This window comes from Perna viridis, chromosome 3 (genome assembly GCF_037379345.1).
Source record: "Perna viridis isolate PV_CMFRI_1.1 ecotype Kerala chromosome 3, ASM3737934v1, whole genome shotgun sequence".
In the NCBI taxonomy this organism is placed as follows: domain Eukaryota; kingdom Metazoa; phylum Mollusca; class Bivalvia; order Mytilida; family Mytilidae; genus Perna; species Perna viridis.
In genome coordinates this window covers 45,665,997-45,926,452 of record NC_142447.1, presented here as the reverse complement: position 1 = coordinate 45,926,452, position 260,456 = coordinate 45,665,997, and the positions used below count along the sequence as shown (strand labels likewise).

Genomic DNA, 260,456 nt, shown 5'->3' with positions numbered 1-260,456 from the left:
CGTAAAACACACCATACGCAATCGCCGTTTCACCAAGCACTTAGTGTCCCACCGAACACAAAGAAAACTGTACTGGATGCATGGAACGGATATCATAGTGTTCCAATTCACGAAGACGATGGGCACTTTACCACGTGCACGTTCATAACGCCCTGGGGTCGTTATTGCTACAAAACCGCCCCTCATGGCTACATAGCACCCGGTGATGGATACACACGCCGTTATGATGAAATTTTTGCGGATATTCCAAATAAAACAAAGTGTATTGATGACGTCTTGCTATGGTCAGATTCTTTGGAGGAAAGGTTCTTTCAAACTGCTCAGTGGCTATACACGTGGAGAATTGTACTAAAACCCAGATAAATTCGTCTTTGGGGAAGATATCGAATTTGCTGGATTTGAAATTCCACAAAGTAACGTCCGACCATCCAACACATACCTTCAAGCTATTAAACACTTCCCAACGCCTTCGAACATTACTGACATTCGATCATGGTTCGGATTGGTTAATCAGGTGTCCTACGCAGCCTTCAGCATGACGGAAAATTACTGAAACCTGGCGTGAAATTTAAATGGGACGAATACTTAGATAAACTCTTTAACGATTCTAAGTCTGTGATTATTAGCGAGATCGAGGAAAGCGTCAAAATATTTGACCGAAATAAGGTGACATGCTTGGCAACAGACTGGTCAAAGGACGAAATAGAATTCTGGCTATTCCAGAAATATTGCGAGTGTCACGTAGACAAACCATTTTGTTGACCTGGAGGTTGGAAATGGTCTTAGTAGGTAGTTATTTCACACACTCAGCAGAAGCTAGATATGCACCTATAGGAGGAGAAGCTCTAGCTGTAGCAGATGCGATAAGGCACGATACTTTGTCTTAGGATGTGACAAGTTAATACTGGCCGTGGATCACAAGCCTCTTCTCAAAATTCTAGGAAATACATGTAGATCTCTCGAAGACATCCCGAATTCTCTTCTGAGAAATTTGAAATTGAAAACGTTGTGTTACAGATTTACAGTGGTTCACATACCAGGTGTCAAGGCTGGTGATTGTGTATCTGGTCATCCAACAGGTCTACCAGAAAAAAAACTTATTCTTACGGACGGTATAGCAACAATGAATGATGACACTATAGATAACTTTCTGATGACAATACGTCTACCAAAACCAGTGCACTGTCACCTCGAAGACTTATATAGTAGCTGCATCCATATCCACACTTGATACGTTTAAGTCAGTTACATGGGAACGTGTTAGAATCGCCACCTCAAGTGATGAAACCATGAACGAGCTTTTGAGTATGATCGAAAGTGGTCTTCCTGAAAATCGGAGAGAGTTTACTCAGCCGCTTCGAGAGTACTTTCAATTTAGTCAACACCTCAGTTCACTAGATGGTGTCATCCTCTACAAGGATAGGATCGTAATTCCTCCGTCACTTAGGAATGAGGTTCTACACTCCCTTCACGCTGCTCATCAAGGTGTTACTGCTATGATAGCTAGAGCTGAATCCTCTGTATTTTGGTCAGGGATAACACCAGCTATAAACGATCTCAGAAACAAATGTAACCACTGTAACAGAATAGCACTTCCAACCCAAGCGCACCACCGACACCGTTGGTTGAACCTGACTGTCCATTTCAGTGTGTTTGCGCGATTTCTTTCATTACAAAGGATTGAACTATTTAGTTATAGTGGACAGCTGATATTAAAACTGGCCAATTGTTGAGAGATCTCAAAATGGTAGTAGTGGTCTGATCAATAGTCTACGTTGTACATTTGTAACATATGGCATACCCGAAGAAATATCTTCTGATGGAGGCCCCGAGTTCACAGCATCTGATACACGCCAGTTCCTCAAGGACTGGGGTGTACACCATCGACTGTCATCAGTAGCGTTCCCTTATATAGTAACTGTAGGTCTGAAATAGGTGGCAAATCTATAAAACGACTACTTGCAGATAACACTGGATCCGATGGCAACCTTGAAACAAATGCATTCCAACGTGCGATACTCCAGTACAGAAATGCACCGGATAGAGACACCAAACTTTCACTAGCTACGTGCATCTTCGGCCATCCGATCAGGGATTTTATTCCTATTCCTCCAGGAAGGTACAAACCGCACAACACCTGGCGGGAAACACTGGAAGCGCGAGAAGAGGCATTACGAATACGGCATATGAAAGAAAGTGAAAATGGTCTGAACACTCCAAACCACCGTTAATAATTGGAGATCACGTCCGAGTCCAAATTCAAACAGGACAACACCCATTGAAATGAGACGAAACAGGAACAATTATAGAAGTGCGTCAATTTGATCAATGTGTCGTAAGGATGGATGGATCCGGTCGTGTTACCCTTCGTAATTAAAGTTTCTGCGGAAATACATCCCAGTAAAAACAATTACACTGACCAAAACTATTGAGGATGACATCCTAGATAAAAAGTCTTGGGTCCCAATCCCTTCATTTCTACCAAAGGACAAAAGATTCGAAACCGACCCGCGCAAACAAATACTGGTAAAGGAACCGCATCAGACTGATTCTTATCATTCATGGAACTTCTACCGGAATAAAAAAAAATGGAGACACCGATAGTATGTACGTATACCGAGCTTCGCACACCAGGTACGCCATATAAACACGTAAATACCAAAAGGTGAATGAAAAGGCGCAAACTCTTACAGCGAAACGATTATCGTTCGGCAGTGACACACCTAATCGTAACTCTCCGAGACCACCAGATACATTACGTTGCGTTAGTCCCACTCCAGTGCCACACCAGTGAACAACGGCGCTCGACGCGTACAGTAAGATCTCCAAAATGGCATATGGACTATGATACAAAATGACTCGATGTGAACAAAGAACTTTAATCATGTTAATCACCGTACAGAACGTACAGGAACCAGTTATATGAATTCAAAAACTCAGTCTTTGATAATTCGAGGAACAATTCCTCAAAGACTTAGGGGGAGATAGAGGGTTATGTGACATTATTTAGTAATAGTATCTTTTTGTTATCTTTTCAGATGACCATGGTCATTGTTTGATGTAATAGATATCAGTAAACAAGTAGACAGCGTTTTTTTAATGGGGGAAAGTAAAGTATCATTATTTTTTTATTTTTCATAAAAAGATGAGTATATTTTTTTTTCTAAAAAAATACTCATTTAAAAAAAAAATTCAAAATTCGCTAATATTTTTAACAAATTCTCACACTCACGAGTTCAGTACTGTACATTCGTATATGATTTGCATAATTATATATTACTATACCACCTTGCTGTTGCTTGGTGCCGTAGAACCGTCAATTCTAGCTGAATACGAGATCAAAATGTGCCTCTTAAATACTATACGTGTACATGTGTTCTACATGTGTTTTTTATTTGTATGAGAGTGGGAAGTTTACATTAAGATATGAGATGATAGATTAGCATTGAACTTTCTGTTTAATACCCGAGAAACACCTAGTCTCCGAGTTGTTTTGATTGAGAAACATTTGTGTCATCACGGTTATGAAGTTACCTGATTTTAAATAGAGCATATCGCAATTTGTCGATCTTAGCTGATTGACAAACTGTTGTGTTATATCATACAACAAAACTCAAAGTTCAAAAGTAAAGTGTGTACACAAAAACCATCATAGCACAACTCTAATGAGCCTTTAATTAGCTGTATATGTAAGAATTAGGCAAAATCTGAAAAATGCGATGCATCTCCTAAAAGGCTACATATTTTTGCTTTTGTAATTAAGTTGTTTTATGGGTCTATATTATGAAATGTGTAATTATTCATTCAAATCTGCCTGCTCTTAGGAGATAATCAACACTGAAAATCAAACAGATTCTTTTTTACTTGAGTGTCATTAACAAGTTATCTCCCTTAATTTTCAAGTCTACAGTGCATTCTATAGTTTTTATCTGCTAAAAACACCGGTTATATGCAAAATCAATGTTTATTTCTGTTTACTAAGCCAATGCAAACAAAATATCAAAAATAAAAATATGTAGGCTTTTTCCCCATGAATTGCATTTTGCATGATCTTTGCTGGAGTGCTACTTAAAACTGATCTATAAGCTTTGAAACGTTCTAAAATGTCAAGAATAAATTATTTTTGAAAAAGGAATAAACCTATTTTGCTAGTAATGTACAAATGTACAATATGTCAAAAGATGTGAAATGGAAAAAAAACATGAATATATATATATCAATCGTCCTAAAATCTTCCAAGTTTCAGCTAACTAAAATTTGTGATTTTTTGAATTCTGAACCAAGTCCATGCATTGAGAGAATCACTGATTGATTAGGAGTTAAGTTCAGTAGAGCATTGAAATCACCTGGATGTTAAAGGAAGTCAGTGGCATATAGAATATTTGATGATTAGCGACTTAGAAGATTCCGAGACCTATTATTTAATTACAGGTCTATGGAAGACTTCAGTCTTTGATTTTATTTAATTTCCATTTTGATTTAGATGAAGAAACCTTCTGAAAGAGATTTGGGAGGGGTGCAAAACACTAGAACAAACTGTGTGACTGCAAGCCCAAGGGACACACCCCACTAGTGTCATTACAGAAAACAAAAGAGAATAAGTTATGCATTGAAAATTTGTATGCATAAAACAATTACCCATAAGTTATCAAATAAAAGAAATAATACAGCTTTTTCTCTTTTATTTCAAATAAATATAGAGGATTTGCAATTAATAACAAAGATTATAAAACAATATAATTATAACAAATTACACTAAAGAACAATATAAAGTAGACAATTTAATAAAATTATATAAAGCAATCCATCTATAAAAAAAATTAATCTTTAAAGAATTCCAACAGGGGAGATCACAATATAATGCTTTGCAGGGTGCAACTTGATACAATGGCAGAGGTCCAACCTTGAACATCTAGGGCAAGTTTGGACACACAATTCAAGCTTGATACAACTTTGAATTTTGATTTCAATTAGACGTTTGACCCAGGATAAGAATTTGACCAAAATTGAAGTGGCCCCTTTTTGGCTCTTAATTCCTAAATCATTCCAGTCACCACCCCTAAAATCAACACTAGCATATTTTTGGGGGTACGGCATCTTGCAGTATGATTTCCAAGCAAACCATTATTTTTTAACAAGTTTTCATCCAAACATAAGGAAAATGATTGTTTCTTGTCTCCTTTTATCCCCTAATTCAAAACTGTTTCAAATAACAATTCCTAAAATAATCCCCATTTTCCTTTATTTCCAATATCCAGATCTGATTTTACTGAGAAATATTCTGTTTCTGACAAAAGATTACAGAGAATAGATTTTTATAATATCATCCATATATCCTCTGTATTTTTTTGCCTACTGATTTTGACAAATTTGCCAGGAGGCAATTTTATGCTGCCTGTTTGTACTGCAATAAACTAGAAACAATCAACTGTAATAACAGCAGAGTTTAAAGTGCTATAAAACCATTTCTGACTGTGGTTGTTTCCAACTTTTCAGTTTCTGCCATGATATTGACATTTGTGATATGGATTTTCTTTTTGACTATAGCCTCAAGTTTGTCAGTTTGATAACTCAGTAATTCTCCTTCATTGATGGTATGGTACCTTGTAATACAATGCCAAAGAGATCAATAAATTTATATATTTTCCTGGACTTAGCAAAATGCTTCTGTTTGACCTCCTTTTGGGCCCCTCATTTCAAAACAAATGAATCCCAGTCTGACCTTTGTGAAACAATATCATAAACATCCATATGCTTTTACTGAAGTTATGAAAAGATACAGCCCCTCTTGAACCCTGAATTCTACAACAGATAACACCAAAGACCAATGCCAACTTTTCCTTTTGTGGTTAGAATCTTGCTGTAAAATGTTATAAATATCAACCTACTAATAACTACAGGCTAATCAACAGCATAGCGACAGTGCCATATCATCATATAACAACAACTTATTGCTGTCAGATAAAAACAAAATGATATTATGCCATAATCTCCAAACTTCATACAGTTACCATTCAAACTTATGTGTCTGGTTAAAATGAAGAGAAAAAATTCAAACAGATTTTCTGGTTAAAATGAAGATACACACACAGAAGTACATTTCAAAATTAGAGACAGAAACATGTTCCCAAGTACAAAACAGAAGTACTGTCCCAAGTAATAAAATAGAAATACACTCTTAACTGCAAAAACATGTAATGTATGTACTATTCTGTTATTGACTACAGGTGGGATACCGGTAACTATGACTTACCCGTAATCTATCATACATTTCTAGTGATTGGAATTAGAGGAGCCATGCACCATTTATCACATTCCAGCTGAAATATCCCCGTAAAATCAAATCTTTTTACAAAGAATGTTAAAGAACAGGCCATTAAAACTCTGAAGATCATTAAAATTGACCATTTTTAAATTGTTATCCCTCCATTTCAACGATAATTTTTAGACAAATGGAGGAAGAAATGTATGGTCACAAGCAGTCAAGTTGCTACTAGATTTGCTTTCACTATTCATGATACAGGTAAAATTGTGACTTTCCTTTGATAAATATATATTAACTTCAATAAAAGTAGTAAACCCTAATTTATGATGGCAAAAAAGCTGAATTTGCCAAAGTTGAAGGTTAATATATTTATGTAGTTAAGAGAAAATATTCAAAAAATTAGTATTCCACTATAAAATAGACAAAAATGAGTTTGCCAAACACATTCTTTTTCTTGTAGTAATTAAATGTTGATATTTTTAAAAAAATTTCTGTTGCCTCCAAATACCTAATGTATATTTGATACAAAGTGTGACATTACTTGAGGTATACATTTGAGGTATACACTTGAGGTACAAATGTACATAAGCAAGTACATTGAAATGAATGATTCTCTGAGACTTGAACTCGACACTTTCAAAAGTTTTTCTTATGGCAAGGAGATCAGTATACTGAAATTATTGGACTGTTTAACAGTAAACTCCAGCTAAATTATGTATTAGTCTCTCTATTAGAAGCAAAATCCTTTTCACTGCTTCCTCCGTCAACTTCCACGTACACTGTGTTAGAAAAAGTATTTCCATGACTATTTGTTTGTAGACATGATGATGAACATATAGTATAAACAAAAAACACCATGGCCTGAAAGAATAAAAAGAAAAGTAATGAGATTTTGCTGTTACTATTTTTTTTATAATTTCATAAATTGTAATACCCTCATCAGATTTCACACCCCCATCAAATACTTTATAGAAACATTGCAGGAAGTTAAATCTATGTGACACTGAGCCACTTTCCATATTTGTAAACTACATAATGTAATTGCTTCTACTCTTTGCCATTCACACATATTCTAATAGCATCATTTTATTCGGTATATATATCATATGCATATCAAAATTCTAAATGCTTAAACAATTTCCTTACATGTACATGAAGTTTGAGGTCCACACAAGTGGAAGGAATACTTACAGCCAAGAAATATATTCCTGCTGTTCCTGTTGCACCCCAACTGAACCCCCATTTATCAACTACAGCAGCTCCCACTGTTGGTCCTAAAAATGCCCTGAAAGAGATGAGAAGAAGATGGCTTATTTTGTTATTCCTACTTACTACTCGACATCATTCAGATTTGCTCTTTGCTTTGTGATTTTAACTCAATTAGACATTGCCCCTAACAGGACTAGTACTACCCTCACCCTGTTTAACCTTGTACATTTATGGACCAATGTGGACACACAATTCATGTTGGACCCAATTTTTATGGGGGATTAACTAAGCACTTTTTTGACAAACAATTTTGCTGCCATTTCTAAAACAATGTGTTTTGACAAATTATAACTGCATATTTACTTTAAAACATAAATTCCTGACAATATACAAATCACAATATGGTAATTTAACACCCCATTAAGTTTCATAACAATCCTGCAAGTTGTTGAGGAAGAGTTGCAGACAATGCATGAAACCAAAGTATGCTGAAAAATGCCTAAGTTCAACAGCCATTTCTACAATTTTCTTTCAAACATAAGTTCCTGACAGTATGTATATCTCCTTGTGGTTATATTACATCCTACAAAGTTTCATAACAATGCTGCAAGCTGTTTAGAAAATAGTTATGACAGACAGACAGACAGACAGATAGGGTGAAACCTGCATTCCCTCCCCCAAACTTCATTTGCTGCGGGTATAAAAAAAAGGCTTGTTTTTGACACTTTTCTGCCCCAATACCTGCATGGTTCAAGACTTCACCCCAAAAATTAAACCCTGTTTTTATTTTATTCCAAATGTAACTATAACTCAAGCAAAAGCACATTTCTTCAATGTTCTATAACAAAGAGTGATTAGAGATCCATGTGCTCATGCCCGAGTTATATTGTTCGATTCTGAAATGCATGTTTTTTTCCCTTTCATCCCCTAATTGCAAAACAGTTGAAGTCATAATCCAAAAAAATCAATTCCTACCTGCTTTTCATGATTGATTTAAAACCTTATTGTAAAATTTCTAATATTCAAATTATCACACTAGACCCAAGAACACAGACCATTAATAAATAACAACAGACGACTACAATGGCGCCATACCATTATACAACTGCAAAAAATTGTGGAGGAATAAATTGTACATTGCCCTAAACGGGACTAGTACCCCCACGGCCTGAATTGGGGACCAACTATGCACTATTTTGCAGCCAATTCTAAAACACTCAACTCCAAACAGCAATCAGTGATATTTCTTAACATAACAACAAGATTATGACTAATTTCTGACAATATGCACATCTCCATATGGTAATCTTACACTCCATTGAGTTTCATTACAATCCTGCAAGTCATTAAGCAGGAGTTGTGGACAACACATTGGACCAAGTTTTCTTGAAAAATGCTTAAGTTCCAACAACCATCATTTCTACAATTTTTGTTGAAACATAAATTCCTGACAATATGCTCATCCAAATAAGTTAATTTAACACAATAAGTTTCATAACAACCCTGCAAGTCATTGAGGAGGTGCTGACAATGCATCAAACCAAGTTTTGCTGAAAAACGCTTAAGTTCCAATGGTCACAATTTCTTTTATTGGTGTCCAAACAAAAATTCGTAATAATATGCACATTTCCATATGGTAATCGAACACCCAATTAAGTTTAATAACAATCCTGCAAGTCGTTGAGACGGAGTTGAGAACAGCACATGTGAACAAGTTAATTTATGCTGAAAAACACTTAAGTCCAACGCCCCTCATTTTTACAATTTTTGTCCAAACATAAATTCCTGTATGCACATATGCATGTGGTTATATTACATCCCACAAAGTTTACATTTGAGAAGACTTCATCAGCTTCATAAGAAAACAAGTAATATCTTTAAAAAAGATAGCCGACACATATTCTCAGTTTGTTAATACCCACGTCTGAATAAGATTTTATTTGGTGAACTGTGTGGTCACTGTGCTATGTTTCATACTTCAATTATTTTATTAGTTGAACAAGTAAACTATTTCCAATTATTCAATACATAAAAGATAACTCAATGTATAAAGTGATTGAAAATATTCTGGACAACAATGCCCCCAATGGAGCCTTAAATTTCACGGTTGCTAGCCCATTTGTCCAATGAAATGCAAGGTTGTAAGCTACATCGGTTTGGTTGTCATGGTTAAGCATCATGAATGTCACGTGATGTAAAAGCAAACTCAAAATCAATTGTGTCTGAAAAAATTTCACCCATAAAATCAAAAACTTACCCTAAAGAGAAACAAGAATTGAAGAACCCAGACACTATTCCATGTGTATCCATATTCTCTGGCATACCCATTTGTCTGTAATAAACAGCCAATTAATTCTAGAATTATTATTAAATTGGAATTCAGATACTTTCTATATTAAGTGTTTTTAACCAGCAGTACTGATATATGCTGTCATCATTGTTTTTCATTAAAAAAAATATATTGCATACTGTTATTATGAGTGACAAATCATTTTATGAAAGTTATCCTCAATTCTCATTTCATCTTTTAAATATGAATTCCATACAGGTTTGTTTACTGTAGATAAAGTACATGCCATGCACAGGGTCAGTTTACTGAACCTGCTGTACATGGGGTTATTTGACTGGACATGCTGTGCACTGAGTCACTTGACTGGACATGCTGTGCACAGGGTTAATTGACTGGTGATGCTGTGCATGGGGTTATTTAACTGAACATGCTGTGCACTGGGTTAATTGACTGTACCTGCTGTGCTTGGGGTTAATTGACTGTACATGCTGTGCACCAGGTTAGTTAACTGGACATGCTGTACATGGGGTTAATTGACTGTACCTGCTGTGCACAGGATTAGTTGACAGGATGTATTGTGCATATGGTTAGTTGACTGTACCTGGTGTGTACAGGGTTAGTTGAGTGGACATGCGGTGTACAGGATTATCTGACTGTACCTGCTGTGTACAGGGTTAGTTAACTGGACGTGGTGTGCACAGGGTTAGTTGACTGTACCTGGTGTGCACATGGTTAGTTGACTGGATGTGGTACAGACAGGGTTAGTTGACTGTACCTTCTGTGATAGGGGTTAGTTGAGTGCATGTGCTATACAAGAGGTTAGTTGACTGTACCTGCTGTGCATGGGGCTAGTGGACTGTACCTGCTGTGTACAGGGTTAGTTGAATGGACGTGCTGTGCACAGGGTTAGTTGACTGGACGTGCTGTGTAAAGGGTTAGTTGACTGTACCTTCTGTGATAGGGGTTAGTTGAGTGCATGTGCTGTACAGGAGGTTATTTGACTGTACCTGCTGTGCATGGGGCTAGTGGACTGTACCTGCTGTGCACAGGGTTAGTTGACTGTACCTGCTGTGCACAGGTCTAGTTGACTGTATGTGGTACGCACAAGATTAGTTGACTGGATGTGGTACAGTCAGGGTTAGTTGACTGGATGTGCTGTGCAAGGGTTAGTGGACTGTACCTGCCATGACAGGGGTTAGTTTATTGGATGTGCTGTGCACAGGGTTAGTTGACTGCAAATTTTTAGCTGTTTACAATTAGGAAATGTTTCAATGAGTCTACTTATTTTTATTATGATATAAAAATCCCTCTTTATACATTGGATTTCAATGACTTTTGCTTTTGACATAAGCCTACTGGTACATTCTCTTGTGAATAGAATCTCAGATTTTACCTTAAGTTTATATTTACCCCCGGAGATATTTGGATTTAGTTTTCAAATACTCTGTACCTGTTCTTTTTTCTATTATTACAACTTATAAATGAAGTTTTCATTTAATTTAAATACTGGTTCAAAGAAATTTCAGCTGGTATGTGACTATTTATTGCCATGCAATACTCTAAGATATCATTAACAGCATTGTAAATTATACATGTATGTTGTACATTCAAATTGATACACTGAACTTCTCAAGTATATCTAACTACAGTTGAACCTCAAGGTGTCAAACTTCGAAGAACCTAAATCTCAGATAACTCGAGGTTTTCAATTAGTCCCCCTCAAATATCGAGGTAAATTAACCCTGGTGTCTTGAAGTCAACTAATTAGTCATGAAACTGATTGCTTTATTACAAACCATGATCGAATTGTGTTTTTACAACAATTAGCATGGCTTGTGAAATTATTTGTTGACACTCTTTATGGTTTGATTTGTGTATTTTATTAATTCAAAATAGAGCTTTTAAAATTAATGTGTCTGAATTAACAGTGTTATACCCAGTACTCAACATCAAATGATTCGAACCTCAGATAACATTTTTCTGCCTGGTCCCCTTGAATCAACTTAATGAGGTTCAACTGTACTAATTACAGAAGTTTAAACAGTCATTTGGTATTCATATTTGTGTTTGGACTACCGGTAATATTGATAAACTTAAGAATTTATTTGTTCTATGAAGGCCATGTCTTAAGCAGAAGTAATTTAAAGCCAATGTCTAAAGCAGAAGTCACTGAAGGCTAATGTCTATGCAGAGGTCACTTAAGGCCACTGCCTTCAGAAGAAGTTATGTCATTGAAGGCCAGGTGTTTGAAGGCTCCAGTCTGCAGATGTTATTTAAAAGATCCATTACTTTTAACACAAGTTACTGACCAGACATCAGGAAAATGTTTGCTTTTGGTTCCTTTTTAGGCCCAATTCCACAGGCACTTGTTTCTATCAAGGACAGTGGTTTACTATCCACAGGTACCACAACAAAAAATAGTGCAAGTACCTGTGCCTTATTCCAAAGCCATTAAAGTAACAATCCCAAAAATCCAGCCTTCTTATTGTAGTATGGCATTCTGCAGTACAATTTCATAGAGATTAGAATAAGTAAATTTTTATTTTGTAGTCATCAAAATGCTACATAATTCAAGAGCTTTATTTTTGACTTCAATAGTGGCAGTGATAATACAGCAAAGGGTTCATTTTCTACTTGTGAAGCTAGTAGCCAATTACCAGTCTATCCTCAGGTGTTTTCAAATTTCTAAATAACTAATATAGTCACATTCACAGATGCACATTATATTTTTTTTAATTTTCTGTCAGACTGAGATCAGACCTTCCGTAATTTAAAAGGTTAAATGATAACTGTCATGGAAACTTTTTCCTCCATAATCTGTTCATTCAACTTGTACATTTTTAACTAGATTATAAACTGTCATAAAGATTTTTAAGACAATTAGTATTAAACTATATCAATGGCAATACAGTGTTGCAAGACACAGAAGCACTTTTATTGAGACGCCTAATGATTGCAAGTTATTGTGTACAAACATGGACAAGTCTACAACAAATGACATAGACAAATAAGTTTATACATCATGCGAATATCAAACATCAAATACCTGATTTAATATCCCTAACCCGTACAGAATAAAGTTGCTATTACATTTGCTAACACTATTGGTAATAAGACACAAATCACAGAGAGAAGATTGTTTAGCTTTCTGTTTGAGCAGTTCTACAATTGTTTTAAGGATTCAGAAAGAGGACTGTTTAGCTTCTGTTTGAGCAATTTTTCGCAAATTGTTTTGGGTGATTTTTCACGTATGGTCAAAAAAGGAATGTAGATTACCAGTATATATGTAAGCAGATTATATACAACTGTCTATGGTTTATGGAAGAATAAGATATATACTCACACTGCAGCATTTAATAGGGCCTTAAATGATGGTATGAGAGCAAATCCTACCATTAATCCTATAACTATCAAACTCACTATCATTAACCACAATGTGCTGAAAAACAACAAAATTATACTGTACTTACAGTTCAAGTGTCTTGAAAATAATCCATATTGGTCAAGATCATCATTTTATTTTATTGGTATCCTTTCTTATGACTTGACTACAGATTTCAACTAAAAAAATTATCTAATTAAAATTCCACTGTAACAACAGATGAATTCATATAAAATACTTAGAACTTCTGGTTTGAGATCATGTGTTATAGTATTCTCCCATGTTGATTGGTATAAAAATTTGGTTTTCCCTGAGATCATGTGTTACAGTATTCTCCCATGTTGATTGGTATTAAAGTTTGGTTTTCTCTGAGATCATGTGTTATAGTATTCTCCCATGTTGATTGGTATAAAAGTTTGGTTTTCTCTGAGATCATGTGTTACAGTATTCTCCCATGTTGATTGGTATTAAAGTTTGGTTTTCTCTGAGATCATGTGTTACAGTATTCTCCCATGTTGATTGGTATTAAAGTTTGGTTTTCTCTGAGATCATGTGTTACAGTATTCTCCCATGTTGATTGGTATAAAAGTTTGGTTTTCTCTGAGATCATGTGTTACAGTATTCTCCCATGTTGATTGGTATTAAAGTTTGGTTTTCTCTGAGATCATGTGTTATAGTATTCTCCCATGTTGATTGGTATAAAAGTTTGGTTTTCTCTGAGATCATGTGTTATAGTACTCTCCCATGTTGATTAGTATAAAAGCATTACCAAAACAAACTTCTCTGTGCACAGCTTAAGGAGGTAGACCTAGGGTAAGGGACATAACTCATGAAATCAGTGATATATTTGTATTATATTCAATTTCACCAAAGCCTCTCAAGCTTTTGTTTGAAGCAGAATAAAATGAATCCAAGTTAATTAGATGCTTACATAAGATTGATGTAAAATGCTGAATACAAACGTTTGAATGATTTTTAAGAGTTATGTCCCTTACCCTAGGTCTACCTCCTTAACATAACAACAGAGGTCAAAACCTGAATTAGTTTGAATGGACTGGTACAATTTCATACAGTTTCATTCATTTAGTTATATTTTATTCAGAAATAGTTTGATTACAATAAATTACAAAACATAATAGTAATAAGACAAGGACAAAATCCGTCTCCTTTAAATGAGCATTTTCAGAAAGTTAACTTACAATGGTAGGAATGATATTAAATCTGTTGGTCCTAACATCAGCATTCCTACACCAGAGAGTAAATTGCCTACTATCATCATACTTTTAACATACCCCTGAGAATAAATCAATCTGTTTATAAATATCACTGAATTTTAAAATGCATATACTTAATATCATAATTACAAAAAGTACAGTACTTCTTTTTACAAAATCAATTCTTTTTTCTGAACTTCTGATTAAACCACTTTGCTAAAACCTTCAATATTATCATTTGTAGCTGACATCAGAAAAACATTTGATGTTAAAATAAATCAGTCTTCAGAAAAATGAAAAAATATTGTTCAATCAGTAAGAAAAGCATACCTTGCTATCTGTTAGCCATCCCCACAGTGGAGCAGTGAAAGCATAAATACCAGGGGCTATCAGAAACATCAGTCCTATCTGCCATGTATTCAGATTTAACTGAAATACAAATTAGTTTTTAAATATCAAAAGGAATATAAGTGCTTTTAAATAATGAAAATCAACAATGTGATTCAACGAGTGTTAAAAAAAAAACATATCTTAAATGTTAACATGGTGGAAATGAATATTTTGATCTGAAGAAATCTTCAAAGCCCACCCACTCCCCACTAAATATCGAATGGTTGTCCCACTATATGTTCAAGTCACAGTAATGATACAAAGAATGTTAAGTATAAGAGCACAAGTCTCATCATAGAATCTTGTTAGTGTAGACAAACGAATGAAGTTATCACATATTTTATTGAACACCAATTTTGCATATGTGTTAAAAGCATTGTTTTCTGTATGTTAATTGCCCCTAGGCAATAACATTTTAGGAGGGCAGATAGTAAGTTATCAACCATCTTGTGAGTTTCACTGACTTCACTTCAGCCCAACTGTTAAAAACTTAGTGAGATGTTATTCTGTTTTAACATTGTCATGCAAAATTGGGGATTTTATTTTTAGTATAACGGCAGTTGCATAAGAAATAATATATCAGGAAGTAGGAACGATAGAAAAGCAATTAATTGGCGATGAACAATCAGTCATAATGGAGAGTGGTGCTGCTATAAGCACCGAGAAAAGTCATTTACAACAAAAAAATAAAAGAATTAACATAATTAATAGCATAGACCACACACTTTATCCACAGGTCTTTCATGATCTTTGTTCAAAAAAGAAATATTGGTAAAAAAATTCATTACTGGTATAAAAATATGTGATAAACAGAATAATACACGATCTTTTCAATATTCCCCTCAAGCCGATATCAACATCCCAGGTTAATAACATGGGCAATATTAAAAAGGCTATGTACGAATCTATCATTATAATATTTAAACAATACATTTATATTGGTTAAAGTTTCTCAATTAATTATTCTAATAACTAAGATATAAGTCACTGTCATGATTTATTAACATGAGAAACTATAATACATGTTTTCATCAATCTGCAGAGGAGGTATGTATAACATTTATCACCTTGTAGTACATTTATATATATATAGATCTTTTAACTTATACTTAAATATAAAATGCTTGCTTTTGCATCCAGAATCCAAAGCAGTTCAAGTCATAACACCCCAAATCAATCAAAACCTCTCTTGAGTAGTATAGAACCTAACCTAAATCTGATAACTTCTATTCAAGTTATTGTATTAAGTATACAGTATCAACAGACAATAACAATAATACTGACAAAATGAACAACGAAATCATACCATCATTTGACCCCAAAGAAGTTTAAAAGCTGCTCAATTAGATGGAACAAATCAGCTTATTCTAGTCTTTGACAACAGATGACTTGTCAGATAAATTATATTGTGCCCTTTAACTATCCTGCAAATGAATCAGTATTTTGTATACACTAATAACGTCTATGAAATCTTCCCGTAATCAATAAATGACAATTAAAAGTTGAAGTTAACAAAATTTGTTTCGTTATATTTTTACTCAGATGTGTGATGTAAATGGGACAGAAATGTTTTTGGACCAAAGTCACCTCAGATGACTCTGACTTAAATATTTTCAACAGTCCCTATTGACCTTGACTTATTTAATTTCCAATTTACTATCATTTTAATTACCTTAGAAAGATGTTCTGCTAGAGTAGGGTCCATGAATCCCAGAGAGAAAGATCCTGCCACAATTGATATACCAGTAACAACTGCTAAAGGGCTGACAAGCAGGTACAATATAGACTTAGACTGTTTACTGCTATGATCTGAAATTCAAAGTGACTTAATTGTGTCAAACTCAGATGAGTCAATATCTCAGTTTACATATTCACAGAAGCAAGGCTACATGACCACCTTAAATTTTCTTCTTCTGTATAATGTACTGTAGTTGTTTCAATAAAAAAAAACTACCCTACCAATGCATCTGTTTGATACTAAACACTACCCTACCACTGATTCTGATGAATTCTTAATAATCTGATTAATACTGAACACTGTCTTACTATTTAATCAGATCAATACAAAACACTACCCTACCAGTGAATTGATCAATACTGAACACTACCCTACCAGTGAATTGATCAATACTGAACACTACCCTACCAGTGAATCAAAACAATACTTAACACTACATTACCAGTGAAACGTATCAATACTGAACACTACATTTCCAGTGAATCGTATCAATATTAAACAATACTTTACCAGTGAATCAGATCAATACAAAACACTACCCTACCAGTGAATTGATCAATACTGAACGCTACCCTACCAGTGAATCAAAACAATACTTAACACTACACTACCAGTGAAACGTATCAATACTGAACACTACACTTCCAGTGAATCGTATCAATACTAAACAATATCTTACCAGTGAATTGGATCAATGATGAACACTACCCTATCAGTGAATTGGATCAATACTGAACACTACCCCATCAGTGAATCAAAACAATACTTAACACTACACTACCAGTGAATCGTATCAATACTGAACACTACCCTACCAGTGAATCTGATCAATACTGAACACTACCCTACCTGTGAAACGGATCAATACTAACACTACCCTAACAGTAAATTGGATCAAAACTGAACACTACACTTCCAGTAAAATGGATCAAAACTGAATACTACACTACCAGTGAATCAGATCAATACTAAATACTACCCTACCAGTGAATCTGATCAATACTGAACATTACCCAACTAGTAAATTGGATCAATACTTAACACTACCCTATCAGTGAAAAGGATCAATACTGAACACTACCATACTACGCATCTGATTGACACTAAATAAAATGTTTTGTAGGGTGCAGCTTGATTTGACATCAAAGGTTGAACCTTGAAAAGTAGGAGCAAATTTGGACACACCATTCAAACTTGATACAACTTTGAACTATAATTTTGATTAGAAATAGGACACTGGATAAGAATATGACCGGAATCTAAGTGACCACTTTTTGGCCTTTAATCTTTATTAATAATTCTTTATCAAAACCTCAAATCAATCCCAACCTTTCTTTGGGGATATGACACCTTGTAGTTTCTGGCCCCTTTGTTGTCCCGTATTCTTACTTGACTATACTCACAACCCCAAATATTATTCCCAGTCTTCTTTTTGTGTTACGGCATCTTGTAGTTATATTTATATGAGATCCATTCACTTTTACTCAAGTAAATGTCTGGACATAAGAAAATGCTTGTTTCAGGCCCCATTTTGGCCCTTAATTAATTCCAAAAAAGCTCAAGTCTTAACTCCCAAAATCAATCTCAGTCTTCTTTTGGTGGTATAGCACCTAGTACAATTTCAAAGAGATCACTTCATTAATAGTCAAGTTATTGTCTGGACATCAGGAAAATTAATGTTTTTAGCCCCTTATTTCTAAAATTTTCAAATCTTAACCCCGGAAATCAATCCCAGTCTGTATATTGTGGCATAAAACATTGTGGAACACTACCATAGACATTCGTATTTTTTTACTTGAGTTATACAGTTAAGTTTTATAAAATGCTTGTTTTTGGCCCCTTTTTGGTCCCTAATTCTTGTCACAAATTTTATAAAGATTAATCAACTAATGTTCTAGTTATTGCACAAAAAACTAGTGTCTACCAAGATGACACGGACCATGATGACAACATCATACCATAATACAACTGCAATATTTTTGTGGTCATATAAAAATATTTCCAGTTTTTGCTCATTTATTTTAAGTTATTTGTATGCGTGTGATTTTTTTTTTTATTATTATTATTACTTGTTTATGTAACTAAGTATTTTGATATTCCAATATTGTTTTAAACACGATATTCCTTAGGTATATTAAAGTTTGAGTAAACCTTCATGTGAATTCAAAATGATTCTCACCTATACTTACCAATTCTGCTTAGTAAAATTATTTTAAAGAATTCATGTAGAATTCAAGTATAACAATGTCAAAATTTTCCCAAAATGATGTTCAACACCTTACATTTAATTCATAAGGTACTAGTGATTATAATAATTGGAAAGTAAATTAAAGTATTTGAAAAGGAATCTCAAGAATACCTTTAAATGCAGGGAGTTAATGATCTTGAACATGTTCACGTATCATCATACTTGATAAATCATGTTCACATATCATCATACTTGATAAATCATGTTCACATATCATCATACTTGATAAATCATGTTTATGCCACTTAGAATTTTGTTGTATTCCAAAGACAGTTTAAAAAATTGGCTGGTAAGCATGGACACAATATCAGTTTTTGAAATACTTTTAAACATAGGGACTTACAATTCTTTATGGACAGAACAACTGGTTTGAACACTTTATTACACAAAATTTGAAATTCAAATAGAAAAATTCTAAAATCAGACCTAAAATAAAAAAGTTCATTTTTTTAGGTGTGGTCCCTTCGACTCCTTATAACTAAAAATAACCATGAGACATAACTGAAATCTGACTGAAAAATGTGGGCAAGGATTTTCATGACGAATCCAATAAAACAAAAGAATTTGAAATTGAACCAAAAAGTAGCTCCTTTGACCCCTTTCAACTCCAAAACCATAATATATCTGAAATCTGACTGAGAAATACAGGCAGGGATATTCATGAGGAATCCAATAAATTATAATTTTGAAATCAGATCAAAAGTAAATAAGTCAATTTTTTGAGTTGTCGCCCCTTTAACCCCTTATAACTCAAAAACGGTCCACAACACATCAAATCTGCAGATACAATGGTTTACCAGAATTAAATAAGGAACACAATAGAACAGGAAAAATCCAAATCAGAAAATAAAAACATTTGGTTTTAATAAAACACATATATTTACACTTTTTGGCCCCTTATTCTATTACTGTAGGTGCTACAAACTCCAAATTAAATGGGAACCTTCCTTTAGTGGTTACCGATTAACATCATACCAAAATTTCATAACAATTAGTCAACTACAACTCAAGTTACTGTCAAAAACCAAGTGTCTATGGACAACAGTGATGACACAGACGACTACACAGACAAGAGTGACTACAACAATGCCATACAAATAAATGACCGCAAAGGTGTAGGGGCATCAAGCTATGAATACTGACTAAAAATATCAAATTTGTTGTAATAACATTAAAGTTGTTCATAAGATAGTAAAATATATAAATATAAGGAAAAATAATCATTTGTGGCATTAGTTCATTATGAGTCCAAATTGATCAGATACTGAGCTGGTCAAAACAAGTAAACATTGTATGCTCAAAAATTTCAAGCAGACTTTATCTTCTGTCTAGGATTAAAAAGTATCCAAACTTAACTGTTTTATTCAGGATATATTCTACCACTATTTGACTATTGTAATTTTATTTGGGGCAATTGTACAAAAGAAAATTTACAACATGTACTTAGACTACAAAAGAGGGCAGCTAGCCTTATACTTGATGCAGAATTCTGTGCCCATCTAACCACTCTTCAATTCTTAGGTTGGATAACTGTTGAGAAAAGAATTATATTTCACAAGTGCCTATTGATCTTCAAATATTTAAATGGTTTAACTCCATCTTATTCAGCAGATAACATAAAATTTGTTTCTGAAGTAAATCCATACCATTCAAGAAATGCCATAAGCAGTGCTCTTTTTATCCCTAAACCTAAAAAAGAACTATTCAGTCATACTTTTGTTTACTCTGGCCCATCTTATTGGAATACCCTACCATATGAAATAAGAAGTGTAAAACGAATAAATCTTTCTAAGCAGAAATTAAAAATCTTCCTAATAAAACTACAGGCAAAAGAATAATCCAACTGTATTTACATGTACTATAATATAAAATGATAACTTTGTTGGCATGCATTTATGTATTATTTAATAGTACTCATTTAGTAGCATTGAAATAAACCTTATATTTTTGTTTTTGAAGATCAGCTGTAAACTAACTGTGTAACCCTCTTGAAATAAAATATTGTTATATTCATTGTAATGATGTCTTAATGGTGCCATGACTTTATGTCATTAAGCAAAAACTGTTGAGATTTGTAAATATTGTGTTTTTCTAAAATATTTACATCCAGGAAACTATGTCCACTATGTCCTAGAAACAACTTTATATTTTCACATATGATTCACATAAACTATGTAATAATGAGTGTATTCATTAAATATGCAGTTGTTTCTTGGGTGTGGAGACCATTTCCTTGCCAAAAATATGACCAGAAAGTGATCAAAAAGGACAAAATTTGACAGAATAAATAACTGAAAATTGTAAACTTTTCTGTCCTTTTAATGCAAGAATTATCAGAATTCTTTATGTATTCTCATTTGTGATGGATTCAAGTCTTCAAATTCACAATTAAATCATTCAACACTTTATGATTAAATAAAGTTTTCAGTTGAACTTTAGGCCAATAAGACCCTTTTTTGTGGTTGTTTAAAAATCAAAAGAAATAGAAATAAACAATTCATTAAAGTCTCATAAAAACTGCTGGTAACATTTTTATTCTAAAAAAATGGAAAAAAATTTAAATAACTTAAACAGAGTGATAATATGTTGGTTTAATGTATTTGTTATTAGAAATATTGCATAGAAGCAGCGATTTTTCTAGTCTTAGTCATTTTAGTCATTGACTAATCATTTTCTCAAGTGACTAAGCTTTTTCTGGCTTATGACCCATTTTGGTCATAATTCATGTGTTGTACAAATTCTCCCCAAAAATAGACTAAAGGTTACAGACAACCAATTGCATCATCAATTTAGAACATGCACAAAATGTCGAATGCCAAGGTACAAAGTAGTCCCTTTAGCACGCCATTATAAAAAAAGTTGACAATTTTTTTAAATGAATGAACTTTTTTCATAAAGGGAATTTTATTCTGAAAATTTTGAGCCCGAAGTATGCTGCCTCAAACTTAAATAAACTAATTTGGTGGAACTATAAATAAAGATGGTCTAAATAAAGAATTTTTTGGATTCCCCAGGCTATTTTTAGGGTAGATGAGTTCCGAGTGTCAGTGCTGCACTGCAAGGTGGTAAACCCCTTGTGAACTTTTGAGTGACATAGCAGTACATGAATTTATATTAAAAATAAGTCCATCTCACCATTTATATGCGGCATTTGGAAGGCACAAAGAAGACCACATGTAATCACAATAGAACCCAGAACAAAGAATGGTGTACCAAACCCACCAGCTGTATACAGAGCTCCTCCAACAGCTGGTCCAGCCATCATACCCAATCCACTGAATGTCTCTAAAATTCCCTGATAAGAACAAATATAAAACTATTGCTGTAAACTATATGCAAATTTTAGTCACTTTCTGAGTTTAATTTTCACTGTTATACCCTATAAATTCTATATAAAAACTATTGCAGTGTGGAACACATGTACCGGTACTGACTGATGTACTTGATTGGCTCTTACACAGACATGAGAGTAGTGATTACCATTTGATCTATATTGAGGCATCAAATACAAAATTATAAAAGAAAATGAGAAATGGATTTCCTATTATCAATTCATTTTAGCTGCCACTTCAGTCAACTGGAAGTATATATATGACTACTATCTAATAGAAAAATATAACTTACAACAACAGTGGTTACATTTCTAGGGAAGACGTTTCCAGCTATAGCAAACAGAGCAGTAATAAAGGCTGAACATCCTAAAGCTTCAACCACACGGCAAGCAAAACACATCACTATGTAAACAGTGCCATCTGGTGATTTGTCTAGAATTCTAAAATTGTTATGGTCTATGAATACCGAATGTATAATCTTACTAAAATTTACAACAAACTCAATGTAAAAAGTCACTATGTACATAAACATTAATTAAAATTCAACATAAGTGAGTAGAGTTAAAATATAGTACATGTACTTCCATAATTCTTATTTGTACATGTATAAACATGAAATTGTTAGTAAAATAATTGTGTAACATTTACAGGGTAGCTGTACAGTTAAACATATCATAATAAACAAACAGCTGTAAAACACTGCAACAAGCCCAGCATGATACAACCGCAGCCAGTTGAACTCCGTTCACTTGAGGGTGAACACAATATAATTATATTAGTTTTTGACATACTAAACATAGGAACTTACAGTTCATTATGGAGAACAATATTGCATAATATTTTGAAATTCAATTCAAGTATAAAGATCTGCTTCAGGTGCATTCATGGATCACTTTCTACCTCATTATCTCAAAAACAGTAAATGATAGGGTTAATTTGGTAAGCATACTTCTTAAAGCTCTTATATTTGGAATGGGATTTTCATATGGAATACCAATATTTTTTTTTCCAAAATCGCACCAAAAATAAACAAGAGGCTCCCAGGAGCCTGAATCATTCACCTGGTTCAATTTTTGCCATTCAAGGACAATAACTCTAACAAGGAGTTGTATGACAATTTTGACTCAAAAGAAGACTTAGGTAGGGCATATAATAAGGATCATTTCATCAATTAAAAGTTTCTATCTATCACAGTTTTCAAGATATTTGTTAAAATCTGTAAAAAAAAAAAACAAAAACAAAAAAAACAAAAAAAAAACCTTAATTTGTTCCTTTCAAGCCTTCCATGAACCTTATCTTAAGGATCATTTTGGCAATTGAAAGAATATGGCTAAAGCTAATGGTTTTGGTGATATATTAGAAATAGTTCTGTCTACCCCCTATGTTCTATTTTTAGTAAGGGCAATCATGTTTTCAACCAACACATCCCGTCTATGCATAATACCATAAGCAACATTCATACCAAGTTAGGTTCCAATTTCTTTTTCTCTTTTTTTTTTTTAATTTTAAAGTCCAACATACATATTTATAATTACAATCAAAATAAAAATGGTAGCAATACTATTGTATTATTGTTTATAAATATAAATACACTGTAGTTGGGATTTTATCATAATTATATAGAATATACATAGAATTTGAAGAAAATTGAAAAGAAAGATGAGATATCAAACCAGAGCGTTTTATATAATTTACACTTTTAAATCCTGTTAATACTAAATACATGTATATTCAAGTGAATAAATGTTATGCTGCATACACATTTCCTTATTATCTTTCCTTAAGTGACCTTTTCATACATATACGTGTACTGCAATATCTCAGTTACACCTTGTGTAGAGAGATCTTTAGAAAAAACATCTGCTGTTGTAAATATATTGATTTATATATAGAAAAAATCAAATTAACTGGATATCTCTTTTGAAATTTAGAGACATTTCCAAAAATTAAACTACATTTACTTAGAGGCAAACGTATATCACCAGACAATAAACAGTTGTCAATGTCTTGTAACATGTTTTGATTTTTTTGAGTTTTCATCTTCTTCTGTACAAAAAAAACACAACATGAGCATTCAATAATCTTGATTTAATATAAAAATATGTTTGTAGCTAGAATATGATGGTTTATTCTATATTGTAACCATTGCAGTTTAGTATTTCTAGTGACTAAAAAAGGTAGTCTATATCCTATGAAATATCCTCTAAATTCATAAGTTTGGTTCTAATTGGTTAAATAATGTCAGATGAGAAGATTTTTAAAAGAAATAACAGTAAAAGTCGTCAAAAAAGTAAAAAAAAGGGCATTAACTTGAACATGCAAATTTTACCACTGATAAATCTTATCATGCTGAACACTTTTACTCGGTAAAAATTTCGCCAAAACGAAGATTTTGGAGATATATGCAAAAAACTTCTGTCTGACCCCTATGTTCTATTTTAAGTAACCACAGCCATATTTTTCAACAGATCAAAAATCACTGCACCAGTTCTATGCAGGATACCACAAGGAACATTTACATTAAGTTTTTTAAAACCCCCTTAAAGTGTGAGTGAACAATTATGTTTTCTTAAACATTTACCCCAAAAAATCTAGATATACATAGTTGAGTTTTGATTGGATTGGAGTGTATCCTATCTAATATAACATATTGATAAGAATTTGATGTCACAGTTTGACCAAACCAGGAAAAAGAAGGTTCCAAGCTAATATTTGATCTGCTACAGTTTTATTATAATTCACAAATACACAAAATCTTTTCACATTTTTCCATTTCAAATGTTTGCATGATTTCTGCAAAAATACATGCTTAATGTTTGTATAATGAAATGGAATGAATATTTTTTTTTTTTTTTATCTAGCACATTCCTTGGCAGTTTTATAGGTTTGACCACAAAAATCTTATTTTTGTTGCACAGATAAATCACATTTCCTCCAGCATTGTTTTTTAACTTGTGAACAACATTCAAGTATCATGTGAGCTAAACTAAGCAAATGTATTTCAGTCAAGAATTTAGGAACAGAGCCATTGGCACTTCAATTAAATTGAAACATACCCAAACAGTATTGCACATGTTCCAGTAATAAATACACCACTAATGTACATGAACTTTGATCCTATTTTTGTAATCTGTAAAATAAACAAAAAACATTGTATTAAAAATTATTTCTAGAAATGGAAATGCTTAAATTATCAAAATTGGTCACTGTGCCTGATAGAACCTACATAGTATTTGTTTATTTATTAGTATTTAAGGCATATATGGATCACTAGCCGTGTAATTTGAAAAATTACTAGCATGGAGTAGTTAAATATTTTATTAACGTTTAAACAAAGTTTATTAGATAATAATAACAATTATTTCTAGAAATGGAAATGCTTAAAGTAAAATGAAGAAAGAATATTTGACAGTAATATTACATGTGTGAACAAGAGGCTCCCATGAGCCTGAATCACTCACCTTGTTAATTTTTTGTCTTTCAAGGGCAATAACTCTAACAAGGAGCTGTCGGACAATTTTGACTGAATGAACACTTTGGTAGGTCTTATCATAAGAATCATTTCATCAATTTAAAGTTTCATTCTATCTATTATAGTTTTCAAGAAATTGGCTGAAAACTGCTAAAAATAATTTTTTGTCTTTTAAGCCAATAACTCTAAGAAGGAGTCATCTGACAAGTTTGATCCCTGCAGACTTTCATAAGCCTATCGTAAAGATCATTTAAGCAGTTGAAATTTTCATTCTATCTACCTGAGTTTTCAAGATATTGGTTGAAAACTGAAAAAAAACATCATTTTCACCTTTCAATAACTCTTACAAGGAGTCATACTTTTTTAGGCCTTACAATAAGGATCATTTCAGCAATAAAAAGAATCAGGCTAAACCTAACGGTTTTGGAGATATATGACAAAAACTTCTGCCTGACCCCTATGTTTTATTTTTAATAACAGTGGCCATGTTATTTGAAGAATCAAAAATCTGTCTTAAAAAGTTTGATTCCAGTTGGTCAAGTAGTGTCAGAGAAGATTTTTGAAAGAAATAACTTTAAAAATAGCAAAAAAAACGTCAAAAAAGGGCATTAACTCCAACATGGTTAACAGATTAAAATGAAAATTTGACCACAGGTAGATCTCATCATGCTAAATACATTTACCCATGTCAGAATTTAGCTAAACCTAATGGTTTTGGAGATATATGTGAAAAACTATTAGTTTTTCACATATATCTCCAAAACCATCAGGTTTAGCCAATTTACTACTGTCTGACGCCTATGTTCTATTTTTAGTAACAGCGGCCATGTTTTTCACTGGATCAAAAATCCCCACATCAGTACTAAGCAGAATACCCAAAGGAACATTCAAACCATGTTTAGTCCCAATTGGTCAAGTAGTGTCAAAAGAGAAGAATTTTGAAAAATTGTTATCAACAACGATGGACGACGATGATGGACGCCAAGTGATGGCAATAGCTTACTTGGTCTTTGGCCAGGTGGGCTAACAATAAAATGCTTCGCAGACTGCTGTTAGACACCCCCACAGTGGTCAACTCTGAACAGATTGGGCAAATATGGACACAAAATTTAAGCATGATACAGTTCTGAATTTTTATTCAGATTGTGATTAAACATATGACACAGGATAATATTTTACCCAGAATGGAAATGTCAAATAACTAGAACACTTGCAATAAGACTTTTTAAAGATTGCATGAACAGACAAACAAGCTGATGGACAAAGAGCTTTCTATACAAATAGATCCCAGAATTTTATTTCTGTATCTGAAGGGTTTGATAAAAAAAAAATCAAAAGCATAGATCAAAAGAAATAAACATTCATAATTTCCTGGTAATTGATTGAACTATGTTTGAGTTTAAGTCCAAAAACTGAAATTCACCCCAAATTAGTATGAATTACATCCCATAACTCAAAAATGCAAAATCAAAAGTATACAATATGCTCAAAGGAACCTGAATTCCTCACCTGGTTAAATATTGCAAATTTTCCTGTATTTTTTTTCCAAAGTTCCATGAAAATGGGTGCAAACACTACTGACTTACAGTTAAAATACCTTCTTTTTTATGAACAAAGTCCCATAACTCTAAATCATAACATTGGAAATTTACAAAAATTGGGAGCTTATTTTAATTTATATAAACCATTTACCAAAGTCTAATTGACATTAATGCAAGGTTTTTTTTAGTTTAAGTAAGAAAATAAAAAATCATCCAATTTTTGTATGAGTGTCCAATATCTCTAAAATTAAAAGGCTGAAATTTATTAAAATTGAAAGAGATCTCTCATCAAAGGAAAGAACCAATTTTCACAAAAATGGGTGGCAGCATTTTTGTGTTAATGTGCAAAGCGTGCACAACAGACAGAAGGATGGACGGACCAAAACCTAAGTGCAAAAACTGCCATAGCCAGCACCACACAGTTTAGTTTAGTTTGGCACTTTTGGCTAGGGATGAAAAATGACATTAATGGAAACCAGTGGTTGCTATAATGATGAAAAATGAAGAATCTATTGTTGATAAAACATTTTCTGAAAAAAGGGGACTTTTCAAAGTATTTTGCAATGTTTTATATATTTTCAATGTTGAAGGGGCTTTTTTTCAATGACAATTTTATTTCATTGTGAAAGTGAAAGTAAGTCAATTTTTTACCATGCTAAATTTAATAAGTGGATTACAAAGTGAAATAGCTCAAAATCTAACCGGTGATGCCCATATGAGGATGGGGTTTTCGAAAGAAAAAGTTTGGACAGTTTCAGGGGATGAAATAAAAATTTAAGATATTTTGTGGGAAATTTGATATTTTTAAACCTGATTTTATGAACTTTTTTGCAAATTTTCACATATTTTTGCATGGTTTCTATGGTAACCCTATTTGCTGTGGGTAATTTTTTTTCCAGAAAATTTTTCCTGCATCCTGAAGGCCTTGGCTTGAGCTATTTCTAGATATATAGATTTACAGATGCTTGACAATTTTTTAAAGTGATAAATGTTACAAAGCATCAGATTACAAGACCAAAATTAGGCAGTTCTACAATACTATGGAGTGCTGGCATACCACTAAAGTATGAAATTCAGAACATGGAATGAAACAAAAATATTTTTTTTAAAGGGAAATAACTTGATTGGAAATACTTACAAAGTTTCCAAATATTGGAGAAGATAAAAAAACAACAAATTCAAATACTCCAAATATAAAACCAGTAACAGTTGTTGATACTCCTTTCTTGGCTGACTGAAAAAAAAATTAATATAAGTACAAGTAAAAATAACAATGTTAAAGATATTCCTGACTTTTACAACTTAATACCTCAGACAGAATCAATGGTCACAATATGTTTAAAGCGTAATTCTATCATACTAAAGAAACTACTAACAACAAAGCAGTTAGACCGAATTTAATTATCACATGTTAGGTGTGAAAAAACAAAATGTGCCAGGTAATTGCACCTTGCTAGATTTAAATATAAACCCATATAAGAACAGACAGTTCAGACATGTCAAAAAATATTATGCAACTGTATTTACGCATATACAAATATCTTACATGATTTGCATATAAGCAATACCTTCATATGATAGGTCAAGAAGGTTTCTAATTGTATGGGTTAACAACTTACAACCCACACCAGTTCTATGCAAGATACCCCAAGGAACATTCATATCAAGTTTGGTTTTAATTGGTCAAGTAGCGTCAGAGGAGAAGAGGTTTGAAAAATTGTAAACGACAATGACAAACTTAAAATTAATTTATTTACTAAAGGTCCATATTATATGCCAATAAATTCCTTTAAAAAGGGTTTCATCACATTGCATATCCAGTTTGAGATTAGTCACAAACTGCAAAAAGCAGTGTTTAATAGCATTCCAAGTTTATTCAAGTCTTAAACAGGATTAATTCATCACATAAACCTCTACTCTGGCAATGCTGAAGTTTGTCTGGCAAGCTTTTTTTTACTTGGTACACAGAGGAAAAGTATTTTATTCTCTTGTATTGTAGGAGCACATAAACAACCTGTTAGTCACCTTAAAACTGATATTTGGGCTTGATTACATGCATAGTTTATGTAAAAACAATTCCATTTAGTGGTGTAGAAGGAAAAATTGATAAGAGATGGGTCCCCCCTCCCTGTGTAATGAAAGGAAAGGAAGTATGGACAGAAAGAAGGAAGGAATGAAGGAAGGACAGACAGACAGACATATCACTATATATCCCCCACTTCGTAAGTGGCGGTTTAAAAAAAGAACAGCATTCTATGTCCCCGGCCCACTCAAATTTTATGTAAGTAATAGAACATACATGTACATACCATTAAAATATGTTTTTTATTTAAATCCTTATAGAAATGTAGGGTGATAGCCCTTGTGAGGTGTGATGCATAATTTACCACATCATGATGTGGGACAGGATGTAAAAAAATCAACACACCTTATAATACCACTGCATTGGGACCCCTTAGCTTTTGGTTTTTCTTAAACCCTCATTTATACCCAAAACAATTCATGTTTTCAATGCAAAAGTTACAAGGTTTACTTTGTCCTTACCTCAGCAGGAAAAAATGGTGCAAGAAGAGAAAAACAGCATGATGCAAAAAAATTCATCAATGCCATCAAAATAAGAAGAATTCTCTCCTGTTTGGTTGTTCTAGAAAAAGAGAAGTTTTGATCCACTTCCTCTGTGGTACCCTTTTCTTTACAAGATCTTTCAGAATTTATCAATGGTGTCGACTCAGACTGATCAATCAAACCAGATTCCCCAGTCATCCTGAAATAAAGAATAAAATGCTTTGCAGTGATCAGCTTAATACTACATCAAAGATCAAACATTGAGCAGTTAAGGGACATTGTATGGACACAACATTTAAACTTGATACATCTCGATTAAAACTTGGATTCTGGTTAAATGTTTCAAGATTCTGACCAATACAGAAGTGGTCAAAGAACTTTCAAATTTGAAGCTAGATATAAGAAATATGCAATTCATGCAAAATTGAAGAAAATGCATAATTCCTACTCTTTTCCTTAAAAGTCATAACCCTTTAAATTCATCAACATCTTCTTTTTGTGATATGGAATCCAGTAATACAATATCATAGAAATCCTTATTGCCCAGATACTATTCAATGGTTTGTTTACCCCTTTTGGCTCCTTATTCCTTTATTTTTATGGTTATCACCCCAAATTAATTCTAAGCCTTACTGTGATGGAAATTAAGGATACTTGTGATATAATTTCATAGAGATCAATACACATACAATTAAGTTTTATAAAATCCTTTTAAGACCCTTATTCATAAACTGTATGGGTAACAGATTTTTAAAAAAAATTGTTAAAAGACTTCCTTTTGTGGTATGGAAACTTATGGACCATACCTTTATGCTTGAGTTATACCAGTAAATGCATATTTAAATTTTATGAAAAGTTTGTTTTGTTACCCTTTTTTTGGCCTCTTATTCCAAATGGATGTAGCCTTAACCACAAAATCGATGAAAATGTAATAAAAATGCATTGAAGGCACAGATTGGTACATCCAAAGAGGTTGAACCTATACAGTTAGGCAAGTATGGACACACCATCAGGCTTGATACAGATCTAAATTTTGATCACAATTAAATATTAGACACATAATAGGAATTTGTTCAGAATAAAAATTCTTATTTTTTTGCCTCTTATTCATAAATGGTTTCAGTTACTATATTTAGACCCTAACTCCTTAACAGTTCAAGTTAAACCCTAAGGTCAATCCCACCCTTCCTTTTGAGGTATGGCACCTTGTGGTGCAATTTCATAGAGATTTACAGACATAGGCACAAGTTACTTGAGATATGTCCACAGATAAAAAGGTGACAGCAAAATAACCACGAAATTACTATATCAAGGTTTTTGATATCACAAGCTCATAAAAAATTCACAAAAATTTTCAACCGAGACAAGGAACTCATTCTCAAATACAGCTGTACTTATAAAGGATTAATATGTGGGGGTATCTCTCAACCTTTGTTTTACAGAAATATTCTACACAAAGCTCAGAAAGCTACATACTCACCCAATATTGAATAGGCTCATTCATAATGATATAGTTATGATATTGTTGTCATATCGTTAAGGATAGCATTTTTTTTGTATTAACATTGATTCATTAATAGGGACTTTACACAGAAATTAAAACACTATATTTTAAAGCAATTTTTGGCATGACATGGGTTGTGTCCTTATTGTATGACTTATGAGATACTGTGATTCTCAATCCTGCATGGGAAGAACTGGGACTGATTTTACATACAATGAGTGTGTTTAATTATGTAATGTTTTTTCCACAGTGGCCAGATTTTAAAGAGGGAGGGTTGTGATCACACAAAACACTTTAACCCTGCCACAGGTTTTGTGCCTGTCCCAAGTCCAGAATTTCTAGCCTCTGTATGTCTTGTTTCGTTTTCACCTTTAGTTTATTAGTTTATGTTAATTGAGTATATAGGGGCAACTCTTTCTCCGTACCTGTGTATAATGATGTTTTGGGGTCAGCTGCGCTGTGGTATGAGGATTTCCTTGTCATTCATTGAAGACCAATAGGTGGCCTTGGGTTGACATTTTCATCCCAATGGGGCTGTTGTCTCATTGACATATACACTATATACTGCCCATTGATAGTATAATCCGGCTACCTAACACCATATATTGTGTTAGATAGTATGGTCATTTGATAGTATAACCATCTATCTAACACTATACACTGTGTTGGATAGTACCGTCCATTGATAGTATAACCCATCTAACACCATACACTGTGTTGGATAGTACCGTCCATTGATAGTATAACCCATCTATCTAACGCCATACACTGTGTTGGATAGTACCGTCTATTGATAGTAGAACCCATCTGATACCATACACTGTGTGGGATGGTACCATCCATTGACAGTATAACCCATCTATCTAACACCATAAACTGTGTGGGATGGTACCGTCCATTGATAGTATAACCAGTCTTTCTAACACTATACACTGTGTTGGATAGTACTGTCCATTGATAGTATAACCCATCTACATGTGTATTTAACAATATACACTGTGTTGGATAGTATCCTGGTGTCAATGGTTCTTGATATCATAACAATGTTGTTTACCTGTTTGTTGAACTACTTATTAAATAGTTACAATTTTAAGGTCATTATAAGAACTGACCTTTGTTTCTATTTTCCCAGAAGATTGGTGAGATTGCATGTTTACATTGTGAGAAAAACACATTTTAGTTAGGTGACCTATTAATGATTTTATGGGTACTATGTCATCAGTTCTAGATGGGATATGACTTTCTGTATGGAAGGCATGAGAGACATAATTGGAAAGTGAAAATAAAGAAAATAAATAATTCAATATCTTTTCATTGATATTTTATATTTTCAGGGTCCACATATTACTTCCAGTAAATGTTATAATTGATTAATTTTGATACGGCTGAACAAATTTAATCACATCTCATATTTTTAATTTGATGTGATAGGGTATTCCAAGCACAGAAGCAAAGATATACAAGTATATTTGTATTATAAATTACCCAAAAGTAATAGGCTTTTCATATTATTGCTCTTCTATATCTCATAAAACATTGATAACATCATGACGTTTTTAACGTTTTCTGGTAAGAAATATTAAGATACGACCAGTACTGCGCACCATACAATTTTTTTTTTACTGACATAGCTATGCCTATATCTCAACTATGCATGACCGCTGAATATATGACCTACTCCTTTCAATAAAATTTGTTTACATTAAAAATGTGTGTTGGGAGGTGGGGTGCTTAAAATATAAACTTTTTGGGATTTAAAAGAAAGGTAAAATAAAGCGGTACAAAAGTTTATTGGCATTATACATACCTATATATGCAACATAGCGAAATCAAAGCCCGATAGAAGCGAGGAAGCGTTCAGTAGGAGATGATTGACAATTATCCAAAGTTTTAGTGGCACACAATTGATTAAATGATTTATAACCAACGATTGGGACTGGTGTAAATAAATATTGATGCGGGACATATGATCTTTTGATGGTTATGGAAACGTTGACCATGCATTCACTGAAACTGAAATTGACTTAACGTATGGCTTGTTTTTTCATCCAAGTCAATGGAGGAACTAAGTGATTTTTTTCTATTTGGAGCACTCTCACGATCATCAACCGTCAAAATGCCGAAACATAATATTTCATCTTCAGCACCTCCTGCCAAGAAAGCAAAGTACTGTTTCAAATTCAATACTGCGTGGGAGTCAAAGTTAAAGTGGTGCCAAGCCAGTAATGGCTATTTGAAATGAAATCATTTTGATGCATATTTATGCAATAGTAGCAATTGCAAGTAGTGACTAATTTTAAATGAAAATTATTTAATAATAAATATATATAAATGTAGTAATAATGACACTTTTAAATATAAAGATATTTATAATTTATGCTGTTCTTGTTATGTAAATATTGTCAATAATAAATAAAATCATTAATATGTCCAAGTGTTACACCATCAAAAAGGTCTTTCCAACTATTCAAATAGAGTATTCAGCATTTTTTCTCATGGAAACAGACTTAATACAAAGTTTTCTGTAAGTTTCACACATATTTGATTTGTTATGCCGTGAAAAAAAAACGCTGATAAAATACCTCCAGAAAAATGACAAATCTCCAGTTTTGAAGGAATGACGTGACATGTATGATGTCAGATCACAATAAAAGAGCATCCGTAAACATACAAGTATAAAATGTCAAACAACTACAACGTTTAATTTTTTTAAACGTCCAAATTCACACAGGTCCACGCTTCAGACAGAGCCTCGACCCTAAGTACTACCCCACAAATAAAATGGGAAAGAAATAAAACCTATAGTTTTGAGACGGTCGTTATTTCCCTGGTATGATGCAAGTTCGTGTTGTTAACTTGTATGGAATCGTGGTGTTGAACATGCTGGGCTGCCTAACACAGAAACTATAGAAGACCAACAATTTACAGAAGCATGTGCCTCTGCTGCAGTTTGCGGCTTTGCGATAGTCTGATTTCAGAGTTACGCCCCTTCCACGACAGTATAATTAATGAGCCAACATGGGAACCACGTTGCTATCCGGGTCACTAATGCTTGTACATAATTTACTTACTTTGTAAAGTCTACTATAAAATACTTGCATGAAATTACTTTTTAAATTATCCACAGAACTATAGGCAAGTGACTGTCGTATTATCGATTCCTGTATTAGGCAGCTTATTTTAAAGCTACAGATTTTCTGTGTGTTGTGCAATATAATTTCAAGAAGGAGCGACCAGGGAATTCTGGTGCAACATTTGCGTATACGAAAAATAAATGACATTACTACTGGTCCGGTTACTACTTTTATGTATAGATTTTACCTACATTAAACGAAGAGCTTCATTAATATATCAATATCAGTGTAATAAAGTCCCCGTCTCAACTCAGAACCGCGGGGGTGGGGGGGGGGCACCTCAATATATGGAACGCCATAACTGTCTTATCTGGTCAATTACATTGATACACGGTGCTGTTTTCTTTATATTCGGTACTTTCTTATTTATATGCGGTTGTGCTATCTTTGCACACTATATGTAGTGGTTTTACCTTTATATGCGGTAGTTGATTTACCTTTATATTAATGCAGTGGATTTACCTTTATATGCGGTGGTTTTATCTTCATATGTAGTGGATTAACCTTTATATTCGGTGGTTTCATCTTTATATGCGGTGGTTTCATCCTTATATGCTGTGGTTATTTTATAAATGCGGTGTATTTTTCTACATCAGCACTCTTCTTTATATGCTGTTCAAACTTCATTATATGCTGTAAAAAGCTTTATCTCATTGCAAGGCTTAAATGTTCGGAACTTTGAAACGTGATCAAATTTGCACATCACATTGTGAAAGAGTAATCAAGGGAACCAAGGTTATAGCGGTAATCATAAGAATGCAATCCTGGGACAAAGACCAGACATGGAAAACAGACATACACAACAAAGAACATAAAGTAACTAAAATCATACATACAAGGTAACAAAAGCAAATGAGCAACTCGGACTCAACTAAAAACTGGGAGCATGGACCAGGTGCACCGGTAGGGTAAGCGTCCTCTGCTTTTCTAGAAACACCCGCCGAGTTGCTCATAAAAAGTCAAGTCCGGGGTAGACAAACGAGGAAGGGAAAACTATGACCCGTTTAATAATCAGTTTTCATGAAAAAAATGGAGGAAATTTTGCAAGAATTAGGCTTCGAGAATTTTGAAGAATCCTTTTTAAAGGAAACAAGTACTAAAGATAGCCGACGCAGTAAAATTTTAATTCTAAGTTTCCACATTCTTTCAAGAAAATAACACATGGCACGCGATATCATATTATCGATACAGTTTTTTTTTAACACCATTAATTTATCAGTATTTGATTTGGCCAATCGGGAAACAGAATTGCGACCAGGTGACTTGCGTTTCCAGGAAGAGCGTCCTTAAGGTCAAAGGGTAAAAATCGAAACTATACCGACTGGGTCGGAAAAAAATAGCACCCGGCATTATTGGATTTCTATCCATTTCTCAAATGAATCAGTTAAGCGTGAAGGATATGGATCGGAAATGACCGGAAATGATGAAATTACATCTGAAATGTTTGCCTTATGAGAGTCGAAAACCAAGTAAAAATGAAGGAAATTTCGAGATTCTAAAAGAATTACTTGAAAACTTATTAGAAAGCAACTTCACAATTATAGACATCAGTAAGATTCTTTCGGTTCCTGAAAGTGATGTGTATAGAAAAATGAGGATCTACGATTTAAAAAAGCACGACTTTGATGACGTTGAAGATGATGCGCGATCATGTTGTAGTTTATTAAAAGCATATATCTATAAAAAAAAAAAATCAGGTTCCAATATTCCCAACTTAGGGACAGCTTACATGTATAGGCTAGATGAAGACGGAATACAAGCACGAAGAAGTTAACGTCTTCGACGACGAGTTTATAACGTGGGTGGTGTTGATCATCTGTGGCATATAGGCACAAATCACAAGATGATAAGATGGCGGTATGTCATTGTAGGAGGCATCGATGGATTTAGTCAATTCATTACCTTCCTTCGTTGCACACAATACATCAGATACTGTATTTAAATGCTTCGAGAAAGGTGTACAAAAACCTTCCTTTGAGAGTTAGATCGGACAAAGGGATGGAAAATCTTAAAGCAGCAGAGTATATGGTAAAAATGCGAGGGCAGATAGACAAAAATTGCATGATAACAGGAACGAGCACACACAACCAGCACATAGAAAAATTATGGAGAGATGTTTATTAGGGACTGATTTGCTTTTATTATGACCTTTTTTCTTAATCTCTTAATAGATGACTCCTTCAATGACAAACTGCCATCGTATTAGCTTGTGATTTTTGCCTATACGCCACAAATGATTGACATCACCCACGTTATAAACTCGTCGTCGAAGACGTCGACTTCTTCGTGTTTGTATTCCGTCTTCAACTAGCCTATGTAGTCTGTCCCTAAGTTGGAATCTTGGAACCTGATTTTTTTAGATATATGCTTTAAACTACATGATCGTGCTGGTATTTGGTATAGTATATGGTTATATCACCTCAAAATAGGCTACAATTAAATTCTGCCAAATGATAAAATTTAAAAGAATTTTCGCGCCACTCGCAAAAAAAAAATTCTGTCTAAAAAAGCCCCCCTCCCCCTTTCCAAGTTAAATAGTCTGTCCTTAGCGTAGTGAATAGGAGATTGGAGATAAATGTCTGATAAAAGAAAGTTAATTAATATCTGCGCAGAAAATTGTAAAACGTAGAGCATCAATATTATTGCGTAACGGTTTGCGCGAAATTAACGGAAAAAACGCCTTTGTGTTTTCTGCCTCGAAAGCTGACTTGTCATCACTTCTCCACTATAAAGGAATTCCTCTATGCGTGATTTGTTTGACTACCTGGTCTAATGCGTCATCTTCAACGTCATCAAAGTCATGCTTGTGTTACTCGTACATTCTCATTTTTCTACACACTACTTTCAGAAACCGAAAGAGTCTTACTGATCTCCATATAATTGTGAAGTTGCTTTTCAATAAGTTTTCAAGTAATTCTTTCGGAATCTCGAACTTTTCACCATTTCTACTTGGTTTTCGACTACCATAAGGCAAACATTTCAGACGTCATTTCATCATTTCCGATCTATATCTTTTACACCTAACTGTTCCATTTGAAATGGATAGAAATCCAATAAGTCGGTGTTATTTTTTCCTTTAAAAATGATTCTTCAACATACTCGAAGCCTAATTCTTGTAATATTTCCTCCATTTTTTTTTCACAATGTGATATGCAATATTTATTATTTTTCAAAGTTCTGAACATTTAAGCCTTGCAGTGAGATAATAAAAGCCTTTTACAGCATATAAAGACGTATAAACAACATATAAAAAAGGGTGCTGATGTAAAAAAAATACACCGCATATATAAATAATACCACCACATATAAAGATGAAACAACCGCGTATTAAGGGTAATCCACTGCATGTAAAGGTAAATCCACCGAATATTAAGGTAAAACCACTACATGTAAAAGTAAAACCACTACATATAAAGGTAAAACCACTACATATAAAGGTAAAACCACCGCATATAAAGGTAAAACCACCACATAAAGGTAAAACCACCACATATAAAGGTAAAACCACTACATATAAAGGTAAAACCACCACATAAAGGTAAAACCACATATAAAGGTAAAACCACTACATATAAAGGTAAAACCACCACATAAAGGTAAAACCACTACATATAAAGGTAAAACCACCACATATAAAGGTAAAACCACCACATAAAGATAAAACCACTACATATAAAGGTAAAACCACATAAAGGTAAAACCACCACATATAAAGGTAAAACCACCACATAAAGGTAAAACCACTTCATATAAAGGTAAAACCACCACATATAAAGGTAAAACCACTACATGTAAAGAAAATACAACCGCATATAAATATGAAAATACCGAATATAAAGAAAACAGCACCGCGTATAAATATAATTGGCCAGATAAGACAGTTATACCCGATTGTCCAACATTTTAAAATTATGGAGTTCTGATTGTCCTACTTTCATAGTTGTTAATTAAACAAAGTATGATCATCGTTATAATTTGAGGGTAGCAAGGGGTTTCTATTGTAAATAAATAAATAATAAATATATATTCATATAGATTAAATGTAAAACAATTTCTTAAAATAGATGAAAGATAATTTTAATTTGAAATACATATTTATTTTTTATAATATTGTTTTGGATATTTTAATCTGAAGCAAACAATAATATCAAAACAAATCATATTTTTGAAAGAAAAATATTTGATATATATTTTTTTAAATATCCAGTATTTTGAATGATTTAGGAATCAAATACTATATGAATTAATAATGATTTTGATTTGAGTATAAATTCCAGCAATACAAATTATTTAATAAAATCATAATTAAAATTTAATATATAAAGTGTACTTTTCTAATGAGTTGTAGCACTTCAAGCCAATTGCTTGATAATATGCTTCATTCAACAAAAATGACAAATGATTTACATGTATAATATCATATTTATTTAATGAAATTAAAGCATTTGAATATAACATGTATAAAAAAAAAAGTCGCCTTTCACAAGCTTAGAGCTGTTGCAGGCCTACTCTTTGATACCTGGAGCCGTAAGGGGCAATGCAGGAACAACAAACCAAAAGGATAATTAAGATAATCAGCCATAAGTTATAAAGCATCAGCTAACAAATACTGATGCAACAAACCAGAACAATAAAAACTAAGACAAATATGGAACAAACTAACTTCACGAACCTAGAGTAACACTAGAATATTTATTCTTTCAATGAACACCCCTTACAGAACCTCAAAACTATCTTTATCAAAACATTTTCTAATTAATCTAATGTTCTTTGTTGTGTATGTCTGTTTTCCATGTCTGGTCTTTGTCCCTGGATTACATTCTTTTGATTACCGCTATAACCTTGGTTCCCTTGATTACTCTATCAAAACATTTTCTAATTAACCAACGCGTATATTCCTTATCAAAACAGATGTGCATTGTCCTTTGTCACTTCAAATGACTTTTGATATTAATACATTTGTTGCTAGTACTGGGGCAAATAAGGCTAAAAATTCAGGAAATAAAAGGATAAAGAGATGGGATAATAACGAGGAGAAAACTTTTATTGAAGGGATAGATTTGAATATTTTGGCAACCTTAGAAAATTACCTAGATAGAGTAGACCTTAATACTATCTCTAAAGATGACATTAATAATATTGTCGAAAAAGTTAATAAAATTATTTTGGAATCGGCAGAAAATGCGATGGGCAGTTATACACCAAATACAAGCAACAAAGGTAAAGTGACAAAAGAAAATAAACCATGGTTCGATAAATACTGTTGGGAAAAGCGTAAGTGCTTCAGGATCGTTACAAGAAGATATAATACTTATAAGACTGATGCTAAACTCCATAACATGCTCACAGCAGAAAAAGATAATAAGCATCAGATGAATATTTCAATTAAAGCTTACAGAAAAGAATTTAGAAAAAAGATGAAGAATATGAAGAGAGGCGATCCTAAAACATTTTAGAATATCTTAAATAATAAAAACGGAAAACGTGAACAACTTTCTAGTATATCTACAGAATCCCTTTTCGATTTTTTCAAAGATTTAAATTCTGCACCAGCAGACGAAGATAATATCCCTATGCAACCAGAGGCAGAAGAATTAAATAAGCAGTTAAATTCTGGAATAAGCGAGAGCGAAATTTTAAAATATATTAATGGTTTAAAGTATGGGAAATCATGTGGACACAGGTGACGATTTTATCATAAATGAATACATAAAAAGTACAAGTAGTTTATTTTTACCATTGTACAAAAAGTTTTTCAACATTATTTTTGACTCAGGAATAATACCAAGCTCGTTTCTGGTAGGCAACATTCTACCTTTTTATAAGAATAAAGGAGAAAAATCAGACCCAAAAAATTATAGACCAATCACCATTCTTAGCTGCATGGGAAAATTGTTCACATCAGTATTAAATTTGAGATTGGGTTCTTTCCTTGAAAATTTTAAATTATTGCACGAGAACCAATTTGGATTTAGAAAGGGTCATTCCACTGTAGATAGTGTATTTGTTCTTTACTTGTTGTTGGAACTATTGAAAAAGAGGAAGAAAAAATTGTACTGTGCCTTCATAGATTTTGCCAAGGCCTTCGATACTGTCTGACATTCAGACCTCTGGTCAAAACTTCTTAAATATGCAATTAACGGCAAAATGTACAAAACTATCAAAAATATGTATAGTGATATAAGATCTCGTATTCTTAATGGTTCTGAACAGTCAGATTATTTTCCATGTAATATTGGTGTACGACAGGGAGAAAATTTATCACCTGCGTTGTTCTCCTTGTATATTAATGATCTTCATAGCTTTTTTTGACAGTAGGAATATTAATGGTTTAGAATCTGTAACAGAGGACATATATTCAGAATTACATCAATATCTAAAACTTTTTGTGATACACTATGCAGACGATACAGTTTTACTATCTGAATCGCAATCTGACCTACAGAAACAATTAGATATGTTACTTGATGATGATGATGATAATGATTGTAATATGTGGAAGCTTAAAGTTAATGTAGAGAAAAGTAAGATTGTTACATTTTCGAGAGGCGGAATGCTAAATAATTTGTCATTTACATATAATAACGTATCATTAGAAAGTGTGTCTGAATTTAATATAATTATTTAGGGGTCTTGTTTACAAGATCAGGAAGTTTTTCAGCCGCTAAAAATGTTCAAGCAAGCAAAGCCACGCGTGCTATGTACGATGTAATTCGTAAGGGCAGACCCCAGAACTTTTTAATTGCATGTCAACTTAACCTATTTGATAAAATAGTAAAGCCGATTTTGTTATATGGCAGTGAAGCCTGGGGATTTGGAAAAAAATAAGGTATTAGAGGAAGTACATCTTAAATTTTGTAAAATTTGATTGCACTTGAAAAAATCAACCCCCAATTTTATAGTCTTCGGGGAACTTGGTAGATATTCTTTAGATATCAATGTAAAACTTCGAATGATCAATTATTGGGGAAAGCTTGTACAGCAGCCAGAAAAACTTTCATCAATATCATATAGACTTGCATTACAAAAGTACGATATTAATATAGAATGGATAAAACATGTTAGATCTATTTTAAATGGTTGCGGAGTGTCATTTGTATGGAATAGCCAATCGTTTACAAATCTAACTTGGTTGTATAACAATGTAAAACAAATTTTAATTGATCAGTTTAAACAAAGTTGGTATTCAGATATATACACATCACCAAAAGCCTTAAATTACCATCTCTTTATGGATAGATTGGAATTTGAGAATTACATTAATATTCTTGAGGACAAAAACATTGTTACGTTGTGCAGATTTCGAACACTTAACCATCATTTGCCCATAGAAAAGGGAAGATGGCATAACATTCAATGAGAGCAAAGGAAATGTACTCTCTGTAATTCAGGTGATATCGGCGACGAGTTTCACTTTTTATTTGTTTGTAACATTTTGTAACATCTCTATACCACTGTTTATATGTGGTTTATGAGAATAAAGATATATATATATATATATATATATATATATATATATATATATATATATATATATATATATATATATATATATATATATATAAACATTCTTAATTGTCCAACATTTGTATACCCTTTTTTACCTGTAATTTTCAAATGTCAGACAATCGGGAAGATACCGGCGTTCCATACCAATACTTCTCTAACAGCCGGTGGCGCTGGCATTCTGTAATCCCACCCTATTCCTATATTTGCTTGTATGAAACTTTTTGTACGTATATATTGGTATCAGGGTAAAAAATAAACATATAAGCTTTTTTTCTAAATTCGATTTATGCATATGCTTAAATGGAATTTAGAACATGATTATTTGTTGATGCATATGGATAATTCGAATTCTGCATGAATAATTTAGCATAGAAAAATTATAATTTTGCAAATGCATCATTGCTAGGTGCTTTAATATTTTATCTCATGCAAAACTCGATTTATGCCTATATGCATTGATATTTAAGCACAGACATAATTGGTATTTTGCATATGCTAAAATATTAAAGCAGGGAGCAGGGGGTGTATATTAGAATACAAAGTCCCTGATTAAGGTATATATCCTTATCTAATTTTAACATATACATAAATCGAATTTAGCATGTGCATCTATACGTATTTTTACCCCTGCTACGGGGCGCCGCTTGGGACTTGATCTTTTTTGTAATCAAAATCAATTTTGTGTACACAAAATTGAATTCCGTCATAATAAAATCATATTTGTTGTACAAAATGTTAATAGAGACTTGTTTTATAATCATTTCATTTTGTAATGACGAAATTCATTTTTTAGACAAAATTCAATTTTGTGTCACAAAAATTAATTTTAAGAGACAAAAGTCTATTTTATGTCACAAAATTCAATTTTGTATACAAATTAGTTTACAGAATTCTTTGGACATGCAAATGAATTCTCTCTCATTACAATTTTTGTAAGAAGGCCTCTCATTGGATATAGTAACCGTGGGTCTCGTAGTTTTGTCTAGTCAAAATGTCACAAATCACAATTTTCAAAACTTCTAACTTCTATACTCACAGCTTTCAAAAAGGGTCTCCAGTCTTACCACAACACTTGTCAAAATGTCACAAATCACAATTTTCAAAACTTCTAACTTCTATACTCACAGCTTTCAAAGAGGTTCTCCAGTCTTACCACAACGCTTGTTACTCCCGTAGTGGTATTAATTCAATGTGGATCGTGAAAAATTCGAAAGATCTTTTGGAGACCCTCAATTGAAGATTATTATCAGATTATAATAGCATTAAAACCTATGATTTTCAACACTGTATACTTCTATGCTTCATACTTAGTTAAAATACCGACTTAAAAACATTATACATCGTTGTTTCTCTGAAAAAGATGGTACACATATAGTTCTTGGTAGAGATTCCTCATACTTTGTAAAAAAAAAAAGAATTTCAAATCATCTTCCAAATATACAGAAGAAAATGTTTTCGAAATGCTGGAATTTTTGTTCGACGACATATTTGTCCAGTGTGGTGGATGTGTTTTTCATCAAACGGTCGTCATTCCAATGGGAACAAATTGTGCTCCTCTACTTGCTGACCCATTCCTACACTCTTATGAGACTAACTTTATACCTGATCTGATCCGAAAGAAAGGACATCGTTTAGCTAGATCCTTTATTCTCGGTTTCCGCTATATAGATGACGTACAATCGTTATACAATCCTAGTTTTAGGGACTTGGCACATCGCATCAACCCCAAAGAACTTGAGATAAAAGATACTACAGACACTGTGAAGTCAGCCTCATATCTGGACACGTAGGGATCGATGGTAAAGGAAAACTATTGACCAAACTTTATGACAAACGTGATGACTTTTCATTTAGAATTGTTAACTTTCCTTTCATCTGTGGCAACATCCCTTCAGCACCTGCGTATGGAGTTTTCATAATATACGTCATGCCAGAGCTTGCCGTAACTATGCAGACTTTTTGTATCGCGCCAGACGTCTTACAGATAGGCTTCTGGAACAGGGCTATGTTGCTACAAGATTGAAGTCGTCACTACAGAAGTTTTATGGTTGCCATCATGAACTCGTGGATCTTAACGATGTATCCATCTGCACCATGAAAACTGATTTGACTTTTTATGAGCAACTTGGCGGGTGTTTCTAGAAAAACAGAGGACGCATACCCTACCGGTGCACCTTGTCTATGCTCCCAGTTTTCAGTGGAGTCCGAGTTGCTCATTTGCTTTTTTACTATGTATGTATTATTTTAGTACCTTAATGTTCTTTGTTGTGTATGTCTGTTTTCCTTGTTTGGTCTTTGTCTCTGGATTGCTTTCTTTTGATTTCCGTTAGAACCTTCAGTTGGTTCCCTTGATTACTCTTTTGACCTTTTTGTAAGCAAAGTTAGCAAAGCCATGTACACAATTAGTACAAACATATTTCATTTATAAATATCAAACATATACATGTACAAAATAGATCAAACAAAGTTTGACAAACAGGATTCGGAAACAAGCGCTAAGCTTTTAATTATTAACCCGTCTTCTTATCAATACTGACATTTCATACATTTAAACATAAAACAATCATTAAAAGTTAAAGTACGAAATTCAAAGTTCAATAGTTTATTTAATTCTCACCGCATACATTCATATAAAACATGATAACAATAAGAGATAAAACATACAAATTAAAATGCATGAGCCGTTCTAAAAAGAATTATATGAGACTATTGAGAACATAGTAATATATACATCTAAAATACAGTTAAAAAATAGGTACGATTGATAAAAAAGTATCATAGATTAATGATATAAAATACTATTTCTTCTCAGTAAAATACTATGGCAAGTTTTGGCAACTAAGCTACATACAATTTCATTGTTAAATAAATATATAAATTTATCATTATCAGACAATGACAAAAAAATTTCATTATGACTAATAATATGTAAAAATAGTGACTGTCTTAAATCATCATACAATGGGCATGTTAATAAAACATGGTTTCCATCCTCTATATCATTACAAATGAGACATAATCTTTCGTCTAATGCTAACCTTTCATAACGACCAGTTTCAGTCTTTAAAGGTGCTACACCACATCTACATTTTGCAAATGCATTACGAAAACGTCAAGGTATATTTTGCAACATATATTGTTCAGTAAAATATGAAAATTTAAACAATTTATATGTTCTTAATTTATCACCTTGGCCATATTTTCTTCTTGAAAAGGCAAGATATATACATGGTTTCTATTATGGAATCTGTCTTAATCACTTTAAGTTCTTGGTTCAGTAAAGGATCTGTCCAAAATTTTTAAAAACAAAGAAGTTCTCCGGCTCTTTAAATCTTAAAAATTGCAGAAATGTTAAAGGTTGCTACATGACTAAATGAAATAAGACTGTTCGATAGATTTTTTTTTTTTATCTCAGATAGATTTCATGCTGAACACTTCTACCATGTCAGAATTTTGCTAAACTTTACGGTTTTGGAGATATATGCAAAAAAGCTTCTGTCTGTCCCCTACGTTCAATTTTTAGTAATATAAAAGCGGCCACGTTTTTTGACGATAAAAAATTTCCACATTAGTTCTACGCAGAATACCATAAGAATCATTCATACCAAATTTGGTTATGATTGGTCTACTAGTTTCAAAAGAGAATATTTTTGATAGAAATAATATTAAAAATGGGGAAAAACGTCGAATAAGGGCAATAACTCCAACATGGCTTAACAGATTAAAACAAAAATTTATCAGAGATAAATCTCGTCGTCCTCAACATTTTCACTTCAGTTAAAATTTGACTGAACCTAACGGTTTTGGAGATATATGCGAAAAACTTTTGACCCCATATCAGTTCTATGCATAACACCATTAGGAACGAACCAAGTTTGGTTCTAATTGGTCTAGTAGTTTCAGGGGAGAATATTTTTGAATGAAATAACATTAAAAATAGGGGGAAATGTCAAAAAAAGGGCAATAGCTCCAACATGGCTTTACAGATTTAAACGAAACATTGATTTCAGATGGTTCTCATCATGCTTTGTACCTGTCAAATTTTGCTAAACCTAACGGTTTTGGAGATATATGCGAAAACTTCTGTTTGACCCCTATGTCCTTTTTTAGTAACAGCGGCCATGTTTTTCGACAGATAAAAAATTCCCAACATCAGTTCTATGTAGAATACCCTAACAAACATTCATATCAAGCTTGGTTCTGATTGGTCTTGTAATTTCAGAGGAGAAGTGTTTTGAATAATTGTTATGACTTAATGTCCGGAGAGTAACTTGAGTATAAATGTATAGTAAAATTATACCACAAGGTGCCATACCACAAAAGGAAGTCTGAGATTGATTTTTCCCAGGCTAATCTGTAGGATATCACGGAGTACCAAGGACTCCAGGGATGAAGTGTGTAGGCCCATCGGCGTATGGATATTCCCTAGCTCAGCTATAGTAAGTAAGTAAGTATCGGGTTAAAAAGGTACATATAAGAAATAACATAAGCTCTGAGGAGCTTTTATTCCGACTACATGTAAGCATACAAACATCATAAATGTTTAAAAGACATACAGGCATGCATACAAACATATAAATACACAAGACATAGGATAAAACATATAAAGCACTATCACAATGAAGCAGGAGAAACTGAGGCAGCATGAAAAAAAAGAAATATTCAGCAAAAAAAAAGCAAGCAAAAGCTGTAGGACCTGTCCATGTATTAATGAGGGTCTTGGACTGACTTAAATTTGTCTGCTTTCTTAGTTCATGCGGGAGACTATTCCAAATCTTAGGAGCTGTATATCTGAATGATTCTAGACCATACCTGGCGGTTTTTACTCTGGGTATTTCTGTTGTGTTAGTATACCCGAAGTTATACGAATTATTCTTAATTGATACAGATCTTGATAAAAATATTGGAATTTCAATATTATTGATCTTAAATGTTTCGATTCTTATAGTTCTAAAGCGTCTGATTTTTAAGGGATGGGAAAATCGATTTTTCTAGCAACTTTTTGTAGGGAGAATTTTTGTTCTGATAAATAAATCTTTCTTGAATATTCTCAATCCATTTAGTGTTAGCCTCTGAGCAAAAGTGCCAGGTAAGGGAACAAAAACTAAAATTTGACACTGAATCTTATCTAGACGGTTTAAGTGATAACCGAAACGCGTGAGAGTATTAAGTTGTCTTGCTGCTTCCCTGCACATATTTGTAACCTGACTAATAAAGTCTAACATAAAATCAATTGTTACACCAAATAATTTGACTTCTTTTTCAAATTTGCTATGGGAAAATAGCTGTGCTGCCTTGTCGATGACTTGGGAAAGTATAAAGGCTATGGGAGTAAACCCAGACAGAAAATCCAGGCAGATTGAACTCATGAGCATAGGTAGTGCAATCATCTATGGGAAGGACAACCCAGAAAGAAAACCCGGTCCAATAGAGTGAAGGTAAAGAAAAACATTGTGTTGGAGCATGGAATGTTCGCACTATGTACATCAAAGACAGCACGAGTTGCTGATGAAATGCAGAAATACAAGTTGGGCATACTTGGAATGGATAAATTCGGAAATAAATAGTGGTCAAACCATCTTGTACTCTGGGCATAATAACAAACACCCGAAAGTGAAAAGGCAATCATCATAAGCAACACTGCTAGGATGGTAACCAATCAGTGGCCGATTAATTAGAGCAATATTCAATTCTAAGTACTGTAAACTTACAATTATACAGTGCTCTACGCCAACACATGATACCGAGGAAGAAGTGAAAGATGGTTCAGATGGTCGTCTCTAAAGTTCCTCGATCAGCACGAAATTCTTTTGATAATGGGTGATCTGAATGCAAATGTGAAAAATCTATGGGAAAACATGGTTGTGGACATAAAAATGACAATACCTAATTGACTTCTACCTCAACGGCCAAATAATAGGTGGCAAATGCAAAAATTGACTTGGAAACCCCCAGACCCCCCCCCCCAGATTGTAGGACAACAAACCAGAATATATATATTACTGTAAACAAAACTCTTTACAAGATATTAAAGTATATAGAGGAGCAGAAGTGAACACTGACCTGTTGAAAGATATAAAACTATAAAACTTAAGCTTCGCAGAAATCCCCAACAACACGAAACAAAACGAAGGCATGGTGTACAAAAATCAAAGATCCCAGTCATCCAACCTGGAATTGAAAAACAGATTTAAGGCACTTTAGGAGATCTCTGATGAAACTGAGGATATTCAAAGGAAGTGGGATACCATCAAGAAAACATATGTTGAAACAGTGTAGAAACTGTTGGTAACAGAACAAAAAAAAAGAACAAATAATGGCTAACTTCTGGTACATGGGAGAATAGGAGAATGTATGTTAACATACTAGCCAAAAGAAGCTGAACAAGCAGCTTCACATGGAGAAATAAGCACTGTATACAAGATAACAAAACAATTATGCGGGAGAACTACGACCCAACCAGCTCTTGTTAAGGACAATGAAGATAATTCACTGTCAACCGAACACGAACAAGCCAAAAGATGGGTTCAGTACTTCCAGGAGGTATCGGATCGTCCAGAACCTGATGAACCAGCTAGTCCTAAATCTGCTGAAGAAGACCTAGAGATAAAAACAGATCCGCCAACTGTAGAGGAAGTACAAAACTCCATCAAATCACTAAAGAATAGTAAATCTCTAGGGAAAGACTCTATCCATGCAGAGATGCTCAAGGTTACAGACCACCAATTCAACCAATGAGCATTTGGAACGTACGCAAAAATAGTCCTACGCAGAAATTACCCCTGTTCCTCATAGTGCTGTGAAAAAAGTTCTCATCTTATTTAAAAAATTCAAACAGTTTCTGAAAGGAAAAACATTTCTGTACATTTTATAGGTGCATTTTGCTTCTTGTGATGTGAAGCCTAATCTCCATAATGATTTTTAAATATACCCCTATCTTGTGAAAACACTGGGATTTCCCATGCTATTTATAGACCCTTCACTTCCGGTGACCAGTACTGCACTGCAAGTCTGCTAACCCCACATGCCATTCTGAGGATTGTGAGCTGACATATGTAGAATCATGCTGATATATAGTCATCTGCAGGTTAAAGTTAAGGTAAAGTCCAGAGAAGCCATTGAATATTGTGAAATTAGCATAGAAGCCTATGGGAAGTGGAATTAGTGGTTTTTAGCCTCAAGTCAGATATTGTAACATCATCAAATATACTTTGTACTACTAAACTTATTCGTGTACATCTGGGAAATGAAACCATATCACATGACTTGAGTAAAGGACTTATTGTAAAACTCCCCCAAAAAGGAGATCTCCAAATCTATGACAACTGGAGAGGTCTAACACTGCTTTCAGTCCCAAGTAAGGTTTTCTGTAGAATGTTTCTGAACAGAATAGATGAGAGAGGAACATGCTGGATTCAATAGAGGAAAGGGCATATAGACCAGATTTTTGTCATTCGAAAGTATTGAGTGGCAAATGCCACTATACATCAACGTCATAGACTTAATTTGACAGTGTGCACTTGGAATTATTGTGGACAGTAAGATCATACCAGAAGATATGTAATCTTATGAGAGCATTCTACTCAAACTTTGAGTGCAGTGTCGTTTTTGAAAAGACATATCAGACCCATTCTGTGTAAAATCACCTCTCTTTTTAATGGTCATTAATTGGATCCAAAGGCAAACAACATATGACAAAGAGATGTAGTCAATGGAGCATGTTCAACCACCTAAAAGACCTGGACTGGGCTTAACATCAGTGCCAAGAATGACAGGTGAAAAAAGGCCAAAAAGTTCCGTCTGATCCCTATGTTTTATTTTCAGAACGGCGGCCATGTTTCTCAACGGATCAAAAATCGCCACTTCATTTCTATGCAGGATACCACAAGGAACATTCATACCAAGTGCGGTTCTAATTGGTCATGTAGTGTCGAAGTGTTTTGACAGACGAGCACGGACGCCAAGTGATGACAATAGCTCACCTGGCCGAAATAAATTGCATCTTCTGGCAAAATAAGATCAGCAACAAAGACAAGCACCTGACTTGTATGAAAGAGCATTGCACTGGCAATCAAGCAAAGAAGAATGGGACAGCTTGGACATGTAATGAGAACGCCCCAGAACAGAATTCCCAACATATCCCTTAAGTCAACATCACCTGGTAGACCAAGCACCACCTGGCGAAGAATTATAACATCTAAGTTAAAAGGAAATGGGCACATGGGAACAAGCACAGTTTGTAGCAAAATACAGAGGTAGATAGTGGCTACTTGTTGTAGTCTTATGTCCCATCCGACAAGTACATACTTGTCTATAAACAGATTGACTGTCTCGACAATAATGATCACTCAAGAGTAAGGATGAAGAACTATTGCCATAATTTATCTTTTTTTTTCAATTTAGAGTTCCATTCACTTATACTGAAGTCATTGCAAGGAAAATAATCATTTACAGATAGGTTTATGATGTTGACTCGAGGTTATGACAATACAGGTCACAATTGTTGATCTAATATGAATATACCATTTTCTCCTTCAGAACAGAGGTCTAAATACATTTCTAAGCACAGATGGCAAAACAGAGATAATAATAAAATAAGATCATACTGAAGTTTCTTTATTTTTTTGACAATATCTTTTACTTGTCTTTTATCTTTTTACATAATTACAATTCATCATAACAAAGGATGTAAAAACAATGATCCTACATACATACACCCACACAGCTCACTTGCTTATCTCATTTTGTAGATCTTAAAGTAAACCAGATGGTCACCCATATACATAAATAACTTTTAAGCAAACGAACAAAAAGAGATTTACATTTTGATTCCAGTAAAATAAAATATTATTTACTAATGGTAGGAATACTAACTTCTGGACATGTCTGCCTATAGCAACTGTTACACTAAATTGATTAAGATTTCTGACTTTCTACTGGAATAGCCCAAGGTAATTACCAATTTTATCAACTGAATTAGTAACAATGGAGCTTAACCTCTGTGGTTATTGAAATATACACCTTCATTCAGCAGTTAAACAGCTGTATGAGAATTTGTCTTTCACATGGAAAAGTGTACCTGTTAGCAATTTCAGTAGGTGACCACTGGAGTGTGGTAGAATTAAAAAAAAAAAACCTCCTGTACTAGAGATAACAATATTCTGTTTTCCCATTTGTTGTAGTTCTCATGAAGTTTATGTTATTTGTAATCATATTTTAGAGGAAAATAAGTCATGACAAACTCTGGATAATGTGGCCATCCTGTAGCATTTTTATTTTTATGTAATGAAAGACAAGAAAGAAGTTTTCAAGATAGCTAATGCAAATTTCCAAAATTGTTTTGTATTATAATTTAAGTAAATTTGATGAGAAGTTAGTCCAAGTCTTTGCATAGTTTTAGTATGAACATGTCCACTAGTAACAAAATTATACAACAGGCTCCCAGGACCCTGGTTATATTTTTGCCATTCAAGGGCAATAACTCTAACAAGAAGTTGTCTGACAATTTTGACTCCATTAGACTTTGGTAGGACTTACCATAAGTATCATTTCATCAAAATTAAAAGTTTCTTTCTATCTGCAAAAGTTTTAAAGATATTGGCTGAAAACTGCTAAATTTCAAAGGCAATACCTCTACAAGGAGTTAAAAAATAGGAAGAAAATGTCAAAAAAGGCAGGAACTCCAACATGGCTGAACAGATAAAAACGAAAATTTTACTACAGATATATCTCATCATGTTGAACACTTTTACACCCATGAAAGAATTTGGCTATACCTAACAGTTTTGAAGATATATGTGAAGAACTGTCAGACCACTATGTTCTATTTTTAGTAATGGCCACCATGTTTTTTTGAAGGGTAAAAAATTCCAACAATAGTTCTATCAAGGATATCCCAAAGAACATTCAACCAAATTTGATTCTAATTGGTCAAGTAGTGGCAGAGGAGAAGAGTTTTGAAAAATCGTTAACAACAATGACAACAGACGCCAAGTGATAGCAGTAGCTCATATGGCCTTTGGCCAAGTGAGTTTAAAATGAAACAGCTTTAATCGTTCTCCATTTAAACAGTGTTATTCCACTGTCATCCCAAAGTTAAAAAGATCTCAAGCTTTTTCCTTTAAAATAACCACCAAATCTTTTTCCATCCAGTAAGTACAAATTTCTTACCCAGTAGCAAAAAATCTCCTACTTTCAGCTGTTCAAATGCTTGAATGAAGGTGCCTATTTAAATGACCACACTAAAGCTCTACTGTTGCCAATTCAATAGATGAATTCATTTAGTAAAACTAGAATTTAACATAGGCCATGCCAGCATTCCAGTTCAACATGGTTCAAGGTCACATTCAACTCAATGTAAAATGAAAAAAAAAATATGCAGGCCTTTAACAACTTCATTTTGTATTATTTGTATGAATCAATTATTTGTTATTTATAAAAGAATTCCAAAACATGAATTTTAAAAAAAAAAGTCTGTTTTTTCATCAACCCCCCCCCCCCACCCCAAAAAAAAAATTCCTTAAATCTTTTGATAATTTTGTATAATTCCAAACTTAAAATACGACTACCTATATGCAAGAATTTTGTAACAATTGAAACATTTCACTTAACAAAACATGGGTGTAAAATAATTAGCACTAATGTACATAATTGAGCTCATTAACTTTCATAGCAAAGAAAAAAAATACTGGTCAGCACTTAATAATCATTTTATTTTGTAATTTTGGTATTTATGTCTTTGTCTTGACAAATAATTCCCCTGTCTTTGCAACTTTTATATTATTAAACTTTGTTAATAAGCTACTTCATTTTTGAACAAGTAAAACAATGTTTCTCCAGCCATACCACCCCTTTTATATATACTTACAACTTTGCTGTAACAAGAAGTTTCATAATTTATACCACTGCTTTTCTAGTAGGCATAAATAATAAATTTTCAAATTATAGAAGCAACTATCAAAACCTTTCGGGTATCAGACATGATTTTACCCCCAGATTTCTGCAATCTGACGTTGAATTCACTATAAAAAATTAGAGTCCAAACAGTAGAATACTAATAAAGAATGCAGAATTTCATTTGAAACAGGATACATTCATGTCTGAGATATATGCTTTCTAATTGTTAAAAAAGAAGCATGACTAGAATACCCTACACTTTTCGACAAAAACAATTGAAGACAAATTTCAACAGCAACCAATATTGCACTACCATGACTACTGATAATTAGTTTATCATACTTAGCATATGATTATTATCTAAACATCTATAGCATTCCCCAGCAGCAACATTGAAGTCATTCTATACTAGGATCGTGACCAGTTGGCAGCAACATTTCCACATTTTAAAATTATCCAACTTTGAACAGGAACTAGTGCCCAGATCATTTATGTTGGAGATACAATACCACTAGATCACAACCATGCATCATTTCAGGAACCCTGCCTGAAGCCAGTAATAAAAAAAAGGTTTCTCATCAAAATGTAAAGCTTAACAGTACAAAAAATCAGTGCTTTTACTTATAAAATTAATGACTAAAAAATTACTCATATACAATTGGTTTTGTGAAGTTTACTTGTAAATGTATAAAGTAAAAAATCATTTAACTGAGGAGAAAATAAAGTACTCTTCTATTTTTTATCATACAATTTAGTAAATACCAGTAAAGCATAATTAGAAGATATAATTATATACAGGTCCTATGTAAAAGTTAATCTGAATTCAATCATCTCAAAGTATTTAAAAATAGAATTCTTTTAAAGAATTACTAATTTACAAATAAATAAAAAAATAAATTCTTTATTCCAGACAATTCATGTGATAAAATACTAAGTAATATTATTCCCTTCAGATTACAACAGAACTAAAATTTCTTGTTCTTTTGAAAATCAAACTATAGATTAACAGGCACTGGAACATGGACCTAATTATAATTCATATTGACTTAACAAATAAAAATATAACTAATTAACAAATTATAAAGAGCAGTCATTAAAAAACACTTAAAGTACATACACATCCTTTTTAACACAAATACTTAATCAGAAACTAATACATCTGTGCAATCAAATCAAAACACAGTCTTTAATCACTATAAAATGCTTCTTTTTATATGGCAAAATATACAACATTCTTAAACCCCTCACATACTTTGACCTTGAAAGACATTTTTTGTTTTATATATCACATAGCAATTAAATGGACAACAATTTTGTCATAATGATGAAATGAAACTTTTAAAAAAGGCATGTCATATATGAGGGAACTATGACTGAACCAAATAAATTCTCAGCACACTCAATTCATATAATTCATCAATTGTAATGCCACATGACCACTCATAAATTCACAGGGTGTAGTCAGATCATAGAAAGCATAAGCAAGTCCAAGTTTTATGACTGATTTAGCACTTCAATACCAAAGATCATATGATATGGTTTATATTGTCTCATGACAGGTTAATGTTATTCATTTACTCTTCCTAGTACTCAGGTCACATGATATGCTGAAATTTACACATGACAATCATATGATACATGCCATCTTTATATTCCACTGCACACCTATTACATGATCAATGTTTTATATACATGTCAATGTTTCATGGGACCATCATTACTGGACTCTGAAAATCCATGACTCGATTCTGAATAAATATTATGTGCTTCTAATCGAGGGTCTTTATGAGATCTAGAACTCTGAACATCACTTTTTCTTTTCCTGTCTTGGTGGAATTGAGAATAACTGAAACATTTAAAGAATACAATTCAGCACATAGAAGTAAGAGAATTGATTTTTAAAGAGAATGTCATGTATGTTGCCTAGTAGTCTAGTGTAGATAAAATTATATGCTCTCAACATGAGCTTTAATGGCAGAAATGCAAGTAAGTATTCTGCATACTGAACTCATGAAAAACCCTGTGATGTCATTCAGCCATTGAGGAAGTATTTTCTGTAATTCGTTAAGAAAGATAGTGTTTTTTTTCTTTTTTTCTTTTTTTAAATTATAATGAGTCCAGAAATGATATAATTAGTTACCCAAGGATTTCAAAATATTGTATGGCAAAACAATCCTTGTGCAAAAATGACCTCATAAATGAATTCAAATCAGTGAATCAAAAGGACTGATTGAACTAAGACAAGTCCCATCCATCCTCTCAAGTTGGTATTATATTATCTTTGTTTCTAAGGAAGTATTTGTGGTTAAACTTATAACATAGTAATGTAATTAAAGTTCTGAAATGCTTTGATTTTCTGAATACAGCATCAACTAAATAAACATTAACCAGTTTAGAAGCTGTATTCCTTATTCATGTGTTTCAATAGCATTTTTATTTTTAGATTTTATGAAGTCTACTAACAAAGCGGAAATTGGCAAATCAGAAGTTAATATACAGTAAAATATAATCATAATGGGAAAATCAGGATTTGCAATAGCGGAATCCCTGCACTAGTATGGCAAGGTTTTAGATTTAGTTTTTAAAAAGGGCAAATGTATCTCACCTGTCCTGAGACTGTCGATTGTAGCCACTATTGCCATAGTCTCGATGTCCAAACTGTCCATACTCAGATCTATGGTGGAAGTCTTGACGGTAATCCCCACGCTCATTTCTATAATTAGAATCATGGTGGTAACTGGTTCCAGGTCCATGTTCTCTAGAGTAATGGTTACTACCACCATAATCTCGCCGATCATGATTAAATCTAGAAAACATATTTATGCTAGTGATATATAAGACCATGCAAGTAAACAACAATTATCGAATAACTACATGCATGTAAATACTTAAAGTAAACATTAAAGGAGACATGACACAAAAATATCATTTTTCAAAACTTTATAATTATAAAAACTGTTGTTTGTTTAGATACAAGTGTAACAATCAGTTTCTCACCAGGTTAGCGCTAAATGAAGTTAGAATGATTTATTTGTGTTTTCAAGACGACCTAATTAATATGCATAAATAAAAACTGGAAGAAACACCCACTAACCAAATATGAAAGTGCTTTGTCAGTGGTTCTCAATCTCCATTTGGGTGCATTGAAAATGTATGCGTGTGCAAGAAAAAATTAATAATTCTTCAAAAACAGCTTGTATGACTGATGCAGAGTGGTCCACTGACTCAGCACACTATTTTTAGGACTTGAACAGGATGGTACAACTAAAACAGTGACACTCTAAGTGTTATTCTTTCTTTGCCGCTGGGTTATATCAATAAACAAGCCCGGTAGACTTAATTACTGCCAAGAGAAAACGTGTGGGGGGAAGCTTCTTTCATTTTTACATGGTTCAGCAACTTGTGACACGGGTGTCGACGCAGGTATATGACATTGATAATAACTGAAATATAATTGAATTTCTTCTGTCTTTTGACAAAATACACAGTTTATAATAAGTGACCCTAGGTGAGTTTTAGGGAGCTTTTCTGGTACAGACAATATTTTTTTATAGGTCAGTTAAAATATTCAATTTTAGTAAAAAAAGAAATAGAACACAGGAAAGCTTCAGCAAAAACCTTATGGGTTCACAAATAAAATTACCAAATTCCAATATAAAATAAACATGTTCGTATCATCCTATAGCTGTACTTGTGGGGACTTTATACTGAACTCCCTGGTACTGGTACACTTGTCAGGAGTAACGTTCCATAACATGAGGTTGAAATCAACATTTTCATTGAAGATCAAGATCTAAACAGTTTAAATCTTGGGATATGATTTTACTTTATGTAAAAAGTTCAATCCTACATGACAGACCATTATGAAACATTTCTATGTAATCTTCCAATAGAAGTGGTGTCATCTCACCGTGGATAGTCTAGTCTTCATACATGTAATAGTTAAACATTTCTGTCATTGTTTATCACTATCTTCTCGAAGTGGTTTAAACTGATACAACTGTAAGTATATATTTGCTGGCAAACCCCAAACTTTCAATATTTTCACTCTCAGTTGCAGAAATCATGTATAAAATACAGAAGCCCCACACATTTCAACCACTCGATCTATGAATTGAGAACCAATGACGTAGCACGGTCATGTGACCACCATAGCTAATTAAATTTCGTATGGCTTGGGTCATCATCGATTTTGAATCAATTTATCTTCAATTAAACGACGTAAGTGACTTCAAGGGGTGTTTTTATTATATATATTATGTGTAATAAATCAAATAAACCAAAAATTGAAAAAATAACTTTTTGTGTCACGTCTCTTTTTACAAGGTCTTAAAATCTGGAGCACTGTTCTGCTTATAAGAAATAAACAAGAGGCTCCCAGGAGCCTGATCCTTCACTTGGTTAATTTCTTGTCTTTCAAGGGCAATAACTCTAACAAGGAGATGTCAAACATCTCGACACAAGGAACACTTTGGTAGGACTTTTCATACGGATCATTTCATTATATCTATAATAGTTTTCAAGATAATGGCTGAAAACTGCTTAAAACATTATTTTTACCTTTCAAGGGCAATAACTCTAATAAGAAATCGTCAAACAAGTTTGATCCCCCAAAACATTTGTAGGTCGTATCATAAGGATCATTCTGAGACATACATATATATATATAGAAAGGTTTGAAAAATTCCCAACGATGTTAGAACTGTCAAATTTGCAATGCAAATTTTTGGTCGTTCCCTTTGCAGGACTTGAACTTGTACCACTGTGACATCTATGGCATCACCGCCTGCACAAAATCCAGCGGCCTTGTATATAGACACACAAACACACTCGCCTTAAGTCAGTTTTTTGGAACTAAACTAACTACTGTGAAGGGTTCTGACTTATGGACGAGATCTAGCTTATGAACTAAAGTCTTCAGCTTGAAAATATCAAAAGCTTGATAATTGACATGAGCCTGACACCGACACCGAACAGCCAGACTGGTGCCATTTTCCCACATGTTTGAATTGTTAACGTCAGTTTTAGGAAGACTGGCTTCATCTTCTACCATTAACAACTGTAAGATGATGCAGTAAAAAAATATTTACAGTTAAGTCTTTATTTTGCCAAAACTGGCCATTTATGATTTTATTTATACATTTCTACTACTATACAAACAACTCTGGCTTGTAATTATTTTTTTCAACATTTAAATATTGAAGTTATCGAAAACAGGTATACTCACTGTAATCAAGGAACGATAGCGATGCAGCCATCTGAAATCGGTCTGACTTATAAGCAGGTAAAGGCTAGATTCCAGAAATTTTGGACTGAAAAGGGGGGTCCGACTTATAGGCGGATCGACTTATACTCAAGTTTATACTGTAAATTAAACTCATGACACATTATAAGGTACCTGTGATGAGAATCTGAGAACTTATGATCACCACTACCACCATATCGTTGATAGTTGTCTTGACGACGATAACTACTACTTTTATCTCCATATCTGTAATATAAAATATAATGACTTCTATTATAACAGTTATTTTATCTTTCATCATTCATCCTACTGAAGGTGAAACATCCGCAAAATGGATATATATGTAGGGAGATGGAAATGACATATGTAATTTGGAAGTGATTGTTTGAAATTTTATAACAGGTGAAAAGCAATATTCTAGGAAATTTTAAATATAACAACAATCAACATATTACCCATGCATAAGTAATTAATATGTCATTTAAATACAAATTTCTCTGTCCCTAAAATGATATCATTTAGTATGATGGCAATCAAATCCAAATCTTGGTAAAACCTGGTTCTTATCAATAACCACATACTTTTAACTACAATACTCTTAAAGAATTAATCCTCTTGGTAATGCTCACCTGTTAGGAGGAGGGTCATCAGCTCTCTGTAGAGGACTGGCATGTTGCCAGGGACTAGATGAATGTTCAGGACGATGATCTCTACCTCGGTTGGAGCTGCTATTTCCAGGATGATGACGATTATTTACAGAGGAACTGAAAAAAAAAGACAGATTGCTTACCAAGTGATATATTAGATGTGCAAGAGGAAATAAAAAAAAAACAAAAAAACATCACTCTACACCTATTACCTTGAGCAATAACTTTCCATTTACAATAATATGACAAGAAAAAGCTTTTTTTTGAAGGGCTACATAGCCTTATTCCAAATTCAGTGTTATAAAATATTAACTCAGTTTAGTTGATAACAGACTAATCAAAACAACTTTCTATAATTCAAATACTTACTGTTTGTTGAAATCTCTACCCTGATCATGGTTATGTGAATGTTTGTGATGATCTGATTCATTAGAATGCTTCTGTGATTTATGTTTATCATGTTGATGATGAGATTGTGTGGCCTTTGCCTACAAAATACATAATTCACCATTTTACATACAACAGATATTATCAAAACTAACGCTTAATATTTTTTCCCAAATTATTCATCAGTTGACAGCAAAAACTACATGTATGTTAGTGTAATTCTATCACAACTCAATTTTATTCTACATACATTTGTACTGTCTGTTCTGATACATTAAATGTAGAAAATCTATTATTTTTCATAAAGTTTTAAAATGTCTAAAGACTTAGAATCTATAAAGACATTACAAATGTGTAATAACAAGACTAAATCAAAAGTACCTCTTAACAATGGGTATATAAGCATAAAACTTGTTATTTCATTTCGATTTTTAATTACAATTATGTTTTATGTTATTCAATGATCGAAATACAAGTGCCTCAATTGTCAAAATTGCCATTTATCCTGCACAAGTAATTTGTAAGCTGTAGTTGAGTGTTTATGAAAGTGAATGACATTTCGGAAGGTTTGATTACATAGTTAGCTTTCCTATAATGTCCTTCTCCTTATGCGTGTATTCGATTTATAATATAACTTCATTTATTGAAATGATAGATAAAACTTATCTTCAAGCGGTGTGTTTGATATTAAAAAGTGCGGCCGTTAACACTTCCAGTGATGTAGGTTATACCAATTGTCTTAAAGACATAGCAAAGGTGTAATAACGAGACTTAATCAAAAGTACCTCTTGAACACATAGCAAATGTGTAATAACGTGACTTAATCAAAAGTACCTCTTAAAGACATAGCAAATGTGTAATAACAAGACAGTCAAAAGTATCTCTTAAAGACATAGCAAAAAAGACTAAATCAAAAGTACCTCTTCTCTTTCCTTTTCCTCCTCTCTTTTTCTGTATGCATGCTTGTACAATTTGTGTAACTTTCTCGCATCAAATTCAGTAAACTTAGAAACGAAGTTCCATAAATGCCTGCAAAATCAACAAACATGAATGGTATTGAATCAGAAATGATTTGTAAGGAAACAGAAATTTAAATTTGTGTCAAATATATCTGAAACAAGCTGAAGACATAATTTTTCGAAATCCCCCACAAAAAAAAGAGGGAAACAATATAAAAAATAAAAAAGAATTGTAGTCATAAAACACAGAAACAAATCTGCTGAGATGGACAAGACTTGGAGTTGCACATTAAGAGTATATTAAAAAAGAGTAAAAAAGGTGAGTAAAAAATCTGTGAGCAAAGTTTTCTAAAGGTTACCCCCTGCTCCCCTTCTCAAAAACCATATGGTCACAATAAAGACAAAGTTCAACAAAGTTGAATACGACATACCTTTATAAGCTTCTATAAAGTGGCTGTATAAAGTAGTTGGAGAGAAAACATAAATTGGAAATTTTGCATTCAAACCATATGGTCAAAATATTAACATAAAAATCAAGCAGGAATTTGATGTTACTGGAGTTCAAAATCCCACAATAAGGCATACATATACAAAACTACTATAAAAATATCAAGAAGCTGTGATTTGTAAGTAACAAAGAAAACCATCATGAAAAAGGCTGCAGACAGATGAATGCTAGGATCACTATGATACCCCCTGCTGTCGAAGCAGTGCATAGAAAATCAAATTTCAAAAAGGAGAAACTGGTGTGCAGGTTTCAACATACCCTCTCCAGGTTTTAATTTTCTCAGGATCATTAAGTGTTGAGAGACACTCTGTGATTCTATCCCCTATTCGTAGTAAGCACTGTTTGGTGTGTGTCACTTGTTCCTTCTCAGACATTCCTTCATCTGGGTTGTCTAACTTCCTTAATGCTCTTTTTACAGGTCTCATCATTTCTTTACACTGAAAGACAATACTACAGGATTCAGTACTATGAACACTGTTCCAATGATTTTTGTTGAGTTTCCTTCAGCATGATGTGAACAAAACAATCCTACCACTTTTTCATCATGAATATTTAAAGTACATGCAATCATAATACACTAGAGTAATTAATATATATAATTATTTTCCCGAATTTTCAAATATGGTAACCAAGATTTGTTCATGTACTTTTTCCTCAATAAAATTAATTACCAAATAAATCCTACCAGTATTGTATTGATTCATATATCACAATTCACTGAAGTAACACTTTCTTACCTTTTTGAAGACTTCACTATCTAATTCAGCATTAAAATCTTCTGATGAGACAGCAACAGGATTTGTATTAGCAGTAAAATGCATGGGACCTTCTTCCTTCTTTGGTTTTTTCTACAAACATAAAATGAACATTACAATTCTACTTGATATACAATTCTTGTTTCATCTGATTACAGCTGTTCATTTAATGGCCTTAACAAGAATAGTGCTATGTAAGCTTACCAAAATGGATATAACTTTTCCCGTTTTTTTCCAACCTAAAATTACAGATCTTTGCTAATTAGGCTGGGAAGTGTAATTCTAAATCTAAACAATAGACAAGTGTTTGAAAAAAGAAATCTTATTCAGATTGATATACTTCAGTTTTAATCTTTTATTAAAGTAATTTAGTAAATGATATGCAAGAAATTTATTAGCTTGCAATAAGTTCCTATATCCAATTTATTGAATGTACTCTTATATGGTATGATTCATTTCTAAATAAGAATTTATAAATGTTGATGGTCACACATCGACTGGCTGCATGACAGGATGGAACTGGTTCCCTGAAATTTTCTGGTTAATTCAATAGAAAACAATAAGAACAAGAATGCATAAAGAATTGAATGTGAGAGATTAAGTACAATGAATGCAATGACGGACTTAGATGTGTGATTTATCCATGGTTATAATACAATAACTTTACAGACAAGTTAAAACATACCTTTTTCTTTTTCTCTTTGTCCTTCTCCTTTTTGTGTTTCTCAGTGGATTTCCCAGAACTTTTATGAGCACTATCAACTTCCATTTTTTCTTTCTGTTCTTTCACTTTCTTTTTTTTGTAAGTCTCTGGAAAGCTGTCCATTGTGCTTTCATCTTTAGCACTTAATTTATTTTTAGCACTATCATCTGAATCTGAGGATTCTTTCTCAATAATTTCCGCTTTTGATTTAGGTTTTCGTTTCTTTCTTGGTTTAGTGTCTGTATTCTTTGGCTAAATGGATAATAAAAGCAAAATAAAACTTGTACTGAAAATTACGACAGAGCATAAATATCTGATCAATAATATAACAAGAATAGGTATGGAGAATATGTCAAAGAGACAACAACCCCCACCAGGATGAAAATGTCAGTCCAAGGTCACCCATTGGTCTTAATAACTGAAATAATATAAGCACTGGGAAAGTTTACAACTTACCATATATCAAAATTTGATTCTTTTGTAAGGGAAATCTAGGGCACTGCCACTCAATAGTAATCAAAAGAATATAATACAAGAATAACAACTAGACAGGGTAAACAGACACACACAACAAGGAACATGACGTAACCAAAATAGCAAGTACAAAGTAAATGCAGTCCATATTATACTAAAAGATGGGAGCATAAACCAGGTGCACTGGTAAGGTAAACATCCCAGATTATTGTTTTTATCTAATAAATAAATAGAATGCACACGTCTCAATTTACTTACTGCTGATGAAGGCTTTTCAGATTCAGTATGTTTTCCAAGCACCTTCAACAAATATTCTACTCTAGTCTGTACATGTTTAGCTTGTGGTTTTAAATTTTTCCCATCAGGCAAAATCTAAAAATACAGGTAAATCAGTAAGTAAGCAAATAAATTCAAAAGTTGATCAACACTTCATTCATAGAAATCCAAAATTTCTCTCTGATTTAGTATTTAAGAATCAGGATGATTGTTAGAAGTATCTATTTTCAATACTATATATGCAAGTGTTCGAATAGATGCCAATAACACAGACACAAACAAACAGACCTTTTCCTGCAGATTAAGATCAGGATCCATCTTAATAGCTTCCCAGCTACCCATGCCATATTCATGCACTCCTTTAAGAAGGTTACTATCATCTTCTTCAGTCCATTCACAGTCCCAATGACATACTTTCACATGAGTGTTGATTCTGAACCTTTTAAATGAAACCACAATAATCACACAATCAGATATCCCATAGAAATTTTTGACCATATAAGCATCCACCAAATTTTTTTCACTTGAAATAGGGTATGTAAGTCTCGTCATGTGACCCCATGATTTCACGAGAATGGGTCCTAGTCTTCCATTCAAAAACATATAGATAAGTCATGTAGAGAGCATTGAGTTCAGTGTTAAGGACAAACATCTTTTTGTGTAAAAAATATCGATAAAAATGCCAAATATCTATTTCTACATGATAAAGGTATTAAGAAAAAACATATAATAGAAGATTTTGCACTGTTATACAGCGTTTCGGGTACCTGGAAGTAAACAAGTAAAAGCAGACCGGTCTTTGGTTTTCAATACGTTCTACGTTGGAAATTCCAGTAGAGAAAAGGAAACCAGAACGAGACTTACAAACCCTATTATACTCTTTTAACCAGAAAAGTATAACTATTTGTTATACCAGCTAAATTTCAAAAAGAGTGAATTTTTTTTTGGCATAATTGAAAAAAATTGTAAAAAGAAGCATTCACAGAAATACTTGAAAGTAAAATAAAGTTAATCGTAGACACTTACTTTTTCTTCTCTTCTCTATTTTTAGGAATTAAATTATCCAAGGTTTCCAGCTCGTGCATTGCTTTCAATACAGGTTGTACAGCAATAGTCACACCAGCAATATGAAATGAAGGTCCTTTCTTTCTTTCCTTCTTAGCTGTGAATAATAAGAAGTATAATGCAAGGAAAACTAAACAAAATAGTTTAAGTTTATAATTTTTTGTTTCACTTTTAACAAAATGAGACTTGTCTCAGTAATTATATGGAATCCAATACAAGGTCAAGTTCAAGATATTTTGATTTTTTTGTCAAATTTACATTGTTGCAGTAGCTTTTTAAATTCTTGCCTATATAAAGAGACTGTATACCTTGAGCTGTGGTGTCATTGCTGGATTCATCTTCCTGTTTGACCTTGGCATTAAATTCATCCATACTTTGTTCACATCCAGCCATTAAAATCTGGGCAAGCTTTTTCAAATCTCCCTCAGACTTTTCTTGTAGCTCAGCATCACAGGCAATAGCATCTAACCTTTAAATGAAAATGGTAAACTAAGAAAGATTTACAGTATTTGTTCACAAAATATCAACCCCCTATAAAACAACAAAACATTCATATCTATACATATTCTAAATGTAATTGTGATTTCATCGATCTCATTAAGTAAAACCATCTACAGTAATTGGAAACTTTTTTTGTAATTCATTATCCATTAAATTAAATGGTGTATATTTTCAGACTATCATTAACTGATTTCTATAGTACCTGGACAATGGTTTTCCAAACTTCTTGAAACTTTTAACAAACTTTCTGATATCAGCATCTGTAAATCCTCGTACACGACCTTTGCTGCCACTTGGAGGTCGCCCTCTCTTTTTTGGTTCATCATCCTCATCTTCCTCCTCACTGTCTTCATCATCCTCATCTTCATCTTTTTTCTTCTTCTTCTTTTTCTTCTCATCGGAGTCATATTCCAGTTGAAGCTGTAAATGAGGATAAAAAGTTATTACCTTATATGAATAAATAAACAGCTGCACTTAAGCAAATGATACATCCCCTTCATTTTGTTTTGTAGTTTAAAAGTCGTGTAACTTCAAAGTAAAAAAAAAATACAAAGAAAAACAAAGATTAATTTCTCCTATGACAATCAATGTACCACAAAGTAACAAAAACCGTTAAAATGTACAGATCTTGAATTCTTGATTTTTTCCTTTCACAATCTATGCAGACAGTGCTTGATAATTACTATAATTTCAATACAACCTCTTCATTGTTGACCAACACATGACCAACTAAGGACTAAACCCGACTTTATCTTGAGTGAACCAGCCTAATGATGTAAAAGTACCTGTTTAACAGTTTTTCTTTGCCTAGGTCCAAGATTTAACTCCAATAACTGCTGTTGTCTCTCCTCCTCCTCTATTTTTCTCCTGTCAGCTTCAGGAATAATGGCATCCCAGTCTTTACCTACAATTTTTGTAATAAATTTTTGAAATAAAGTTTTATTTCTAAAATCTCAAAACATGTGACAGCAAAAAAATGACTATTTAATATTATACATTATTATAATAGACCTATTTATGTTACTTTAAGAGCCTCCAAATATTTGGCTACATTTTATAAAAAATAGTAATGTTAATATCAATAAACTTCGCAGGAATATGAAGAGATTCACAATCTGTAGAATATATTAGCATTAAAAGTTGGTTAAAACCATGTGGAACCTGTAAAGGTAAACATCTAGTAAATAATGGAACACTATAGACATCAGAACATTTAATGCGTAGCATGCTTTATTTACTTGGAACTTTTTGAAATTCATTTTGCAGTACATGATGTTAACAACATTCAACTTTACTTCTTTCAGCAACTGAAAAGAACAACAAAAGATATGTTTCCTCCTCAACTCACAAGGCCTAATAACCTGAAATGGACATTCAATTGAAAAAGAAAATTTGATTTTGTAACTAAATGCTATGAAACGGTTTCAATGTAATAATCTTCATTATTCCATATTCATACCTGGATCTTCAGGTTGCACACTGGGAGGTGGAGTGTCCTCTTCAAGGTTGTCAAAACTAACAACTTTAAATTGAGACAGAAGCTCATCTCCCATGGTCGTAGGTTCAGTCTCTCTAGTCTCAGCTCGGTTCAGAATATCATCAATATCCACCTGTGGTTCTTCATCATTCTCCTCTTCCTCTTTAAACAGTTCTTCAGCACCAAATTTAAGTATAGCTGCTAGTTCTTCTTTTTTGAAAGGTGTTGAAGTACTGCAATGTATAACAATAGCTAGGAAACTGGTTTCAGTAAATATGGTAAACAAATTTCCTTATTAATCCTTGCTAAAAAATGCAAAAAAATCAATAAAAATTCCAAGAGGTTGGCATTATTTTTCAACCATTACATCCTGATGAAAAGCAAAGAACTACTTAACATCCTGACACCTATGAGAAAATTTCTTTTTTTTAATTCTCTGACAGCAGGTGATAGGTTTGCATTCCACTGTTATATTATCAATACCGGTTGTTTAGCTTAATATCATTACACACAACTTATTAAGACGCTACCAAGATAGGATACATACAAAAAATAAAAAGTCATTAGACACACATCATGTCTAACTATACCTTAGACTTTACTCTCAATAATGAAATTTTAAAACTCTCAGTAGTCATTAAAATTTATCACTGAAAATTTTTGCAAGTGTAGATATGCTGTTCAATACTGAGTAAGATTGTAGATTTTGTATATATGATCAGTACACAAGGAACGGGTCTAACCTAGAAGGAACCTGATTCCTATTTAACACAGTCCTGCCAGTGGTATCCATTCTCTGTATGATCAGATGATCTAGCACCATTTTTCTTTTGGCTCTCTCTACAATGTCTTCTTCCACACTGTTCTTAGTTACCAGTCTATAAACACTCACCTATAACAAGGCACAATAGATTCATATATTTTTTAGGACAGATAGCTTAATATAGTATCCTCTTCACCAAATTATTTTTTTGGCTTGATTTTAATTTTTATTGTAACTTTTGAAGACAGATCAAATAATCAAACCCATGAGTTAATATTAGCAAAATTATATGTGAAATATTGTGTAATCAATGTAATTTTTAGGACTTTTTTGCTTTCTACTGAGTGCCAATGAGAATGTGTAATAGGTCTATTTTCCCTGAAATTTATATAATAAAAAAAAAAACTGCTCTTAAAAGTGCTCAGGATTGAGATATCAAAATGAGTCATCTGTATAAGCAGACCTGATTCTTTTGGCCTATACGATGAGCTCTAGCCTGTGCTTGTAAGTCATTCTGAGGATTCCAATCACTGTCAAATATAACAACTGTATCAGCTGTGGCAAGATTAACACCTAAACCTCCAGCTCTTGTAGACAATAAGAAACAGAAGTCCTGTGATCCTTCAGCATTAAAGTGATCCAAGGCTTGCTTACGAATATCACTTCTTATTCCACCATCTAACCTCTGAACAAAAAAGAAGTAATAACAGTTAACATAGGAATACTTGTCTTAAATGCAGCAACAGGGCAAATTTATAAATTGTGAATAATGACATTCATATCTTCCAAGGACAGGCTAGATTTAAATCCCTTCTCCTTAACCTAGTTTACTGTGAACAGATCTGAAATCTATTTATATAAATGGAATGCAATTTAAGAGATCTTTTAAATGTAACTTGATTAATGAATTAAGAGTGAATCAGATTTCTTTAAAATTACTGAAACCGGTAGAATAATGTGGGTGATCTGGAAAAGTCTCCATTTTGGTCAAGAAGATGATGAGGTTTGGTGTCAGTATGCAGAAAACACACTGACTATTTACCATTAGTTATTGTGAGTGTATTACTTGGTTTGATACATCTGTCAAAAAAAGTAATAAAGACAACCATATTTTATCAAGTTTTTCTACTATTAAATCCTTTTCTTGATAAAACATAAAAAACATACCTGGTAGCTGTATCGTTTCAATTGTAAATATTCACTTAAAACATCTAACATCCTAACCATCTGAGAGAATATCAACACTCTATGTCCTGTCATTTTTAATCTAGTCAATAATTTGTCCAATAGAATTAATTTACCACTTCCTTTTAGTAACATACTAAGTTTGTCCATGCTCTCATCCTCAGGAGGACGTGTCAATGATGTGTGGTTACAGCACTTTTTAAGTTCCATGATAATGTTAACAAAACTAGAGGCATTGCCTTTTAGTCCTTTGCTGAGCGCTTTGTAATTTTTCGTTAAAATCCATCTACAAAATCCAATGGACCATCATTACTAAAAAAATCATGAGTTCAGTAGTTTTGGTCCTTAAACACAAGATACTTTATGATGAAAAAAGGAAAACAAATTGCTATAAAATATATAAACCTTTTTCAGTTAACATGCTCTTTATGTAGAAATTGTGAATTGTGTACATAAATGATAAAGAATGAAAAATATTTCTGGAGTCTATCCAATTCCTTGCATATCAACTTACTTGTAATACTGTTTCTGTAAGGTAGACATCTCAACTCTTAAAATTTGTTCAGTCTAAAAAGAAATAAAAAAGTGTATACAATAAATAATCATAGTGCATAAAGATAAAACAAGAGGCTCCCAGGAGCCTGAATCGCTCACCTGGTTAAATTTTTGCCTTTCAAGGGCAATAACTCTAACAAGAAGTTGTCAGACAATTTTAACTCCATGAATACCTTGGTAGGACTTATCATGAGGATCATTTCATCAATCGAAAGTTTCATTCTATCTATTATAGTTTTGAAGATATTGACTGAAAACTGCAAAAAAAAAAAAACGTAATTTTTAGCCTCTCAAGGGCAATAACTCTTATACGGAGTTGTCTGACAACCTTGATCCCTGGATACTTTTGTAGGCCTTATAATAAGGATCATTTCAGCAACTGAAAGTTTCCTTCTATCTATCATATTTTAAAGATATAGGCTGAAAACTATACGTAAAAAAAGTCATTTTTCACCTCTCAAGGGCAATAACCCTTATATGAAGTTGTCTGACAACTTTGATCCCTTGAAGACTTTAATAAGCCTTATAATAAGGATATTTCAGCAATTGAAAAATATTGGCCAAACCTAATGGTTTTTGAGATATATGCAAAAAACTACTTTAAAACCCCTGTTCTATTTTTAGTAACGACGGCCATGTTTTTTAACTGATCAAAAATCCAAAGTCATTTTGTTAAGAATACCCTAAAAAAAAATACCAACTTTCATTGAATTCTGTATAGTAGTTGTGGTGAAGAAGATTTTTGAAAGTAGTAACATCAAAAACAGCAAAAAACATCCAAAAAGGGCAATAACTTCAACATGGTTAACAGATTAAAATGAAAATTTGATAACAGGTAGATCTCATCATGCTGAATACTTTTACCCGTGCCAGAATTAGGCTAAACCTAACGGTTTTGGAGATATATGCAAAAATCTGCTGTACGACCCCTATGTTCCCTATGTTCTATTTTTAGTAACAGCGGCCATGTTTTTTAACCGATCAAAAATCCAAACGGTCATTTTTCGCAGGATACTCTAAGGAACAGTCATTATAAGTTTCATGCAAATCTATTCAGTAGTTTTAGTGAAGAAGATGTTTGAAGAAATTGACGATGATGATGACAGTCACCAAGTGATGGCAATAGCTCACGTGACCTACGGCAAGGTGAGCTAAAAATGGCAAACGACAATGGCTAAATCTGCTGTATCTCAGCAACACAAATCTTCAGTTGTAGTTCTATTTTTTTAATATTCTGTAAATATTTTATTGATCACAGTCACAGAAAATCTCTTAATGAATGCACATTAATACAGCAAGGACGGAATTTGTACAACTTCTGGAAGGATGAAATGTTTTATTTTACGAGATTGTAACACACAAAAAAAAAAAATAACAACATACATTTTAACAGTACTTACTTCTGAGAATTCTGTCTTGGAGATTTCATTTTTGCTTTTAGTGCCTGAGAAGTATTATTATATTAAATTATCCCCCCCAAAAAAATCCTACAAAGCGGAATTCTTTTAAAAGTTTCACATAGTTGTTATCACTTGCACAAGTTAGTTGAACTGACATATCAAGTACAGAATATAAATAAATACAAAATTTAAATAGTATTTGACACTTACTTTGGCAGGAAGAGATTTCTCAACATCTTTCTTTACTCTACGTAACAAATAAGGTTCTAGCTGCTTGTGAAGACCAGAAAAACCTGTCTTGTCTTGCTGAGAATATTTCTCCTCAAAATCTGGCCAGTCATCAAATCTATCAACAAAATGTGTATCATATATATGAAGAAATTTAGGGAAGTGAGAGCACAAGCAATATTTTCAAAGATGAAATTGTTCATCAGACAATAATTTAATTTCAGAAGTAACAAGCTTTCCAACTGGATAAAAAATTTTGTTTGTCCATCATCTTATAGACCAAATTTTGTATATGACTCTGATGTCATCAACCTTTTTTAATAATTTACTCATTGAATTTTGATACATTTTGTACTAACTGCTTCAATGATCTGTCTTAAGGAATAACAACAACTTCTTCCCAAACTATTTCTACCTATTTTATTTGTAATAAATACTTAAACAGACTTACTTTTGTGGCATGATAAAATGCAGCAGTGCCCAGAGTTCTTTCAAAGAATTCTGTAGTGGTGTACCAGTGATAAGAAGTCTGTGATTAGAGTTGAAATCAAACAAGGATTTGTACAGTAAAGAATCATCATTTTTCAGTCTGTGAGCTTCATCTACTGCTAGTACTGCCCATGATACCCCACCTAAAAATGACTGAAATAAAAAAAAACAAAAAAAACATGATATTTTGAGTGAAAATGTGTAAAGCAATGCTGGTTCTCTCAATGCAAGTATGCCTTATCCATGCTTGACAACACATTTTCTTACGGACTAAGTATGTTGAAAGTTTGGTCAAAGTGTAAGTTGTTGGTTATATAGTTAAAAAGTTCTGTAGAAGAATGGTAGGATTATTCTATTCGTTTGCAGCCTCATAGGCTACTGGAAAAAAACTTTTAAGTCAGCTATTACATTTGATAATTTGCTTTCATTACAACGAACAAGAAATAACATACAAATACAACAGCATTCCACCCTTCCTCGTATAAATAATATTAGGATATATACAGCCTGTATGTGTATTCAATGCTGAATGCAACAAAACATTACATTTTGTCCTGTCCTTTCATACACATACAGACTGTATTTTTTGACAATACTCTAATATTGTTTTTATCCTGCAATAAAAAAAAGTGATAAATTTAATTTACATTATCTTATTGATAGAATTTTTCCTAGTCATAATATATCCCTATTGAGCCCCATCAAATCAATATCATTTTGGTTTATAATACTTTATGTCAATTTACTGAATTTTGATTGGTTCAATATGAGGGGAATGTTCTGCTCTATCGCATGTCTTTAGAGGGTGATAATTTATTGTATATCAACCTCTCATGAACAGCTAAACTGGTTTCAGTAAAAATAGGAACCAGTTCGATCCTAGTCAGTTTTGCGTTTGAAGGAATCAATAGGCACAATGCACACATCAATAACTGATATAACATCGATTAATACCCCTTGAAAATACATTGTCACCCTCGCCTACACCTGGGGGTGACAACAATTTCCTCGGAGTAACACTGTTCTATCACCCTCTTAGCTAAATGTTATTTATATAACATCGAATGCATGGAAAATATCCAGCTTATAGTAATCCTGGATAGATATGGCATAGCCTAAAAAATACAGGCAAAATGTGCACGCACACAAATACACTCCCAGCTGTATTTGTACATAATGATGATTACAGGAAAAAAGATTCTGAACAAGAGATTGACTTTTCTCAATGAAATATAATAATCACATATGACACAGTCTGACATTGACTTTAATATTCATACCTTGTCCTTTAATAAAATTTCATATGTTGTCAGGATAACATTGAACTTTAACCTTTTGTTGCCCCCATGCTGCCACTCATACTCCCTAATCTTAAAAGTAAACATACATAATGAACATTTTAAAATTCCCTAATAAAAGAAAAAGACTGTTGTAAAATCTTTCTACAGAGAGATTTTATATTGGAATGAATTAAAGAAGTCCATACTATTATATGAATCAATGTTGAGGTACACAACTATATACTTTAGACCTTAACCTTAACATAACATTAAACTAGCTTGACATAAAATGTAGAATTTAAGTTCAATTGTGTTTATCAAAGACAAAGTGATTAAAGACCTTATATGACCTGAGCAAATATGTGAAAAACATCATTTAGCAAATTAATTACACTGCAAAATATAGAGTAAAAAAAAAATCAACCTACCACATTTCGACTTCCAACATCACCGAGATACGTGACAACATTCATTTCTGGTCCCCAGTTTTTAAACTCCCGCTGCCATGCTACTATTGTCGACAAGGGAACCACAATTAAGAATGGTCCATACAACTGATAATTACTGTACATAACTTGAAGAAAGGATATTGTTTGTATAGTCTTTCCTAAACCCATCTCATCTGCTAGTATAGAAGAATTGTACCTAAGGTGGGAAGATAGTGATGCATTTGTTAATAGCAATATTTACATTTCCAAACTTTCTAGGTTTTAGGAAACTTGAAACATATCAAGGTATTAATGCTATTACAGGCAGTATGTTTTTTATTTACTTAATGATTCAGGAATTTCAAGAATTGTAAAAATTTCTCTTGTAACTTCCAGTTTCTTCAATGCAAACCCAAAATGAATATTTCAATCCTTCTTAATCTTCAATACACACCCATAATGAATATTATTATCCTAGTTAATTTTGTTAAATCTTCAATGCACACTCAAAAATAATATATTCGCCATTGATCAACTTCTTAAATTTTTAACACACACAAAATGAAAACTTAACAATCTATAGTACACTGAATATGTCCTACTTAAACAAAAGACAGATTTCAGAGTATTCTATGGTAAAAAAAAACAAAAATCCAAAAAAAAAAACAGGTAGTTTGAAGAAATAAATCCTATTAAAATAATTCACACTTCTACTGACAAATCAATCATCTATTTCTAGCATATGGACAACCTCTTTCTAGGCAAAAATTTTTTTTAATCCAAAAAGTTAAATTTAGGACAGACCAACATACTTCTACAACACATTAACTGTAAGAAACATACTTAGACCAAGCATGCATTAACCAGTTGACTCCATCCAATTGATAGTCTCTCAGCTCTAAAGATTCTGTACCACCTATACAGGAGGGCTGGTCTTTAAATGGTTGGAATTTTGGTCTATATTTCAGCACCTGGATAATAAAAAAAACATCATAGTTGATGTCCAAGACATCTGAGAACTATTTCTAAAATACCATAGGATTCCTTCTAGTAGGTCCATCACAACTATAAAAGCAACACTTTAAGTGTAAAATACTATACACTTTCATAGTATTGTCTCCTCTAAAAACTCCAGTTCAATTTCATTATCAAGTGTTTGATCTGCTATTTCCTCTACCATTCTATTTTTGAGTCCAGAGGCGTCTTTCTCGTTATTTGTTAAGAGTTAACCATTTAAAAAAAACCTAACCCCAGTACCCGAGTTTCATATTGCTAAGGTAAACAGACATTTACAGTGTAGTCCTTTACAAAAAATGGTGACTGTTAATCTCTGATGAATAAAAGGTTTGAGAGTTCCAACAAATTTAAAAATTAACAAACTTTTGATAGAAAAAAAAAAAAAAACACACACACACACACACAAGTGGATGGCAATATATTTATTTTCATTTTTTATTTACATGGTGCAGTATTTACATGAATAGTATTTCTATTTTAGACAATAATAAAATATAGTAAAAAGAAGCAAACAGATTTTTTCCATCATTTTTCATACAGAAACTTCATCTGATTCAGAATGCTGGAATATTAAACCATTAACTTTTTATTTGCCTGCTTAACGATGTACCAAATATACCAAATGCATAAATGAGGACTAAACTTGGTAGTTCGGATTAATGTTCTAAAAATAGAGACCATCATTACATATCTTCATACCTTTGTAAGCTTTGATGGAGTTTTCTGTGATTTGTTCCTAGCATGATACTCATCAATGATAGACTGAAATCTACGAGACAGTAATTCACCATCCTCCCACGTACATTCTACATAGGGTAGACCCTGCCATTTGACAAAATAATCAGGGTACCCATTGTTCTCATTGGCAATCTTCTGATTAGAATGGGCTGAAATAAAAAAAAAACATAGCAATGTATAGAAATATGAAGTAAATACAACATATTTATCCTTTTAACCAAATTTTAATAAGCACATTTTCATAAGGTATGTACAGTCGAACCTTGATGTGTCAAATTCAGATTAGTCGAAATCTCGGATAACGCGAACTAATTACTAAGTCCAAGCAAAACTCCCCTTACTCCAATACAATTTTATCTAAGATGACTCCAACTGGGATGAATCAAAACTTCGAATAACTTGAGGTAATTAATCAGTCCCCTCGATAGGACTTTGAGGTTAATTAACCCTGATGTCTCGAAGTTAACTAATTAGTCAGAAAACTGATTGCTATCTTACAAACCATGATCGAAGGGTGTTTTAACAACAATTAGCGTGGATCTTAAAATTAATTTGTTGACACTCTTTATGGTTTGAATTTGTTTATTTAATTAATTTAAAATTGCGTGTGTTGTTAAAAGAAACAAATTTTATTAATAACCAAGCAAAATTTACACTAACAGTGATACTGGATATTTTGATATTTTGAGAAAAAAAATATACTAGATAAAGTGATGCCCCCGCATTTAACCTTCATACAGCTATATCATAACTCATTATTGTAAAAAAAGCACTTTGTCAGATGTGTTATTGTGTCTGTGAGACACAAATGATGCCCCGCATGTGTTTTTGAGTAAAACTCAGCATAGCTGAACGAAACTTAAACTCAATCTGTAACTAATCATGACAGACTCACATACCTAAAAGCAGTCAAATATCTTCAAGCATTTACAAAAAAAAAAGTGAAAAACTATTATTTCAATACATTTTTTAAAGTGCAGGGCCCATTAATTTTGGTAAAACTCAGCGTAGAAGAATGAAACTTATACTCTATTTGTAACTAATCATGACAGACTCACATACCAAAAAGTAGTTCAATATCTACAAGGGTTTACAAAAAAAGTGCGGAAAACTGTTATTTCCATAAAATTTTTAAAGTCCAGGGCCCATATTTTTGGTAAAACTCAGCGTAGTGGAACAAAACTTTATCTCATTCTGTAACTAATCATGACAGACTCACATACAAAAAATCAGTTCAAATCTTCAAGGTTTCACAAAAAAAGTGTGGACAACTGTTATTTCCATGGAATTTTTTAAGTCCAGGACCCATTATTTTGGTAAAACTCAGAGTCGCGAAACGAAACTTTAACTCAATCTGTAACTATTCATGAAAGACTCACATACAAAAAATCAGTTCAATATTTTCAAAAAAAAAAGCGGAAAACTTATGGGACGGACAGAATTACTGACAGAATTGCTGACAAGACTGATGGGGGTAAAGCAATATGCCCCCCAACTTATCGTTGCGGGGGCATAAAAATACAGATGAATTGAAATGGTATCTGACTATTTAATGAAACATCAAACAGCTGTTAGCAAGGGAAATTTAAATGACTACTTTTGTTTCGCTAATGAATTTGAAATTTTATCGTAAGATTGTAGAGCACATGGTTTGATGATACTCCTGATTGTGAATCAAACAAAGCAGCATGTTATGAACTATGACGTTTTTGATAAAGAAAAAAAAATGAAATGGAAACTCAGTGCCGTTCAGTATTTCAAACATGATATACATATACAGCATACAAAAAAAATCTTCTGATATGAAACAAATGACATTATGAAGTAGTGTGTAAAGTGAAGTACATGTACATGTACAAGCACAACAAATGATGTAAAAACTGAAATAATCATGGCCCAAAACAATTGTATTTCTGGTTCATCCTCGACCTCGGATAACTTTAACATTTGTAAATGGTTCCTTAGACTTCTACTTAACGAGGTTCCACTGTATTGATTTTCCAAAAAATTTCAATTCTGAATTTTTTGGACTGTAAAAGATTTACACCAACCAAACTTTTTGACAGACAGAGATGAAGTAAAAACTATGGGACACCTGCACCTGTGACATAGGCCCTCATAACCAAACCTTGTTTCCAACTTTTTAGGACATATAAAAATATTACCTCTAGATGACTGAACAATAAAACTACAATGAAAGGTCTTTCAACCTATGTATGCATTTGAAATGGCTCCTTCTTGAGTCTAAAAAGGCAGAAGCTCTGCTAATTTCACTTTAAAATGCATTACAAGGTACAAATTGTATATCACAACTGATTCAATCTAGTATATAAGCACCTACATATGATTCTTTCAGCATTGATATATTGTTCATACAATTCTTCCATCATTTCCTTCTGTAGTTCAAAGTATTCTATGTCCTCTGGTGAGGCAGTTCTCTTCCTGTGAAAATCAGAAAAAATTCAACTTTCCTGTTATTCTATTTCTAACCTACAAGCTCCTGCGTATGGAGTGTTCATATCACAACTCATACGTAATGCCAGAGCTTGCCTAAACTACGCAGACTTTTTGTATCGCGCTAGAACTCTAACAAATAGGCTTCTGGAACAGGGTTATGTTGCTACAAGATTGAAGTCATCACTACAGAAGTTTTATGGTCGTCATCATGAACTCGTGGATCGTTATGGTGTATCCATCAGCACCATGAAAACTGATGTATTCAACAGGTCAGTTTTCCTTTCCTCGTTTGTTGTCTACCCCGGACTTTACTTTTTATGAGCAACTCGGCGGGTGTTTCTAGAAAAGCAGAGTTTGTTTGTTTGTTGGGGTTTAACGTCCGAGCAGAAAAGCAGAGGACGCTTACCCTACCGGTGCACCTGGTCCATGCTCCCAGTTTTTAGTGGAGTCCAAGTTGCTCATTTACTTTTGTTACTTTGTATGTATGATTTTAGTTACTTTATGTTCTTTGTTGTGAATGTCTGTTTTCCATGTCTGGTCTTTGTCCCTGGATTACATTCTTTTGATTACCACTATAACCTTGGTTCCCTTGATTACTCTTTCCAATGGAATGCATTAACACACACTCAAATAAATTAAATAAAATACAATCTATGCTGTCAATGAATGTTAATTTTTGTGGAACTTATAATTATGCTTGTAATATGAAAAAATAGTTCAATATTTTTTTCTTAATTATGACCAGTTCAAAATCACCAAGAGTTATCTTTCTTTGACCATACATTTATTTTGTCTTACCAGTCATTGACTTCTTGTTGATTCTTTTTGTAATTTTCTATTTTCTTCAGACCATTGACTTTTTGTTCCTTTAAGTTTTCATATGTTTCCCAGGTATTGTGTATATTTGCCCAGTTCTTCCATTTAATTAAGAACTGGTGTTCAACCTCATTAATGCTAGCATCACAGCCATCATTTGGATCCCCATTGTCCATTACATTATATACAGTGGTTCTGCTGCCTGTAGCTGCAATGATTGGAAGCAAAGGTTATTGCAGTATGAATAACAATAACATATATTCTTTTGTGTACACTTTTTGTTCTTGTTAATAATTTCTTTGAGCTTTGTGCTAAAGAGTGAAAAAAAAAGAACAGAAATAAGCACTGTATTTTGGAGTGTATTATACACATTAATGTAGTGTTGAAGATTAAAATGTGTGAAAAGAAGTCTTTTTTAGACATAGATTGCAGCAGAATTTTGTAAGACAAAAGATCAATACTGTGCACTCAATAAGTCCATTTATTTCCTACATAAATGTGAAGGAAAGAAACTTGTATTCACACTTATAGACCATGTAAAGATCAGTTACTATATAAATTTGATAATTCTAATTTTGAAGGATGATAAAATTGACAAAAGATGAATGAAATGGCTTACAAAACAAAATCAAGTCAGGAAAATCTGACATTTCTGGTTTTGGTTGAAACTCAAATTTCGTGATTTTTCATTTTAAAACAAAATAATCATTTTCAGATGCAATAACATCCAATAAACAGGGTTTAACAAAAAAGGACTTTTTTACTTTTTGGTTTTTATTCATTTTAACTTCTGTGTTTTGTAAGAAAGAAATATTGTACAATCTATGTCTGAAACATTACATATCAATAAGACATTCAAACATAACTTGAAGAAAATATTATCTTCCTTTCAGTACCATATCACTTCCAGTTTGTTTGTTCACATTATGCTATCTCTTTTCTGGTACAAAAATCTTTTATTTCTTGGCATGCTCTGGAAACGATTTCTATGTAAAAATATGTGCATTATACACACCAAAATACGGTAATTTTCTTTAATCAAAGTGCTGTCAGCACTGGGGTTTTTTGATTCTTGAGAAAGTTGTAACATGACCAAAATTTAAAAAGATTACATGATTTAAAATAAAACTATAATCATACATCTGCATTTCCTTTATTATTAAGAACTGTTTTTCTACATATGAATAAACTGAAAGTCAATCAATTACTGATTTAAGAAGTAAAAACTGTAATTGATAATTAAGCAGTATCAAACTTCACATGCACATTTCCATATTTTGTTCTGCTTCACCTTTTTCCCGATTTTTTTTAAACCTGTTGAAAAGATAATTTTCAGTGGCAATTCTAGGGAGAGGGAGCAAGGAGTTGGCACTTCCTTTTTATTGAAAAATTTCATGTGTAAAATTAACAAAAAATGTCAAATAATGTTCTAGCACCACCATTTTTTCTGAGGAACCCCAGCTGGCACTCTTTCTTTTCAAAGGGTCAGGACCTGTCTTTGATTTGCAATCACATTTTAAAGTATTTCAACAGAGTATTATTATTTTACTCAAATTGAACTAATTTCAGCTTAAGAAAATAAAAGGAGTCCCTCAAATCTTCAGTTCAATTGAAGACTAGATCTTAATTTCATTTGCAAAAATAATAGAATATTATTAAGATGAATAGCTGCCAGAAACATATTTACAGGTTATACAAGATGTATTGAATAATATAAGAGGAATTAAGATTTGGAATATATTTTTGTGTAGTGTTCAGAAACAAGAGGAAAGTTCCAGACATACACCGGCAACAAAAGGTATTTTGTTACATCAAATATCAAATACTGTAAAAGTACTTTTATTCATGGGTACAAATTTTCATGGTTTAAGGAAAAATGATCAGTTCATAGATGCTTGAATTTGTGGATTTGACAACTTTACAAACGAATGGGAAATTTCCTTTTCTTTGGAAACCAAATTTCACAGTTTACTGACCCCCCCCCCAAAAAAAAACAAAAAAATTGGTACCCCATGAACAATAATACTCTCACAGTAACTGGCTACACAGCAAAGATGAAGTTTTGGAAAGATCATCATTCTTTATTATTTGCCAGGTCTTGACTAACAATGAGGATTATCCTTTTTTAACCAAAGACTTACCCCCTTTTTTGCCCATTCTATTTTTATAGACTCTTTCAACAGTTTCTCTGTTTTCAGCCTCTGCTTCTTCATCATCCTGAGCTACTTCAATGATGTCATCAGAGTCTGTTCCTTCATCAGTGTCTTCTTTGTAACTGCAAGAGGTATAGTATAGATCAATTAAATTTTTGCCCTTGTTTGCTAGAAAAATTGACAGTAATACAGCATACCTTTCATACGATGATAAAGAATTTTCCTTTATCAATCAAATTATAGAAGAGATTTTATGTTAAAATTTCTCGACACTACAGTATTAATTTGTATTAGAGAAACACGTATTTCCTGTTGTTTTGGTTGTTTTAAAGGCAGAAAACCAGCACTTTGATTTGTTGAGTGATTTCATGTAAGTGTGCTTTCATTTAAATTGATTCCCTATATCTATATTCATAATTTTTCTTCCCAGTAGTACAACAGTCTTCTTTTGTGATGAAAATTTTTTAACCATGATGAGTGAATTTTATTATGCTTACAGTGAAAATAAAATGAATGCATTCAAATGTAAAAACGAAGTACTAAACTATTGAAGGAAATGAAAATAAAATGAAGAAAAAGATTTAAAAACAATCATTTTTAAGAAACTAAAAACACCAGTATAAGTTGGTCCTTTTCACTATAAAAAAATGTTCAGGCAAAGTCAACTTTAATCAATGTTACTGAATATAAGCATTAATTAATATTCCATGAGCAAACATTATTCAACATAACCTAACAATATGGTAAAAATAACAAACAGCCATGAAGCAAATAATTTATAATAGGTTGGAAGTTCCCTGAAAAATTTACCTAGTCCTGATCTAAAGCTCTATATATTTTTGTTCCAAAGATAGGCTATTATAATAGAAACTCTGATACATAATCAAGTCCTATCCAAGTCATTTAATTATTATCAAAGATAAAAAGATGGATGAAATGTATCTATCATTTAATCAAAATTGCAACTCTTGTAAAGTGGGATCATAATGCTTGAATTCATTCATAAGTTTATATCATATTCAATTTCACTAAAGCCTATCAAGCCTTCATTTGAAACAGAATGAAATCAGTCCAAGTTACTCGCTTACATGAAATTGATGTAAAATGCTGAATACAAACATTCCAATGATTTGTAAGAGTTGCGTCCCTTACCCTAAGTCTGCCTCCTTAAGGAAAAGTGTGTACCAGTAACATTTGGGGAAAAACAAAAACAAAAACAAAAAAACATGCAACCTTTCCTGAAATATAAGTACCACTGTAACTCCAAAATAAAGTTAAAATAGAAAAATTCTTATAAAGGAGAGGGGCAATTAAGGCTCTCAAAATTAATAGTGTTAATTGTGAATTTATAGACTTGAATCCATAAGAAATGAGATAACATAAAAACTTCTGACAATTCTTGCATTAAGAGGACGAAAGAATTGCTTGAAGTTTGCCAAATTTTAGATAATGGCAATTTAGTACTTTTTGGTAACTTTTCGGTAATATTTTTGGCAAGGAAATGGTGTTCACACTCAAGACACAATTTCATTTTAAGTGAAGAAATTCATTATTACATAATTTTTCATACATGAAAAATATGAAGTTGTTTCTTAGGTGTGGCCATACAAATACAATGTACATACAAAAAACGAAATTTAGAATTATCACCAGTTTTTGTTTGATGACATATAATTGTAGCACCATAATGACCTCATTACAATAAATTAATGCCTCATAAAATTACTGATAGAGCGTGTTTTTCATGTCTTCGACTACCTTTTTGGGTCTAGCATGGACGAAAAAACATTTTTCCTGATATTTATTTATTTAACAATGTTTTGACAAATTTTTTTCCTTTTCCTAAAACTAAAGCAGTGTCCTAAACATATCCTAAACAAATCAAATTTCAGATCAGGTAAAGTTAGTTTTGCAAATGACAGAATCTTTTTTTCCTAGGGAGAGCCTTGAACCCAAATGACAGCACCTTTTCTTTCCCTAGGGAGAGCATTGGACCCAAATGACAGCACCTTTTCTTTCCCTAGGGAGAGCATTGGACCCAAATGACAGCACCTTTTTTTCCTAGGGAGCACCTTAGACCCTAAAGGATATCAATGACCTTTTATAATGATTCTTCAAAAGTTTGTGATGTGAATCTCAGACAAAAAATGCAATGCCAATGGACAAATTTCTATTAATTCAGTCTTTAAACAGTAGAAGTAGTAAATAGAGTGAATGATGCCTCTTGCTGAACCTTTTGCCATCCAATGATCCTATTAATAGGCCACTATGCTATGGATGCAACAAAAAAGCAAGCATTTTCAGTAAATGTCATATGCATGTAAATTAAGTTCACTGTAATTTCACTTCACTGAAGTTTTCTAAGATTAGATCTCAATTTCTCCCCAAATTTCTTTCAAAAATAATTTAGAAATTGCTTGCATTTACTGAACAAGCTTTATTCATAAACCAAGTTAAGCTAACTGCTTAAATAAAGCAAATAATACAAGATACAAGACAAGGATGAAGAACATAAGCTGTGGAAAATTAAACAAACTAGTATGAATGTACTAAAGTGTTTTATTTATTGCCTCTCTGGCAGGGTACTTAAGACATGATGAGTAATATTGAAAGCCAAATAAATAGAAACCCTTACCAGACCCCTTTCCTGGAACTTTTCCTTCCAGAGGATCTATGTTTAGTTTTTGGTCTAAAATTATGAACAAAACGAAGTTTCATCATAATTATTTATTAAAATGTATTTCTATCATTGTGTAAAATATTTATTTTGTTTTCTTTAAAGAGTGCCGAACAATTACAAGCTTATAATTCCAATCTAATTAGTATACACCTTTTTGGTGCATTATAACTGGTTGTTCACCTATTATGACCTCAGTGATGACAGTTTTTACAATAGTGTAAATTCTATGTACATAACAACATGCCTACCATCGCTTTGACAAAAGACAGAGCCATTTAGAGGCTTAAAACTTTATTATCTACTTTATTCTATTTATTTCCGGCATTATACATTCAAACCAACAAAAGAATACAGTTATCAGTAGCATGTAAATACTTTGAATATTGACATTGACAACCATGTCACCTGATCGGTTGAATTCCGCCATTTGCAATGTCAATTTTGGGTGTAAATTTCACTGAATGAAAAATAAATATTAATATATTTCGGATATCTAGGGATTGGAATTAAAAGGAATAAATACTGTTTTCCTGAATTTATGGATGTGTAAAATCAAACTTTTATTTGTTTTGTGAGTGAATGGTCTGATTTTACACATCAATAAATTCTGAAATTTAAATTAAGAACATTGCAATCCTGATGAAGATCACAGATTGTAATTTCATGTTGATTAACTGTTGAAAAGAAAAAAGAATGCTATGATTCTCTAAAAATATTTCTCTGCAACATACAACTTGCTCAATTCTACACAAATGCAAAATTGTTTACCAACAAAATAGGTAAAACTCGAAGCCTATTACTTAAAGTAATTCTGAACAACACTAAAGTCTCTCATTTAATATTATTACCTTTTATTCTAACATTAGAAATCCAATAATAAAGAAACAACACATCAATAAAATTGTTTTTGAATCATAAAACATAAATAAATACAAAAAAAAATGTTTTATGATTGTGTACAATTTATATTAATTAACTATTCCTTCAGAGGGAAATACATTTTTCCATGCTATTTCCCCACGATAAGCAACAAAAATACATACAATTTTAAAAGACTTGTGTCATCAGGATTATGAAGACATTATTTTACTGGTCTTAAAATTTTGTAAATATGAAAGTGAGTACGAACACACAAAGGAATGGTGGGATGGAATTGAATTGATATGCTCCAATCAGTTGATGGTGATGTGAGGTACAAAACAAGGCATTTTTTATTTCATTTCATAAGAATTGAATTGAGGTTCTTCACGCCATTCTGAATCCTAAAATGAAGAGCCTTTACAGCTGGCTTGACAAGACTTTTAATTTCATTATGTTGTGTTGAAAGATGGCATGACACAACTTCTAATTTTTTGTTGTGTATACTGCTGGCTTGACAAGACTTTCAATTTCACTATGTTGATGTACCTGACTTTTTTAGCTGCTTTTCTTGTTTCGAATCTTCTAGCATCATCTTCACTCCATGAATCGGATTCTGACAGATTTCTAGTTCGTGGACGTCCAGCACCCTTCTGCCTTTTACCACGCCCTTTAGCTGCCTGCCTTACTGGTCTATATCACAAAAAAGATAATGCAAACATTCATGACATATATCATGGAACACATTCGTTTCTTCATAAAACTTTTCAAAAGCAAGTGGAATAATTCTAGTAAATAATTGACAGGTGGGCTTCTGTATGACACAGACAAGTGCTGAAACCATGCCAGATTAATCCATTTAAGAGAAGATGATTGTGACTACCTGGATGGATTTAAGGGAGGGCCAAAGTTTACACCTACCTAGATCTGATGATCCTAGAGGGTCTGTAACCATCACTTCCACTACTACTTTCATCACTTTCACTATTATCTCTCCAATCATCAGATCTGTTGTATAAATAATACTGAACATGTATATATTATATTTTATAATGATCTTCAAAGTTAAATTTAGAAATACACATGCTTGGGGCATAAGAAAAAATAAATAAAAACACCATTTAAAACAGAGACAGGGATAACTAGAAAAACTGTGAGCAAGCTCACAAAAAGAATACCCACCACATCAAATGGACTCACATAATACCTGTAATTTGGATTTCATGCAAATCTATTTAAGATACCAACCTTCTAATAAAATAACGTTAAAATTCCTTGACAAGTTATGGAAGAATTGTGCTTACGATGTTTTAACAAGGAAAGCCATTAATATGAATTATTTCCCATTGGAGTCATCCAACAGTAATTTAAAGTATATTTCCTCATGCATATCTACATATCATACCCAACCTTCTTATAAGATCAAAATCCCTCAAGGGATTTAGGAGGAGTTGCATTTTCGAGGCATTAACATGCACAACCCAGGGATAATCTCCCCTTGGAGTCCTCCGACAGTAACTATGTTCCTTTATGCAAAAAATCGACATATGATGCTTGACCTTCTCATACAATTTCTTAAATCCCTTTAGTGGTTAAGGAGGAGTTATACTTATGAGGTTGTAACATGTAAAACCCTTAATTTGGATTATCTCCCTTTTGAGTCCACTGCGAGTATTTATATTCCTCCATGCACATCTACATATAATACCCAACTTTCCTATAACATTTTATCAAAATCCCTTAAAGGTTTAGGAGAAATTGCGCTTATGAGGTTGTAACATGTAAAACTCATAATTTGGATTTCTGTAAACGTATCAATTTTCGCTAATTTGTACGGATTCTGTCAGGTGAACACATTCACGGGGATTCATTTTCGCAGTTGCTAAAATGGTTAACGTTAAAAAGTGTTTAAAATCAATTTTACAGGTACTATTTTCGCGATTTTCTGCCCAACATGAATCTCCCTTTGGAGTCTTCATTCATGCAGATCTACATATCAAACCCAACTTTCCTTTAAAATTTCTTAAAAATCCCTTGAGTAGTTAAAGAGGAGTTTGCTTTAATGGGAGGTTTTAACATGTACAACATTTAATTTGGATTATCTCCCTTTGAAGTGTGCCGAAAGTATTTACATTTCTTCGTGCTTATCTACATATGATACTCAACCTTGCTATAAAATTTCAAGGAATGTGGACAGATGGACTAACAGACAGACAGATGGGGTGATTCCTATATATCCCCTAAACTTTGTTTGCTGGGGATATGTTGAACAACTCACTGAAATGTCAAATTAAAAAGGGAAAGCAAAAAACAAAAAACAAAAAAAAAAACAAATGTATAACAAAATGGGGTATCCCTGTAATGTGAACAAATTGTACTCTATGATGTCAGCACTTGAATGATTTCTTCAGGTTTGTTAGAACATACGTTTTTCTCCTCCGTCCTCTTCTTCCCCTGGGTTCATCATCCTCTTCAGATTCACCCTACAAAAAAATTATTGGCACAGTACAAAACATCTTACTACCATAAAAACAAACTCTGGTTTGTAATTATTTATTTCAACATTTATTGAAGTTATCAAAGCAAACAGGTATACTCGTTGTAATTCAGGAATAATAGCGATACAGCTATCAGTCCAACTTAAAAGCAGGTCAAGGCTAGGTTCCAGAAATTTTTGACTGAAAAGGGGATCCGACTTAGATCAACTTATACTCAAGTATTTTCAGTAGTATCAGCCTCGAAAGCATTTCATAACTGACCATTAAAAAATGATCAAAATGAATGTAAAACATCTTTTGAAAACAACTTAATGAGATTACGAAATTTAGCAGGCAAAGAAAAAATAATCAATTCTATTTGTGCCAGTTACACATTTTACCTGTGCATTGTATCTGATTGGTTCTTTCTTCTGTCTCCCTGATCTTCTGAGCCCAAACAAATCAGGGTTTTCTCTCAGAATCTGAAAATTAAGATTTCAGCCTACACAGTTAGACAAGAGTATACAAATGCCAAAAAAAAAAAAAAAACATAACATGCTTGCTCACATATTAAGATGGTGCTTTCATAAAAGGAACAATTTCTGAATATAGACAATCATAGAGAACTACATATATTCATAGAAAGAATAGAACATATTAATGCTTTTAACTAGATGTTTTACTTGTAAAAAAAAATGAAAAGAAAATGTGTTAAGACGACAAACCTCTTTTAACTCTACATTGCGAGATGGTCTGCCCCTTTTGCCTGGTGTACTCTGTTGGGAGTCTGTATCATCTTGCATAGGTACACGCCTTGTATTGTCATTATCATCGAAGTCTGATCCACTTCCAGAATCACTGTCTGAGCTACTTCCAGATTCAGAAGAACTGCCAGATTTACTATTTCCAGAATCAGATTCAGAACCAGAATCACTAAGAAAAGTACAAAACTTATTACAAATAAAAGTGGCAAAATAATTCTGATAGAATTATGGTTAATATATTTCTTGAGAAAGAATATGAAACAAAATGCTACATCTTATGTGTTGTTCAGTCAAATCTGTCTTGGTGACCTCCTATTTTCAGAAATAAATTGTCTTGAAAAACTTGGATCGAAATATCCCCATGTAGTGCTTATACATTGTATGTAAAAAAAAAAACTGTAAAAAAGACCACCAGTCTTATGTGACCATGATCATGATTGGAAGGTCATTTCATACAAGTTTGACTGTATAATCATTTTGTATAACTAAACAAACTAATAAAGCTTTAAAAATACCATGTAGGTGGTTTCTTTTTGTACTGTTAATCATATTAATCTTTAACTCTGTAGTTATACATGTAGTGTTCTGATGTAAAGCATAGGGGTACTTTGTATTTTTAACTTTAATAAGGCTAGAAAGGTTTCGTACTTAGTTAGAAGTTCCGGAACCTTAGACTTTACCTTGAATTGTTTCCTGAACCTGATCCACTTTTATCTTCACCTGATTCTGAGCTGTCTTTGACCTTCGAACTTTTCTCTGGTCGGCCAAACAATGGTTTGCTAAAATCATCTTCTGAATCACTCTGTGTAAAAGAAAAATTACTAATTGGAAATTTATCTTGCAACACAAATATAGTGTAGGTGTCATTAGGTTCCTGTCCATACCATATTTTACCCAAACATAGAAAAAAAATTAAATGTTAAATATCACAAACACTTTAAAAACATTTGAACTTTTAGCATGACAAACTGTCACATGACATCGACAATATTATTTTACCAAGGTTTGCATTACCTGTATTATCAAAATAATCCCAGTAATACCTATTGCAAACCCATGGAAAAATGTATATGCATGACTTTTTTATTCAAATAGTATTTTCTGATGTAAATGTGAACTCTATTCATTAAAAGTACATATTTTGTGTCATGTTTCAACTTTCTCCATTCAAAAATATGAACATAATTGTATTAGTTTTTAACTGGGAATTGTTGACAAATGTACTGCGTCTCAGTGTTTATTTCAGGACAGGGGATGGCAGCAACCCCCCCTTAAGAAGGTGTAGTTGCTGGATTAATGCCGGACTTTTCTGATTTTCAAATCCCAGAAAAACAACTGGGATTGTTTTTAATTAGAATATTCAAGCTCAGTAACATTTGTGCTTGACAAGCAAGCATTTCAATATGGTAAAATCTTATAACCAATCCTGAAAAATGTCTTTGAACATATTTTTATCGCAATGCAAGTTAGAAAGCAATGCACTTTATTAACAAATAAATATAATAAAACAAGAAGAATGTAGTTCAAATTTTCGAATTGCTTAAAGGGTTGCTACACATTCACACCATAAAACAAAAGTGTTCTTAATCTGTACAATTCATAAGGCAACATTGAAATAACAAACAACAGAAAATGAATCATTACATTAATTTTGAAGTCTAGGCATAGGTTTTGTGATACAAATTATCAATTAAATGAACCAAGTGACTCTCTCTCTTGTCTTTGCAACATAGTCTGAAACAGTGTAAAACATTCTGCTGAAATGCAACATAAATCTATAGCTGTAACTTAACTATGAAATATTTCTTTAATGGAATGTATAACACCAGTTCACGCATCAAATAAATGGACCTAGCAGTATATCATCATTTGACTTCAGAGAGGCAATATTGAACAAATGCACTTATAAGAACTTTGAACTAAAGAACCTTAGTGAGCACGCTCACATACCCCACACATCCCCATGTTGGATACTCAAGTGAATTTGTTCATAAGAAAAATAAATTAAGAAGGACCCCAATAAAAAAAGAAAAAAAAACATTTTCAAAAATTCTTTTTTAAATTTTAATTTGTTGTAATCTTTTCTAATGCCTGAAAAAACACTAATTTTTATCTTCTAACTAAATTCTGTTATTCAGTATGGTAGTTTTGAACTCCAGACTGTGATTTCATGAAGTTTCAATTGATCCAAAGTAAATATCATCGTAGCAGAACAAAACATACACTTGACCTGTAACTTACCAAAAATCATGTCATAATCTGCAAGCACAAGAAAAAAAGTCAAAAAAAAAAAAGACGTTATTTCTGTGCATTTAGCTAAGTTCAAGGCCTGTAATTTTGGCAAAATTCATCGAAGCAGAACCAAACAAATACTTGTCCTGTTACTTATCATGGTGAATTTATATACTAAAAATCGTGTCAATATATAAACAAGTCCAGAAAACTTATTTCAGTGAATTTAAGTTCAAAGCTCATAAATTCAGTCAAAATCACTGGAGCAGAACGAAACATAAACTTGACCTGTAACTTATGGTGAACTTATATACCAAAAATCGTGTCAATATCTGCAAGCATTTAGAAAAAAAGTCTGGAAAACTGTTATTTCTGTTAATTTTGCTAATTTCAAGGTCCGTAATTTCCATAAAAATCATCGGAGCGGAATGAAACATAACCTTGACCTGTAACTTATCATGGTGAATTTATAAAAATCATGTCAATATCTGCAAGCATTTCCTAAAATGGTCCAGAAAACTGAAAATGGACTGATGGGTCAAAAACATTATACCTTTGCAGGGGATATAATTAGGTAATTATAAAATCCCCCTTGCATTACCATTCAAATCCGTGGCTAAAATTTGGAAATACAAGTTGGTCGTCCAGACTATATTTTTGTTTAAAATTTTCTACATATTCAACTAAATTTTACCCAAATATTTGGTAGCTCAGCTAAAAATCTAGTGGCCATGGGCTATTGCTAATTTTTATCCCTGAAGTGCCCCTCATATTAAAAGCTAATGGTAAAAATCCCAAATACTCTCAAACTTCTGGGGAAGACAATGAGTTCATTATGATATCATATAATGAATCTATCTCTCCATAACAGGAATTTTGTGGGAGTTATGCCCCTTTGTACTTAATTTCCTGAATGCACAACTGATATGCCTCCCCTCATACAAAGTGGCTAAATTGTTCTTATTCATGAAAATTTCAATCCTTGAGAATAGCTCTTCTTTTAATGTGGTGCATGAGATGTGTTTTTTTTATCAATATGCCTAATTATATGTACATATTGTGTCCTCACTACCTACAAAGTTACATAAAAAATAGTTTGCTAGTTTCTGATGAGTAGTGCTTATGATCAGTTTTAGAGCTAAATTTCAATTTCACTTCCACAAAAAAACAGATCATAAATTCCTAGCAATATGCACAACTACATATCATGTCCTAACTACATGTACCTACAAAGTTTCACGAAATTGGGTTCAGTAGTTAGTGAGCAGTTGTGCTTACAAAAGTGTGACAGATGGACAGGAAAAAACAATGTCACCCTAACAAATTTGGGCTTTGTAAGAGGGGAAGACAAGACAGCGCTCCAGCTAGTAATTGAAAAGGATGGGGCATCAGTGAAGGGTAGGACACTTTTTTACTTGTATTTTTTCCTGTCAGTGTTATCGCAATATTAATTTGGAGTATTTTTTCCTTGTATGCTCACCACATTCATTGCATTCATTGGATTAATTTTGTTCTTGACGCATTGCTGTGATTGTTAGAAAAGAATTAACTGCTAAATCAAAACTACCTATCTACCCAGGCAGTGATGTTTTTCACTTTAAAGAAGTATTAAAATTGGGCAAATTTAACTGCATACCATGTGGTTAAATATTTATGGAAATTTAAGCTGGACTCTTGACCCTAATGCAGAGTTGTCAAAATCCTTTCCACCAATTGGACTGAAGGACAAATTGGGCATCAGATCTGGTAGAAATTTCGACTCTGTCAGACTGGACGTCTGGTAGTTGTTATCACAGGAGTTCAGTCCGATATTAACCAATCAGCTACAAGTACTTAAGTTACAAACATATACTAGTATTTATTTACCTATTACCTAATTTTTACTGTTACCCCTGATCTGAACGTAGACTAGAAACCAGAAGTTTGTATTCCACATGTCCGCAGGTATGCTACTTCATCCTAAAAGCATTCTGACCCATACAATATCAATCCCGAATTTTTGTTTATAAAATAACAAATGTGGTGGTCAATTGCAAGGGACTAAACTTTAATAAAAAAAAGAAATAAAGTGTCTTCTGTGACAAGTACAATCAGCAGAGTAACTATTATTCTATCATCAACCTTGTGTCTAGTTATAAAAGTAGCATGTCCAGGTTCTATTTCATTTGCCGTTATCAATCCATCAAACACATGTAATTGTGCAATCTCCATCCCAGTTCACATGGTACAGGGCTATACTGTAACCGTTTTTCAGAGACTGTTTCAATCATGATATGAATAGTATGTTTTATCTTAACACATCAGAGATTAGTATTTCTTATTTAGTAAAAATCATAGAAAAAAGTCAGGTCTGAATTTGATGGGTCCTATCAATTGTCAATGTCTGCAGGACCCATTGTCCATCCAACATTGAAAAAGATTCCAACAACTCTGTTACTGTACTACTATTGTCACAAGAATCCCTTAATCACATGAGAGCATCTAATTAAAACACAGCACCATGATGACCGTCACCAAATGTTGATGCAATATGATTTCTTCTCAGTGCTCTGAATGTCAAAGTGAAGACGGGTGGTAAACAGTGGAAGTACATGGACAGAATTTTATTTATAAGTGCAGCCTGATAAATGTACGTGTACTACATACATGACATAATGATCAGTAGCATTTATTACATAATCACTCCTTAAATTTCTAACCTTATACACTTAATGACCAGCCTTTAGAGGCTTATGAAGCACTATCAATTATTAATATCTCAAATATAACAATAAAATAAATAGATTAATATTCATATATAATATTACAGAAGTATGAGGTTTATAACAGGCTGAAAGTTTCACAAAGCTAAAGTTTCGAATTCATACCATAATGACAATAGAAAATTTTGGTAATAATATGAAAATATTCTGATATAATTCATCAAATGTTCAAATAGCTTTTGCAAGAGTCAGTATTAGGTACTGTAACTATGACTTGCTTAAGGTAGCCAAATGCCTTGACATCTAATTAGTGCCGCGCATAAATGGAGTTTCCATGACCAGTAACTCGAATACTCTTTAACAGATCTTTCTGAAAATTCCAGCTTATGTCCATCCCATCAAGTTGAACAATTTTACTCCAACCAGATTATAGCTAAACCCAACTGTTTTCCATTTATTTGCAAAATTCTGCAATTTGACTCATATGGTCTATTTTTAGTAATGACTGCCATGATTTTCGTCAGATCAAAAAATCCAACACATGGATTGTTAAAAATACCCACAGGAAAATACATGCAAAGTTCAGTTACAATATGTCCAATAGTTTCATAGAAGAAGATGTTTGAAAAAGTTAAAGGACAACAATGAAAACGACAGACCCAAAATGATGACAATAGCTCACATGGCTTTTAGCAACTTTACCGTTAACAATTTCTATTAAATGAGTGGCTGTACTGTCAAAGAAATATGTAACCCAATACAACAAAATATTAATGGAATACCTCAAATTACTTAGATTAGATGTATTTCACAATATTTGGATGCAAAATAACATTTAGTAGACGGCATGCTTCAAGAAAATGATTATCTAACGTGCGATTTGAAAGAAAGCAAACATGTTCATCTAGTTTTTTTGTAACTTTATGTGCATGTTTTTCTTATTTTTTAATGATCGCAATCACAAGCTCATTGGACACACTTCAGGCTAATAGGGACAAATTAACCGCAGCACAAAGGGAGGAAATTAATGCAAAAGACAACACAAATCACATTACGCATATATTATTTAACATGAATAATGAGTTAACTTACCGTACCAATATTGACACATAATCCAAATAAACAATGCATACTGTCTTTTTTTATTATCATTAATGGTTAGTTTGAAAGATTTTTTCAAGTTGTCTGACCAAGTCGGACCATTTTTCCTGTTTACTCAGTTGTATAGTAAACCAGATTGCATTTAACACATGCATACTGGTTTGTAATGTATTCTGCATTGAAATGTTAACTAGGTGATATTGGAAGTGCTTAGATTTGTATAATGAAATGTTTGAAAATGAAACAGGTCAATAGTAATGATGTATGATGTGAACAATTTGCATTGATCACCAAGTATGTAATGTACAGCTATAGCTAGAACTGGTTTCATTGACAATATTGTAATGAAGTCCTGTTTAGATTGGACTCTCAGTTGAAATTATGTTAATCGTCCATATGTGGCTTCCTTTGGAAGTTTTTATGTGAACTTAGACACATCAACGTGATACATCATGAAATAAGACCTTATTTTATACAAAGATTGATAAGTATGACCAAGTGATAACTATAAAGGACATGTTTGTCAAAATGCTATCAAAATGACAGACAATATATTGTACAGGAAACAAAATGCTTGTCTGCTTAAACTTGCATTGGATCAAGATATTGGCCTGTGACAGTCCGACTGGAGCGAAACAAAATCCAAAGAAAGAATCAAAATTAGAGCCTGGACCAGTTTGGTAATATTTGCGTCAGCCGATAGTTCCGTTTTTACCATCAAACCGAATATCTGGCAATTATTTCATATGACACCAGTATGGTTTTCCTATTTGTATGATGTGATTTGATTGGTCGCTCAGTAATAACATCCAATGAAATCTTGCGATACTTAGTCAATATACATGGGGGTGTCGTGTAAAATATATAGGGAACCACCACATGAAAATACAAACATGCCATGTCTCTTTTTGATAATTTGGAAAAAAAAGAAAAAATGTCTCTAATACAGCCGAAAGAAAAAAAGAATACAAAAAAAGAAGAAAAATAAGAGGATATGACAGTGATTGGGAGTCAGAAAGGCCATGGCTCTAAAATAAAGTCATGGGTAATGTCATGATTTTCACATGTTTTGATCCTTAAGTACATCATTGTAACAAATTAAAATAAAAACGTACGTGTACCAAACAAGTGATGACAAAGAACAAATAAAACATGAACAAATATAATAGAAATTCTACTCAAAAGGTATCACCTATTGCCTCCTGTGGTGTTAGTTTCTTTTCCCGCAAAAAGTTTGGTCCAGCATAAATGTGTTCGGTTGGACAGAAGTTTTATTAATGTCAAACCGAATGTCCCAATTACTGCATGCCAAATACAGAAAATATAAGCGTGACATACATGTACTATACAGTTTTTTTAAGACAATGGTTCTGTTAATAGTGTACACATTAGTCTGGTTTTAGAAATAAAAGTAAGGTTTTTGTCCTTATAAGTGGACCTTCCCTATATCATAGGATATTTATCACTTTTTTGTTACATATGCTATGTAAACAATTTATTAGTTTCAACTCAAGAATGGGGGTATTTACCTCAACTCCATGAGGGTATCCCTACCAAATTTTCAAGATGTTTTTTTTGGGGGGTAGGGGGAATGTTGAACTGAATTGTTCAGTCTCCAATGAGATATAAATCAAGTCTAAGGGAAAATTTATTTAATGCAATGACTGACGTAAATACCAACTACTTGCTAGTCTATGTGAAAACAAACATTTCTGCAAGTAGTTGCCATTTAAATGAAAAATGATCAAAACGAGAAATTATTATTTATCTTAATATTGACCAGGAAGTTAGTGCTCAGAATCCTGAATTCTACATCTTGTGGATTGAGTTCTTTTTGTGTGGAGGCTTTTATAAACCATTGGAGCTTTTGCAAGTTACATACTTTTGAAGAATGCTCACAGCTGTTTGCATATCACAATGACAATTGTCAAATAAAATGACATGACAAGAGACAGATTCACCAAAAATTATCATGTTTATGTTCATGAAGTTCTCATCTAATAAAAGGACTTAGAACACTTCAATTAGCCATGGTTACAAGACTTCAGTTATACACAACAACAAATTGCATTAGCAAAGCTTGCTACATAAAGACAAATAAAATGGTATGAGTAGGCATATGTTGCTGAAATACACATGTTCAAATTAATGTTTTATTTTGTCAAATTTTCTGTTTAAATCTACACAAAATATATTTCTTTTAAAAGGAATCTGGTCTTCATTTAAGAACAACACTCAAATTCAGTCAAAATACAACAAGGACAAAAGGTATCCAGGTCTACCGTGCTTAATCATTATAAATCAAATGGGTTGAAAGGAATAAGAAGTGAAAAAGAATATAAATTTATGAAAATGGGTCCATCGAGAAATTTGAAAATTTCAAGGACAAAGTAAGGTTAGAGGCATACAGAAGCTTAAAAGAGGAGTAATTGACTGGTTCATACTTTATTATGATGTTTTTAGTCAACCTTAACTACCAGAGGGTACTGCATTACGAGAGAGACTTGCTGAAATTCTTCGTAATTTCGTGTATTAATACGTATTTTTTTTAAATTGTTCACAGCAAAAAACATATTCATTCACTTCACAGGGCTATATTTGAAGTTGATTCATTATAAACGAGGTAATAAATGTATGTACAGCCCTATACTAGCTAGATATTTCTAACAACTTCTAAGTCCAGAACAAAGAAAAAATAATCAAGATGGCGGCTAAATTTTGCAGCGACGGCATTTTGTATCTTGCACGATTATTTCAAACGACAACGCTTTATACTCTGTTAATACAAATATATATTATCATAAAATACAAAATCAAAACAATTGTTGACCAACCTTATCCATTTCACGTGGTCATAGTGCATGTAAACACGACAAGTTCTCAACTGCCGTCCCCGGCTAAGAACAAATTCCTGGTAGGTCACGTGATTAAGACCACGTCATTCCGATTTTCCTATTCAAAAACACTCCTTTACTGTTGTCACAAAAATTTAAACAGAAAATTCTGTGTAAAACAGTCTTACTAGACCTATGAATTAGTTAAGTCCAGTTAATGTCAAGTTCAATATCTAATGAACAACGCACCATATGCCTGTTTACAACCGACATTTAATACTCGCACAAATGTTTTCAAAAGAAAAATGATTTTATATTGTTTTGAATAAGCTATTTAAAATAATAATAAATCATCAAAATCCTAGGCGAAACTCAAAAATATTGGCAGACAAGTGTCACAAATTCGGACCAAATATAGGTCTCCAGACGCACTCAATATGGCCACTACAATGTGCCTGTTTTTGCAAAGCATCATGGGTAAGACCAAGCCAATACAATATTTGTTTTCAGTAAGACGATTGCCTTATTTCTTCTCCCTATTTCATCGATGCTCGTAATCTATTGTCAACTAGTTACCATGTAAAATAAGCTGTAGAATAGAAGGCGCATCTGATATTCACATTTTAAAGTTTCGAAGGAATATGGGCTTAATTCTCCTAGCAACTAATTATATCTTCAGCAAAAACAAAAAACAAAAACAAACAAAAAACAAAAAAAAAATAGTAATAAAGCAAGTTACTTTCATTTAGTCAAAATAATTCAAAAGAAAAACATTAATAGAACAAGTGCTTAACACATTTTTTTATTCTTGACACATTAATGCAAGAACTAAATTTCCGAAAATGCAAATTTATTACTAAATATCTATTTAAGGCCTAACAGGAGTCCCCTCACTTGTTTTGTAGAAAAATTACACCATGCAAGTGTTACTTTTTATACTGACATATAGGTTAACTAACCTTCTAGTGGATAGTGAAATCACCAGTGCACGCTATGGTATGGCGTCAAACTGTTATTGCATGTACTGCAGAAAATGAGGCGGGCTTTGCAACGATCATGAAGTCCACAGAATGTTTTGTAACAGTGGACATTCATGTTCGTAAGCATTCCCTTTAAATCTCCAGGATCTGGATTCGTCTTTTGGCAACAATGTTTTGTGTCAAAATTCTCCATTATTGTTTCTGTAGCCAACGATTATTTACTAGACAAGCAGTTAAAATTTGACGAAACCGGACGAAAAATAATCAGACTGCAAATCGATCAGCATTCTACCCTGTAAAATTGACAGACATGATGTCAACTATACGGAATTTCGCCGAAAAGACAGACATCGAAAAACTCAAAATTAGGTTCCTGTCGAAAAAAAAAAACACTTGAAAGACAAGAGCATCACCGCGTAACAGCGGTTACCTAATAATAAAACTCTCGTCAATATCGTGAAAAAACTTCTTGTCCGATAATACCGAACGCAAACGCGAATTATCGATCATTAACCGATCATTATTATTACACCGTATATTGAATCTTCTTCAAAATATATGTTAACGTCCATAAAGCGCGCAAATATTTCCCGATTTGACGCGATTCGTTGATTGATCCGTGATATCTGAAGTGTAAATTTCGTCGACTAAGAAATGACGCGCCTGAATTAAAATTCTGACGACTATATAATAGATACACAGAAAAAAAGAATGAAGAATTATGTTAATAGGTCCTAAATTTACGAACGTCGAGGGAAAGTTGGTGTCGCGCAATAAGATCAAAATGCCGATCGATCTCATTATGAACCAAATCGATTGCTTCCGATACAAGATTCACTTTTACCTCGGGCTGCTGCCGCGACTTTGAAATATCGATTACAGAAGTCAATTATTGGTCAAAGAAGACAATTTTTTTTTTGAATTCGATTACCGGAACCGGAAGACATAATCATTAATGTTCAAGTTATAAGCAAAACAAAACCGGAAGCAAATCTTGATGTCCACGAGATAGAGCTGGGATAATCAGACGACATGTCTGTCTGTTCTTTCCTTTAATATCGGCCGACATTACATCAATGTTACGCGACTATACGAAATTTCGCCGAAAAGACTGACATCGAAAAATTGAACAAAGCAAATGTATAATTCAAAATTAGGTTCGTATCGAAAAAAAAAAAATACTCGGAAAACAACGGGATTGAGCAATACATCAGCTAACTTATTTCAGGTTTCGGCCAGACTTGTCGAGTAGCAGCTCCCAATAAACACAGTTCTCAGTAACAGGCACCTCCGGAACCACATGCACTGTTTGCAAGACACAATGATTGATCGTCGACTACATATAAACAACGATCAAACACAGGTCAATACAAAACATAGATGCACGATTAACTGGTAAAAGTCTTTGTTATTGTGGTCTGGAATAAAAGTTCAATCCTTCCGGCTACTTGTACAATATTAGATAATAAAATATTCAAAACAAATAGAAACAAACATTTGTACAGAGCTATAACTCTCATGTAATTACGTTAAATAAGCATTCGTTTCAAAATGGCTCTTCACAGGTTATTTATTATGACGTTATCCGTAATTATGACAATGTAAAAACATATTGGTATGGGCTGGGATTTCCATCGGATATACGAATCTTCATCAAATGACACCGGGAGTAAGCGGCTAGGCACGTTTCTCTTTTCATGTAGAAACTGATTTGTTTCAGATATATTGTTGCTTATATTAAGAAAACATCAATTGGACTAATAGCTCAATATTGATTGAAAAGGTATTAGCTTTGATTCATGTCGTAACCGATTTAAGTTGCCTAAGATACCGACCCCCAGTTTAACGTTTTGGCAGGTCTTGTGCAGAGCCATAAAAAATTTGGCCTGATTAATAACATCAGTGATATTGTTGGCTTTTAATACAAATTTATTCCACCGACCGTCCAGTTTGAATTGGGCAATATGGAACAACATAAAAAAAACTTTGAATTTGTAATCTCTCAAATAAGTTATCTTAGAGAAGAAAACAAGAAAAAGAAAAGACATGAATAATTATTCAGTGTAATATTGAACAAAAACACAATATCATGCACTCTGACTATTAATACTGTTGGAAAATAATTTCTCATTTGGGACACTTTAGCCATCTCTTGCAAAAGTTGGGAAACTTTCACTGGGAGAAACAGCCTTATTTCTGAGGTAATTTAAGGAAAATAAATGTAATATCATTGAACACACTTTATTTGAATAAGAATGGTAAAATCTCATGATATATCTTGCATACCAGGTAACCCAATAAAACAAGAAGGTAACTGATAACCACAAATATATTCATCAAATAAAGCTTTTAATCACTTTTTTCATGTCATTAAACAATACTGCATAAGATTAATTGAACAAGTAGTGTAATCTTTAAAGCATTAGTGTCATGGTATGCCAACAGGAGGGCTTATCAACCTCCTCTTTTTTATTGTCACTGAAGAGTTAAGGTTGCAGGAATTCATTTCAATCTATATGGTCTCTTTCATCTCAAGATTTTCATTCTCACCAAGTTAATGTGCATCAAAATGCTGAAGTCCAATTAAATGTACAACAGCATTTTATCCACTTTACCCAAAATTTAACTTTGATGCACTTATGTGCCTTCTTTTCTAAATTTCTTGCTGGGTTTGATCAACTAAATCACAAAAATCAAATCCAATGAAGAACCCCAAAATTAACAACAAAATGTTATTCAACTGTATATTGTACATATTATATTTATAAAATAATAAAGGTATGTAAAAAATGTCTTACCTTGTGTCCGAAGTAACCTCTAGAAACAACCACTTCTTTCCATTTGAGAAGCAGCTAGAATCATCTGATTATCAAAGTCATTTATATATAAAAAAAATCTGATGACTTTTGATTTTTTACCTACACTGTAATTAAAGGACACTATATGAAAATTAGTAAATTGTTGTTTACCCACTACATGTAATTTGGGTATGGTTACTACCACACGTATGTACTTGTAATTAACTGTGTTCTATAATTGAAAGATTCAAAACAGCTTCTAGCCCCCAAAATGTCACTGTTGACAATGAAAAATAAAATGTCATATAAATGATTTTTAATTTTTTTTTTTGAAAAAAGTTTTTATTCATGAGCAAGTGGCAACTTGTGGTGGTCAATTAACAGCAAACCAACAATTTTCTTAGGATGGCCTAAGCCTTTTAATGTCCTAGAATATTTCACTACTTATTCTGGTCTTGCTAAACTCAAGTTTGATTCGAACCTCCTCCACGTGAACAAATAAATGGTAAGAATGTGTTCTCTTTTTTTTTATGAAAATTTTGTAGATTCCCAAGTCCAGTACGTCACCTTTGCTTGCATGTACAATGAAAACGGATATGGTGAATAAGTCAGTGAAAACAATCCCACCAGAGTGAAAAATGTCCCATTGTCTAATTAAGACAATGTGATTTTTCAAAGTATCTGCTCAATTTACTGTTCGGGGTGGGGGAATCAAGTTTGAACATGCTGATATTATATTTTTGCATACTTTCTTTCAGAATTTAGTAAGAAAAAAAATAATCAGAATATTGTAGCAGTGATAACCATGTGTATCCTATACATGTATGTTCATGTTCAGAATACAGGTATGTCATTTATTTAGAACTCTGCAATACCTGCATTTGAAAGGAGATAACGCTAGGCAGTACATGTGCATACTTCAATTATAAAAAATATTAATGAACGAACGAATATCTTACATTGAAGTACACTTTCGCAACAGTTGTGATGTTAATTTTTAGAAGATAGCATTTTCATGACTTTTGAAAATATTCATAATTTGAAAGGACCATTTGTTAAGAAACTATAATTTTCATTTAGAAGAGCCATTTTCGTCCAGAACGGAAATGGCTCCTGGCCCCTTGCCTTCACAACCCTTGTTTTCATACCTCCTTTTCAGCTATTGTCCAACCCAGTACACAGGAGGTAAGGAACATTCAACCACACCTGCCTTCTAAGAATACTTCTATGTCCTTATTAGAATGTCGTCAAAAGAGATTTAGTTTATACAGAGCTAAGAAAATTTTTCAGGATTAGTCTGTGCTGGAAGATCCAGGATTTTGGATTATGAGGCATGATAAGTATTAGTGCAGATATGAGAAAGACAAGCGCTTAAGTAGAACTTATAAAAAAAACACTTTTTCATACAAAAAAAAATATTTTCCCAAATTTTAGGGAGAGCATTACAACTACACACCTGGTCTGCACCCTATGCATCTGCTACTGACCTGAGACTTAGAGCAAGATTTTTTAAAAGAACTTGGAATAGGACTGTTCACTATACATGATAATGACATGTAGCTCACTCTGCTTATAAACATCATCTCTACTGAAGTAGAAATACAGTTCTATGGGGCCGAAGAAAAGTTACAAGTGGTAGATCATGGCTGAAGAATTTCCACAGCCAGCTGAAATCAAAATTTAACCAAGGGAAAGTAACTATCTTGGTTTTGATTGTTTTACTAAAATTCTACAGCACTGTAGTGTAATAAAGGACGAATTTTGTAGTTGGTCAATATACATGTACATTTGTACTTCTTATAACATTAATGGATTAATTCCGTTCCTCAATACAGGGCACCCACCCAAAATACAGTGCAATACAACCTCTGGCATTGCTGGAGTACAAGTCAATTGTATTCAAATGCAATAATAGGTACATTGCATGTATATACAAGTACCGGTTTCTTACCATACTAACATGAATGAAATAAACACAAAACAACACTAAAATAGACTGTACATTGGATTACCTACATTTCAATAGATTCCCATATTCAAATTTTAAGTTTTCAACCATCTTGAACATATCATACATGTGTATGATTTAACAGTGTCAATTAAAGTGGTAAGTTTGATCCTCTTGTGATTCTCTCTCCTTGATAAACTACTCAATAAAACAGCTTTGCTACAGATTTATTTTGAAACCTATGAAATTTTAACTGCCAGGGCACACCCTACTCCCAACTTCATTATTAGTTCAATATTTAGACAAAACAAACCCTTCTATCTCCACATATTTTATCTTTTAAACTTAACCAGTATATTCTGTTTTCAGAACTACAAGTATTTAGGATTCCTCTAACTCTATAACCCATGACTGTGTCCATAGAAAGTGAAATTAAGCCCAAAGAAACACCAATTTTGTAAGTTTTGCATGGTGATCAGATTAGTGTTTTAGAAAAGATACAATTGTGCAGTTTTGCTAAAGCATGAAAAGTATAGGCTATTTTTTAAGGTTTTAGAGTACTTGTAAGTGGGATTGGTCAACCTCACTTCACACGAGGTCAACTTGAAACATCCAATTCTTGAAATACCTTGTACTTTGTTACAAGCAGTGTTCCTTTCTTACTTGCAGAAAATGGATATTCTTGAAAAAAAAACAGCATATTCCAACATACCATGGATCTTTGATGACGTTGGTACATTGTGATGGCCTATAAAATGTTATGCGTAAGTTTTCTGACTAATACCAACACCATTTACGTCTGAGTGCAATCTGAGGTATATTAAACTCCAGGCTACATTGATAACGTACAGTACAATGCTTTTATTAGAAATTTTTAAGTTTAACCTGCTTTAGACTATCCAAACACCATATTCCTTCTTACTTTAAAGTTTTTCATGAATTTTCCCTTACCCAAGTACATTTTTTGACTACTTTTCAACCATTTTTAAAGGATTTTCTCAATTCTTAAGAGCTAGAAAGTTTTGTGGCCCAAAAAAGTGTGTAACGTCAGTCGTAGCTCTCAAAAAACAAATTTTATACCTGACAACAATATTCAAGACTAATTATGACCTTGGTCAAAGTCGAAGTCGCCATTTTGACATTTATATTGAGGGAGTGGAAATTTTCCCTGCGTAATTTCAACAATATACAATAAAATTCTTCAATAATACGACACAAATCAGTTAGTATGACATAGAAAAAAATCTATGTGAAATAAAAAAAAAAAACAAACTAAAAGCACTTTTAAAGAAATAAATCAATTTGTCTGACTCACCTTTCTTTGTTCTAGGAGATTTCGTCGAATTTCTAACACTGAATTCTTTATTTTCCACCAAAACTCGTCTTTTTCGGTGAAAAACAGAAGAAAATTAGGAAAATTACGAAGATCACGACAAGAAAAATCACACGGGGGTTGTCCGGGCGTTGTCTGGACAAAATTTCACTATTTCATCGCCTGCTATATAATTCACAACCGCTTACGTGGAAAATTCTGGCCGCACTGCCGTAAAATGCCTTGCCGACAGTGAATGTTTATCATTCAGTATGCATCGTCACGTGATTCATTGTAAATGCTTGAACGAATGGCATGCTGTAAAAATTCATTTTTACATCATGCCAATTAGGCCAAGCCAGAAATATTTTAAATACTGATAATTTTAAGGACTTTCAACCCCTTTGATGATTTTTTTTTTAAAATAAAAAAGCACTTTATTAAATATTAAGAGAAAAAATGGTAAAAATGTTTTGGTACCTGTACTGTCGTACTGATTCATGTGTAAACATGATCCTGTAAACATGCCAAAGATAAAATTGACAAATTTACCGTGGAGAAAACTTCCAATTGAATCCAATGGATATATTGACCGCCAATGATTTAATTGTTGCTAAACCCATTCGCACATCTATGACAATGTATCTGGCTGATCATTATCTCATGGTTGGTCATGTAATAGGAAATCCACTCCCTTGGGGGAAAGAATTTAATGATAAATACTTCACGGAAAAAATAATTCGCACGGGAAGCATATTAACAAAGACGCCACCAATGCCATGGTGCAACGAAGGACCCATTAAAATAACTTTTCAGAATAGCCCCTTTCAAGAGCAAACTATGTGTTGTTTACAGGGCTTCAGGCGACATTGGATATTCTCTATTTCGTTGAATGATGCCATAGTTTTATTGTGTGTTGGATTTGTATGTTTATTTTCCTTCAGCTGCTACTCTCTACCAGCTCCATTCTTTTCAGTAGAAGTAAGGATTTATGATAGTACATTCTTGAAAGTTAAGTTTAAATATGCTAATGTTCAATACATGCATTGTCACATTTCGGCCTGACAGAATGTCTTAGTTATTTGTAGTATTTACTGAAAATAGTGCTTATATCTTATATAAGAAGACTTAAATTTGAACAAATGAGAGAATTGTTCGGATCGGCGTCAGAAAAATCATGATTTTCAACTTGCAACTTGACTGATTCAGCATGTACGCACTTTCAAATTATGACCAATTAATTTGTTTTTCTTTTAAACGCTTTCAAAGTTGTGTTTCTCAAATATTTGTCAGGAAAAGATAAAAACTTTCCCAAACTTTTTTTTAATGTTTTTGGTTCCACGGGTACTACATGTTGTAGTCTTCCTGTCTTGTCGCGTAACTGTATTTATACTATACAGTAGAATATTAGATTCAATAGAGAAAAAACATACTGTACAATATACTAAGAGAAATAACTCGAAAATCACGCCACGAATTTTTTTCAACGTACGTTAGCACCAAATTTTTGTCAAAGAATGATTTATATATTTCAAAAAAAAAGTTTAATGAGATTTACCATTAACAGGAATCGACTAGGTTTCTTCAAGACCCGGCTTCAACACGTGTTTGTTGCTAAAATATTTGTCTCAATAATCCTGTTCTAATCGATTTTATTTATTAATTTCAGGCAATTAAAAAGGGTGTGTCTACAACCACAGTGGGCATTCTATATGGACTCTTTGAATTTGTAGTATTCATATTGTCATTGGTTTTTGGAAAATACGTAAGTTTTAAGGCATTGATAGTCGAAGAGATGTATCGTCGAACACCTAGTATTGTTTCACCCCGGTAGAATTGTTGTTCCTTTGACATATTTTCCATATCCATTCTCGTTATATTGAAGTTATCATTATTTGTGCTACGGATTTTTTGTCCATTCCGAACTACAACAGACAGCAAGACCATACGCGAAAATCGAAATAAAAGATTCATCTCAATTCATATTTTCGTCTCGATAATAACGAACTTGTTTCACTTAGACGGACTAGTAGTCCGAATTTCCTCTGACCCTGCAACCCTCCTCTTTTTCATTTGGACATTGATATGTCGGGTTAGCAATATCCAAATAAAAAAGAGGAGGGTTGCAGGGTCAGAGGAAATTCGGACTAACGGACTAGCAGTTCAGTTGCTCCATATTTTTTGTTTGTTTGCAGGCTACACATTTTGGTTGTAAGAAAGTTTTCTTTGTGGGTATACTACTGAGTGGTATTAGCACCGTGGCTGTTGGGTTAGTATAGGGTATACATAACACCCGAGTTTCTGTTAAAATACGGTAATAACAACCAGGATTAATCTCCGATCGACTTTAAATCTTGTTTCTCTTATACAAGAACAAGTCGAAACATAATTAACTCGCATATTTAACAGCTTAACTATCAATACTCATGCACAAGGGCTTGCTCCCTATCAGATATGCAGCCCGACTAGTATATAACTCGAATATGTTACTAGTATGCTATAAATTGGTCTTTTCTTGGGCGGTAACCGGGTTCCCCGTGTCTATTTCTTTTCCGTGTTGTTTCATTTTTGCGGGGAAACTCGCTTAATTTTAATCTGCGAATTCTACGGGACTCGGCGGACACACATCTTAGCGGGACCTTGAAATAGACGAGGATCAACCTATATACATTATATTTCCACATAGTCAAGTCACATTCTAGTAATTTCCAAATATATAAATACACAATGAAATATCAATTAAACTTTTCCTGTTTACATTAAACAAACAAATAAAAGACAAACAAGTGGACAGAACTTTGAGGCAACGCTTTCGTATTGTTTATTTAATATATTGGTAGACCATAATTCATAATAATAATTTCTAACTCTAAATGTAAAATAAGGAAGGTTTATCACAAAACTTGAAAGAAAAATATTTTAAACAAAAATCTATTATAATCGGAATCATTCACAATTAACTATAAAATAGACGAAGCTCTACCTATACACATTTTTTCCACAGAGTTAAGTGAAGAAAGTAAAATGTGTGCGGCTTGTAAAACAACATCATAGGGCTTGATACTAAAGTACTTTTAATTCAATCAGCTCAAACATATAATATTTCCTTATGAAACTTTTCCGACAAAGAAGCGATTACTAAAATTTCGATTTTTCGCTACATATTTTCGGCTTTATTTCAACTGGTATCTTTTATTATCGGTGGTTTAGAGAACATACTGAACAGTAATGAAGTTCATTACTCTTGGGTACCTTCATTGACTGTAGTAACACATAATTACCTGATCTGAATTTAGGAGCTTCAGCCTTTTAATCATACCTATTTTTCATTTTATCTTGCGCTGTTTCAACTTTATTTTTATCTCTATCTTTTACAATTTTAAGCCTATATATTAAAGTTTCCATGTGCGCTTTTGCTGTCTTGCCCATGCCATCTACCGGTTTAACTGAAATGTCGAAGACCACGTTCATTTCTTTTGCATAAAGCATTTGGAAAGGGCTGCACATAGACCTCGATTCCTTATTAGTGAATTTTCGCAAAGCCGTCATTACGCTAGAATTGACTGATCTTGTTCTACTTTCGTGCTTAACGTTTGAACTATAGTAGGATTCATTCTCTCACACGTCGAATTAGATTGCGGGTGATTTTAACTTGTGTATCGCTTTACTTCAAAAAGTTCACAAAGTGCTTGAAGTAACTTATTGGAAAAGTTTTGACCCCTATCTGCGACTATTGACTTTGGAGCGCCATATCGCGTGAAAACTTCGCTATATAAAATTTCTGCTATTTCCGTTTCTTCTTGTGTTTTTAAACAAAATGTTTCCGACCAACGAGAGAAACCATCTACTACCAAAAGAATGTGCTGGTAGCCTTCTTTTGTTTTTGGGGGAACATGACAAAATATCCATATACTATCTATCAAAAACATTCGAAAGCGGTTGTAATAGGTCTGGACGAGGTTGTGTATGCTGCCCTTTAACATTTATCACACAAGGCCACATAGTCATAGACATTCACATACATTCGTGACCAGTAGTATTTTAGGTGCACTGAAGCAAAGATGCGTTTTACCCCAGCGTTACCAGCATAGTCATGATATGCAATTAGAACATATATTGTTGTAAGCATTTTGGCAAAACTTTTCTAGCATACCTTCTTCTTTGGGGATCCCTTTAGTTTTAGACCTAAATAAATGTATTAATTCACCTAGCCTATAGTGATCTCTTTCAGAGCAAATATTTCGAACCTTTTTAGGATCTTGTGGTAAATCACCACTTCAAGATATTTTATCAAATCAATGAGTTCATCCCATTTTCTTTGCAGTTTGCATATTTTTGGCATATTATTTAAAACAGCAGATTGCTTTTCAATAATAGCAACGCAAGGATTGACATGCTCATATTCAAATTTAATTTTTGTTTTAGTCATAGTTTCACAACTGACTGTTTACGCAGGCGCGGATCCAAGGGCTGCCGTACCGGGCGTACGCCCCCCCACTAAATCGGTAATAATTTTTTTTTTCACAAGTTTCACCCCATAATATTTTTTTTGCCTTGCTTAGCACAACATTTAAATTCAATTAACGCCCTCCCCCCCACCCCAAACTCAAATCCAGGATCCGCCCCTGTTACGGGTAGTTCAGGAATTATTTCTTAAGAGTTTTCTGTATTGTAAGGAATCTTACAAAGCGCATCTCTTTGTAAATAATTTCGAAATCAAAATTTTGCAACTCCAGAGCCCATCTACATAGTTTAGAATTGGTGTCTTTAGACAAATTGATGATCAGTTATCACTTTGAATTTTGAATGAGAAATGTCAACTTTATTTTTGATGATTTCTTCAACTACAGCTAAGCACTTTTGTTATTTTCCAGTTGCTCGGACGTTAAACCCCAACAATTAAACAATCAATATTTCCAGTTTAACTAATGTTTGCGTAATGCACGTCCATTGTAAGATATTGCCTTTCATGGTTGTTTTCATTTACCAAGTATATAGCCAACGGCTGATCCAGATGCATCGCAAGGTACATATAAGATGTAAGATGAAAGGTTTTGACATATTAGGGAGAGCCAAAATGGGGGCTGATAGTATATCACTTTTTAAAGTTTCAAATGACTTTTGACATTCTTTTGTCAAGATACATTGCTTGTCTTTTCGAAGTAAATTGATGAAAGGGACTGCATTTTTTGCGTAATCTTTAACGTACCTACAACAGAAATTACACAAACCAAGATACATTCTGACTTCTTTCTGATTTCTGGGAACTGGATAGATTTTAATGACTTCAATCTTGGAGTAATCCATTTTAACACCGTCCTTAGAAATTGTATGACCTAAATACTTAACTTCCTTTACAGCGAACTGACATTTTTCTGGTTTTAAAGTAATTAAAATTAACTTTTCATAGCCTACCCGTGATCGAACACCTCTTCCAAATGAGACATATGTTCTTCAAAGTTTTTGCTAAAAATCAAAACATCGTCAATGTACGCCAAACGATGCTTCCAGTTTATGCCTCTTAATACATGAGACATGACTTTCGAAAGAGTAATCAAGGGAACCAAGGTTATAGCGGTAATCAAAAGAATGTATTCCAGGGACAAAGACCAGACATGGAAAGCAGACATACACAACAAAGAACACAAAGTAACCAAAACCATACACACAAGGTAACAAAAGTAAATGAGCAACTCGGACTCCACGAAAAACTGGGAGCATGGACCAGGTACACCAGTAGGGTAGGCGTCCTCTGCTTTTCTAGAAACACCCGCCGAGTTGCTCATAAAAAGTCAAGTCCGGGGTAGACAAACGTGGAAAGGTAAACTATGACCCGTTGAATAAATCAGTTTTCATGGTGCTGATGGATACACCATAACGATCCAAAGCTATGTTACTATTGCGGAGGCTATAATGTAAACGATTCCTCTCGTATACACCTGAATGAGTGATGAAATCAGTTTTATGTTTTGAATTAGAACTTAGATCTAGCGGAACTTACCAAAACGACTGAGATAAAACAATGAAAGTGAAAATCTGAGTATTCATTTCTCCAGTTGTGTTAAATACATCGTTTAAATTAGGGATAGGAGAACTCAGAGATTTAGTTTGAACATTAAGTTTTCTGTAATCAAAACAGAAACGCCAAGAACCATCAGCTGTCTTTGTCAGACAGACCGAGCTATGCCAAATAGAGTTTAATTTGAGTATAGTTGTATTTCAACATCTCCTCAACCTGTCTATAAATTTCTTGTCTAATATGTGGGGCAAAAAGTTCGAGCACAAATTTACGATGAGAGGCGATTTGATAAAGCAGCAGCAACCGTCTGGAACAACCTACCTTCTGAACTACGCAATGTAAAATCGCGGGATGGTTTTAAAAGGGCCCTTAAAAGTCACCTGTTACAACTCGCTTTTTAGACATTTTTTTTTAATTTTTTACTTGTCGCCCTTGAATTGACTTTCCTAATCTAAAGATTTTTATCTATCATATCTAAGTGATTATTTCAAAATTTTAATTGTATAAATTTTGTACACAAACCCCTGATTTATATTTAGCGGGTATCGGGTATATGAATGAGTGATGTCAGGGTTGGGAGGATGGCAAACGTAATGTTCATTGAAATGTTGGTAATTTTCTGTTAATTTTAAAATATTTTACTTAATTTATTTTTTTGACCCAAGTGATGATTTTATTCGAGCATCGTCCTTTTGTTCCAATTGGATATGAAATCGTAGTTAAATTGCGCCAAAAAATATTTTTCCGTGTAGTCCTTTTGCGCCAAATAAGGAAATTAAATATAAAAGAAGTAAAAATCTAAAGTAAAACGATCATAAAATAAAGCACACGAATTAGAAATGTATTAAAGAAAAGAAACATACAAAATACATAAACATGTATCAAGAATAAGACACATATCTTAGCGGGACCTTAAAATAGACGAGGTTCATATATACATTTTATTTCTACATAGTCTAGTGAAGAAAGTAAAATGTGTACGGCTTATAAAGGAACCTCATCAAGCTTGACACTTTTAATTCAATCTGCTTAAAACTACAAGGTTTCCTTATGCATGGGCGTAAGAACAGGTACGATATGCTACTGTTCAGACCGTACCAATAATTTTGACATATTTTGTTTTTGTTTTGTTTTGTTTTGTTTTGTTTTGTTTTGTTTTTTTTTGGAAATATTTTATCTGTTTTCTTATTTTCTATCTTGTTCAGTTGCGCAAGGTGGGAGGGACATGTCGTGTCCATATTCCATATGTCAGAAACAGTACCAGTAAGTTTCTGCTTCCTACGCATATGTTATGAAGAATTTCCAAGAAGCAAGCTCGGGCGCGGGATAAGTAATCTTTCAATTGACTTGGGTGACTAATTAAACGATGAACTTTCAACTGCCAAAGACTACTCGACTCGAATATGTTATGTATACAAATTAACACAATTAACTTATTTACACTTTTAAATCCATTTATCTAATAACACTATTTTGAGTAAAACTTTAAGAAAGTAATCAAGGTAACAAAGGTTATAGCGGTAATCAAAAGAATGCAATCCAGGGACAAAGACCAGACATGGAAAACAGACATACACAACAAAGAACACAAAGTAACTAAAAATCATACATACAAAGCAAACTCGGACTCCACTAAAAACTGGCAGCATGGACCAGATGCACCGCCAGGGTAAGCGTCCACTACTTTTCTAGAAACACCCACCGAGTTGATCATAAAAAGTCAAGTCCGGGGTAAACGAAAGAAAATCTATGACACGTTGAACAAATCAGTTTTCATGGCGCAGATGGATACACCATAACGATCCACGAGTTCATGATGACGACCATAAAACTTCTGTAGTGATGCCTTCAATCTTGTAGCAACATAACGCTTTTCCAGAAACCTATTTGTTAGAATTCTTGCGCGATACAAAAGGTCTGCGTAGTTTCGGCAAGCTCTGGCATAACGTATGAGTTGTGATACGAACACTCCATACGCAGGTGCTGAAGGGATGTTTTGCCACAGATGAAAGGAAAGTTGACAATTCTGAAAGAAAACTCATCACGTTTGTCGTAAAGTTTGGTCAAAAGTTTTCCTTTACCATCGGTTTCTAAGTGTAGGTCAAGATATGAGGCTGGCTTCACAGTGCCTGTGGTATCCTTAATCTCAAGTTCTTTAGGGTAGATGCGATGTATCAAACCCCCAAAATTAGGATTGTTTAAAGATAATACGTCATCTGTGTGTAGCGGAAACTGAGATTAAAAGGATCTAGCTAAACGATATTCTTTCTTTCGGATCAGATTAGTTATAAAGTCAGTCCCATAAGAATGAAGGAATAAGTCAGCAAGTAGAGGAGCACAATTTTTTCCCATAGAAATGCCGACCGTTTGTTGAATAACGCGTCCATAACACTGGACAAATATGTTGTCGATTAAAAATTCCAGCATTTTGTAAATAACTTCTTCTGTATACTTGGAAGATGATTTGGAATTATTTCTTACAAAGTATGAGGAATCTCTACCAAGAACCATATATTTGTATCTAGGTGTACCATCTTTTTTGGAAAAAAACAACGATAATAATGTTTTTAAGTCGGGATTTTAACTGAGTATGGGGAATAGAAGTATACAGTGTTGAAAAATCATAGGTTTTAATTCTATCATATTCTGATAATAGTCTTGAACTGATTGTCTGCAAAAGATCTATCGATTTTTTCGGGATCCACATTGAATCAATACCACTACGGGAGTAACAAGTGTTGTGGTAGGACTGCAGACCCTCTTTGACAGCTGTGAGTATAGAAGTTAAAAGTTTTGATAGAGGTTTGGTGGTACATTTTGCAGTTCCAGTATGTAACGTTGTTTGTATGGATTCTTGTGGAGTTTAGGAATCCAGTACATAGACGGCAAATCACAATCATCGTCCTTGGTAGAGAGACCAAAAGAGGATAGCACAGATTTATGATTTTCCACAATTTAATTTCTTCTTTGTGTGGTAGCAGTATAGGTCTTATCGTTGTTATTAATTTCTACGACTACCACTGATAATAAACACTGGATGTAAAACGTTTTGCAGACAAAACAATGTTGTTTTGGGCTTTGTCTGCTGGTACGACACCATATTTGTCATGTATGGTAGACAATGTTTTTGCTACATCGGGGTCTTTCAAAACTGATGTAGCATTGGCACTAATTGACCTACTTAAAACTTTCATTCGTTTCAAAATTAAAGACCTCACGGCCTTTTCCACTCTGATAGAGAATTGATGTTCTCTTGCTTGTTCTCGTTTTATCCATTCCATTACGTTGTCCTCAACGGAATCCATAAGAGCGTGGTTCACGGTACTTGGTACTTCTAGAAAGGATATTACGCGGAAGAAGTTATATATCAATAAATTATATAAAATGCGAAAATCAAAAATAAAGACAAGACTTCCACTGAAAATGCAAGTATTTGGTGGTGATACCTGTGTTTATTTATTAGATTCATCTTTTGTTAAATAGTTGCAAAGCATTGAATAGTAATATGTTTTTTTTTTGTTTTTTTTTGGGGGGGGGGATGAGTTGTAGCGAGGTACCCCCAAAATCTGGGTGTACCATTTTTGTGCTATATACTAGTCGGCTGCATATTCGATAGTGGGAACAATACCCTGTGACTCTCTATGGTTATCAAGCAATCGAGTAAAAAAACCAAGTTTTTTTGTGGACAAATACGATAAGTATATGAAAGGAAATTGCGATAGAGTTTTATTGTGAAAAGGGACTCAGGGGTCTTTAGGACAGGGCCCCGTGGAGTCTCTTTGTTGACCCTTTGTTTTTTAGGAGTTATACAGTCAAATGGGTGAATACAGTCAACGAAGTAGCCAAATTCATTTGAATTGGATATCTGTTTGTTAGACTAATATATGTAACGGAACATTCTGATCATTTATGGATTCGTTGACTGTTTTCAACCCTTGGACTGATCGGCAAATAGGCGAATACTTCAACATACGCTGGTAGGGTGACAAGAAAACACAAAAGTTCGTGATTTTTTTATGCTTACATGCAATGCACAACACTGTTGCTCAGTGTGTCATTTCCTTAAACCTGACAAATACATGTATACAAGACATATTAATTTCACACGTGTCGGTAATTTTATTTTGGATTGTAATTTGACTTTCACCGACATATTGAACAAAGAACAAAGAACCATTAACCCCGTGTGTGGTATTGTAGAGAGTGGTGTTCATTACATGTTTTATATTATAATTCGATTGTGAAGATATTTCACAAATGTATTTGGGGTTATCCTGATTCGTAGATGATATGAAGGTAGCAATCAATACCATTGCAACTCACAAATATTTTCTCTTTATTATAAATATCTTTCACTTGGTTAAAAATGATTTAAAATCGCAGTAAAAATGTTTATTTCGTCAAGGTTAAAGTATCTGAAGTGAAAAATGCTGATATTTACCTTCATTCTGCTAGAAAAGATTGAAGACATTTCAGTGTAAATGTTTTTATCTGTGTCTGCCAATGTGTTTTCTTTACAATTATTTTGCTATCTATTGCAGTTGTACTGGCTACCTTGATGACAAATACACATTTATTGTCTGTTGTTTTATTGTTCGTATCTTGGAAGGTGTCGGTGCCGCTGCTTCCCTCACTACGTCCTATACCTTTGCTGCGAAGTTATTTCCGAAACATGTTCCTTTTATTATGGTAAAGTCCAACAAGTACTAATTATGCATGTTCTAATGATTTTTTTCCGGATAAAACATATCTTGATTATTTAGTATATTGCACATTTCTTAAACAGCTGTTAAACTTTTTCGTTCAGAATTACTTCTTCTTTAGTCGATAACTAATTAACCACGTATATATGGCCATGTCTAGTGAAATGTAAAAATTGTTAAAACAACATTTTAGCACATTTTTGTACCATGTAATGGATCTAACTCATGACCTCAAGTCCCTGTGCTTTATCTACCAGGGTCTACTAGAAATGTGCAATGGCTTGGGACTAATGGTCGGACCATCCATGGGCAGTGGCTTGTATGAGGTATATGTATATTAATAAATCAACATTCTTTTACATAAAAAAAATACTATAATACATTTAACTTTTACAATCAATCACTAAACCTGATTGTGTGGTTTCATGTTCCCTTTTAAACATTTCCAGTGCTTTTGTATTGCATCAGTTTAAGCGCATACTAGCAAATAATGCATCATCAACTCTGTATTATAAATATTCTTTCAAATTCTTCTAGAGTCATACCGCATGTGATAAACGCTCGTTGCCTTTGCAATCTTGTCGCTCTTAATCATTTAAACCTGGTATAAAATGTGCATAAAACATGCTTTTCATACCATTTCAGGCGGGTGGATTTGGTTTACCGTTCTTCACCACTGGAGCACTATTGCTCATCATCGGTGTTTTATGTCTCTACAATTCGACGAAATTTCCAGGTATACATATGTTTGTATAAGTGGCTAAAAGTCTATGCCAACAATATATATATATATATATATATATATATATATATATATATATATATATATTGAACAATTTTAAAAATACAAAGTTTCATTAAAAACCATGGAAGACGTTGCATTGAACACTTAGACAAACAGGGCATTAAAAAAACATGTACCTTTCTATTATATTGATATAAAAACTCGGTGCAAATCGTTTTCTTCAACATAATTGATAGTTTTGTATACTAAACTGATTTTGGACTGGGTTGTCTGTGGTGTTAACTTCAGATAAGTAACACCACACACAAATTTGCTATTTAGTTCTCATAGTTTCACTCGTTCTTTTCTTTTGTTGTCTTGAGGAAGAGTAATCAAGGGAACCAAGGTTATAGCGGTAATCAAAAGAATGTAATCCAGGGACAAAGACCAGACATGGAAAACAGACATACACAACAAAGAACATAAAGTAACTAAAATCATACATACAAAGTAACAAAAGTAAATGAGCAACTCGGACTCCACTAAAAACTGGGAGCATGGACCAGGTGCACCGGTAGGGTAAGCGTCCTCTGCTTTTCTAGAAACACCCACCGAGTTGCTCATAAAAAGTCAAGTCCGGAGTAGACAAACGAGGAAAGGTAAACTATGACCCGTTGAATAAATCAGTTTTCATGGTGTTGATGGATACACCATAACGATCCACGAGTTCATGATGACGACCATAAAACTTCTGTAGTGATGACTTCAATCTTGTAGCAACATAACCCTGTTCCAGAAGTCTATTTGTTAAAGTTCTAGCGCGATACAAAAAATCGGCGTAGTTTCGGCAAGCTCTGGCATAACGTATGAGTTGTGATATGAACACTCCATACGCAGGAGCCGAAGGGATGTTGCCAAAGTTGAAAGGAAAGTTGACAATTCTGAATGAAAAGTCATCACGTTTGTCGTAAAGTTTGGTCAATAGTTTTCCTTTACCATCGATTTCTAAGTGTAGGTCAAGATATGAGGCTGGCTTCACAGTGTCTGTAGTATCCTTTATCTCAAGTTCTTTTGGGTAGATGCGATGTATCAAATCCCCGAAATTAGGATTGTTTAAAGATAACACGTCATCTATATAGCGGAAACTGAGATTGAAGGATCTAGCTAAACAATATTCTTTCTTTCTGATCAGAAAATTATTTCACAATTGGGAATGATATTAAAGCTTACAGTACTTCAAAAACCATAAATCATGCAGGCATTATCTGATGAAAAATAATAACACCCAGGACATTTAAATGTTACACCAAAGACAAAATCACAGTTTTTGTTAAATAACACGATCATTAATTAAATGAAATCTCCAAAATTGCTTATTTCCAGGGACGTTAAAATCTACTGTTCGAATAATATAAAAATGGGATAGTGTACAACTGTTTTCTCCTGCCTTTTTTTTTTTTTATTAATAATAATACTAAAGACAAGCATGTAACATCACGTACAGGCAATTTAAGAGACTTGACAAATATATTTAGAATTTGGACTCTGATACTGTGTATATCTGGTTATCAAATTATGAAAAGTCATATTGTATTGAAATAACATCACACATCTTTCCAAACAATCATTTATTTTTTGTTAACACGATAGACATTTATTTTTGTAACAGCATGGACACATCTGAATTTTCATGCAGTTGTTATGTGTGTATTTGCAGTTATTTATTTGAATAATTGTTTGGATCATTTAGCATATCAGCAATTTATGAAAGTTGCGAGGTATCTATTTGATAAGTCACAAAGTGTGTGGTTTTATGATAGTAACATCTATGCCTGGAACTTCTTTTAAAGTGGTCAACTGTCATATAGGACTATTTCTTGATTGTATATTCATATTTAACAATGTTAGTACTGGAAGTACTCTGGCAAAAAAAAATGAAATTCATATATCATTTGACAGAAAATCTGAAATTAAAAAGTATATGTATTTTGGGAACGACCCAATTTTTTTGAAGATTGATATACTAGTACCATTGGCTACTCCAACGGCATATTTTATGTACCACATTAGAATTCAGTTATACATACTACAAGTAAACAAAAACTGGCATGCTATCCTCTAGGATTGCTGTAGTACAGTAGAAATCATTTATAGAAGGAGAAATAAGAAGAAGGAAAAGAATTACATGTAAGTGAAAATAAGTGCGGACCCTATAATTATACACAAACATCTTATATTACTAATATTGTAAACGTTAATTGTAGAAGGAGATACTCAACACAAGGGAACTCTAACACATATATTGAAGCGCCCAGATATTGTTATCGCCGGAATGGGTGTAATGGTGGCAGCATCTGGGATAGGATTTCTAGAACCAACACTTGCAGAACATCTAAATCAGGTAATGAATTAAAAAATTTAAAGTTCTATGAACTATAAGTAACATAAAATAATGAGTTCAAACTTGTTAGATGAAAAAGTACTCCTGGTTTGTTGTACCAACCAATCTAAGTGTAAAATTAAGAGTGCAATGACTGAACGGAACAAAGAGTAATCAAGGAAACCAAGATTCCAGCGGAAATCAAAAGAATGTCATCAAGAGACAAAGACCAGACACACACAACAAACAACATAAAATAACCACAACAATTTATACAAAGTAACAAAAGTAAATGAGGAACTCGGACTCCACTAAAAACTGAGAGAATGGACCAGGTGCACCGGTAGGGTAAGCGTCCTCTGCTTTTCTAAAAACACCCGCGGAGTTGCTCATAAAAAGTCAAGTCCTAGGTAGACGAAAGAGGAAAAGAAAACTATGACACGTTGAATAAATCAGTTTTCATGGTGCAGATGGATATACCGTAACGATCCACGAGTTCATAATGACGACCATAAAACTTCTGTAGTGATGACTTCAAACTTGTAGCAACAAAACCATGTTCCAGAAGCCTAAATGTAAGAGGTCTAGCGATACAAAAATCTGCGTAGTTACGACAAACTCGGGCATAACGTATGAGTTGTGAATATCTGCTGGTGTTTTTACCTTGTAATACTTAGTCCAGAGTGATTCATGTGGGTACAGCAAGGAATCAGTAAAAAGCCAACATTTGTTTGTTTTAGTTGAATTTACCTATGATATCCGCTGGTGGATTTTTTGTCCTGTTACCCCTAGTTTATGCTGTGTCGTCACCTCTGTGGGGATTTGTGAATGATAAATGGGTGAGTCTGCAATATTTTTATCATCGCATAACCCCCCCCCCCAAAAAAAAAAAAAAAAACAACAAACAAACAAAACAAAACAACACAACACAAAACAGACATACATCAACACAAAAAAGGAAGGTCTTTTACGAGACAGAATCAACATGCAAAATCGCTGATCTGATTTTCAAATTAGAAACCTAACTTTTTCATCATGCTACATTTTTTTAACAAAAGTTTGCCTTAGTTTAATTACAAAAGAAATTTAAAATGTCAATAATTAAACATTAAAACCAGGTTTTATCAAAATCCTAAATATTAATTAGGGTTCATAGTATCCTACAACTTACATAAAAGTTAAAGCAGTGACAACGATGTACAGTATTAGCGGTCTTTATTTGAAAAGTTAATGATCTACACGCAAGGACTTGCTTCCACCATAAAATATGCAGCTTCGATAGTGGGAGCAAATTCCCGTGGTCCACGTTTGTAACTGTGCCAAAAAAAAAAACAAAAAAAAACGGCTCCAGAGAATCTGCTCCTTTCGAGTAGATCATACGCTGCTGTTTATCGAAGCGAATGGTGATGGATGCGATGTAAATCTCAAACCTGCCGTGGATCAAATGTCCATGCGGTTAATTTTTCAAGCACAAGGGTTTAGGAACATTTTTGTGTCCAGCACAGAATGAAATGATATTAGATGCTAAATAAAACCATTCTTTATGCAGGGATGTGGAAGATCTCTGATGATCATCAGCCTTTTCCTGGCGTTTGTTTCTTTTGTATTGATTGGACCAACCCCAGTTATCACTGCTTTCGAAAGGTATTTATGTATAAATGTGGAAAATCTCGCACATAACCTACTCTATGAAGAAATCTGAAAGATCGAACATTAACCTTATAAAACAGAGAAGTACAGATGCGTATTAGGATAAAAATGTCTGACTCAAGCTATGTCGAGATTGTATTATGCATGATATATAGGTCTTTTAATTCATTGAAAATTTATTCTATGAAGAAAACAATAAATTGAAAAAGTGGTATCGTAACTCCAATTCTCTTTACATTTGCAATCTAATTAAAAGACAATCTGGTAAGTCAAGAGAAAGCGTAGTATAGATTAAATCTATGTAATTGTTTTATATCCTATCCCCACTTTGATTGGGGTATATATACAGTGATACAGTCCGTCCTTCCTTCCGTTACGCAGAGGGGTACCAATTTATTTTTCGTTACCCCCTACAAACCTGAATTGAATTAAATTACTTTAAAAAATACATATTCCCCATTGAGTACCTCCTAGTTCAGATTTTTATCCAAATCCATCTGGATGTTAAAAAATGGGGGATTAGGGTATTTTAGTGGACTTTGCTCACAGTTCTTCTACTAACATTGTAGTTCAGTTATACAGCTTGTGTTGTCATCAATATTGTTTGGAGTGACCATGAGTGGCATCATTGTACCATCCATTCCATATATTCTCCAGAAACTAGCTAGGTATTTTGTATATGTTACTTTCTAAGCAGTAATGAATGTTTTCTTCGGTCAGCAATACATTAACTACGTAAATATGTCTAACCACGGGCCCTTTGGACCAGGACTTTTGATCCCAAAAATATCATTATTAAATCAATTTGTTTCCATGTTTGAGTTATTTAATGCTGTTTATACTATGCCATATACGAAAACTGGGCATAGCTTGAACAGCATTAAATAGCAAGCGGACATGTCCGTGAACATACGTAATAACTCAAATTTGGAAACAAAATGATTTAATGATATTTTTGGTATAAAAAGATCCTGGTACCAAGGGCCTGTAATTGAAATCCCTGCCGATGTGGACTTCCAGCACACAAGTTGCACATCGCGAAGATGGCGCGTCATAACCGTAAGCAATTGGTGTACAGAGCGAAATGCGATATTTCAAGGTAAAATCCGCAGAAAATTAAGATTTCAAGCAATATTCTTTCCAATTTAAGGGGGTGGGTCTTTTCAGCATCCCACATCGACATCCTTGTTTTGGTTGACGAACAAATTGTAGGCAACGCATGCTTCAACTTCTGAAGGCAAGGGCCTAAATACCTTAGTACATGCGCAGAACGGTCCAGTGGCGGATCCAGCCCCCCTTAGAAAATAGCTATTTTTTAAAAATTGTTCAAGATACCCTCAGAATGCAGGAGTTGGGGTTTAATATTTCAAAATTTTGAACTCTGGATCCCCCACTGGAACCATGCATAATAATTTCTTTGCAGGGACATTAAAGCAAATGAAGAGGAAACATACTCCTTGGTATCCGGTTTCATCTCCGCTTCCTTTTCACTAGGGTAAAGTATAATGACTATATTTTTTATTCCAATAAAGAGTTACAATTTATTGACAAAATATTTTAACCAACAAAACTTATGAAAGTTTGTTCAATGAAAATACAAGAGGATCGTCACTCTTCCAGCATGATTTTACCATTTTGATAGGTAGGTTATTCAGTAAATGGTATATCTGCTCTTTGTGTGACATTTCATTAAATTCAGGACTGATTATCAACTGCTAGATGTCACAAAACCTCATCATTTTGCCTTAATTTCAGGGCTTTTATTGGTCCTATGCTAGGCGGAGTGATGGTTGATAAGCTTTTGTTTCCTCTAGCCACATCTGTTTATGCTTTCCTGTTCTTGTTGGTGGTATGTATGATGTTTGCTTCCATTTAGAGTTAAACCTAAACACTAGTATCTTGAAAAACACTCATTATATAAAAAAAATCAATGGTTAAATAGGTTGCTCAAAATCGCCCTGTCTGTTTTAATAGTAAAAAAGTTCAGGTTTGTTGCGGTTTTATATGACCACAGAGGATGAAAATTGAATTCAAGACAATTAAATTTGAGACAACTCAGAATTTGTAAGTTGTTGTCTACATCATAACATTTAAGACAAGAGGTTGACCCGCTTTTCACTCAAGTCAGTCTGTATAACTTGATCTTTGTACCAATTCATCTTTACATTTTTTTTTCTCACAGGCATTAATCACCACCATAACAGCTATAGTTGACAAATGCCTTGAAAAACCTATCAGCACCTTGAAACAGAACGGCTCTATGGAATTAGCAGTGATAAATATTACCGACAGATCTGCTATAATCAAGAATTAACAGTTGAACTATACCAGCATTTTTTGTCTGTAGATGCCATAGTTGGGAAGTCTTCAAATCTTAATTTAAAATATTTGGTCCACAAATAACTACAGAAACAGAAATCATCAATACTATAATTCATGCTATTTCTGTGCAATATACAGTACTATTAAACTTTTACTTGCAGTAGATAATTTTAAATATGAAATGTGTAAAACATACAAATAATTGTAGGGGCGGCATTGACCTACTGACACTCTGAGACCCTGCAACAATCAAAGACAAGAAGGTAAATGGTTTGCAAAATTTAAGTAGACATTGCCCCAAACATTCTAATACCCCACACAGCCTGTTGAACCATGTACAATAGGGGACCAATGTGGACATACGATTTTTATTGGACAGTCTTTATGGTGGATAACACAAAATTTGCTGTCATTTCTAAAACACCCAACTCCAACTGAATCAGTACTAGTTCTTGTTGACAATAACAGATTATGACTAATTCCTGATAATATGCAAATCACCATATGGTAACCTAAGATTCCATTGAGTTTCATAAGAATCGAGCAAGTCGTTAAAGAGGAGTTGTGGACAACATATCAGACCAAGTTTTGCAGAATGATAAAATGCGTAAGTTCAACAGCCATCATTTCTACAAATACATAAATTCATGACAATATGCACATCTCCGTGAGCTTACAATACATCCCACAAAGTTTCATAACAAAACTGCAAGCTGCTTAGAAAATAGTTCTTACAGACAGACTGAAACCAACATGCCCCCTAACTTCATTGCAGAAGGTCTAATAAGCAGAATATATATTCTTTTACCATCCAATTCTATAAACTGTTGTCACAGATATGCATCCCACTTTTCATACATGGTCGCCATTGTTCAAAATTTGAGGCCCCGAGCGGGCCCGGGTGTCAAAGGAATACGCCCGCAGCAGCGCTTTAAGCTTGTCGTAAAAGGCGACTAAATAGTGCTCAGAACCCTGTCCGGGGGCTACGGCGCTCTGCCCACAGAGCAACTGGGTTGTGTGCCTCAGGTGGTGCAATGGGATAACCCTGACATGTTTCATGCTTGGGTCGTCAGGCCATAATACGGAAAACCTGACCGCAAACCATAGTGGTGCAACGTGTTGGGAAAGATGCCATATTCCTAGCACGTTAAAGAACCTTTCTGTGGTATTCTCCCGGAGTAGGAACCATAGGGTTCCGCCAAAGGAGGCTAAATTGCCCGATCTTACCCACCTCTCCCAATTTCTAGTGGCAATAAAAATTTGACCACCCCATTATCCACGTGTCCCATCCCATTTTCATTTAATCATAATTTCATGTTCAGTTTATCATCCATTTCATGTTCATCGCCTGAATATAGCTGAAACAGTGCTGCTCGGGCGTTAGACCCCAACAATCAATCTATCAATCAATCAAAATTTGAGCGACATTGCGTTTACTCATTTTATACAATCTGGACAATTAAAATCTTTCCAAAAAAGTTCTTAGTCAATAGACCATGACTGGATAATATTCATGAAACAAGTATGGAATTGTGATGCTGTTAAATGCAATTGCATACCAAATATTATTGACCTAGCAAAAGTGCTTCATGTTTAACTGACAAAATAAGAAAACAGTATTAAATTTTTTGAGGTAAATAGAACCTGTGGTGGGGGCATATACATGATAACATTGTGATATAGTTATATCAAATATTATTAATAAAGCACAACAGGTTCACATTAAACTGATGTAATCGGATAACCTAAAGTCTGATCATGGACGCCAGTGCGAGAAAAGTAACTTTTAACTAGCTGTAACAGGCTAGATAAAAACCTTTGCCATTCTCTTGCTACCATTGATACAAAGATGTTTCACTTGTGTGACCTTGGCTTAAAGCCTTTTTCAGTTTGAGCGTGGAAATGAAAAACCACCCTTCTAGTGTCAAAAACACCCCAAACCATGAAATCAAAACTTTATAAATAATGCAAGGGCACCTATGACAACGGATGCTAATAATATCTCAAAATTTGGTGGCGATTGCTGGAAGCGTATTTCAGTTAAAGTGCAAAAAAATGGGAAAAAAACATCCTTTTTTTTAAGAAGTGGTGTCGACTACCAACAACTTGTAATTGAAATTTTATATATTAAAACAAAAAAAAAAAAAAAAATGAAAAGTAGCCAATGATCATGTATACAAAGAAATATCCTAAAGTTTCATGGTTTTAGCTGGAAGCGTTTTTCAGTTGAAACCTAAAACAGAACAAGAGGCTCTCAAGAGCCTGAATCACTCGAGTAGTTGAATAGCTTTAAAAACTTGCATACAAAACCTAAAAATGGTCAAACACCTTTACCCAAATTTGCACAGGTGTATATATATATATATATATATAAGTGTCAGGATACTGAACAATTAAACCTTAATCATCATTCTACATTTGTTAACTGAATAACATGCTAAAAGTGCAAAAAAATATTAATTAAAAAATGCAATCAACAGATGTTTCGCGAATTTGTACCCATCACAGATCTTTACATACCTTTTACATATATACATTAATTATCAATCTGCTATTGTTCTGTTAACATGCAAAAAACAGGGAAATGGTCAAAAGGACACAGTCAAAACCACAACTCCAAGAAGGGTCAACAGATTTTTCCTGAACTTTGCACCAAAAATAAATATTGAAATATTGAACAGTTTACATTAATCATCGATCTTTTTATTTTCTAGAAAATAAGCAAAAACTTATAAAAATACCAACAAGAGGCTCCCAGGAGCCTGAATCGCTCAGCTAGTTAATGTTTTGTTTTTCGAGGGCAGTAACTCTAGCAAGATATTGTCCGACAATTTCTACTCCATGAAGACTTTGATAGGACATCATGAGGATCATTTCATCAATGAAAGTTTCATTCTATCATAATTTTCAAGATATTGACTGAAAACAACAAAAAAAAACCAATTTTTTGCCTTTTAAGGGCATTAACTCTTATATGGAGTTGTATGACAACTTTGATCCCTGGAGACTTTTGTAGGCCTTATAATAAGGATATTTCAGCGATTGAAATATATTGGCCAAATCTAACGGTTTTGGAGATAAATGCTAACCAAGAGGCTCCCAGGAGCCTGAATCACTCACCAGGTTGAATTTTGTCTTTCAATTGCAATAAATTTAACAAGTTTACTAATAATTTTGACCCTAGAAGACTTTGGTAGATTAATAGAAGGCTGAACAGATAAAAATGAAATTTGACCACAGATAGATCTTATCATACTGAAAACTTTTATCCATGTCAGAATTAGGCTTAACCTAGCAGTTCTGGAGATATATGCGAAAAACTAGTCTGACCTGTTTTATTTTTAGTAACTGCAGCCATGTTTTTTTGATGGATCAAAAGTCTAAACCTAACTTTTGTGCAAGATACCCCAAGAAACATTCATACTAAGTTTGATTCCAATTGGTCAAGTAGGGTCAGAGGAGATTTTTGTAAGAAAAAACATTAAAAATAGCAATTAAAGGTAAAAAAAGGGCAATTACTCCTAAATGGCTAGACAGATTAAAATGAAAATTTGACCAGATGGATCTCGTCATGCTGAACAATTTTACAGAGCTTAACCTGACGGTTTTGGAGATATATGCGAAAAACTAGTCTGACCCCTATGTTCTATTTTTGGTGAAGGCGGCCATGTTTTTTGACGGATCAAAAATCTAAACATAAATTTTTGGCAAGATACCTCAAAAAAACATTCATACAAAGTTTGATTTCAATTGGTCAAGTGGGGTCAGAGGAGAAGATTTTTGAAAGAAATAACAATAAAAATAGCAAAAAAATGTTGGAGGGCAATAACTCCAAATTGGCCAAGCATACTATAATGAAAATTTGATCACAGATAGACCTCATCACGCTGAACACTTTTACCTATTTTAGAATAGGCTTAACCTAACGCTTTTGTAGATATATGCCAAAAACTAGTCTGACCCCTTATGTTCTATTTTTAGTAATTGCAGCTATGTTTTTTGATGAGTCAAAAATCTAAACACAATTTCTCTGCAAGATACCTTTAGGAACATCTGTGCAAAGTTTCATATAATTCCTCGCAGTAGTTTCAGAGATTTCTGAAAAATTGTCAACGGATGACGACGGACTCCAAGTGATGGCAATAGCTCACATAGCCTTTCGCCAGGTGAGCTAAAAACTACTGTACAACCCCTACGTTCTATTTTTAGTAAAGGTGGCCATGTTTTTTAACTGATCATAAATCCAAAAGGTCATTTTGTTAAAAATTCCCTAAAAAACAATACAACTTTCACTGAATTCTGTACAGTAGTTTCTGAGAAGATTTTTGAAAGCAAGAACATCAAAAACAGCAAAAAATGTCCGAAAAAGGCAATAACTCCAACATAGGTCAACAGATTTTCACAAAAACTTGACCAGATAGATCTTATCATGTTCAATACTTTTACCCATGTCAGAATTTGGCTAAACCTAATGGGTTTGGAGATATATGCAAAAATCTGCTTTCTGTTCTATTCTTAGTAACAGCAGCCATGTTTTTTAATCGATTAAAAATCCAAAATGTCATTTTGTGCAGGATACTCTAAGGAACAGTCGTTATAAATTTCATGCAAATCTATTCTGTAGTTTCAGAGGAAAAGAAGTTTGCTGAAATTGTTAATGACAAAGACAGATGCCAAGTGATGGCAATAGCTCACCTGGCCTAGTGCCAGGTGAGCTAAAAATGACACATTCAGGAAATTGAACTCTAAGAAGGGTGAATAGATTTTTCTAAAATTTGCACCAAAAATAGATACTGAAATACAGAACATTTTAAAAATAAACATTCATCAATCTGTTTATTTTTAAACAATAGATAAAAACATAAAAAATGACACTTTCAAGAACCATAACTCCAAGAAGGGCTTGAAGTGCTTTGGAGTAATTGTACAAAGTGTTGATGATGGATGAACAACGGTATACTATAATACACCCTATCAAAATTGACGGGTGTATAAAAACTATTAAAGGGTACCATAACACATGTTGGGAAACAGTGAGCAACATATTAAAATCTTGACAATGTAGGACATGACCTTTCAAAACAAAAACACTGACACGTAACGACTGTTCATATTTATTTATGTAGATCTTCCTGCCCCACCAAATCTCTGAACAGATGATACTGGCTGGGTCACTTGAAGTCCCTGCAGGTTACCAAAGTCCTAAAATAATAAACATCAACTTTAATATGCCATTATAGTTTATGATTTAGATATCAATGGACAAAATAAAGTAGTCTCAATGCTTTTCTCCAGAAGATTCTGTCAAGAATTTTTTTAGTAGTTCAAAAACAATGTAGCTTTCAATTGCCTTCTTGACATTGATGAAATGGTTTTAACTGTTCATATGAAGCACGCAAGTAACTTGAAAACAAACTTTAAATCAAGTTATGGTATCTCTAATTGATATTGTGTTCTTTTCTTAAAATTAAAATATTTATATATAGTAATGTATAGTGTCACTGCTCCTTCTTCCACTAAACATTTTCGCTGTGTACGGAGTTGTAAATTTTTTATTTGCAGATGAATCATGTTAACATACAACAGGTTAGGCACCTTTCACCAATTCCTGGCCCGACTTACCAGAGCTTTCAACATTTCCTTGGTGTCTGGGTCCACCTCAATAATGTCATTCTGGTCAATGTAGGAGATCTATAAAACAAAATTTCGATTCAGCAACACAATAGGAATATGTTCTCAAATACAGCTGTTCTGTGGAGGTAAACTTTGCACTATCCCCATTCATTGTCAACACCCCCATATATAGTTGCTGTAACATAATTGATTTAATTATTTAAAACAGAACAATGTTACTTTTATAACTGAAGTAACAATTTGTTTATCAAGGATGAGTGCCTTATTCATACCAATTCCCTATCCCCTATTCGGGTATTACAAGTAACTCATAGACGACAGAGATCTGGTACAATGTCATACTGCATTTTGTAAAATTGTCACAACAACTTGAGAACTTAATCAATGGATGTTTTTCTCCTCTTTTTGAACAAAATGGGAACAAACTGTGCTCCTTTACTTGCTGACCTATTCCTTTACTCTTATGAGGCTGACTTTATAGCTGATCTGATCAGAAAGAAAGAATATCGTTTGGCTAGATCCTTCAATCTCAGTTTCCACTATATAGATGACGTATTATCTTTTAAACAATCCTAATTTCTGGGATTTGATACATCGCACCTACTCAAAAGAACTTGAGATAAAGGATACTACAGACACTGTGAAGCCAGCCTCATATCTTGACCTACACTTAGAAATCGATGGTAAAGGAAAACTATTGACCAAACTTTACGACAAACGTGATGACTTTTCATTCAGAATTGTCAACTTTCCTTTTATCTGTGGCAACATCCCTTTGGCTCCTGCGTATGGAGTGTTCATATCACAACTCATACATTATGCCAGAGCTTGCCGAAACTACGCAGACTTTTTGTATCGCGCGCGAACTCTTAACAAATAGGCTTCTGGAACAGGGTTATGTTGCTACAAGATTGAAGTCATCGCTACAGAAGTTTTATGGTCGTCATCATGAACTTGTGGATCGTTATGGTGTATCCATCAACACCATGAAAACTGATCTATTCAACGGGTCACAGTTTTCCTTTCCTCGTTTGTAAACCCCAGACTTGACTTTTTATGAGCAACTCGGCGGGTGTTTCTAGAAAAGCAGAGGACGCTTACCTACCAGTGCACCTGGTCCATACTCCCAGTTTTTAGTGGAGTCCGAGTTGCTCATTTACTTTTGTTACTTTGTATGTATGATTTTAGTTACTTTATGTTCTTTGTTGTGTATGTCTGTTTTCCATGTCTGGTCTTTGTCCCTGGATTACATTCTTTTGATTACCGCTATAACCTTGGTTCCCTTGATTACTCTTTTTCATTGTCTAGATAGAACTGGTTTTATAGGGATCACTCTGGAGTCATGATCCTGAATGCCAATGACCCTCAAATTTAGTCATAAATGGATCACTCAACACTACAGTGCTCATCACGACTCCTATTCTTTTCTGTTCTGAGGAGGGGGAAGGATATGTTGACTCATTTTGATTCAATATTGTAGTGGGTTTGACAAATAGTCTTTCCCAAATTTATTTTTTAGTGTTAAATAATGGTAAGATAAGAATTAAAACAAACACAAAACAAAATGCTTCTCATAGTGCAGCTTGATATGACAATGGAGTACAGTTGAACAGGCACAGACACTACATGTACATTCAAACTAATTGAAATAAAAAAAAAACTATTTCAAGGAGATACAAGAGATAAACAATTTAAACAGTTTATTAAAATGATTATTAATGGCTCCTTTATCAGTATGATTAGAACATAAAACAAAAAAATTAATCTCTACAATCCATTAGTGGGATGGAATTTTATGCTACAATTACACTGGCTACAAGATATACACACTAGAAACCAGAAACACCGGTCTTTAGGCTCTTTTTGACCGTTAACAGACCCATCGAAATTTTTTTAAGCACATCTGACATTCGGTCAGACACAAGGTGATGACTTGTCTGACCGAACGACAATTTGTCTGACCGAAAAAAATCTGAACAATTTATCGGAAATCAGTCTTCCTGTCTAATTGAAATTCGACCCATAAATAAGTTCGACCCAACAAAATTTCAAATGAAAATTTGTTTTATCAGATGTTCAATTATTAATCTTTATCAATTTCGATGTAAAAGAAATATACTTTATTATTTTTTTCATTATTATTTTGACAATATAATGACCGCATGTTTCACATGTAAACGAGTAGCGAGACAACGGAAGGGACGATATATCAAAGGACGAAATGACGTGTAGCGAATGAACCGGAAGTTACATATTATTGTTTACAATCAAATTGATTGACTATCTCGCTAGACTGTAGACTAATTCACGTAATTATTAAAACATTCTAGTTTTATTATTCACAAAAACCACTTCAGTTTTGAGAAAATCTTCTTTAACGTAAGAAAAAAACATCGGACACCCAGGCCGGCAAGCAACGTGTATTTACCGGACCCGGGACAATTTTACCGGACAGGTCCGACGGTCCGGCAGGTTTCGATGGGTCTGGTTAATTCTTGAATGGTTCAGGTTTTAACACCTAAAATCATTTCAAACCTTACTTCTGTGGTAATGAACAATGTTGTAGATTTTCAAAACAATCCATTATGCACTTTAATAGTAAATTATAGTATAGACGATAGAAGAATGTTTGGCCCCAATTTAAGTCTCTTTCCTAAAGAGTTAGGCCTAAGGGCCATAACTTGACAAAACCAATCTAAAAATCTATATATGGTACGAAACAGTGTGAAAATGCCATACCCAGGGTTCAAGGCTAACACTAGTCTGAAGCTAGCAAAACATGAGGGCCAGTGAAATGCTTATAGTAGCCACACCAGGCTAGTAGAAATTTAAGTCCCTTCTCCTCCTAGGTTTAATTCATTTATGAAAAGAATGATTTATTTTATGTCTCAGTATCATGCTGGTACCAGGTAAGGTGCAAGTCAGATGCAAGGGAAAGCCTAAACCAGACGTAAAGTACTTGATAATATAAACGCTATATAGATGACAAATATACACTGGGAACTTATATCTTTATAAATCAACAAGGTCAAAGTGATGTACAGTAAGTAAACATAGGTTCTTCCACAAAATGTATTGGTTCCTAGGAAAAGAACCTCCACAAAAAAAAAAAAAAAAAAAAAAAAAAATGATGAAAACAATAACAGTAACTTTGTACTCCATGTGAGAAGTATGAAACCACAGGTATCTTCATTAGGGGTTGCTCAAATTTTAGGCTTGATAGTTTAATGGCTCTTGATAAATCAGAAAGTCAAGAATTTCTATGGGAAAAGATATAACCGAAGTCCAACCCTAACGAGGCCTCAGAAGGAGAATAAGCAGTTGTGAAATTTTTGCCTTGGTTTCCTTAAAAACATGCTAAATTTCACAGACTAATCACTCTCAGAAACACACAGAATACAGAATTGTGCTTCCTTATTCTCAAGAGTTTCAGGGGGCATGCCGCCAGCACGATCATGCCAAGTGCACTATGAGGGCTAGTCAATCTCATTTAGAGGTAGTGATATTTTCTTCTACTCTCTCTGAGCTACCTGCCAAAAATGGTGAATGTCAAACCCTGATACCATTGCAATATTATTGCAGTTGTTTAAAATGTTCCTTTGCTGAAATGGTTCTTGTTTCAATTTACCACATACCTCAGGAACGTAGTTGTCCCTTCTCTCTCTCTCCTCTTCCTGCAGCTTGATTGAGATACCTCTTACAGGTCCTCTCTGGATTCTCTTCATTAAATGTGTAACGAATCTATTAAAAAAAATTAAAAATATGATAAAAAAAAACTGAAAAAAAAACCCAAAACATCAAAGAATAGTCAGCAGGCAACTATTTTATTTTTTTTCTCAGGACCCACTTGGACCCTAGTTCTTTTCCTTACAATATAAGCCCCAACTTGTGTTAATGAAAACAAGATAATACTACATTTAAGACAAATGCCTTGAAGTGGCAGCTTTTGAATCACTGTTGGAGTTCAACTGAATACCTCTACTTACCCAGCTACTTTATTTCTCAATTTTTTGCTAGGCAGAATAGCAATTTCCTCGCATACTCTTTTGTTTGTATGGAAATCAAGGGTCAGCTTGGTGTAATACTTCTCAATGATAACCCTAGCTGCCTTCTTGACAGTTTTGGTCCTGACACGGGCCTACAAAAAAATTGAAGTGACAGACAGAACCTCAATACGAAAATACTGCTGCTTTAAATGTGAACAGCATGTCTACCTACTTAGTACTGGTTATAGTGCTTACAAGTACAATTCAACACTCCTCCACACTAACAGTTACAAGTAACATAGTTTCGACGAAAATTGAGGTAAGTAAACGATAATTTTCATTTGAAATTGAAAGTTAGTTTTATAGGTGAGAATGCGGATGGATTTAAAAGTCTAACACTCTCGCTTTAAAGAGAAATAAGATTTTGTTGGTACCTTCAATCATTACTTAAGTGTTAAGCTCTAGCCTGAGTCTCGGACTCTATAACAGTGGTTCGTCAGGACGTCTTTCATTCAAAAGTAATAACATAAAAAAATATTTTTCAGATTGTAATAAAGTTTTTTCATAACCATTAATGAGTCTTTTTGATTAATACGAAATAAAAGAACCCATGGAGTAAAGAAAGAAATGGGATGACAGTAGATGTTAAGTTATTGAGAACGAGCACTGACCATTTTGGATGTTTTAGCGGAAAAGGAAGTGTAAAAGTTGTTGTAAGTGAAAATCAAACTCGGTTAGACTGTCCTTTCCGGATTTTAATTACAGCGAACCAGCAGTTCACAGAGCCAATGGTAAGTTTATAAAGTATAGATCAGTCTGTTATCAAATTAATAAGAAGTATTTTAGGAGAATCTTACTTATAACTTATTTTTTAAATATTGTTTATTAAAACATAATTCGAAAAAGCCAATATGGCAATAAAAATGAAAACACTGGGCTCAACTGATAAAAACATCTTGGTGAAGACTGTAACTCCTTGGGTTTCAGTATCCAAAGTGATTTTCTGATTAGATCTGTTTAGCGCAACTTGGCAACCTAATTCCTTTTGTGATTCAGTGTCCGGAGCTGTTTTATGATTTTTGCCAAATCAGAAAACCGCTCCGGAGAGCCAAGGGCAAGGGGTTAAAGTCTTTAAGTAATAGGACTAATGATGCTTCTTTTGAAGAGAGATTTGTTTGTTTGTTTGTTGGGGTTTAACGTCCGAGCAGCAATATTTCAGCTATATTCAGACGATGAACATGAAATTGATGATAAAATGAACATGAAATGATGATGAAATGAAAAAGGGATGGGACACAAGGACAATGGGGTCGACAAATTTTGATTGCCACTGGAAATAGGGAGAGGATGGATAGGGTCGGGCAATTTAGCCTCCTGTGGCGGAGCCCTATGGTTCCTACTCCAGGAGAATACCACAGTAGGGTTCTTTAACATGCGAGGAACGAGGCATCTTTCCCAACACGGTGCACCACTATGGTTTGTGATCAGGTTTTCCGTATTATAGCCTGACAACCCCAGCATGTAACACGCCAGGGGTACCCCATTCTACCACCTGGGGCACACATCCCAGTTGCTCTGTGGGCAGAGTGCCCTAGCCCCTGGCTAGGGTTCTGAGCACTATTTAGTCACCTTTTACGACAAGCTTAGCGCTGCTGCAGGCCTATTCTTTTAACACCCGGACCTGCACTGGGCTTTTGAAGAGAGAAGCACATGGGGTGCTGCATAAGCTGAATTGGTCAATTATAAATTAGAGTTATTGTGGTAGGGCGGCCTAGGTGCATTGTAGTAGGTAGTGAGAATTCCTCAGTGTTTGTTAGCTAATGAGCTAGTGTTAGAGTTGTTTGTGGTACAAAGACTCTTAAGGTGGGGGAAATGTGGCAGGGTGGCCTAGGTGCGTTGCTGTAGGTAGTGATATTTAAATAGCCAGTTAATTGACTTGGCTAAAGGATTAATTCTTTATCTGAATTGGTTTGTCACTGGATTGTCACGGAGCAGTCTAGGGTTCAGTCCTTGGTGGCGGAGTATTATATTGTGAGTCAAATCATGCTCTCCTGTTAAATTATCAAAAACATGATACAGAAAACATTTCATTTTCATTCTTTTTTCTCCAGTTTCATGTTCAAAATAATGTTCTTTAATGCTCTTTATTTTGATCAGTTTATGACCTTTATTGTTCTGTTGACATGGACACTGGAGTAGTCTATCAAGAAATTGTCTCATAATTCCTTTAGAGGTAGATGTAGAAACAAGACTTTGTTTTAGCTGTTTAGTGTAATGCTTTAAATTCATACATCTGGGTATCCAACTAAAAAACATTGGAATCCAACATGTATGTTCTGTAACTAAATTATCAGATACAAATTAGTTGTATACATATACATGGTGTAAATTATCAGCTCTAATATGACGTACTGCAAAAGTCAAATGACATATCACCTGGTGGTATATGTACAACCCTGGGGTCTTTAGATGCAGAAATAGTCTTTGTGTCATTTAAGAAAAGATATAATTCATGCATGGGGTTATTATACAGCTTAAGTGTTTAACATGATAGAAGTCCACTTTAATTTGGGTACATGTATTCTCTTTGTGAGCTTGCCAGCAGTATTTCTAGTTTTAATCTATGTGTAACTGAAACCTATAGTGCTCTTCTGTAAATCAAGGGCTATTCAGGGTAAATTCACTTTAGTCTACTAAGTTAAGTGTCTTTTAAAGATGTTTCCATATTGCAAAAATATAATATTGGAACTAATCTCTGGTCACTGGTATATATAACATAATTGATTATAGTATACATGTAATTTCTAGCAGAAAGTAAGGGAAATATTTCATTTAATCATTTTTTGAAGGAACTCTAGAGGATATTCTATTTACATGATTAACTTGGTAATAATTTCAAATTCTAAGATGTTCACAGCAATGGCCTGTGTGCTGTATATTATTAAGTTATATATTCCATATTCAGTTTTTATAACAGCATGACAAGAACACATTTATTTTTAGTTCTTGGAGAAAATTCAATTGTTATCTTGACCACTACCAATAGTATTAGTGTAGTAGTTAGTTCATATCTCTGCTGAAGCAATTTCATCAATCTGAAAGATTAATAAAGAATTGTATAAAGCCTAAATACTTCATAAAAAGTGAAAAAACACAGTTAAAAATTATTTTGTTAATAGCATGTTATTTTTTACAGGTAAACATTTGAAAAGATGAGTCATATTTGTTAAGATTGAAGTATGAAATTTTGCCCCAATCATGAGGTTGGTATTATAATTAAAAATTTTAAGAGACCAAAAGTTTCCTTATTAAATTAAATTGTTATTATTTTGTAATTCCCACTCCTTTAACATCTTTTCACTCTTATATCTAGCAAGACTGGAGTTTGTGTCAATGATTGTGTCAATGATAAACATACATGCATTTTAGATTCTTCTGAACCTATTCCCCAACACATAGATTGTCTTTTATTGCTATGAATGATTTTGATATATGACCTGATTTGTTAGTATTCAATGATTCAATTAGTAGACAATACAGAATGGCAACATTGAAAACTGGTATTAGTTATATTTGGGGTGTTTCATAGAGACTTTTTATTCAAGCTTGTGGTGCCCATTTTTTACATGTACATTTTTTGTGAACATGCTGTATATTCTATTAGAATTTATTTATGGAAACCAGTTTGGAAATATCATGTACATCATGTACCTACATCACATGGAAGATTAAAAGCTCAATTGAAAAAGGAACAGATTATGGTGAAACACAGCAAATGCAACATCATATAACCTTTATAAAAATAGTAAATACAGAGATCACCAAAAGGTCTTCTATAAATGTAAACAAACCTGCAAGTTAGCTCTGAAAAGCTCCAACAACAAAAGTAATAAAATCCACAGTAATAGAACAATGACACATTTTCAAAATAATTTAAAACATCAAATAAAGACACAAAGACACATTAATGACATTATCAAATACTATTGATATTAGGGCTGAATCAAGTATCATGTCCAGCAGACAACTTGGAAATGTCAATTTATAAAAAATGAAAATTCACATAAAACACTGCCTTGTTTGTATTTTATGATATTTCCAGTAAGCATGACCTATCCACAAAAACTGAAATCCAAAGAAATGACACAGTACAATGTATACATGTTTGTGAATTGTTTTGTTTCAGGAATTATTACCAACTAGTTGTACACAACCTAAGTCGGCCTTCTTAGATACAGTGCAATGGGCTTGTATGCTAATTGCTGGGTGAGTTTCTGTTAATTCAGATATCATTGCTACGTTTTTATTATTTTGAAAAATGTCATTTGTGATTGCAGTGGTTGCTCACATTTTGGATTGCTTAGTACATCCACAAATAAATTTGCCATCATATATTGTTATGTTACATCATTGTTGTGTCACCATAGGTAGACATTTAGTTTTCAGGCAATAACTTGAGTATAAGTCAATTCATGGATCTATATTAAATTGTAGCATAAGGTCTAATACCACAAATGTTGACTCTGGTGGTTTTGGTACCAACTGTTTAAGAATAAGAGTCCAAAACAAACATTCTATAAAACTTTGTATAAATTGCATATTTCTTGGACAATATAAAGTGGTTTTACCTGTTAATTTAATGCCTTAAATACCTTGTTATGTAGTTACTATTTCATTTTGGTCATTTATGTAGATTTTCAATTATAAACCCTATTTTTAAAGTGGTCAACTTCAAGGTCCAAAGGGACAATATTATAACTTTGGTTGATTTCAACATAATTTGAATTATTTGGGTCTCTGATATACTAATATCTATGTTCAATCATTTAAATGTACTAATTTTTTTTTTTAAATACCGGTAATAGATTGTTTTCCAGTTTCATTTTTTTTTTTAATTCCACCTTATTCATTTAGTGCTGGAAACTTATGCTGTATTGAAATACACAAATTTTATCACAATCTAAATACAGAGATGTATCAAGCTAGTTTGCAGCTTAACCCATCTGTTCATGGTTTTGATCTTTTGGGGGTATCAAGCTGTTAAAAGCTCAAAAATTAAAGATACATTGAAATCTACAAGAATCTTCAAGAAGTTCTTGGTTGTTCTCTTTTTCTCTTTTCCTGAGGAATCCATTGTAATGTTTCCTGGGTTCTTCCTACGTTGGTGTCGGATACAGGTTCACCTTCTCTTCTCTGTCTATATTGGAGGTGGCAGCTGATGTACAATTTTTCAGTGATTCTGGTTGCTGATGCAGTTTGGTAAAAAATCTTGAGTATTCTTCTAAGGCATCTATTAATGAAGGTTTTTTTTCAGACGCTACTGTTCCATTAACATTACTTACAAGTAAAGACATTTCTTTGAATCATCATATCAAAATAGCAATTTTATCAATCAAGAAGATAGCAATATGATATTTTCTTATAGGACTTTGGTATATGGAAGTTATACTATTCTGGTACATTTAACAGAGGTTGATGGAAAGATACCATTCAATTCAACATCATCTACTCTGATGATAGAAACTTCTAAGGTGACTTTTATTATAACACAGCTGATTTGCTAGTCCTTAACACTACCTACAACAAAAACAGAAATAAAAACTACATAATACACAGCTTGGCAACAACAACAGAAAAAAATAACTACATAATACACAGTTAGGCAACAACAACAAAAATAACAACTACATAATACACAGCTAGGCAACAACAGCAGAAATAACAACTACATAATAAACAGTTAGGCAACAACAACAAAAATAACAACTACATAATACACCGGTAGGCAACAACAACAGAAATAACAACTACATGATACACAGTTAGGCAACAACAACAACGACAACAAAGTTCTATGTACTGCATTGTTAGGCAACAAAAAAAGTACTTTATGCATAGTTACTGGTTGGGCAATAACCATAAATAATAAAATCATAATGCATAGTCAGGCAACAATAAAAAAAGGAAAAGTACAACTCTCATGTACAAATATAAATGCATACTGGTGATATTTTGCCAACAGAAATATTTATATTTCCTCGGAGAGAGTACTTTACTTTCCATTATGCTGCTGTTGATTACAATGTAACTTTTCCTTTATATTTACTGATACATTTTTGGTACCAGTCCTTTTAATAGTGATGCAAACTGTATTTATTGAAATTTTAGGGCTGACTCATTTAATTTTGTTACTTTGTATGTATGATTTTAGTTACTTTATGTTCTTTGTTGTGTGTGTCTGTTTTCCATGTCTGGTCTTTGTCCCTGGATTACATTCTTTTGATTGCCGCTATAACCTTGGTTCCCTTGATTACTCTTTAATAAGTAACGATTGTGATACTTTTTCATCCACTTTGATATGTACAAATTCTTTAAATGAAACAAATGTTTAAAAGCAATTCATCCTTTCATTTTCAGTAACACATTGATAGCAGTGTACTATTCTTGTACTTTTCAGTTTACAATATCACTGGTGCTATATTTAAAACAAACATCATGTCAGCCTGCCAGCATTCCAAGATTAAGACTATGGCTTCCATTTTCAGTACCTGCAGTATTATATGCTATAAACAACAATATGGCTATACATATGCAGCTTCATATGGACCCAACTTCTTATCAGGTACATTGTACTAGTATATGTAAGATATTAAGTGAAGTGATTTGAAACTCCTAAAAGTTGGTACAATTCAGTTTGTAAAAAGTGAGCTAATTCTACATTGATTGGCAATTTAATGTTTCAGAAAAATGTGATAAAGCTTAAGGTAAGTTTTTTTTTTTAAACTATGGACTGATATACTTGTTTTTTATACTGTAGACTAGACTGTTCCAAATGTTCTTAGTGTTTTTTTGTATAGGCTCATAATTTACCCCCAGTACAAAGACAAATAGAAAATTAACTAATAGAGACAATGTAAACATGGTGTCAGATCAGATACTGAAAAATTTATTTTGTACAAAGATGAATCAATGTCTTTGTGAAATACTTTATGAATGAAATACATTTTTTGTTAGATAGATGCTGACATAGTGTGTTTATTTGATACTAGGCTGAATGTAATATAATTTTACAAATACTGTAAGAAATTTTCCTTGCCAGTTTATTATTGAATTTTGAATACTTTTTATTTGCAAGAATGAAAAATTTAGGCCAAGAAATTATTATGGGTCTGTGACATATCAATGTTGTTTTTTTTTCTCATACAAACTCCTTCATCAGAGAATTTTGTACTTTTCCCATATAATTAACTTAGAAAATAAAACAAGAAACAAAATTCTTAATAGATGTTACCCCCTCTCAATGAGTGGGCGGTATATTGGAATCACTTTGTCCATTCATCATTTGGTTCGTCTGTCTATCTGAATTTTGTCGCAATTATGACCAATTGATGTGTGGCTTTATATAGATAAGGCATACACATGTATATACAGGATTTTATAAATGCTCAAATGATGTATAAATCAAGTCAGGACCTAATCTATACACCAAAGGCAAGGAGAAATTTGAGTATATTCTGTTTGAAAATGACCCTATTGGCATTTTTGTCTATGTAGTATATTATAAAAACTTCTCCCTGTCAAAGACAAATGGGAGGGGTGAGCACAAACAAGGAGAAATTTTTGCTCATATCTCCTTCTAGATTAGGCCCTGAAAGTGTCTTTCAGTATTATTATAGCTTTTATTTGTATAGACAGTGTCACATAAATCCATTCAGACTGGTTATTGATCTATATTAACAATATTTTGCAATGTTATTGAAGATCAGTATGTGACACTTTAATAAACTACTATTTGTCTTTTCTTGTCATATTATCAAGATATTAATCAGAACTTAAATATATTTTGATAGGTTTTGAGTAACATGAAGATAGGTTCAACAGCTGTATTGTACAGAATTATAATTGGCAGGTGAGGTATTATTATGGGTTATTGATTTCAATATTGTGTTAATGAGAGACAAGTGATATAAGAAGTCTCTATGTATTTAAAAAAAAAAAAGAAACAAACTGAAACAAATGAAGATATTTCTTAATTATTGATGTATTTTTTTGTATGTAAATTTTACCATTGTGTAAGAAATGATTCAAAATGAGATAAATAGCAAGAGGAATACTTTGTGTATTATACATTTGTATTTTATAACATTAATTTTTTAGACGATTATCCAAACTTCAGTGGTTTTCCATAGTACTGTTGACACTAGCAGGATTATTCGATAGGTATAACAAATTTTATGTTCTTGGAATAAGCTGTTATGATATTCAGTTACTTCATGCACAAAAATATGCCTCCCTTCCCCTATGAGATCTTTTGGCCAAGTATGCCCCCTGTTCAAATACCTAAATTTGCTAAACTGAAAGTGTTTAACCCTATTTTTTTTCTTTAAGATTTTAATTCTGAAAGTAAGCAGGGATGAATTCAAGGATTTCATATGTAATAGAACGATGATATTTCACAAATAATACCTAGAAAATTTGCAGATCTCTCTCATTATTATTTAAATATATGACTATGATATTAAGTGCCCTTAAACCTTAAATTCTTGATTTGCTTTTGTCAAAAGTTGATTTACTTTCATTTTCAGCTATGGAGGTTACACTAGTAAATCCAAGTCAGTAACAGAAATCCATATAACACTGACAGGGTTAGTGATGATGATCTCCTACTGTTTTATCTCAGGGTTTGCTGGAGTCTACTCTGAATATATACTTAAAAGACATGTCAAAGTGAGTAGAATTTAAAAAATATATTTATGTAGGTTTCTGTAATATTGCTTAATTGATTTTTGATACTTTTGGAATTTTTATACCTTGCCACATGAAGTAGCGACATATCATGTGATTCCCTCTGAAAAGTTGTATGTCAGTCCATCTGTTAGTTTATCCATCTGTCTTTCCCCCAACAGTTTCCAGATGATAACTTGAGAGCAAATCAAGGAATTTTTAAACTTTGCACCACTGTTGAGTATTATAAAATACGTGCCAAGTTAAATTTTCAGCAAAATCTAAAATGAAGTTTTAGAACATGTCATCATCCCCCTTTTTTCACATTTACGTGGCAGGGTATCCTTTAATGTTCCATTAATGCACTATTTTTGTCTATTGTTATGGTTGTGCAGTTTGGTTTAGGGTTTAATTTTAGGTGTAAAATGCTGTTTATTGTAATAAACTTAGACAAAATTAAATCATTCATTTCTGTATAGTGTGTTCTTATTTTATTTATATAAATCTGACATTAATGGCTTATTACACAAATTTGTATGTTACAAGCTTTCCAATACATTTGCAGTAAAACCAATATCTGTAAAGGGTGAAGAGTTATTTGTCCATGTAATGACTTTATTAAAACACTTTCTTTTATTGTTAACTTTGAATAAATACTGTCTTTGGCAATGCTTCTCTAAACACTTCATAAGTCTTTTTTTTGTAAAGGGGCATGGTTGGTTTGTAACAAGTTTGACCCTGAATATAAACTTGATTAAATCAGTACAGATATTGGATAATATTTAGTAAAAGACTAAAAGGTGTGCTTACTTTGACATCAAAACCTTTTTTGCTGTTTTTCTATGCAACACCTTAAAGATCATTTTCTTTAAAGAAGTTATTAGTCACCTGGATTCAAAGATTAAATATCCCAGCTATGAAAGTCTATTATATCAAGACAATATTTGACAAAATATTTAGTTTGGTGTAGGACGTGTCCAACAAGTACAAATAAAAAAACACACTCTTGACTTTCAAATTTTGTAAAAATTATTGAAAGTTGCATAGAAATGATATCCTGTGATGTCAGTTTGATATTGTAATGTTGTAACAACTCAGATTTTTTTGTCTGGATAAGGTCATATACTCCTCTATTTCTTTGCTATTCCAGATGTCATTACATTTACAAAATATGTTATTGTATACATTTGGAATGTGTGTTAATGGAGTGTTATGGACTATTAACGAATCAAGCAGTACAGACATAGGTATGTAGTATAGTAAAACCTTGCTTACCTAAAACAAGCACCTTCTAAAGCATAAAAATTAACCAGAAACCTTCTAAACTATACCCAGAATAAACCAGAAAAGTTCTAGACTATACCCTGAATAAACATTAAACCTCTTAAACTATTTGCTGAATAAACCTGAAACATGTGTAAACCATACCATAAATAAATTAAAAACCTTCTTAACCACCATACCCCAAGTAAACCAAAAACCTTCTTAACCATACCCCAAATAAACCAAAAACCTTCTTAACCATACCCTGAACAAACTAGAAACCTTCTTAACTATACCCCAAATAAACCAAAAACCTTCTTAACCATACCCCAAATAAATCAAAAACTCTCAAATCCAAACCCTGAACAAACCAGAAACCTTCTAAACCATACCCCAAATAAACCAAAAACCTTCTAAACCACCATACCCCAAATAAACCAAAAACCTTCAAATCCAAACCCTGAACAAACTAACAACCTTCTAAACCACCATACCCCAAATAAACCAAAAACCTTCAAATCCAAACCCTGAACAAACTAACAACCTTCTAAACCACCATACCCCAAATAAACCAAAAACCTATAAATCCATACCCTGAACTAACCAGAAACCTTCTTAACCGTACCCCAAATAAATAAAAAACCTTCAAATCCATACCCTGAACAAACCAGAAACCTTCTAAACCACCATACCCCAAATAAACCAAAAACCTTCAAATCCATACCCTGAACAAACCAGAAACCTTCTAAACCACCATACCCCAAATAAACAAAAAACCTTCAAATCCAAACCCTGAACAAACCAAAAACCTTCTTAACTATGCCCCAAATAAACCAAAAACCTTCAAATCCATACCCTGAACAAATTAAAAACCTTAACCATACCCCAAATAAACAAAAAACCTTCAAATCCATACCCTGAACAAACTAAAAATCTTCTTAACCACCATACCCCAAATAACAAAAAACCTTCTTAACCATACCCCAAATAAACAAAAAACCTTCAAATCCATACCCTGAACAAACTAAAAACCTTCTTAACCACCATACCCCAAATAAACCAGAAACCTTCAAAACCATACCCTGAACAATGAATGTACAAGAAACTTTCTAATTCATACCCTGAATAAATGAGAAATCTTTTAAATGGTATCATGAAAAAGCCAGGAACTTCTAAATCTTGAATAAACCTGAAAACTTCTAAACCATACCCTGAATAAACCAGAAACCTACAGCCATGCTCTGAAAGAACAAGAAACCTTCTAAACCGTACCCTGAATAAACCAGAAACCTACAGCCATGCCCTGAAAGAACAAGAAACCTTCTAAACCATACCCTGAATTAACCAGAAACCTACAGCCATACCCTGAAAGAACAAGAAACCTTCTAAACCATACACTGAATAAACCAGAAATCTTCTTGACCACAACCAGAATAAATCAGAAATCTGTATAAATCATACCCTGAATAAACCAGAAACGTACTAGCATACCCTTAGTAGACCAGGAACCTGTCTAAACCATACCCTGAAGAAACCTGAACCCTTCATAACCATACCCTGAATAAACCAGAGACCTTCAAAACCACCATACACTGAATAAACAAGAAACCTTTTTGGATTTTTAATTTATCAAAATACCTTATGTCGCAAGTTCGTGGCTGGAACTTTCCCACTTCTTTAGAGCACTACACAAAAATATAGTTCAAATGTCATTCCTTTTACATCATTCTATACATCTTTTATAAGCTGTAAATATGTTTCTGGCAATTATTCATATCAATAATATGCTATTATTTCTGTAAATAAAATTAAGATATAGTCTTCAGGTGAACTGAAGATTTGAGGTACCCCTTTTTGGATGTTTAGTAATAAATTAGTATTTAGGGAATGAAGTCCTTGCAGTAATGTGTCAAGAAGCATTGCAGCTAGTTGAAATAGTCCAGTTCCAATTTCAATACTAATTTATATAGGCTAGTGAGTCATTTAAATAGCTCTCTAGATAGAAATCTGCCCTACATTATATCCGTATATACTTAACTACCACATTTCACCTGTGTGATCTATTGGACACTGCCTTTTGTTTGAGTTTGAATAGCTGTCATTTATGATGACCTTAGTAAATATACTAAGCATGTTCCATTTAATACAATTATCAGCCAAAATCTTCATCCTATCTTCAATATTTTATGATTAATAAACAGGAAATGAAGAGTAGTGATTTTAACCAAGTAAAATTGGCTGGAAAATTCAAAATGATAAAAAGTGTCTAGTTTTGAAAAGTCTTAATATGTTGATCAAGGAAATTATTTTTTTAAAGCTGAAATCAGTTCCATTTCAGTATAATTACAGTGTATGATAATACTCTGTTGAAATACTTTTGAATGTGATTGCAAATTTACTTTTGGACAGGTTTAAAAAATTCGAAAAAAAGGTGAAATAAGTTTGATAATGTTTAACTGTAGATTACAGTTTTACTTCAGGATTTGGTAATTAATTGATATTTAGTATATACATATTAGGAAAAACAGTTCTAAATAATATGAGAAATGCAAATGTATGATTATAGTTTTTTTATATCTTGTAACCTTTTAAATTTTGTCCATGCTATAGTTTTCACAAGATTTAAAACCCCCAGTGCTATCAGTACTTTGATTAACCATACCCTGAGTAAACAAGGAACCTTTTTAACCATACTGTGCGGACCTTCAATACCATACCCTGAACAAACCAGAGACCTTCTTAACCAGACCCTGAAAAAAAAAACAGAGACCTTCTAAACCACCATACCCCAAACAAACCAGAAACTTTTTAAACCATACCCTGAATAAACAAGAAACCTTTTAAAGCATACCCAGAAAACCTTCAAAACCTTCCCACAAATAAACCAGAGACCTTCTTAACCATACCCTAAAAAACCAGAAACCTTCTAAACAGAACCCCATATACACCAGTAACATGTCTAAACCAGATATCATTTGAAGTACTTACATACAGATTTAATGCATTTTGGTTACCAGTGGGAAATGAACACCTGTCTAAATGAATCAAATGTATAGTCAGACAGAAGTTAGATTTATACAGGTTTCACTGTATATTTAATGTTACCATAATATGTCAGTTATTGGTTGTTTAGTACTTAGAAAACTTTTTGTTTTTAAATTGAATCTGAAACATTACTTCTTATTTATCAATCTTTTTTATATTGGGTTAGGCATTGTTGTTATTATTGGAATTAATCACATAGAAGACATCCTTAATGTGCTCATTTATGTTTCAGAGGATAGATTCTCACTATTTAGAGGGTATTCCAGTCTCACAGTATTAATTATTTTATCACAAGTAAGTTCTGAACGTATAAGAGACCAATTAAAAAATAGGTAGTTTCATTTTCATACAGAAATATAGCAAATGCAGAACTTTTTTACCACTGTCAAAAACAGTAAATACCGGTAAGTTTGCTTTTTAGATTTTTTTGTTTTTTTTCTCACTTTTAGATTTGTTTTAATGCTTGATAAAATATATTTATTCCACATGAAAGTGTGCACATGGAATTTTATTTACAGAAATTTAATGTACCTTATATATAGCTGAATACTAAAGACAAGGTTACTGCTGAAAACTCTGAACAATCTTTATTTAATTATAGAATGAGATACTTTTTAAAGAAGTAGATTATCATGAGATTATTGATCTCTTGCTTTTGCTGTTACAGCTCAAGTGACCAAAAAAAAAAACAAAGTCCAGAAGATCCATGATAATCTGTTTATTGCTAGTTTTTCATTGATATTTTGCAATAATTTTCATTCGTACACTACTGCACTGAGAAAAGAAACTATCATTTTTTTTGGATTTTTTTTCAAAATATAAATAAATCATTTTTATTTCTATTTTGATTTTTTCAGGCTTTGAATGGTTTAATAATGTCATCTGTGATGAAGTATGCCAGCAATATAACAAGACTATTTATAATCTCTTGTTCAACTTTAATTACTGCTGTGTTGACTGTAGCTGTGTTCAATACATCATTGAATATTTATTTTGTACTGTCAGCTCTCTTAGTATGTGTTTCTATCTATGTTTATTACATGAAATAAGACATATTTTAGTAATATGATTCTGGTAGTCAAAAATAATTTTGTTATATTATAAGCTTTATTTTATTAGGGAAAGGTTGTAATTTTTATGTACAATAGATAATTTAATATACCTCATGCTTTGAAAGCAGGCAGTATATAGTGATCATAGTGTCCATTATCCATCCCTACTTTTTTTTGTTATCTCTGCATCTACTTGTCACAGCCTCTTCATCCATCCCTACCTTTTTTGTCACAGCTTCTTGATATTTTGAAAGAAGCTTTATAAAGGTATGCCATATTGTGGAATGTCATTTGAGACTCAAGCAACATCAACTTTTTGTTTGGCAACCTTGTATATATTTGACCTTTAAATTTAAATAAAAATAAATTTCTGAAAGGTTTTTTTGCTGCAACTTCTATAATATCTACTTGATAGAAGCTTTATATAAGCATTGACTATTCCATATCATAGGATTTATTTCAGACTCCAGGGACATTACTTCCCGTTTAAATAGTAATTTATGGTGTCTAGGATGGGGGCATGGGCATCTTTTAGTGAGCTCTGCGCCCATTTTTTTTCTAGTTTAATTTTCAAGTTAGATATATTTTGGATGAAAATTCTCCTCTCATACTTACCTAAAACAACAATAAGATGGGTTTGTCAAATTGACAAAAAATGCTAGTTTTGTACTTATTTTAACACTAAACCAGTCACTTTGACATATTCACCATATCCATTCTCGTTATATTGAAAACCAATATTTTGATACTTGTTTAAGTTGTTTCATTATATAACAATATTTTTTTGAGTGAGATATGGTGTGGCTGTGCATTATTGATGAATCATTTTTGCTCAAGATGCTTTCAATCAAAATATATAAGTGGCAATATGTGTACCACTTTTGTTCAACAGGGAAGTCAAAGAATATCAAAAATTCACAATCTTCTTATTTACTAGTATTAAATGTGTGCCCAATGAAAATGTCTTAATGATCTGACACATGACATTTAAATGCATTACCAATTTTGATTTCAACAAATAAACATTAATTCTTTTCAATAGAGGCAATCATTTCTTTTTCAGTATGTCCTGTTTTATAAGGCATTTTTGTTGGTTGTAATTTTTTATTATTATATAGAAAGCAGTGATTTATTGAATGTTAGCTGTGTAAGAGTAATCAAGGGAACCAAGGTTATAGCGGTAATCGAAAGAATGTAATCCAGGGGACAAAGACCAGACATGGAAAACAGACACACAGCAAAGAATATAAAGTAACTAAAATCATACATACAAAGTAACAAAAGCAAATGAGCAACTCAGACTCCACTAAAAACTAGGACCATGGACCAGGTGAACCGGTAGGGGTAAGTGTCCTCTGTTTTTTTAGAAACACCCGCCGAGTTGCTTATAAAAAGTCAATTCCGGGGTAGGCAAAGCAAGGAAAGGAAAACTATGATCCATTGAATAAATCAGTTTTCATATAAACAATTTCGATAATTCACATTGTGAAATAAATTTGGTAATTTCACTCTCAGACAGCATCACAGTGAACACAAGTGTTCAAAAAGATGAACCTGTAATTGTTTTTTATACTGCTCATGATTTAATGTAAAACTTTGGATGCCTTGAATTAGTTCATTTCTCAGATTCTGTAAATTAATAGTTTAAAGTAAAGAGAATTACCGGTAAGTAATGATTAATTCCTGAAGATATTAAGTAAAATGATTAATTTCATTGGATAGAGTTGATCTTTTCTGCATAGAATGGCCATTACATGCTGAATTTCTCTAGGTAGTAAACTGGGACAATTACCTGGTGCATTTCTCTAGGTAGTTAACTGGATAATTGACTATGGGACAATAACCTGGTGTATTTCTCTATGTACTTAACTGGGACAATTACCTGGTGTATTTTTCTAGGTAGTAAACTGGGACAATTACCTGGTGCATTTCTGTAGGTAGTTAACTGGACAATTGACAACTTTCTGTCTGACATAGAAATATCTATAGAATAATAGAGAGTTTAAAGCTCCTTCTCAATTATCTAGTTTAATGCTAATGAAAAACTTCATCCAGTAATGGCCATTCAGCCAAGCTGTTTTACTTGCCTTAACTTTTCCTTACAATACAGTGAATGTATTAGAAATACCCAAGAATATCCCAGAATACCCCAAAACATTACAAAGTAATCATGATAATTATAGAAAATATATTTTCTATTGAGACGTGATATTTTTTAATGGAAATTAAAAATATTTATATATTGAAAACAGGTGAGTTACGGCAGACAGATTTTCAATGCGACAGACGAATTAAAAGCACCCAATTGTTCGTTCAAATTAACAGATCCACGGCTGTATTCTCACTATTTTTATGCATTTGCATAATATTAGTTATTTTAAACATTGTACTTATATAATGTATTCTCTTTTTAATGTGTAAGAACAAAGTGTGTCCAGCCTTGTGATCAGTCAACTGTGAAGACTTATCTCACATTAGTTTATTCAAATGAGATTAACAAGGCAAGTGATTGTTTATGCAAATGATATGAAAACTGAATAAAAACATTATCTTTCATTAAATAAAACATATTTCAATGAATTTGGAGGTTCAAGTGTATATTATGAGGTATTCTTGGGTATTTCTGTGGTCTGCTATGGAAGTGTTTCAACTGAAAAAATTGTCGTTTTAGGAAGAAATTATGTTTCTGACTTCTTATACCCTGGATATGTAGTATGGTAGGGTTATCTTAAATATTTCTGATATTTTACATGATCATTGTAACTTTTGTTAAAGTCATGTTTTGGGTTATTATATCTTCTTTTACTTATTTGCACATGGAATGTGTTTGTTAGATATGTGATTAAGGTATATTGAAATGGAGATATTTTGTGCCAAATATTCATGTTGTAAAAAGTGACATCCATGCATCAGCTTAATTATACTGCAAAGGTGGTTCTTTTTTCATGGGTATCAGTTTTCGTGGTTTGCTGAATTTTCGTAAGTTTGTTTTTGAAATTGTGGTTGCAATATAGCATCTATGTTTTCAACTTATATTTTGCCCAAACCACAAAAATCACTAAAACTGGAACTCAATGAACCATAGTTCTTATTCTTCCACTGTACATGTGTTTGGGCATAGTTTAATTTTGCTTATTATATTATTTCTTAAAAAGGCCAATATCAAACACGTGAAGTAAAAAGTATATTTTCTATACAGTTCACGAAGAAAATAAATCATTGTAATACCTACTCAAAACTTCTTTACTCAGACCAAATACAAAAAAATATATCTTGGGTATAATCTGAGAGATATACTTTCAGTGATGATCACCATCTAATTTTATTTTCTTAATTAAAAAACAATATCTGAATGTTGTTTTTTTAATCAAATTTTTTACATCTGGAATATATTTTTCAAGGTGAAGCCAATCATCCTGTGATGTATTATTTATTTTGAAGTATATAAATTGTTGAACACTTCAGTCTCCCTTGATCAATATTTTTAAAGTAGACTACTATCAAAATCCTTGTCCTGATTGAACAGATTGCACTTCAAAGAAAAAGATAAATATTTGAATAAATCAGTTTCTTTTTGCATTTTAAATTTTTCCTTATTTTAAACCAAAGCATTTTAAAATTCAGTCTTTAGTTACATTGAACCAATAGTTTCTGTACAATTAGGTTACTGTTGTATCTTTTTTTATCTTTTGTTAAGTGCATTTTGTAGAATGTAATTTCTTATGTTGACTAATAAAGACAAAATTTATTTTGTGTGTAATCATTATGCCACAAAAAGAAAGGGTATATTTAAGGTTCACCAATTTCAATAGTTTCTTCTAGTCTGTTATGGTTTTATACGACTGCAAAAAATTGTGTTGTCTTGCTTTCCGTGCAATAACTTTAGTTGTGGTTGACCAATTGTTATGAAATTTGTATATGATTTTACTAACCACTAAAGAAAGGTTCCTATTTAATTTGAAGTCTGTAGCCCCTACTGTTTTAGAAAAAAGGGGCCAAAAAATGTAAAAATAGGTGTTTTAGTGAAACCCATGTAGAATGTTTTTATTTTGACTATTTCTATTTTATTGTGTTCCTTATTCAATTCTGTTAAACTAATGTATCAGCAGATTTGATGTATTTTGAACTATTTTTTTGGATTATAAGTAGTCCAAGTGGCCACACCCCAAAAAATCAAAGCTTGGTTACAGTTGGTCAAGTAGTTTCAGAGATGTCTGAAAAAGTTAATGGATGATGAACACATTGTGCTGGCAATGGCTCACTTGCTGTCAGATTTAACTGGAAATGTTGCTCATTTAATCAGTTTTTGTATATACATATAATTTAAGTTATTTTCTGTTTTTTTTGTTGTTGTTGTGTTTGTATCAGTTTTACAACTCTGTAATCACCTCAGTTTATTTAACAAACTCCCAACACTACAGAATAAAAGAATAGGGCATCTAATAGGTCATAAAATGATACCATGCCACATTGCAAAAGATTGGGGGGGGGGGAGTAAAAACAACTTAAAATGGCCGAAACTTTAATGTAAATAATCCAATCAAAGTGAAATTTCAACTTCATCTGTATTTTATAAAACTCAGTAACTATACTAAGTTTGAGAAAAATCCTTCAGTATCTTCTAAAGTTATCATATGTAAACTGTTGGGGGCACACAGGTGGATGGGCATGCAACTTTTCAGTAGGTATCACTTAACACCTCGCCACTTCATGCCGAGGGGTTTAAAAACATAAAAGACATATCTTAGTCCCCCTCTTTAATGGATTGATTGATGTGCGGAATCAAAAGCTGAAAGTGTCAAAAAAAAAAGGGAAACTGATGGGCCAAAACCATGTTAAAAAAACTTGCATTTCATTTTATTCTATACTTCAATTTTTGCTTGTTTGTTTAAAATTAAAAAAAACAAAACCATCAGAAACACAATTAACAGTCTGGCTACTTCAATACTTCATGCCTAAATTGTCAAGATGCAAGTGCCCAGGGCTTTGTCCCAGAACCACTGGAGATCTTAAGCTGTCCATTGCTACTCCACAACTCCCTACCAGGGCTTTGTCCTGGACCCACTGAAGATCTTTAGCTGTCCATAGCTCTTCCCCTTCGTAAAATCTTGATCCACCACTGCAGGGTTCAAAATCTCACAACTCTGCAATGTATAACTATAAAAACTGTTAGCACTGGAGGTTTTTGATCTCTGTGAAAATACCATATACAATCAATTCTAAAGATTATGTAATGTAAAATAAAAATGTAACATAGATTTGCATTTCCTATATAATTTAGATCTTTAATCTTCAATGTTTTAATGTTAATTTTTAATACTGATTACAGCAATATGATCTGCAGATCAATAGTATCTGAATTCCCACATATTTACAAATTTTGTTTCAGATCACCATTTTCACAAATCTTTGAACCTGCCTAAAAGTTAATTTGCAATTACATTCAAAAACTATTTTTAACAAAGAATTTTTTCCTACACTGTAATTATAATCAAATAAAACCAATGTCTTGACCAAAAAAAAGCGAAATTTCCTAAATGCAAATTTTTTCCTCAACATTTTTCCAGGCCAAAAAAAAAAGAAAAAAAAAAGAAGACCCTCAAATCTTCAATTCATTTTCAGATAATAGAATATTATCAAGCTCAATGATTGCCTTAAACATATTTACTGATTTGAAAAGAGATATTAATTGATATTAAAGGAAATGCGTATGGACTATATTTTGAAAAGTGTTCAGAAACAGTAGGGAAGTTCCTCTGATGAACCGGTGGCATAAGGTACTTTGATCACGAAGGATCACAAACCCAATAATAAGTTACACTCTTACCTGCCAGTCTTTTGGGATAAATATAATGTATGATGTGAAGTGGCTTAGTTTCCCATGCATATGAATAATAAATAAGTAACAGTAGCTACATTTAAAAGGTAAAGTAAGGGTGACAGGGCATACAGACAGAGGGAGTCCATGAGCTGCTTTCACTGGTGACACAGGTAAAAATAGAAATAATACAAATACAAATAAAAAGAAGAGCTGAAACTTGGTATGTATGTATGTACATCAGATAAAGAACTGAAACTTGGTATGTTTGTAATGTTCATCAGAAAAAAAATTAGGATGCTCTTTAGAGATGGTTTCCATCATATAAACATCAAATTCAACCGCTTGATATTTCAAAATTTATTTCTTGTTAGCAAAATGCATTAAACAAAGAATCAATAGCCTAACAATTACTGAAATACCAATAATAAGGAAACTTTTTATGTCTGAAAAACATTTAAAGTAAATAATGTAAAGTAGTTCATCAATAGTAATAAATATGTATAATGTACAATTCCCAAATTTTGGTCTTTTCAAGTTCTTGACTATCATTTGTTTGGTATTGTTACAATAGATGTACTCACAGTTCTGGACAATATTGATGGAAATAATATATTTTCCTGTAGTTTTGATATTCTCCTTCAATTGAAAAGTTACAGAGTCAAATTGCATTGTTTCTCTGAAGTTAACAAGATAATTGAAGACAAATCTTGGGTCATTGAAGCAAAATGACAAGTTTGGATTTGTGTATAAAGTAATGAAAGATCACTTTATAGTTCTAATCAACAAAAGTTGTACTGCCTTACAAACAATGCCACTGTAACCTTTTCTTTGAATTAATAAACTTCAATAGTTGTTTGACAAATATCCACACAAAATAAAATTTCCGTGTTATGAATATTTAACAACATCAAAAATAACATTTTATACACAGTTATACACAGTTTTTATGCATATACAAAGTACAATATCAATAAAAAATTTGAATGGAATGATGAGAATGATGCAGAAGTGTATTGAGTATATCAAAATACACTATTTTTTCCAACTTAAATATCTAGTGAGACACGTATAGTTTTTGAAAAAATGCTCTGCAGATTGCTGCTTGATACAACCACAGAAGATAACTCTAAAACAGTTAGGGCATAGACCTGTAATTAAAGAGATTTGTAACTAACGGAAATGTCATTTTAACATGTGGTTGGGAATGAGATCTCACACTTACTTAATCAACAATAACAACTTCAAGTCAAATGACCATAACAAAAAAAGTACTGTGAATATTGTAATAAAACCTTCACTTTCTCATTCTAAGATATCTTAGCTTCATATTTATACCACATTTCTTTCTACCAAATCAAACAAAAAAGTATTGAAAAAAAGTTATCTACACTCAGATTTTTACAAAAATGAAAATAATTCAAATTAAATTCATTATTTTCCCAGTCCTCTATTATAACTATTTTGTTTTTAAAGATAATTAAATAAAATCTTCAGTTTCCCATTTTAACATCTTCTAGCTGGCTGCTACAATTTATTTCAGGCTATTTCATCAAAAGGTTAAAATGAAGTTTAATAAATAAGTGGAAAGGTAAGAAAATCTCGTCGTCCACCGTGCGACAATACTATCGATAAACTGGATATTAACGAGTCTCTTATCTCTTTAATTGTATGTCTCTGTATAGGGCAATGATGGACAATATATTTATATTGGATACAAATCTAAAATTTGATTGGGATTAGTTGTTTACACAGCTAAGGTTTCATGTGGTCATTGGACTTAAAAAGATGAAATTAGGCATTTACCTATTAAGGTAAAAAATCCAAAATCTAAGCAAAAACCTCAATAAAGTCATTTTTTGTTGAAAAGTTAATTGTAGACTCCTTTTTATTATGAAATTGTAATGGTCATTATCTCCAAAACCCTCACTTTGTGGTATCATACCTTGTGTTAAAATTTTATTCAGATCCACACACTTATATTTAAGTTATTGTATGAAATCTATTGTCAATGGACAAAAACACAAACATTGATGCCATACCATTATACAAAAGATTTTAAACAAAAATAGGTTGTATAAAAATGCTCTGATTTCCCTTTTCCCTATATAAAACAAAGCATAAAAATATGTGCTCGAAAATGCTTTTTCACCAAGCCAGACCAAATATGTATCATAGTACACATCATGGAAAATAAATAAAAAATGTACTGCTCTGAATAACATAAATGGTCATAAAATATAAATTACATTTATGATGATCAAATAAATCATGTATCAATTTAATTTTTTTTTTATATAAATGCTGTATCTTTAAACTATAATTCTGATTTGACAGTGCTGTCTGTAGTTTGTGCATCCTGTGACATTTGTGATTCTTCTTTGACATCTTGTGACATTTGTGATTCTTCAATAACATCCTGTGACATTGGAGTATCTTTACTTGTACCTTGTGAGTCTGAAATGTCCTGAGACATTGGTTGTTTTTCTACATCTTTGGACATTGGTTTGTCACATTCACCATCTTCATGTGTCATTTTGTCCTCATTTTTGAACTTAGAATTTTGTTGTTTAGTTTCATCTTTATTATCTTCTTTAATCTCTTCTTTAGCTTCTACAGCTTCCTCTACATCATATCCCTCTGGCAATGGTGTTCCAGTGAATTCTGAATACTTCCGTGTTAAATATTTAAAAATGGAAAACATGCTGGAGAAGGATGTATACTCATGTTTATCTGTGCCTAAAATATATAATAAAAAATGAGCTTGCTTATAAATAGATACTCTTTAAGTGTTTACACTTACTGAAGACTTTTTGGTGATCTCTGTAAGTATTCACTATTTTTATAAAAGAAATATGATGGTGCATTTGTTGTGTTTCACCACATCTGCCCTTTTTTTCTACATATATTTATTATCTACTTACCTATTTAAGTAACTACAGTTTTCATTTCATGTTTTCTTGCCTCTATAGACTAGTGCTTTATTTATTTAAAGAAACAACATAACTGTACACTGGAAAAATATTTGCAGTGGCTGGTTTAAAAAGACTAGTAACATGAAAATACAGCAGTTGTGAATCATCAAAGATTATAGGGACAGAGCATCAGTGACATCCTATATATGTATGGAGTCTGTAACATGAATGGCCCAAAATCTTTCTGTTCAAAATAACATATGTAATTCTTATTGATTTTACTTTTAAGGGAGGAGTACAGTTGACGTTCTGGGAAGTCTTCAACCCCTTAGCTGAGAAATCATACATACAACACATGGTGATGTATGATCAACTAAGTTGTTATTCAAATACTCATAGCTCAAAACCTCATAGGCAACAATTAAAATTATATCAAAATGATATGACTTCAGATTGCAATATTTAAAAGTCAACTGATAGGAAAAACTGTTAAAACTAGAAGTACTATGATTAAAATACCCCCGCTTCAAATGAACTTAAATATGGAACGCTTTTTGGATTATCTACTTTTGGTGTCATGCAACAGTAATTATATTCCTTCAAGCACATCTACATATGATACGGAACATTACTATAAAATCTCATCAAAATCCCTTGAGTAGTTAAGAAGGAGTAGCATTTACAAGGTTTTAGGTCTCACTGACCACTTCTAATGTTCCCATTACTTTACATGTTAAAAAAGTAACTTTAAAAGTTTTACTGTGAATTCCCAGGACAAATAATATATGAAACTTGGAAAATAAGGCTTTAAAAATCGTTATGCTAATGGTACGATGACTGTTGAAATTTTTCACAAAATTGACTTGAATAAATCCACATTTTCACTTTTTCTGCCAACTGTAATAATGGAGGCAAATTACTCACACAAGTAAACAATGATGTTAAAGTACACATTCTCAGCTTTGACTACTTTTGATCATCATAAACACAGATTATGCTTTTACAAGGCATAGACCTAGATTCAGTGTGTTTTTTGTACTATATAAGGGTTGACCAGGAATTGGTGAGACTTTAACATGCGAAACCTTAATTTGGATTATCTCCCTTTGGAATCATCCTACAATAATTATATTCCTTCATGCACATCTACATATAATATCCACCCTTTCTACAAAATTACATCAAAATCCCTTGAGCAGTTTCGCTTACAAGGTTTTAACATGGAAAACCCTTAATTTGGATTATCTCCCTTAGGAGTCCCCAGACAGTAATCATATTCCATAACACACATTTACTTTTGATACCCAACCTTCCTTTAAAACATTATCAAAATTCCTTGAGTAGTTAAGGAGGCGTTACAATAAATATGGACAGAAGGACAGACAGATGGACAGACAAGCAGAGGAGATGGGGTGATTCCTAAATACCCCAAGACTTTGTTTGCGGGCAGAATAATTAAACTGGCATCACATAACAATTCTCTCAGTTTTGGAAAAAAAAAAAAAAAAAAAAATTATTAAAAAGACAGACAGACACAAATGTCATTACCAAAAATAGTAACAAAGTCTTTGAACGTCAGTTTAACCTGTTTAAAATTAATCTTCTTTGGGGCTTCAGATTTTGATTACTTTAAGGCAGATGTGTGTCTCACCTTACATAAAACTAATATAACATGAGGACTTCAGTCAAGACAGGTACTGAAGACATACAGGGTTCAGGTAAGGCAGGTACAAGGAAATAATCTTACCAGCAGATACTGTGGGAGTTGGATCCATCCTTACAGTAAGTTTTGTATCTAGTTTGTCATAGGCAGATGCCCAATTTACAGCTCTCTGAAAGTAGAAATACATTTCTACATGGAACATAACACAGTTACAACAACCATCTAGAAATGACACGAGAAAGCTTACAAATTATATACCCCTACTTCAAGTGGGTTAAAGTCATGTTGAATCCTTCAGTTAGGTAATCTCCCCTTGCAATGACCCGATATTAATTATCTTCATTCATGCACTTCCACATGTCTAAATGCCCTATACTATTTTATTCAATCTATTGAGGGGTTAGGATGATTTCTATACATCTTAGTTAAGGGGTATAACTTAAATTTGATTATGATTTAATTTTAAACATTCAATTAGTAACATGATTAGAATTTCAGAATGCTCATTCATTATCCAGTAAAAAGTTGTTACAAACATTTTTTTGTGTTTTGTAACAATTCCCTAACGTCCCATAAGTGGATGCAATGGAGGAAGAGGGCCAGGCCCCCTTGTGCTCAAAATGGTTGATTATATAGAAAACATCCGATATCACTGGAGTAGCCCCTACTTTTTCAGATTTCTGGACCCACCTTTGCTTTCTTTATATTTGCTAAATGTCTTTAACATTGTAGATTTCTGCAGTTTTAACATTTAACAAGGATAGTAGATTTGTCTATAAAGAAGGATTACCTCTTCAAAGAACTTTATTACAGCTTCCCCAGCTTCTTGATGACGAAAACTATGGACTGAATCTGTAAAGGCTATGGCAAATACTCTCTTCTCAAACTCATCAATATAACTGTCAACCTTTTATGTAAAAAAAAAAAGAGATATTGTCTTTTTAATATTTAATGATTATTCTCTACCATTTATAAGATAAACTAGACATTGCTCCTAGCAGGACTATTTCCCCCTGCAGCCTGTTGAACTCTGTACATTTGGAGACCAATGGGGACATAAAAAATGATTTGGGCTTGTGAAATGATGTGTACTTTTCTTGTTTTGGGGTAGTTAAATCCTATATAGTCCTCTATTTTCAGGCTAGTCGTTGATAATTTTGAAGGAAAGGACAGGAATCTGACTAATTCCATGTCAATATGCACATCTCTATATCACAATTTAAGACCCCATTTAGTTTCATAACAAACCTGGTTGAGGAGTTGTGGACCAAGTTTTGCTGAATAAAGCTTTAGTTCCAACAGCCATCATTACTACAATTTTTGTCCAAACATAAATACCTGACAATATGAACATCTCCATATGGTAATGTAATACCCCATAAAGTTTCATAACAATCCTGCAAGTCGTTAAGGAGTTGTGGACAATGCATCAAACCAAGTTTGCTGAATAAAGCTTTAGTCTGACAGCCATCATTCCTACATTGTTTGTCCAAACACAAACTCCTGACAATATGCACATCTCCATATGGTAATCTAATATCCCATAAAGTTTCATAACTATCCTGCAAGTCGTTAAGGAGGAATTGTGGACAATGCATCAGACCAAGTTCTGCTGAAAAGGCCTAAGTTCAACTGCCACCATTTTTACAATATTTGTCCAAACATAAATTCCTTACAGTATAAACATATCCATCTTATATCACATCTCACAAAGTTTCATAACAATGCTGCAAGCTGCTTAGAAAATAGTTCAGACAGACGGACAGACGTACAGGGTGAAACCTATATACTCCCCAACCTTCGTTAGTGTTGGGGGGGGGGGGTTATAAATAGGCTACTTGAGAGTGTCTATTAATTTGCATCTTAATAATTGAAGTTAACCCATGTTTTCAACTTACTACTGTAATATCAAGCCCTTTTCTCTTCCTAGCACGTAGTCAAAAACCCTTTTTTCCACATTAGTTATGATTTCAATACATTACAATATTTCAAAACATTTTATATCCAAATGGTTTTCACACCGCAAACATAATAAAATGCTCTACCTAACAAATCATATAAAGGATTCTTTTCCCTAAAAAAAATATAAGATGAAGTTCATATTAAGTCAAACATTTATTACCAGATTCAGTGTGCAAACACCTCCATAACTATGTGCAACTATGGCAATATTTTTTGCCTGAGCCGGTTGTACAAACTTCTCCCACAGATAAACAGTGTGCTTCTCTGGACTTCTGCTCCCCTGTGATAGAAAGAAATATGTAAGGAAATGTATCTAATTTAAATAAGTGTCATTGAAAACATACAATCAGAAAGCAACATTGACCTAAATGTTTCTTGAACACTGATAGATGCATGTTCAAATTTCAAAATTAATGTGAAGTATCTTATTCGAAAAAAAAGAACTAGAAATATTGAAGCTTGAAAATAGAATACAAATGAAAGTAGTTTTACATACTCTAATTGGGGTTCTTGAACCATTTTCTTTGATATAGTTAATGTTAGTATTGGCCACAATAACTCCATATCCATTCTTTATTGCCCATTTAATATATGGAAGCTGGGTACCACTGTCCAAACAATCGTTCATGATCAGCCTGAAGTAAAGAATAAAGGTTTACCTTTTATTACAGTAGCAGTTTCAAATTGTGTACGAAGATGTTACTGAAACAGAAAGCCTTCCAAAATAATGATTTGAACTTTAATACATTTTGTTAAGGAGATTCCGTTTCCTCAAAGATAGATAGTATACACTAACATAGATTACCTCCTGGCCCACTGACCTGCTTTTACAGGTCCCGACCCATGAATAAGGATCAGTAACTTGTCTGTATTTGTCTGTGCATCTTTTGATTGGAAGAAAAATGATGTGGGCTCACCTTCTTCAGCATCAACCTACAAAAGTAAATCATAGTACACAAGTATAACATATGGCATCAAAAGTGTAAGGAAGAAGAGCGAGTAATGATATAATTGAAGGAATAAATGTTATCCCTTTAATCAACTAAGTTCAATCCTTATTAGGAGGTTTAGTGTGTCTTACAGCTGAGTCTAAGTGCATTGATGTCAATTTTAATTTTTTTTTTTTTTGCATTTTTTTGTTTCCATTAGTGGGATTTCAAGAAATTTTATGAGTGACAAATCTGAAGAACAAATACCATATAGCGTAAACAAACAATTTTTATGGTGTACTATTTTTTCCTATTTTCATGTTAGATAAACAAACACTAAAATACCAGTAATACTTTGACAAAATTGTCATCATACAACTAAATCCAATTTCTTTTTTTTTTTTTAAAATAGCTAACATTATTCCAGTGAATATAAAATCTTACAGGAATGACGACTCTGTCAAGACCTTCTTCTTCAAGTAGTTGATATACATGTTCTGTAATAATCTGAAAAAGTATAAAACATATGTCAAGCTTCCAAACAAGAAAAGAACAGTTTGTTAGTTACGTACAAATGTAGGGAAATATTCATGACACAACCACACAAGTACTAATAAGGTGTATACTACATCAAAATAAAAAATGAGGTCATCCTTCAGCTGTCAACTTAAGATACGAAACATTTTTTTTTTATGCTGAAGTGTATAAGAAAGTTACTTACTGCACAAAAGTTAATTGACACTCTACACCAATTTTAGCTGAATATCAGTAAGAAGATATTTTTTCAAATATATTTGTTTTAATTATTTGGAACATCATTAGAACACATACATCACCAATAGCTTCATATCTTTTCTGATTGTATCTGTGATTGTCTTCTTTCTCAACAAAATTAAAACCTTTGTCTGTTTGGAGATCTCTAAGCTGACCATCTAAAATAATAAAATATAAAACTTTGTAAGTCCAAAGAGAGTGGAATGTTTAAAGTCGTAACTTACTGTGAAAGTATTATTGTTCGTGGGGTACCAATTTTCTTGGTTTTCATTAATAGGCCAAACCACGAAAATTTGATGCCCAACAAAAAGGAGATGTCCACTGAAGTAAATACTGAAAACCTCAAAACCACAAATTCAACAATCCACAAACTTGTGTTTTTTTCTAATCCACAGAAATTGTTATCCATGAATTAAAGTACTTTCACAGTATGTTTTTTTCATATCTTTATGTTTTCTGGAATTTGATATAGACTCTATCATAAGAAATTCCAACCTTGCTACTATATTTGGACATAGAGAATTCATTACTTTTCATGTTTTTATGCATTTTAAATTTTAACTTTAGTTAGAAAACTTGGTCATTTGATTGTGGAAAAAACAAACTAAACAGGATCTTTACAATCACATTTCTGATCACATTCATCAGAAAATGATTCACATATCAATCATTCATCTAAATTTACTGATAGAATGTATATTTAATGAATTTCCCCTCAAATTTTTTTTCAGTGGATATTCAAACTAATCTAATAGAAAGTGCACATAACGTTTTATGAGGAACTGTTTGATCAAATATATTTTATAAGTCAGTACCAGACTAGTCTTGAACATGTATTTTACAGATACAAGTTGGTTTTTTTTTTCACAAAATGTCTTAATTGTAAAATTAGTTGTAAGATTTGACATCATAATAGAAAATAGCATTGTGACATTGCAGTATTGTAAAAGTACTAACATACCTTTATTGAAGTGGTACCCAAAGTCCCTCAAGGTTTTGGGGAAATCATAATCTTCTGAAATGGGATGAAATTTATATTAGTACCAAGTAAATGGGTTATAGAATATAAAGTACTATGACACTAGAAAGTATTCTTACTTCATATATTAATCTGATAACATTTGTTGATTAATTCTATTTCATATCACTAATTAAATAATTTTTCGATTATGTTGTCAAGTATACTACAATAATGGAATGTCTAAATTGCAAGAAAATAAAACTATTCAATCATTTTAATTGCATCAAACTGATACCCACTGCAAAATATGTACTTCTGCAAGACTTTTTTTTCCTAAAATATTCAAAATATTTAAAAATTTAATATTCCTTGTTTATATTTTCACAATCCTACCAGTATAAAATGACTAAGCTCATGCATTTAGTACTTATGAAATTTCTCACCTTCTTCTTCACCACTCATTTTAGACTGAAAAAGATTAAACTATATCATCAATATGTATATGCATCTACAAGTGTTCATTAACTTTCAAAGAAATACTGCTTTTTAGTTTCATGTCAGTTTGTGCAAGTGGGGGTATTCTAAAATGAACACCACAGCCCCAATGAAGGATGAGTTGGTGTTGGGTTGGAGATTTTCATGTACTGAAGATACAAATAAAACAAATTAGCCACCTTTGTGATGGGAGGGATTTAACTGCAAAGATGTTACAGAAGAGAAACTAATTTTTAAAGGACCATAACTCTCATTAAATTTGAGGGATCAAAATTATCTGTTCATATGCACAAATTTATTTTTATTCTATTCTAAACAGCATTTTAAGTTGTATTTTGCTCTGAATATGATCACACTGAGACATATTTAACATGCAAAAAAAATTATCTACTACAGACATGTCAAATTGTGGTAACAATGGTCCAAGATGGCCAGTTGTCTGATATAATTTAAAAGAAATCAATATAGTGGAACAGTTTTAGTTCTAGAATTATATGGAAAGATTTCAACACTGCTTCACCTAGTTTTTCCAATAGCATCATTTATTACATTTGTACTTAACAAAAACTTAGTCAAGTACATGTACGTACCAAAAAAAAAAAAACAATGGAATTCTTAATAATGTTATTGGGCATACAGAAGCAGTTACAGCATGTAACTTCCAATGGCACTTCCAATGTCTCTAAAATAAAAAAAAAAAAAAAAATGGAAATGCGATGGTAGCATTTGTCCCTACCTAACGTAAATCATTTAATCCTTGTTGCACCCGAGGCACATAGGACAAAAACTAACTAGGTAGCATTTGTGTGTGTGAAATAATGATTTCCATTTTAAGTCTGAAACTTAACTTTCTTACTTTCAACTTATAATGTAACTACAAAACCTGAATTGAACCCTATTTTTCTTTCATACACTGCTCCTTGATAAAAATCTGGATTGAAATAGGGTCTAATAACGACAATATGATTATGGGTCTAGTCCTACCTGGATGTAATCAAAACATATGGTCTATAAGTGTAAGTCTATTATCCTATCAGTGTACAAACTGATAAAGCAGCTGTTATGTAAAAAGTATTGTACATATTTTTATACATGTTTTTTGCATAAATACCTCATTGCTGAGTATGGATCCGAAATGTAAAGCTGCTGGATTAGTGTAAAAAGCTATGATTTAAGTACCTTTGTATAGGATAGAACATTGCCCATACTTGTTGTTATAGTCCTAAAACAGATATACATTTAATTTGATAAACTGAATCAATTCATTAGTACAGTAAAAATTAAACCAAGGATGTCTTATTTACATCTGTATCTTACTTTACTTACATTTTGTAATTTCAAATAAACCTTTGCATTATCATTACTTAATATCCATTCAGTTGTAAATAAAAAATCTCTGAACCTTTCCAAGTGTATTTCATAGGATTTTTTTTTGTAAATTTAGGATTTCAATCATTGTATTTTCAAGTTGACTTTCCCCTTGTGATATATCCATACAATGTATGCATTTTGTAAACTGACATAATTATACATGCATGTCAGGTTAAGATCGGAAGTATGTGTCATACAAAAAGGATTTTTTGGTAAAACTCAGAATACTACACTTAAATGCTTTATATCTTCTGCCAGACCTATCCTGATTCATTTCCCTATCTGCTGATACAATCATGGTTTGAGCTATTTGAGAAAAACAGGAAGAACTGATTTCTCTTTCAAGAAGAATTGAAAGAGAAGTGAACAGAAGTTCAATAAGAGTATTCAGCTCGTGAACATATTTTATTACACGGCAATTCAAAGAGGCAAATGATGTAATATGCATGTACATATGCAGCAAGCATTTCTTTAGATGCTTATTTTTCTTTCAGTGGGAAAAATGTCATTTTTTTTCGTCTTTTTTCAGCTACATGTATATGCAGCAAAATAAAATTAGCATAATTAGGGACCATGTTATGCTGACTGAATTATTGACTATTATTACATGAGATACTATACATATACACCTCTAGAATTGGGAGATCATTTTCGCCACTAAAAACAGTATTTTTGAACATTGACGGAATTTTCCTCCATGGGAAATGATACTAACTGCTGGTTTTTGAAGTTAACTAATTAATCAACATAACTCAATAATTAAATTGTTCAGAGATAATAAATAATTAGAAGTGCATGTGTGCTAAGATGTAAGTATATTAGGTTTTCTATTTCACTAGAGTAATCAAGGGAACCAATGTTATAGTGGCAATTAAAAGAAATGTAATCCAGGGACAAAGACCAGACATGGAAAACAGACATACACAACAAAGAACATAAAGTAACTAAAATCATACATACAAAGTAACAAAAGCAAATGAGCAACTCGTACTCCACTAAAAACTGGGAGCATGGACCAGGTGCACCAGTAGGGTAAGTGTCCTCTGCTTTTCTAGAAACACCCGCTGAGTTGCTCATAAAAAGTCAAGTCCGGGGTAGACAAACGAGGAAAGGAAAACTATAACCTGTTGAATAGATCAGTTTTCATGGTGCTGATGGATACACCATAACGATCCACGAGTTCATGATGACGACCATAAAACTTCTGTAGTGATCACTTCAATCTTGTAGCAACATAACCCTGTTCCAGAAGCCTATTTGTTAGAGTTCTAGCGCGATACAAAAAATCTGCATAGTTTCGGCAAGCTCTGGCATAATGTATGAGTTGTGATATGAACACTCCATACGCAGGTGCTGAAGGGATGTTGCCACAGATGAAAGGAAAGTTGACAATTCTGACTGAAAAGTCATCACTCTTGTCGTAAAGTTTGGTTAATAGTTTTCCTTTACCATCGATTTCTAAGTGTAGGTCAAGATATGAGGCCGACTTCACAGTGTCTGTAGTATCCTTTATCTCAAGTTCTTTGGGGTAGATGCAATGTATCAAATCCCCAAAATTAGGATTGTTTAAAGATAATATGTCATCTATATGGCGGAAACCGAGATTAAAGGATTTAGCTATACGATATTCTTTCTTTCGCAGATCAGCTATAAAGTCAGCCTCATAAAAGTGAAGGAATAGGTCAGCAAGTAAAGGAGCACAATTTGTTCCCATTGGAATGCTGATCGTTTGTTGAAAAAGACGTCCACCACACTGGACAAATATGTTGTCAATTAAAAATTCCAGCATTTTGTAAACATCTTCCCTGTATATTTGGAAGATGATTTGGAATTATTTCTTACAAAGTATGTGGAATCTCTAAACAAGTGATTAAAATATGTCAGGTCTTTCATCTACAAATGGGAAGTTTAACCTACATTGTACATGTACTGGTAAGCAAGTGATAAAAATCCTAGATTTTGTAAAATCAAAAGAAACAATTATGACATCTTTCAAATCGACAGCCACTTTAAGAAAGATTACTTACTTTAAAGAGCACAAAATAGTTTTGATAAAATCAAATTTTAATTCAATTCAATTAGTTAATGCAAATTTAATGGTTAATTTCATAAGTTTCATGTTGCATCTTAAGATGTGGAATTTTATCATATGGATGTACCAATTCAAAATGCTAAAAACTGAACATAAAGTTAATTTTATTGCTTTCATCGAGATTTTCTGATCAGGTGGGGCAAATGTCTTTCATTAATTTTATCACTTTTTTTGTGTGTGAAGGTTAAGAAACAGTACAATGTTAAAGCTTTAAGTATAATTGTTTTTAGTAAGTCCGGAATGTGCAGTTTGCAATATGGCACTCGGAAGAAAGATGTTGGATTATGGAGGAACAGAATTAAAACCTCACGTTGTAGGAGAAACTTGGGGTATGAACTCCAATTCTACATTTGTACATCTATATCATAACAAGCTCCATCACAATATTGAAGTCTATTCACAGTCTTCACACTTAACTTTTTGGAGCACAGGCCCATTGGGTCTGTACTTAACAAATTTTTACAGGCCCGAATGTAAATCTACAGGCCCAAAATTTTTAAGTAACTTTTAAAGCAATATAAAATAAAACAAACATTTCTGTTTTTTTTTTCAAATCAAGCATGTAGCTAGACTTGTGTTGTTTAATAGCTTCAAGCTTGAAATTATTGGTTCCCTTTATAAATACAGTCGCAGTTGTCTGCTTTGCAGCATTCACAATACATTTTATTTTCATCTTTATTGTAGACAAGCCATTCTTGTGTTGCACTCCACTTAACTTGGAATGTCCTTTGACAATTTTCTCCATACTCTTTTTCATAATTTTTCTTTTCTTCTTCTGTTTTATTTACTTTAAGTTTTTTACCCAGTTTAGCACCTTCTACAAATTGTAGAAAGCTCATTTTCACATGTGGTCATGTCTGTTTTTTTTTCTATAAATATACATACAAATTTATCATTATTTCAAATGTTTATGTGATCACACTTAATTACGAAAGGTTCCCGGTTCGTAACATTCATTTCAATGATGCATATATCCAGACATGTAGCGTAAACAAATTCACAAACTTGGCACAAAGATGAAAATAAAATAAATTGTACTTGGATAAAATAGTTTCTGGACTTTCACTGAGATGCTAAAGGAAAAAGTAAAATCAACACCTAATTTGTCACACACGCACGGCGAGCGTGCACTCACGGACAATTGACAGGGCTGAATTGTATTTTACATGCCTTGGGCATCAGGCTATCGCCTAAATTCGAAGACTGTATTCATTGGTAAACATAGTTTCTATGAAAACATTTCATATTTCATCTGATTCATAACATGTCAAATTTGCTACATAAGGTGATTTATAAATTGCAAAGCTGATATACAGATGAGGCCTAGAACAATGGATGTGCATTTTCATTGGTTTGAGCTGAATAGTAAATCAAAGTTTTTGTCAAGTCAATGCACTGTTTTTTGTCTTAATACTGCAACAAAAATGTAAAACAAATAGACATTTAAAGCAAGAAAAACAATGTCTTTGACATGCAGCAGGAGACATTATGGCAACTTCAAAACAATGTAATATTGGGGACGTCACAATAATAAGTCATAAGCGAGCAAGCTTGCTCTTACATGTATAGAAATTAGATTAAAAATTTTTCATACATATACACCACCAGATAAACTTTTGTCAAGGCAAAACACTACATCTCTATCTATCAAGGTTATAAAATACAGACAAAATACCCACTAAACAAATGTTTCAAAGATGTACATAATATGTACATGTAATTTGAACTCCTTGGATTTTTTCACAAGATCTTCTTCCAGTCGTGATAAAACCAGGCATTCTTCCAGCACCTGAATTTTTTTACCGATAAAATTACAAATATTTGGAATATCTTTTGCCAGCTCTCACAGATGAAAATATCATAAATCAAATCTATAAGAAGTGGTTAATGACATGAAATCCTTATGGGATTCAGCACTGGAGATATTTTTTGTTTTGACCACAACCAATGGTGGTCAAAATAAAAAATATCTCCAGCGCTGAATCCCAAAAGGGATTATACTGCTGCACCCTCTTTCCGATATATATACCTAGTTACGATGTATTATTAATATTCCTTTTTGTACGGAACTGATTGCACGTGCTTGGGTCAGAGGTCAGAGGTTGCCGACACTGAACCCGGCCTGTTTCATGAAAACAACAACTAAGATCAGATTGCCGGTATTCCAGGTAATTTTCAAGTTTTAAGCTGAACATAGAGTATTTGCAACTTTTCCAAAACCTCTGTATGCCATATTATTGAATCCCATTCAGAAGTGTAGAAAATACGCATGAAACCAATCATTCAATATTGATTTATCATCTGCCATTTACAAAGCTTTCCAAACAACAATCATGTGACCAAAATACATCATGTGTCATATGAAGTAACTATGGAAAGCCAAAAATGGTATATGAAATACTTATATAAGAATATTTAAATATTTATCAATTAATAAGTTTCAACAATCTAATGATTGATATCACCTAGTATATCAATTTTAAGTAATCTAAAATATTCTAAATGATTCCAATTCTTAATCAATTTCAATTTCGAATGATTGACATTCGATTTTCAGTCACTGGTGTAATAATTAAATAAAGACATGCACATAACATAATTTACAGAAGTGAAAAGTAGAATGTGCAAATTTTACTTTTATAAATAATATTAGCAACGTCTGGTCAAATCGGTAACTCGATCAGAAGTATATTATTTTGACCAACGGAATGGGGGTACCCCAGTATAACATGAAATCCACTTAATTTAACAGGAACCTACGAAATGCTTTGCTCACACTTAAGGCTAATGCCTTCCACATATTTTCTGTCAATGACGGTGTATTACTAGTAAATAAATATTTAATACATTTTGTTTGGTCATGAATGATGTAAATCCACTTAATTTAACAGGAACCTACGAAATGCTTTGCTCACACTTAAGGCTAATGCCTTCCACATATTTTCTGTCAATGACGGTGTATTACTAGTAAATAAATATTTAATACATTTTGTTTGGTCATGAATGATGTACATGTATAACGGTTGCAACTTGCAGTACAAAATCGTTCAACTCCGACAGATACAACGCAACTCGAAAGTAGACCGATTACAACACCCCTTCAAAACTGAATTGTCAGTTCATTTCAGCGTATCAAATAGAGTTTTCAAATTAGACCACTACTTACACATATTATCGACTGACAGCAAATAAAAGCAAATGAAATGAGAACTAAGAAAAAGTATTTCATAAAAATTGGAAATTCCCTTCAAACTGTACTTCCTTTCTCGTCTTCTGCGAGAACTTCCGATACGTCGGTCTCTTGTTCCGGTTGTCGCTCACTGATCGCAAGGATCAGCATGAAGGTAGTGAATAAATTTAAGTTTGTGACTTAATAGTCTGAGATATCGAAGAAATCATAGCAAATTCGAATAAACCAATCATTTATTTTTGTTTTTAAGTATAAACTTAATCCCTTCTACCCAAAAGTCCTTCAGATGGTTATAGATTCCAGAGGCAGTGTAGAACATCGGATACATGTTAGGAAGTTGTTTTAGACTACTGATTGACTCCGTAGATTTCAGTAGAGAGTGGGTGTTTATGGTAATGGCATCTAAATATCCTTCCAATATCATTCAATAGATTTTTGGTAACTGTATATGGTTAGGTATCCGAGTAGTAATCTTGGACTTAGGTAGTCCCCCTGCCAGTCCTGGCCCTTGCACAGCTCTGAAAAAAAACGTTTTTAGAGTTTAAGAGCAAAGTATAATCCTGTGGCAAGAGTAATGTACTTGAGTGTGACAAGGCAGCAAAATGGATGAAAAAAATAGTAAATGGGGAAATCAATTTAGTTCATATGGTTAAAAAATGTGTTGCACTCCAGAACTTACTGACTTTTATTCTTATTCAAGTTTTTCTTTATGGAATGTATCAATATAATTTAGCTTAGCAAGTTGTCATTATATAAGTTCGACTGTTTTATTTTTTTTTTCAGCTCAACATATCCTTTCCAGCCACTGGCTGTCAAAAATTAATTGAAGTTGATGATGAAAAGAAACTCCGACCCTTTTTTGATAAACGTATGGCTCAAGAAGTTTCAGCAGACAGTCTTGGAGATGAATGGAAGGTAAGTTGTGATACAATTGTCACTGTAAAACAAGTTAAGTGGTAAATTTGAATTTTGAATTTAAATACTTGAGCAAAATACTAATGAAAACTCCGTACCCATTCATAGACCTTGAAAGTTTGGTAGATTACGTGTACACTACAGCTAACGACTATTTTGACTATTCCCTTTTCCACGGTGGGCGTGGGCCGACCGTGGACACATGGTTGATCCCTGTCCACGTTGCCCACATGATCTGGTGGTCACTTTTAAAGGTTACAGACCACCAATTCAACCAATGAGCATTTGGAACGTACGCCAAAATAGTCCTACGCAGAAATACCCCTGTTCCTCATAGTGCTGTGAAAAAAGTTCTCATCTTATTTCAAAAATTTAAACAAGTTTCTGAAAGGAAAAACATTTCTGTACATTTTATAGGTGCATTTTACTTCTTGTGATGTGAAGCCTAATCTCTATAATGATTTCTAAATATACCCCTATCTTGTGAAAACACTGGGATTTCCCATGCTATTTATAGACCCTTCACTTCCGGTGACCAGTACTGCACTGCAAGTCTGCTAACCCCACATGCCATTCTGAGGATTGTGAGCTGACATATGTAGAATCATGCTGATATACAGTCCTCTGCAGGTTTAAGTTAAGGTAAAGTCCAGAGAAGCCATTGAATATTGTGAAGTTAGCATAGAAGCCTATGGGAAGTGGAATTAGTGGTTTTCTAGCCTAAATCTTGTTTAGTTTTAACAGGAATCAGAATTAAAACTTATTCTTACATAATAAATATGACAGTCCTATTGTATTATAAGAAGCGTATCTAATTGTATGAACTTACGGGAACAAATATTTCACAGGTGTCAATAGAGCTTTTTTATAATTGACAGTCATCAATTACCTGTAGGGCGGAGATTAAAGTAGAGAAGGGTGATTATTTGCCAACAAATGAATTATAACAAAGTATCTGCGGTAACTTGTATGAATTCGGAAACAACAATTAATCCTGTAAGATGATTTCTGAGATAAATACTTTCACGGCCCTGTCATGGAAAAGATGCTCCCTCCTTCTGCTTATTATATTTAAAATTCCTAGAGAAAATCGGCTAAGATTGGATGTGCAATACCGTATGAAAGATACAACTATTTACAACTGCATCCCCTTTTTCTATGGTACAGCATCATGTTGCTATGATTTTCACACGGTGGCTAAAGATGCAGGTGTTCCTCCTGGACCTTTGATTGACAGGTAATCAAATAAAATGTCTAGGGTGTGGTTAAAGTAAAGTCGCACTATCGTTGATTGACAGGTAATAAACTGTAGGAATATTTAGGGTGTGATTTAAAGTATTGAGAACTGAAACTTGACGTCAACCTGCGCATATAAGAAAATGGCACTTGCATGCACTAGAGAACACATATACATATAGGTGATTTAGTCTTGTGTGTACTAAGATTGAGTAGTGATAATTTTTTTTTTTTTGTAGTCAACAACTGTAAGAAAATAAATTATAAGTTATACAATGAGAGCAACCTTCATGGAATTCGAGAAAGGACATGTTCGTGTATAATCAAAACGAACGAGGGCTGGTGTTATGAAGTTGGCTTAAATTTGAAAGTTACCCTCAACTATGATAATTTATTATGTATCCATTTCAGCAACTACAAGTGAAAGGCAAAATAACTCAAAACAAACGAAATCTAATTTTTGTCTCGTTTTAGTATTGAAATATATTGGAAATTTTCAGAAAATGGTCTTCTCCATTTGAAGTCAGCACACTAGTGTTATAAGATACCATTGAGTTTAATTTATTCTATATATAGTAAGCCGTAAAATTCATACTTAATAAAGAATTTGAATTTTTTTTTATTAGGTTATATCTGGGGGATTCAAACACTATTTTTATTTTAAAAAAGGTTCTACATGTCGAAATTTTGATTTAAAAAACTTTGGATGTGCCTAATACGTCTAGTAATCATGAATATTAAATTAGGTTTATTTTAATTCTTTAATCTAAATATTACCAAACAATTCCTTCTCGTTAATTAGCAATTGATTGACCACTTCCTGTATATTGGGTAAGTGTGACACGCTCGGGTATTAAGTAGTGACATTACACAGATAATGCACACTATTTCAGGAACAATTAGTGAGATCTGACTAAATAAGTTAACGTTTCAAACACGTTGATTAGTTTTATTTCTAGTTGTCAATATATGATACGAAATATCACATATGCATTACAAGATTATTATATTTTGTAAATAGAAAAAATGCTTGTTGTGAGCATGATGTTACAAGAACAGTGAATATTTTATTAATTAAAAGAAAAATACGATTGCCCTTATGTCATTTACCTGGTTGTATATTCATAAACTAATAATGAATATTTCGGAAATGAAAATAATGTTCCTGAAATAAAAAAAAAAAATAATGTGCTTTCAAAATAAAACACTCTAATGGAAATCTATTTTCGAAAGTGCATTTTGATATGCGAAGATTTTCGGTAATTAAATAAAATTCAAGTCTTAATCAAAAGGTCTGAAATTTTGATTTAACGTCAGCGGTTATCAAAAATAAAAAAAAAAAAACAATATTTATACTTCTATATATCTCTAAAGTTACATGTTTTTTTTGAATGATGCTGTAGAATTTTAAATACTTTCGTGTATTATACCTCCTTCTTATTTATGCAAATAAGGCACGTTGTTTGTCGATCAATAACTGTTGCCATGTCAACAAAATGTCAATTAACCTCATACAGTGCTCAAAATACAGGGACACACCTATTGATGAAACATAAAAAGCAATGATTGGACCACGATACTACAAAGGCCTTTATCAAATTTGCGTAAGAAATTGACGCACTTAACACATTTTTGTCGTTGTTTTAAAAAGTGGACACGTAAGAATTATTACACAAGATTTGTCCACCGATGGCGTGTGGGATCATCAAAATAGTCGTTAGCTGTAGTGTACATGTACATTTGTATATAGGTAAATTCAAGTAATATTAGCATGCCCCCTCTTTGAAATTTCTGGAGCTACCACTGGTTATCAGTAACATCAACAGCACAAGAACAAACTTCGCATTTTGATTGATTATAGAAATGATCATCTCAGCTACATACATGTATGATAAAAGATAATCATCAAATGTAAGTGAAATAAAATCCAATGATGACACTACTCAAGGAGTCTTAAACATACCATATAAGATTAGGTGGCGTTTTAGATCTAGAATTTGTGGCCAGCTCAAATTTTTATGTTGCCAAGACATACATGTACAGTACATGTGATAAAGTTATGTTGCTTTTTTTTTTTAAACAAGTCAAATATGTGTGAAACTTAGGGAAACCTTGCATTAGTCCTGTTTCCTTGAGAAAAAAATGCTGAATAATCTATATGTGTATTCCAATTATTGGAATGACCCTTTTGATGGATTAACACTGGATGATTTTAATGATTTTATTACACCCAATGCAACGAGGTTGTGAAGGGTATAATGTTCTTGATCCTTTTCCGTCAGCCCATTTTTTTTCTTCTAAACACTTGCAAATATTGACATGATGTTTGGTGTATAAGTTAACCATGATAAGCTGCAGGTCAGGTTTAACTTTCATTCTGCTCCAATGATTTTTACTGAAATTACGGGCCTTGAACATAACAAAATTCACATAAATAACAGTTTTCCAGACTTTTTTTCTTAAGGCTTGCAGATATTGACATGATTTTATATATATAAGTTCACCATGATAAGTTATAGGTAAAGTTTACATTTGGTTCTGCTCCAATGATTTTTACCGAAATTATGGGCCTTGAACTTAACAAAATTCACAGAAATAACAGTTTACCAAACTTTTTTTTTTTAAATGCTTGCAGATATTGACATGATTTTTTATATGTAAGTTCACCATGATAAGTTGTTGGTCAAGTTTTAGTTTTGTTCTGCTCTGACTATTTTAACCGAAATTACGGGCCTTGAACTTCGCAAAATTTACAGAAATAACAGTTTTCCTGACTTTTTATCTAAACGTTTCCAGATATTGACATGATTTTTAGTTTTTAAATTCACCATGATAAGTTACAGTACAAGGTTGTAGTTGGTTCTGCTCCAATGATTTTTACCAAAATTACAGGCCTTGAACTTAGCTGCAATTCACAGAAATAACCGTTTTTCTGATGGTTTGTAGATTATGACATGATTTTTGGTATATAAATTCACCATGATAAGTTGTTGGTCAAGTGTACGTTTTGTTCCGCTACATTGATATTTACTTTGGATTAACTAAAACTCAAAGAAATCACAGTCTGGAGTTTTAAACTACCCTTCTGAGTAACTGAAGTTAGTTAGAAGGTAAAGTTCTAAAGCCTAAAAAACACTCTTATTCGGTTTTTTTTTTTTTTTCGGTGTCCTTTTACATTTATTTCTCTTACGAAAAAATGTACTTCAGTATCCAACATGGGGGACACGTTGGGTGTGTGAGCGCACCCACTAAGGTTCTTTATTATTGACAATATTTACATAACAAGAACGGTATAAACATAAATAACTTTCATTTTGAAAGTTTCATCATTGCTATATAGCTACTATTAATTAAATAATTTTCATTTATAAATTGTCACTATGTTAGCTACTATTTCAAAAATATGCATCAATATTTCATTTCATATAGTCATTAATGGCTTGGCAATACAGTCCACTTAAACTTTGACTTCCATGCAGCATTGATTTTGGAATAGTACTTTGCCTCCTTGGCAAGAGGTGCTGAAGATGAAAGATTACGTTTTTTGACGGTTGATGAGAATGCTACGAATTGGAAAATTCACAAAGTTCTTCCGTTTGGCTTGGATAAAAAAACATGCCATGCTTTGAGTCAAATTCATTTTCACTGGATGCCAGGTCAACGTTTCTACAACCATCAAAAGATAAAATGTCCTGCATCAGTATTTACACAATGACTGAATGAGTCCAAATCGTCGGTAATAAGTCATGTAATAATTCAAGTGTGTGCCACTAACACTTGGAGTAATTGTCAATCATCTTCTGTTGTTGTATAATCATCACACCTTTTAAATTAAATCTTGTTGATAACCAATAAAGCTCTAAATTACTGTTAATGACCGTAATTAACATGTTTACTTGAGATCAACCGGAAGTGTCGTCGTTTGATCTTCTCAGGGTTTTTTTTTTTAAGTAAATAAAAAAAAATGGCGACCAAAATTTGTTTATGGTATAATGTTTGGAAAGCAGTAGATTTTCTGTTTCAACGGTAGAACATTGGAAGGTTCTAATTCTGGTAGAATTGAACTTCTGCCGGTTCACATGTATGCAATGAAAACTAAGTTGTCTAGAATACTACAGTTGGGCCTTTAAAAAATTACCTGTGTTTCTGGTAAACTTATTAACACTAATATTCTGTGCCTACTCGAAACTGTTTTGGTCATTTGTTTACAAGCTCAATTAATGCCTGAATATGACTCCAAAACAAACCAGTCATAAATTTTTGAAAAAAAAAAATTAGAAGTTTTTACCTACAGAGCCTAGTGTTTTTAGCATGTTATACACAGGTATTTTTTGTATGAATTATTAATTTTGTGACTTGTGTGATTTATCAGTTGTATATTATGCCTCAGCCCATTGAGTAGGTGGTATATTGGAGTCACTTTGTTTGTCCCTCATTCCATCTGCCAAAGTCATCGTCTAAAAATTTTGGCTCCCAGTGCACAGATTGATGTGGCTTGATGTAGATGAGGCATACATGCAAGTTGCGAGCAAAAAATTGCTTGCTGTTCAAAATTAACTTCATGTTTTGTTGGACATTTCTATTTTTCACTAGATGAAATGAAAAAGAAAATTTTGATCACAAAAATATCAGCTCCAACAGGACAGATATATTTTCAATTTTGTTATGGCTTAATATAGATGTTGCATACATAGTGTGCAATTTTGGTTGCTGCCCCACATCAACTACCTGTATTAGTGGGGGTATTCTACAATGTAGCATGACAGCGTGTGCTGTTAAATGTATGCAACTACATATATGGCTAGGTACATAGCTGAAACAAAAAATAACAAAACACAACTTGTCTTAGTGCATTTTATTTATGAAGTACTAAATATATCATTCATTGTGTGTTGTTTCATTCTTGGCCAGTGATAAAATTAACACTGATGGTCCACTGGAATGAAAGGATTTTTTGGTGCAGGAAAATTTACCTTAATAGTTTTTCCTTTAATTTTCAGGGCTACGTAGTTAGAATTTCTGGTGGTAATGACAAACAAGGATTCCCTATGAAGCAAGGTGTTCTTACCAATGGCAGAGTTCGTCTCCTTTTGTCAAAGGGACACTCCTGTTACAGACCACGTAGAACTGGTGAAAGACGTAGAAAGTCTGTTCGTGGCTGCATTGTTGATAGCAATCTTAGTGTTTTGGCTTTGGTTGTTGTCAAGAAAGGTAACAAAAAAAAATGACTAAGAACAACCCTTAACTTGTCTTGCATGTTCAGGGTCTTTTCTTGGATTTTAAAAGCTTTAGTCATTTTTGTGCGAGAAATTGTGGACATTTTAATTGATTATTTTATGGGGAGTTTTTGCATCTGATTTTGACATTTCAGTATATGCTGTCATTTACCAAACTTGGGATATACCTTGAATGATGCTAAATGTAAATAGTATACAAATAAAGCAAAAAATAAAGCACACGACTTAATTTACAATAAAAATAAATAGTTATCCAAGAAAGACTCCCAAACCTTAATAATCATTTGAAATGGAACTCCCTTGCAAGCTTACTATATACTATAAAAATGTTGAGAAAATGCTGTTGGACATGTACTCAGGGCATATTCCAGGATTCAGTGAATAGGAGAAGTGGCTTCTCCCTTCCAGGAGTGATAGGGAGAAGTGAGTCTGGAATGGAGAGAAGTCATAGTTCCTACTAGAATATTTTATCGCATTGATACAAAGTTGTATCTCAAGGACATGTATTCTAATAAAAAATAATTAAATAAGTTTAATACTGCAATTCCATTCTCTATACTTGCAAATGAATAAGTACATGCATAATAAGTAACTGTAATTGACTATGGTAAGTGATCACATTGTCATTTAGAACTTGTTTCTTATAGTAACATGTTCTTAAAGTCTAAGAAAGGTCTGCACCTTCCTGTGGTCTCTTCCTGAAAAAGAAAAAGATATTTTATGTAAGTCAGCTTTGTTCTGACCTAATGATGAGTACACTTGTACTGTAACTGATACAAAGCACAAATTAACCTGCACAGACATGCATGTACATGTATGTTTACATGTATATTGTTTAGTGGGACTATTTTCAAATAATTGACAGTTGTAATTTAAATCGATAAATGAATGACTGCATCTTGGTATGGCAGTCTATCATCCAATAAATTTCCCTGATTTTTTTAAAAGGGATAATTGTTAGCCTAATTATTTTTATATTTGCCATATCAAAACAAAGTGTCGCTTCAGGCCCATGTGCATTCATGCACATAATTGTGATTCAAGCTGAACATACCAATAATTAATTTTCTTTTAAAACCATTGAAATCACTGTAATAGTCTCTCATTGAGTAAATAAATTAATTGTTGTCATCAAATTAAATATATAATCAAGGAACACAAAATTTATATGTAACTTAACTTTTGTGTTTGTTTTCCTTTAATTTTGAACTCAATGAGTTGAAAATGTTTCATTCAAATACTGTCTGCTGGTTTTATCCATTATCCAAGTCACTAGAAGGGGTGAAATATTCCCTGGATTGGTTGGAACTGATGAAAATTAAATGAACTTCTAATTCAAGTTTCTCTTCATTACAAAAATTGCCACCATTTTGGTTGTTTATTAGGTCTCATTAACCACTTGCGTGTCAAATGGCTACCCCCCTGTGTAGTCCCAAAAACACACTGAACCTAGAAATATGCATTGTAAGTGCATTATTTGTGTGTATTCTGATCAAATAAAGCTGAGAATGTATACTTTATAACCATTTTTGTAATTTACTACAAAAGTGTATGAATATTGTTTACGTGTGAGTAATTTGCTTCCATGCTGTCAGTTAGCAGAAAATGTAAAAATGTTGATTTTCATGATTTTTTATTCAAGTAAATTTTGTGAAGAATTTCTACGGTCATCATACCATTAGAATAATGATTTGGAAAGCCTTATTTTCCAAGTTTTGCAATGGTATGCAACTTTAAGGTGTCATTTGTCCTGGGAATTCACAGTGAAACATTGAAAATTACTTGCTTAAAATGTTAAGTAATGGAAACGTTAGAAATGGTTAGTGAGACCTTACCTGGAAGGGCTAGAGTTATCTCTCTTTGGTCAGATTTCACAACGACTTCACTTAGCTTAAAAGAACACGAGCTGGCGACTTATAATTATTTTAAAAAATTCTTGGCGACTTCAAATTCCATTTCTTTGCCTAGATTATGCCCTGCATCAATGACATAAATGAGGAGTGTCAAAAAAATTACTTCATGTTCTTAATATGAAAACTTTCAGTACCAACCTATGTATATTTTTTTGACCTGGAAGCCATAAAAAATAATATATTTTAGGGGTTTTGGTTTTGTTTTGTTTTGTTTTTTTTTTTGGCTCAGGTTTCACCTTTACTGCAACCAAATCATTAGTCTTGGAGTAAAATTTTATGTTCCACAACCCTGATACAATACATCGTTTTATTATAAGTCTACTAGGAACCAATGAAATAACAAGACTTGCCATCTATATGACATTATTTATAAAATTTCAGCACTATACAATATGGCCTGTGCCATGCTGACTTTTTGTTAATGTTGGAATGGCTGATACTCTTTGATAAGTGTGAAAATGCCCAGTTACCTCAAATGCTGTAATGACTAAGATGAAATGTTCTTCAGTTTTGAAATGAAAGGGACCAATTTTTTTTTGGTCCCCCGCGACGCATTGCAAGGGGACATAGACATAGACAAGCTTTATTTAAAGTCAGCAAGACATAAAACAATAAACATAAGCTCTTGTGAGCTTTTGAACGGACATAATGTTTACAGTCATATATAATCATGCAGGTAAGTAAAACAAGACATACATATACACACAGAAGACATTTAGACATACATAAAAACACATAATTATATCAGTGAGTACTATGGTACGAGAATATAAGCAGTTGAAGTATACAAACACTAAAAAAATACTACTACTACTAGCTAAAGAGTAAAATAATAAGCAGATAAGGAATAAAGCTATCGTGCAACTGAACAAAGTAACTAAAAAATAATAATAAAACTGGACCAAAATAAAAAAAAGTTTAGTATGTGTAGTTGGTATGCTGCATCAGTAAGAAAATTTTAGTCAGAATTTTTTGCATATAAGACAAGTACATTCTTTACCATTCCAGAAAGATAATTGACTTTTGAACTGATTAAAATTTGAAATTTGCCAGAAAGATTCTGGAAATGAATTCCAAAGAGCAGTTGCAGCATACCTGAAAGATCTCTTGCCATAGCTAGTAGTTTTCACACTTGCAATCTGCAATAAATTTGTGTATCTAAAATTATACTTGTGGTCTTTCTTTTCAACAAGATTTGATAAGATCAGAGGTGCTAAATTAAGTACTTTAAATATTTCTATTGCCATTGTTTTTGTTCTTCTTATATACATAGAGGGCATTTTTGCCTTGATTAAAAGATCTTCATATGTTGAAATATAGTCTTCATAAACAAATCTTAGAGCCCTTTCCTGTATTTTTTCAATTTTTTGAGGATCACCTTCGGAACTAAAATGCCATGATAGTGGGCAAAAATTTTAATTTGACTGTATAAATGTGTGAAATATCGTTAGTCGATTTAATTTGCTCAAGTTTTTACCTATTCTTTTTAAAATATTTAACTGTTGTACTGCCTTTTTACACAAATTCTGTATATGGAAATTAAAATTTAGTTTAAAGTCTATGTTTATTCCTAATAATTTTACAGTTTCATCACAGCTTATTTTTGCAGAGCCAATATCAAAAGTGGGTGTTTTATCAAAAGTCTTTTTGCCAACAGCTATGGCCTGAAACTTTTCAGGATTTGCCTGCATACAATTAAAGTGAAACCAGTTTATCAAATAGTACTTTTTGATTGTAGTACATCTATTACTTCATTAAAATTTGGCGAAAGATAAGATAATGTGTTGTCATCAGCATAGTTGTATAAATCTCCTTAGATTGAAGTTGAACAGCAAAGGACCTAAACTTGATCCTTGCAGAGCACCCTTTTGAATTTCTGCCCAGCTACTGACACAAGAGCCAATCTTTATTTGTTGCTTACGCCCTGACAAATATGATAATAACATGTCAGTAGACTTACTGTTGAGACCATATGCTGATAACTTACAAATTAAAATATCATGTGGCAGTCAAATGCCTTTGACAGATCCATAAGAATGACTGCCACATATTTGAAATGCACATAAAAATTTATCAAAAATAGTTTCAAAGAAAGTAGACAACTGTTCAGCTAAAACTTTTTCGAATATTTTTGATGGAATAGGTAGTAAACTGACTGGTCTGTAGTTGCTCTTCGTAAAAGGGTCATTCTTTTTGAATAATGGTGTGACTTGTGCCTCTTTTAGTCTGCTTGAAAATATTGAAGTTTCTAGTGAATGGTTAACTAGTTTGGTTTGCCATTTTTCATGAGTTTAACTGATATTTTATCAACTCCAGTTGCTTTCTTCACAGATTTATGGAGTTGGTCAAGATAACATAGAAAAGTGACCCATTACCGTTTTTCATAGGACAAGTTGACTCTTTTATCAATTTTTTAGGTCAAATATATCAATTAAATCTGCTAGTGTTTTCCCTTTTTATTCATTTAATAAATCATAGTTCAGATCTCCAATAGCCATATATTGATCATATTGTGTAATACATTGGTCTAGTGTATTAGAAAACTCATTACTAAATACTGAGTCTTTCATACATGGTGGTCTATAAATACATATGATTGCCCATTTTGTTTTGTTTAATATAACTTATAAATGCTGCAATACCTCCACCATTACAATTTCTATCTTTTCTTTCAAGTTTATAACCTGGATTATCCTGTAAAATGAGTCAAGTTTTTGTCTCTGATAAAAACATAAGATCTACAATTTTGTTACAGAATAGTTCTTTAACTTCACCAAATTTTGATTTCAAACAGTTGATATTTTGATGAGTTTTTCTAATAGCCTGAATTTCTTCAAATATTGATACATGTTCTTCAGAACTACAAGACATGTTACTATCAGATGGTAACAAGTAGTCCTCAAAAAAAGATTCAGTAAAAAGACAAGCTAAACAGTTTTTACACAACCATGGATCCATAGATTTATTGAGTTCTTTATATTCTAATGGCAATATCTCGGCACATTTAATATGGTAACGGTAGTAGCAGGCTTCACACATTTACACTCTGTGAGTGCATGCAACAGCTTTAAATCATTCACCGCAGGGATTTCTAACTGGGCCTGGGTGTAACGCAATGTCCCCACTTATGATTAGAATAGCAATAAGTCTGTGGTGTCTACACTTCATTGCTATTGGGATGGATAGAAGATAATTCCTGTTCTGTCTGATATGATAATAAATTGCTGTAAAATTTTCAATTACTACGTTGTTCTGCTGTGAGTTGTATGTAAAAACAGCTGATTCAAAATGTCAGTATGTAGGTCGTCATTGACAGTATTGTTTACATTATGGATCAGGTAAGATTCGTGTGATTTGCTTCTAATAAATCCATTATTGTGATCGACATGGTGTTCTACATCCAATGTTAAAAGGTTCATATTAAAGGACAACAGTAAAAGTACACATGACACTGTGGTTCATCATGTTGGTTTGTTTATATTCAGTGATCGCCAAGTCCAGAGTTTACATCAGGGTAAGATCGTTGGTTTGCAGTGTTACACCAAAAATGATGGGTTTCAGTTAAGGAACGTTGGATATATATATATGGTGTCAATAATTTAGAGAGAAAAATGAATACTTATAATCAAAGGATACTCTCTATTTCAATATTTTCTTCTGTCTTCAAATTTCAATGCCGCCATTCCCTGTGCATTAAAATTAAAATTTCCGCTTATGGAAATGCTGGGTGTTCATCCGTGTTTTTCACACTTTTTTGTAATGCTTTTGCCAAATAAGTTTTTCCACACTTTTTGTTATATGCAGGGGACATTGGAACGCTGTTCTTTTATTTTACTTCCTTTTTCAGCTCACCCGGCCAATAGGCCATGTGAGCTATTGTCATCACTATGTGTATGTTGTTGCCCGTTCACTTTTTCAAACATCATCTCCTCTGAAACTACTTAACAGATTGTAACACAACTTTTCTTGAATGTTCCTTAGGGTATTGTTAACAATTCTTTTTGGGGGATTTTCTTTTCTGGCAAAAAAATGGCTGTTACTACTGAAAATACACGAAGAGGGGCAAATCGCAGAATTTTGCGAATAACTAAAATCTGGCTGGGTAAAATTGTTCATGAAAGGATGGACCTATGCCAAAATTTTCAGGAAGATCAGTTGACGAATGAGTTATGGGTCCTGAAATGGAATTTTTTTTCCCTCTGAAATGACTGGATGGATTAAAACGAAACTAAGCATGAATGTTCAGTAGACATCTTTAACAATGTATGTGTTTTTGATTTTTTATCATGGCCGCTGTTACCAAAAATACACGAAAAAGGGTCAAATAGCAAATTTATTCAAATATTAACTCTAAAACAGTTGGGTTAAGCTAAAATCAAGCAGGGAGTAAAATTTTTCAGCATGTTGAGTTGGACCTATGCAGAAATTTTCAGTAAGATCTGTAGACTTTTTTACTGAAATTTTCTTTTCCAACTTTGAAATCTTGTGAGACACAAGTATGATGGATTTTAACCTAACTTGGCATGACTGTTTATTAGAATATCCTAAACAATTTTTGATCTGTTGAAAACAAAGGGTTTAGTCAAATTTTCATGGGGTAAAATTTATCAACATGGTCAGACAGACCTATGCAGAAATTTTTACAAAGATCTGTGGACTGATGTAGGAGTTATTGCCCTTGAAAACTAAAAAAAAATACATTGAGAGATTTATTAAAAAGCAGGTGGATAACTTAGATGTTCTCTATTGATTAAATGATTCTTGTGACAATAGCACAGTAAGGTCAAGAGTCCAGCTCTACTTCAGCAAGTTGATAAAATGATTTTCTGTTTTTGGATTCTTAAACCATTGCAGTTTTGGTGAATTGTTTTGTTTATTTTGATGTAAGCTCCCTTTCAAGAGTTATAAGGATGTTTTCAGATCATCAGTAGTTAAAAAAAAAAAATTATTAAATTATTACAATTCAGACAGCTCTTCTCTGCATGTATCATTCCAATGATTGTTTAATGTTGGCCTTCTGTAATGTTCCTCATATTTCCAGGTGAGAAAGATATCCCAGGCCTTACAGATGTTACTGTACCAAGAAGACTTGGTCCAAAGAGAGCTAGCAAAATCAGGAAGCTCTTTAACTTGTCAAAGGAGGATGATGTAAGACAGTATGTTGTCAGAAGACCTCTTCCAGTCAAAGAAGGTATTAATGACTGTTAACATATTAATTTTTGCTTTTGCTTTGGACAGATATGCAGGACAAAAGTTGACCCAGTAAATTGATTTTTAACACCACGAACCATTAACTTTTTTCAAACCACAAAAACAGACCACTCCAAACTTTGTCAGTCTTGACCGGTAAAAAAATGAAAGGTCAGACTACCTGGTATCACATGAATAATAACCAATGTAATTATGAATTATTTGTGATTATTCCTTTACTTCTTTCAAATTAGCAGCCCATGAATGACTCATTGGAAAGTTATAGCTGCCTTAACCTGAAGAAGCAGATAAAATGTATTTCTTCATACTATTTCATGTCTGTTTTTGATAATTTCTTCTTGGTTTATTGTGCATGTCTGGTCAAAACATTGTGGTTGTAGCATGAAGATAAATAATATTGTGAAAGTACTTTAATTCGTGGATACCAATTTTTGTGGATTAGGGAAGAAACGCATGTTTGTGGATTCTTGAATTCATGGTTTTGAGGTGTTTAGTATACACATCAATGGAAATCTCCTTTTAGTTGGGAACCAAATTTCATGGTTTAGCCTACCCATGAAAACCACGAAAATTGGTACCCCACGAACAATAGTACTTTCACAGTAAACAAAGAGTTTAAATGTAACTTTTGCTAGTAATTTGAACTTGTGTAGTAAAAATATGGAGGCATGAAGAAGAGCCTTTGAGAAAAAGAAGGACACAGGTATATGGTTATATTGAACCTTAAAATGCCCAAAACTTGATCAAGAATATTTTTTACTTCTGAACCTTAGTCGCAAAAATAATGAATTTGAATAAATTTCATATAACACAATTGAAATGTATATATGTGAACAAAGTAGCTTTAATCAATTTAATCGAACAAAAATTTTAAGATTTAAGTTTGACAAGATAGTGTACCAGTACATGTACATCTGATTTCATTAGCTTCAGTTTACCTGTATTAAAATTTAAAAAAATGCTTACCAGACACCTATTGTTCACTGTTTCTGGGTAGGTATAGAGCTAATTCAGAATCCTGAACTGGGATTCAAACAAGCAATATTGGTGTTTAATATCTATTCTAAGATTGAAATATAATTTTGAAAGAAAGGTTGGTAGGTAGTGAATTTAAGACTAGCATTCACTTGCCTGTGGTAAGTTCACATGTATATCCTGTAAAAGCTATGGGGACCCAGTAAAATTCCCTTGTTTCTCAACCACCTGTCATGTAAAAAAAATCAGTTTAGAATGGTCTGTCAGGCGCGTAGCTGCCGTTAGGCAAAAAAGCTTTTGCCTGCACTTATTTTTTTTTTTTTTTTTTTTTTAAATAAAAATACATCCAGGAGAGGCATAAATGATGCTCTAAAACGCAATCTTCACGGAGACCCCCAGACCCCCTGCCATAATTTTGCCTACACTTCAATTTGGCTACGCACCTGTCTGTAAAAATAGATACTTGCAAATATGTTTTGTTGACAAAATCTATGAAAATTAATATGTTTTATTGTCCCCCGCCGCAATGTGGAGCGGGGACATAGAAATGCTGGTGTCCGTCCGTGCATCCGAAGCTTGTGGACGCAACTCCTCAGAAACGGCTTAACAGACTTTGACCAAATTTTGTAGGATTGTTTGTCACCATATGTAGTTGATCATACTTAACATATTGATTGGACAATTTTTATGGGAGTTATGGGACTTTGTTCATTTTTCACGTTCTTTTTTTTTTTGGCAGATTTTTTGTATTGTATGAAGAATTCTTAACCTAACTTAATTTGATTCACTAAGGTATATTAACCTTGAATCACCACATGGACTTGTGAAAGCACATAAGTTTTGAATCTGCTATTTATACAAGTGTCAAACATTTGTAATTCAACTCTTTCTACAGCAGTGGGGGACATATGGCTACGCATAGCGTTCTTGTACATGTAGTAATTTGTTTTACATAATTTAGTATCTGATAAAATTTTATTTCAATTAACAACTGAATAATGATTGTTTTTATAAAACTGGAAGAAATATGATGATCTTTAATAATTTTATGATGCTGTTGTCTGTCATTTTCTGTAGGCATTTTGATTTTGGCAAAAACTTGAAAATTAGTTGGTCTAAATGAAATTTTACTTGAAGGTCATAAACCACAGAAGGAAGGTTGGCCTTTATTTTTAGAGTTTTGACAATTATTTTACAATTAATGGTAAAAAATAAGCATTTCTTGAATCTTTTTTACAGGCAAAAAGGCAAGAACTAAAGCCCCCAAGATCCAGAGACTTGTTACCCCAGTTGTTCTTCAACGTAAGAGACACAGATTTGCCCTCAAGAAGAGGAGACACCAAAAGAGGAGAGAGGATGCTGCTGAATACGCTAAACTCTTGGCTATGCGCCTCAAAGAGAAGAAGGAAAGGAAGAGAAGTCGATCAGGCAGTAGAACTTCACTGTCACAATCTCAGTCGAAATCATGAACAGTTGATGTGGCTGATCCTAAATAAAAAAAAACAACAAAAAACAAAGAAAGCTTGATTTTGATTTGTGTTTTTGCTTAAATAATACCAAAAACATATACTGCTTTGAGAGGCATACCCAGTGATAATGATTTTATGTGCCTTGCAACTATAAGTTTGTGGCATATTGTTTATCCAACAAGTTTTCACAGGATATCTGTGACAATTTTCGGTGGGATGTTTCAATTGCAGTCCTGAACCCCAACCCCATTATAGACCAATATTCCAAAATCCTGTACCCCTTGGTCGTGGATTTTATAATTACCATTTACAGATAATCTTCAGGAGTGCAAGATGACTGAGATAATCCAATAAAGATGTTGACCTGTCATGATCAATAAGTATAGACTGAAATTATATACCCCTTCACAGTTGCTGTTATAATAATGTACCCCTTTATAGACAAATATGAAAGAACAATCCCCATTTGTCAGAACACCCTCCTAACCCCACCAGTCATTATATAATGAGTAACACACCCACTGGGATTGTGGCCCTAACAGTTATGGAATTGTTTGGAAGTTTTCAAAGTATTACTATTTAACTCCAGTAAAAGCATATAGATGTCTAGAATATTGTTCCATAATATTATATACCAGGTTAGTCATACTGGAATTGATTTTTAGGGGACAAGATTTTAACCATTTGGAAAGGGGGGGGAGAAACAAGTGATTTCCTGTTGTCTTGACAATAATTGGACTGAGTAAATAGAACTCGTGCATTGTACTACATTGTTTCATTCCACAAAAGGAAGTTTGTGATTGATTATTGGGGTTGTGACTTGAGTTGACTGTTTTAGCTCACTTAATATCCATCATGGTCGTCGTTAACAATTTCTTCAAACATCATCTTCTCTGAAACCACTGAATAGATTTGCATGAAACTTATAACAATTGTTCCTTAGAGTATCATGCACAAAATGAACTTTTGGATTTTTGATTGGTTGAAAAACATGGCTGCCATTACTAAAAATAGAACATAGGGGTCAGACAGCAGATTTTTGTATATATATCCGAAACCGTAAGGTTTAGCCAAATTCTGACATGGATAAAAGTATTCAGCATGATGAGATCTATCTGTGGTCAAATTGAGGTGAAAATCTGTTGACCCATGTTGGAGTTGTTGCCCTTTTTGGACATTTTTTGCTGTTTTTGATAGTTATTATACCCCACGCAACAAAGTTGGGAAGGGTATGTTTTTGACTGTCAGTCCATTTTCAGTTTTCTGGACTTTTAAACGCTTGCAGATATTGACATGATTATTGTATAGAAGTTCACCATGGTAAGTTATAGGTAAAGTTTACATTTCGTTCTGCTCCAATGATTTTTACCAAAATTATGGGCCTTGAACTTAACAAAATTCACAGAAATAACAGTTTTCCAGACTTTAGTGTCAAGTTCAGGTTTTGTTCTGCTCTGATGATTTTTATGAAAATTACGGGCCTTGAAGTGTATGTTTTGTTCCACTACGAGGATATTGACTTTGGATTAACTAAAACTCTAAGAAATCAGTCTGGAGTTTGAAACTACTGTTCTGAGCAAAATTTAGTTAGAAGGTAATGGTCTGATACTTGAGTATCAAAACATTGGGACGCGTGGGATATGTGAGCATGCTCACTAAGGTTCTTGAATTACTTTAAAAAAATCTCAGAAACTGCTATACAGAATTCAATGAAAGTTAATATTATTGTTGTTTTTTTTTTTTTTAAGGTATCCTAAACAAAATGACTGAATTTTTGATCTGTTAAAAAACATGGCCATCGTTACTAAAATAGAACAAAAGGGCCAGACAATAGTTTAGAGCATATATCTCCAAAACCTTCAGGTTTAGCTAATATTTTTCAGTGGCTGACATGATCCTTATTGTAAGGCCTACAAAAGTCTTCAAGGGATCAAAGTTGTCATATGACTTCATGTAAGAGTTATTGCCCTTGAGAAGAGAAAAACGACAGGTTTTTTCTTAGTTTTCAGCTGATATCATGAAAACTGATAGAATGAGACTTCCAGTTGCTGAAACGATTCTCATAAGTTGTCAGACGACTCTTAGAGTTATTGCCCTTGAAAGGCAAAACAATTGTTTTTAGCAGTTTTAAGCCAATATCTTGAAAACTATAGTAGATGGAATGGAACTTTCAGTTGATGAAATGATCTTCATGATAAGCATGATAAGTTCTACCACAGTCTTCGTGGAGTCATAATTGTCGGACAACTCTTTGAGTTTTTGCCCTTTGAAAGGCAAAAAATTAACAAGGTGGGCGATTCAGGCTTCTGGAATCCTCTTCTTTTAATTGGGATCAAATTTTGAATAAATGTTCCTTAGGGTATTCCGCAAAGGGATATTTGATCTGTCGAACAACGTAACTAAACAAGACTCTCCTTGGAGCCTGAATCGCTCACCTGGTGAAATTTTGCCTTTCAGGGGCAATAAATTTAACAAGATATCCACAATCTTGACTCAAAAAGACCTTGGTAGGACTTGTCATAAGGATCATTTTAGCAATTGAAAATTTCTTTCTGTCAGTGTTCATGATGTTGCCTGAAAATTGTTAAAAAAAAAAAAAAACCTTTTTTCACCTTCAAGGGCAATTACTCTTACAAGGAGTCGACTGACTACTTTTATCCGTGGAGGCTTTTGTAGGCCTTTTAAGTATAATTTCAGCAATTAAAGGAATTTTTGCTGAACCTAGCGGTTTTGGAGATATAATATGCGAAAAACTACTATCTGACCCCCTATGTAATATATTTTTTGTAACGGCGGTCGTGTTTTCGACAGATAAAAAATCCCAAGGTCAGTGCTATGCAGAATACATTTATTCATGTCTACAATTCTACAATGAACATAAATATTACAAAACCGACATAGCAAACAAAAAAATGTCGGATATAATTGTAGATCTCAAGAACGCAAAATGTATATAAATACTAATATATTTGGTGTATTGCTATATCATGCATTGGCAGTAAGCCGACTATATCTGGCGGAGCACTGAACAATGTGGGAGTGACAAAGTTTCATTAACGACGTGATTTTGCAGTCTTCAAGATCAACACGCGGCCGTTTTCCTACAGACATAACACAAAACGTTAACGGACAACTGTTGGAAACGTGTAAAAACAAATCTCACCATTTTCGACCATAAATGGAGCAATATTTCTGTGAAAGTTCAGGAATGTCACATATTAATTTTTTTAAAAAGTACGAGGTAAGTTTTTGCTTCAGACCAGAATTACGCAAATGTATGGATATTTCGGAATCTAGAAAAGTTGTTTATACGATACTTCCAATTGCCAGTTTGAATGGAAGAGATATTTTGATTGGATATTTTGTCCGGATTTCATTAAAATTGGGAATATGAATATGAAGAAATCAAGTAAATTCAATAAATAATATCTACGCATGTTAAAAAATAAATTAAATAAATTACTATAGACACAAAACTATATGTTCTTAATCTCAAGACTCACTAAAAGTTTTAAGAAAAAATATACCATCTATACCTAAACCGATAGGGAAAACCTTAAAACCTTGAAACACACGTGCAATCCAACAATTAACCGTGAACGATCTTTACATGTGATGTAAAACCAGTGTTTTGCTTTTGGCGCATATTAAAGTGTAGCACGTGAAATATGTTGTCATTGTAGATGAAAAGGGAATAAATGTTCTCTTTCGATTTCTAGGCATCTTCGGTACAATCATTTCATTTCACTTTCTAAGCTTAATATTCCCTTTGTCCAAACAACAACTAGAAACAATTTCGGTGCGCGTTTTCATATCCTCTCTCTTAATCATTAGCCCATTTTGCGATTTCCTTCCCAACAAACCATTCTAAACTTATGAAGTAGGTTTCTTTGGAGGATTTTTGGTCAAATGGAATACACTTCGTCTTTTCAGGTCTTTTCATGTGCGATTTAGCAAAAGATAAAAAATATCCATCATCGTGATTGTACATAGCTATGAGCAGCAGCAAACCAAATCAGTATTTTTACGTGAAAATAATGGAAAAAATACAGGATCGTTTTTTTCAATGATATTTTTTTCCTCCAAAATTTAAACATTTATATTTATTAAAAAGATCTCCGCCTCCATCCCCTCGGTGCCTTAGAAAAAGTGTTGCTTATCAAAATAACTCGTTTAACCTTTTCCTCTGATGTCAAGCCAAAATATGCTCTTAAATCATATATTTAGATTAAGATATGACTTTTTTGTATATGCATTATAAGTGTTTGTTTCAACTCTATATCGTCTACCCTATATTGCATGTCCTATATCACACCCCTTCACAGAACATAATTGGAGTATGGTTAAAATATGTGATATGATGAAAATGATGTTGAAATCTGTATCACATGTATCAACCATTGACATATATCACCCCACGGGCCGTTGGCCCTTGGGTTGACATGGGAATCTCGGGTTGATAAGCATGTGATACCGTTTTTGACATGTAATATTCAGTGTATAGCAGGGGCTGTCCGTTTTTTCTTTTTGTATTTTGCTCGAGGCCTTTGGTATTTGGCAAATGAATATACTTTCGCAAAAAGAAATCTCAAGCACCATTGTGACCTTCATATAACATTCAAGTTTGACCTAAATGTCAAGTAAATGCCTTTTTCAATAAAAGATTCTCGAGGCCATAAATATTTGGCTTTTGATATAGGCTTGAGATATATATGGTACGTATGTGTTGCCGTGCATTACCATGGGGTATCTCCACACGGGCTTGCTCCCACTAAGCCCTATCGTATCTCGATGAATTTTATGTGACCTTGGTTTTTTTTAAAGTAAATCCAAATTCGTTCAGATCAAAACTCGAAAATATCAGATAAACAACGATATTTTCAATTTATTTCTTGAAAGTTTCATAAAAATCCGTCGAGCTGTTAAGGATACAAAAGTGTGACAGAGGGCCATCCTTACCGCTAAAAAATTAATAACTTAATGAACACGTTCAAATACCACACGCCCCAGATTGAAGGAGTAGCATGCTAGGGATTTCTTAACTTGATGATTCGGCCCAAGATAGTTTCAGAAGTGCATTTCAGGAAACTGAGTTCAAAGGCATTTAACTCCAACAATATCTGGAGAATAAAAATTTCCAGGTAATATGCATGAACTGCATATTATATCCTTACCACACATACCAAGTATCATGAAATGTTGTCTTAGAAGAGCTGCAACGACAAAAGCAAGATGCCTCAGAAGTTCATTATGATCAGAGAAGTGGAATAACTCCAAGAAAATTTGACGGATTAAAATGCTGTGGTAATAACATGCACAATTATATACCAACTCCAACAATTTTGTTCGGTTGTTTTAGAGGAGTTGAGACGACAAAGTGCTTAAGCCATGCATTTACTGAAAATAAGTTCAAAGGGCCATAACTCTAAAAATAGTTTAGGGTTCAAAACTTCCTGATTATATTTCATGTCTTAATTCCATACCAAGTTCCATGAAATTCTGTACAGTTGTTTGAGAGGAGTTTCGATGACAAGAATTACAGTGAAGGGCTAGAACAACAACTAGGGGATCAAACATTTCTGATTATATACACAACTACAGTTTGAGAGAGTAATCAAGGGAACCAAGATTCTAGCGGAAATCAAAAGAATGCAACACAGGGACAAAGACCAGACATGGAAAACAAACACAACAAAGAACAAAAAGTAACTAAAATAATACATACAAAGTAACGAAAGTAAATAAGCAACTAGGACTCCACTAAAAACTGGGAGCATGGACCAGGTGTACTGGTAGGGTAAGCGTTCTCTGCTTTTCTAGAAACATCGGCCAAGTTGCTTATAAAAAAGTCAGGGGTAGACGAAAGAGGAAAGGAAAACTATGACACATTGAAATGTTGTAGTGACAAAAATAGGACTGGTGGACATACATACATGTCCAAAACACCATGCCATCAATCACTTTGTTGCATAGTGTATAATTTTTAAAATATTAAAGCATTTTTGTTAGCTTATATAGGAAATATCCAAAAATAAGCCTATCAATATCAAGTACAAGTTAAAAAATGACACTAAAAGCTGACTAAGACAGCCAACTATTAATCATACCTTAATAAAGAAACCAATTAAAAACTATTCTTACTTGCCCAAAAGACAACATTACCCAATCATTTCAAATACCAAAGATACAGAAAATTGAAGACTAAAGTGTGTATAAGGTATTTTATTTCATTACAAGTAGATCAGATAACAATATAATATACATAAATACTTTGCATATCAAAATTATCTACAAATCACCTACTTTAGGAGCCCTATGTTGGTGGCAATACAAACTTAATAAATGTCATATTGAGGCAAACTATTCTACCTAAACAGACTGTGTTCAGGTGTTCTACTATGTTAAATCAGAATTTATTGAGACTTTATGTTGAAATAATGAATTGGTTGAAACAAAATAAGGTTTGATATAGCTGAGCATTTAACAAATCCTTTAAACTACATATAATCTGTAATGATCATGAAGAACTTTTAATTTTCTGTTACATATTTGCCTTGTATTAAATGAGTATTGTATTAATCTGATTGTAATGAACCATGAAGCAAAATGTCTATGTACACATATCCAGTGTGTATTCAGTGGATTTACCATTTTGAAATGGTTAGACCAAGATCTAAATGCAAGTTTTTGACCAATGAATCTTAACACAAAGCTGTGGAAAAAAATGGATGACGGTTAACAAATGCTTCAATACAGCTATGGCATTACTAGTTTTTGTTAAGCAGATAAATTTGTGTTTTATTCAAACATATATAAATTGTAATTAAAAGTGAATTTTGATTAGCCAAATATAATTGGACTGTTTATTTAGTATAATGGGGGAAACTTATGTTGGAAACAAGACACTTGTATAAAAACAATTTACCACATTGGCAAAAAAGTTACCAATAAAAAATCAGAGCTACTAGTTACTTCTGAGGTCAAGTCAAACCTAGTGAACTAACAGGTTTGTGTCTGTCAATCAAGTAAACTGCACAGGAAAGAAATTACATAAACATGTCATGACATCTGTATTTGTATAGGCTTACTGTACAGAACCCTATCCAGCAAACTTGGATAAAATCCAGTTGCATAGATCATGTCTTCTTTATACAAAATGTGCTTAACTAAATAAATAAATGTGCATTTGTATAAAAGTGCTGATTATGAAACTGTCTGACAATGTAGGTGTGCTGTAAGTAAAATTTTGAAACACTTGGCTTATAACTGGTTCATGGATATGCAAAAAAATACAAGATTGCAAAAAGACAAACACCATCAACTGAAACTTGAGATAATACATGTACTAACATCTTCAGTACTTTATTTATTGCTAGTGTTTTAAGTAGTATTTAAGGTAGATCATACCTATAACACTGAGCATTCGTTTCTGTCATTTTAAAAAAAATATACAGACATGTATATTTTCAATGAACTAATTATGTTTGAAACAATTGTAAAGACATTATGTTTAAATCATCTTGAATACATTTTGACTTAAAAATTTGTATGGGAAAATTTATAAAACCATTTTAAGGGGAGATCATTGGCAGGAAAATGTTCTATAGAAATGTAAATGGGTATTTTATTTTCATTTTAATATAACAAGAAATGACGTTTGGTGACACCCAATTACCTTTTTGAAATATGAAAGAATGATAGTTAAGAATTCTTTATGCAAATTTTGAGAAAATTCTACCACCACTTTTTTTGAAAGTTTGTGAAATAGTTAAATTAAATTTGTTCATTCAATGTCATCTTCCAGAAAAAAATGGGAAAATGTATCCAATATAAATATAAGGTATGATCTACTTTAAAAAAAAAAAAAAAAAACAAGAAACTGAAAACTGTCTTATACATAGCAACATAGGCATTGTCTACTATAAAGCATTAGGCTAAATCTAAACAATGAAAAGCTTGAATACAGAAAGAAGGACAAAAATCTAATTTACCTAGTAATATAGATCAAATAAAAGATTAAGAATCAATTACAGAAAAAGTGCAAGACAGAAATCACATGATGATACAATCAAAAGCTTTTGTAATAAGGCTCTGTCATGTTGACGAAAATTAAAATCAAACTCAAGGTTGTGCGAGATTTGCATTTTCTGACTGTGCTTGTTTCTACTTCTCACTTTTAAAAGACAGTATGGGACCGTAAGCCTTATTACCTCCCATTTTGGAAGTCAAACTATCTTTCTCTTTTTGGATGAGAAAAGAAAATCTCAAAAGATATCATTGTCTCATAATAAGAAAAACAACTCCCAAAAGAGGAAGTACACAAACAAGGAGACTATTTTATATTTCTTAGGCAAAGTTAACAAAGTTATTCATGAAAACAATGAGGAAGGAAGACATTTTCTTTGACCCTAAAAGTTATTTCCACATTGATCATAGACATAATTATTGATATTGCAATAAAAATTGTCATGAGCCTACCTCAAATGAGACCTCAGAGGGCCTAAGAACCAATAAATTATTTCATTTAATCTTATCTCAATTCAAATTTATCAGAATTTGTTCTCAAATACAACTTGAAAATATTTTGGCCATTAGATCTTTGGAAAAATAATATACAAATTTGTGAGTAGCATTACACAACGTCCTTAATGTTTGAAAACATTATTGTTACATTTCAAATGCTGCATACTTAAATGGCCAGGAAAGCAGTTTAAAACTGTAGATGTCTTTCAGTACTCCTATTCAAAAGTTGTCAAAAGATAAATGTTTAGACATTTTCTATACTTACAACTACACTACACCACAATGAATACTTGTTCAGTTTGTTTACATATCAACATTCAAAAATGTACAAAACATTCATATAAATACTACAACAATAAAACATATCAAAAGGAGTTTGATTATCACAGAGTGTATATAGAAGAATGGGTGGACACAGTAACAAATACATGAAGATAAATGTATACAATTATGAGAAAGATAAAGAAACCCTTTTTATATAACTGCCATATAAGGAAACAATTTCAACCATACTTTTTCTCTATTTGAATGTAGAAATAGCTATTGTCTAATTGCTCCACATGTGTAAATTGTTTTGACTTTATGATAAGTTATTACATGATTATGATGTTGCACAATCTTGGCAGCATGGCACTATGATAAACATTATGCTCATACTAAAATATAAAAATAAAACTTAAGCCATTCCACCATTTGAAGATTTTAATATTTCCCAAAAATGCACTTCTTTAGAAATAACTTTTATTAAAAAAAACCTTCTGCAATCATTCTTGAATTGCAAACACAGTTAAGATTTTTAAAATAATCAGTCAGTGAGGAAGTTTTATATAATAGTTTAAGCCTCTGTAAACAAATGCACAATAAATTGTATTTGAATATCAAGCTTAAATTGATATGAAAATCTTGGAATTTATTGTATCAAGTAACATATTCAAAAAGACCAAGTCCAACCCTCATAACAGAACGCAGAAAGACAATATTTTGGCAAAAAGGTTTAGCACCATGCAGCAAAGTTAACAAATGGTTGTAAAATAGCAAACAATAACAATATGATAAATCTGTACACCAAGAAGATCTCAATACATGAAGTTGAGATTGGTCATCATTATTTTCAATATTCATTTTAAAAGAGAATATGTTAGAAGTCTATATTAAAGAGCAGAGACTTTTTAAATAGGTGGCAATTTAAAATAAAGCGACCTTAAGGAATACAATAAACAAGTTCATGAATTAGATTTCTTGTAATCAAACTATTTCAGCTGTCACCCTAAAAAGGGAATGCATAAGAAAACATTTTGAATAACAAATATTGATGTAAAAATAAGAGTTTGGAATACTCCTATGCTTTCACAATTTTTAGGAGCCAGGGTATGATTTACAAGCCAACATCAAAAATTAAAACTATTTCAGTTGTAAGATATAATCAAACACATGATTATGTAGTTGTGTGATAAAATAATGATTTACTGCTGCCAAAAAACATTGAAATATTCCGGAAAGCCATGGAAGCACTCTAGTTGCTGGTTTCACAAAATATCAGAAGTCATTAGTAATGACGTCATAAAAGAAAATTGCACTGTGATGTCATATCATATATTTTTTTTTACAATTACAATTTTTTTTGTGAAATTGCATACAGAGATAAAACAATAATACTGGTAATTAAATCAAAATAATGGAAGGGAAATAATCATATCAATATCTTGTAAAGGATGTGAATACCAACCAGGATCTACACAAGCTAAAACAATTCACTCTATCAATTTCTGAATCCTAATTCAATGTAAATTTTTACGGAAAGTTGTATTAACAAATAAAATCAAGGACTATATGGATCCAGTATCCAACAAACTTTCATCTATTCACCCTATTATACAAACAAAAAGGAACAACAACAAAGAAACAGTCTTCTAAAGTATTGTTAGTGGAGCAGTCTCTGTTGCTTCGAAACATAAATATGGGTTGATGTGAAAAATGCTGATATCCCCATACATCATCCCTTCTCTCTCTTGAGGAAGACCTTTCTAAATCATTTACTGGTCAACTTATCATCCAATAAACTTAGGTAAAATTCACTTTCTGAGAATTCTAAAAAGTCTAAACAAATTCCCATGCTTTCAAATAGCCACTTGATATAAAACTTCCTGTTAAACTAATATGCCTTATTATTTTTAAGTTGAAGGTAATTAATATTCTTTCGAGAAAATTTCCTACTTCATTGTAAATTGAGACATGAACAGTTCAATATTAGTGCAAAATTTCCTACCTTGAACATTTTTGATTACATGATTTTAATTGGAAATGAGTGGAAACACAGGCCTATTTAACTTTCAAATGAAACCTATTTAACCCTCTTTAAAGCATAATTTTTTAATTATAAAATTAATTTCCCTACTTCTATTAACATTTTTTTAACATACTCTGTCTTCAATTTTTACATCAATGGTATGTAATACCAAAATACAGTTCATGGAAGACATTAGTTTTGAGCTCCACTGAAAACAACATGAAACAAATCCTTGATTTTTTTAATACCTAGGTCATTGAGTTTACTTTTATGTAACATAATGTATTGTATGCTTCAAAAATGGTATAAATTTGAAATTACAGAATAAATACATATACACGAAGTAACCAATTATGCATCTTAATCTCACCAAATAAACTATCGTTCTAATATATAAGGCATGAACCATTTTCTTATCAAAGTGGGGGGTGCTGGGATTTTTTGTTCAGTTTTAATATATTTTTCATGGCTAGATAAAGCAATTTTTTTGCTCAAATATCTAATAACTTTATTTTTTATCGTAATAATCCCCCCCAATATAAAAATGGCTGGTGTCTATGTAGAGTACCCTGAAACATCTTAAACTTAACTTGCACAGGAGAGCCAGCTAATCAGTTACCTGTATGTTTGAAATATTTGAGAAAAATAAGACACATAAATAAATCAAACTAAAACCAAACTATGAAACAAACAAACCCCACAGAAAATACTTTGTTATCTAAGTAGCAAGCACAATCAATATAAAAATGGATTGTACAGCAGAGTACATATGTAAAATAATGCCATGTAGAACTAAGAGAATGGCCAAAAAGAAATGGAATGTTTTAATGCATAAAAATACATTGCATATGAAAACGGTATTGCATAAGATCTACAAATAGGCATTACAGATTTCCCTCGTCCATCATTTTATGCATGTCCCTTACTATAATATCCATATGCTCTCGATACTTTCCACTTGGATTAAAGATCTCATCCATAAGATCTTCAGAGTTGAAGAAGTTGAAAACTAAGTCAGCACGATTTTTTGATTTATCTGTTAGATGCCTACCAATTACACTTTGTAGCAGCTGTCTGCACTCTTCTACACTTGTTTTGAGGAAGGCCTTGTCATAGGTGAAGTCCACTTCATGAAAACTCACAACAGTCATTGATAAGGAATGAAATTTAGACTTAAATGTTTCTACAGTCTTTAATTCATCGGCATTAAATTGGTCGTTTCTGTACAAAATAGCAACTTTTATAATTGTTTTTATGATATATTTCATGAACTTCTTGGCTTCATCACGGTTTTTGAAGTCTTTTATGATGAGGTAGGCTTTGTCTAAAACCTCACTTGTTGTATCATCAATGAAGTGTTTGGCAATTTTTTTGCTTGACATTTTACCAAGAAGCTTTTTCTGGGCTCTTAGACCAAGGCCCTTGGAATCAAAACCAGCTCCTGGCTCGGCCACTGCATAAAAATAAAATATATATCAATCAAAGTGTAATTCAACTTCATGGATTTACTTACGATGAAATTCTGGACATTGGTCAAAACAACCAACATAACAGAGTAAAACCAATTTTCAGATGGACAAAGACCTATAATATAACTGGTTACATAATAAACCTGTGCCCCTTCTTAGTGTCCAAATCCCATAATTCAGAAAACAATATCGATGTTTGGTATGTTCAAATAATACAAGAAATATAAATTTGACACACTTTATTATTAACATGAATTGTTCACCAAAGTGAGACCCTTATTGTGCACTAGTCAGTATAAATATAAAACATAGCATCTGAGTTCTTTAAATAATTTTTCTTTTATTCTCTTTAATAAACAAGGCATTAAAATAACTATCTTCATCACATATTCTCTCAATAAAGAAATGGAAAACTAAGTGAACTATGTATCATATAAACTTCATAAATTCATCTACATTTTGTTATCAATTTTATTCAATAATCTTAAATCAAGGTACAGCAGTGAAAAATGGTAAAATTTATTCTTTCATATTTGCCACATGTTCCTTAATGACATTCTATTATTAAGGGTATCAAAAACTTCCTAATGTATGTCTTACAAGATTCAATATATATATCAAACTCAAGTGAACAATAAACCAAATGATGAAGGTTGTAGACTGTCCCAACATTTATCCTATATCCTATTTTTTTTCTTCTATCTTGTTTCTTTGTAATGTCATTACAATTACAGGCATATACATTACTTACAGATATTACATTTTTCACTTACTTTTAACAGTGTATATATAACTTCTGACAGGTTCTTCTGTTCAATATTCAATCATTTCTTGTGATTACTTATCTAGTCCTGAAAATATAAACTTTGGTAAATCAGAACACTAAATTCTAACAGAACAGATGTAACTCATTAAATATTTGAAAGTAACAGAATATAAGCCTGCTTATGATACATAACTGTTAGCCTGCTTTAAGCATATACTTCATGCCTGAAGGTCCTTAAAAGTTAAGAGTTCTCAAACAAAATCAACAGTCAATGCTATTTAAAAAAAAAAAAATTAATAAACAGAAGATAGGTTTTTTTTTTTTTTTTTTTTTTTAAATAGAGACACCAATTGTGAGAAAACCTTAACTGAGTGACAGAATATTTGAATGACTAATGACACATGTATGTGTGTCAGATATTAACATGATATTATGGAAAACTTCCACCCAGATTGAGAGATTGCCTACAAATAATAAGAACATTGGTTATACTGCTACAGCTGTTGCTTCACTTAGATTACGTAATCATTGCATATCGATGTTTTAGTTGACAATAATATCCTATTTCTAGACTCCTCTTTCTTACTATGGAAACTATTGACTTGCATAGTTTCCTTTTTGATGTTAATCCATAATCTAGAACAGCACTGTAACCTCTATTATAATGATACTTTCACTTCCAAGAATTTTGAAATATGACTTTTTCAATCAACTTACAGCCAACAATTTCTAGCATGATGTAGAGCTCAAACGTTCAAAATCTCAACATATTTCAAATCCATTTCAGTTGGTCACGTATCAGACAGACTATATACAAATCTTTTGGAATGACAGGAAGTAACGTCTGGATTATATGACATGTACATGTAGTTTCACTGATATCTTATTTCATCTCCAAGGTTTTCCTTGAGCAGGTGACAGAAAGATAGTCTTAAAAACAGGTGTTTAGTTTAGAGTATTACTACTTCATGTACATGTACCTGAATGATGAAGTAGTTGTAGAAAGCAGTCATTCACCTTCACTTTAGCAATAGGAAACTATCATGTACCAATAGTATTCCATGTTGATTAACTTCATAACTTAACCCCAAACAGACTGACAGGTACATTCTTACCAACAACATTTAAATCAAATTATCACCATAAAGCCATGTATTAATCAATGAGTAGTATCCACAATTGTCATTAGAGTGAGACCAAAAATTTGTTTTTCAATTTTAAATAAGAGTCTAACATAATGAAGAACTAAGAGTGCATGCTCACGTACTCCATGTATCCACTTCGAAACAAGAACTAAGAGTGCATGCTCACATACTCCATGCATCCACTTTGAAAGAAGAGCTAAAAGTGCATGCTCACATACTCCATGCATCCATTTTGAAAGAAGAACTAAGACTGCATGCTCACATACTCCATGCATCCACTTTGAAAGAAGAGCTAAGAGAGCATGCTCACATTCTCCATGCATCCATTTTGAAAGAAGAACTAAGACTGCATGCTCACATACTCCATGCATCCACTTTGAAAGAAGAGCTAGCCAAAGTTTAAAGATTTTCATAATTACACAACTAAAAACAAATTGGCCATCTTCGACTGTGACAGAAGAGTTTCATTTAAAGAATGTTTCACTATATTTTGATGGACTTCTTATGTAGATATTAGTGACCTTTAAGTGAATTTTTACATTTTTACATGCTTAGGGCTACAGGTGTATCGTGAAGACTGTTACAACAGACCTAGCTTTGTGAAATAGTATTAAATAAATTGAGAGTTGTGACTAAAAAAAGATGACGTCAAAAACACGTCCAATTACTCCCTTGCTCTCACTACTTTTCAAAAGAGGTTCATGTATGTAATGAAGTTGATCAAAATGCAAGAGACAACTTTAATTGAAGTTTCATGTTGAAGTCCTCATCTGAACACAAAGTTTTTCACACAAAAATCAAAGGGAATTTATCAATAATTTAAGCAGAAATGCCATTTTACCTTTCACATTTAATAGAAGATAAGAAGATTAAATAACATTTCTTTTGTAATAATATTAATGAAATTTTGTAGTCTATGTGTCATAGTTTTCAGTGAATATCATTAAGATAAATATAAGGAATTTAATTTACATGTATGCATTTCTCAATCAAAACCAGCTATTTATGGTAGAGTAATATATGTGTTTATACAGTTACAACCATTTGCCGAACAAGTCTAAAGTCAAGTATAGACTAAATTGCAAATTACTGAAACACATTTCAGTTAACTTTGAAGCAAGTCTTCCATAATAATAAAAATCTTTATTAATTTTCAACCCAAAACTTATACCCAACATGTTACAATGAGATTTGTAGTCCTGTACATTGTATGTACATTAATACATACCTCTAATACTTTGTGGAGATTTAAATTTGAATCCTATATTTCTCCTAATACTGATGAACTTATACACCACCATCAAACAGTCTCTTGTGAAAGACTGTGTCATATTTAAAGTTCAATAACACTGAATTCAATATTATGCAAAATTCTTTTGCAAATCTTGAAATTAAACCACTAACTACTAACAGGAAATAACCTACCTGGCCTCCAACTGTATACCAACAATTTAACACAATAGTCAATACACTATCATAATACCTATCAGCATAAAAAATCTAATGTCCTTAATGGAAAATATTTTATCAGATGTTTCTTGTACACTGTTCAAAACTTTCCATAAGTAAACTATGTATCTACTTACAAAAATTACTGTACATGTATCAATATTGAGGCTACAATCGACCAGTAAAACATGCAGTTGGGGAACAAGTAGATCAAAGATTAATACAAAACTTAAATGTGTCAGCTATGAACTTACATGATCTTTGTCTTTATAAAAAAAACAAATACTGATATATAATTTTCAAGCAGGAAGAATTAAAATAAAAAGAATATGTCCATAATGAGGAAATCTATTTAACAAAGTAATCCTTTGGGAGCCTCCTCATTCATTAAACACTTTACTACATGATGGTCAGGAAGTTGAAAATTATATTGTGACATTAACATGTACAATAAATGTCTTTAAAATACATCAGGGGACATTCAGTATGATCAAAGTAATTAGGTAAAAATATTTCAAGGTTTGAACTTAGAAGTAATTCTTATTTTATTGTTATGCTAATACATGGTGACATGAAAGTCAGATAACTTAAACAAATGCACAAGCCTCCAGGTTTTTAGGGATGGATAAAAAATCAGTCAAGACATATAAACTACATAGTTATCAAATATAACTAGAGGAATGAGTAAATTCACATGTATGGTTTCCTCCAAATCCACAACATGACTTAGGATGGGTTGCACTTGCAATGGAAATGGATAAATGAGTGAACAGACTCATAGATTTCTTTATGAACCTCAAAACTTGTCAAGAATATGGTAAAATTTTGGGCGAGATTTAGAATCATGAGAGAGGAAACTTATTATAAGCATAATGGATGGACATAACAAAAAAAATGTACCCTAAGTAAAAACTGCATGAAATGGTCCTTACATGTATATAGTTCCTGTACTAAATGACAATTAATTGCCATAATAGACTTATTAACCTACTCAGTCAATTTTAATTCATTATCTTCAATAAATTTTCAAATGATGAAAATTCATTTTGACATTTGTAAGATTGCCTTTTTCTCCTTCACATTAGATATGAAGGAACAAAAAAGTAGTTCAGTAAAAACTGACACACAATGAAACTGCAATTAAGATTTTGAACTTCTGAAACATACCTTTTTTTCTTCAAAGCAAACAATTCTATCCACCTAAAAGTCAACTTGCCATAATATATAACCACTATCTGGTATTTCAACAAACACTGCTATCAACTTATGGTACCAAATAACAACACATGGCATTTAATAAAATATGTGACAGGTTCTTTTCCTCAAGCAGTTTTCTGAACATTATATCTGTTTGCATATTAGAATATTATTTACATCAAAATATCGTGCAACATTTGTATTTCTTAAAGTTCTTGAAGGAAGAAATAAGTCAGTAATCTCAAATATATCTTGTGTATTGACCAACCTTACTGATTTTTTAGCATAGCAAAAGGGTATGGTAGGTAATTTTTATGAGGTGTCAATTTTACATATCTTGGAATTCTCTTTTGTCTGTTGTTCCATTAGGAAGATTTTTAATTTCTGTTTACAAAAAATTATTCCTTTTGCACTTGTTATTTCATGTGGGAGGGTATTCCAATGAGATGGGCCAAAGTAAACTAAAGTATATCTGAATAGTTCTGTCTTAGGTTTAGGAATGAAAAGAGAGTTGTTTATGGAATTTCTAGAATGGTATGGATTTAATTCAGAAACAAATTTTATTTCATCTGCTAAATAAGATGGAGCTATCCCATTTAAACATTTGAAGATCAACAGGCACTTGTTCCTACAATAAATGCAAAAAAAAAGAAAATGTACCTTCATAACATCAATGTTCCAGCTGCCCTGTTTCACATTGCCTTTTTGCAGTGAATAAATGTCAAATAGCCAAATACCCAGTACACATGTATACTATGATATCCAAGAGTACACATGTTTATTGTGATGTGCCAGAGTACACATGTAGACTATGATGAACTGGAGTAGACATTGATATGCCAGAGTACAGATGTAGACTATGAAGTGCCTAATTACACATGTATATTATGATGTGCCATAGTTCACACAAATAATATGATGTGTCCGCATCAAAAGTTAAAAAATAATGTGATATACATTATAAATGATAACAAGCTTGGTTATGAATCAATGGTTACTACTATTAAATAGTTCAAAAACTGTTGATGGGGCATACAATGACTGCTCAGTCTTCGTGATGAGGCAGAAGTTAACGGCCAGAGTCTTAATTGAGGCTGGTAAAAACAGATTGGCAGACAGTAAAAAATTTTCCACAAAAATGTGTTGTAAGCATCTTAGACTTGTTACAAGTCCCTCTCTTAAAATTTAAGAATAAATGAAAAACATTTTTTGACTGCATGTATCTCTGTGATAGCAAATCTAATAATTGTTGAGGAGAATCTTTCACAGCAGTATGTAAAAGTATTATCAGAAAGGTTAATTACAGACTTGTAGCATGTCTATAAGCCTCAGTGCTGGCACTCTATTTACATGTATACTGTACTATATTTCTTTGCACTGATTCCTACATAACACCAAAAAACGGTATACCAATAGATTTCATACCTTGATGTGAATTGACAAAGAACCTTAAAACACACATCTTGTCTTAGTAGTATGATATCAATTATTATAACACAGAGAACAAATTACAAAGTGATACATTGATTATATGATTGAAATGTCAACGAACCTTCATCAAAATCAACTCTACAATAAGGCTAATTATTGTGACAATTTTAAAAACACCGTTTCTATTTGTTTTGAGTTTATTCAATACTGAAGCACATGCACACCTATTGACTAAGCACACATGATCCATATAGTTCAATTATTAGTTATCTCCACTCAAAGTTAATAAAAAATGTCGAAATCTAAAGAATCTAGCCAATTTTCCCTCGGATTTTTACAACAAGAAGGGCCATATGAATTAAGTCCAATTACTCAAAAATGAAGAACCAGAAATTTGTAAAAAAAAAATTGGTGCCATCACTATTGAGTTATATTCTACAAACTTTGAAATTTACCCATTTTTTATGAATAAAAGTCCTGTAACTTGTAAATCGTTAAGTCACAAATTAAAAAAATTAAGAGGGATCTGTCATAAAAAAAAATAAACAATTCAACAAAGTTTCATTGAAATTGCTGCACAGGTATTCATCTTGTATTTTTTTTTACACAAATAAAGTCCCATATCTCAAAAACAGATTAGTGGCAGAATTCTTAAGTAATTGTGTGAATGTCAGATGGACAGATTGACACTGGTATATCATAATACATCCCATCTAAAGAGACAGGCATATTTAAATTGCTCAAATGCCTGAGACTTTCATTAGAATCTGAAGAGAAATACTCATTATTCCCCACAATGGAAATTTGTGAAATTTTAGCAGAAAAAATATACAATATTAACTTTTTTGTTCTAAACTGAATGTTATGAGTCACAAATTTCCATAGAGGCACTGTTACAACCATTACTTTGCATTCTGTGATGTTAGAAAAACACAGCTATTAAAAGCATAAGAAGGTTGGTATGTGCTTTTAGTTGAAAATACATCTTTTTGGTATAAAAATAAGTCAGTAAATTTAAGCCTTTATGTAGCTTATTACAAAACTTGTGACATGTAGTGTTCATAGCCAACTAACTTGACAGTCAAACTTTGCACTCACTCATTGATAAAGTAAAGGTTTAAGGGTTTAAGCCTGACCATCAGTAATTTTTTGTTTTTTTGTTTTTTTTGTAAACATGTTCCTATTATAATGTCTGCCTTTGTATTAATAATGGATTCATCTTATTTTGCCAAAGGAGAGGTCCTATTGTTTCAAATGTCATATTATTACACCTATTTTTCTAGTCCTTCCCATTCTGCCAAATATAATGGATTAATGACTCATTTAAATGGCTAACTATAGAATTAACTCCTAAGTAATTTTCTGTGAACAAAATACCCAGAAAGTTAGCTTGAGTTTTTTACTTATGTTTCAAATCAAAGCTTCCTGAAAATGGTGGACTTTTCAGAAAAAATATGAAATAGCATGAAAATGTTAAAGGAAATATTCATGTATCCCCATCCTCATTTACTTGAAACATTTATCCACTTGTTAAGAATTTGAGAAAAGTACATTAAATTTCAAATCTTCAAACAGTGAAGTTCAAATCATACCATGTATTATGATGCATAGTTATTGTTAAAATCACTCCTAGTACCAGTACTTAAGTTCAGTATCAAAAAGATCTTCACTATGTTCCTATGTGTGCATTGTACTTATGAAACAATTGCTTCATGTACAGGACTGCAGTTGATATTTAACACCATATCCAAGTCAACCAAGTATTTTAGCATACTTAAGTAGTCAGGCATTCCAACCTGTATTGACCGAATGCAATTGGTAGAAGAATGTAGATAGAAACAAATAGTTTATATCACTTGACAATATTAGTAAAAATGGATAAGAAATACAGTTTTTTGACAATGCAGATAGAAGAAATACATTATTATTATGCAATCTTCTAAAAATGCCAAAATACAATGATAATTTCCTGGTTACAATTATAAAATGTACATGAAGTATGTCATATCTTATAATGCTGAAGAAAGCAGTATTTCTGATATTCATCTACTGAAACATGTGGTGTTACACTCATAGAATATCCTTCATTCCTTCACACACTAATGGGTTATGTCACAAACAAAAATTTTAAGTCTACTCATTATAAAAAATCTACAAAGGAAAAACTAAGAAATTAAACCTTTGGAAAGTGAAAGCAAACACACCTAATCAAGAAAATCATTAAACAAAGACATTTGTTTATCTTCACATGTTTGACATGTCAAGGTAAACACAAGAATCAATTTTCTGACATAAAGTATGGAAATCAAATACTTCACAGGGTACAGCATAATACAACAGCAGAGGTCAGTCACATGCTGAAAAGATGGGGCAAATATGGACACAATACTTAAGCTTGATACAGCTCTGAATTTTGATTGTGATTAAATATTTGACACTAAGTACAAATGTGTAAAAAGAGCTGTCATTAAAAAATTTGAAAAAAATCAGACAAGTATTCAAAGTCAATAATCGTCAAATATTCTAAGTCACTGTTTCTGGCTTGCTTTCAACATCCAAAACAGCATAAATGCTATATGCTCTAAAATCGGGTGACTTATACTCAAATCTTGGTTCCCTTAATATAATTACTCCTTTGTAACCATTGATGACCCAAATGTTCTCAATTGAAATAATTGGGTTAGTAGGATGTGTGGGTAATGTTTCTGTTCCACAAATATTTAGCAATCTTTTGGTTGCTTATGATATTGAACAGGGAACCAGATTAAACAACTGGCAATAACTATATAGGTCTTTAACCCGAATGATTCAGTCTTATATTCCACTCAATATTAATCACTACATTCATGTACGGCCAGTAGCTTATAGAGGGAGTAGAATTATTTAAGTAGGTCATAAATGATGTCAGGGCCCCAATATATATACTAGTATACATTTGCACAAAGGCCTTGTTTTATATGATATATTTTCACTAAATCCTGTTTTATAGATATTTTTGTTTGATTAAACAAGGTGTACTTATTAATTGCTTTTGGATTTTGAACTAACTCATAGATGAAGCATGTACATTTTTAAGGTAGATACAGCTCGTTGTCTTTTGTCCTATTTGTTAAAGTGTTTGTATTCTGTATTGATCTCAAAAGTTAAATCTGAATTCAACAGATTTTTATAGTTCATTTTATTGTATTTTCTTTCCACTATCCCAGGTTAGGGAGAGGGTTGAGAACTCCCAAACATGTTTAACTCCACCACATACTATATGTGCATGTCCCAAGTCTGGAACCTGTAGTCTAGTGGTTATTTATTTCATGTTCTTCTCTAGGCCAATTTCGTCTTTTGTGAATAGTTTCACTTCATTTATTTTGGGATCTTTTACAGCCTGCTTTATGATATGGGTTTTTCCCATGATTGAAGACTGTGTGATAAATTGTAGAAGTTTGTTGCTTGGCTTTTGTGTATGACTGTCTCATTGGCAATCATACCACATCTCCTATTTTTATAAAGTTACAGTGAAAGCCAAATATCAAAAGCCTATACCAAAAAACAACAAAGTAACTGCCTGGAGTGATTACTATAGGGTGTCCTCCACATATAAAAAGACTATTGTGATGATTGTGGCACAATCAGGCACTTACATATATGAATCAATCCCGCCTTTTAATTTCTTTCTAAAGTGACAACCCTGCATACCACCAATAGCCACTTAGAGAGTTTATACACAACCAGAAACAGTGTAAGTTAAGTCTTGTATATAATACATGTACCACATAATGACTAAAATATACCAGTAATTTGAATCAAATTGGAGAAGTGGGAGTAGTAATCAAGTTACAATAATTATCATATGGACAATTATAGATACAATTTAGTTGTCATTTTCTTGAACTTTGGAATAAAATCTAAGAATTATTGAAGTGGATCATTGTCATGTCCTTAAGTATGACATCATATTCAGCAGAAACTTTTCCCACAAGATAGACAGATACCATATTCATGACATTGTAGTAGGTTGTACAGTGCATTTAGTAGAATGCCATCTCACTTGTACATACACATTTGTATATGTGGTATGGGAAAAATAGAATATAAAAGTATCTCACATTCTGAACCAAATAAATAAAATCCAAACAAATTGGGTATTCACTATAACTTTCTCTGTAATATCAAGGCTTACTTGTAGCACAAACTAGCATAATTTTATTCATGTTTCCTGTAATACCATTTCAAAAGTTTGTAACCCCATTTTCAGGGATTTGGGCAATAATCATAACCATTAAATTAAAAAGTATTATTCAAGTAAGGTATATAAGTGGAAAGATTAAAATAACCCACACATAAAAATCACCAGTACCTTGTGTCCAAAGAAGACTGAGGCAGTATATGTAGGTGGCACATGCCAAATTCATTAGAGATCAGAAACTCATGTTTTCTAAAAAAAAAAAAAAAAATTAATATTAGTTTTGTTATTTACTGAAATTGCTTAAATGGAACTTAAAAAAAATATTCTGAGTCTTCTAATTTTAATACAGAAAAATCACTGTTCTCCTTGGCATCATTGTGACATAACAATGATACAAAACTAACAAAAAAGACAAAACAAACACACACACACACAAAAAAACAAACAAACAAAAATGGTGAGATAAAATTTTCTCTGTGCTCCCTACACCAAAGGATTGCCTGGTTTCTACTTGGACAGTCTCTTAAACAGGAGGCTCTCAAAGAGCCTGAATTGGTCGCCTTGCAAACCATGCCCTGTTAACTAAGTAAGTAAAGGTATCATGCTTTGTTACCATGTTTGACAAAAAATTGCTGAAAAGAGCATACATTGATGAATGGTGCAAGTTAAAAAGAGTACTTAAGGCACTGTCAAATGTTGGAAATGCCTTCAAAGTGTTTTAGAACCTCTGGTAAAAATTTGGGCTGGGGTCCCTCTACACCCTGTTATTCCAACGAGTCTGAGGGGGAATTAGCCCAGTATACATTTGCTGAAAAAGAACACAAAATTAAGTCAAACCATGGCTATCCAACATTTTCATCATCACCATTCACATCGGGAGACCATGTTTACAATATAAACCAATTATCATTGAAATCAAAGCAAGTACAAAAATATGCAAGAAATGGATGCTCAGAATAAATCATCATCACAATTCAACTTAAACACCCAGTTTCCTCATGAAACCAAAAATCATTGGAATTTGAGCAAGTGGTGAAAATTTTTGATTATGGCTGCCTAAAAAATAATTTCAATACTGCCAGTCAATTAAGAATATCATGTTTATCTAATGAGTAGCTTTCATTTTCATTATTCTCCAACAGTTGATGAAAAAAAAATAGCAAAAAAAAAGCATTTTGACCCCTATGTTCTATTTTTAGTAACAATGGCCATGTTTTTTACCAATGAAAAATTTCAAAATGATCAGTTTGTGCAGGATACCCTAAAAAAAATTATGCCAACTTATATTTAATTTTGTTGCAATAGGTTTCAGAGAGATGTACACATGAAAAATGAAAAAAAAAATCTGTTTCAAGGGCCATAAATCCTACAACAGCTAACAAATCATTTTGAAAATTTTGGCAAAGGTCTGTATTCCGATGATGAACAATGTTACTCTCCACCACAATTTTGCCAAATTCAACATTTTTTGAGTTATTTGGCAAAAAAACTGTATTTCGACCTCTATGTTCTATTTTTTGTAACAGTGGCCATATTTTTTTTTCCACCAATCAAAAATTCAAACATTCATTTTGTGCAGGATACCCTAAAAAACAGTAATGCCAATTTTCATTACATTCTGTAAAGTAGATTATGAGAAGATTTTTGAAAGTAATAACATCAAAAACAGCAAAAAAACGTCCAAAAGGGCAATAACCCCAACATGGGTCCACATATTTTCACCAAAATTATATCACAGATAGATCTCATAGTGCCAAACACTTCTACCCCAATGTAAGAATTTGGTTAAACCTAACGGTTTTTGAGATATATGCAAAAAACTGCTATCTGACCCCTATGCTCTATTTTTAGTAAATAGACGCCATGTTTTTTTTTTAATAGAAAAATCAAAATGGTCATTTTGTGCACGATACTCTAAGGAACAACCATATTAAGTTCGATCCAAATCCATTTTGTATTTTCAGCGGAGAAGATTATTGAAGAATTGTTAATGGCAACGATGACGATGGACACCAAAATGGTGGCAAAAGCTCACATGGCCTATGGCCAGGTGAACTAAAAATAACACTATTTAATTACCAGTTCCCTAACTCTCTTTGTAAGAATTGACATTTTATGCAAAAGTCTCTGCTAACAATAACCTATGCAGTGTAAAATTCAATGTGCAAATGGTTGAAATAACCAAGATATAGACTAAACCTTAGCAAGAAATTTACTGTATTCCTACTTCATAATACTGTAACAGTAGATGTAAAATAAAAACCCAAAATTTCCAAATTTAATTCAAATAATATATTATTTTCGTTTGAGTAAAATTAAAGTTTGGATCATAACACGTTAATATATAATATATAGCTGGGCCAGAACTAAGCTTTAATGCCTCTACATCTTTTTATGCCATATTTAACCACACGTAAATTATACAAGTAAAACAATACATACAGAAAAGATATAAATGCCAAATTCATTAGACACCACTGTTTTTGAGGATGACAAAAATATATCATACTAAAAAAACACCAGAGACAAACCTGAATAAATGTTATCCCCTACTACAATTATTGACTAAATCCTTATTTCCTTCCCATCCATGTGTAACTGATTAGCTTAAAATCTGAAATGCTTTTAAGTAGCTTTTCCTCTCACATGTTAAGGCCTTTTAATGAATGTTTAATGTATCTTTGGTTTACAATGTGAATAAACTTTGAAATGATACAGCTTTAGAGAATAAACAATGACAAGCATTGTACTGTCTGGTTTTTATATGTGTATTTTACCAGATTAGAAGAGAAAATTAGGTAAAAAAAAAACATCTTAGACTGGTGCAGATGTTAATTTAACCCTTTTTTAAAACAATATTAGCTTTTCAGTAAAACATGCATTCATTTGGCTCTCATAGTTTATTTATGCAACTTAAAAGGTCTGGTCTATGATTTAGATGTTAGTTGAAACTTTTACAGCTGAATCGTTCTCTTCCATTTCAATTTAGTGATTTATCAAGCAGTTCAAACAGTGGCTGGTATAAATGTCCAGTTCATACATTAGACAAAACACTGTATCTTAAAGATTTCTTCTTCTTTGTGGTTTACACAATAAGTTTATACCTTTTTCTACTAGCAATTTACCTGAGTCTAGTAGAAACTTATCAGAATTAGTGGTATGGTGTATAATATATACATACAATTTGCTAAAGAAAACAGATTGATAAACAAACATAATGATTTCTTACAGTCTGAAATGTAGCCTTAAAAGTAAAGCAACATTTTCAAGTATCTTTTTCCTCTCTACACAGTACCCTTGAATATGTACACTATTCATAAACTGCATTTAAGGCTCAATTATACAATTTATTTTAAGGCATTTCTGCTTTATTTTCCTAATATTTTTTTTTCTGTTTGAGTTAACCTTTTATTCTTGCATAAAATTGAGATGTATATATTAAATACTACCACTATTATACTTATCATGCAAGGATTGCTCAAACTCTTCATTTTTAACCATCCCTTTTCAAATATTTTTTTTTAAAACTCAACTATTTAACTTTCTAATTCAAGCACAGTTGGGAAATACAAGTTTATCTCAACGAAGCATGCAAAAAATATTTACATGTTATTTAGACAGGGTGTTCTTAAAAATGAAAGGTCGGGGACATTTGTCAGCTTACTTACTTCATTTTTTACATTAAACTAATTCCTGTTTGTACAAGTCAATGAAATCAATGTAACAATATATCCAGTGGTATACACAAGTTAAGAGGCTGTCCATGCAAAACCGTCGGAAAGTGATATTGGCAATTACATATAAACTTTAGTGCATCTGCTAGGACCCCATGAGAATTTTATAATTGCAAAATATTTTTCTCACAAAATTAAAGATGGCGGAGATATGGCCACTATCTTGTTTTAAGGAAATTTCCTTGAAAAATGGTAACTTTTCATGGTTGAGATATGCAAAAGAAGATCTAAAGTTAGGTATTAAGCCTATAATTGCCCTTTTCTAAACCAATGTTTTTTCAGCTAAGTGTATTCAACTCTACCAAATATAATGCATATATAGCTTCTAATAATGACCTTGAAAAAGATATCTGACCTTGAATTTTGGCCATATGCCAACATTTAGAAAATTGTCATTTTTACCACATTGCGATGCCCTGTATTTCCTAAAATAACACTTTTAACATGCTGACTTGTTCATACCAAATAAGACGCACCCTTGTGTAGTAACTAGACAGCACTTCATGCTGGGCATTTCAGATATGACAATAAAAGGACACTTTAAAGAAGCCAAGATTTGGTGGAAGTGTGAAAATGAGAAAATGGCAGTTTTCTACCTCCTGTGTTTGTGCTTCCTTCTTTTTTGTTTTGTTTTTTTTTCAGCTTTAAGGGTAAAGAAAATTATTGGAGAAGGTAAAAGATTATGGTGGATGCCCTACAACCCTTAATCTGTCTGTGCATCCATCTAGTTCCTTAAAACCATGTCAATGCTTTTTCTCTTTAACTTGTTTTTCTTTTAAGATAAACTTTTGATATTTGTCATGTGGGTAGATACAACCTCAATACCAGGATTTGTGACAATTGACCTTGAACTTTGACCTTTAGGTAAAATTTTGAGTTCAATGTGGCTGTTTCTAATGTACATGTAACAAATTGTGCCCCGGCCGTAAATATAATATTATTCTTTTATCTTTTGACATATACAAATAGCTGTAGCCTTTTGATATTTGGCATGTGGGTAGATTATCAAAAGGTTATAGCTTTCCAGAGTTGATGACGTTAAACACTTACAGGTTTTTTTTTATAAAAATATTGTAAAACATCTATAAGGCAGCAACAATTTCTCCTAAAAACCAGATAGTCATTTTACATGTATATATTAAAGTTAATAAAAAATCTTGAATGATTGACCACTTGGTGCTTAACGAGGTCAGAGGTGTGTGGTTACATTGTATTTCCTCCATCATCTTCTGCAATACTTGTAGTGCATCGATCATGACCCATGGCAGGGTCTGTATCAGCCTCTTGCTAATCACACAACAATGAATCACTTGTGTTGTGAATCACCTGGATAAATGTATTTAAGCTTCTTTACCTAAAACAGTCAGAACAAGGGCTTTATATTTTTCTTTATAAAATAGATTTACTCTATATGCACATTTTGTACTAGTATCAATCAATCTAAAAGAAGGAGTACAATAAAACCCATGTTTAAAACATACAGAACTACATTGGATAATTTAATACCTTATTACATGTACTTAGCATTTAGTTGTTTGATTAAAAATACATGCAAATGTACCTATATTTATACATCAAATATCACAAGCATGTGCATTCGATATTGTAGAGACTGGATTCGCGTACATGTATATCAGAATTTTTTGACATAGTGACATACATATGCATGTACGCTGATTCATGTAGATCCCATATGGCCCATCCCTCTTATAAAATTTTTTTCATTTTATTTACTTTATTATTTTTAAACTTATACACATATTGAGCATGTTGAAAATGCTTGTTTCAACTATTGTATATTTGGGTATGTGTCATGACATATTTTGTGATATTAGAAATCTAATTTGTAATATTAGAAAATGAATTTGTAATATTAAAATAATCATTTTTTAATATTAGAAAACACTTATTTTCTAATATTACAAATTGAATTTGTAATATTAGACAATGAATTTGTAATATTAAAATAATTATTTTTTAATATTAGAAAACACTTATTTTCTAATATTAGAAAACACTTATTTTCTAATATTACAAATTCATTTTCTAATATTAAAAATTCATTTTCTAATATTAAAAATTCATTTTCTAATATTAAAAATTCATTTTCTAATATTACAAATTCCTGATTTAGTAATATTATAAAATATCATACATTTTGTAATATTACAAATTGAATTTGTAATATTAGAAAATGTATTTGTAATATTAGAAAATCAGTCACATTTTTTTAATATTATAAAATGATTTTCTAATATTGAAAAATCGTCACTGAATACGACAAATTCATTTTCTAGTATTAGAAAATCAATTTCTAATATTCAAAAATAGTTTTTTAATATTAGAAATTCAATTGAATTTGTAATATTAGAAAATCAGTCACATTTTTTTAATATTATAAAATGATTTTCTAATATTGAAAAATCGTCATTGAATACAACAAATTCATTTTCTAGTATTAGAAAATCAATTTCTAATATTCAAAAATAGTTTTTTAATATTAGAAATTCAATTGAATTTTTAATATTAAAAATGATTTGTAATATTAGAAAATGAATTTGTGATGTTAAAAAATCATTTTTTTAATACTAGAAAATGCTCATTTTTGTCCACTTTGGCTTGCCATAAGGGTGACTGGACAGACTACCCAAGTGTATTTCGTTCAGCATTTTTCTAATCAGCGTTGTGACGTCTATTTTGCCTTTTCCGGACTGACTTGAAGTTTACATGATCGAAAAGTTCCGGGGTCACACGTCATCATGAAATTTTTGTCCACATCACGTAAAGAAGAAATCACTGCACATAAAGAAAAGAAAATGCACATAAAGTATTTAGAGATCGACATAACGTAAAGATGAAACGACCTCACGTTATAAGAAAACCACTGCATGTAAAGATAAATCCACATTACGTAAATATATGTTGACATAACGTAATCATAAAACGAAAGAACGTAAAGACAAAATTACAGAATGTACAGACGAAATGACAGAACGTAAAGACGAAATGGCAGAACGTAAACACAAAACAACATAATGTAAAGATGTTCCTACATAACGCAAGTACAAAATGACCACATGCAATTATAAAACCACAGCAAGTAATATGAAATTGACAACACGTTAACAAATGTGTACCTCATCAGACAGTTTAGGCGTTCCATACCGCTCCATGAAAGTACTGTACTGTATCCACCATGTCAGACATCACTGGCACAGTTGATAAAATACAGTGGTTACATTTAAGTAGTAATATTTATTATGATAAATGTTTTGAAGTTAAACAACAAAGGCTCCATCTAATGAAGAGTTATCTGAACTATCAGAAATCATTTGAATTCCATGGTCACAATAAACTAAAGGAACATATACCAAGTTCAATCTCACAGGACGAAGACAAATACCAGAAAACCCTATTACATAGATATACAGAAGTAAAACATATAAAAATAAACCCATAAAAAGGAGAGACTACAAGTACAATATTTAAACAGAACAGTTATATATTGATACAGGGCGTTATGTTCTACATGTATATTATAATAAACCACCAGCAGGTATTACAGACAGGATACCAGTGGGTGGCTTACAATATCATTGAAATTTTTATGTAATGTGGAGGTATAACACTTATAAAACATGTACTTGTATATAACAAAACTAGGAATTATCTATGAATGAAAAAGCTATGTGACCACAAAGGCAACAAAAATTTGAAAAAAAAATCAGGAAGTTTCTAAGGAGTTGCATACAATGCACAATAAGTCTTGCTTTACAGTTCAATATAGGAAATGATCCAAGTCTCTTAAAGTTTGTTGAATCATTAAGGAGGTATTGTATGAACTACATGTATACTCAATGTCAGTTAAAGCCCATTATTAATTTTGCCATTCTAATCTCAAGGCAGATTTGTCTTTCTTTCTATGTGTTATTTGTTTCTCTGATAACAAAATCCAAATATCAGTACTTACAACTAATATGTTAAATTACAGAGAAGAATATAAATCCATACAAGAAATCCCTTTGTAATCTGCCATTTGTTACTATTAAAGCACAATTGTAGACAAACACTAATCATTGCATTTTTCAATTAATGCGTTGCCAAAAAATGTAATTTCTTACAAATTTTAAACAAACAATCGGTAGTTGGCAATTATCATGTACAAGTAGTTCTATTTTTTTAATTTCTAGTTTGAATAGTCCAGGCATCCTGTGATGCTGAGAATAGGTATGATGCCAAACAGTCCTACAAAATTTGAACTTAATCCATCTAGTGGTGCTACCATGTTAGACGAGTTATTGCTATACAGTGTCACTAATAGCATTCAATGCAGAAAAACAAAGTCCCTTTACTCAGGCTGTAAAATGCGTGGAATCAAAATGGCAGGGCAGTATGAGTAAGTACACATTGTGCCTAAAAATCTTACAAAATTTGAACACAATCCATTCATTAGTTTCAGGAAAATTGCATCCACAAGATACAAATGTAAATGCGTGTTGGATGGATGATGTCTCTGTTGCCTTGTAATTGGGGACAATAAATTTCTGACAACACAATGTGAAAAAATGTAAAGCACAGTGCTATATTGGCCTGAGAAGACCACTTGTTTTCATCAAGATGACCTCATCAATTTTATGGCAGAAGTTCTAATGGCATCAATGAATTTCAAATGATGATGAAAGGAGCTTAATCAGTCTCAAAGAGTCCTAAAAATGGATGAACCTCCAAGATTTAAATGTAATAGCGTTCTCATCATTGAATGTATTTATTGGCAAAGGTTTTATTACTGTTAAGTAGTACCTTATAGGTGGGGATGGGGAAAGGGATCGTCCATAATTGTGGATAAATTGGAAACAAAACCAAGACCTCATCTAGTTGGGAATAGTCCTGGTATTAGGGATGAAACCCCATTTGAGTGCTAACCTTAAAATTGTAGATATTTAACCCATAATATAGAAGAAATCTTGATCTAATCAACTTTAAAAGCATTGGATTTTCCAGAGGTCTACCCCTCAAAGCCCCATTGATACTGAAAATACCACATTGCTTGCTTGCTGTCATCAGGGACCAAAGCAGTTGTATGTACCTGGCTCACAGACACTTGTCTCAGAATAAAATAATTATTGTGTGTTAATATAAGGCATGTGGCGATGTGCCCTTGCTATAAATAAAAATCCTGTGATTCTTGTCAGTTTTGAACGGTCCGGATGCATTTAATAGCGGTTGTCAGCTTCATACATTTAGTTTCACAAGCTCGGATGTTTTAATAGATGCATTTTTATAAAGTTTCACTAATACTTTACAAAATATTCAAGTTCAAAAAACTTACCAACTTTTTCAAAGTTTCCGAAGTTCTTGCTAAGTGACGTCAAGTAACCGGAAATATTCTTAACCGGAAGTACGATCGTCAATTTTTGCGAGGCTCTACAGGCTCTACAAGAGTATAATTTGGGGGGTATCATCTCTGGAAAGTTACCTATCATATATAGACCTGTAATTTTAAAAATACTAAAATTAGTTATATAGCATATATGGTAAGCCGTTGTGTAATTGATTCCTTATTTATTTACATCAAACTATTTGTCTAAAAAATCACTAGTAGTGAAATGCAACAGAAAGTTGTATTAGTAAACTGCGATAAAATTGTGAGCAGTTACCAAATATGTATGTGACACTTTTAACACATTTTTTCAAATTATGCAAACCACAAAGGCATTGTTTTTGACGAGAACACTCAACCTAGCCCATGAGAGACATGTTTTGAATTGCAGGTATAAACTTCTTAATAAAATCAACAAGAAAGACTCGGAGTAGAAAAAGATCAACATATATGCTGTTACATGTACGTGCACATGCGGTACTTAATTTAATTCCTAAAGTTATTTTTAAAATGATAATATAATACATTGAAACTGTCCAAAGATTTAGTGGTACCGCAGAGTACCACACTTCAACGCTCAGATTGAAATGGTACATTTCTCACCTACATGTACCTAGTTCGAATTCCCAACATATCAGTATCGAAATAAAAAGAGAAGGGTTGCAGGACAGAGGAATTTCGGGCTTATTCTTGCGGTCCTTGAAACTATTCTTTAGAAATAAAGAATACCGTCCAGTTGTCAATTCCTGAAAGTTATGAAATGGTTTTATCTGATCAGTTGTCTGAATTATTTGATAGTATTTTTCTTATGCGCATGCAGAAAAGGTCATGGCTGCTTAACAACTTTATTGAGACTCCTTGAAAATTGGGAAAACAGCTTTAAATAAAGTCAGTATGTGGCAGAAATACTTGTGGATCTTCCGGAAGCGTTTGATCGTCTGCCGCATGAAGCTGTCGCGGTCTGCATACCGTCTATCTCAAGAAACCATGGAATTACAAAGAAATTATTCTACTGACAGTAAACACCGAATCATACTTCAGGGACTCCTCAGCAGTTGGGTTGGTATACGAAATGGTGTATCGAAATGTTCCAAATCGGGCCTCTTGCTTTTTGACATTTTCATAAATAACAATTTTTATTTTATTGAACATGGTACTTTGTATAATTATGATAGCGATAACGCCTAGTCTTATCATACAATAATTATAATTTTGAGAAGTTAACAGACATACTTAGAAGTAAAAGTGCTGCATTGATATATTGGTTAAAATTAATTGTATGCAGACTAATCCTGATACGTTTCAAGCTATTGCAGTTGGCAACAATATCCATGCCAACAGACTTCTTTTTAAATTACTTGTTTAATTATTAGGTATGCATATTATTAACCAGTTCAATTTTAATTATCATATAATAAGATAAGAAGATACGTCGCAGAACTTCTCAGCAATTGAATTTTTAAAACGTATTGGTTGTTATCTTTCAAACTTAAATAAATGAATAATTTTTCATCATTTATTTCGTCGAATTTTAACGTTTGGCCTTTTACATTGCATTTTTGCGACAAAAGTAATACCACTAAATTCTAATATATATATATATATATATATAATTTTAACAGTTTAATACCATACCAAAGTCTGAGAAAGGAAGCGAGTATAAATGTGCACTAAGTGCATGTTTTTAAGTTTCTTGTAAATGTGCACTATATGGATGTTTTTAAGTTTTTATTTGTAATTTATTCAGTTTCATCCAATAATCTTATTTTATTTTGTCCTTGGCTTATAAAATCTGCTTTTAAATGTGCTTTGCGAATGAACAGTACCATGCTCTCAGTTGTTTCATAGCTTCACATAGGATGTTACTATGTCTGTATGTCTATCAAAGGCTCAACAAAGCTTGTGCTTTTACATTGTTAACCATGCCGACTATTTATTATTTTTTAAATAACTGAGTAAGAATTGGAAGTAATATCTGTAAACAATAACCAATAACTGATGGCGGTGGAGTCTATACTAGCCTTCAGGATACCCGACCGAAAATATGACTTACTGGCCAATGGACTACTGTGTTGACGCTCTGGCCTGCTCTCAAAGCACCGTGACCCAACGCGGGGCCTGGGAGCTTACTACTCCTGCAACGTAAGAGGTTGGAATTCCGTTCCTCCATACCCCAACCTATTACACCCAGCGCCATATTGCAGACCGCTCGTTCCGACGTTCTTTGACATCGGCAGAATTATTGTAAAATATTTACCATTTAAAACATTTTATACAGTTTCTTCTCCATAACACGGGAGAAGGTAAATAAAGTAAAGAAAAACAAATGACCTACCTGATTAGAAAATCCAGCAATCCTGAAAATCCTTTGTAAAAGCAGTTTAAATGAACTTCACACTTGGTTTTTAGCTTTTTGAATATGAAACTCCGATTGATAAAATTACGGAATTTAAAATTTGCAAAACGAACATATTGAATTAACCAAAGAATTGCCTTTACCAACTTTAAGTTCGTTTTGTCAAAAATATATTGTATTCCGTAAAATTAGTGACCTGATTCAAAAAGGTTGGTCACTCTGATAACTGTCGTCAATACAAATGTTTTCTAGGTATTTAACAAAAAATTTGGATTTTTGTCGCTTGATTTCCGGTGGGTTAAACTTCTTTTATATGAATAAAAGACAACCTCTAGCATCGCTGGAGTAGGCACGGGGAGGGGGGGGGGGTACGTACGACAACCGATGAAGAGTGACGATCTCAGCTTTGTTAAAAAGCTTACTTTGTGGACTTACCCGACGGGAATAATATTGACATGAGTGAATTCAAGGCAAAGACGAATTAAAGATGACAGACCAGAATCACGATCTACGTACATAATATTAAACCAACAGGAAAACTCGAATGACTGAGCAATCAGACTAAAGAGGTCCACTTATTAGCAAATGCCCCGATCCTACCAGTGCCGATGCGTTACTCTATGAATGTACTCGCATCGAATTTCATGTTCCTCCGGATTTTTTCCTATTCTTAATGGGAAAATGGTCAAACAAATGTACGATATTGGTCAACAATCTTTATGTACTGCTAAAATTATGAGATATTTTTTTCTAGCCGACAATGTTTGGTATATGGTATAACATATAAGAAGTATAAAATTGTTGTGTAGATTGAAACTTTCACCATTCCAGGCCTTTTTTGTTTTCGTGATGTCAATACTAAACACTAATACAATAGACAAGTGAAGGTTCATTACTAATACCTGTCTAATAGCATATGTAACGTTATTCATTTGGTTGCAACCACGTAGAAGAGGAAAGTAGAACCAACATCTTAAGTAAGAACTGAAGACACAACTTACGCAATGCTTAACATATTGTAGGGTTACATTGCGATCATAGGTTTCTTAAAATTAGATGATGGTGAGCCGGTCGGGCGTAAAGCTTCAAGCCTTGTTGTCTTGATTTGGGGGGTTATCGTTTAATCGATAACTTCATGTATTACACAAGAATTTTTTTATTTTCTTGTTCCTACGTTTTTTTTATCACATATAATTTAGATTTTGTATACAGAAATAAACCATTACCCTTTTTTTCAAAATGGATGTAATTTTTCACTCATATTTCTGAATGCATGTAGAACTATTTAGTTTAATGCCCTTGTATTATATCCTTATGTAGTGCAGCGTTGTGTAGTCTAGCTTGTTTCACTTGAGATAGAAAGTTAAAAAGCTTATTATGTATTTTTTTTTATTCAAATGATAAACAATACAAAGAACAGGAACATTATATAACTTCTTCTGATTTTTACTGGATTTCCTCTTTTTTTATTCTTGTTCATACTCACTGATCATGCTGGTTGCCTGCAAACCGTAAACAGAAGAATATTATTTTGTGTCTTGGATTATCACAGTTCAAGCCTGCCAGTTTCATTGCTATATGTATTCATTTTAAGAACCAGCCCATACAAAATTCCAACACTTCCTATTTTGCCAAAACAAAAAAAAAAAAAAACAAAAAAAAAAAACGAACAAAATATGCTTTGTCGGTATATACATATGCTATACTAGTATTTGTACGTAAGGATAGCTGTAAGATATGTATTTTTGAGAAAATCTTACATTTCTGCCCCACTTTAATCGACAAAATCAAGAACGATAATTCTTGCAAAGTGCCAATTTTATACACAATCTATGTATTTTTTTATCTCGATAGTACAAAAACCAAATAAAATACTATTACTACTTATGTGGTTTGTTACTATTTCTGAATAGAAAATCAAGGGAATTCGGTGGGTGTATGATATACACGAAACACCTAAATAAGTGTCGGCTTTTATCAATTTAAACCGAAGGTCATAATTGACATACATGTACATGTAGCAGGCGCCAGAGCCTTGAGATTTGTAAAGCCTTATAGCATCTTCAATTATCTTACACTACCGCAGTAAAATAGTCCCATTGGCATACCGCATTTATGTTCAAATACAGGTAGTTAGGTCTATTTTATAGGTATTTCTAATATATCAAATTAACTTCTATGTTATTTACGCCAATAAACAAACCAAATAAACAACTTTTACTGTGAACTAAATATACTGATTAATTAGCCCTGTACACACAGGTGACTGTACATTTGTATTAACAACGATCGAATTAAAAATAGTTGACCTCTAAGCTCTTATAAGTACCTGTTCAGTCGTTCACTGGCGATATATTCAAGTTGTCTATTTATTTTTAGACGCATAATAAACTATTTAAAGTATAGATAGAAAGGAAAACCCTGCAAGGCAATAGATATTCATTGAATCATAGAAATGAAATATAAAGGGGAATGCCGAAGCTGTTTTAAGATATTTCATGCAGGCCCTAGCGGATCCAAAATATGTACAAAACAAGGGGCAGTGCATCCGATGAAGAAACTTATACAGAGAAAGGGGTTTCAAGCTATCATTTGCCACACATTTTTTTTGGCCAAACGTTGTACAAAAAGGTAACATATAACACCCGAAACATCCCGTTGTATCACTCATTGGATCGTATATTTTTAGTAAGGTTACCGCCTCGTGACATCAGAAACCCGGAAATGGATGACAAATAAAAATGAAACTTTGTTTAGATGATAGCATAGGAATTTCGATAATGCATTTCTCGGGAATGGTGTTAATCTGTGGTCTGGTGATATTACTTTTGTAATCATGAATAATCATTCTAATGGGTTATTTTGGCCACGTGTGAAGATAATAGAGCTGCGGGTGCTCCAGGTGCTCCAAGGCCTTAAAAGTGCATGGCTAGTATTGTTTGCACCAGACATAATTGTTGAAATTATATATTTAGACTTAATGTTAAGGTAAATGTGTCGAAAAGTTTTGTTTTCATTCATCTAGGTGTTCCATGTAACCCGACGTCGAACCTGAATATTACGCAAACTGGCGTAATGCTACGATGCATCATGAATTTGGTGTGTATTTTGTAATGACCTTTGTAATAGAATGGTGAATTTAAGAATAAATGAAAAGTTTAATACTGATCATATTACAACAAAAAGCTTATGTCTAGATACGTTCGAATTCAGTCTCCGTATTTTCATTTTATCTCCATTTTTTGCCAATTTGACGATTATTTGCAGTAAAAATTCAAACGATCTATAGAAATTGATTCAGTACATGAGTACTTTAATTTTATAAACTGCTACTTGATAACAACGTAGCCATCGTCTTGATTTTCGCCGGGGTTATATATGACGACTTAATTATTCATTTTTTTACAACCTTGAATATTGTAAAATATCAACAACATGTAGTCATTTCTCTTTGATGGGAAAAAAGAACGGATATGGTGAAACGCAACAAATGAGCTAGTCAGCGTATAAACAGTGATGTACCAGACAATTCGAATATCTAGTGCAATAACATCAAATTCGTTCCTGATTAAAAAACTTCAAAACTCACCCACTGATAAAATGTTGCTGCACCCGAACTTGCAATCTGAACAGACTCTAGATTGTAATTGTCCAGAATAGAACTCGCTTGGGCAACATTTCTTGGCTTAACCTTTTTTATTTCTATATTGGCGACTTTCCTTTTCAATCCATCTTTTCCCTTTTTAGATATCAAACTCTGAACTTTGGACCAATTCTGGAATAGTGCAAGTGACAAAAGTTTTAAAATACGCAAGCAATGAAAGAAAAAAAAGTATTTTTGAATACACATATTGTATAGAAAAAAAAAACGAGGAAACATGGATTCGAACGGTAGACAAAGAAATATAATGCAAGGATAACGACTAGACAGGGAATATAGATACGTTTGAACCGAAAACATTGAATAACTAAAATAACTCGTGCAATGATGCACATGAAAATGGGCTAAAAACTGGGAGTATGGACTAGGTGCACCGATAGGGTAAGCTTAATTTTTTCCTAGAAACACCCGTCGAGTTGCTTATGAAATTTCACGTCCGGGGTAGACGAAAGAGGAAAGAAAAACTATGACACGGTGAAAGATGCAGATGGATACACCATAACGATCCACGAGTTCTTGATGATTAATTTTGTAGTGATGACCTTAATCTTGTAGCGACTTGTAATCCTGTTTTGTAATTGTAAGATGTCTAACACGAAACAAAAGCCCGCGTAGTATCGGTATGTTCTGGCATAATGTATGGGTTGTGATATGAAAACTCAATTTGCAATAAAGGATGTTGCCCCTGAGAGATGAAAAAAAGTTGACGATACGGAATGAGAACTCTTCGCGTTTGTCGTATAGATTGACCATGAATATTCATTTTCCATCGATCTCTAAGAGTAAGTCAAGATATGAGGCTGACTTCAAACGGTCTGTGGTGTCCTTTTAAAGTTCATCTCAGTTCTTCGAGGATAGATGAAATGTATAAAATCTCCGATTCTTATATTATTTGAAAGTCAGCCTCATAAGAGTGAAGGAATAGGTTAGCGAGAATTATAGTCCGATAACAGTCTAGCAGGATTTCAAGAAGATCTTTCGAATTTTGCAGGCTCCACATTGAATTAATACCACTTCGGGAGTAACAAGTGTTGTGGTAGGACTGCAGACCCTCTTTGACAGTTGTGAGTATAGAAGTTAAAAGTTTTGAAAGAGGTTTGGTGGTACATTTCGTTTGGCTAGATCCTCAATCTCAGTTTCCGCTATATAGACGACGTATTATCTTTTAACAATCCTAATTTCGGGGATTTGATACATCGCATCTACCCCATAGAACTTGAGATAAAGGATACTACAGACACTGTGAAGTCAGCCTCATATCTTGATCTACACTTAGAAATCGGTGGTAAAGGAAAACTATTGACCAAACTTTACGACAAACGTGATGACTTTTCATTCAGAATTGTCAACTTTCCTTTCATCTGTGGCAACATCACTTCAGCACCTGCGTATGGAGTGTTCATATCACAACTCATACGTTATGCTAGAGCTTGCCGAAACTACGCAGACTTTTTATATCGCACTAGAACTCTAACAAATAGGCTTCTGGAACAGGGTTATGTTGCTACAAGATCGAAGTCATCACTACAGAAGTTTTATGGTCATCATCATAAAGTCGTGGATCGTTATGGTGTATCCATCTGCACCATGAAAATTGATTTATTAAACGGGTCATGGTTTTTCTTTCCTCGTTTGTCTACCCCGGACTTGACTTTTTATGAGCAACTCGGCGGGTGTTTCTAGAAAAGCAGAGGACGCTTACCCTACCGGTGCACCTGGTCCATACTCCCAGTTTTTAGTGGAGTTCGAGTTGCTCATTTGCTTTTGTCACTTTGTATGTATGATTTTAGTTACTTTATGTTCTTTGTTGTGCATGTCTGTTTTCCATGCCTGGTCTTTGTCCCTGGATTGCATTCTTTAGATTACCGCTATAACCTTGGTTCCCTTGATTACTCTCTCTCCCATATTTTCTTTCTTTTATACTCTTTTTTTTTTAGTTCAGATAACTATTGCCACAGATATTGAAATGACAAGTTCATCACATATGATAACATATATACTGTTTCTGATTCAGTTTTGTCACAATTAGTTGTTTACATTGTATATTATGTTTTATTGCTGACGTATGTTCACAAAATATTTGTAATTAATTATGTGGAAAGGACCTTTGTACGTTGATATAACGTATGTCCAATCCAATTGCCTGTAAATTTTAGCAATAAAATATGTTTAAACTAAAGTGCTGGAACACCAACATACTTGTTATGTAAAGTAGACAATGAATTGGCTACATCGGGATCTTTGATGTATTAGTAGCATGAACACTCATTGAGTTACCTAGAACTTTCGCGACCCTAGAGATTAAATATATCACAGCATCCATAAGAATTTTAGTTACGGTTCGCGGTACTTAGGAGCTTTAGCAGGGATTATTAGTAGAGACATCAATAGTTCCATTCAGTCACTGCATGTAGGATCTAACGTCATTCTATTTTACTTTTTATTTAGATGACCTTTTTCAGAATCCTCTTGGTTTTTCCTTTGATCAATGTTCTCAAAATCACGAAAGATGTTGAGTTTAGTGCGAATGTGATGAAGTCCAAGAAGTATATGTATGAAATTAAAGGATCAAGATCATCTATCGAGACAACATGCATCTTAAGTAATGTATAGTACGAAGACCGTGACTTCTTGTCCATCCTGAATTGCTGTCGTCAACTCACAGGGCTTGTTCCCACTATCAAATATGCAACCGCAAAAGTATATAACTACGAAAAGGGTGATCCCAGATTTGGGGGTGGCTCACTTCAAATCATTTTGACAAATGATGAATCTAATGAATAAACACAGGTATCACCATCAAATATTTCTAATTCGATCAACATAATGATTTGAACATTCAAACTCCATATGTTCCGGGGTCGAATAAATTCATCACATTCACGTACTGACTTGAAAGATTTCCCATACTTATGATATACTTCAGCAATGCTAGAGGTTGACTGGCAAGCTATTTTATGACTTGGTGCCATCCTAACCTCCTAACCTAATCTGACATGTTGAAAGCTACCGCCAATATGAATAAGCTAAACATGTGTTTTTAAATATTTAAAGTGTTTTATTTACACAAAAGAAATTTAACTACCGGAAATATTTGTTAAATATCTAGAAAACAATGTAATGTAGACAGTTGTCAAAATGACCACCCATTTTGAATTAGGTCACTTATTTTCGGAACATAATGTGTTTTGGACAAAACGAACTTAAGTTGGTAAAGGCAATTCTTTGGTTAATTAAATATGTTCGTTCCGCAAATTTTAAAATCCGTAATTTTATCAACCGAATTACACACTTAAAAAAAAAACAACCAATTTATGAAGTTCATTTTAAAGGATTTCCAGGATTGCGGGATTTTCTCATCAGTTAGGTCATTGGTTTTCTTTAGTTTAGTCACCTTCTGTCGCGTTATGGTGAAGAAACTATAATAAACGTTTTAAATGGCAAATAGTAAACTATAATTCTGCCGATTTCAAAGAACGGCGGAACGACCGTTATGCAATATGGCGCTCGGAAGTAAGAGGTTGGGGTATGGAGGAACGGAATTCCAACCTCTTACGTTGTAGTAGTAACTTATGATATTGTCATTGCATCCACAAGGTATTGCAGTACCTTCATATCCAGTATTCCCCTCTTTCCCTTAGATTTCTATTTAAGATGCAACTGTATGTTGGGTGGTATATTTTTTCAGGAATATACAATTCCATAGAGAGGATTGAATGATCTTGTTGATTGAAATGTTGATAAACCGTTGGGAATTTGTTGGTGTTAATTTCCGAACGATGATCACACATTCGCTTGTGTTTCACGGACATATTCTAGACCGCATAAATTGCATAATGATCCGTAGATTAAGTTGGTTGATTTGCAACTGAAGCAATCATGACTTCTTAGGCGTTTTATTTGAAAGGGCACTAATATAGAAAGTGTTACTAGTCGTACTACTCTTCATAATTTCAGTAGTTCTACTGGGAGGTGAACACAGCTTGTTGCCAAATTGATATATTGTTCTAGACTTTATATCTAAGAGCTAAACAAAACAAAACAAAATAAAACAAAACAAACCAAAAAAAACCAAAACAAAAAATGAAGGCGCTGCAAGATGTTACACATGCAGAGTACAATTAATACATTAGATGTGGCTATTTTCTTTCAATGTGTGTGTGTGTGTGCGCGCGCGTTTGTGTTTTTAACCAGGGTAACTACATACGTTAGAGCAGTTTTCCCAACTCAAGTAGCTGACAACATTGAATTAAGGAGGTAGACCTAGGGTAAGGGACATAAATCTTGAAATCAGTGGTATGTTTGTATCACATTCAATTTCAACAGAACCGATGAGCTTACCTTTGAAGCAGAGTGAAATCAGTCCAAGTTACTTTGATGCTTAAATGAGATTGGCGTAAAATACTAAATACAAACGTTCCAATGATTTGTAAGAGTCGTGTCCTTAACCTAGGGTTACCTCCTTAAACAACAACAAAATTCTTTGAATGTGCATTTAAGTTTCTACCTGACCTTCAGATCTGCCTCTTTATGACCAAGGAGTATAAATGTTGCCGCCATTACTCCGTGGACTGGCTTTGGTGGTTTTGGGTAACTTCGGAGTTCTGAAATTGTTTTCTGGCCCATTTCCAACACAGCATGGCGAAGGCGCTTCAGTTTTCTCAACCTGGACCTCAGTGCACTGGCATCATGATACAATTCGCCCAGTTCCTTTTTCAAAGATGTCTCACTTAGATTGTGCATAGTATTTTCAAGCTTGTCCAAATCTTTCGTATCTATTGCCTCTTTTATTTCTAAAATCGATATCCAAATATAAGTTAAAGAACGATCAGATTAATAATAGGATATAACCAATTAGTAATTTGATATAGCAAGTTACTAATTTGATATCACGAGTTAGTAATTTGATATAATAAGTTAATGATTTGTCATGACAAATTACTAATTTTATATAACAAGATTGTAATTCTTTATAACAGATTTACTAATTTGATATAAAAGGTTACTAATTTGATATAAAAGATTACTAATTTGATTTAACATATTACCAATTTGATATAACATGTTGCTAATTTAATATAACAAATTACTATTTGTTATAGTATGGAAGTGTATAAGGGTCATAAATAACGATTATTTTTGGTATAAGGTCATAACTTACGCCACAATGCTGAATTTACTCTAACCGATCGGAAGTTCTAAATTACGACTGAAAATATTAGTCTAAAACACAGTCCTACATCCACAAAAGCTTAATCCATCAAATTTATATAGGCACAAAATTTGATCGTTATTCATTTTTATATCAAAGCAAGGCGCGTATTTTAAGTGCAAATTATAGTTAAGTGTATTCTTTTATTTCATTTTTTATCTTGTTTTGTCATGTCTCGAATTGTTTCGGTTTTTTTTTTTTTTTTTTTTTTATATATCGACCCCCAAATTTGACAAAAAAAAATGTAATGTTTATTAATACATAAGCTTTAATGTCCACTAGTTGATTAAAAGGAAGTCTAGTTCTTCACTTTAGTTTATTCTGCTTCATTCGAAAAGATGTTTATCATGAAAATTTTACGGTCGGGTTTGCTATATTGTCGAGCTTTTCTTACTTGAAAATTAAAATGATCTATAGACTGCAATTTATGGCGATATATAAAGGAAGATACAGCTATAGGTCGGAAAAAAATTATTTTGATTTACAAAAAGAAATCAAAACAAACTAACAAACAAACAAACAAAAAACGAACAGAAAAAAATTATCAGATTTAGACTCTTCGCGACCTTTCTGCGTATTTCCGACTGTCTTGCTATTTTTACTAAATTGGTAAAAACGTCTGCCATTGATATACCTTTATTTAGCCTAACTAATTCTAGTTTCCGTTTAGCCTTTCTGTACTCTCCTTTATCTTTAAGACCCTTTGATTCAAATTCTTTCACAGCTGCCTGAATACTTCCCAAAGAACCGCTGCCAATCGCATCAATTAACCGCTTCCTAGTCTCAGTTTTTTGTTGCTCCTAAATAAGTAAAAATAACGGTCAACTTCTCTGAACATCATTCGTTTCTGAATTGTTAAAATAAATTGCTAGTGAAAAGAGCAACCAAATCTTATTGTGCAGATACCAATATTAGATGCGTGTGGACATGTTAGAGTCGATTTATTTAGCATATTGAGTTCATTCATTTAAATTTAAAAAAAATGTTTCATGGCCGTGTAATTTTCACTACGACACTCAATAAGTCTTACCTCAACAACTGCAGTCCGCTGCAGCACGTAATTACAAACATTTTCATACGAAAGCACGCCTTTTGTTTTATGAAATATTTGCAGAACATATTCTCCTTCGTGTGGTGGTCTAACCATAACCACAGTTTCTGTGTTCTTTCTCACAACTTTGACACTGTTCGATAGTTCAGATTTTGATTTGAACTGTTGGCACAGCTCTGCATGAATATCAGATTCCGGGTCAACATTGAATTTGAACTCCGTGATTAAGGATTCGTCGATAGATAACTTTCCTGCTTTGTCAGACAGCGCTACCATTTTGTGCTTCTTCATTATTTCAGATTTTACTCCCCAACCTATTTCTGGCACTAACGGTAACGGAATACATTCATCCATGCCACTTTTGCACACTATTCTGAAGTCACATATCCAACTTAATGACCTAACAATTTCGGATTTCAGGTCACTGCAAAATATTTGAATTATGTAACTTCCAACGCCAGTCGGTGGAAATCGTACTTCAAATATAGTTGTATTTTTGGAGTTGTAGTGTAAAACGAACTTGCTCATATGCGGATATTCATATTCACCTTCGTCGTTCTGGCTTCGTTTCCGGAAAAGACTGTAGCTGAATTGCAATCTGTTTTTCAGTGAATCTGGCATTTGTATTACAATTTCCACTTTTTCATTATTGCACACAATTTTACATGTTTTCGGTTCAAGGACTTTCAACCCTAGCTTGAAGAAACGTGGTTGAAGAAACAATTTACTCTCGAAAGAAGACATGGAAATAGGATCGTCTAATAGCTGCCATTTTTTATCATTTGGGAAGCACTTATAGATAAATATTGCAGGGTCCGTCATGAAATACGATTCGTTGACAAACGGGCTTACTATGTACGACCGAGTTAATTCTCTGTGGGCCGAACGACAATTGCTTCCATCTACCTTTGTCCACAATCCTGTTTCATACCCATGAGAACGCACTAAAGACCAATATGGATGAACAAGACGCCAATTCCCATCGACGAATACTGCATTCCAGGTATTTTTCAGCCTTTCTTTGTCTACTTTGTCCCCAACTTCGTAGTAAACACCCTTTGCTGTCCCATGCAGAACCACACATGGCAAACCTGCTTTTCTGTCCAAAGTACAATAAAATATCAGTTATTACGTACTGTAACAAGATTTCGCAAAGTAGCTGATGTGTTAAAAAGGCTTCTAAATGCAATATACAATTGCAGCATTATTGAAAAAGCGATAAATTATAATAAACGGGTTAAAAAAAAATGTTTGCTGAACAAACGTTTTTCATGTAAGACCAAGACTGCATAATAAAATAATGTAGACACATCATAATCGCCATTGACTCTTATAACAATAATTAACTAGTTTGCGTATAGGATACCCTGCTTTCATAGTATCGAACTTGACAAGTGATATACATAACTGTAAACGCACCTGCACAGGTCAGCAAATAAATTAGCATAAGTTCCTTTTTTCATACGGATTGCATGGAGATATCCTACAGGTGTATCTGGCGAGGGTATATCTTTCTTGCATAATAATAAAGGAATCTTTTGCTGTACCACCCAACAAAAAATTGCGCGAAGCTTTTTGAGATCTTGATCTAAATCTTTTAGAAGATATTCTAGAAGAGTTGAGTAGTTTTCGGCAGCATCCAAAGGAGTCTGGAAACAAAAAAAACTTTTACTGTTGGGTTCTGTATATTATTGAATGGTCAGTTATCATAACCAATCACTAGAAATATTATACTTGACATTAGTTACTCAAAATTAAATACAAAATCGTTTTATTTTTGTTTAAAAAAAATTACATTTTTAAAATAGATGTTGTAAAAGTAATGATGTGCCACTTATGTAACAATGCGTATTTAAAAGTGTTTTTCTAACTACGTCCATAGGCATATGATGGTAGGCCTTAAAATGGAACCATTATTTGCTGGAACGAATTCGACACTCATATCGCGAAAACATTCTTTGGACAACGATAAGCTGATAGCACCTATTGCTGGTAGTTTTGGGAAATATAACACAGTGGGTGAAAGGAAAACTTTGCAGAGCTTTCTAACCATATTCTAAATTATTAAACCTTGTACTAAAATATGTAATGTGGTTATTTCGGAGGCGAAATGACTAAATTACAGCAATAAGATTTCTTTTTTAATAACACGGTTACTAAAAGATACGTCTGATTCTTACACAGATCTGTACTTTTAACTATACTAACAATAAGAATACATTAATTGTTTTTGTACCCGACGGACGTGATTCTCTACTTCTGTGAAGTCACCTGGAGTATAGATGTCAGATTTTGTACCAATAGGTGGACTAGGGTCGGGGTATGTTAGACCGTCCTCCTTTGGCCCGAACTCAACAGATATATCCTGTGAAAGAAAAGGTGGAAAAACATATCAAAATGAGCTGTTTCATGGTTTTATACTATGTTAAAATTGTAAAGATTGTCATGTTGTGTATTATACAATGAGAAGGTCATGCAAAATAAATAAGCATGTTTCTGGTCGAAATATTCTTTTTCCAGAATGAACCAAACACTCGATCTAACATTGAAAGTAACCTAATTTAATTACACGGAGAATGAACAAGTACATGTATGTTTTAAGAATTGCTGTGTTGCTTGATAACACAAAAAATTATAATAAAAAATGATAATAACTTTCACGTAGATGACAAAATAAAACGGTCGGTTAAAATCTTACAGTGGAACTGGAAACTACAGTTTTACCAGCTATTAATCGTTTGGAACTTTGCTTGGTAGTAATCTGACTTTTTGACATTACCTCATCTGAAAAATAATATGTATACAGTTTATCTTAAGTTCTTTGTTTAGTTTAGCTTGTAATTTAGTACATATCTTCTATTTTTATAAGATATCTTATAAAATATATCAGATCACTTATATAATGTACAGTTTATAAGTTATGTCTGGGTATACAAGCATTATAAGATACCTTTTATACTATATTCCTTTTAAGATATCTCATAAAGTTTATGAGATATCTCATATTAAATTAGGGTCAGGGGCGTAAAACTTATTTTGCCTTTCTTGATAGCAGGAAGGCTTTTGACGCTGTTGGAAGACGGGGTCTTATGTACATGTTGTATAAACATGGTGTTAAAGGTAAACTGTGGATGATTGTCAATGATTTACATTTAAATACACGAAGTGCTGTTGTAGTCAACCAACATCAATGGAAATATTTTCCTGTTTTAGAAGGAGTAAGGCAAGGTAGTGTTCTGTCTGGCTTACTCTACTTGGTTTTTATAAATGATTTAGTCTGAGAAATAGAAACATGTAATAGAAATATGAGCATTTTCAATCTTAATAGTTGTGCTCCAGCCCTTGCTGATAGTATAGCGTGCATTGCGACGTCGCCGGTAGCGCTATGTACAATGTATGTTAGATGTCAGTTTTAGATTCTCTCAAAATTGGCACTTTACCTTTAATGCCAGCAAGTTATGTATAGTGCAATTTTCGATGAATAATAAAGAAAAAAGTAAGATTTTTCATGGAATATTCAATTTGGTGATGAAACAATTCCGTATTCTGCCAGTTATTCGCATCTTGGTATAGATTTGACGTCCAACTTGAAATCTAGAGAAAGGGCCGAGAAGGCATGTAGAAAAGGAAAAATGTTTATTTTGCATTAAAATGTGTCTTTCCGCAAAGAACGAATCCTATGGTATTAGTTAGAATATACAAAACTGTCATATTTCCAAGTGTAATGTATGGTTGCGAGTTGTGGAACAATCTCAAGTCTGTGGAAATATCATCTCTCAACTGTTTCCAACATTTTATAGTTAAAAATATACATGACTTAAAAACAGCCACCAGATCAGATATTTGTGAAAGTATTATTGACCTCTCACCAACAGTGAGTTCTATACATAAAAGGAAATTATTTTTTCTTCAGAAATTGTGTTCTCTTAACACTACGTACTTGACAAAACAAATTTTCCTAATGAGACTTTTTTCTTGTCTTATGGATAAGAACAGAAATCAATACGGTTTTATTCCAGAAATCGTGAGTATCCTGTGTACCTACAAACTAACTGAATAAATCTCTGAATATGTAAGAGAAAGAGTCTTTCCCTCAAAACCACGATGGAAATCAATTGTACACAAACAGTAGATGATATACAACTCAATGACTGGAGAAATCGCATTTTAGCAGATCAAATTTCAATCGTTTTGCGAATATTCACAAAACTGTGTCAATTTGCGAGTTTCTGGAAAAATACAGAGTCATTTAAAGACATTAGAAATGCATACATTATTACCAAACTCAAAACTGAAATTCCTTATTCAACCGGTCATGTAGTCTGCGATGTTTGTAACTCAATTATATAGATGTCAACGTTCACGCGTGCTGTGCTTGCTCATGCACAGAGGTATACCGTGAGATATGGAGGGAGGTAATAATAGAGAATTTTAAACTGCCATTGTGTCTTGAACTATTTTCATACGACGACGAAACGTTATTTCAAACTCTTCTCGGCCGTGAGCCTATATTTAGTTTCGAAATCGATGATTATACATTTGTAAATACTTTGTTTAACTATGCGACTCGCATGTTGCACAATGTGTCGCCCAGTTCGGCCAATCGACAAAACTGATTCTTTATTAATGCATGACGTGTCATTAGCAAATCATTTATTTGAGTAAATTGTATGACTTCTTTTTGAGATCGCATTGTGTATAGTATGTGCGATATATATGTATACTTTGTCATTATATTCCTTAAAAGATATCAAATATTAAGTTAGGGACAGGGGCGTAGCTCCCTAACCGTGAATAAGTTATCTTAAGAAATATATGTGATATCTTGTAAAGCTTATGAGACATCCTTCAACCTTTATAAGATATTTCAAAAACTATACCAACAAAATTATATAAGATATTTCATAAACTTTATAAGATATCTTATATATTTTATAAGATGCTTTATAAAAATAAAATACAGGATATCTATTAAATTATACGAAATATAGATCTACAAATTGAATTAAATATTGATACGGCAATATACATTTTATCTGACACTTTTACATACATTAATTATTTTCTTCAGTTCTTTACTCAATGAGCGATTGAAGTGTTGTTTGTCATTTTCAATCACAGAAACGTTTTTTTTTACTTTTTTTCTATCCAACAAAAAAAAAGCGACATGCTCGAGCAGTTGTCGCCAAAAGAACAGATGACTTTTTTCTCCATCGATGATCCATGCCCTCATTCAGTTTCTGTAGAGTAAGGGTTGGTGAATTACTTCTAGTTTTCTGCGTGTGAAAATTAGATGTTCTTTCTGTCTAAGTCGTCTGTTGGTAGGTTCTATCATCGATTATCCCCGATTACTTCAGTTTGCTATAATTATTTCTTAACAACCTTCTGTTTCATATAATTGTAAAAGTAAACCTTGGACATACATTAAGACATCCTTACCTCTTACTTCAGTTACATCATGTGCAGGTGAAGTCAACTCACGTATTATCGACTGTCGCTAAGTCTGACGTCTGTGACGTTTTGATATCTGTACTTGAATGCAATACTTTTGGCAGAAAGTTACTGTTTTGGGGATTACAAATCTAGATATGGGTAAAAGAAAGGTCCACTAACCTGGATTTGTTTACCAAGCAGAATAGTTTAATCACATTATTAAATGCAAGTATCCCCTTTGATTGATATCTTATCGTCATCATAGTTCAATCAGTAAAAATAGAGATAATTAATGTACGGATTGTTTTATTATCACATAGTCGGTAATTTGCCAATCGGTCTTTTATGTATTAAAACTACTTCGTGTATAACTGCCCCCCCCCCGCAACAGAAGCAAACAAACAAACGATTTATGACAAAATTAAAAAAACAAACAGACAACACTAACATAAAAACAAAAAGAAAAGAAAAAAAAACACACACACAGACAATAGTCACTCTACACGTTGACGTACTCCCAAATAGTTAGAGTGGGGCCACGCTCTCGGACCGACGTGGGGTCTGGGAGTAGGCCAGTGCGTCAACACAGCAACCCAGCCGCTAGCAGGACGTACTCTGACTGAGTTCTTCGGTCAGGTATCCCGAAGGCTGGGCTCCTCTACCTTCTACTACTAACCGGCATTACTAACAGAATCCCCGTAAGGGGCGGTCGTGCGAGATCCGTAAGGATAGTCCAGATCGTAAAAAAACCCAATCATCATCACCGACAATAGTACCATGCACACACTTGAACATGTATTAATTGAAAATATAGCAAGGAAATGAATTATAACTATAGGAAATTGGTTGGCAAATAAACAACTAAATAAACAAGTGACAATTTCATGATTAGAATCCCAATTTTCAAAACTTTATAACTTTGTAAATTTTATATTCAATTTTGGTTCTGTAAAATGTTTCATTTAGATAAATAATTATATGTCATATTATGTATGTGAATTTATAACTGTTTTACTTGAAAAAAAATAAATTTATAGTGATATTTATATGTAAACCTCTATTTTTGTATAAAATTATAATTGAAATCTTATGTACATATAGTCTAAATACTGAATATTTATTTAAAAATTCCATGGATAAAAAATTTGTTATTTGCAATGTTGGGAACCAAAAGTATTTTTCAATTATCTTTAAAAATGAAAAAGTTATGATGATTTAAAGTTGATACCCTATGCCATTCAATGGATTTTTTGCCAACCAAAACCAAATCACAGGTAAGCGATAACATCACGAAGAACTCTCCTATATTGAACTCCTTGGTTTTAAATGTTCTAGATACGCTCCAATGGACCCTCCTTTCTCCGGGAACCATCACCCTCCGTTGCGGTTCCGGAACTTACTTTTCTTACGAGCACGTTTTCTAAAATGTAAACACTGTTTTAAGTAATCAGGGAATCAGCATGAAGAGAAGAAATGTAATGTATATTTACAAAATTCATGTTGATTTCGGCCAGACCAAGGACTTAAATATAAACCCTTGGCCATGCAATGCACACCAATGAATCTTATTTGAAAAAAGAGGGAGGATACCGGTTCTTAATTGTTGGTAATTGTGTAAAACAACAATATGAAAAGAAACGCAAAAAAAACCCAAAAAAACCCAAAAAACAAAACAAAAAAAGAAATTAATTTATGTGAACTATGAAATGAATGCAAAAACAAAATGTAATGAAAAGAATTGAAATGAAAACAAATTGAGATAACACTAAATTTAAATGATCCAGGTGTGGTTGACCAAAAATATTCCTCTTTCCCATGTATGCCTTGTTCCGGTGGATTTACAAATTCTTGTTTTTATGATGAACAAGGGCATGTGTGTGGATCGTAGGTATATCATCAAGCTCAGGTCAAGAGGTGCTTACTTACATATAATTTCATTCCAGAAGTAACATCATCAAACTTTTTTAATGATTTACTCGTTGAATTTTGGTACTTAAATTAAATTATAAGTGCCAACGCTGCACTCTTTCAAATATTCAAATTACTTGCTATGCAGGTTATTTAGTGTGCACCCTGTGATAGAAGTTATTTCTTCATAGACCGAAAAAAATATAACAGTTGTTCCTTAAATATTCAAACCGGCTCATTTCATATATACATGTATGGCCACAGCCCTTTAATTATTGATTCATAGGGTTCGATGTTGTCTGAGGGCGAAGTGAGTGACTCCAGGTCAACTATTTCGCCCGAATCGCTCGGTAGCGTGAGCCCTGGGTTCCATACATTTTTACAATGACTTTTTATTGGTGTAGCTTTGACCATATCCATACCTGCGAACTTACATGATTTAAAATCGTGTTTTCACTATTTTGACCATTTGTCCTACAAAGCAATTTTTCAGGTCAAATTTGTCCCAAAACCCGATTTTGTCAAAATTTCCTAAAAATACTCCTAATCCAAACCCATGTATTTGTGTTTTAATCACATTTTTGTGATTAGTAGAGTCATCAATCTGACAAAAGGTGTTAATTGCAGTCTAATCAGTTTTATGACAGGTAAATGATCTCTGAGGAGCCATCAGCTGATCACGGTTATTGATGATGATTGATGATTAGAAAATGAATCACTATTAGATCTACGACTATTTTATAAACAGCCAATTATTTTCTAAAATTTAATTTCTACTCCACAATTAATTTGACAAATACTGTCAGTTTAACATGTCTAAAATTTCTGGGACCACATATGTAAACAAATTATGAGATTACCATTGTTAATGCAAAATTAGTTACCTCCCATGCAGTCTTCAATTCCTTTTTCACATTTCTTGTAATTTTAACAGTGCAAAAGTTTTGTTTGCAATAGTTAAAAGAAATACAATATCTTTTGAATAGTGATGATTTTGGAAATATGGTAGCAACATTCTTGAGTATTTGTTATATTTCCTCATATACTTTACCTTATAGTAAGCATTTAATGAAAAGAAAATGTTGCCAAAGTCGCACTATTTAGTTTCATTCTATAACATAGACCAAGATACAGTTTATTAAGTCATAGATCTTTTGGGACTAAATTTTATAAGTTTCCAACTGCACACTAACTCTCCTTCAATTAACATTAAAGGAAAGAAGGAAAGATATGCTCAGTGTATTCTGAAATAGTAAAAATTCATTTGATTGAAAATTAAAGTTTTCTCATTTAGGTTTGGAGGAATCCACCACAAAAAAGGGACTTGCAAACTTCAATCTGTAACAGTTCATGTACATGTTGTTCAACTGAAAAAGGTCCTTTAATACTATTGTTGTTGTCTCATTCTTATATTAGTACAGTAAAATCCATTCAGTTTGCAAAAAATGTCCTGAAAATGTTCATTCACATGTTGTCCTGCCTTAAAACCCCCATGGGGTTTTTCAAATGTTGGCAGGTATGCATATCATACATTTGGATATAAGAAACCATTCAAATTTTAATTGGTATATGCCTAGGACACTCCACTTGAAATATTGGGGAATGATGTGTGATTAATTTTTCTGCTAATCTCTAAACCCTGAGGTAACTCCTATTTGTCCTCTGGAACACCAAAATAATCCTTAACTGGCACATGGTTTGCATCTGAACTAATTCTTTTGATTGTATGTTTTATTCTATCCATCTTTTTGCCAAGCATTCCAAAGATTTTAAAGTCTCTAATACACTTCACTTTCAGTAGTTAATGTACTGTAACTGTATATTCTTGCTTCACATCAAAGAATCAGTTGGAATTAAGTGTCTGTCCAGTACTACTTTTTCATCTGACTCTGGTCAAAACTCATCAGAGGTATTGGGCCATATGGTAAAATAGTCTTTTTTTTTTAAATTCACCATTGTGATTTCCTTTTATGCAGTCCAAAAAAATGCATATTTTTATATAGAACAGAACTGTGTAATGATCAGCTGTGTATTCTAACAAAAGTAAGTTGATAATAAAATGCTTGACCAAAAATTTCATTTTTGCACCAGAACCAGGTTAAACCAAAATAATGATGGTGACCAATGACCCTGGGGTTAAACCAGTATAACTTAACTGTTTCATACATAATATTGACCCAGTCTATTTAGGTAAAACTTCAAAAAAATAAAGATAGTAGATCTTTTGTACATAGATACATGTAAATGCAAAACTTGTAAAAATAAGAGGTTTAAAATGTGTGCATTAAGCTATCCGGAAAGATTGAACATTCTCCAGTATATCAGGTCATGTAAAAATAAGAAAATGTTTGTCATTTTTATGGATCTTATGATGTGAGGATTTGAAGAACATCTACTTTCTACAGGGAAAAACTTTTTAGATATGATTGTGTGAGTGTATAGCTTTACTTCCTGAATTGACATTAACTAACTGCAGGGTCCTACCTATTGAGTATGATGGAAATGATGAAAACACCTGTCTATAGTGACCTTTCAAGGGCCATTGATAAAAAGGTCACCATAGGCAGGGGGTTTAAACAGAGGTAATCAAGATTTTCAAAACAAAATATATTTGCTTATGTAGAGTATTGAAAACAGGAGTTGTGTCATTACATATTTTTCAATTTTGATGTGCTGTTGTATTTGTTACATTTTCTCATATCCTTTCTTTTTAGATGCTAATATTGTTAACTACTTCTTGCACTCGTAATTTCAGTAATTTATATTTGTATCTGTTTTGCATAATTATATATTACTACTCCACATTATGCTGAAGATCTGTGCTGTGTTTACCGCCATAGTGTCATAGTTCTAGTTCTATACAAGACAAAAATGTACCTCTTAGATATCATACATGTGTCTTATATAGGTCATATACATTAGCAGGACCCAGATTTCTATAAATATTCATTCAGTTGTTTAATCTGGTTCCTAATCTGGTTCCTTGGTCAATATCATAAGCAATCCAAAGATCGCTAAATAAAAATGTACCTCTTTTAAAAAATGTCATACACATATCTACATGTGTTTTTTGCTTGAGTGAGAACGGTAAGTTTGAATTAAAAGTTGAAATGATTGGTTAGCATTGAATTTATGTAATATTACCCAGTTTCTGATTCAAACACAGGCTCTTTACAATTGACTATGTAGGTCATAAACATTATCAGGGCCTTAATATCTTTATATAGCCATTGCCAGTTGTTTGATCTGGTTCCTGGTAACCAGTTGTTTTGATTAAAAATATTTGGGTCTTTACGGTTACAGAAGAGTTATCATATCAGGAGAACCCGATTTGAGAACATATTGCATTCATGCCATTTCGGATTATGAAAGTAAGCCAAAATCAGTGGCAGAGAATATTTGATGATTAGCAATTTTGAAGACTTCAGTCTTTGATTTCTGTTACATTTTATAAAGAAAGTGCTTTGTCATTAGTGCATAAATAAGCAACTTAATTATTTAAAAATTAATATTACCAGCAACAATTACATATTAAATTTTTTGTTTGTCATGAAAATGTTCATTAATTTTATTGAAAATGGATGATTTTTTTGATAAATTGCTTTATTAAAAATTATCTTTATTTTAAAATAGTTTATCACGAGGCATTATTCTCTGTGTCATTTATCACCTTGAGATTTTGTATTCCTAAATTCTAAGTCTGTGGTTCCCGACATTAAGTAATTCTGCAACTTTCTATGCAGGCTCCCCACTGTCTAAAAGTTTGAAACCTTCCACTTTTAGGTTAAGGTCCAACATTTTTCTCTTCAGCCATTTTTAGCTCGTGTGGCCAAAGGCCCACCATACTATTGCCATCACTTGGTGTCCGTCATCGTCATTGTCCTCTGTCATTTACAATTTTTCAAAACTCTTCTCTGACACTACTGGACCAACTGGAAGCAAACTTCATATGAATGTTTTTTGGGGTATCCTGCATAGAAGTGATGTGGGGATTTTTTATCGGTCAAAAACATAACTGCCCTTACTAAAAATAGAACATAGGAGTCAGACAGTAGTTCTTCACAAATATCTCCGAAACCGTAATGTTCAGCCAGATTCTGGTATGGGATTAAAGTATTTAGCCTAATGAAATCTATCTTCGATAACATTTTCGTTTTAATCTGTTAAACCATGTTGAAGTTATTGCCCTTTTTCTACATTTTTTGGCTATTTTTAATGTTATTTCTTTCAACATTCATCTTCTCAGACACTACCAGACCAATAGGAACCAAATTTCGTATAAATATTTCTTGGGGTATTTTTCATAGAAATGTTGTATGGATTTTTTATCCATGGAAAAACATGGCTGCCATTACTAAAAATAGAACAAAGGGGTCAGTCAGAAGCTTTTCTCATATATCTCTAAAGTCATAAGGTTTAGCCAAGTTCTTTCTGTTCTGAAATGATCTTCATCATAAGGCCTACAAAAGTCTCCGAGGGATCAAAGTTGTCAGAGGACTCCAAGAGTTATTGCCCTTTGACATTTTTTTTTTACACTTTTCAGCCAATATCTCAACTATGATAAATAGAATGGAATGATCCTTATAGTAAAGCCTACAAAAGTTTGTGGGAATCAAAGTTTTTAAACGACTCCTTTTTGTACGCCCATCTAAGACCGGACGTATTATGGTATACCGATGTCTGTCCATCCATTCAAAAACGCTTTCACCAACTTAAATGAAACTTTGGTGAATTGTTTATATCTATTTACTTAAGCTTCCTTTCAATTTTTATAGGCTAAAAACCACTAATTCCACTTCCCATAGGCTTCTATGCTAATTTCACAATATTCAATGGCTTCTCTGGACTTTACCTTAACTTTAACCTGCAGAGGACTATATATCAGCATGATTCTACATATGTCAGCTCACAATCCTCAGAATGGCATGTGGGGTTAGCAGACTTGCAGTGCAGTACTGGTCACCGGAAGTGAAGTGTCTATAAATAGCATGGGGAATCCCAGTGTTTTCACAAGATAGGGGTATATTTAGAAATCATTATGGAGATTAGGCTTCACATCACAAGAAGCAAAATGCACCTATAAAATGTACAGAAATGTTTTTCCTTTCAGAAACTGTTTAAATTTTTTAAATGAGATGAGAACTTTTTTCACAGCACTATGAGGAACAGGGGTAATTTCTGCGTATGACTATTTTTGCGTACGTTCCAAATGCTCATTGGTTGAATTGGTGGTCTGTAACCTTTATATATCTCAGATTTTTCGTTTCCATGTTATGAATTTTTTTTCTTAAAAAAAGGGGGATTTTCAAGTTTTCAGACAATAATTCAAAAAGACTTTCACCAACTTTTATGAAACTTTGGAGAATTGTTCATATCCATTGACATAATTTCCCTTTCGATTTTTATAAATTTCAGAATTTTTCTTTTCCGTATTATGAATTTTTATACTTAAAAACAGGGAGATTTTCAAGTTTTCGAACAAAAACTCAAAAACACTTTCACTAACTTTTATGAAACTTTGGTGAATTATTCATATCTATTGAAGCTCCCTTCCAATTTGTATAAATGTCAAATTTTACGTTTCCATGTTATGAATTTTAAAAAAGGCCAGAAATGACCAAGTAAATTTTATTCGTTGAAAAATTGTTTAAAACTGACCATTTGTTATGATGATGGACTAATAAATATAAAAGATACTTGGTAACATTGTCAGAAAAGTGTGTTATAAACAAGATAGAAATATATGAGTGAAAAAGCAAGACAACAAACTTACTTAAAATTGAGGTAGCCTTGATAGGGCGAAATTTTTTGTGCATTTTTTATTTACTTTTTATTGGGGGTGGGGAGGGGGGTGGGGTGGGGAGGGTATTCACGGTATTTCTAGTCGATCATATAAATTCATTAAAAGCATAAGGACAAGTTAAAAGGGCAATGGGCATATCATGCATTTAAAGCGCAGCTGTTTATTAAAGTTATTGCCCTTGAAAGGGAAAAAATATTATGTTTAGCAATTTTCAGCCAATATCTTGAAAACTATAGTAGATAGAATGAAATTTTCAATTGATGAAATGATCCTTATGACCTTATGATAAGTCCTACCAAAGGCTTCTTCAAGTTGAAATTGACTGACAACTCCTTGTTAGAGATATTTTTGGAAGGCAAAAGTTTAACAAAGTGAGCAATTCAGGCTCCTAGGAGCCTCTTGTTTTGTCTTATATACAAATATATGTCACTCAGTAGAACATATGACTTGGTATGGATTTCTCAACACAGTTTTGTTTAAGACATAGACCAAAGTGATGAGTTGATTTAAAATACAATGTACCTACAAAAGTAATTTAAATGGTGTTTGTTACACAATGCTTTACACTTTTACATTTTAATGAAATTATATTAAATAGCTTGATGTGTTCAAAACTAGATGATAGTTCAACATGTTTTTTACAGAATCCAGTGGTTGATAAAGATAAAGCCAATATTTCTGGCAAAAGTGAAGATGATTACAGTTCACATACGGAGGAAAGTGAAGATGGTTTGAGTAGTGATGGAGAAGATCTGAGGTATGAGGGAGAGGATACAAGTGAACAACCTCCTCATAAAAAGAGAAAGAAGAAGATCGATAAAGGACAACTGTTCAAGCCACTCTCTAATGATGAACTTCATCAGTTGAAGGATGCTGAAAATTTGTTTCATTCCAGTGTATTTAAACTACAGGTACATGCACATTGTCATGTAGATCTAAGGCCAAAATAAATTCTAGGCCATCAGAAACATGCTCTTAAGAATTAAGGATACTACATGTGTGTGGGGAAAACTTTAAGCATCAGGTTGGGAATGTGACTGATGTCTGTGTATATTAATGTATCATCAAATTTCTCTAAAGCTTGAAAATGAATCACTGTAAAGACACACTATATATGGTTGTTTGAGTAAAAACAGAAACTTGTTCTTTCAGACTTTTCAGCATGAAAAAATGATAGGAAATTGCTGCTGGTTTTAGAATACATGGACTTTATTGGGTAACATGATTTGAAAACATGGTTTGTTTTCCTTGTCCATAGAATAAGTATACCTTATGTTTTATTTATCATACACCACACTCCAAAGTTACTATATTAGTATACCCCTGCTCTATAGGAGAGAGGGGGTGTACTGTTTTATCTGTGTCTATTATTCTGTCATTCCTTAACACATTTTTTCTGTAACGGATTTCTCAGCTTCTATTGGAGGGAAAGCTTAGATATTTGATGTATTGCTTTTGCATTGTACCATGTCTCCCCTTTTTGGATTCCATGCTCATCTACTTCCTGTTTACCAATCAACTTAGTAGTTTTTTTGGTGGTGCTGTTGCTTACAGAAATCTTGTTTTTTTTCTGTTCCATTAGGTTGTTTCTTAGATACCACCATCAGTTTTGTTGGATGTAGGATGGAGGGGGGGACTTACGAAAAAAAAAAAAAAATCATATATTTTTGCTTATTGCCTTCTATATTTGTCTGATTTCCTTCAAGTTTATAAAAAAGTGTTGGTGACCATATTTAGCTTGAATGGGATTTATTTTCACAAAACTGCGGCCTGCATTGGGGGTCCACAGTTAAGGGAGTGACACTTAAGATACATGCATTTATGCTGGTTGCCTGGATAGGGTTTTTAAATTGAATGAAGTGTTTGTAATTAAAAACCTTTGATTAAAATTTCATAGAAATCTGTTGGCAGGACCACTTTTTAGGGTGAGTTAGTGTTCTGTATGAATGCATGAGTGCTTATTTATTGTTGTTTTTTAATCTGTTTTTCTTGCTTTCAGATCTCTGAACTACTAAATGAAGTAAGACTCAAGGATAAAAGAAAAGAAGAGATCAAACATTGTATTAAAAATATAACATCAGTATTGCTTAAACTTCCAAAGGGTAAAGAACATGAGGTATGTTGGCAAGTTAAAAGCAACTTATGCATGCTTTAGGTACTCTAACTTTATTATTGAATATTATATTATATATATTATATATATATATTATTATCAATATTTAGAACATTGATAGGCTTTCAATGAATTCAAGTAAAGGTAAACGTCAGTATGTTTCTCAGTGTACACCATTCTATTGTAGCCTTTTTACACAGATTGTTACAGAATTTTAGAATATCATTTTGTAATCACCATCCATTTGGAAAAGTGTAACGTCTGGTGTGGATCTTAAAATTTTGAAAAAAAAATCGTGTTTGCTAAGGGTGTTTCAATTAACAATATTTTCTTTCTAATAGCAGGGATAATGTTCAACCCCATTGTATATCTTTCTGGATACCAAGGTAACAATTTGTATGTAACAATGCAGCAACGAAATAAGAAAAAAAATTACTGTTCTAATGTTTATGAGTATCAGCTTAAAAATTATCCTTCTTTTTTGGGGTTTATTTCTTATTAACTAACCATCATAGCACAAAGTCAGAATATGAACTAAACAATCATCTTTATCTTTTAAGCTTCAGGATACCAGTTGGTTACCAAAAAAGGTCTGTTTACCACTGCTAGAAAATTCAAGGCCTGCCAAGGGGAAATTTAAATTTCTTCCACCTAAGGAAGTAAAAGAAATTGGGAGTTTTTCTACAGGAACCTGTCTGAGACCTCATCCTTGTATTGATCTCCAACTAACTGTACCTAAGGTAATGATGATACATAAAAAGGAATGAATAATACAGTATTTTAATGTTTTCATGAAGATTCTGTTTTTGTTTCAGTCATTTTGTTTTTATATGTCCGCTAAAAATTGACTGTCATATAATGGAATAGCACTGTCATCATTGTCTGGGGACACTTAGTTTCCGTCTGATAACTTAGTTGTGGTTGACCAATTGTTCTGAAATTTTGATATGATTTTACCTATCACTAAAGGAAGGTTCCTATTTAATTTGGACTTTGTTGCACCTATTGTTTTAGAAAAGGCCCAAAAAGGGTAAAAAATAGATATTTTATTAAAACCCATGTAGAATTTTTTTCCCCTGATTTTAATCATTTTTTTTTTATTGTCTTCCTTATTGAATTCTGGTACACAAATATATCAGCAGATTTTGTGTGTTTTGGACTATTTTCAAGTTATAAGGTGTCAAAGATGGGCAACGACCAAAAATGTCAACATTTTTATTTTTGGTCTGATTTTGAAAATTTGTTATTGGATTCCTCATAAATATCCCTGCCTGCATTTTTCAATCAAATTTCAGATAACTCTTAAGGTTTTTAAATTATAAGGGGTTAAAAAGGGCCACACCCGAAAAAAAAATCGACTTTTTTATTTTTGGTCTGATTTTGAAAATTTTTTATTTAATTCTCAAAACAGTTCTCGCCTGCATTTTTCAATTAGATTTCAGATATATCCAGTTTTCGAATTATATGGGGTCAAGGGCCACACCCCCCAAAAAGCAACTCTTTTATTTTTAGTCTGATTTCTATAATTTTTATTCTTTGGATTCCTCATAAAAATCCCTGCCTGCATTTTTTAATCAGATTTCAGATATCTCTTACAGTTCAAACCATTTGTAAAAAAAAAGTTCAGTGGACCCTTACTGATAAACCTGTCTCCTTAACACGTTCCTTTAGAGATACATGTAGCTTGTGAATGACAATAAAAGGCTAGTCCAATAGACCAACCTACATGTATAATTCTATGCATATTTGGACAACAACATTCATGTTTAAGAACATATAGCAAACATTTTATTATATTTGAAATCTTTACCTAATTGGTTTTTCCCTTTTTTTCAGGCATTCTTCCAACCGAAAGATTATTTGAATCACAGATATATACAAAAAAGAGCTCTCTATCTATCAGTAATTGCAGCTAAACTGTTAAAAGAAGATGTCGTACAGGATCTTAAATTTTCTTATCACCATGGAAACACATTAAAGCCAATCTTGATTGTAGAAGTCAAAGGTGGGCATCTAAAATTCACCTGCTTCTTTTGCTGGGACAGAAATTAGGGTTATCCTGTTGTCTGAAACAAGTTCATGTTTAATTTTTTAAATGCTGTATTTATTCATATAAACCAAGCATTTTCAGGTTTTATACTACCTTATATTTAAGGAGTTTCTGGCAATAGTTAAAATCACTTGAATTCATAATTTTTCCAGTTTCATTTACATTGGACTTCATTTTTCAACTTTTGAATTGCAAACAATAGAATGAAAAGATAATCACCAAATTAGAAATATAATTTAAAATGAATTTAATTTAAAAAATGCATGCATATCAAATTTATTTTAAGGTGAACAGAAGAATGTGACATTCATTCTTCATTGTTTTCCTGAGGGAGGATCGTTCAAATACAGTCGTTTCCATGTTAACAAGAATAATGTCCGCCAGTCATGGTTCAATGGACGAGAAACAGAAGGTATAGTAGATAACTGCATTAAAGTGATAAAACCATTCCAATTAAATCCATTATCATATTTCTGGTATTTTGGATTATATGTAATTAACAGCTATATATAAACATTTTTATTATATATGTGTTTATCCATATAAATATTTTAGTAACAAAATACCCAAAACTCAACTTTTTTAAACTATAATGTTAAAATAAAAGGATTTTTACCAAGTATGAAAGTAGGAAAGAACTGATGGGCAAAAAAGTTCATTTCATTAAAGAATACAAGTAATTGTATATGAAATATGTTTTGGGTTGTCAGAGCAAGTAGATGAGCCTCCAACTCCTCATTACAATACTACCATTCTACAAGATATAGCATTAGAGGCCAACAATCAGTGTATGCTGTCTATAATAGAGAATTCAGTTGCTGTAAAGGAGGGTATAAGTTTGTTGAAAATATGGCTTCGGCAACGAGAACTTGATGTGGTAGGTTTGATTATAACAGTATATTTATTGACAGAAATTATGTTTTTCATTTGAAAGTTACATTATGGTTATCAAAGATTGAAAATTATACTCTATGCAGTCACAATGTATTGAGAAATCATTAAATAAAAACATACTGAAGAGATGTTTTGGAAGACACCTTATTTAAACTTTGATCTTTTTGAGTATAGAATTTTTTTCAGTATGTTCCTTATACTATTCATATTCATTGTTTTTGATATTGACAAAAGAAAGTGAATATCATATGGTCTTATAGATGATTGATTATTTTGCAGGGTCATGGAGGATTTTCTGGTTTTATCATGTCATCATATGTGGTGTTCCTACTATCTAGGAGGAAATTAAATAAGATGATGAGTAACTACCAGATCATGAGAAATACTTTATTGCATTTGTGTAAGTTTACAACCTTCATAAATGGATTGATACGTCTTTGGTCTATCATGGACAGATCTAAGTGGGGGCTACCACCCTTATGAATTTGAAATTTTATGAAAATAAGATATTTTTGTGTGTATATGCACCCATAAAAAGTGTTTAACAAATATTTTTGTGGGTGCCCTGGGTCTCCCTTCTTAGATCCGCCACTGTCTATACACAGTTGAATAATTTTCTTTCTCAAGAGTAAGTTTGAACGAAGAAAAGAGGAATATGTTTTTTTTTTCTCAAAGCATCACAGATGACTTTATATTACTTGTATATAGTATTATATATCACTTTTATCTGAATATGATTTTATTTGATTTGTAAAATCATCTGGCTGGTTGGTTTTCTTTGTGCAAACTAGGAAACCTAGTTAAGTACTGTTACTTAATTAACATGGAATGGTCTGCAGTTCTTAATTAAATAATCCCAGACAAAATAACATTTTGATTGTGAATCAGTTAGAGATATATGGACTTAAATCCATTAGAAATTAAACTATAAGGAAGGTTATACAAAAAAAACTGGTTTGCAACAGTTTAGAAATTTTAGACATCAAAGGAAAATTATTTCAAGTTCAAAGCAGATTGATACTGATCTTACCTGTAGTTAATGATTTGTTGCCACAATTATGATGTGGTATCTTGTTTAAGAAGTAAAATATGATTCCATTACTGAAAATATAGTAATCAAAAGGAAAAAAAAGAATATTTTCAAACATTTGCTCTACTTATATAAAAAGTATTTTTCATTTCTGTAACCTTTAGCTAAGGAGAATTGGACAGATTCAGGTATAAGCCTGTGTGGAGATGGTAATGACCCAAGCCAGCCTACCTTAGAAGATTTTCATCAAACATTTGACTGTGTATTTGTAGATACAACTGGTTATGTCAATTTATGTTCAGATGTAAAAAAATCTACATTTTTAAGGGTAGGTACTACAATTATTTTTAAAACATTTTCTGCTTACACATTTTATTATCTCATAATTTTTTTTAGTATAAAAGATTTTCATACCCTATTTTTTAATATAGTTCAGTTCTTAAAATGAAGGAAATGTTGCAGTTATTTTTATTCATCAGTTATGAAATATGATGATGCATCATCTAGGATTATTGTTCTTAGTTGGAAAGTAATTTCAGACTATATGGTTTAAATCCAGATTTATATTCCTTTTTGCAATTAAGAAGTAAAGTGAAAAAGAAATGCTGATCCATTTATAATAATACAATAAACATAAGAGACTGATATATAGTCACAAATAATTAAGAGACGATCCATTTAGAAATTGAGCAGTTCCTATGACATGGGTGGCATATTGTAAATTTTATCCCATGAAATTTTTTGTTCCAACATAATGTTTATATGAATAATGATATATATATGTCCAATAGTACAAAGATTTTTAAAATCATCAATGGATGGCTCAGAAAATGATTTTACAGTTCCCTAAGAAAGCAACCAATTTCTTTTCATAAAAACAATGAATTTCAGTGCTTTCTATGTAATTTATTTCTCTTTAACTGTTGCAGTTACTATAAAAGACAATATTTAACTTTGAGAAAGGATGCATTTGCGATATGAAAAAGTTGAAATTTTTTGTAAAAAAAATATTAGCATGTGCCACCCATTGCCAGGTTTTTGGTGGACGGCCTCTTATTTTCTGTGTTTTATAGGTTAAACATGAAGCAGAATTAGCTGTTAATATTTTGGGAGACCGACTGGAGGATAGTTTCCCATTCTTGTTTATGATCCCAGTCAGTTTTACAAGGAAGTTTGATCATATTTTTCAGTAAGTATCCTTCTTTTTGGCAAAAAATCCTCTAACTAAAGAGACAAGAATATTTCTATTTCATTATCTCACCCACTGGTATAACGTCTTATACATTCAAAAGTATTTCTGCAAGCAGGGTATTCTGAATTAGCATACTAATAACAAAATTTAATTTAAAAGTGAGAAAAAGAATCAAACACCACCAGAAAGACTAGGAAATCTCAGACTCTTGGGTAAGATTTTAATGTTATCTAATTGGGCAGGGCCTTGTTAGAGAACTGGAAATCTTACCCTTTATTGTCCGAGACTTCTCTGTCTTGCAATCTCATGGGTATTAGATTCTTAATATCTTTAGATTAGAAGGTCAGAGACATTTAAAAATAGATTTTTGTCCAATAATTTATTGATATTGATCTTGTTTTGTTTTTCCTCTTAATCCCATTATGAATTTTGGGCTGGTGGTCCTTACAAATTATCAATAAAAACCCAAAAGAGCATTTTTTAAACTTGCTGAATTTGTAATCAACTTAGTGGAGTTAGATAGAAAGTTATGACTTTTCAATCAAAATGCAAATTCACAGATGTATTTAAATGTATCTTAAAAGCTTGAATTTAGTGCTTATACTTGCCTCAACTGTTTAGGGTTTAACCTCTGGGATAACATCAACCTGCACTCTATGGAGTATTTTATATATGCCTCAACTGTTTAGGGTTTAGCCTCTGGGATAACATCAACCTGCACCCTATGGAGTATTTTATATATGCCTCAACTGTTTAGGGTTGAACCTCTGGGATAACATCAACCTGCACCTCATGGAGTATTTTATTTTGTATTGTTTTTGCAGTATTACTGATGTGACAGAACTAAAATTGACAGTAGAGAAATTAAAGCTGCAGAATAAATTATTAGACCATGCTGGGAACTATATACATGCCATAATACCAGAGTTACTGACCTTAATACATAAAGCACTGAATATTCGAGTCAAGCTAGTACAGATAAAGCAGCAACCTGTGTCAGAGGTTTTAATTTTGATAAAAGCTATTTAACTACTGTAAACTAAAAAAAATACCTGATACATGCATTCATTATTGATATTTTTAAAGACCTACCTATGCCTTTAATTTTTGTTTTGTTTTGTGACAATGACATAAACCCTTTTTCCACTCACAATGGGAATCTCTTTTTGGATGTTTGAGTCATTATGTTTACAATATAGCCTCACTTTTCACAGTAATGAAACGTCCCACCTAGTAAATTCTAGTTTACAAGAAAATATGTGAATGGTGAGGTATTATACCATGAATAATCACAACTTTGATATACTGATGATATTTATTCATATCAAATTGTCTGAGTCATGTTGTTTCTTAACCTAAAAAAGTTTTGTAATATTTAACATTATACCTATTTCTTCATTAAAGTAAAATTATCTTTCATTGTCAGTTTTGTGTGTGTGTGTGTTTTTTTATTGTATATTTATCATGTTAAGGTACCTTGCAATTTACCATCCTAGAATATTTTCTGTTACAGTGGAAGTTTAATGAAGGTCCTCCAAGTTTATCTAGTCAGAAGTTAACAGTTGGTCTTTTGTTAGATCACGAGTTTGCATTTTCTACTATAGATAGAGGTCCACCTGCAGATTCACTTGAGGTAAATACTGAGAAATTTCTGTTCAGTGTGGTACATGTGGGTTTTTATTTCAAATATGAAATTACTGTAAAATTTCATTATAGACTACTAGCTATCTTGTAGTGAGGGAAAGAGGACATTGAAAAGTAGTGTGCATATCGGAATCACCCTGTTGTCTGTGTTTGTCCACATTTATTGTACTCGTGGCTCCCCCTTAACTGCTTAAGTTCTTGTAAAGGTTTGACATCATTTGAAGATGTGCATGAAGGAATAATGTTATTTTTTGTGGATGCTAAAGGGTGATAATCCAACAAGATGGTTTAACATTTAACACCATTTGAACAGGTAGGGGTGGGGGTTTTACACTTTTTGTATTCTCTTTTTTTTAGCTTGCTCACAGTATTTCTAGTTTATCACTAAAATAATTAGCCACAGTTTCAATGTATGACACATGAAGTATGTTTTTAAAAGTTCATAACTTTCAGGCTAAAGACTTCAGAGACTTTTGGGGGGAGAAATCTGAGCTTAGAAGATTTAAGGATGGAAGTATAACTGAGGCTGTTCCATGGACCAACGAAAAATCTGCTGATAAGAGAAGATTTGTTTGTTCTCATGTTGTTAAAGAAGTCTTAAAAAGGTCAGTTACAGATGTATACAGTAAATTGTTCACTTAATAAGGTCAGTTTGTTTGATACCATACTGTTCTTGATTTTATTTTAAAATTATTGCATGTATCTATATTTAGTAATAACAATTTGAATTTTGAAATTTCTTATCATGGTATGAAAATTAGTAGTGAATCTTTTTGTGCAAATAGTAACTCATTTTTGGTATTCACTTTTATTCTTCATTTCAGTCTTGAAGATATCGTTGTTTTTAAGAATTGTTTTCTCTTTTCAGGTGGGCAGGTGTCACCAGTTTAACTTACATTGGGAACCAGTTGGATCAAGTTATCTCCCTTCCAGTCAAGTCTTATGACAAGAATTTCATGTATGGAACAGGGGAGGAACCACATATTGCACTGTTACAGTCCTATGATAACTTATGTAAAATCCTGAGGAATCTGAAAGACTTGCCTCTGACTATTAACTCCATACAGGGGATATCCCCAGTTTTTAGATTCACTGAGGTATTTGATGTGATTATATCTCACGAATTTCATTTACTTATTTATGAAAAAAATGTCGATTTTGATTACTGTATACTGAAATTTACATAAAATTTTTATACACTGTGTTTTAAAAAAAAGCAAATGACTTTTAAGTTTCCATTATGTAAGACATGGACTTTGTCATTGATCATTTAAGGGGGTACCATCTTCCCATGCATAAATCCTCTGAAACAGCAAAGTGGAATTGGATAAAACCTTGACACATTTTTATCACTTGATTCCATTGTGCACCTCTAATATTGTATTTCCACCTAAATGATTTGAGGGATGTATGATGCTGCTGTATCAGTTGCCGACTGAAGGGGCACAGTTTACCGTGCAACTACTTATCATAGCCATTTGATATTTTGAAAGATTAGCTTTATATAGGTCAACCATATGTCATTTGATTTTGTAATGTTTGTGTTGTGACCAACAATTTCAACACCTTAAAAACGGAGATAGTGTACATTCATATATAATGCATAATATTATTTTAGGTATTTCCAGTTTTACCTGCTACATTTTTCTACCATGCTGAAGTCAGTACAGATAATGCTGATCCACGACTGATACCACAGGATGATAAATCTTCTCCACCATATACCGCCTCTTCAAGAGGTAAGCATCATAATCTTGTCCACCGTATACCGCCTCTTCAAGAGGTAAGCATTATAATCTTGTCCACTATACACAGCCTCTTCTAGAGGTAAGCATTATAAACTTGTCCACTATATACCACCTCTTCAAGAGGTGAGCATCATAATCTTGTCCACCTTATACCGCCTCTTCAAGAGGTAAGCATCATAATCTTGTCCACCGTATACCGCCTCTTCTAGAGGTAAGTATTATAATCTTGTCCACTGTATACCGCCTCTTCAAGAGGTAAGCATGATAATCTTGTCCACCATACACTGCCTCTTCTAGAGGTAAGCATTATAATCTTGTCCACTATACACAGCCTCTTTAGAGGTAAGCATTATAAACTTGTCCACTATATACCACCTCTTCTAGAGGTAAGCATTATAATCTTGTCCACTGTATACTGCCTCTTCAAGAGGTAAGCATCATAATCTTGTCCACTGTATACCACCTCTTCAAGAGGTAAGCATCATAATCTTGTCCACTGTATACCACCTCTTCAAGAGGTAAGCATCATAATCTTGTCCACTGTATACCGCCTCTTCTAGAGGTAAGCATTATAATCTTGTCCACCATACACTGCCTCTTCTAGAGATAAGCATTATAATTTTGTCCACTGTATACCACCTCTTCTTGAGGTATGCATTATAATCTTGTCCACCAAACACCACCTCTTATAGAGGTAAGCATTATAATCTTGTCCAACAAATACCACCATATATTTTAGATATTGACCTTAGTGGAACCTTCAGACACTCTTGACCAATTTTTAATCTGGGTACTTAACTGGCAAATTGGTATAAATCAAATGTGAAAATCAGTTTACTATTTAAACTGTTCTATAGGCTAGTGAAAACATACTGTAATGAACATCAGTTAACTATTTAAACTGCTCTATAGGCTAGTGAAAACATACACATATTGTGAAGCTACTTTTAAGGATTTAAGTTTTTGTGGTATATCAAAATTCTGTTAGTTCATGAATTTTATTAGATGATCATAGCTTTCAATCAAATTAATCCTATTCTGGTTATATATATTTGTTGTTTAACTGAACCCTGCATACCATGGAAAATTAGCTTCTTAACAACGGCACTTTTACGATTACTATTTCCAATTCAAGTGTCCACATTCTCATTATGGTAAAATTGAAATTAATCCCTCACTGTTTTCCTCTTAAATTTCAAAACTATTTACTAGGTATAAAAAATTCCTATGATCTACCTCTATTTGTTTTTTCATCCATTCAAATGATGCACTACAATTATACCCCACATAACAAATTTGTAGAGGGTACAGTGTTTATTTCCTTCAGTCCATCAGTCAGTCCTCTTTTTGTACAAATATAACACAACTCATCTCGAACTACAGAAAAGCACTTCACTAAACTTGGTATGCAGTAAATTTTTAAGGGATGATAGAATAAAGAGTCAATTCATCATTCATATTTTCTGATTTTTTTTGTTGTTACCAAACTAAAAACTGAAAAAGAAGGACTTGCCTATTATATGCTTTATCAAATGAGATTGTTTGAATAAATATTTATTACAAAATGTATTTGTTTTTCCAGTAATATGTCTCTTGGAAGGAAGTGGCCAGTGGCCTGATGACAAAGATGCCTTCAGAAGGATAAAAGCTGCCCTGCATATAAAACTAGGAGAAGTCCTCTCTGATCAACAGAAAATACCTGTAGTTATTAATACAGATCATGTCAATATTAAATTTGTAAGTTTTAACAAATATATTTTAAGCAGACCAAGTTAATATTAAAGGCTTTGATATTTGTTTTTATATGCCCATTCTTTTGTATATTGAAATCACCTTGTCTATCGTCCGTCTAAATTTTGTATAGACAATTTTAGGTTCAGTCTGATATCTACTTCCTGTTTTGTGGGACTTAAACATTTTTCACTGAATGGAGTGATAAAGAAAATTTTGTAGCAAAAATCTTGGCTCCCATTGCATGGATTAAAACCAGATTTAATGTGTGGCTTTATATAGATGGGGCATATATTGTAAGCAGTTTAGGTGCTGTCCAGTATCAACTTCCTGTATGCGTTGGGGTAGACCTATCATGACAATACATGCATCTTCATGTTAAATATAAGAATGACACATTTGTATTATTTCTATAAATTAGTCCTGACATGTGTTATGTACATAAAGAAGGCGTCTTATATCTTTTAAATGCAGTCTTCCAAAAATTTTCATAATTTCAGGAGAACTATGTGTTCAGATTAGAGCTACAGTACTTGCGTGAGATTGCACTTCTGAAAAAAATGACAACAACAGACGGCATGGTAAAATTTGTAGACAATGAGGAGGCCTTGACCTTGGAAAAGAACATTAAATTACTTCCTGTTCTTACTAGTACTTTACATGGGTGAGTAAGGTTGACCTTACATGGGTGAGTTGGTATAACTTACAGACAAGAGTATGTTTTATTTGATAAATGTATTGTCTTATCTATTCAATTCGCTTCATGTATGAAATTATTATAATTATTCAAATCCTAATGGATGGAAGCTTCGGTTGAATGTTAGATGAAAACTGTGTTCTTGATAATGTACAAAAGATGTCTGATGAGTGTAATCTGATGTTGTTCTGTGAAGATGAATTTTATTTCAGTATATTTCTGGTTCACTGGTCGGGGATTTATTTCATTAATGGTCGAGAATCAGTTAGATTTGGTTATGAGCCGTTTTTAATTTTTGGAATTTGAGATAAATAAGTTTTTTACCATTGTTTCAAATTATAATTATCCCTCATTGCCAAGTATACTTTTGACTTGTTAGAAATATTTTGTTTGAAACTAAAACCATTTTGCTTGAAGCAGGTAATATTGAAAGTTCTGTGTTCTTTTAAAGTATTCAACAGAAACATGGCAGTTTTTGTGGTGCAGTTAGACTTGCTAAGAGATGGATCTCATCCCAGATGCTGGTTGACCATATTCCTGATATTGTAGTGGAATTGCTTGTGGCACATCAGTTTACATGTCAGGCACCGTATACAGTGTCCAGGTAATTTTTAAAGATGGATGTTTCTTGACAGACAAACTATGTTATATCCATCCATCCACGTGTTGGTAGATTACTTGAATGTTTATGTAAATTCCATCTATGATTCTAGATGCAATATTTCATATTCTAATATGATATCTTTATATCGTCAAACATTATATGTCGGTACAACCCCACCTTTAGCACCTGTGCACTGTCTCTTTTCTTTCGCTGTCGCTTTGAGACAAAACACTCATTTAAAAACGTTTATGTGATGATTTAACGACTGTGAAGTTATCTAATTGAAATCAGTTATATAAATACACACGTTTAACACATATGATGACATAAATATACAAATTTAATCCAACTTCCATACGGGGGAGGTTAAACGGAACAGCTGTTATTTTGGCTATGCCTACGGAAATTTTTGTCACAAAACTTACCGTATTTTTCATATTAGAAAAGAAATAATTCCTTCAGGGGGTAGATTTGTACTCATTTTAACATAGGTTTGGCATTTATATTATCATTTAACACCTCGGTGTTGCTACCCCCTCCACGAATTATTTCTTAATTATCTTTCCATCAATGAATGATTGGTCAATAAATGTCTCAATTTATGCCTTCAGATTTGAATTTATTATAATTAGAAACCTACTTGTTTGCCAAATGATTTTACTTATGTTCTTTTCATAAAGATAAGAAAATACTGCACTGTAGATATAAGAACATTAAAATATTACCTACTGGTCCACTTTTTCAGCAATCCTATGACTGGTTTCCTGAGATTCTTGTATCTGATTTCTACATTTGATTGGAAGATGTCACCTTTGATAGTAAATCTGAACTCAGAACTCACAGGTTTGTACGGTCTTATATAACTGGTTTCAATAGCAATTAAGAAGTTGTTTTATATAATATTTTATTTTATGTTTCTCATAAATGTCAATGAAAAACACTGTCCCAACAATATCAAAAGACTTCAAAAAAAGTTCTAATTGGAATACAATACAACTATACAATTAGAACATTGTTACACTATCATTCAATGTAAGACTTGTAATTCAGTAAAGATGTACATGATTATGTAAATTGTACAAACTTTTCCTTTTATGCACTTTGAAATGTTCCACAGTCTCTCTGGTGATCCATTAAAAAATATATGCAGTTTTTGGTGTGACATCACTCTGTAAACATTAATGTTGTTGTTCTTATCAATATTTTATCTTATTCTATGAGATTTGGAATCTGATATAACAAAATATTAATGTTTTACACAAGCAGATATTTTTCACCTGAAATTCATGTTAATTGAGCTTCACATGAAATTCATGTGAACTTCACATGAAATTAACATAATTTTCACATGAAATTCAATTAACATGAATTGCATGTGAACAGCTCATGTGCATTTCACATGAAGGCTTGATTTACACGAATTTCACATGGATTCTGACACAAAATTTATTTGCTCAGTTTGGGTGAAAATCATGTGAAATAATTTTGCCTATGTAATGATTTAGACTTCAGAGTATATGTAATGCTTACTCACCGACTAGCCTAGTTTAGCTTATAAACAAGATCTTTTGGTATTTAAAGTTGACAGAACCAATTACACTTAATTTTCTGTTTTTTTTTTTTCATGTTTAGAATCAGTCCTGAAAATTACTTAATGTATAATGCTCTTTCCATTAGCTGATGACTATGCTGAGATCACTTCTAAATTTACCAAAGCAAGAGCCTCTTTGCCATTGATGTTCATTTCCACACCTCAAGACAAGCATCAGTCTGTTTGGACTAGAAAACAACCAACTGCCATGATTCTACAAAGATTGGTCGCCTTGGCAACTGAATGTTTACATGTTCTGGAATCTCAGATGATGGAGAGAACAGCATTGTCAGATTACAAGGTCTGTTCTATAAATGTACAATCAAACCTGTATTAACCAGTCAACTCTGGGCAACACTCAAAGTGACCTTTATAGAGATGTGACCTTTGAAATGAGGTTACAATTTGTGATGTAGAAAGACTTTGATGTGAGCATATAATCCCATATTCCTTTAGATTATACTACCTGTGATTGTCATAATATTACATGTATTTACCTTTCATTTTCAGATGCAGATTCTTGTATACTAGCAATAAAAATATTTGTATTCAAAATATCATTCAGATAAAAATATATGACAATAAATAACAAATCATTTATTTCCTCATTTCCAGTTTTATGTCATTTCCGTCTATGTTATTTTCAATGTCCCCTATAATTTCTGCTTTTCTTTTGGCAATTTGAGTAATTTGTGTTTTTCTGACACTCATTTCCTTTGCAACAGCATGGGCACTTTTTCCACTAATCATTTTTTTAATTGCTATATCTTTCTATCAATGTCAAAATTTTCCGTTTCTTAGACATTTTGTTACAGCTCAAACTTTCATAATTAAACTAAAGACTGAAGTTTTTACAACTTAATCACCAATCAGTGAGTAAATTTCACACCTTTACTATCGAATCTTTAATTTTGTTTTCATTGCAATATTGATTTAATTCCTTCAGCAACCTAATTATCTATATTTGCATGTACTAAATATAATTTTAATCACATGAAACGGTATTTGGTCATGTGATAAACTGAATGTAGAAGAAGTCAGAAAGATGTTTTTGGCTGAAAAATAGTTGACCGTTGGCAACATTAGGGAGTTGACCAATGATTTGAGTTAAAATATATAGAGAAAACAGTTGGGCAGGTTTTAAAATGACTGTTAAGTGAAGGTGACCGGAGATTTTAGGTGACCGGCAGAGCAGGTTTGACTGTATATAAATACAATGTCATTTTTTTTATATACCCCCCCCCCCCCCCACCCACAACTAAAATTTGGGGAGAATATAGGAATCACCCTACCCCTTGCTGTGTTTAGAAAGTTATCAATTAAAACAGAGTGAACATTTATTTCCTTTGATTATGAACCTCTTACTTTTTCAGCAAGTGTTTCGCCCGCCCACTAGTGATTACAATGTATTAATTCATCTGAAAGGGAGACAACTTGCACGGCAACTTACAATGGTTGATAGAATAGATAAGATTTACAACCCTATGTTGGGTAATGATTTGGACAAGGACTACTTAAAATGCTTACCAGTATATGATTATGATCCTGCAGAAAAATATCTGATAGAGCTCAAGGTATATTAATTTGATCATGGAAATGAAGAAATCATGATACCATATTGAAGTTAATGTAAGAGAAAATGAATTGTTGAAAATTCAGATATCATTGTATTTATTGATATCCCTTACATGTATCTATGATGAAAGACAACATTTAGTGTTGATTTAATGTGATAATTTCTTTTTAAGGAGAAGATAACTCTTTCCCTATTTTTTAGGAATTGTATGAAGATTTTGCACTATTTTTCTATGACAAGTATGGAGGAAGAGTGATTGGTGTTGTCTTTAACCCACAGATGTTCAAAGATAAAGATTTTTCGGTAATATAGTAATAAGTAAAGGTTTTCTAGTGAGTCATAGAGGCTCTTTCATCTTTTCAGGAATATTACTAGGAAACACATGGTTATTGGACCAACAAGAATAATAAATTTATGAGTATGCGAAAGAAGACAGGTTAAGCCTGAAGGAGCATTAGTTATAAATTTCTGGTTAGACTGAGAGCTGCTTGATTTGATTGAATCTTGGTCAGACTTGTTGCATGTTCCCGTGTGATGTCATACGAAAACTAAAGACTCAACTGAATTTACTGGATGTTGATTTTTATTAGGGGTCAGATGACACATTGACATTTACTGGCACTAATGCGCCTTCTGGGATGGAATAGCATTTATTCCTCTGTCATTGAAAGTATCCACATCATTTAATTCTAGTATGACACTGTCTATGTTTTGCCAGCTAATTGCATTGGACATTCACAAGGCATATATACAATACATATATATATACAAGTAACTTGAACAAAATGTAAAATTTTATTAACTTGCTAGGAGGGAATTTACCTCTTTGTTTCTATTCTCTTATCTGCTATTAAGGTCAACAGTTAATTCTACTGTAACAGTCATTGGATGAGGATTGTTCACAAAGTTTATGGACAAGCTTTTATTTCCAAATAAATATTGGTATAGGTGAAAGTTTGTAGTAGAATCTTGTTTGGACTAATATTCCAAGATGAATAACTACTGACTGTAACTTTTTTTTACGAGAGTATGAGCGAGGATCTCAGAAATATACAACATGTTCAAATATATACTGTCCAATTACGTAAAACAATATTAGGTCACAAGATAGTCAACATAGTTTATATATGTGAGTGTTCAGTTTACCCGCAATGCAGCATGATTAACTGACCCATTCAATTCACAAGTATTTGACATTTTTTTGGCTACGGGTATAATACATTTCCTCTGACTTGTTTATTACTTGTTTTTCACCAAAGTATTTTTTCTTGCATACATGTGTATTTGACTGGACATTTTTGTTGTTGTATAGATTATTGATGTTTAATAATGTCTTCTTTTGGTTCCCTTCTTGGTTGTTTTACACCCTTAAGTACATATAATTCAAATAATTCAACATAAGCAATACTAATTCTTAAAGTCATTAACACATTCCTCCCTTTCTCAAAACTAACAATTTTAATCAATAATGTCTAACCACTGTCTTATCACAAGTTGCTGACATATTTGTGAATTTGTACTCCTTAATAAACAATAGGATTTCTTTCTTTAAATTAAGAGATTTCAACCTAGAAGGTAACATACCATAGGGACCTGGAGCATGGCAGCAATATATTTCCTCCAGTGGTTTAATATACTAAATTGTACTGTATACTTTAAATCCAGAAGTTATTGCAATGTATTTATTATTGTAAAAATGCTCTTAAATTGACTGTAATTGAAACCCAATTTAGCCTGTATTGATGAATGCACAAAATAACTTGTTTGTTTACTGGTTACAGAATTTTTATATTAGGCCCTTTTTTCAAAATGGTCCACTTGGCTTTAAAACTAAATTGTTTAATTTCAATAAAAATTATGTTTTGGTTTTCTTATATGATGAATCTAACCTTAATTTAGATTTAGTATTGGTACCTCAACTATTAAAGGTCTGATTTCAAACCTGCAAGTTATATTTCCCTATCATTTCTGTGTCAAAAATTATAGCAATTAAAACGTATCAATCTGAAATATAGAGTCTATATGCTGCATCCTATGAGGCATTTGATCATAGTTGTATTAGAATGGAAATGTCTATTTAAAGATTTGTTTTCATCAATCTTGGTTTGATGATCACAAAAAAATTGAGGTGATAATAATGCCAGTTAATTATAACTCAATTTGAGACTATCAAACCCAAGATTGACATCTCCAAAATCTTCAAATACAATGCAGTAACCTCCTGAATGAATGAAAGCTTGCAATTATATCTTTCTTGTAAGAATATTTTATTTGTTTTGTCTAGTTTTCCTTTAATTTGAATGCTATCCGTAGAACAGTCAGATAGCTAGAATATCTGACAATATATTTTGTGTTTATATTTGGTTTGTCACTGTTACCCATTGAATAGCTTCTCTCAAATCAGTTGCAGTTATTAAGTGAAAATCATCTTACTATTGAAAATAAAAAAATCATCTTATTAATGCTAAAGCTTGCAATAATGAGCAGAAATATAGGTCTGTAATTCTATTTTAACAGGTGAACCACATGTTAGGTAGAAAACCGGAAACAATTCAGAACGGACATACTGATATCATAATGAAACCTAATGTGGAGGCCATGTTGGAAGATTTTAGAATTCTTGGTGGTGGAATTGTGTCTAGTTGTCAAATTCTAAATATATGAATGAATTAAAAAATCTTAATGGGTGTAACCACACTTGTTTTTTGTTATTTCATAAATCGTGAGAGTATTGCTTTTTAGCTCACAGTCAACAAATATTACACGTCATCCAACTGCTTCCCTTGACAACAAAGTTGTCACTTGAAGATTTCAATACTGTAACAGCATTCCTTATCATTTCATAACATCCTTAAGAACACTCTAGAATCAACATCTTTGAATGAACTTTGAGTGAAGCATATGCATGTATTTAATAAGAAATTCTAGTAACTTATTGGTTGAAGTTTTAGATGACAGGAAGACTTCAGCTGAATTTAGGATTGAAGTTTGATGTAGTTTGGGTATACCATTCACTGCATTGCACTTGTTTTGTTGGGTATACCATGCACTGCATTGCTCTTGTTACAGTTTGTCTAGGTATACCATGCACTGCATTGCTCTTGTTATAGCACGTCTGGATATACCATGTACTAAATTGCTCTTGTTATAGTTTGTCTGGGTACTGTAAATGTACTACCTTTTGCTATTTTTGCGGTTGACAGGAAATCACGAAAAATAATACATGTGTTATACATTCAAAATTTATTTTTAACACTATATACAGATACTGGCACTGTTTCAATTCTGGTTATAACCCCACCGCAGACATGCACCTGTCCACAGTCAGGAGATGTTGGTCATTAATTAAGTCTTCCTGTCGTATTTTTGAGTTTTAAGTATATTTCACCATTAAATAGTCAGTGGCGAAGTCATAGCATTCACTACGTTCTCTATTACAATTTTTAATCACATAAATATTCTGAGGGTGCATTTAAATTATTAAAGTTTTTTTGTATGAAAGTTCGATGCTCATTTCTGGAGAGGCAAGACTTATTTTTATCCTCTACCGGAAGTTTTTGATAATGATTTTTTGAAATCATTTAGTCTACACTTAATTAGATAGAATGCTCTTAAAATATGTCATATATTCGAGGTACACGAACCGGCTAATGTTAATATTTTCGTTTAAACTCAATATATCTATAATTTGGAATTGTCGTGCTATCCTGTCAGTATGTTCACCGAGATATACATTTTATTTCTATGATATTTTCTAGTAAATTTTTTGCCTTGTGTTGTCTTTTTTTTTCGCACAGTTTTCAACAATAATTATTTTTGACGGTAATTGTTTTTGCCTTTATCTGATTTTGTCGATTTCTGATGTTTGTCCATTATTTCCAAGTTGTATGCTGCGCTGGCAGCATGACACTTGGTTAGAAATAAATGGTTTTGTTCTAATGTTAATGTTGGTCTTTAATGTGTCCGTGTCATTATTTGACTTTTTAGTTATTTTTAGGAGTGTCATTGTTCTGTTACCGTGAATTTTATTACTTTTGTTGTTGGGGCCTTTCAGAGCTTACTTCACGGTGTGTTTACACTTCTTGAAGACCA

The 260,456-nt window shown here is 32.7% G+C and overlaps 10 protein-coding genes across 35 annotated transcripts; 4 read left to right on the top strand and 6 right to left on the bottom strand.

Moving 5' to 3' along the window:
• Positions 1–4,665: 4,665 nt before the first annotated feature.
• Positions 4,666–34,372, bottom strand: LOC148622485 (MFS-type transporter SLC18B1-like). Of its 4 annotated transcripts, none has more exons than XM_088572478.1 (13): positions 34,260–34,372; positions 29,626–29,845; positions 28,220–28,315; positions 25,125–25,198; positions 22,361–22,508; positions 21,872–22,031; positions 16,423–16,559; positions 14,691–14,789; positions 14,346–14,440; positions 13,108–13,203; positions 9,732–9,806; positions 7,457–7,550; positions 4,666–7,126 (listed from the first exon to the last, which is right to left on the bottom strand). In XM_088572478.1, the coding sequence occupies exons 2-13, from the start codon at positions 29,842–29,844 to the stop codon at positions 6,977–6,979; spliced, it is 1,443 nt and encodes a 480-aa protein (XP_088428604.1). In that variant the 5' UTR covers position 29,845; positions 34,260–34,372; the 3' UTR covers positions 4,666–6,976. The 4 variants fall into 4 exon arrangements, 3 of the variants coding, with proteins under 3 accessions (XP_088428604.1, XP_088428603.1, XP_088428602.1); XM_088572477.1 differs by having other exon boundaries at positions 34,222–34,366; XM_088572476.1 differs by lacking the exon at positions 34,260–34,372 and adding an exon at positions 33,950–34,159.
• An 18,129-nt stretch (positions 34,373–52,501) lies between these two features.
• Positions 52,502–94,982, bottom strand: LOC148622484 (ATP-dependent chromatin remodeler CHD1-like). Of its 2 annotated transcripts, XM_088572474.1 has the most exons (37): positions 94,844–94,982; positions 86,655–86,776; positions 85,936–86,143; positions 85,612–85,692; positions 85,161–85,216; positions 83,655–83,741; positions 83,283–83,426; positions 81,831–81,884; positions 79,184–79,317; positions 77,025–77,250; positions 76,111–76,211; positions 73,731–73,918; positions 72,858–72,985; positions 72,015–72,231; positions 71,587–71,676; positions 70,269–70,459; positions 69,800–69,935; positions 68,149–68,201; positions 67,617–67,920; positions 66,913–67,134; positions 66,430–66,578; positions 65,669–65,919; positions 64,995–65,113; positions 64,412–64,629; positions 64,017–64,177; positions 63,670–63,805; positions 62,932–63,082; positions 62,626–62,739; positions 61,876–62,145; positions 61,173–61,283; positions 60,694–60,872; positions 59,889–59,997; positions 58,951–59,069; positions 58,564–58,698; positions 58,088–58,180; positions 55,295–55,495; positions 52,502–54,535 (listed from the first exon to the last, which is right to left on the bottom strand). In XM_088572474.1, exons 1-37 carry the CDS (start codon positions 94,850–94,852, stop codon positions 54,385–54,387), a joined length of 5,418 nt encoding a protein of 1,805 aa, XP_088428600.1. In that variant the 5' UTR covers positions 94,853–94,982; the 3' UTR covers positions 52,502–54,384. The 2 variants fall into 2 exon arrangements, with proteins under 2 accessions (XP_088428600.1, XP_088428601.1); XM_088572475.1 differs by lacking the exon at positions 81,831–81,884.
• Positions 94,983–100,691: 5,709 nt separating this feature from the next.
• On the top strand, positions 100,692–121,440 carry LOC148622483 (MFS-type transporter SLC18B1-like). The gene is made up of 14 exons (XM_088572469.1): positions 100,692–101,026; positions 101,239–101,333; positions 103,551–103,646; positions 104,077–104,150; positions 112,442–112,589; positions 112,861–112,929; positions 113,249–113,339; positions 115,592–115,728; positions 116,448–116,546; positions 117,257–117,351; positions 117,927–118,025; positions 118,781–118,852; positions 119,113–119,206; positions 119,540–121,440. The coding sequence occupies exons 2-14, from the start codon at positions 101,313–101,315 to the stop codon at positions 119,669–119,671; spliced, it is 1,227 nt and encodes a 408-aa protein (XP_088428595.1). The 5' UTR covers positions 100,692–101,026; positions 101,239–101,312; the 3' UTR covers positions 119,672–121,440.
• A 3,341-nt stretch (positions 121,441–124,781) lies between these two features.
• On the bottom strand, positions 124,782–130,033 carry LOC148622482 (small ribosomal subunit protein eS17-like). The gene is made up of 5 exons (XM_088572473.1): positions 129,971–130,033; positions 129,300–129,451; positions 128,949–129,054; positions 125,302–125,370; positions 124,782–124,881 (listed from the first exon to the last, which is right to left on the bottom strand). Exons 1-5 carry the CDS (start codon positions 129,971–129,973, stop codon positions 124,798–124,800), a joined length of 414 nt encoding a protein of 137 aa, XP_088428599.1. The 5' UTR covers positions 129,974–130,033; the 3' UTR covers positions 124,782–124,797.
• Positions 130,034–130,038: 5 nt separating this feature from the next.
• LOC148622481 (putative UDP-sugar transporter protein SLC35A4) lies at positions 130,039–147,131 on the top strand. The gene is made up of 11 exons (XM_088572471.1): positions 130,039–130,090; positions 132,496–132,562; positions 133,486–133,565; positions 134,725–134,830; positions 135,757–135,921; positions 137,150–137,208; positions 137,457–137,519; positions 137,885–138,026; positions 139,174–139,270; positions 142,564–142,625; positions 143,189–147,131. The coding sequence occupies exons 2-11, from the start codon at positions 132,539–132,541 to the stop codon at positions 143,378–143,380; spliced, it is 990 nt and encodes a 329-aa protein (XP_088428597.1). The 5' UTR covers positions 130,039–130,090; positions 132,496–132,538; the 3' UTR covers positions 143,381–147,131.
• Positions 147,132–149,546: 2,415 nt separating this feature from the next.
• Positions 149,547–165,619, bottom strand: LOC148622480 (cotranscriptional regulator ARB2A-like). Of its 8 annotated transcripts, none has more exons than XM_088572463.1 (13): positions 164,043–165,619; positions 160,080–160,122; positions 159,491–159,582; positions 158,849–158,873; positions 158,406–158,459; positions 157,502–157,602; positions 157,115–157,177; positions 156,547–156,674; positions 156,238–156,376; positions 155,902–156,021; positions 154,570–154,686; positions 153,864–153,948; positions 149,547–151,940 (listed from the first exon to the last, which is right to left on the bottom strand). In XM_088572463.1, the coding sequence occupies exons 3-13, from the start codon at positions 159,533–159,535 to the stop codon at positions 151,519–151,521; spliced, it is 1,299 nt and encodes a 432-aa protein (XP_088428589.1). In that variant the 5' UTR covers positions 159,536–159,582; positions 160,080–160,122; positions 164,043–165,619; the 3' UTR covers positions 149,547–151,518. The 8 variants fall into 8 exon arrangements, with proteins under 8 accessions (XP_088428589.1, XP_088428586.1, XP_088428591.1 ...); XM_088572460.1 differs by lacking the exon at positions 159,491–159,582 and adding an exon at positions 162,897–163,232 and having other exon boundaries at positions 165,530–165,619; XM_088572465.1 differs by having other exon boundaries at positions 160,012–160,122; positions 165,530–165,619.
• Positions 165,620–165,643: 24 nt separating this feature from the next.
• Positions 165,644–182,561, top strand: LOC148622479 (small ribosomal subunit protein eS6-like). The gene is made up of 5 exons (XM_088572472.1): positions 165,644–165,707; positions 166,337–166,468; positions 172,705–172,915; positions 179,896–180,045; positions 182,280–182,561. Exons 1-5 carry the CDS (start codon positions 165,702–165,704, stop codon positions 182,507–182,509), a joined length of 729 nt encoding a protein of 242 aa, XP_088428598.1. The 5' UTR covers positions 165,644–165,701; the 3' UTR covers positions 182,510–182,561.
• Positions 182,562–188,715: 6,154 nt separating this feature from the next.
• LOC148622478 (tumor necrosis factor alpha-induced protein 8-like) lies at positions 188,716–214,093 on the bottom strand. 15 transcript variants are annotated; one of them, XM_088572444.1, is made up of 4 exons: positions 214,020–214,093; positions 205,128–205,205; positions 195,562–195,639; positions 188,716–194,772 (listed from the first exon to the last, which is right to left on the bottom strand). In XM_088572444.1, coding segments are annotated over exons 3-4 (570 nt in total). In that variant the 5' UTR covers positions 195,563–195,639; positions 205,128–205,205; positions 214,020–214,093; the 3' UTR covers positions 188,716–194,203. The 15 variants fall into 15 exon arrangements, with proteins under 15 accessions (XP_088428570.1, XP_088428575.1, XP_088428579.1 ...); XM_088572449.1 differs by lacking the exon at positions 205,128–205,205 and adding an exon at positions 209,898–210,044 and having other exon boundaries at positions 214,020–214,087; XM_088572453.1 differs by lacking the exon at positions 205,128–205,205 and adding an exon at positions 209,898–211,486 and having other exon boundaries at positions 214,020–214,055.
• Positions 214,094–217,774: 3,681 nt separating this feature from the next.
• On the bottom strand, positions 217,775–231,952 carry LOC148622477 (hillarin-like). Its single transcript, XM_088572442.1, has 9 exons — positions 231,790–231,952; positions 229,049–229,134; positions 228,587–228,715; positions 227,770–227,999; positions 226,330–227,449; positions 225,934–226,099; positions 224,600–224,880; positions 220,016–220,201; positions 217,775–217,928 (listed from the first exon to the last, which is right to left on the bottom strand). The coding sequence occupies exons 2-9, from the start codon at positions 229,124–229,126 to the stop codon at positions 217,893–217,895; spliced, it is 2,226 nt and encodes a 741-aa protein (XP_088428568.1). The 5' UTR covers positions 229,127–229,134; positions 231,790–231,952; the 3' UTR covers positions 217,775–217,892.
• Positions 231,953–233,151: 1,199 nt separating this feature from the next.
• On the top strand, positions 233,152–259,056 carry LOC148622476 (nucleolar protein 6-like). Its single transcript, XM_088572435.1, has 23 exons — positions 233,152–233,258; positions 240,139–240,405; positions 241,494–241,610; positions 242,168–242,347; positions 243,444–243,612; positions 243,944–244,069; positions 244,368–244,534; positions 244,831–244,951; positions 245,746–245,909; positions 246,655–246,770; positions 247,598–247,775; positions 248,287–248,406; positions 248,871–249,022; positions 249,286–249,514; positions 250,036–250,156; positions 251,748–251,902; positions 252,397–252,560; positions 253,045–253,197; positions 253,943–254,040; positions 254,875–255,089; positions 256,162–256,362; positions 256,566–256,667; positions 258,882–259,056. The coding sequence occupies exons 1-23, from the start codon at positions 233,244–233,246 to the stop codon at positions 259,026–259,028; spliced, it is 3,477 nt and encodes a 1,158-aa protein (XP_088428561.1). The 5' UTR covers positions 233,152–233,243; the 3' UTR covers positions 259,029–259,056.
• Positions 259,057–260,456: the final 1,400 nt, after the last annotated feature.

Excerpts from the sequence above, each read along its gene's own strand:
- LOC148622483 (XM_088572469.1), top strand. The coding sequence starts at position 101,313 with ATGGCCTATAAAATGTTATGC. Across the intron at positions 112,930-113,248 it reads TGGGCAGTGGCTTGTATGAG|GCGGGTGGATTTGGTTTACC; the intron begins GTATATGTATAT and ends ATACCATTTCAG. Across the intron at positions 117,352-117,926 it reads GTTATCACTGCTTTCGAAAG|TTCAGTTATACAGCTTGTGT; the intron begins GTATTTATGTAT and ends CTAACATTGTAG.
- LOC148622485 (XM_088572478.1), bottom strand. The coding sequence starts at position 29,844 with ATGACTGGGGAATCTGGTTTGATTGATCAGTCTGAGTCGACACCATTG. Across the intron at positions 25,199-28,219 it reads CTCCAATATTTGGAAACTTT|ATTACAAAAATAGGATCAAA; the intron begins GTAAGTATTTCC and ends TTTATTTTACAG. Across the intron at positions 7,551-9,731 it reads AATTCTTGTTTCTCTTTAGG|GGCATTTTTAGGACCAACAG; the intron begins GTAAGTTTTTGA and ends CATCTCTTTCAG.
- LOC148622477 (XM_088572442.1), bottom strand. The coding sequence starts at position 229,126 with ATGTCAAAAAGTCAGATTACTACCAAGCAAAGTTCCAAACGATTAATA. Across the intron at positions 228,716-229,048 it reads CTGTAGTTTCCAGTTCCACT|GATATATCTGTTGAGTTCGG; the intron begins GTAAGATTTTAA and ends TTTCTTTCACAG. Across the intron at positions 224,881-225,933 it reads ATTAGTTAGGCTAAATAAAG|AAATAAAAGAGGCAATAGAT; the intron begins GTATATCAATGG and ends TATCGATTTTAG.
- LOC148622481 (XM_088572471.1), top strand. The coding sequence starts at position 132,539 with ATGAAATTTTGCCCCAATCATGAG. Across the intron at positions 134,831-135,756 it reads TGATGATAGAAACTTCTAAG|TTTACAATATCACTGGTGCT; the intron begins GTGACTTTTATT and ends TGTACTTTTCAG. Across the intron at positions 137,209-137,456 it reads TACAGAATTATAATTGGCAG|ACGATTATCCAAACTTCAGT; the intron begins GTGAGGTATTAT and ends TTAATTTTTTAG.
- LOC148622476 (XM_088572435.1), top strand. Across the intron at positions 240,406-241,493 it reads CCAGTGTATTTAAACTACAG|ATCTCTGAACTACTAAATGA; the intron begins GTACATGCACAT and ends TCTTGCTTTCAG. Across the intron at positions 244,070-244,367 it reads CAATGGACGAGAAACAGAAG|AGCAAGTAGATGAGCCTCCA; the intron begins GTATAGTAGATA and ends TTGGGTTGTCAG.
- LOC148622479 (XM_088572472.1), top strand. Across the intron at positions 166,469-172,704 it reads GTCTTGGAGATGAATGGAAG|GGCTACGTAGTTAGAATTTC; the intron begins GTAAGTTGTGAT and ends TTTAATTTTCAG. Across the intron at positions 172,916-179,895 it reads TTTGGTTGTTGTCAAGAAAG|GTGAGAAAGATATCCCAGGC; the intron begins GTAACAAAAAAA and ends TCATATTTCCAG.
- LOC148622484 (XM_088572474.1), bottom strand. Across the intron at positions 77,251-79,183 it reads TAGAATGGGCAAAAAAGGGG|CTACAGGCAGCAGAACCACT; the intron begins GTAAGTCTTTGG and ends CAATCATTGCAG. Across the intron at positions 64,630-64,994 it reads AAAGAAAAACTGTTAAACAG|CTTCAACTGGAATATGACTC; the intron begins GTACTTTTACAT and ends CCTCATTTACAG.
- LOC148622480 (XM_088572460.1), bottom strand. The coding sequence starts at position 163,120 with ATGAAAAAGAGTATGGAGAAAATTGTCAAAGGACATTCCAAGTTAAGT. Across the intron at positions 156,675-157,114 it reads TTGACAGAGTCGTCATTCCT|GTTGATGCTGAAGAAGGTGA; the intron begins GTAAGATTTTAT and ends TTACTTTTGTAG. Across the intron at positions 156,022-156,237 it reads GTTCAAGAACCCCAATTAGA|GGGAGCAGAAGTCCAGAGAA; the intron begins GTATGTAAAACT and ends TTTCTATCACAG.
- LOC148622482 (XM_088572473.1), bottom strand. Across the intron at positions 129,055-129,299 it reads TTGAGAAATAAAGTAGCTGG|ATTCGTTACACATTTAATGA; the intron begins GTAAGTAGAGGT and ends TTTTTTTAATAG. Across the intron at positions 125,371-128,948 it reads GGGACAACTACGTTCCTGAG|ATCTCCTACATTGACCAGAA; the intron begins GTATGTGGTAAA and ends TTTGTTTTATAG.